General features: G+C 42.6%; 7 protein-coding genes and 1 pseudogene across 8 annotated transcripts in view; 4 read left to right on the top strand and 4 right to left on the bottom strand.

Moving 5' to 3' along the window:
* The first annotated feature begins 1,095 nt into the window (after window positions 1-1,095).
* On the top strand, window positions 1,096-57,367 carry AHCTF1 (AT-hook containing transcription factor 1). Its single transcript, XM_080929629.1, has 36 exons — window positions 1,096-1,397; window positions 5,659-5,786; window positions 10,352-10,605; window positions 12,166-12,346; window positions 13,174-13,381; window positions 14,820-14,936; window positions 15,539-15,623; window positions 15,943-16,093; window positions 17,333-17,465; window positions 17,554-17,735; window positions 18,334-18,395; window positions 19,149-19,277; window positions 20,018-20,108; window positions 21,254-21,343; window positions 22,304-22,444; window positions 23,123-23,227; window positions 24,384-24,477; window positions 25,684-25,807; window positions 25,933-25,989; window positions 27,080-27,226; window positions 27,727-27,914; window positions 32,317-32,461; window positions 32,541-32,672; window positions 33,765-33,915; window positions 34,099-34,249; window positions 34,797-34,904; window positions 36,916-37,108; window positions 38,614-38,817; window positions 39,253-39,670; window positions 42,026-42,125; window positions 43,779-43,873; window positions 46,589-46,794; window positions 48,171-49,926; window positions 53,560-53,693; window positions 55,046-55,122; window positions 55,764-57,367. The coding sequence occupies exons 2-36, from the start codon at window positions 5,666-5,668 to the stop codon at window positions 55,957-55,959; spliced, it is 6,726 nt and encodes a 2,241-aa protein (XP_080785755.1). The 5' UTR covers window positions 1,096-1,397; window positions 5,659-5,665; the 3' UTR covers window positions 55,960-57,367.
* LOC308430511 (large ribosomal subunit protein eL21-like) lies at window positions 41,125-41,626 on the bottom strand (the record flags this gene model as incomplete). The annotated part of the gene is made up of 1 exon (XM_080929654.1): window positions 41,125-41,626. Exon 1 carries the CDS (start codon window positions 41,605-41,607, stop codon window positions 41,125-41,127), a length of 483 nt encoding a protein of 160 aa, XP_080785780.1. The 5' UTR covers window positions 41,608-41,626.
* On the top strand, window positions 57,086-108,378 carry LOC308430504 (kinesin-like protein KIF28; the record flags this gene model as incomplete). Its single annotated transcript, XM_080929642.1, has 23 exons — window positions 57,086-57,186; window positions 64,831-65,022; window positions 69,688-69,891; window positions 72,063-72,098; window positions 75,151-75,375; window positions 77,382-77,536; window positions 80,754-80,865; window positions 89,400-89,467; window positions 91,002-91,108; window positions 91,838-91,941; window positions 92,198-92,288; window positions 93,535-93,589; window positions 94,779-94,902; window positions 95,704-95,848; window positions 97,854-97,972; window positions 98,501-98,608; window positions 101,816-102,090; window positions 104,033-104,167; window positions 104,962-105,128; window positions 105,331-105,437; window positions 105,585-105,732; window positions 106,356-106,531; window positions 108,223-108,378. Exons 1-23 carry the CDS (start codon window positions 57,106-57,108, stop codon window positions 108,376-108,378), a joined length of 3,090 nt encoding a protein of 1,029 aa, XP_080785768.1. The 5' UTR covers window positions 57,086-57,105.
* A 4,292-nt stretch (window positions 108,379-112,670) lies between these two features.
* On the bottom strand, window positions 112,671-134,074 carry SCCPDH (saccharopine dehydrogenase (putative)). Its single transcript, XM_080919337.1, has 12 exons — window positions 133,755-134,074; window positions 131,837-131,946; window positions 126,563-126,643; window positions 124,701-124,830; window positions 124,029-124,078; window positions 123,440-123,570; window positions 122,559-122,676; window positions 121,651-121,770; window positions 121,498-121,554; window positions 115,238-115,349; window positions 113,773-113,854; window positions 112,671-113,279 (listed from the first exon to the last, which is right to left on the bottom strand). Exons 1-12 carry the CDS (start codon window positions 133,942-133,944, stop codon window positions 113,174-113,176), a joined length of 1,287 nt encoding a protein of 428 aa, XP_080775463.1. The 5' UTR covers window positions 133,945-134,074; the 3' UTR covers window positions 112,671-113,173.
* Window positions 134,075-160,687: 26,613 nt separating this feature from the next.
* CNST (consortin, connexin sorting protein) lies at window positions 160,688-237,858 on the bottom strand. Its single transcript, XM_080936267.1, has 11 exons — window positions 237,701-237,858; window positions 205,073-205,502; window positions 191,329-191,495; window positions 181,899-181,929; window positions 180,161-180,247; window positions 179,686-179,800; window positions 177,695-177,716; window positions 177,438-177,534; window positions 174,985-175,862; window positions 164,870-165,005; window positions 160,688-163,180 (listed from the first exon to the last, which is right to left on the bottom strand). Exons 2-11 carry the CDS (start codon window positions 205,449-205,451, stop codon window positions 162,975-162,977), a joined length of 2,118 nt encoding a protein of 705 aa, XP_080792393.1. The 5' UTR covers window positions 205,452-205,502; window positions 237,701-237,858; the 3' UTR covers window positions 160,688-162,974.
* Window positions 237,859-238,064: 206 nt separating this feature from the next.
* TFB2M (transcription factor B2, mitochondrial) lies at window positions 238,065-255,647 on the top strand. Its single transcript, XM_080928782.1, has 8 exons — window positions 238,065-238,497; window positions 239,235-239,323; window positions 241,641-241,791; window positions 246,276-246,424; window positions 250,218-250,307; window positions 252,338-252,403; window positions 252,841-253,001; window positions 254,800-255,647. Exons 1-8 carry the CDS (start codon window positions 238,185-238,187, stop codon window positions 254,978-254,980), a joined length of 1,200 nt encoding a protein of 399 aa, XP_080784908.1. The 5' UTR covers window positions 238,065-238,184; the 3' UTR covers window positions 254,981-255,647.
* Window positions 245,179-245,735, bottom strand: LOC308435136 (small ribosomal subunit protein eS6-like; annotated as a pseudogene). The gene has a single exon. The product of its transcript is annotated as a small ribosomal subunit protein eS6-like (transcript).
* A 13,678-nt stretch (window positions 255,648-269,325) lies between the features above and the next one.
* The window catches only part of SMYD3 (SET and MYND domain containing 3), a 522,821-nt gene continuing 503,788 nt past the window's right edge, over window positions 269,326-288,358 (top strand). Inside the window, exon 1 of the mRNA XM_080922774.1 lies at window positions 269,326-269,558. Coding sequence (XP_080778900.1) covers window positions 269,395-269,558 — 164 coding nt within the window. The 5' untranslated portion in view covers window positions 269,326-269,394. The remainder of the gene's footprint in view (window positions 269,559-288,358) is intronic.

Raw genomic sequence — 288,358 nt, forward strand, 5'->3', positions numbered from 1 at the left:
GTTTTCACTGCTAGTTAAAGAATAAAAGGGTTGTCATGTCTTTAATCCCAGAGCTCAGGTGACAGAGGCAAGAATCTCTGAGAGTTTGAGGCCATCCCCATCTACTAAGAGAGTTCCAAGATAGTCAGGGCTATTACACAGAGAAACCATATCTAGAACAAACTGAAAGGGGGAGAAAATAGAAGAGTTAAAAGGCAAAGCGCAGCAGGCAGTAGCAGCATTAGCAGTTAAGAAAGTCATTAATTTATTGGAGGGTGAGGAAACATGTGCACGCAGTAGATACACAGAGAAAAAGACCTGCAAATCGAAGAGGGGCTTTGGGAAGATGAAAAAAAAAAAAAAACAAAAAAAACAAAAACCCAGTGCCTTGAGACAGAAAGGATGGTTGGTTGATTGGTTCATTACAGTTGTGTAACATGTTCTGATCAGGCTTTGAACTTATCGAACCCGTCCATCAGCACGCAGACTGCTTGTAGAAGATAAATCTGCCAGGTTTTTGCCTCAAGTCAGGAGGTTAAGAAAGAAAGCTGGCCATCTTGGAAATACGCCACAGCCAGTCTCCCTGTCTGCCTACTAGAGAGTCTATCTAACTCATCGTCTCTCAATACTAACAAATCGAAAAGGAAACAGGTTTGGCATAATGGAATCCACAGCTTCGTGCATGCCAAGCACATGCTCTACCAGCAGAATACATACCCAGCCTCAGATATATATGACAAAAGATTAGGCAAGGGTAGCAGTCATAGAGGAAAGATTATCCCTTGACTGTCAGTAGGAACCTTCACCAGATTAGGCCGGGCCTTAGCTCGACCAAGCCGGCCACTCCCTGCGCCACGCCCAGCACGCAAAGCCCTTTGGGATTTGTAGTCTATTGCCTATCTACTCCTAGGAGGCGGAGAGACCCTGCTGTAAGTAAATAATTCTCCCTTCGTGGCGTAGTCTCCCTTTTCTCCCTTTCTGAAAGGCCTACTAGGGAAAGTTTGAAAATTCCCGCGGAGTCGGCGCCCGAGGCCGGAACCCTCGCGAGAAGTCCGAGCCCCGCAGCGCGATCTGCACTCGGCTCCCCGCCCTGGCCGCGATCCTTCCCTCGGCGGAGTGGCTGTGTGTGTGGGGTTTGGGCAGTGCGCCCGGGGTACTGCGCAGAGCGCGGCCCGAGTGGTGCCAGCCCAGTAAGTCGAGTCGCCAGCGGGGAGGACGCGGCGCGGGCGGCGGGACGAGTTCGAAGCCGGGATTGGGAGAAGGCGCTGCCGGGGCCTGAGGGGCCGGCGAGAGGCTGAGAGAGAAGCGGCTTCCGCGGGCGGGGGCGCGCGCCGGGCCGTGTCTCCCGGGAGATGCTGTGACGGACCGCGCGGAAGCAACAACACCGCGGCCCACGGCGGCCTGGCCGGCGGGCTCAGGTAGGGCGGGGAACCGCAGGCCCGCGTGCCGAGGGCGGGGCGGCGAGGCCCGGGCCTAGTCCGGGCTCACAGCCTCGCGGGGAAGCGGCGTCCGCGAGCCGCGACCGGTGCGGCTCGTTCCAGCGCTCGGGCGTTAGTTACATAACCTTGGCGGCGGGTGCGGGCACATGGCCGCAGAGTCGAGTCTCCCGGCTGGTCTCCCGCGCTTGTGGGCGGGATCTCCGCCACCCGGGACGAGCCTGACTCGAGACCTCGAGCGGTCACGGTGTAGCGGGGCGATGAAGACCTTTGTGGGGCGTTCCCCGCGGACAACCACGGGCGCTCTGAGTCTCTCCAGTGTTGGCGTGTGCTCCACATGGTCCTGTGCTTGGGTTGGGTGAGTCCTGGGCGGAGGAAAAAAAGTTTAACTCGGGATGTGGGCCACAGGACTGAATGGATCTGGCACAGGACATCTAAGATAACTGTCAAGAGCTCGTCTGCGATAGAGCCGATTACTTTTGCCTTTGGTTGACTTTTTGGAGAGTCAGTTATATCTTTTTGAATTGATAGGTACACATGGTCCGTTTGAGACAGGTGGCTTTTGTTGACTTTGTGGAACCTTTTTTGGTACCGTGAAGGATGGCATTCAGGTCCTCACACACGCCAAGGCAAGCGCTCCACCTCTGAGTTGTGTCCCCAGCATGGGATCGTTTGATTTTTTTTTTTTTATTTTTTTGGTTCCCAAAGCACACGGCAGACATTCTAGAGGTGTTATAGGAAAATGAGCGTTGTTATTTTTTGTATATTTTTGATATTTTTGCCAGTGATCCAAGCCACCACCTCGCGGATATTAAGCTCGAGCTCAACCACCGAGCTATAACCAAGTCGCTGGGTTTTGTGGGGTTTTTTTTTCTTTTTCAAATAGACAGTTGGAGACATTTTTTAAAGAGCGTGGGTTCTTTAGAAGAGAATATAATTTGGTTCTTGATATACTAAAGAATCCGTAGGCTTTAAGAACTGTCTTTAACTGTCAGCCTCCCGGAAAACAGAAGTTGTTGGGGAGAATACTTATTTCATACGGTGATGTCTAGTACTATGGGAAGACCGTATTCTGAGATTTAGTTTGTAGTTTTAGTGGTTCTGGGGATTGAATCTATGGCCTCACACGTGTTAGGCGGGGGAACTACTTCTGAGCTACTCTGTGTACACTTGAGAGACAGTTATCACTTTGTAGCCAGGAGGTCCTTGGATTTTTCTGTCCTTGTTTCAGCTCAGGGAATAGCTGGAATTACAGGCCTGAACCACATAGTAATTTAGTAGTAAAATGTTACCAGTGTGTAAGGCAACCTAATTTTTTGTAAGCATTTAAAGTTGGAGCACTGATCTCCACTTAACAAATAAAACATAGCCTTTTAGATCCTAAAGTTATAAATCCAAGAATGAAGCATTCCTTCTCTAGGTTAGCTTAAAGGTGTATAGTATGTCTATTCTACCCAACCTTATCTCACAGACTTTCTTTTTCAGCCACACAGAGTAAGACAAGTCCCTTGGCTCTTATTATTGCAAAGGTGTTTAATGTATTTAGGCTCATCTTTTGAAGCATGTTAGTTTAACTTTAAAGTTCTCACATTTACATTTCAAATCCTGCTGTCCAGGAACTCACTCTATAGACCAGGCTTGCCTAGATCTGCCTGCCTCTGTCTACAGGTGGCTGTGCACCACAGCCCTTCTTTCTATAAGGATGCTTCCCCTCCTATCCACCCACTCCCATCTCACCACCCTGGCATTCTCCTACACTGGGGAAACAAGGGCTTCTACTCCTATAGATGCCAGATAATGTCATCCTCTGCTACATATGCAGCTGGAACCATGGGTCCCTCCATATCTAGGGGCTCTGAGGGATCTGGTTGGTTGATGTTGTTGTTCTTATGGGGTTGCAAACCTCTTCAGCTCCTTCAGTCCTTTCTCTTAACACCTCCATTAGGGTCCTCATGCTCAGTCTGATGGTTAGCTGCAAGCATCCTCATCTGTATCAGTAGGGCTTTGGCAGAGCCTCTCAGGAGACATCCATACCAGGCTCCTGTCAGCAAGCACTTCTTGGCATCAGCAGTAGTGACTGGGTTTGGTCGCTCCATATGGGATGGATCCTCATGTGGGACAGTCTCTGGATTGCCTTTCCTTCAGTCCCTGCTGCTTTTTTTTTTTTTTTTTAAATCTGTTTGTTAGGATTTCACAATATACCTATCTCTATTATTGCATTTATTCCTGTGTCTGATGCTGTGATTCTGAACGCCCTCTTCTAGTTGCCCTTGAGGTCTGTCTTTCCCAGAACAGTGTTTTAAAAAGCACCAGGAATGGCGGTGTGTGCCTATAATCACAGTAGGTGGCAAATGGTGGCAGATAGCAGAAGTTTAAGACCAGGAGTTCAGAAATCCTGTCTGAAAACTAAAACTCAACAGAACGTAAAGCGGTGATTGGATTAGAAGTGAAAGGCTCTGTCCATTTGGTTTTAGACCAGATATTTATTTAATAGCTAGGTTTAGAATTTTGTTTTTAGTCAGTAGAATTCAGTTACTTTGAAAATGTGTATATTTCACTTCAAAAACTGGTCTGTGGTATTTTAAGTTTCTTAGCCTTATAAATTTTGCTCTTCATATGAAATAGTAATACTTAAAAAATAAGAGAAGCTGAATATTGAGGGATTTTAAAATTATATCTTAAAATTTGTTGTGGTAGTATGTAATGATACATACCTTTAATCCTAGCACCCAAAAAGCAGAGGCAGGGGGATGTCTCAGAATTTGAGGTCAGTTTGTTCTACATAGAAAAGCTTTGTCTCCCTTTTTTCTAATTGCAAATTCTTGGCTAATTCAGGTTGGATTTCACTCCAGCCTGCTTAGTCTTTTTCTGTATTTCTATTCCCAGTCTTTTCCCATTTTTGTAATTCATGAATCTTGACTGTGAAGTCTTTTACCCCTCCGCAATAACTTGCTGCCTTTCAAGTGGACACCGAGTCTGTAACTGAAGCAACAGAGTTGATGACCTCGTATAGTAATTCCGACAATGTAGGCTTGCATTAATTTCTGCTTTAGGGCTGAGCTTTATTTTTTAGGTAGGGTCTTGCTGTACTTCACTGGCTGGTCTAGAACTTACCATGTAGACCAAACTGGCGTGGAACTTATGACTAACTTCCTCATTTTGTCTCCCAGATACCAAGATTATAGACCTGTCTATAATCATGTCTAGCCTGAGGAGTCTGCCTCTTTAGAACTCAGAGTACATTAAACAAGATGGGATCACAAGGACTAGATTTGATAGTTAATATTTAAGATCAAAGCCAGCTTGTGTCTAAGAATTCTTATTGTCCATCTCCCTTCCCCCCACCCCCACTTTTCATCTCAGTCTTTCAGAAAGGTGCTTTTATATTGAACCAGAATTTTTGGTCTTATTTTATGTGTATGGGTGTTTAGTCTGCATGCATGTATGTGAACCACATGCATGTTGCATGCGTACTGCAGGTGGAGGTCAGAAGGCATTGGATTCCCTGGAACTGGAGTTATATTGGTGGTTGTGAGCCACCATGTAGCTACTTAGAACAAAACCTGTGTCCTCCCCAAAAGCAGCAAATGTTCTTAACCACTGAGCTATCTCTCCAGTCCTCCTCTTTGTTATTTACAACAGAAGTCATAAAGAGACTTTTAGTCTTATAGATATTGGAAATCGAAGATAATTTAAATTTATTCTGTCCAATAAAAGATAGGCATCAGATCCAATTTTTGTGGTTTTTGAGAATCTGGACGTTATGGAGTTTTTTTTCTTTTTTATTGAAAAAAAAACAGCTTTATAGGGTTGAAGATACTAGTTTAGTACTGGGTTCAGTTCTCAGCATACAAAAAGGAAAAGGAATGTAGTATAGAACAGAGGTAACTCTTAATGTGGACATTCCTGTGTTTACCTGTCTGTCTTAACTGCTTTTGCTCTCTCCGAAGGTTGGGCAGTAAGGTAAATAACATGGAAGCAGTGTTCACAGAATGTGGAAATAAAGGATATCCTCAGGAGGCATTGTGAAACTTTATAAGGCTGCTTGAAAGAAATGTTTTTTTAGGAAACCAAAATTTTATAAGTGAGACTACATTGAACCATTATATGTATACTTATTTTACTTTATTTAATTTTGTGTGGCTTGCTTTCTTTCACATTCATCTTGACTTAGAAATAGTGAAGTATACTGTACAATAGAACAAGTAATTGTAATTATTTTATTTTTAAAAAATATTCACAGTGAAAGTATGCAAGACCTGACAGCTCAAGTGACTAGTGATCTCCTGCAGTTCCCGGAAGTGACTATTGAAGCTCTTGGAGAAGATGAGATAACATTAGAGTCTGTGCTTCGTGGAAAGTTTGCTGCAGGTAAGTAAAATTGCTGAAGATTCACTAATTTGGGATTAGAGCTCAGCAGTATGACACGTGCTGTCTGGCCCTATCCACAGTCCTAGGTTTAGCTTAATTGCACTACACATAGAGAAGCATCCACATGCATAGATGCAGGCAGAGCTTAGCAGTTCAGAATACTTGCTGCTTAATCATGAAGACTGGAGCTGGGATTTTCAACCATTCACAGACCTACAGTTTTGACTTCAAGAGCCCCAACATCCTCTTCTCGCCTCCATAGGCAATCTTATATCATAGAGATAAACATGCCTACACTTAAGTAAAATAAATATTTTTTAAAATTACCAATTTGGTTTGATATATATGTATTTTTTTCTTTTTTCTAAAAAAAAAAAAAAAAAAAAAAAAAAAACCTAGGCAGAATATACTTCTATAGTACCTGTAACTATGAATGTAAAACTATGCCCTGGAACACATCAGTAAATTTATGGGACAGTAGATTCTAACTTTTTCTTATTAGAAACTCATAAGGGGTGGGAAGTTAAGATAACTCAGTAAAGTATATACTGTAAGCATGAGAATCTGAGTTCTAAATCTGCAGCAGGTATGTAAAAGCAGGACACAGTGGTTTATATCTAACCCAAGAATTTCTAGGAAGGAGGTAGATTTGAAGGGCCTTACTCCCTTGCCCGTGTAGTCAAAGCTGGGAAGACAGTCACAACAGCAAGGTGGAGGGGAGCCATAAAAGATACCCAAAGCCTGGCCTCACATGAACAATTGCGATACACATCTACCTGCAATCCCAGTACTGTGTGTGGTGGGGACAGAAAGGGTCACTGGGGCTTGATTGTCTGCTGTACTAGTTCCAAGTTCAGTGGAAGACCTTGTTTCAAGGGAATGAAGCAAGACACCCAGCTTGTACACTTTTCAGTACATACATATGCCCATAGCTACTCACAGGAGCCCTCATCTTATCTGGGAAGAAGTTAATAGTTCTAAAAAGCATTTCCCTGTAAGAAGTTAGAATGGTTATTATAAATTTCTTTTATTTCAATATAAAATAAGGTTATGTAAACTAAGCTGGCATGCTAATATTACATAGGGTAGAAAGTGATAAAACAGGATAGTATGCTTCCTTAGGCCAGCTAGTAGAAACCAAAGGAGGCTCTTCTTAATTCAGTATTGTTAGGACATATTCAATACCAGGAGTCTACCCTTCAGCTGGCCTTTGAGGGGCAAGGGCAGGCATGTTGAATTCTTTTTTTTTTTTTTTTTTTTTTTTAATAAGTGCACTGTAGCTGTCTTCAAACACACAAGAAGAGGGCATTAGATCTAATTACATATTATTGTGAACCACCATGTGGTTGCTGGGATTTGAACTCAGGACCTCTGGAAGAGCAGTCAGTGCTCTGAACCGCTGAGCCATCTCCAGCTCCCATGTTGGATTCTTAACATGGGCACATTTTGTTCTCTTGTGAGAGAAGAAAAAATGGCAAAAGGAAACAAAAAAATGGGTTAAACATCCAAAACCAAAAGGGATATATCTGAAAGTTAACAGTGAAGAGACAATATATCAAAGTGTAATAGATAAACATATATTTTAAATGTACAAAGGAATACTATATTCATATTAGAAGACAGTTGGTCATTTACCAGGAGTCTCCAAAACTTCCACTGGGAAGATTATATACATATACTTATTTTTTGTGGGATTTGTGGGGAGAATGGAATCACACATTCTGTGAGGTCAGAGGGCAGCTTGTCACACTCGTCCTGTCCTCTGAAGTAGGGATCCTAGAGATTGAATTCAAATCATTAGCTCTTTGCACACTGAGTTGTCTTACCAGCCTGGAAAAAAAAAATTTTTTTTTTTTAGTTGTTGTGGGAGGATTTTTTGTTTTTGTTTTTTGTTGTTGTTTGTTTCTTTGTTGATGCAGGATTTCTCTGTGTAGTCTTGGCTGTCCTGGAGCTCGCTCTGTAGACCAGGCTATCCTGGAACTCACAGAGACCTACCTGCCTTTGCCTTCCAAGCACTGGGCCATTACTACTTAGCTGAAAATTCTGTTTTTAAAAAGCCATTTTCTGTGATGTCAAAAAATTTGGAGTCATATTTACTGTAGGATGCCTAATTATACACAGTATGTAGTCATAATATAAATATGAAATCTTACCTGGCTTATAAGTCTGTAAGATGTTTTAAATTCTCAATGTATTTGTACAGTTAGTTTTTCTTTTGAATTTTTATAATGATTTATGCTTGTGTCTTTGCCTGCATATTTGCATATGTATTAGGTGGGTACAGTGCTCTCCAAGGTCAGAAGAGGGCATCAGATGTCCTAGAACAAGAGTTATAAATGATAGGTGCTTGGAACTGAACCCAGGTCATCACAAGAAAAGTGAGTGCTCATATCCACTGAGCCATCTCTCCAGTCTTGGCTTTTACTTTTTCAACAAATCCTGGCCTTAAGTGTTTTGTTTGTTTGGATTCAAATCTTCCTCTAGGGCAAGTCCCCTTCCATTTCCCAATCAACTTTGGATGACTGGTTTCTTGTCATCTTGATCACTTTTCCAAATAGATAGGAATACATCGCTGCAGTGGCTCCTCTGTGCTTCTTGTTCCGGTTGTGTGCTGCTGAGAAGAGACTGCATAAGTGATGGCCTTGGGACTGCAAATGTGCTAAGATTGTTCTCATGAGCCCCACAGAACACAGATCCACTATTGATCCTGGTTGTCTGTGATCCTGATGGAATGGCATTGGCTCTTTCTCTCCCTATGGAAGTGAAAAGAAAAAGGAATCTCACTGAATAAGACCTCTTAATATTTAACTTTTGTATGGTGATACAACATCTTTTTCCATTTTCTTTGTTATTTTGTGAAACTAGGTCTCACTATAGTTATGTCTGTCCTGGAACTTACCACATAGACCAAGCTGGCCTTGAACTCTGAGATTTGAATGCTTCTGCCTTCTGAGTACTGGGATTAAAAGTGTATGTTACCATGCTTGGCTACAGAAATGTCTTTCATCTGCCTTTTTATAGTGCTATTGTCTTGGATTAAAAATAGTTGTGGTGCTTACTTTGTTAGGCACCAAGGCAGCCTTTTATTGCGAAGGTAGAAAACGTTTAAGTGGGTATTATTCTGTGTAGCTGAGAATAAAAAAGGTTAATTAATGTGACCCTGGTACAAAGATAAACTGCAGAGCGGAGCTTTAAGGTTTGGCATTCTAGGTGTCCATTTTATTGTGTCTCACTATTTTCATAAACAGTATCCTTTAATGATAAGCTATTGTATTTGTGAGGCTTTTCCTGGGGAAACAGAACTTACTGCTTAACCTAGATACAGAACCCACAGCAGACCAAAGGGACAGTTACATCAGAGTTCAGTTTGACAAACCAGTGAGTTTATTGGAATTATTTAGAGGAGTGAGTGAGGAATACTACAGGAAAAGGGGTGACACAAAAGCAGACACATCATTGAGAAACCATCCCCAACATGGATGATAACTCGTGAAAGTTGTTCCCCTGGAGTTTTTAATACATTTTGCCTGTTAGTTTTGGTAGTCTCCTCCCAGCAGGGGGGAGGGGGAACCCCATGATTCTTACAAGTTTAAACTTTCCCAACTGTGTACACTGTTTACTTTCAGGGCACCATGAATCTTCCCTCTCCTGGGGGTAGGGTTTTCATTAGAAAAAAATTGTTACACAATAATGGTCGTCTCCATGGTAGTAGTAAAGTTACTTCCATTCATCTAGTTGCTCATGAGAAAATGTAGGATCTCTTTGGTTTGAGTTTTGTTCTTTCTTACTATATAATTTCCTTCTTCTGTCTCTTAAATGCTGGGATTACAAGCATACACAATCATGTCCAGTTTAGGATCTGAAAGTAAATCATAATTTTGTCTGTAAGATGAAACTAATCAATCCATTCTTTTCACAGAGACTGACTAGTATATTATTTTACTGTGTCTGCTCTCTTGTCCTTTTTTGTTTGTTTTCTTAATGTTTTGTTTACTTAGTGGCTAGATAGCACTGAACAAATTAGATTGTTACGGACCTGCTATGGACTATCCAGTGATTTTAAAGAAAGAATACAGTTTGAGCAGGATTAGGAGACAAAGAAGATATCCTAATACTTTGTTGTTAAACATCTTGTAAGCTTGTGATCGCTAGCACCTGGACAGTTCATGTTTTGAAGCTCTTGCTGCCTCTGAAGTGTGGTCTATTCAGGGTGTCCCAGAATACCAGGTCTTGGGATCTGTTTGCTTGTGTTCCCTGCAACTTTAGACAAGTTAAACTACATTAAGCTTTGGTTACTTTATGTCCTACTGAGCTGAGATGAGGAGTACATTTATGAATTTGGGGACCATTGTTCCCTCTTTATTGCATGGTCTTACTGCTGTAGTTGCCTTTTATTTAATTGATTTATTTATTTTGAGTTACACTGTGCTCTATAAATGCATTGTTTTCAATTTAGGAAGAATTTACAATAGTTTGTATAATAAAGTAAATGTTCATATATAAAAGAGCTAATTATTAGATTTGTTATTATATTAAACTTTTTCTTTCTTTTTTTTTCTCCATAGGGAAAAATGGACTAGCATGCTTAGCTTGTGGCCCTCAACTTGAAGTTGTAAACTCCCTAACAGGAGAGCGGTTGTCTGCATATAGATTCAGTGGAGTAAATGAACAGCCTCCTGTAGTCCTTGCAGTGAAAGAATTCTCTTGGCATAAGAGAACTGGATTGTTAATAGGATTAGAAGAAGCAGATGGGAGTGTTCTTTGTCTTTATGACCTTGGTATATCAAGAGTGGTCAAAGCAGTTGTTCTTCCTGGAAGGGTATGTACTATTTACGATACCTTGATAGTTTTGCTTTTCAAGCTGAAAGCTCACAAGATTTGCTTAACTTAAATTCATTGAATTGTACATTAAATAATTAATGTATTTTTGTGTATCACGTTCAATATAAAGTTTAAAATGTTTTATTTGTGTGTGCATGGGTGTGTATATGTGCATGTGCTCATGTGGTCAGAGGGCAGCTTGTGGGACTCAAACCTTTCCTTTTACCTTTATTTGGGTTCTAAGCATCAAATTTAGGTTGTAAGGCTTGCATCATTGGGTAGCAAGTAGTTTTACTGTCTGAACCATTTTACTGGTTCTTTCAACTTTAAGATGACCAGGCATGGCAGTACATTTATTTAATCCTATCACTGTTGAAGGCAAACCTCATTTTCTATGTATATATTAAGTTCCAGGTAAGTCAGGGCTATACATTGAGACCCTAACTTTAAAAAAAAAAAAATGGGTTATAACTCATTTAAAGAGTCGGTACCCATCATCTCCTAAAATATATTGAAGTTTAATGTTTGCTTTGCCTGCATATGTTGTCTGTGTGCGGTAAGCAATACCCACAGAGGCTAGAAGAGGGCATTCATTTTATCTGCTGGAACTGGAGTTAAACTGGTTGTTAGCCATCATATGGGTACTGGGAATTGAACCCTACACCTCTGGAAGAGCAGCTGAGCCATTTCTCTAGCCCTGGTGTTACCTGCCTTGATAAAAATACAATAGACATCTTGTCTGGGGTGTGTGCGCTCATTGCCTTTTTTGCTGTTATGTAATTTGGAAAGTGTCTTAGTCACAGTTCCATTGCTATGAAGAGAAGACACCATGACCAAAGCAACTCTGAAAAGACATTTAATTGGGAGCTTGTTTACAGTGTCAGAGGCTTAATCCATTATAATCATGACCAGGAACACGCAGTGGGCAGGCATGGTGGGCAAGTAGTTGAGAGCTTTATGCTGAGAGACAAAGAACAGGGACAGAACCTGAGCCTATTGTGTGCTTGCCACACCTACTTCAACAGGGACACGGCTCCCAATCCATCTGATCCATTCAAACAGTTATACTGCATGGTGACTAAACGTTCACATATATGGGGTCCATTCTTCAAACCACTGGAGAAGTGTAAACTAAAATTTTCTGAAATGATTAGTTTCCTCTTCTTATATTGGATGATTCTGAAGTGGCTACTTATGAGCTCTACACTAAAGCAGTGTTGTTTGAGTTGTATGCTTAAGAGTTTTATGATTTTTGTGTTTCAAGCTTTAGTCAACTTCATCTTTAAACAGATTGCATATAATTCAGTAAATATATAAACATAAAATGAGCCAAGTAGCAAATGACTATCATAGACTAAGCAATCAATAAATATTGGTTAATTTTCATTGTTTATGTTGAATAATAGCATAATTTTGTGGTATCTTTGAGTTTCATAAGTGTCATGCAGATTATGGTTCTGTGTAATATTTAAGACTGTTCAAGTTACTGATCTGCCCTAATAGCAAATCCTATTTGTTGTAGAATGGATTTAGCTTCTAATCATATTCTGGATCCTAGGTAACAGCTATTGAGCCAATAATTAACCATGGAGGAGCCAGTGCAAGTACCCAGCATTTACACCCAAGTCTTCGATGGCTGTTTGGTGTGGCGGCTGTGGTAACTGATGTTGGACAGATCCTTCTTATTGACTTATGTTTGGATGACTTGTCATGCAGTCAAAATGAAGTTGAGGCATCAGGTAATTCATCTATTTGTTACTGGGAAACAAAAATTGAGCATTTCAGTGTTGTGGTGTAATAGAATTTTTGGCTTTTCCAGATAGTGTGTCTCTGTGTGGCCCCAGCTGTCCTGGAACTTGCTCTGTAGACAGTGCTGGCTTTAAATTCAGAGATCTGGATTGTTTTTTAAATGGCTAATTTTTTCACATAGAAATTTTTTTTATTATGTGTACCTGGGCATTCTAGTCACTTTATTGGCGTTGGTATGTTAAAGTAGGCCTTGAGAACTGCAGAGACCTGGGGGCTGAAGCAGCAGGATTGTGAGCTCAGGCTAGCATGCATGGAATCTGTAAAGCTCAGGCTGGCGCTGCCTATTTAATGACTCTTTCTCAAGAAAAATGAAAAGAAAGAAATGGTAAATGTTTAATGATTTGTTTTTATGTATGTACCAATAAGACCTATGAGTTTTTCCTACATATACCTGGTACCTGTGGAGGTTTGAAGATGATGTTGGGTACTCTGGGAACTGGAATTGTATACATGTGTAGAGAAGTCAGGGAACATCTTTAGATTTGATTATCTTCATCTTGTCTTTATTTTAAAATCTTATATTTTATGTGCATGTGTGTATGAAGGGATATGTCTGTCATGGTGTACATGTGAAGGTCAGAGGACACTTGCAGGAGGAGATGATTCTCTCTTTCTACCATGTGGGTCCCAGGAATTGGACTCAGGTCATTAGCCTCAGTGGCAGATGTGTTATCAAGTGAACCATCTTGACATAGGAATGTAGGAATTGGATTCTGCTGGCCCTTACTTAGTTTCTTAATGTTGTCTTTTGTTTTAGACCTTGAAGTTATCACTGGTATCCCAGCTGAAGTACCACACATCAGAGAGAGTGTGATGAGAGAGGGGCGCCACCTATGTTTCCAGTTGTTAAGCCCATCTGGAGTAGCCATTTCTACCCTCAGTTACATTAGCAGGACAAATCAGCTTGCTGTGGGTTTTTCTGATGGTTACTTAGCACTTTGGAACATGAAAAGCATGAAAAGAGAGTAAGTATAATTTTTTCCACTTAGTTGTTGGCTAATCATTTCTTTTAAAGTATAATGTATCAATTATTTGAAAATTAATATGAGGAAAATGATGGTTTGAGTAATTTATTGAATTAAGCCATAGTTTGATTAGCATGTGAATTTAGGTTGATTCTTTCAGAGTTTATAAAGCATCTGAGTCAAGGATCAAGATTGGAGGCTGGCATGGACAGCGAAGCAAGATCCATGCAACTCTGGGCTTCACAAGAAGAAAGAGAAAGGGGAAGGGGCATTACAGTCATTATCATGGTCCATTTGCTGAGCAAGTTTGACCAGATAAACTGTATATGTTTATACTATGAGTTCTTTGAGAACTCTGCTGCCTCTAAATCTATTAAAAGCAACAGTTTAAGTGGTCTTGGTATTTTTTTAACCAATTATTAAATAATTGGTAAATTTTTATGCTGTCAAAACTTTTCCTTAAATATAATTTAATTGAAATGCCAGTGCTCATTTGACTTTTTTTTTTTTTTTTTTTTTTTTTTTTTTTTTTTACATTTTATCCCCCCAGCCCCTGTATATTGACAGGTTTTCTTGGGTATTTTGTCTTTCTTACAGGCTATTCTCTGTTCAACTTCATTGTTTTGAATTTCTGCTAATACAGCATCTGGGAAACTGTTACATGTACAGCATTGTTTTCTCTAACATTTATTGCTGGGCTTATGCTTGTAAGGCTGATTATGAAAACTCTTCAGTTTCTTATTCATTGCCTTTTTTGTCCCTGATTTCTTAGTTGGGTGGGGTGTACATGTGCATGTGGTAGTTAGGATGACTTGGAGGGATCTCTCTCCTTGTATCATGTAGATCCTAAGGATTGAATTCAGGCTACCGGGATTGGTAGCACATGATTTACAAGCTGAGCCATCTCATAGACCCTCATCTACTGTAGAAAATTGACTTTAAACCCGAGGGATAGCTTGCAGAGGTAAGTGCCATCATGCCACCATGGAGAGGTGGAGATGGAGGTAGGAGGAGTAGGAGGCTCAGGCCAGCTTCAGCTTTGTAGCAGATCTGAGAGCAGCCTGGGTGACATGAGACTCTCTGAAAGAGCAAACGGATATCAGTGATGACAAAATTCCCACGTGGTTGAGTTGGAATGGAATGTTACAACGGTTTCTCTGTCTCTTAGGGCACTCTTTGAGGAACACAATACGAGAAACTCTAGTTATCACATAAGTGTATGCATGTGATTTAGTTTAGCCATTGTTCCTGTTCTGCCTAAGAGTGATAGTATGGGATGGTCTTATCCTGCCTTGTGTGTATTTGAAGGTAAAACAGCTTAGCTGTATCGCCCAGAATACTGAATTTAGGAAACTGTATAAATAGTTGCTCCTTAACCCAGATTTTACATGAGGTACTTTTTAAATTTGAAAATAAGCAGTGCATTGTTTTGTTTTAGATACTATACACAGTTGGAAGGTGGAAGAGTTCCTGTCTATGCAGTTGTCTTTCAAGAGCCTGAGAATGATCCTCGTAACTGCTGTTACTTATGGGCTGTTCAGTCCACACAGGATAGGTCAGTATGCCTTTGTTGTAAGGCTGAGGATATAGCGGTAAAGGAGTCAACTGCAATAATTTGTTTCTTTTGAAATATTTGAAGTGTGTGTGTGTGTGTGTGTGTGTGTGTGTGTGTGTGTGTGTGTGTGTACACAAACATACCACTGCCAGGTACTTTGGCACTGTACCTTGTGCTGTGTATGCATTGTATCTGATTCATTTGGTACCTTTACCTCATATCCGTGTTGTAATGGCCTATTCTTGTGGAGGACATATTTCCAGAGGTATGTTCTCCATAGTTGCCATGGGATGGTTCTATTTATATTCCTCTTAGCCAGGACTTAGTGCAAAGGAAGGTAGGAAATGCAGTTGATATTTTTAAGGTAGGCATATATATATATATATATAATTAAAATACACTTATTGAAGGAGGAATATCCGAGAAAGAATTTTGGGTTAAAAATTGTAGACTATACCACATACTGCATTAATTACATTCTATATAAACAAGAAAATACAGCTGCAGTTTGCCATATGCATTCAGTGTGTTATGTAAAACGTTGGGAGGATAAGATATAAGCTGCATGTTTTAGTGTCTCCAGTTAATTTCTCTTTCTTCAGTGAAGGGGATGTTTTGAGTTTGCATCTACTTCAGCTGGCTTTTGGTGATAGAAAATGTTTGGCATCTGGGCAAATCTTATATGAGGTAAGTGGTTATTAGACCATTATCCTTTTTCCTATATGGTGTTCTTTTATCAAGTTACTACTGTATTCAGAAATAGATTTGCTGGCCTCTAGGGCGTTCTAGTTTATACTCCAGCTACAATGTATGAATGCTCCCACATTTTAAAAAACTTTATAATAGTTATTTTTGAGAATGTAAATCTAGCTTGGTGTATACATTTATGGTTGTGAGTGATTAGTTCTCTTAAAGTATTTGTGTGGGAAAACTTTTAGCATGGGACTATTGCATTTTAGGACAATCTTAGAATAGTGTTATAGTTTCTGCATATTTTATATTGCAGGGATTAGAATACTGCGAAGAAAGATACACACTGGATCTAGCAGGTGGCATGTTTCCCTTAAGAGGGCAGACCAGTAATACCAAATTGTTGGGATGCCAGAGTATAGAGAGATTTCCGTCTCATGGTGACAGAGAAGAAAGTATGAGAGAAGGTTGGTTAAAAGTACTCTTAACTATTTTGTGTGATGGCTTCAGATTTATGACAGGTTTCTAGAATTAATATTTCTGACAGTTGAAAATTAAGATCCTGCATGTCATTTATTCAGACTTTTAGGTCTTACTGTTCTCTGGATGACTGCAGAACACATCAGCTAGTGAAAGACCCCCTTGTTTGAACCAAATTCGACAGAAAAATGTTCTCCATTTTAATTAGTGCAATTTGTCTTTGGATGTTTTTCTCTTGTGTTTTTTTTTTTTTTTTTTTTTTTTTTTATTTTTTATTTTTTTTGGTTGTTGTTTTTGGTTTTTTTTTTTTTCTTGAACCGTGCTGTGTTCCCCTAGCCCCCTTGTTTCTTCATTCCTTTCTTCTCTCTCTCTCTCTCTCTCTCTCTCTCTCTCTCTCTCTCTTTTCTTCTGTACTTCTTTCAGAGTAAAGATCCCAGGGGTTAGATAAGTTCAACATTGATTTGTTTTCCATTCCTTTCTTTAGTGGTAACTTTTGACCGTTTTTGCATTTCTGAGTCCTGCTTCTTCTATAAATGAAATGATAATCTATGCCTTTTATAAAGATTAAAGGAGAATGTCAGAGTCTTTTAGTAAGTTCATTTATCCCAGATGCCCTGTGTTGTAGTTCCTACTCTTAAATTTGTGGTTCTGTTTTCACATCTAGAACTTTATGTACCATTTCTCTTCTCACTCCCTGTCCACAGCTTCCTTTTTCAGTTGCCATTAGTGGTATCTGAGGTTTTTACTTTTCTCTCCTTGCCAAGGCCCCTTCTGGTGCCATTCCACTGCTGTGGTCTAGGTATTTGTTTTGCCTTCATCATATGGCTAGATCTGCTTTTCTCAACTCAGTTCCTCTAAAGAATTAAACTACAGTGCTTTAAGACCTATGTCTATTGTAGGTATTAGATTAGCTGCTGGTGCTGCTGTCTACTGTCTTTGGGGGAATATTGAAATCACTTTGTAGTCTATTGTCTCAAAGATATAAACTATAAACTGAGAACAAGTAAAGATAGAACCTTCTGATGAGAACTTCCTGATGTCTAATGTAATGAGGAACATCAGGGTATAAGTGAGACTCAAGAGACAGAAATGTTTTTCATAAATCTACTAAAATATGAATTAAATGTTACTGTTATTTTGTTGTGGTTGTTTCGGTTCTTTATTCTGTTTTGAAAAATAGCTGGGTTTTTTTGTTTTGTTTTGTTTTGTTTTGTTTTTTCTTGCAGCTCTGTCCCCTGATACTAGCGTTTCTGTCTTCACCTGGCAAGTGAATATCTATGGACAGGGAAAGCCTTCTGTATATTTAGGGCTTTTTGACATAAATCGTTGGTATCATGCACAAATGCCCGATTCTTTAAGGTATGATTACTAATGTTTTCTCACCTCTTCTCCCTCAGATATTGTTATGTAAGATGGTGTCTCAATGCGTTAAAACTTTTTCTTTTAGATCAGGAGAATCTCTGCATAATTGCTCTTATTTTGCACTGTGGTCATTGGATTCGGTTGTGAGTAGGACTTCTCCACATCACATCTTGGACATACTAGTACATGAGAGAAGTTTAAGTCGAGGGGTTCCTCCTTCCTATCCACCTCCAGAGCAGTTTTTTAACCCGAGTACTTTTAATTTTGGTATGTATTTTCATAAACTTTTGAGAAAAATGTGTAAATGTAGTATTTCAGTGTATGTATAGTTTATTCATAGTATCTATTCATATCTCACTGTTGTAACTTGCATAACTTCCTTGATACACATTTGTATGTACATAAGAAATTAGTATGTTTGTAAATTATATTTTGAGTGTTTCAGAAAATGTCAGTTAATATGTTAGTAATAAAGTTTATCACTATCTTGGGAGGAATTGATAATTGCTGGCATGGCACACACACCTTTAGTTCTAGCACTTAGAGGCAGAGGTAGGCAGAATTCTAAGTTCGAGGACAGCCTAGTCTACAGACCAGGTTCCAGGACAGCCAGGGATACACAGAGAAACCCTGTCTTGATTGGGGGGAGGGAGGGGAATTCTTGTCCAATGTGCTTGGTGCATGTCTTTAATCCCAGCAGAGGCAGGAAGATCTCTGAGAGTTTAAGGCAGCCAGGAGCACACAGTAAGACCATGTGTTTTTTATTGTTGTTTGTTTTTAAAGAGGGGGCTAATTTATTCAGTATAAAAATGTAATTACCTGTAGTAAACATTTAATTCAAAATCTAAAATATTTTCTTTTTAAGATGCCACTTGTTTGTTAAATTCTGGAGTTATCCATTTAACGTGTACTGGATTTCAGAAGGAGGTATGTATGAATTAACAACATGCTGAGTGTGTTAGAGCTGAAATTACATATTACAATACAGATGATTCATACATTAAAGCTTCCCTGGTATCTGTAAACTAATTCATCTTACATAGTAGTTCCTGCTAGGTTTCTGAGCTTAATAGCTTCAGTTTTAATGACAGCTTGCTCTATAGAAGCGTCATTGAACAGTTTCTAGCAGCTTTATGTGGATGCCATCTACTTGAACTCCAAGGAAAAGTGAATAGGTCAGTGCCTTATTGCATCTTCTAGATGCCTTTTTTGGAGGCGGGGACTCAATAGAGCAATGGCTGTTTGCAGTTCACAGATGTTTGCTCCGGCCCCTAACTGCTAGAGTTAAGGACTGTCCCACTCCTACGGCCTGGCCTTTTGTGTAATGGCCCGGGAGGGTTGCTTCTTGTTTCTTCTGAGAAATAATACAGAGTTGACAGACAAATGATACAAGAATAGTTTGTGATGTGCAGACCTTTTAGTTGGCAGTCAGCCACACACATAGTTGCTGGGGTTGTACTAACTGCAGCTCTCTCAGTAAACTAAGACATGTTTGTCTACAACTCCTGAAAACACTGCAGTTGTCTTACTGATGTCATTGCATTCGGGAATCTCTAAGCCCCTTTACTTGATCATATGGTTTAGTTAGGCTTTCAGTATTCCAGAGATGTTTTTAAGTTTTACTCAAATTTTAAGTGTAAAGTGTAAATTTGAATTGATGTTGGACTTTCTCTATTACAGACTTTGACATTTTTAAAGAAATCAGGACCAAATCTTAATGAAGTCATTCCTGATAGTTATAATCGATGTCTTGTTGCTGGTCTCCTCTCACCAAGACTTATTGATATTCAGCCTTCCAGTTTAAGTCAAGTGAGACATTTAACTTTATTCTTTCTTTTGAATTTTTTTTCCCTTTCCCCATTCTGTAGCCTCATGTTTCAGGGTGAATAGTCCTGGTCTTGGGATTTGACTTGCACATCCTCTAAACTTAGCTAGAGAGATGCTCAGTGGTCAGGAAAACTGGTTCAGTTTCAGGGGATCTAGTACCTTCTTTTAACTGCAGGAGATACCAAGTGTATTTATCTGACATATACTTACATGTCAGTAAAACACCTTTTAAAAAGACATAAATGGAGCTGGGCTTGGCAATGCAAGCATATAATCGTACTTACTGAGATAGCAAGATCAAAGTGGGTCTAAGCCACAAAGTAATTTGTACAAGGCTTGCTCCTATCATTTCATGAGACTCCTGACTGAGAATATGCAGCCAAGTGGGGAGTGCGTGTCCCAGGCCCCAGCACCACGAATGAAAGTACAAACAGCAGGTTTCCTTAGCTGACCAGTTTGGTCATGGCATACAAGTCTTCTGTGAGTGTTTGGGTTTCCCACCTCCTTACAATGCTGTGGATTACTTTGGTTTTCTCATTGCTAAGTTCAGGTTGGCATCAAACTTGTCCTCCTGTTTTATTCTCTCAAGTGCTTTAATTTTACAAATGTGCTTTATTGTCTCTCTGACTATAACTAGCATCATAACTACTTTCCAACCTTTCACTGCCTGTGATTTCATAATGTTGTTTTGTTTTGTCTTTGTTTTTTTTAACATGGTTTAGGAAGAACAATTAGAAGCTATATTGTCAGCAGCAATTCAGACAAGTTCCTTGGGACTTTTGACTGGTTACATTAGAACATGGATAATAGAAGGTAACAGCTTCACTTTGTAAAAATAGAATATTTATATTCTTACAGTTATAGTTTATGGTTTTACTTTTTAGTCAGCCTTTATGTATGAGATCATTTTAAATTCACATAACATTGTAGGGCATAGTAAAGAGTGAATCTGACGCTTTTAGACCAGTTTCAACCCCCAGTGGTGCAGTCTAGAAAATACCTTTTGCAGTATCACAGCCAAGATCCTAAGTATTGCCCCTCATATCTACCTCCTAAGAGGTAGTGTGCCCAGTGCCTGAGCACTAATCTGCTCTACTGCTACAGTTTTGTCATATGGTCATAAACCAGATTCTGCAATGTGTTACTTTATAACCTTTTAAAGTCACTGAAGACTTCACACTAGTATGAATGTTTATTCATTACATAATGTCCATGCACACACACATACTCTGCCCTATAGTGTTGAAAGAACAGTATGATCATTTGAAAGAAAGCTTCCTATTTCTTAATCATTTTGATTTTATTTCAAAAGGTGTTCACTTAAAAAAAAAAAAAAAAAAACAAAACAACTGTGTGATTACAAAGGTTAATACCAACTGAGTACTTAACAGTGTTCCAGAAATGTTTTTGTAGCTTAGTGGGAGTTACAGGAATACAGCATTTTTTGTGTGTTTTGAGTTGTTTGGGGGTTTGTTTTGTTTTGAAGACAGGGTTTCTCTGTAGCCCTGGCTGCCCTAGTACTCACTCTGTGGACAAGTCGGCCTAAAGCTCAGAGATTTGAATGCCTCTGCCTTTCAAGTGCTGGCATTTAAGGCATGTGCCATCATGCCTAGCATGATTTTTGGTCTTTTAAATATTCTTTAATATGGCGAAATTTTTGAAGTCATATTTTTAAAACTATAGGCCTTTTGTTGGTTTGGACTGTTTTGGGTATTTGTTGCTTTTTAAGACTGCTTTCCAGTTTGTATATATTGCTCTTCCTGTTCCCTTCAATCTCCTTGCAGTTTTGCACCTTGGGCAGCACTGCTCCTATGATGAGGTGCACCGAGGTACATATGGTAGATCTTGGTTAAAACTCATGAACTTGGCCCGGCTCCTCCTACAAAGTTACTAATTTTCATTTTGGAGTTGGTAATTGTTTTGTTTTTTATCTTTTTCCTTTTATCAATATAAATAAGAACAACCAAATTCTGCTGCTAATCTACGATTTGTTCTTGAATGGACGTGGAATAAGGTGGTTCTCACAAAAGAAGAATTTGACAGGCTTTGTAAGTATTAAGTCTGGATTCAGGATAAATTTTAATAGTTAATTAATCTTGATGTCATAATCACAGATGAACATTTGTTTGATACAAGGTAGGTGTCAGTGACCTCAGCAGTTGTGAACCTCATTAGTTCAATGGTTCACAGATCATGGGTGGTAACCCCAGGGACAACTGACCTTTTCACAGGAATGACCTATCAGATATTTATATTACTATTCATAGCAGTAGCAAAATTGCAGTTATGAAGTAGGAACAAAAACAGTTTTATGGTTGAGGGTGAGTTACCACAACATAAGGGACAATATTAAAGTGTCTTGGCATTTGGGAGGTTGAGAACCATTGCTGTAATTATTCTTGCCCTGAATTGTAGTGAATTTTCTTTAACCTCCAAGTGCTTGAACTCCAGGCATGGACTACCACAGCAAGTTCAGTAGTAGTAGTTTTACTATTTTGGGAATGTAAAATTTTAAGATTTACAGTCCTAGAAGAAAACATTTATATTAAAAGTATGTATTAGACAATATTTAACAAAGTTTTTTACTGGAAATACATTAATTAACATGTGCCTTCACAACAGGCTGTAGATCAGCTGTTGTTGCAGTTCTTAAGTGTTTGTGCTGGTTAATGGAAACCTTGTGCTGTAAGGTGATTTTGTTTTTTTAAGACCTTAGGATAATTCAAGTGTAGATAAAGTGTTATAAGAAGAAAATTAGAAACTGATTTGAGGGACTCAGAAATTATGATGTTATGCTTATTAAAGTAAATGCACAACTTATGACATGTATAGTAGTTCTGAAGTTAGGGTTCTGACCTATATAGTTACTTACTCTAGCTTCATATTGAAACCGCTAATTTGCTAGCTTATATTTGTAAAGACTAGCATTCTTTAAGTAATGGGACTTCAGAAAAATGCCCATTGATTGTAAATTGCTGTGTTGGGGCTAACGTATTTTATCCTTGAAGGTGTGCCGTTGTTTGATGGTTCCTGTCGTTTCATCGACCCACAGACCATCCAGGCCATCCAGCAGTGCCATTTACTGCTTAGCAACCTTAGCACGGTCTTGAGCTGTTTTGCAATGGAGGCCCAGGGTATCACTGAGAGAGGTATGTACTTTATACAAATGAGCGTTTTATTAAATTTTGCTTAATTTACTTACAGTTCTTGTTTACTTGGTAAGACATTGTATATAGAGGAAATTCTCAAATGGAAAAAAATATTAACTTCTGTGTATATATGTAGGGTTTATGTGAATGTGAGTGTACGTATGCCATATTATATGGATATCACAAGGCAATTTAGTTTTTTGTCTACTTTCTGTGTATCCTAGGAATTGAACTTAGGTCTCCTGGCTTTGTTAAGAGGTACATTTACTCACTGGACCATCTTGGTGGCCTTAGAATTTAATTTATTACCAGTAGAATTTAAAATTTGAAGTTAACATGTATTTATGTATTGAAAGAAGTGACTGGTTTTTTGGGTTTTGTTATGCTTAATTTTGCCATTTCAACAAAGCAAAAGGTACAATTTCATTTAAAGACCTAATTTGAATAGTCTATTTTTAACCTGTTTTAATTGCATTTTGCATGAAACAATTGTGGTTTGCATAAAAATGCCTATTTTAGTCAGTGAGTTACCTTAACATTTTAGAGATTTGTTTAACTTCACTTTGGTTCAGTGTATACTAAATGCAAGTTATATATGGATACTGTATACTATTTTGATTTGTCGTTTGTGGTCGATAAATAGAAAGTTATACAGTCAGTGTTGATTCTTTTTTATAGGACTGGTGGACTTGAGCAATAAGCATATGGTTACCCAACTTATCTGTCAGTATGCACAAATGGTTCTGTGGTTCTGCCACTCTGGGCTTTTACCTGAAGGCTTAGGTAAAGTATTAATACCTGAATATTTATTGAAGCATCCTAACTCTAATGTTACTGTTCTCTTCTGAGCCTTTATACTATGTTGCCTAGTCTGCATTCTCCTTTTTTGTATCTTCATTTCCTTACAGAGGCTATGTATATATTCATTGGATTAACATGTAAAATGAGAGCAAATTTAAGAAAAACATGGCTTCTAAAAACATCACTACCTATAACTTATATTGTGAAACTGTTTTTTTTTTTTTTTTTTTTTTTTTTTTTATATATATATATAACTGATTATTGTTGTTTAGTTCTGGTTTGAGAAAGAGTCTTACTATGTGTCCTTGTCTGGCCTGAAACTCATGTAGATAGACCAGACTAATCTTAAAATTATAGAAATTCACCTGTTTCTATCTCCTGGATACTGGGACTCCCCAATATGCCTGGCTTGTGTAATGTTCTCTTAATATGGCTGTCTGTCTGTCTGTTTTTCAAAACAGGATATCACTATTTAGCTCTGGCTGTTCAGGAATTTACACAGATCTGCCTGCCTCTGCTTTTAGAGTACCAGGATTAAAGGTTATTAATACTTGTCATCAATTAAATGTTTCTTTTAATCTAGTAATGAAAATACTGAGAATTGAGAGACTTGAGAAATTATCAGTATTGGCTTTTATAGAGTTGTATTTCTGGGAAGCACAGTAGATTTTATGTAAGTTGCTCTGCTTACTGCATGTGCAGCTGTTGTCTAACCCTCTTACGCTTCACTTGTATTCTCACGTGAGTAGATGGTAAATATTATTTATTGGAAATTCTTTTTCTGTGCCACAGGAGTAAGATTATTAGGACTACTTTCTAGGCTGTTAAGATCTACCAAGCATCCTTGTTATAAACTTGTGTTGATTAAGTTTTAGCAAGATTAGGCCAGGTAGTGTGGTGCACATCTTTAATCCCAGCACTTGGGAGGCAGAGGCAGGCCTGGTCTACAGAGCAAGTTCAAGGACAGCCAGGACTCTCTAGAGAAACCTTGCTTCAAAAAAAAAATTTTTTTTTTTTTTAGAAAGACTAAAAATGTATTATAGAATTACAGTAAAGTCAGTTGTTATAACCTTAAATTTTGAGATAATTTGGCAATATTGCTAACTTTTTCTTTCTCCCAACTTTAATAAACTCCCAGATGATGCTCTGCAGCTGTCAAGACTGCGCTACAATTACCCTGTAATTCAGAACTACTATACCAGTCGTCGGCAGAAGTGTGAACGCTCAACCAGGTACAGGGCAGCCTGACTGCGATATTCACTCTTTTTACCCTACAGTCTTTGCTTATGTCTTTTTAGGGCATTTTGTACCTGTCAATGTGTGTGTGTTTTGTTTTACTTTTTTTTTCTTTTTTTTTTTTTTTTTGGCTCTTTAAGTTTTTCTGTTTATTTGTTGTGTCCTAAACAGGCTTGTTATTTTGTCTTTTTCATTAAAAAAAAGTATAGACATTAGGGGTTAATTGTTTTGAAATACAGTTATGGTAGAAGGAATATTTAGAATCTGATCCTGTCTGGAATTAACCAGTCTTCCTCAGATTGGAATAAAAGAATTGTAGAAGATCAACTAACATTTAGGGTGTGGTTCACAAACACTGAACCTGGTTGTCTTAAGTCAGATTCTCCTGCGAATGAGCTGTAATGATAATACACTGAATTTTGCAGTTCACAGTGCTTTATTTTAACTGTTATAGGATAATGAACATGAACTTGGGAAGTTGATTGGGTGTTTTTTTGTTGTTGTTGTTTTGTTTTTTTGTTTGTTTGTTTTGTATCTTGAGGCAGTGAGTGTCTCCATGTGTAGAATTAACTGTAGCTGAGCTTGAACTTGATTCTCCTACCTCAGTCTTCTTGGTGCCAAGATTCTACTCTGGTTCTAATGCATATTCTAAATTTTGGTAGCTGTTATTTTAAATGCTTTGGAGGTTATTTTACATTTTCTGTTAGGCTTTATTTGTAAGTTGCAATATGAATATAAAGTCAGATGTGTAGGGCACTTAATATATGTCTGACTCCTAAGACTGTTTCAGTAAATAGAAACTGTTCTTGCTGACGAGATACGCAAGGGTGATTGATACCTGTGTGTCACAATTTAAGTGCTCAGAAGCACATTGCTGAATGAACAAACCAGGATTTAGCTTTGAGCTAGAACAGAAATATTTTTGCTACCTGGGGCTGCTAATAATTTGTTCAGAGTGGTGGAAAATAAAACAGTCAGCCATTTTGCTGGGTTGGTTCTGTTCTTTCCTTCACTGGCTGGTGTGGTAATGATTGAACTTGAGACAACTTAGGGTTTTTTTTCTGACCAATGCTACTTTATTTCTGCAGTCCTGTGATACTAAATGAAGTCTGCCTTTCACCTATCTTGATAATTGTATAGTTTTGAGCATTTGATGCTTACTGTTTTGATATCAGCAGTCTTCACTGTTTCCCATGATGCAGAGGGAAGTGGAACCAGGCCTGCTTGATGATCGATGAATTGGTCTCTCGACTTGGAGATGGAGTTGAGAAGCTGTGGAAACGGGATGAAAGTGGCACAGGAAAATACCCTCCTGCTAGCATACACGTAGGTCACACTGATATGACACTGAGTCATTTACAGAGTGGGTGGATGGGAATATCTGACAGGCTAAGGAACATGGAGAAAGACTAGAAGAATAGCACTGACAGTTTCACCTTTTTCTTTTATAGGCATTACTTGATATATATTTATTAGACAACATCACTGAAGCAAGCAAACACGCTATTGTATCCTTTAAACTTTCAAGTATTTGTACATTACCCGAAATTCCAGTAATAGGACTCTCAAATATCTAACCCCAATCTCCTGAAATGTCCCCCCCCCCACCCCCACTTAAGTGTGGATTCTTAACTCAGAATTAGTGGTCGGGCTTGATGGCTGATATAAATGTAAACATATAAAAATTACTGTTTTAAGCTACTTGTTCTTGGGGTAACCTTGCCTTTTATCAAATTATTAAAGTGTATCTGAGACTAGCAGTTGGTGAGAGGAGTCAGTGCATGAGTGCTGGTGGTCCAGGCTGTGGGTTTGCTCTCCAGCACCAGAAGGAGAAAGAAAAGTTACTCAGAATAGTGCTGGGAGCAAGTTGTTATTCTCGGTGGAGTTTACTCAAGGGACTGGAGTTGGAGCTAAGTAGGTGATGTACTTGTTATTTTAGCTGAGTTGAGATTTCCATCACCCACGAAAAAACTAAGGACAGCGTTGTGTGCTTGAAGTCCCAGCATTAAGGAAGCAGAGACATGGATTCTGTGGCCTTGCAGCCCAGTCAGTTCAGTCCAGAAAGAGAGACTTGCTTAAATTAAAAAAGGGGGAAACAGTGAGCAATATTACGCTTTATTTTAATCCTGTGCCTTTTATCAAATTGAAAAAATAGTCTTCTGCAGGAACAGTTTAGGTTAGGTTGGGCTTCAGAAAAGAGCAAGTTTCATATCTTGATCCCTATTTTATGGCAATGTTTGTAATAAAGTCTTTTTAATCTAATATTGTTTGTCATAGTTTATATAATATACTTGATGTATTAGCATAAGCTGGCAGCTTTGCCTAGTAGAGTTTGATTTATAACGTTTTAAAAATTCACTAAACAGGTTACTTGAATTTACTATTTGAGTCTTTTGTTGTAGCAGTAAAATACAGAGGATAAGTAAGGTTGGCATGGGACTCCTTTCGCTTGTTTAGTAAACTCTATTCATACCTGGCTATCCCTCATGGCCTTGTAAGTGTAAGTTTCTTAAACCTCTTCTTGCTACATTCTGCTCCCTATACTAACTATACACAGGGATTTTTCTCTTGTTTATTGTCCTTAATGCTTTTTTAAAGACCATTTATTTGCTGCTTGATATTATGTATTCCTTTCCAAATAAAACGGACACCCCCATTGAGTCTTTCCCAACTGCCTTTGCTATTTCTTGGGGCCAAGTTAAGCTAGTTCAAGGATTTTGGCTGCTAGACCATAATGACTATGAGGTAAGTAACTCTCTTAGAACATAAGCTTTTTTAGATTATTACACTGAAAAGATGTATAACTAGGTTAATTTTGACATAAGATGTTGTCTTCTCCTAGAAGTAATACAAGGACTCATTTAACTGGTGCTCTCACCTAAGCCACAAGAACACCAGTTCTAAACTCAGGTTACTTGCTCTTTAAAGAAGGGACTATACATGGTAGGTGTTAGGGAATGGTGCAGCACTGTTGTATTAAGAGGTATGTTCAGGTTCTGGTGTGAGCCAAAGAAGAAAAATTAGTTGGTGGGTATGGACTTGATGTACAAAGGATTCTATATAGGTTTCTCAAAGATATTTCTGATAAACCTTGAGTCTTTGACCTCTACTATAGATTAGAACTTTTATATTTACACCTATTAATTTTGATTTCTGTGATTTCTTAATACTACTTGCCTTTTAAGAGCCAACTACCTTGTCTAAATACTAAAGACTGTATTTATATCTAACACTTTATTTTGCAGAATGGTTTAGACCTTCTGTTTCACCCAGTTACTGCGAAACCTGCATCATGGCAGCATTCAAAGATAATTGAAGCCTTTATGAGTCAAGGAGAGTACAAACAGGCTCTCCGCTATCTTCAGATGATGAAGCCAACAGTGTCCAGTAGCAGTGATGTTATCCTTCACCTCACTGTTCTGCTTTTTAATAGGTAAGTACATCTTAAAAATAGGAGCTCTTGGTCACATGTTAAAAAGTGGAACTGATGGAATGGATAGTAAGATAGTATAAAGTATATGTAATCAGGATATGTGACATATACCTATAAACTAAGAAAATGGAGAATTACAGCCAGCCTCGGATACATGAGATCCTGTCTTAAGAAAACAAAAATACATAATTTTACATTGGTTACATTACCTTATAAGACAAATACTTGGTGCCTTTCACCAAGTAAAAGGGTATGCTTGTTTGAGACCACTGACTACTTACTATCTGCTGCTTATTATGACAGGGCTTGTCTCTTGCGTGAACAGTTTATGTTAGGTGTGGACTTAAGAGCAAAGTTCATATCTTAATGCTTAAACCAGATTTGAGCAAATCCATTTTTTTCTTAGAGAGCTTTTGTTTTTATTTGTATATTTGTATGTGTGTATGCTTTATATGTTCTGAGTATGTGTACATACCTCGTATGTGCATGTAGAAACCAGAGGTGAGCATCCAGTGTCTTCCTCTGTTGCTGTATACTGGATATCGTATAGACAGAACATTCTGGGATTCATTTCCCAGCAAGCCACTGTCACCACCACCACCACCACCAATCACAGGCTTCATAAGTGTAGAATGCAGTGGCTCAATGCTGTTAAGAGTTGGAGGACATTGCATCCTTGAAGATGGTTGCTTTTTTTGAGAGTAAAAAATGCTTTTAAAAAAATGGCTTTAGTTTTATTAACTTATTTCATTGTGCAAGAAACCATTCCTAAGCATTATCTGCATTTCTCATTTCTGAGTAAGAAGAGAGTAGCCACTAAACAAAACAAATTGCTTTCCAGTGATTTTATTCAATAAAATAAAGTTTAGGGCATGCCCTGTAGTAAGCACATAAGTACTTATTTTTCCCCACATACCTGCATCTCCAATCCAAGTGTTTATTCTTGTGTTCTTGAACTATAATAGTTATATTTGGGGAATCTGAACTTAAATGCAGTTGTTAGGCCACATAGTAATCTTTCTAGCATTCAAGGATTGGTGGTTGGGTAATAATAGTTAAAAATAGCTGATAGTTGAATATGTTTTAGTATTTCAAACATGCAAACAATAACTCCTTCTCTGAGACTTTGTTATGTAAGTGAGGTGATTCTGTGGCTTTTTAACTACTTATATTAATGATACTGCTTAGTAATTATGCTAAATGCTTAAAAATGCTTCTGGGACTAACCAGGTAGCTCAAGCCAGCACAAAGTGCCTGTCACACAAGCCTGATTAACCTAAAAACACATAGAGGCAGGAGGAAGACCTCCACATCACATCACCCTATGGATACATATCATATATACACATATTCACAGAGCCATAGGGGAGATGTTATTCCGTAGCCATTTACTAGGGCAGAGTTTGTAAGAAGATAATCTTTGGACTAGAATAGATTTTAATTTTATAAACAATACCACTTTCTCTTGCTTATTTGTCATTCCAGCATTTGAGAAGTTAAACTAATCACTTTCTAATATGTAGTTTATCTTGAAGTATTTCATGAGGTTAATGCCCACTTTGCAACATTGTGATTGTTAAATGTATGGATGCTGTTACAGCTGTTTGCATAGTTGTAATGAATTAGCAGATGGTGGTAGTGATTGATAGCCATTGTAATCATTCACTAAACCTTGTAACTTGATTCCTTACTCTGACCCCTTTATTAAAGATGTGTGCTTGTAGTGTCCCAATTTTGTGGTGGGTGCACAATAGTTAGGAAACTGTCAGCATTGCTGCTCCCTCTTCTTTTTTTTCTTACAAGAGAAATGAAAAGAAATGTGCTGCTACTTACTAGCCATTGTTTTCTTCCCTTTCCTCCTCCCCCATTCAGTAGATTGATTCTCCCTTACTCTGCAGCTCATGTTGACTTTTAGCTTCTTCCTTCATGAATATAAAAATGTAAATCGACATGTTCTGCATTACCTAATTTTGCCATTGAGTTTTCCTTTTCCTTGTTCTTTAAAAGTCTTATAGTAGAGAATTTAACTTTTTGATATGTTAGTTTTGTTGCAGGTATGTAAAATAATCCACCTGATAACTGATAACTTACCATTGGTAAATAGTCTAGTGTTTTCTTTATTAATAGGTAAACTGACAGTATTGTCCCACACATCGGACTGTTTTGTTGTGTGGTTTTAATCTGTATGCCCTCAGTGACCCTTTCCTGCTCTATTTGATAAGTTACTGAGAAGAGATGCAGAGGACCTGGGTTCAGTTCTCAATAGCCACAGCAGCTCACAACCACTTTTAACATTATAGAGAATCCAATGCACTCTTCTTGCCTCTGTTGGCTTCTGCACATACATGGTACACAACCCACACATACACACACACGAAAATAAATTTTAAAAATTAAAGAGAATGTAGGCTAAATTGCTGTGTTAGTTAGGGTTTTACTGCTGTGAACAGACACATTTAATTGGGGCTGGCTTACAGGTTCAGAGGTTCAGTCCAGTATCATCAAGGTAGAAGTAGGGAAGCATCCCAGCAGGCATGGTGCAGGAGAAGCTGAGAGTTCTACATCTTCATCTGAAGGCTGCCAGCAGAATACTGACTGACTTTCAGGCAGCTAGGGTGAGGGTCTTATAGTCCACACTCACAGTGACACACCTACTCCAACAAGGCCACACCTTCTAACAGTGCTACTCCCTGGGTCAAGCACATACAATCATAATTGCCTACTCTGGTATAGAATGTATGTTCTTTTTAATACTGTCAACGTATGTTTTAAATATTTGGTAAGCAAGAGTTTGACATTTTAGTGACTTTAGTGTATTATTATGTATTATGATTCTTTCACAGTATTGTGACCAAATCTAGGACCTTACATTTGGTAGGCAAACTTGTTTCCCAATATACTCCCAACAAAGCCTCGTATTCTTACATAGTAACCACTGTCATGTCTAGTCATTGTAATTGTGTCAACCTGTTATCTACACCCTATGTGCCTTTTCAGTCCTCCTCTCTTAGAAGGAAGTTCAGGTAAGGTCTCTTATAGCCAGGCTGTCTTACAATTTACTGTGTAGCCCAAGCTTTTTTCTGTACTCGTTTTGTGATTCTCCCTCCAGGATTCTGAAATTGCTGGTATGTGCCACCATGCCTGACTTACTTACATGGTCAAACCCAAGACTTGCACATACTAGATAGACACTTTACCAACCCCCATCCATAATTGCTTTTCTAGTGTTTATGTAGATTATATTCCTTGCCGTTGAGTTGCGGCTTTCTGGCCTACAGATAATTTTAGTTTTCCTAATTAAGCAAGAGTAAACCTCTAAAACAAGTCTCAGTGGGATGGAGTTGAACACTATTAAGTTCTCTTGCTGTGATAATGACCATGGCAACTTACAGAAGAAAGTTTATTTGGGCTTATGTTTCCAGAGAATAGTCATGGCAGGGGTATAGTGGCTGGAGTGTAGTGCTAAAAATTCACATTCTTTACCATAAGAATGAAGTAGCGTGAGCACTGAGAATGGCAGCTCAGGCTTCTAGTTATCAAACCTACTTCCTCTGGCAAGGCCTCACCTTCACACCTGTCACACCTAACAGTGACCCCAGCTGGTGAACAGGTGTTAATCCTCGGTCTGTGGGAGACATTGTTATTCAAACCAACACGGACAGATGATAACTGCCAAAGTGCACAGGTTCCCAGATTGATGGTAGGAGACTCTTGAGTAAGAAGCACTGCTTCATTTAATGTTGTTGCTTCTCACAGAAAACAGTTCAGAACTTCCACTTGATGTCTTCAACTGTTATCCAAGTTTTCCAATTAGATTTTGGTTTAGAACAGCCAAAGTCACCTACTTCCAAGCTATGCTTCTTACTGCCCCCCTCCAATATATTGTTAGTTTATACACACAGGGATCCACAATTTTGTTCCAATGTTCTGTTTGTTCTAAGTGTCACTACCAAAATATCCTGATTTTTCCATGTCATACCACACAAACATTGAGCTTTTTTTGCATGTTAGTTTCTACTTTGTTTTTCTGCTACCGAACAATTAAATATTAAAACCTTAAAATTGAGGTTCCCAGATACAGCCATACATAATGGTGCACACCTTTAATCCCAGCACTGGGAATGCAGAGGCAGACAGATCTCTGAGTTCAAGACCAGCCTTGTCTACATAGTAAATTCCACTACAGCAGAAGCTTCACCCTGTCTTGGGCAAGGGGGTGAAGTGGGGGGAGGTGCCCAGTTGTCTTTTTGACATTAGCAGGACTCATTGTGTATTAGTATTGACTAAAACTTAGTTTTTATTTTAGTTTTTAGTTGCACGTGTAACTATCTTTTGAGATCCTATAAGTAGGTGACTTTCCCACATGTTACATAGCTTTTTGAAACTTTGGTACTAATTCCAGATGCATGGTTGAGGCTTGGAACTTACTTCGGCAGAACTCAAACAGAGTAAATATAGAGGAATTATTAAAGCACACTTATGAAGTTTGTCAGGAGATGGGCTTGATGGAGGATTTACTGAAGCTACCGTTTACAAACACTGAGCAGGTAATCAATAATCAATATAAACTTAAAAAGAAATTCTGGGTAAACTTGATAGTTTACAAATCTGTTTTGTTCTTCCTAGGAGTGTTTAGTGAGATTTTTACAGTCCAGTACCAGTGTTCAAAATCACGAATTCCTTCTAGTTCACCATTTACAGCGGGCCAATTATATTTCTGCCTTGAAACTAAACCAGACTCTGAAAAATAATCTCAAGGTATGATTAATGTTGTCTCATTGTATGAAACAAAATAATAAGGGAAGCCTTATTTTACTTTTTTACTTATTTTACAAAAGCTTACAGTTTAATAACCATTTGCTTTACATTGTCCTAAACTTGGAGGATCTGCAATGGTGTGGTTATTATTGAGAACTGAGTGTTACTACTTACATTTTCTGCGTGTGCCATTCTATTCTGATGGTCCACTCAGAGAAAATGAAGGGAGACTGACTACTCGAGAGTAGGAGTTGTGTAGTACATTGAGCACTGGCCTTGAGAGATTAGCCTGGTTCTCAGCCTATTCTGTGCACATAGGGCACCTCATGTGTAAAATGATTCTTGAGAGCTTGTCTCTGGTTGCCATACCCAGCATGGCTCCAGGGCTGAACCTGACTGCAGCATTGAGAGAATGGAGAAGCAGAGGTACAGAAGAGAAGCTAGGATCTGCTGGACTGGGCTCTTACAGAGAGACTACAGCACCCTGGAAGCTCAGCGTGTGTGAGCTTGTATACAGTTGAAAAGGGAGGGCAGGGCTACTGCATATAGCTGAACAAGGAAGCTAGATTACTGTAGACAAATAAACAAGGAGGTAGGGTTTATAGTGTACAGCTGGATCAAGGAAGGCAGATTGAATTTTAGTGGGAACAGTCTTCAGTTCAAGTATCCAGAGGAAGAAAGCTACATTTTCTGTACACAGTATTACCATCCACAAATGGATGGGGAAAAAAAAAAAAACCTTTGTCTCCACACCTAATGCAGGGGGGAGGGGGAGATTTTCCCATTTACATGAGGCTTTTTGTCCTTGACATGGACACGTTCACTCAGAACTTACCCAGCTCAGGGCTTCCTCTGCTCCCACACAGGAAGGCAACGTGTGTTACATTGTATGAGTTGTGAAGTATCAGAATTTGGTAGTGGGTATTTGGAATTTATAAATGTGTACAGAATTAAAGAGTTATATGAAATCTGAGCTGGAAAAATGTAAAGAGATACTAGGTGACATTTATAATTAAACTTTCAGTAGTAAATTTATAGCACCACCTAAAATTAGGAAAACTAAAAATTTAAATTATAATGTATTTAATATAGAGTGATCGTGACCCTCGATTGCGTGAGAGATCCGTGACTCGAAATTCTATATTAGACCAGTATGGGAAAATCCTACCTAGAGTCCAGAGAAAGTTAGCTGTTGAGCGAGCTAAGCCTTACCATCTGTCAACATCATCGGTTTTTCAAGAAGGTAAGATTTCACTGTAGAATGCTATCACTCGGGCTAGGGAGAGTACTGAGTGATTCCCTCCTAGAGTCCTCACCAGCATCTCCTTTCCTTGCCTCGTGTAGTTAGTTACCTCTTTTTCTTTCTTTCTTTTAAATAAAAACCTTGTTAGAGATGAAACTAAGTCCTATATTTTTTATTTTTAAGTTTGTAGACCCAAACCATTATCAGCATTTCCAAAGAAAGCCATGACTGGAACAGTGCTAACAAGATCTACGTTCATCAGCAATGTGTTATCTAAGATTGGAGAGGTGTGGGCAAGCCATGACCCTAGAAATAGCATCTCATTTTTCAACAGGTATTTTAATTAACTTTAAAATTTTTATATTTACTTTGTGTGTATAGTGGAGGATATGCATGTCAGAGTGCTTGTGGAAGTCAGAGGACTATTTACATGAGTTGGCTTTCTCCTTCCACACCCCATGGGTCCCAGGGTTCAAACTATCTATTAAAGTCCTGCTACACATACTCCTTCCTGAGCTGCAGCAGTGTTCCTCGGTGAGTTTATTACCTAATGTAAAAAAAAAAAAAGAAAGAAAGCTTCGCTAAGTTAGCTATATAATTGTTTTAACATTAAGTTTACATTTTGCTTTTTTTATTTGAGTATGTGGTATGGTGAAAATCAGATGATTTCCCAGTCAGTTCTCTCCCATGTAAGTCTACCTGCTGAGCCTTCTTTTTGGCCCCACTTCAAATTTTCCAATGCCTGTATTATTTGGCAACAATGTAGAGATATACAAAATGAAGAAAAGGAGAAGTTGTTCTTTCCTCTCCATCTAATCTTATAGAACTTTTCCCAGTAAATCATGTAACATAATTTAAAATTGAATTCTTTTTCTTTGTAGTCCTAAAACAGAACAACCATCTCCCGCAGTACACTCTTTCCCACATCCAGAGCTTCCTGAGGCCTTTGTTGGAACACCAATTTCAAATACATCCCAGAGAATTTCCAGGTGAGATTGTCTTGAACAATTTTGAAAAAACTGTAGTTGTCTTAAACAGGTACTATTTTTAATTCTTAAGCATTCTTTGGAATACTTTTTATTTTAATTTGGGAGTATAGTCTTTTTTTGAAATTATAAATCAAATTATACTTAACATTTCTGTTTACTTATTTCATGTGGCTTAGAGTGAAAATAAGCAAACTATATTAAAACTCTGAGGAAAACAAGCTGTCAAGCTTTGTTTTGTTGAAATCTTGGTTGACTAGGTGAAGATTTCTTCTGGGCATACTAAAGTGTTATGTATTGCTTAGGTGCAGTAATAGTTGATCTTACCCAGAAAACTAAGTCTTAAAGTCTTAAAATATGGAATTGTGAGGCTGGGTGTCATGGCACAGGCCTTTAATCCCAGCACTGTGGAAGCAGAAACAGGCAGATCCCTTGAATTCAAGGCCAAAGTAATCTACAGAGAGGCTTCCTGGACTGGCAAGCCTTGTTAATCAGTGAAGCCTTATCTCAAAAGACAAAACAAAACAAAATTGTGATTAAGTGTATATTTAAGAACATTGGGTAACTGAACTCATACTCATTGCTAATAGAACATTTTTTATTTTAAACAATAATGCATACTTATTATAAATTTTACCTGTTTTGTCAAAATTATACTTATTTTATTAATAAAATTGAGTGTTTACACTAACAATAAGGTGCTTGGCATAAAAGAACAAACAGTTGGAATTAGTGATGTTTTGACATTTCATAATTGAGCATATTCTAAATGTTTGGAAGGATTTAGTTTTTGTGCTGGATTTAGTTAGTTTTCTTCCCTCATGAGATGATAGGAAGTTGATGTGTGTGTTTTGTTTTTTCCATTGCAAGACACTGTTGCAGTCCCTCTAACTTAGCAGCAAAGTGTTGAACAGGAGGGGAGCAGTGAGAAGAGCTCTACGGGTTTCAGGTCTCCAGTGTAATGAGAAAGAGAAGTGAGATCCTATTAACTGGGTATATGCCTTCCCAGAAAAATGAGTGCATTCACCAATGTTTTCCATACTGACTTACACGATCAGACAGAAAGTAAATACACAATGGATTGTCTTTTGAAGAAGTAGGGCAGAATAGGTATTGTCAGTTGACCATGGCATTTTCACAAGCATGGTGGTTTCTGTTTGTTTTGTTTATGTATATTCTAGAAAGTCACTTGTTTGGATCACACCAAAAAGTTGCAGAAATCCCAAGACCTAGTATGATGCTTAGCATTTCCTTTATATAACATTTCTTAATCAGCAATACCTTATTTCTTGATGGTTTTTTAAAAGAATAATTCTAGTTCAGTCATTAACTGTGGAGTTTCTTATTTCTGGCAGCAGCATAGCTAGCTGGTTACTTTTCTAAGCATTTCCCTTGCATTTTGGAGGAACTAAATGATGACTTTTTGTTGTTGTTGTTGTTGATTTGTTTTTGTTTTTGAGATAGGGTTTCTCTATCTAGTCCTGGCTGTTCTAAAACTAGCCCTATAAAAAAGGCTGACCTCAAAGATCTGCCTACATCTACTTCCCTCATGCTGAGATAAAATGTGTGCACCAACCCACCACCACCACTGTCCCAACAAGGATGCTGGTTTACCACTAAAAATTAAAACCATAAATTGCCTATAATCCTACCACTCAAAAGGCAAGGCAAACAGGGTGGAAGTTTAGGGCAATCCTTGGCCAGTCGTTTCCCCCCACCCCCCCACCCTATTGAATAAAACACTGAGAACAGCCTGTACAAGTGGTCTACCAGATACTGTGACTTGAAAATAACCTTGAAGTTTAAATCACATGTAAAGTGAAGGTGGGCAGCTGGAGTTCTTTGTTTTTAAATTATCTACAATTCCTGATTCTCTTGCTTTTGAAAGAATTTCAGATTTTTTAAATTAATGCTGGTAGGTTTATTACATTAATATACTTATCTAAAATTAGGTTTACATGTTATGATGTTTAATAGTAAGCACACATATATCTGTCTTTCTGTTTAATTACAGATTACTGGATTTGGTTGTTCATCCTAACCCCCAGCCTTCCCAGTGTTTGGAATTTATTCAGCAAAGTCCCACGAGATCTCCTTTGTGTCTACTATCCAGTTCATTACCATTAAGTTCACAGTTTAAAAGGCCACATCAAAACACCTCCAGGCCTTCAGAATTACTTTTACTCGAAACTCCTCTTATAGTTAAGGTTAGTATCACCTGTCTAGTATCCTAGGGAATCAGTGTTTTTGTTCAAATAGCACATAGAAATTAAACTATTTATAACCTAACCCTGGGTATTCAAATGTTTTTAAAATGTTTTTAATTCTTATGACTATAATTTTTCTCTTTCTTTGATTTTTTTTTTTTGTTTTGTTTTTGTTTTTGTTTCATTTTTTTCAAGCCGTTTTCTCTTCGTGGCACCGTGTGCTAGAGCACAGAGCACCACCTGCCTCTGCCCCTGTGCTGCCACTGCTACCCAGCTGTGGTTATGTTTTCAAAGTACTATTTGACTTTCTTCTCAAACAGTTGATTGAGTATACTTTTCTGCTTAATACTAAGAATGTTGTAGAGAATAATGCAAGTCTGTATATAATTATATCATCACGTTTGTATTTTTTTCTTCCAAATACTTATTGTGTTGATGTTTTTTTCTTCCAAATACTTTGTTTTTTAGACTTTTCACTTGTTTCACTTTGAGCTTCTGCTTTCAGGTGATCTTTTAAAAAGCTTTTCTTCTACTGTCATTGATAAATTACTAAGAAGAAAACAAACCCAAACATGTAGCGACTGGTAGCAGTTGGCATATATATATTCTTTGTTCTCCAAGTGTTTTGCATGTGGCGTCTCAGGCTCTGTTAGTTTGGTTCTGCATATGGGTTTTCATTGTTTTGTTTTGTTTGGACAGGATCTCACAGTAACCCAGGCTGCACTGGAACTTAGTATGCAGTTTAGGGTAGCCTAGAACCTGTAAATCCTCATCTTAGCCTCCTGGGTGTGAACCACTACCATGCCAGCTTCTCCAAGTTTCTTGTGTAGTAATGTGGACTAAGTCTTGGGGATTTTTGCTTGTTTTTTTTTTTTGTTGTTGTTGTTGTTTGTTTGTTTTGTTTTTTGGTTTTTTTTTTCATTATTGTATTGATTGGTTTGAGGAGAGGTTCCAGGAATTCTTATTTTTCTTAAATAAGGGATATTTCACTAAATGCTGTTAATAAATAGCTTAAAAGAGCTTGATAAATTTGTTAGGTCCTTGAAGTAATCCTATTCCTGATTGTAACATAATTCTATCCCTTTTAATTCTCTTTCTTCAAGTCACATTTTTATCTTTGTGGCTAGAATCAGAGGAAAGGAAACCAGGTTAATTTGTAAAGCAGTAAAATGCATTGTTGTGACCATTGATCAGTTCAAATCATCACAGTCCTCTCACTTGACTTCGTTCACTCTCTTTTACCAAGTATTATATAATTACACTTTTTTTTTAAAGCTAAATTTAAAGAGGAAAAACTCAGGGCCTTTAAAGAGATGGTAGAACCAATTTTGTCTAGTAAACTGCACATACAGTTCTAGTTGAATTTTGTATTTTCCTTCCAATCTGAAATAAAATTTCCGATTTGTGTTTTTTGAAGGTGAAAGTATATGCTCTCTTAAATTACTGTCTGCACCTGTGTAACTTACAAACACTAATGCTGGGATTCTCTTTGCTCTTCATCATAGAAAGCTAAGTCTTTGGCTCTGTCAGCTACTTCTTCTGGATTTGCCGAGTTTACTCCTCCATCCATCCTTAGGTCTGGTCTTCGAACAACACCTTTAGCATCTCCTTCTCTGTCACCTGGAAGATCTCTCACTCCACCTTTCAGACTTAAAGAAACTAGGATTTCATTCATGGAAGAAGGCATGAACACACACTGGACTGATAGAGTAAGTTTGATTGGCATAACTGAGTTTTTTTTTTTAACGAAATTTTGTGGATAGTCTTGAAACTACAAAGTAGATTTGAGAGAGAGAGAGAGAGAGTGGGGGGGTGCTCCTCTTTTACTATGACATCTCCTGATGGTTTGGTTTTTATCCAATATCTTGTTGCTTTTCTTGCCTAATTGGTTAATATATTGAAAGAATGTCTGTGGATTCCCACTTTAGTTAATATTAATAGAAATCTACCCACTTGATCAATTTTTATCATCTAATTGTACTTTGTATTTTGTTTTAATCAGTGACAAATTATTCATTAGGGAAATATTAACAAAATTAAGTTTTAGTTACACAACTAAAGCAAGTTTCAGAAAATAGGAAGTGTGGAAGGCTGGGTGGTGGGTGTGGTGCTCTGAATCTTTCATGTGCTTTTTCTAATTCCAGGCTACAGATGAACGAAATCAAAAAGCGTTTCTTAGTGCATCTTCTCATACATGTGGACTCCCAGCCGAAACTGAATGGATGAAGACCAGTAATAAAAACACATATTTTACTCTGGATGTCCCTGCAGAGGGCCCTCAGAAAGTGGTTGCAGAATCGCTGGATGCCCATCCACGAAGTCTAGAGAAACTGGATGTGAGCAAAGAAGATAGCACTGCTTCCACCAGGTCAGACCAGACCTCCTTAGAGTATCATGATGCACCATCTCCAGAAGACTTTGAAGGTGGTATTTTTGTGTCCCCCAAGCCAGCAAGTTCTTCCACTGAGCTAACAACTAATTCAACTCTACAAATAGAGAAAGATAATGATAAAGATTTGTTTAAGTCAGAAGATACTCCTTCAGCCGGGAAGAAACAAATAGGTAAGAATTCTTTGTGCATATTCAAAATTATTTACAGTAAATTTGTAATAGAATATTTTTTACCATAGGAAAGTGTCAAGACTAATTTTCTCTTAGTTTACTAGGTCCTAGACAAGGTAAGTTTTACTTCAGCTTATGAAAATGGCTTGCATTCCTTTGTACTTTCATAAGCATGTAAGATATTTGATGGCGAGAATTTGTCTGTGCTGCCCTTTATTGAGCCGTGACATTTACAAAACAGTTGTGTTGAAAGAAGGGATGGAACACACTGCAGTCACCTGAACAAGTCCAGTAACTGACAAGTGAAACAGTACCAAGTTAATAAGCTGAGGCACTACTGGAATTTTAAACTTTTCTAACAGCCTGTTTGCTAGAAACCAGAACTTCAGTTTCTACTCTCTGTCCTCACCTAAAATCACATGAAAGTCATAATAAATATCCTCAGGCCCATGAATCTATTTATATTGTCTTTATATTAACTTTAACTACTGAAAATTTTTTGCTGTTTTTCAGTGTTGGGGATTGTTTGTTTCTTTAAATATTTTATGTGCTCTAGTAGAAAATCACCTTTTATACCCCACAGTCTTGGCTGACTATTGACTATCAGTAGTAAGTGAGTACACTGAATATAGTACTTGCTGTGCTTTCTATAGGGTAGAGAACTATATTGACAGACACATAAAATGGAACTAGGTTAATGCTTTTCTGGGATTATTTCCTTAGGTCTGTAAAACTAAATGCATACAATAAAAATCTGTTATCTGGCTGGGGATGAATGTAGCTTAAGTTAAGATTTACCTAACATGATTGATTCCCGGGTTCAATCCCCAGCACCAAATTAAGTACATAGCATGGAACTGTAATCCCAGTGCTCAAGAGGTAGGAGCCGAAGAACCAAGTTCAAAGTCCTCCTCAGCTACATGGCAGAAATTAGCCTGGATATATGAGACTTTGCCACCCCATCAGTCCCTCCTCCCAAAAATGTGTCAGTAGATGTGTCTTTGGTGTTTATGGCCTAGGCTGAATGAAGATTTTGTAACAAGTGTGTGAGTCTATTTAGATTGTGATTTTTTTTTTTTTTTTTTTTTTTTTTTTTTTTTTTTTTTTTTTTTTTTTTTTTAGCAAACATAGATATTAACATTAATTACTCTAAGAACTTTAGGGTTCTGCTCATAAATTTTTTGAAAATTTGTCTAGAATTTTGTGCTGGTTTTTTTTTTTTTTTTGTTTGTTTGTTTGTTTTGTTTTTCGAGACAGGGTTTCTCTTATGTGGTTCTGGCTATCATGGGTTTCTCTGTGCTTGCCCAGTACTGCTTTCTTTTTTAATGGGCTGGATTCCACTAAAATGTTTATATGGTCACTATTAATAAAAAATGTTCATAGCATTATTTTATTTATTTATTTATTTATTTATTTATTTTTTGTAGTCCGGGTCCTTTATTTCTCTTTGTACATTAGGCCATGAATTCATAGGGAATGGGCTCCAGCAGCTCAGGCTCTTTCCCATTAGTCCTCACAAAGTGGGCTTCTCTGGGTGGTGCAGGCTGGCGCTTCAGCTGAACCCAGGTGCCCTTCTCCTTGGCTTCCTTTTTCTTCTGATCGTTCTCCTTCACCCGCTTCAGGAAGCTGTCTCTGCTCTTTGAGTGCTTGATGTGCTCAATCCGCACATTGATCCTCTTAGCCAGAATCTTGCCCTTAACTTGCTTGTTTACAATGATGCCCACAGCATGCTGGGTGACATTGTAGACTCTTCCAGTTTTTCCATGGTAACACTTATGGGACATTCCTTTTTGAACAGTGCCCATTCCCTTGATGTCTACAATATCACCCTTCTTGTAGATTCGCATGTATGTAGCCAAAGGAACAACTCCATGTTTCCTAAAAGGCCTAGAGAACATATAGCGAGTGCCTCTCCTCTTTCCTTTTGTGTTCGTCATGTTGGCGAGTTAACTGGAAGATGGCTCCATAGCAGTATTTTTATTAGCTGTTTCTGCAATATTAACCAGTCTCAAATAGAAATCTTCTTGGTGGGATATCAGCATAAGCCATAGAGTAAAATAGGTTAAGTTTGAAATCTTAACCTCTGAACATGGTTTGTATTAAGCGTGAAGTTAATTCTACAGTCTTTTTCAACTACCTCCTTGGATGTTGAGAATTGAGTTAATTTAGAGAGACCTGTTACACCCACCAAAAAGGAGAATTGGGAAGTTGTTAGGGGCCCTTGAGCTAGACCCAAAGAATTAGAAGGAAGTGCTAACAGCTTGATGCCAAGAAGTTAATACAAGAGAACAAAAGAAGTAGGACCGGGCATTTCTGTAAAGACATTGACCATGACCTTATCTGTGTGGCTTACAGGCACGGTAGTCTCTGCGGTGGAATCATTTTCAGAATTCAGTCGCTTAGACCCTATTCAGAGAGCTGAAGCTTCTCTTGGTGTGGCATCAGTCCGTGATGGGTAAGCTTATGCGAACGAAGGAGGAGGTTAGAGGCACATACAGCTTGTTGGTTAAGAATGCACTGCAGATATGATGGCACACACCTTAATCCTAGCATTCTGGAAGCAGGTATAGGCAGATCTCTACGAATTCTTGGTCAGCCTGGTCTGAAGAGCGAATCCAGGACAGCTAGAGTTCTGTTACATAGAGAAACCCTGTCTCAGAAGAAGAAGGAAAAAGTGAAGTGTGTACCACTCTTCCAGAGGATCCACATTCATTCTATTCTAAGGACCTGCATTGGGCATCTCAAAACTGCCAATAATGCCAGCTTCCATTATGGAGTAAGCCATCCTAATCTATCAGTAGATTACTGGAGCAATCTATTACCTATGTTTTAGTTCAACACTGAGTAACACTGTTGTGCAGGATAAGCAGTGACAGCTTTCATTCTTTTTTTTTTTTTAAGATTTATTTTATGTGAGTTTGCGGTCACTGTTTCCAGACACACCAGAAGAAGGCATCAGATCTCATTACAGATGGCTGTGAGCCACCATGTGGTTGCTGGGAATTGAACTCAGGACCTCTGGAAGAGCAGCCAGTGCTCTTAACCTCTGAGCCATCGCTCCAGCCCAGTCACATATTTTCTGCTGAGGATAAAAATGTAATAGCTGGAGTCCTCCAACACTTCAACAAAAATAGTAGGAAAAAATAAAGCATTTTCCTGATTTTTTTTTTTTTTTTTTGTTGTTGTTGTTGTTCCTCATTTTGTAATTTTTCACTTTAATAAAAATGTTTGTTTCAGTAGGTTTGATGGACAGGTGCAAAAACTCAAGAAGCAAATGACTTCATATTAGAAAAGTTAGTTTCATTGAAAATCTAGATGAAATATCAATATTTGGCAAGCTAGTTTCTTTGTTCTTTTGTTTTTGAAGACATTTTCTTCCATGTAGCTTAGCTGTCCTGGATCTCACTCTGTAGAACAGGCTATCCTCAAACTTGGAGATCTACCTGCCTCTGTTTCCCTCTACCACTGCCTGGACAAGCTGGTTATTGGGTAAGTTGTGAAGATTTAGTTGTTGGGTATTAGTCATCATTACTATAAATATTGTTATCTAGATAATCTACACATACACAAATTTCCTGCGGATGTTTTAGAGACTGCTTTCTTGGGAAGATGGTGCTTGTCCTGTCTTTAAGACTCAGCATGCTTGATTGGGACTTGGAGGAGAGCCCAAGTTACGGGTAACTGCCACTGCCGGGTGTTGTGCAGCATGTCATTGTCTGTTCTGAGTCCTTTATCATCATATCTCCAGGTAGCACTAAAGTGCTCGTGCTGGGCCTACCAAGACTCAGCAAACACTGGACTCTTGACAGACTACCTGAAAAATAGACATTGTAAAATGCCTGAAATGTAACTTACATACTTACAGGAATTTAAAAATCATTTTAACTGTACTTTTACAGCATAACACTTTTTAAACAAAAGAGCAAACTAGAGAAAAGTAGGAGAGAAAATGTAGCAGTGTTCTAATTCTCTTGTAAATTTTATAAAAACTTTGAATTCTCTTTGATAGTGGGTTCTCAATTCTAGCTTTTATAACAAAGTAGCGAGTTAGAAGAAGGTGGGACAGATGGAGTCTCATTCACTAAAGTGTGCATTTCTGTTTCTCAAGGGAGACCTCCACTTCAAAACCCAAGACATCAGTTCTGGATGGAATAATGTCTATTGAGAGCCGAACCTCCGTACTTAAAGGAGACCACAGTGAATGTATGTATCATTTAGGGCTTTGAATCAGCACTTTAAAGAATAGATTTTTCTTTCTTAATTCTTCTCTGGCCAGCTTCCATGGAGTAAAAGCATTTTACTCATGGATATCAACTATCCAAAAAATAAAAATTAAAAATTAAAAAAAAAAAAAAAAAAACTTTAAGAATAGGGACCTTGATGAATTTTGTGAACATACTTTCCTTTGGAACATGAAAAAATAGCAAAATAAACTACCTGTTTATAGCAGTTTATCGGGGAAATTAATAAGTCAAATTTTTAATATAACCATTTGTTTTATACAAATATGAGGATGGTATATTTATTTTGTGCATTCACAGTTGGATAAAGGAAAAGGCATGGAATGTCTACTCCCAAATAAATTTCTTATATATTAGGTCATCTAATCTTAGCATTGTGCTTGGATGGTGTTTTCTAGATCTAGAGCTCATACCCCCTCTCCTGCACTTTTTGCTCTGTCACAGTGTAAGTGATATCTGGGGCAGGCTTGTGCATTTTATCCCAAGACTGAGACTATGATACACAGGAGCTGGAGGGAAGGCTAAGAGGTTAAGAGCAATGACCCCTCTTCCAGAGGTCCTGACTTCAATTCCCAGCAACTACATGGTGGCTTGTGTCCGAAGACAGCTATGGTGTACTTGTATACATAATAAATCTTAAAAAATAAAGAATATGATACGCACTCTGTGTTGTGACTGAAATCTTGAATCCTAGCACTGTAAATTCTGGGCCATCCTAGTCTATGACAACTCTAGCACAGCCAGGACTGCTCCATATAGAGACTGTCTCAAAAACAGATAGAAACAACAAAAAGAGAGATAAATGGAGTATATAATTTTTGTAAAATAGGGAAGATTCTCAACATGTAAAGTAAAAGCCAGGTTACTCATGAGGCTGGGTTACCAATCTACATTGTCTTCTTGAATCTGTTGTGCGTTGGAAAGGAGACAGTGAAGTGATTACATGGTGCACAGATCTTAATGAGATAGCTGAGGTTTCACAAGTTAGGTCTGCACTTATTGTAGGACTGAGCTATTTCTGGGTATGTTTTGTCTGATAAATACTGTTTTTATGTAAAATGTGTATAGTAGTACTTGGCACTCAGCAAAAGCTAAGACATCTATAGTCAATGCTGTCTGCTGTTCAAACTATCATTAATTACATCAGCAGTACATTTAACTTTTAAATTTAAAGTCTGTAATACTTTCCCATAGCAGTAATAGACTTCTAATACTTCATGTCTTTCAGTAAATGTTAATGTGCTTTGTGTATAAAGAGAGGACGGGGGTTTGGTGACAGACACAGGTGAAAATCATCTCTCATTGAATTAATATTTATAGTCTAGGAGTATGAGCCCATTAAAATGTATAGGAGTATTTAATCAGGCGAAATATAGACATCTTTTTTTCCTCTTGAGAGATCATGTTTTATGTCATTCACAAATGCCAAGGTTCATGTTGACATAAAAGTTAGACATGAAGAAATATGAAAGATGTCTGAACCTCCCAGATGTGGATTAAATAAATAAAGGGAAAAAAATCTGGTAAGAAAAAAAAAAGTACACACTGCCTTTTAAAACCAAAAATAATAATAATAATAATCATATTTATGGTGTTAGTGTCAGTATGTAAACATCAGGTGGGCACATAAAAACTAAAAAGTTTCTTAAGGATTGTGATTTTCCTGAGTCAGAAGGATAGACAATGAAAATCTTTCTTGTGTGTATAGAAATTTATTCAGCCATAAATCAGTTAAAATTATGACATTTGCAGGAAAATGAATAGATGAATAGATATGGGGATCACCATAAGCAAAATAAGCCACACTAAGAAAGAAAAATATGCCAGTTTTCCAATATCCACTTATCAATGTGATATAAGTATATATACACACATATATGTATATATATATATCTAATTAAAATATGTGTGTATGGCATGAAAGCAGAAAGTGGACTATTAAGGAGCAGGAACATAACCATCAAAAGAAAAGGAGGACAAAGGTAGTGAGCACTGCCTAGGGGAATGTATATGATTCAAGAGTATAGAAATGTTGCAACAAGACACCATTTTGTTTAATGAATATTCACTGATAATCTAAAAAGAATAGTCTTTAAAAGGTGATGTTTTGGTCTGGAGTTTCCATGTCTTATTTGTAAATAAATTAGTTTAAAAAAAAAAAGAAAGAAAGAAAGATTTCCTTTTTAATTGAGCCATGAGAACACATCTGTACCTATTTGAATGATTGCTACCAAAAGAAAGACACCCATTCATTTTATAGACACTGAAGTATAGACACTGAAGTTTGTGTTGCAAATCTCTTCTAGAATTCTGCTAATGAGGGTGGCTAGTTTTCTAGGAGTCTCGAGTTCCCTTAGAGTAGTTTTGCTTATGATAAACTTTGACAATAATGGCAAGAATTGTATTCCAATTCAGAAAAGCCAATGTGATTCAAGTATGAAGTTTCTCTTCCATGTTTGCCTTTGTGGGAAATATACATATGTTGTTTCAACTGAGATTAAAGAGCACAGAGGAAGAACCACAGAGAGATCATTCTCTTGATACGTTACAAACCTTCTGATTGTTTAACAAGATAAAACTTAATAAAGTGTAGGTAATTCATTGCTTTTTGAGCTGTATGAATCAAGCTTTTTGTTTAGAATATAAGAAATTATTCTGGTTTTGTTTGTTTTTTCAGCTGTGACCAACAAGGTTGAAGATGTTGAAAGCTCTGAGTCCATCACCTCCAAGTGCCCTGTTACCTCTGAGTGCAGCCTTGACCAAAAACTAACATTAAACTTAAAAGAAGATGAAATAGAAGCTGATGTACCAAAAGAGAACGTTGGCTTACCAGAAGAAAGACCTCAAATTTCTGCTGATCCTTCTGATACTCAAGAAATTCATGTAAAAATATTATTTTTTAATGCTTTATAAGTTTTAGTATAGTTGGGCTTCAAAGATGATCATTTAAATTTAATCAGCTCATTGGGCAACATTTTTAAGATCTCAAAAATAAGTATAGATATTTTGTAGAATATAAAATAACACAAATTATTTTATTTTACCTCTATTAAAGTACAAATTATATAGCTTCTTCTTTTTTTGTTTGTTTGTTTGCCTTAAATGGAAGGGATTTTTGTTTTGTTTTTTAAAGCAGTCAGTAAACATATTAACGACCTGACATTTAGCCCTTATGTGTAAGAAGTGAATATAATAAACAGGATCTCTGCATGTCTGTGGGAGACACTAGAAAAAGATGTCTTTTAGTACTTATAGGACTTCCTGCTTTTCTACAGTCTTATAAAATCCCTTTCACTATTAAAGGGAAATTTAAGTAAATGGAGTTAACAATAAAAGCTAATCACTTCTAACTCATAAAAATCAAATTGTATGGAATTTGGGGGGTTATTAATTTATGAATTCATCTACATTCATCTTTATAAGTATTTTTCCCCCGAAATAAATGGCACTAAAATTTTTATTTCTAAAGTTTGGAGGCTAACAAAACCATGGGAGTATTTGGGAGTAGTGTAATGGGACTCCTCATTTCTAGGTTGGATCCAGTCTGCCAACTCACTATTTGGGGAGTGGGAAAATGTCTTTGTCTAGATGGGTGATAATGTCTACCTTCTTGGTCAGGAGATCTCTCTGTTACTCTCTACCTCCTCCTTTTTCTCCCCTTCCCTTACCAAAAGGTAAATGCAAGGACCATTCCTTCTTCCACCAAACCCTTGCAAGAGAGGTACTGAACTTGAAAGCCTTAGGAATTTCATGGTTTATGCAGCCCCAGCAAAGGGAAGAAGATTGAGTCTAGCCCAAGGGAGCTTATGTAGGTGAATTGTTCTTCAACCTTATGGGGATCATGCTGTTTAGAAAGTGTGGATAGTTAGGTAATTTGGGGATTATTGTTTGGGGTTGTTTCCTTTTCTCTGCTTAAGTTTTTTTCTTGGTAAAATAAGTAAGTCTTTAATTTTCTTAGAATTGTTAGCATAATGATTTTCAAGATTTTGTTAATGCTGTCTTTTTAGCTAAGAAAATGTGGGATTTCTAGTTTAATTCCATTCATAATCTCAATATCTTTTTTTTTTCTGTGTAGTCATTTTGAGGTTCCATTTCTTAATGAAGTAAACCCATTAGCATATGCCATGCTATAAGTCAAGTGTAGTTTATATTTTAGAATGGACACACAAAGAGTAAGATGTCGTTAAAATTCTGTATGCGTTAGATCAAAATGTACTTTATAATTTGTTAACTGGTTTCTTACCTTTAATTCATTTTAGCTAATTGGATGTGAAAAACTTGAAGTTGAAAATGTAGAAGAGGAGTCCAAGAATCTTTCATTTAATGAGCTGGACCCCTTAGGAGCGAATAAACTTCAGTGTAATCTCGATGCTATTGAGCAGCAGTTTTGTGACTTGCCTGATGATAAAGACTCTGCTGAATGTGATGCTGCTGAAGTAGATGGGGAACTTTTTGTGGCCCAGAGCAACTTTACCTTAATTTTAGAAGGTGAAGAAGAAGTTGAGGCAAGTGACTCTGCAGTACCTAATGTGTTGCCAAAAGTGACCAACATAGCAACCAAGGAAAACCTTGTGTCCCCAGTGGAACCCAATAATCAAGAAAATGTTACAGTTTTGCCATCTGCTGTGACTAGTGACCAAGAATCCCACAAGGAAGAGACTTTACCATACGTGCCTGACCCAGTTAAAGTGGCAATTGCAGAAAACTTGTTGGATATGATTAAAGACACAAGAAGTAAAGAAGCAACTCTTGTGGTAGCAGATGAGGCTGTTGATGAGGACATAGCAGTCATTACTCCAAAGGCTGCGCATTCGTCCAGGTTGACCAGCTCTGCACTGAAGACTGTTAGGAAAACACGGGCTGAGACTGTAAATACCAGCCAGGGTGATGACATGGTTTCTTCTAGAACTCTCACTAGAAGGCAACTTGCCCTAAGCCTGAATGTCACATCAGAACAAGAGCCCTCAGCAATTGCTACTCCTAAAAAGAAAACTAGAAAAATAAAAGAAACTCCTGCATTTTCTGAAAGTACCTCTTCTGACATAAAAGTAGCACCTAAGAGCCAGCTGACAGCTCAAAGTCCTCCCCCTTCCAGGAGAGGAAGAAAGACAAAGGACCTTGGCCAAGGCACACTGGCAAGCTCTGGTGCTGTGGAGCAGGAGCCTCAGGGTACGCTGGAAAGACTGAGGCTGAGAACGCAGCCACCCGAGCTAGCAGCTGAAGAAACACCTTCTAGAACAAGAGTTAAGCTTTCATCTGTTAGAAAGGGGACACCTAGAACAACTAAGGAATCTATAGAAAATGAGCAAAGTGCAGAAACTGTAAATGATCTCAAAGGTAGTAAAGCAGCAAGTCATGATAGGACTGTCAAAGAGCTGAGGAATGCCAATTTAGAAGATACTCAAAATATGGAGTATAAACTAGATGAGGAACAACACAGTGGCTGCCAACTGCCTCTAAAACGAAAAAGGGTCAGAGAGAGAGAAGTTAGTGTGTCAAGTGTGACAGAAGAGCCTAAGCTTGACTCATTCCTTCAGACAAGACTTAATGTGCCTAAGACCCCTGGGAAACGTGGGAGACCCAGGAAGGTAGTTCCACTAGAAGCTGAAGGTGCCACAGCTGGTAAGAAACAGACAAGCGCCCAGAAGAAAGAAGTTCCAGTTGTCCGGAGATCTACACGGAATACCCCAGCTAGAAATGTGAGTGCTTTAGAAAAATCCATCTTAGTGCCAAATACGGAAGCTGCTACCGTGATGACGTCTAAGAGAAAGCCTACAAAGAAGTCTGCAGAGGAAAGCCCAAAAGGTCCATTACCGGCAGTATCCAACTTGGCGGATGACATAGTCCACCCAGAGTCCACCGAAGAAAGACTGCAGGCCACTGCTGCTTTCACTAAGACTTCCTGGAGCACAAGGACTAGGTCTAGAAGGACCATGTTAACAGACATTTCTGAACCCAAAACTGAGCCTTTATTTTCTCCTCCTTCAGTGAAGGTTCCAAAGAAAAGAGCAAAAGGTATTTAGTTTTATTCATTTTTATCTTTCTTAGAATACACAGCCTAAAAATTTGGTTGTTTTAAAGCACAATTTGAGTTGAAGCACTAAATATTTTTCCTTAAATAAAAATCATGACTAAAAGACAACACACCTATTTCTCCTACCACCCCACCCCAAAAAAAACCATGAGATAAAATTGATGTAAAGGTTTGCTTCCTAGTTGATTTCAAATTAAAGATTATCCAGATTCTCTACGGTTCTTTGCATCCCTCAGTCCATTTCACATAGTTCTATTTTATTCTCTTCTGTCTTTATATCTAAGTGACTTTATTTCATTTCCCTTTAAATATAGCTTTTTTGTTGTGTTTTAATAAAAAGTCTTTTGAGACAAACAGTGCTTGAAGTTTAAGAAACAGCATTTTTCCCCCCCCAAAGATTATGTATGTGAGTACACTGTCACTATCTTCAGACACACCAGAAGAGGGCATAAGATCCCATTACAAATGGTTGTGAGCCGTCATGTGGTTGCTGGAATTTGAACTCAGGACCTCTGGAAGAGCAATCAGTGCTATTAACTGCTGAACCATCTCTCTGGTGGTTCTTATTATGCTAACAAACACCTTAGCTAACGTAATTTTTTATGTAGCCTTTTATATTAAAAGTATATACCTGTTATAGAAAATGAGATAATATATGCTTTAGTATATGGATGGTCTTACTAAAGAATAAATAGAATGAGCCAAGCATGGTGTGCACCTATAGTCCTGGTGTTGAGGAGGCTAAGGCAGCAAGGCTACCTTGGGCCATATGGCAAGACTCTGTATTAAACCACACGCTGCAGTTTATGAATGTACTTATTTTATGATCATTTTCAGAAACTCGTGGTAGATATATATATATAGGTTCACTAGCCTTTGTTAAAGCCAAAGATTGTGACTTCCAGTGAACCTGGAGCTCAGCAGTTGGCTAAACTGACTGGTTAGCAGACCCTCCAGAACTCGCTCTTTTATGCCTCACAGCACTGTGAATTACCACTTGTCCAGCGTTTTTCATGAGTGTGGGGATCTGACAGGTCCTCATGCTTACACAGAGGGCATTTTACCCACAGTCCTCTCTCCACAGTCACCGGTCCCAGATACTCAGTCTTCAGAGCCCTAAGCATATATGACATTATAATTTGGTCATGTGTAGCATTTTTATCACTAATACTCTTCGGGTGCTTGAGCATCCTGTGGATATTTTCATGTTTTAAGGGTTCCTGTGTTAAAATAGGCACCTTTTACTAGGTACTGGAGATATTTGAGAGTCACGGTTTCATTTTGTTTGAAGTTGGCCACAGTGGAATTATTTGACCACAAAAAGTAGCTAGTGCTGCAAACAAGAGCTACCTTTTCCCTTCTTCCCAGAGAGCTTTTCCAGCTCCGGATTTGTCTTGTAATTTTTAACTTTTTAGTCCTAAGTAGTACTGTTTGTTGAAGTGTTTTCAGAAGTTTGCAGAGATAGGTGAGACATTGTCTCACAAAAAGTAAATTTTTGTGTATGCCCTAAAAGAGACATGTAAAAGAAACCATGAATAAGCTGAACATTTTGAAAATGATGCCAAGGTTTGTTTGTTTGTTTGTTTGTTTTTTGAGACAGGGTTTTATTTTGTCACTTTGGCTGCCCTAAAACTAGCTCTGTAGAGCAGGCTGGCCTCAAATTCACAGATTCTCCTGCCTCTGCCTCCCAAGTGCTGGGATTACAGGCATGCAGCACCATCACCAGCTAAATTCTTCTTAGTCCTAGAAGTAGGTGAGGAAGCTTAACTGTAGACTCTGAGAAAGCCAAAGATGTGTTGCTCCCAGGTAGCCTAGAGAGTTGTGACTCTAGATTTGTATTTTAAACAGTAGGAAGGGTGCCTTGCCATCAGTGGCTTGAAGCATAATTTCTGCTTTCAAAGCTAGTGGTGAAAGTTGTCCAGTGCTGCTAATGCTTTTCTGTTGTCAAGATCTATGGTTTTTTTGTGGGCCAGGGAGATGACTCAGTCAACCTTGAAGACCTGAGTTTGGATCCCCACAGTCCATGTAAAAAGCTGGCTTGGTACTCAGCCCAATGATGGGGGAAGGAAGTCAGGATACTTGTGAGCCAAGTAGTCTGGCCTAGTGTAAAGTTACAGTGAAAGACCTGCATCAACCAAAAGGTAGAGACGCCTGGGGACCAGCCCCAGAGGCTGTCCTCTGACCTCCATAGACATAGACACACTCCTGCATCTACACAAGAGTGCACACAAAAAGGGTCAGATGAGCTTCGGTTGGAGTTTGATTTTGTTTTTTTTTTTTTTTTTTTTTTTTTTTGTGAGTAATGGTGGTGTCTTACTGTTTTATTTGAGATAGGATCAGGGCAGCTGGGCCTTAGACTTGTCATTTTGTTACCCCTACCTCCTGCTGGAACTATATGGGTCAGGGCCTTCATGCCCAGCAAAAGCCATACTAGTAAGACTTGACATCTGACGTTGGTCAGCCGTCTGTTTTTGTGTCCATCTCTCTTTTTGTTTCATACAGAACTTGTTTATAAAGCATTGGATCGTTCTGATCTTTACTGACATAATTGTCACTGGTATCCTATTTTTTATTAGCTGAGACACGGGTAGTGAGTTCAGAGTGGCATGTAATCTCTGCTGCTGTGATCACAGTACAGTGGCTCCATTTCTTTATTACTTGTTCACTTTACACCCTCTCATTGCCCCTGTCCCCCCTCCCCTTTTTCTCTGAGCAGGTAGGGCCCTCCCACACTGACGCTTTATTTTTAAAATGTCTTCATTCACATGTAGCAATTAGATATATTTTGTTTCGCATTTTCATATATGTACATAACATTTGGATCATACTCAGCTCCTCTTCCTTACCCTTTCACCCCTTCTTAGTTGGTTCCTTTATTACTTTTACTTATTTTTTACTTTAACTTTGTGTGATTCAATCAGGGGGTGGTTAAACTAGTCGTCTGTGTTATATATAACCTGCTGTTTTTCAGCTTTAACTTTTATGAACACACCCCTCCCCCATTAGAACAAGATCTCTTAATGAGATCGCTAGAAAAGGTTTGGTTTGGTGTTTCAAGACATGGTTTCTCTTTTAATATCCCTGCCTGTCCTGGTCCTCCATGTGTAGACCTTGAACTCACAGAGATCTGCCTGCCTCCACCTCTCAAGTGCTGGGATTAAAGGCTTGGGTCACCACCTCCCAAGTGCTTAGAATGAGGTTTTAAAGTTTGAGTCTTTTCTTTGCAAATGAAATTACTCTTGCAAATAAAATCACTGCGTCACAAAAACCTCGTCTAGAAATGGGGACTCACGTGCCATGTGGGATTCTTCAAACTAATGAACAATAGCTTTGTGCTGCCTGGAGTCCCATCTTTATAATGTGATGGCATTTACTTTGAAGCCTAAAATATTCATGGACAGTGGGCTTACTTAAATGAGAGGATATTTTCTTTTTTGCCATCACTTCTGTCTCCTGACATGTGTAATGAATTTGTATGTTGTCTTTGTTGGGTGTTTTTGTCTTTCTAATACACACTGTTCCAGGATTTTTGCAGTATATTTGGTCACCTTTTTGTTTTGTAAACCAGACATAATTACAGATCAATGTTTTGTTTGTTTCCTACTTGTCTCTAGCTGAGAACATGGAGGCTGCAGCCCAGCTGAAAGAATTGGTGTCAGATTTATCTTCTCAATTTGTGGTTTCCCCTCCTGCCTTGAGAACCAGGCAGAAAAGTACATCCAATACTTCCAAGCTTCTAGGTGAACTGGTAAGGAAGACATGAATATATATACTTATTAAAACATCCTCTATGTTTATTGGGTTATTTGTTTGTGTGTCTGAAATAGACTGTGTACCCCGGGATTGTCTGGAAGTCATGTTCTTACCTCAGACTTCTAAGAGTGGAGATTAAAAGGATTTTTAAGTGATTTTTTTTTCTAAGTAAATTTGTTGAAAAATAAATTTATTTAAAGATGCATGTGGACCAGAGAGGTGGCTCAGCATTTAATTGTACTAGCTCATTTGCAGAAAACTCAGGTTCAGTTCCCAGCTCACAACCTCAAACTCCAAGTTTCTGGGGGATCCAGTGTTCTCTTCTAGTCTCCTGGGGTGCCGGGCATACATGTGGGACACATGTCCCCACAATACACATGAAATAAAAGTAATATTTAAGTAAGGTAGTTTACATTTATATCAAAAGGCCAAAAACGTGTGTTTGCTATTTTCAAGACAGATGAGCAGCAATTTTCTAGTTACCCATTAGTTAAAATTTTAAAACTAAAGTAGTTGCCAGCATGGTGACATTCATGGTGACAGTCACAGAGCCCAAGGCAGAGATCGGAGGCGCTCTTGAGTTCAGTTCCAACCTGCTCCATGTGGTTAGTCCTCAGCCAGTCAGGGAGGCATAATGAAACCATCTCAAAAACAAGCAAGCTGATAATAATAAATGTGGCCCTTAAAATTATCTGGGTGTTTAATTGAAGCACCGGTAAATCTAATTAGTGTGCTGAGTAAAGTTATGTCTGTGCCCAAGTGCCTCTGGAGATACAGGAATGGAGGGAGAGGCCTTTCAACAGCTGTAGAGATTCAGAAAAAAATGCAGGGTGCTGAATGCAAGTAGCCATGTGTAGGTTTTAGGTTGTTTCTGTGGGAAGCATTCTAAGAAGGAAGAAAGCCATCTTTGGTGACCCTGTGCCTACAGATGAAGAGAACCTGGTTAGGAGGGTGGGTGGTAGAAGAATGCAGAGTGAATGCTGACAAGACAGGGTTGGGTGCAGTGTTTGGATGAGGAGAAAGAACCATTCTTGTCTAGATCATCAAGTTTTCTATTAACCAGCCAGAGGGGTCTGTGTAGGGGTTTTTAGCAATGCTTGACTCCTTATCTGAGCAAAATACTTTTTAAGTCAGTACTTTAAATGTTTCAGTAGTGGTGCATGCCTTTAATTCTAGCACTCAGGAAGCAGAAGGAGGCAGATCTCTGAGTTTTGAGGACAACCTGGTCTACAGAATGAGTTCCAGGACAGCCAGGGGTAAACAGAGACAGAAATAGAGCAACCCTGATAGAAAAATCAAAGTCTTAATTGCTTTAACAATTAATATTTTTAAATTTTTAACCCTTAGGAGAGTGACCCTAAACCATTAGAAATCATAGAACAAAAAACAAAAAGAATCAGGACTGCGAAGACAAAAGCGAGCAGGTAAGCAGCATCAGCTCCGTCCTCTCCATTTAGTCCCTAAAGCCTAGCAGTTGCTAGAAAGGATGAGAATGCTCCTCACACATGCCTGGCTCCTTGACATTGATGGAGCTCAGCACTTGAAGGTAGCATTCTACAGAGTGAACACATTTAGTTTATTGTCCACCAGTCATGGTTGGACAAGAAGATGGTTTGCCTCTGCATTAATTAAAGTCCCACAGATATTTCACTTCTGTGGTAATTAAGTCAATTTGAGGTGTCTTTGCATAACAGGATTTTCATGCTGTACTTAAGCATGGCTAAGTTTAATGGAAGTACAAATTAACACTAACATGTACATTTCCTTTGTATATGTTGATGATACACAGACTTGCTACTGTTTCTAAGTGTGTGGTTCTGCTGGCTCTCATCCCATGAGCTGACTATAGGTATTTGGACCGTCCTTGTGATAGTATTTTATATATATCTCCGGCTAAGTATTCATATCAGCACATGAGGACAGTAGGACACTGAAGCCTTAACTCTGCCTGTCCATCGGCCACGGCTGTACTTGGATCCGTGACTCTCCACATCTCTGTGAGAGTGAAGCACGTGACAAGACAGCACATTGTGCTCATTCCTACTTGACTGTATCTTTCTTTCAGAAACACGGGAAAAGGAAGTTCTTGGTCGCCTCCCCCTGTAGAAATTAAGCTGGTTTCTCCCTTGGCGAGTCCGGTGGATGAAATAAAGACCAGAAAGCCAAGAAAAACTGCAGAAGTAGCAGGAAAAACCCTTGGAGGGGGCAGAAAGAAGCCATCTTCTTTTCCAAAGCAAATTTTACGCAGGAAAATGCTGTAATTTTTAGCCCAAGATTTTAACATGCACCTGTTTGTAAAAGTCATCAGTGTTTGTGTGGATTATTAAAAGTCACCCAATTTGGATGGAAATACTTTATATAAATTGTACAATTTTGTAAGCAAGTAAATAAGTAAAGTAACTCCATGTGGAGTGCGGTTCTTCTAGTCCAGGCGTTTTATAATACTTCATACATTTATATAATATGTAAATATGGCTTATCATTGGGATGTTAAATAAACTACTGTAAAGTACACACTGTGTGTCTGTTAGATTTTTGAGAGGGGATTTCTATTTTAGTTGTAATTTTATATGCTACTAGACATTTGTTCATTTTCTTTCTTTACTGTTAAGATACTAGAACTGTCTTAAAAGGAGGGTGATCGACTGTTGATGATTTTTTAACGTTGCTGTTTTATAATGTATGCACTTTGATGCTGTTCCTTGGATCTCTAACCATTACATGTATTCATTGGGCTTTGCCTGATACTGTGTTGAATTTGAATTGTGGGCATGTGATTTTTGCCTTTTTGTAGTTTTACAAATTTTGTGTAATCTACCTCAAATGAGTAATTTTCCAGCATTGCATTGGTTTCCTTTGCTGGCATTTCTTGTTCAGTAACTTAAGGACTATCTTGTCTCTCAATTCAGAGACTAATTATCCAGGTTAGATTGACCGGTTTCACTGCTTCTTAGCAACCTCATGGAAGGATTTGGGAAAGAAATATAGAACAGTGCACCTGGTGTGTGCCTAATGTTGAGAAGAGGATGTCAGACTCCCGTGCTGCAGAAGAGCTTGCTACTGAATCACAGAGGCCTCTTTAGTATTCAGGTTTTAAAACTGGTGGTTGCCACAGGACCTCAGGCACAGGTTACAGAGAATGGGAGAGTGTGAGCAGATGTCAGAAAAGAGGAACAGAACACCCTTTTCTGCTGTGTGAGTGTGCACCATTCATAATGGCGCCTAATGAATGCCCTGATGTTCATCAATAAATAAGTGTTGTCAAATAATTTATGACAGGTAATTGATAGTGTGTAATGAATGGACCCTTAATAATTGATACCTAAAAGCAGACTGCCTTCGTCAGCTAAGCTGTGGATGTCTTCGTGAGCTGTGTTGTGTGCGTTATTTTTCTACTGACTAGCATCATGGATGATGAGGAAATGGAAATGCCTGTGCCGAGAACGGACAGTGTGAGAGTGGCCGTGCGGGTGCGGCCTTTCAGCCAGGTCAGTCCATGGCCATTGCCTTGTTGACAATTACTGCCTGATTTTAGTAATTTTTTTAAATAATAGTTACTGAATTTGTATTTAAGCTGCTTGTCATTTATGAAATATTAAACTTATTTAAATGAATTTGTCAAATGAATAACAGATCTAAGCATAATTTAGCAGACATTTAATTTCATTCCTTGGTACAAGTAGCACAATAAAAAAAAATGACAAGAGAAATACTGTCAAGTTAATTATTTAACAGTACAGTTTGGTAAATGAAGATGTGTGGAATCTTTTCAATACATGGGGGGTGGGAGAGATGTCAGTTGATAAGTGCTTGCTGACCATGCCTGAATCCCTGGAGCAGCTCACCAGCACTGTGTGAGGCACGGTGGCGTGTAGAATTCCAGCTTGCGTATAGAAGCTCAGTCCTTGGCTATGTTGTGCATTCAAGGCCAGCTTGGGCAACATGGAACACCAGAAAAAGAAATGTTTATCTTAAAAGTAGGTCTTGCCACATGTGGAAACATCAGTGACTCCAACATAGATTGCTAAAATAGACCAGACCTAAGTCACATAATGAGAATGTGCCAGGCTGCACTTACAAGTTAATTTTATGGGAACACTGTTTGAGAGATTTCACATGCACAAGGGGACTTCTTCCCCTTGTCTGTGCCTTATTGCACCTTGCATACATAGACATGTTCTGTTTACCAAACAACTGGACCTAAGTCTCTCCACAGGTTCCAGAGGATGCTAGTAGAGGGCTGTGCTGTGCCCAATGCAGCTACTGGAACCTGCTTCCATTATACCCCTGCTCAAGCACACACACGCCACATCAAGAATCAAATGGATTTTACCTGCTACTCACCCCCAAGGAATGTCTCAGATATCCAGGATCCTGAGTCCTGATGCCACCAGCTCATACCCTCATGATAATGGATGAGTACATAGTCCCTACTGTGTCTGAGCGATTATAATCTTCACTGATTCGCACCGTGTCATAGTAGAGACGGGCCATGCCAGCAAGAGAACCAGGTTCCCAGCCACACTGCTTTGTGATAGCTGGCCTGTGCGACAAGACCTAAAATGTTCAGTTCTATTAGGGATTGCCCAGTTCTAAGGAACACCCAAGATGGTATCGCCCAAGGTCAGAGTGGTCCTGTGTACTGTCAGAATGGCAGGTATGAAGCTCCCTAAAAGTCAAGCCTCACCTGGCTCTCTCACTGATGAGACAGTTGGAGGAACACGAGCAAGTCAAAATCCCAACCTCGGTTCCTTCACAGCCTCTCCGGTCTATTGGTTTACCTGGCAGCTTTTATCACCTGTGCTTACTGAACCCCTCCTAGTGCTGCATTAGATGCTAAGACTATGAAATGTCCCTGCAAGCTGGCATGGCAGTGTGCTTGCTTCCTGGAGTGTTTGCACTTTTCGGGGAGGTTCTGGAGCCTTTGGGACATCAGGCCTCACTAGCTATGAAAGCTACTGAGACCGTCAGCTTGACCGTGCTTACGGTTGAATCATTGCTTCCTTCCTGATAAGCTGATTGCAGACTGACACAAGCTCCTGTCGCCAGTTGCCCAGCCAAACAGTCCCAAAAAGTCCTTCCAAAAATTGACTTTGCTCAAGTTCTCTCACAGGTACCAGAAGAGTAGCTGCTGCAGTCAAGGGTCCCAACTGCTCCCTTATCAGTACTGCCTTACAACATATTTTTAATTCCTCCCTTTTGTGTCTTTTCTAATATTATCTACTCTCAGAATGTCCTTGAGGAGCAAAATAGAGGGGAGGCATGGCCCTAATTTCTAATTTCTTACCCCCACTTCCACCAGTTACTTTACATGGCTCTAGAAAGCAGCCTCAGATGCCAGGGACCCACGCACCTTCAGCATATGAATCCAGCAGACGAGCAATGGGCTCGTCTTCGCAGTCTCAGTGAGTTCCTTGGGAGGACTGTGTAACCCAGTCATTCTGGTTTCATCTCTTACAATATTCCTATTTGGGATTCCACCGAGGAACTATTCCTATGTCCCACAGAAACTCCATTCCCTCTGGAGCAGAGGAAGACAAGGGTGAAAATATGCTTTGGGCTTATTTTCCTTCTGCATGGGCTACCAAGATCACGTTAGGTTATCATTTTCCTGTAGTTCAGGAATGGAGCAACCATTCCTGTTTCTACCCCAAGTGCCACCCATCCACTTTCCTCTCATGTTTGCCTGTCCCTTTCTCTTGTCAGGTGTTATGTATGACAATGTGTGCAGTTCCTCCCAGGTCAACAACAGACTTGTCCACATTGTAAACTGGGCTTAGTTCCTCTTCCATTGTCACACCAAAACACCATGACCAAGGCAATTTATAAAAGGAAGCACTTAATTTGGGGACTCACGACTCCAGGGGGTAGTAGAGGCCTTGTGCATCATGGGAGGGAGTATGGCGGTAGGCAGGCGGGCCTGGTACTGTGGGTGGCAGTAGCTAAGCACGTTGAAACAACAACCACAAGGCAGAGAGAGCAAGCCAACTGGGCTGATGGGGCTTTTGAACCCTCAAAGTGACACACCTCCTAAACCCAAACAGTTCAATCAACTATGAGCCTATACTTGCTGGCTTTATATCAACTTGACACAAGCTGGAGTTATCACAGAGAAAGGAACCTCAGTTGAGAAAATGCCTCCATGAGATCCAGCTGTAAGGCATTTTCTCAACTAGTGATCAAGAGGAAAGGGCCCAGCCCATTGTGGGTGGTGCCATTCCTGGGCTGGTAGTCTTGGGGTCTATAAGAAAGCAGGCTGAGCAAGCCAGGGGGAACAAGCCAGTAAGTGACATCCCTCCATGGCCTCTGCATTAGCTCCTGTTTCCTGACCTGCTTGAATTCCAGTCCTGACTTCCTTTGGTGATGAACATCGATATGGAAGTGTAAGCTGAATAAACCCTTAATTCCCCTACTTGCTTCTTGGTCCTGATGTTTGTGCAGGAATAGAAACCCTGACTGTGACAATTGGTACCAGCATAGTGGGGTATTCCTGTGACAACCTGACCATGTTTTGGGGAGGACTGTGGAAGGACTTTGGAACTTTGAACTAGAAGAGCCATTGGGATGTTAAGAGTTCTGTGGGATGTTCTGTAGGAGCTTGGAAGATAATGTTGAGAACAGTGCAGAAGATGGAGGCCTGGCTTGTGAAATTTTAGAGGGAAGATTAAAGACTCTTATCAAGGCTGTTGCTGTTTTGATTGTGAAGATTCTGTGGTTTTGGTTAGCTAGAGCTGAAGAATCAGCTGTGATTAACAAGATACCAGAACTACTAAAGCAATTGATGCTGGTCAGCTGGAGCTAAGAAATTAGTGGTGATTAAGAAGAGACCAGCTTCACTGAGGTGAAATCTTCTGGGATGCATTTTATGAGAGCACAAAGAGGCTGTGTTCCAGAGATAGCCAAGGTTGTTCCTCAAGCTGTGGCTGGACTTGGTAATGTGTAAGAGTCACCCAGGTGATACTGGTTTTGAAGGAATGAAGGGGTCATGAAGAGCAGCTGAGGCTCGGCACTGTGAGAGGTCATGGAAGGCCATTGGTGAGGGTGCATCCTCAGTGGCAATTAATGCCCCCAGGAAAGTTTTGGAGATGCCAGTGCCATGGGGTGACCGCCAAGAGCAGCAGCAGCATTGGAGAACAGGCAGCTGGAGCCTAGAAAACAAGCTGTGTGCTACAAAGGGCAGAGATGGAAAAGTGACCCTTGGAGAAGCCCAGAAGTTTGTGAGTGGATCCCAGACATGTTAGAGATTGGTTTTGCTTTTGATTGTGACTGTTTGCTGGTATTTTTCCCTCTTGAAGAAGTAGAGCCCACAGTTAAGAGGCTTTAAATTGTAAAAAGATTTTGATTTTTAAAAGAGACTGGATATTTTAAAGGGATTGCAATTTTAATATGTAAGAATTTGTAAAGACTGTGGGACTCTTAAGCTTATTTAGATCTTGGGGATGAATTTAAAAAGTAAGGGTTGAGGCTTAATAGTGTTGTGTTTGTGTGTCAAGTTGACAGGGGGTCAATTGTACTGGCTGGTTTTATGTCAACTTAACACAAGCTGGAGTTACCACAGAGAAAAGAGCCTCAGTTGAGGAAATGCCTCCATGAGGTCCAGCTGTAAGGCATTTTCTCAACTAGTGATCAAGTGGGTAGGGCCCAGCCCATTGTGGGTGGTGCCATCCCTGGGCTGGTAGACCTGGGTTCTATAAGAAAGCAGGCTGAGAAAGCCAGTGGAAGCAAGCCAGTAAGTGACATCTCTCCATGGCCTCTGCATCAGCTCCTGCTTCCTGACCTGCTTGAGTTCCAGTCCTGACTTCCTTTGGTGATGAACAGCGATATGGAAGTGTAAGCTAGATAAACCCTTTCCTCCCCAACTTGCTTCTTGGTCCTGATGTTTGTGCGGGAATAGAAATCCTGACTAAGACAGAGCCAAACATTCAAACAGTGGGGAAAAGAGCTTATGCAAAGCCTGGTGACATATTTGATCCCTAGAGCCCAGAGTAGAAGGAGAAAATTGATTCCTAAAAGTTGTCCTATGATCTCCACACACCATGCATACATATACATCGCATACATATACATCATACACACACATATATATACACATACACAGACACATATACATACATACACATATATACATCACACATTATACATCATACACGTATAATAAAATGAAATAGAGTAAAAATGAACTTCCTCGGTCCTTGAAATGCCTGGGCATAAGTGGCTTCTCTACCCATGCGCAGTTCCCACAGAATACTTAGGACTTCCTTGATGCTTGCCGTCTCTCCGTTCCATTTCTTCTCATGGAAATGCTACTCCCATATCCCAGGACGTGCTCACTCAGGAGGTGAGGCTTTCAGGAACACTTAAGAGAGTTTACTATGTGTCTAGGAATGCTGCCATAAAGTCTTGATTTCTGTCTTTAGCATCATATTCTACACCTTGTTAAATCACAGGAAAGTAAGAATCGGGTGTAGGCAGGGGAGGTCTCAGTTCTTTTCCTTCAATTCCAAGCTCCTCCCTATTCCCTTCCAGGGTTCTAATATCCACATTCTGCTGTGTTAATGAGGTGATGGCTCCACTTGATCCCTCTCCCATTCTTTTTTAACTTCAGGAAGCTCAACATGGCTTTTCCTTGGCAGCCCAGGCTTCTATTTCCCTAGCACTGTTTGAGTTGTAAGTCTTCTGATTCTTTAGCTCTTTTCCCCGCGGTCATTGGCCATTGGTTGTCATCCAGCCCACAGCAGCAACCCCACTACAGTGGCAAGACTCTCCTTGCCCTTTTGACAATGGTACAGTGGCATTTGGCAAGCAGGTCAAATGTGTATATGCATACTCATTAGGATGGTCACAGCACCTACTGCCAGGAGCCTCCCGGCCCAGAGTTGATGGCTTTGCAGTCTGAGGGTCTCAGGACTGACTGTCTAGCTCTCTAACTCTACTGAAATGCTGATAGTAACTTCTAAAAAGTCCTAAAAAAATTTCTTACCCTTTCTGAGGGTAAAAGGCTGCTAGCTTAGGCGATTGACACCTATAGCCTAACAGCAGGGAATTGAGTAATGTGGCCTTTGTTCTATCTCAGCAGGAACTGCTGAGCTCTAACTCCTAGTCAGCAAATCTGAAGTTGCAGTAAGGAAAAAGCAATACTTAGAAAAGTGATTACAGCATTTATTACTAAGTTGTAAAAAGTTTCCTATGAAAGCTATCTAATGAAAAAGTGGAAAGATCCTAAGCAGGGAAAGGGAAAAGAGTTCTAGCAAGGGAAAAATCCCTTCGATCTGTCTTCTGTCTTCAGTACTTATACATCTCTCAGAATACATGATCACATGCAACAAAGTTCATCACAAGTTCATACAAAAAATCAAATCATAAGTTGAGATAGAAGTTTACGACAGAGTATGTTTACATGCACATCCCTTAGGAATAATTATCTGGCTAAACATCCATCACCTGTCTCAGCTCCACAGGTTCACTGAAAGTTTAAAACCATAACCAAGTTATTAGTGAAAATTTGTATAGATAAACCCAGTCAATATTTTATCCTCTGTCCTAGCACCTATAGTAAATAGTTTGTTCCTTTTTTATGACCTTTGGTTAATTGTTTTACAACCTCTTGGAATGTGCTCTGAGTAGGAGAAAGTCTGGTTACCATCTGCGAGCAATTAACTGATGACAATTGGGAGACTGGCAGAGTTCTCACTGCAGTTTTGACTATCAGAAATGGACTTCATAGCAGTCCCACTATAAAAGAGCTTAATAATCACTGCTATAATTTTAGAAATTCTTATAGGTTCATTATTAAGACTTAAGAGATCACCAATTTGTCTATATAGCATCACTATAAGACATCTGCAGAGATCTGCTCCAAAGGGGTGTGCTATGATTTAATGATTGTTATAGATGTTTAATAATAACAATAGGAAAATCATTTTAATAGTAGAAATCTTTCCAAATGGATCCCTTATAGCCTTGCTTAATAATGGTGAACCAGTCACAGATTATATAATAATCTGAGGCGGCCATCTCAGAATGATAACCTGATAGTTATTAACATGTCCTGTTGTGGTTCCTGACAGTCTACCATACAGGGCACACTTCCCACACAGAATTCTATATCCGACTTGTGTGGCCTCTCACTCATGCTTCTAGACTCTTGTCCACTTTCTTGGTGTGATGGTTTGTATATGCTTGACCCAGGGAGTGGCACTATTTGAAGGTGTGGCCTTATTGGAGGAAGCATGTCACTCTAGGAGTGGGCTTGAAGACCTTCCTAGCTGCCTGAAGATACTCAGTCTGTTCCTGGTGTCCTTTGGATGAAGGTGCTGAACTCTCAGCTCCTCCTGCACCATGCCTGCCAGGATTCTGTCATGTTCTCGCCTTGATGGTAATGGACTGAACCACTGAACCTGTAAACCAGCCCCAATTAAATATTGTAATTTATAAAACTTGCCTTGGTCATGGTGTCTGTTCACAGCAATAAAACCCTAAGACACTTGTTTTTTTGGTTGGCCTCTCAATTGTTTCAAAAAAAAGGGATCCAGCCCCAATCTGTGAGGTGCCATGAGACAAAAGAAGTGGTAGAGACTGGGGTTGTACAGAGTGAGCCCTGCTAGAAGGTGGACCTAGGAAGATCAACTCTGGTCAAAGAAGAGGGCTTAAAAATCCATCTTTTTCATTGCCCTATACTGTGATGAGACACTGTGACCAAGGTAACTGAAAAGGGAAAGTATTTAACTTATAATTTCAGAGGGTTGAGTCTATGACCATCATGACCAGGAGTTTGGCAGCAGGCAAGCAAGCATGGTGCTGGAGCATTAGCCGTGCACTGGCAAGTTAGAAGCAGAGAAATATAAAGTGAGTCTGGAGTGGGAATGGTCTTGCTGGAGGAGGCATGTAACTGAAGACATTTCAAAATCCCAAGGCATACCCTGTTGTGGGTGTGGGTGTGTTCTTTTGAAACTTCCAATCCCACCCCAATAAGGCCACACCTAATCCTTCCTATACAGTGCCACCAACTGGAAAACAAAAATTCAAATATAAGCTTGTGGGGGCTATTCTTAATCAAACTACCACAAGTGGTGAGGACAAGTAACTTCATCCAGCAGGAATGTACTGATTCTGAATTTATAACCTCACTATAGAGAGAAAAGAATTCTGGAAGCCAGTGTGTGATTTCCATGCATTCCCGAAGTATCACCATCCGGGACCCTAAGAATGAAGACCGTGTGAAGACCTTTACCTTTGACCTGACATATTGGTCCCATGATGGATTCCAAAAGGATGAAGATGGTGTCCTCATTCCATCTGATCCAACTAGTAAATTCGCAGGCCAGGTAAGTCACTTAGAAATATCAATGGCAGATTTTGCATATTGTGTTTTTCTTGTATAACATGCTTTAAATGCTTCAGTATTGTCTGTGCCAGAGCAGGGAGAGATGGCTCAGTTGGTGAAATGGTTGCTGCCTGAGCATGAAGAGCACCTGCAGTTGGGATACTCAGAAGCCATGGGAATGCCGAGCCTCACTCCTTAGCTTAATGTGCTTTTGAGAATCAAGAGCTACTAAGAGAAACTCTGAGCACTAACATGTCCTTGAAGGAACTGGGTGGACCCCTGCCTCTCCTCTCCCACTTTGCTTTCTAGCAGTGAGAAGATGGATAAGTCTCTGTCCTTTGCTTCTACCATGACACATTGTATCATCACAGACTTACATATTGTATCATCACAGACTTACACATTGTATTGTCACAGACTTACACATTGTATCATCACAGACTTACACATTGTATCGTCACAGACTTACACATTGTATCATCACAGACTTACACATTGGATCATCACAGACTTACACATTGTATTGTCACAGACTTACACATTGTATCGTCACAGACTTACACATTGTATCATCACAGACATACACATTGTATCATCACAGACTTACACATTGTATTGTCACAGACATACACATTGTATCGTCACAGACATACACATTGTATCGTCACAGACTTACACATTGTATCGTCACAGACATACACATTGTATCATCACAGACTTACACATTGTATCGTCACAGACATACACATTGTATCATCACAGACATACACATTGTATCGTCACAGACTTACACATTGTATCGTCACAGACATACACATTGTATCATCACAGACATACACATTGTATCGTCACAGACTTACACATTGTATCATCACAGACATACACATTGTATCATCACAGACTTACACATTGTATTGTCACAGACTTACACATTGTATCGTCACAGACTTACACATTGTATCATCACAGACATACACATTGTATCGTCACAGACTTACACATTGTATCGTCACAGACTTACACATTGTATCATCACAGACATACACATTGTATCATCACAGACTTACACATTGTATCGTCACAGACATACACATTGTATCGTCACAGACATACACATTGTATCGTCACAGACTTACACATTGTATCGTCACAGACATACACATTGTATCGTCACAGACATACACATTGTATCGTCACAGACTTACACATTGTATCGTCACAGACTTACACATTGTATCGTCACAGACTTACACATTGTATCGTCACAGACTTACACATTGTATCGTCACAGACTTACACATTGTATCATCACAGACATACACATTGTATCATCACAGACATACACATTGTATCGTCACAGACTTACACATTGTATCGTCACAGACTTACACATTGTATTGTCACAGACTTACACATTGTATCGTCACAGACTTACAGGGATGGGGGCTAATTGAGCCTCAGTTGAAACCATGATCCCAAGCTGGTTTTCCCCTTTATAACCAGATTGTCTGAGGTATTTTAACAATGAAAAGCTGGTGAGTGTAGTGAAGCACAGTGAAGGGAACTCTTTCCTCTGATCATAGTGACGGGTAGCAAGAAACTTGAGATATAGCTAGAAGATGTACCAGAGTTCTTTTAGCTTGCAGAAGATACCCAGAATATGTCCCAGTGGAAGACTCCACCACTAAAATTTTTATTAAATGATTTTATTCCCTACCTAGGACTTAACAACATTTTATATTATTTGAAATTTTCAATTTATAAATATTTAGGATAAGGACTAGTGAGATGGAACCCCCACCGTGCCTGATGAACTGAATTCAATCCCTGGAATAAACATGGTAGAAGGACAAAAACAACCCCCACAAATTGCCTCTGAATTCCTCACATGCACATACAAATTCACACATGAACACAAAATAAATTAATATTTAATTTAAAAATTTTAAACTGAGAACAACGAAAATCTTTAAATTCCTAATAGTGTTAAGTAGAAAGGATAGCACAGTCACTAAACTTGGCATTTGCTCCTGAGGTTGACTGAGCTAGACAGATGGATGCTCGGTGGGTAACAACACTGACTGCTCTGAGGAGCTGAGCTTGGACTCCAGCATCTGTGTTGAATGGCTCACAATCACCTATAACTCCAGGTCCAGGGCATGCAATACCCTCCTCTGGTACCACACGCGCACGCACACACACACACACACATATACTCTAGCCCCTTTTTAAAAGCTGCAGATAACTTCATTCAAATACATACATGAGTAAAAGTATAGAGACAGTGTTCTTGAAAACTATAGGCTAGGGCTGGAGAGATGGCTCAGAAGTTAAAAGCACTGACTGTCCTTCCAAAGGTCCTGAGTTCAATTCCCAGCAACCACTTGGTGGCTCACAACCATCTGTAATGGGATCTGATGCCCTCTTCTGGTGTATCTGAAGACAGCTACAGTGTTCTCATATAAATTGAGTAAATAAATCTAGAGAGAGAGAGAGAGAGAGAGAGAGAGAGAGAGAGAGACAGAGACTGGGGAGAGAGGAATAAGAGGGGGCAACAACTGATGTAAAATAAATAAAATAATTAAAAATAAAAATAAAGAAAACTATAGGCCAAATTCCATTAATCCTAGAAATCACACAGTCCCGACCGTACAATAATTCGTTATTCCTTTTGTTTGCTTGTTTTGTTTACTTATTCATTGATACAGCATCTCTTTATTCAGCCAGGATATCCTAGAACTTACTATACAGACCAGGCTGGCCTCAAGCTCAGAGACCCTCTGCCTCTCAGATGCTGTTATTAAAGGTGTGCAGCTTTTTAGTTCTTCCTATAAAAACATATAGTATTAAAACTGGTTATTGTAAATTTTTTCTTAGTAAATCAAACTGTGTTAGTGTGTGTTTCTTTCTCAGAATTAAGAATGATATAGCTGGAGAGATGGCTCAGCGGTTAAAGAGCACTGGCTGCTCTTCCAAAGGTCCTGAGTTCAATTCCCAGCAACCACATGGTGGCTCACAACCATCTGTAATGGGATCTGATGCCCTTTTCTAGTCTGTCTGGTGAGCACTCATATACATAAAAAATGATGACAGTGTACTCATATATATATATATATATATATATATATATATATAATAAATAATTTTTAAAAAGAAATATAAATTCTATAAATGGTCCTAGGATATTCCCTTTTTTACTCTTTAAGAACTATTTCTGTGTCACTTGTGACTGATAAGGAAAGGAGCCAGGCCATTACCTGTCTTTTCAACAATTGTGGGCACTGGCATTATTTAATTCTCCTTTAAAAAATGTTTCTTTGATGGGCGGTGGTGGCTCACCCCTTTGTTCACAGTACTTGGGAGGTGGAGGCAGGAGGATCTCTGTGTTTGAGGCCAGCCTGGTCTACAAATAGACTCCAGGACAGTCAGGACTCTTACACAGAGAAACCCTGTCTTAAAAAACCAAAAATAACTAAATAACTAACTAAATAAATAAAGTTTCTATTTTTTCTGTTTCTATCTTCCAAAGAACTCTACCACCATGTCTGGTTTTTAAAGTTTGTTGTTATTTTCATATATTTCTAGGAGCTGGAGAGGTGACTCAGTGGTTACGAGCATTGGTTGTTCTTCCTCAGTCTCAGCAGACTCATGATGGCTTACAACTGTCTGTAACTAACATTCTATCTGACGTCCTCTTCCAGTCTCCAAGGACACCAAGCACATAGGTGGTGTCTAAACATACATGTAGGCAAAATAGCCATGCACATGAGATAATAAAATAATACAAATTTAAACACATTTTATAAGATATTTTTATTAGTTTTTTAAGAATTTCTTATATGTATACATTGTGTTTTTTCGATATTCACACCTTATTCTTCTGTCTTAACTTCTAGATCCACCCCCCACTCACTCTCCCACTCCCTCCTTATTTATTTATTTATTTATTTATTCATTGACCCACAAGAGACCAGTTTTAGCTATCCATATACTCAGGAGTATGGGGCCATTGACTGGAGCCTCTTCGTTGCCAGAGATCGAACCCTTAAAGAAAATTGTCTTCCCCTAGAATTTATCAACTGTTAGTATCCTCAGCTGGGCATGGGGCTCTTGGGCCCCTCCCGACTCTGCCCTGGAGTCGGGATGGGCATGTCATTGTACAGGTCTGGTGCCATGAGAAATGAGTGTAGTAGGTCCTGCTTGGATCCTCCCTGACCTCTGTCTGGTTCTTACCATCTTTTTGGTCCCTCTCATCGGTGGTCACTAAGCCTCAAGGAGAGATTTTTTTTTAGGGTGTACGCATTAGGCAGCTTTCTGTTTGTATAAAAAAATACCTGTGATAGCCCACTTTGAATCAAGACTTCAGTGTTGATTACATTTTCAGCCCTTGGTAAAGTAATGTTTTATATTACAGTGGTGGGAGGGGGGACTCTAGATCTCATAACTAAACAAATAAAAGACTCTGGTGTTTCCACAGCCTTCCAACACTACCAACCTGTGAGCTGAACCTTTGATGAATGAACCATTGGGTGGCACGCTAGATACAAACTGTGGTTCTGTGAAGTGGAGTGGTGTTATGTGAGTGTGCACACAAATGCATATGTGTGAAGAAACACTCAAGAGATCCGCCACCACCGCTGGTGACACTTACCGGTTTCCTTTCCAGAGCGATGTCTTCCATGATATCGGAAGGGGAATTCTAGACAGTGCCTGGCGAGGCTACAATGCTACTCTCCTGGCCTATGGCCAGACGGGCTCTGGAAAAAGCTACTCCATGATTGGCTTTGGAACAAACAAGGGTATTGTTCCAAGAGTGTGTGAAGAGCTCTTCCACGCTGTTGAGAAGCAAAAGGAAAATCTAGAACTCCAGGTATGTCTTTGGTTATTCTAGAATCCCTTCTCCTGGGAATTGCATCTTTTCATTTTCCACAAATGGAAGGCACCATTGTTTGTATTTTCAGATTTATGGGTATGCACTAAGATAGGCAGATATGGACAGATGTGTATATATTGTATCATATGTGGTGATGGGACTTGGACCCAGCCTAAGGCAGGCGGAAGCACGTGCTCTACTTCTGAAGGTCACCCAGGTGCCAAGGATGGCCTTATTGTCCCTGGCACAGTCGCCTCCAGAGCAAACTTTAAATCTACTGAATGTTGGTGGCCATCAGTGGTGTAACTAGCTTCAAAACCTGACAGTAAAATGTCAGCAAATACCCACAGGCAGTCCTTGTCTCTGCTTATTCTAGATGGCAGCAGAGATCATCAAAATACAAAGGAGACAAAAGCCTGCACTGTTTGGTGCAGAGGCAGGGGATTTTCTTTGTTATTACTGGTTTTGACCAATTGTTGGTTAAACTCACACAAACAGAACCCATGGCTTGGTAGTGAGATCCCATTCTAGAAACTACTGGAGCTTCTTCTTCGGGAAAACACCAAATGGCGGATGACGCCGGTGCAGCGGGAGGGCCCGGAAGACCCGGGGCCCAGGCTGAGGAGGCCGCAGCGGCTTCCGCGGAGGATTCGGCAGCGGTCTTAGGGCCCGCGGTCCTGGTCCAGGCCGAGGCTGTGGTCGAGGCCGCGGGGCTCGTGGAGGTAAAGCTGAAGACAAGGAGTGGATCCCCATCACCAAGCTGGGCCGCCTGGTTAAGGACATGAAGATCAAGTCTTTGGAGGAGATCTACCTGTTCTCCCTGCCCATTAAGGAGTCTGAGATTATCGACTTCTTCCTGGGTGCATCTCTAAAGGATGAGGTTCTGAAAATCATGCCAGTGCAGAAGCAGACTCGGGCTGGCCAGCAGACCAGGTTCAAGGCTTTTGTCGCTATTGGGGACTACAATGGTCACGTTGGTCTTGGTGTTAAGTGCTCCAAGGAGGTTGCCACTGCCATTCGAGGGGCCATCATCCTGGCCAAGCTTTCCATCGTCCCTGTAAGGAGAGGTTACTGGGGGAACAAGATTGGCAAGCCCCACACTGTCCCATGCAAGGTGACAGACAGCTGTGGCTCTGTGCTGGTGCATCTCATTCCTGTCCCCAGAGACACTAGCACTGTCTCTGCTCCTGTGCCCATGAAGCTTCTGAAGATGGCCGTATAGATGACTGCTACACTTCAGCCAGAGGCTGCACTGCCACCCTGGGCAACTTTGCCAAGGCCACCTTTGATGACATCTCAAAAACGTACAGCTACCTGACCCCTGACCTCTGGAAAGAAACTGTGTTCACCAAGTCTCCTTATCAGGAATTCACTGATCATCATGTAAAAACCCACACCAGAGTCTCTGTTCAGAGGACCCAGGCTCCAGCTGCGGCTACCACATAAGGGTTTTTATAAAAGACAAAATAAATGAACTAAGTCTGTTAAAAAAAATAAAAGAAAGAAAGAAACTACTGGAACCCTGGGTTAGCAGGTGATGTTTGTGCAGTGAGTCATTTCTATAAAGTCCTTCCTAAAACCCTACCACAGCACTGCATGGCAGAAGCCACCTCCCCCTCCCCTCCTCCCCCTCTCCGTCCCAATCTCAGCCTTTGTGCCTTAGCCTCCTAAGTGCTGGAATACAGTCCCTGTGCTGTGCCCATTTTGTTGTTGTTTTATTTTGGATCTCTTATGTGAGTATATACATGCATGTGATACAAAGATATACACACATATCTGTACAGGGAGGTGTACATGTTTCTGTGCACACTTGTGGAGACCTGAGGAGGACCCTGGGTGCCCACCTCCATCAATCACTCTGCACCTGTCCCCTTGGGAACGGGTTCTCACTGGACCTGGAGTTCTCGGGGAGCAAGCCCAGAGCGCCTCCTGTTCACAGCTCCACAGCTGCAGGTGGGCATAAGCACCACTGGCTTTTTCTGTGGGTGCCGGGGAGCCAAACTCAGGTCCTCGTGCTTGAGCTGGACCTCCCGAGCCAGTTTTGTGTCTTTGTACGAAATTCCTTAAGAACCATGCATTGTGACACAGTTTACTAGAGTATGTTAGTGTTTCCCTGTTATGTCACCCCTTACCTTCTGGGCAGTATTGACTCACTGTTCTCTCTGCAGGTCATGTTTAGCATGCTGGAGATTTACAATGAACAGGTAACGTGCCCTCTCTCTGTGTCTGTCTCTCTCTCCTTTTCTGTCTATCTGCCTGTCTCCTTTCCTAGCCCCCCTCTGCAGAGAATCCACACCCAGGTCCTCACACACACTAAACACAGGCTTTACTATTGAGCCATATCCATCCCGAAAGCCCCTGCTCTGACACACATACCTGAGTGACTTCGTGGACACCAAGGGCTCTTGCTGCCTGTCATCCTTCTTGTGGCCCACCTACCTCTCCAGCACCATCTCAGACCCCTTGTTCTTCATGCCTTAGCCTCACAGCAGCTGTTAATGACGATCTACTGCTGTGATAAACACCAGGGCAATACACAGAAGAGTTTCTCTGAGGCTTATAGTCCTAGAGGGTAAGAGTCCTTCACCACTGTGACAGGGAACATGGCAGGAGGCAGACATAGCACTGGAGCAACAGCTGAGAGCTCGAATCTGAACCCACCGACAGGAAGCAGAGCCAGTGGGGACATCAAAGGCCAGCTCAGTGACACACCTCCTCCTACCCTCTACTCCTTCCCAAATGGTTCCACCAACTGGGGACCAGCTACGCTCACTCAAATCATCACCACAGCAAAGTTCCCCTTTCCCAGACGTGTCTCCCAGACCTTTATCCTTTCTTGGCTCAAGGTCACAGGTGAGATGCTGCGGGGACTAAAAGGGATTTTGGAAGCTCTGCAGCCTATGCTGAGGCATGGTACAGCTCTGCAGGTCACAGCAAAGCAATGGTACAGCTCTGCAGGTCACAGCAAAGCACTTGGTGCCTTGGATCTGACTCAGCCAGTGGTTGGCAGACTTATGTCTACAATAGTTTTGAGAAGAGGAAGAACAACACGGTTTGCTTGTTTGTTATTTATTTTATTTGAAACAGGAACAGGGTACTGTTCTGTAGTCTAGGCCAAGCTAGAACTTTGTGTAACTTAGAGGTAGATAAAATCACGGGCTCCATCCCAATGGCAAGATGACGATGATGATGATGATGACGATGACAGTGATAATAACAACAGCACTCAACATCTCAATTTACAGCCCTTCTCCCCAGTTCTTCCCTGCCCCACAGAAGGCCTCCTCTGCCTGTGTACGCTAGAGTTCCTTGAACAATTCCCATGGATGGGGAAGAAGTTCTCACAGCATGCTTAGCAATTCAGATAAGGGGGGGTTCTTGAAAATAGTGAAACTGTATTTCCAAAAATAACTGCTCAACTTAAAAGCTAGGTTTCTGGGAGCTGGCAGGAGGGCTCCGAGATTAAGGTGCTCGCTGCCGCTGAGCCTGGTGACCCGAGTTCAATCTCCTGAACCCACATAAAGATGGAAAGAGAGAACAACAAAATTGTCCTCCATGCCGTGTCGAGACACTGAGCTCAGTTATAAGGTTGTCTGGCCCCTATGGAAACTCCGTAGATTTTATTGGATATTCTCTGTATTTACATTTCAAATGTTATACTTTCCCCTCCACTCCTAACCCCCTCCCTCTCCACTTGCTTCCATGAAGGTGCTCCCTCTCCCAACCACCTTCTCCACCTCAGTGCTTTGGCATTTGGGAGAATGAGCCTTCACTGGACCAAAGGCCTCTCCTCCCATTGATGCCAGACAATGCTGTCCTCTGCTGCATATGCAACTGGAGTCATGGGTCTCTCCATGTGCGCTCATTGATTGGTGTTTTAGTCCATGGGAGTTCTGGAGGGTTTGGTTAGTTGATAATGTTGTTCTTTCCATGGGGTTGTAAATCCTTTCAGCTTCTTCAGTCCTTTCTTTAGCTCCTTCATTGGGGTCCCCATGTTCAGTCCGATGGTTAGCTGGAAGCATCCTCAACTCTATCTGTATGACTCTGGCAGAGCCTCTGAGGAGGCATCCATATCAGGTTCCTGCCAGTAAGTGTTGCAGTAAATATTAAAAAATAAAAATGCTTATCTCTTTTCTGGCCCGGTCTGAGCCGCCAACATGGCCCAACTTGTCCACGCAACTCCCTTCCCTTGGCAGTTTACTACTGCCTGTTCTCCGCCTCCATCCAGGGTGTTTCTGTACCCCAAAATCCCACACAAACACAACTCTACAGCCCAATAGAGTTTCAAACAGGTTTGTATATCCAACTCTCAATCCACAAACTCTCTACACAACAAGATTACATCAAATAGACAAAGATACAAACTGCCTTTTTATATGAGATACTAACTAGACCTATAAAATCCTTAATGTTCATAGCTTTTTAACACCAATCAATATCACCTGGGTCTAGCTTGTCCTAGGATCATGGTCCATGTTGCCAGTATCTTCCCCCTCCACTGTCTGACCTCCTTTGACCTCTCAGCCCTCTCTACCCCCTTGCCCCGCCCAGTCACTGGCATTTCTTTATTTTACTAATTAAGATGGGAAGGTTCAGAGAGAAGAGAGGAATAGAGAAGTAGAGAACTAGAGGCTGGCCTTGGCAAAAGGGGGGGTGGTGGGGAGAGGAGGGGCAAGGGTGGGAGAGCAAGAGGGCAAAAGAGAGCGAGAGAGAGAGAGAGAGAGAGAGAGAGAGAGAGAGAGAGAGAGAGAGAGAGAGGAGGGACAAGCAGCCCCTTTTACAGTGTTAGGTAACTGGTGCAGAGCATACCTAGCTATTTCCAGGTAACTGAGGGGTGGGGTTTACAGAATCCCAACAACTGGTTGGTATGTTGGTATCATCACTCGGGATGATAGTTTCTAGTTCCATCCATTTGCCTAAGAATTTCATAAAAATCATTGTTTCTGATAGCTTAGTAGTACTCCATTATGAATATGTACCACAATTTCTGTATCCATTCCTCTGTTGAAGGCCATCTTGGTTCTTTCCAGCTTCTGGCTATTATAAATAAGGCTGCTATGAACATGGTGGTACATGTGTCCTTGTTATATGTTGAAGTGACTTTTGGGTATCTGTCCAGGAAGAAACTGGGTATTAATTCAGTTATGTCAGGCATATTTACAGAGCACCTAAAGTTTTGCAGGTAGTGATCTAACAAGGAAGGAGATGAAATTCACCGTCTTAAACAGTATCCATTCCTTCTCTTTCCCCCCACAGATCAGAGATTTGCTGTCTAGAACCAAAGCTCCCGGAGGGTTAAGAGTCAGGGAGGATCAGCAGCTGGGTTTTTTTGTGGAAGGTCTGAAGTGGGTGCCTTGTGAGAATTATGTACAAATTGAGAAGCTGGTGGAGCAAGGATCAAAGATCAGGATGACAGCATCCACCAACATGAATGCCAGCAGCAGCCGATCCCACATGCTAATCGCCATCCAGTTCAAGCAGGTGGGGTCCTCCTCAGCCACAGGCTCGGGGGGCAGGGGGTCAGAGTGGGGCTGGTACAGTGAGTCCTTCCAGGGAGGACCAGTGGGCTAAAGTAACCACTTCCCACCATAGAACATGCTCTCCCTGTCTACCCCTCAATGAGGCTGTCCTGTTACTTTTGATGAAGCAATCTTACGATTAACAAGTCCTCTCAGAGTGGCCACAGGACAAGGCTGGCAGTTTTTCCTCAAGTAAATTCTACACTTAGTGGAATGAATTTTGAGTCTGAGTTGGTAGAGGAGTCATGAGCCCCTGTGATCTAAGTGGGAAATTTAGGTTAACAGGTCCACGGTCACCAGTCTGAGGACCAGATATGAGCCAAGGGCATAGCCAGGTACCGAAGCACCTTTCTGAGACTCTGACCAAGATTAATACTTGGAAATCCCTGTAACGTCCACTAACTACAGCCTCTGGTAAACAGGAGAGGATTTATCTTTTCCAGTCTCCTTGATGGGTGTCAGGACATCTATAAGTAACATCCCAAAGTTGTTCTAGAAGCCATTGCTCCTGCATCCCAGGCAAATGCCCAGCCAGCAGTAATTACACATGAGCTTTCTGTGCTGGACTAGCAGTGGAGAAAACCATCATGTTCACACTAGGAACAGAGAGCAGATAATTCTGACTGTTAGTTACCAGTGCTACGGTTTTGAGGAGATTGTCTTTCCAGCCCTCAGTTTCCTCTTCTGTAAAATGGGTTGATAGCTCTGTTCTCAGGAATGTTGGGAGGCTGAAATGAAGTATCATGTTCTAAAGAACAAGATGGCTCATCAGTAAAGCACTTGCTGTACAAGCAGGAAGGGGCTGGGTTCAAGTCCCCAGCTCCCACATGAAGAGCTAGATATGCTCCTATAATCATAAACCTGAGGAAGCAGAGACAGAAAGACCACAGAGGCTTAACTGTGTGTATAAGTATATATGTATGTATGGAACAGTTGAGGAGGACATCTGATAGCCACTTCCATCTTCTGCATGGATACTCATTGTTCATACATGTGCACCTGTGCATGCACACACATAAAAGCAAATATGCAAACATGCTCATATAAATATGCACATATACAGAAACACTGACACAGAGAAACAAGAGAAAGGTAGGGAGAGAGAGGGGGAGGGAGAGAGAAAGGAGAGGAAGACAGGGAGGGGGAGAATTTTGTACATTTTAAGTGCCATTCCCTAGATGAGTTTTACCATGTTAGTAAAATGCACATACTGCATATGTGGTTCTCTCATTTGAAGTTCTTATTCTAGGGGCAAGGGGCATCTCTGAGTTGGAGGCCAGCCTGGTTTACACAGTAAGTTCCAGGATGTTGCAATATCCTTTTCAACCCAATCGCCAATTTGTTGCATTTTCCTCTTCAACCCAAATAAACCCATTCAATGAAAACACAACTCAGTGATTAGGAACACAAGCTGCAAGTCTATTTTGGGTAGATTTACCACTATACTCTCTATTCTCCTCCTAAGAAATCCCTCTCACTTGCCGTGAACAGTCCTCTTATTCCCATTCTGTCCTTTCCTCCCTCCCCTGACTCTTCCTCTTCTGTTTCCTCTCCATTTTCCCACCTCCTCTCCCTGTCTAATCATATATTGCCTTAACATAAATCTACACCAGGACAGCCAGAGCTACACTGAGACACCCTGTCTCAAACCAAACCAAACCAAAACAAAACAAACCAAACCAAACCAAACCAAAACAAAACAAAACAAAAGGCTTGCCCGATGCCTGCTGTCCAATATGTCTCTGCAAAAGAGCTTTGCAGACCTGAAGAGAGGAGGCAGGACACTTGGACCTGGGAGGCAGCACAGTCATCTGTCTGTCCCTGCACAGGGACAGTTCTCAGTGCCGAATGTCATTGATCTAATATATTTGGAGCCTGAGATAACACCTTGAGGAACCATGAAGGCTCATGGGCCAGTCTGTCTCTTTGGGCATCAGCCTAATAGCCTGAGGTGTTGTGTCTCTACAGGTTTTCCTGGACTCAGCTCTCACCAAACAGTCCAGAATCAACATGGTGGACTTGGCAGGAAGTGAAAGGCAGAGATCATCAGGGTCTGAAGGAGACCGTCTGAGGGAAGGATCGAGGGTCAATTTAAGCCTAACCAGTTTAGGGAACGTCATCAGGTACGTGACTGGCGTATGAATGTTCATAGAAGCTGTTGTTCCAAAGAGATGCCATGAGCATCTAAGGCAACTTAGAGAAGAAATAGTTTACTGGACACTTACAGTTTCAGAGGATGAGTCCATGACCATCATGGTGGGGAACCTGGCAGCAGGCAGACAGGCATGGCTCTGGAGCAGTAGCTGAGAGCTCACATCTTGATCTAGGAACAGGATGTAGAAAGGGCTAACAAATGCTGTGGGCTTTTGAAACCTCAACGCTAACCCCCAGTGATTCACTTCCTACAAGACTTTACCGCCTAATCCTTCCCAGACAGTTCCACCAAAGGGGAACTAAGCATTTGAGCACATGAGTCATGGGGATGATTCTCATTCAAATGAACTCAACACTTAACAAGGACAGATAAACGAGCTGAGGGTGGTGCTCCAGTTCCCTAGTGAGCCCAAGACCCGGATCCCATCCCCACTTCCAAAACCTACCAAGGTGAAAGAAATAAGGTTAGATGAACACTAACCCTTATTTCACAATTCATTGGCATCAGTTCATGCCCTGCCTTCCTGTATATTCAAAACTAATTAACAATTAAACAAAATAACACTAATAAGTATTCACCTGACAATGCAAGAACTAATTGGTGCAGATTTTTTTTCTGTCCTCTTCTCTTGGAGGTTCTACCCCTCTGCTCCTCCACCACTACTGTTCCTCCTGTCTCAGTCAGGGTCTCTATTCCTGCACAAACATCATGACCAAGAAGCAGGTTGGGGAGGAAAGGGTTTATTCAGCTTACACTTCCACATTGCTGTTCATCACCAAAGGAAGTCAGGACTGGAACTCAGGCAGGTCAGGAAGCAGGAGCTGATGCAGAGGCCATGGAGGGATGTTACTTACTGGCTTACTTCCCCTGGCTTTCTCAGTCTGCTGCTTTCTTATAGAACCCAGGTCTACCAGCCCAGGGATGGCACCACCCACAATGTGCTGAACACTCCCCCCTTGATCACTAGTTTAGAAAATGCCTCACAGCTGATCTCATGGAGGCATTTCCTCAACTGAGGCTCTTTTCTCTGTGGTAACTCCAGCTTGTGTCAAGTTGACACACAAAACCAGCCAATACAATTTCTTTTTCCCCCGTTTCTTTCTCTTTTACTTTCTTTCTTTTTTTTTTCTTTTTGCCAAGGAGATCTTCTTGTTTGTGGCCACACCTGTGAGTGGATACGTGTGCACATGTGCATACCTATGTGCACACATGTGTACACACCTATGTGCAGAGACCAGAGATGTGGGGTGTCTTCTTCAAGTCTCTCCACTGCATTTACAGAGGCAGGGTTTCTTGAAGAAGGAGCTGGCTGGTTCAGCTAGTCTAGCTAAGCAGATTCCCTGGGGCTCCCCCGGGAGATAAGCTCTGGTGTGCTGCCACACCTGCCTGACTTTTATGTGGGTGCTGCAGTCTGAACCCCACTCTCCACACTGCACCCAGTGAGTCTTCTCCAGTCCTCTCCTATCTTGTCTTATCACATAAGTGTGAATATGGGGCACATTTTTCTAAAACTTTTAAAAATTGATTCTTTGTGAATTTTACATCATCCACACCAATCCCACCCATCTCTTCCTCCCTTCATATCCATCCAATGTCTTTACAATCTCCCCACAAAACCAACCATAAACCTCACTGTGGAAGCTTTGGTGTGTCACAGTGTGTCCCATAGTGTCCACACATCTTTACTTGCGAATGTTCAAAGCAGTGAGTCATTGGTCTGGTTCGAGGCCTCTGGGTTCTGCCACACCATCAATCCTGGATCCTCGTCTGGACTCTTGGTTATCCTTTTGTTGCCCCGTGTCATGGAGGTCCTGCAGCTTTGGATCTGCAGGTCTGGTCCTTCCACACAGTCCAGCAGTTCATAGATGAGGTACATAGATGTTGGGGTGGGCCAACTCAAAGCCCTGGATCTGGGCATGGGTGGAAACTAACCTGCCTGCTCTCTCCCACACCCACACCACCAGGGGGAGCTCTCTGGTACTTCCCTGGCTAGCTCACCCAATGCTGCAGCCAGCCAGGGGCAGGGTCAGCTCTGTTTTCATGCCTTTGGGGCTGGTCCACCCTCCCCTGTGCCACCAGGACCAGCTCTACTACGGTGCCAGGCAAGGTGCAGGGCCCAATCCCAACTTCAGAGTGCTGGTGGCACATTTTCTTATAAAAAGATAAGGTGCTATATTTTCTTCTGAGATGAACTTTAAAAAAAAAACTCATTAATTAAGGCATGAATCACAGTGACATACATAAATCTTTTGGTTTTAGTTTTGAAGTACAAAAATCTTAATTTCTCTGTTGAATGAACTAATATATACATGTTCACACACACACACACACACACACACACACACACACACACACATACACACACACACAAAATTAGCACCCATGTTAAAATATAGAAGACTTTCAGAAATCACCAATCTCCATCACACTCCTCCCCACTGGAACACACCCCTCCCCGTTGGAACACAGACACAAACACACACCCCCTCCCGGTTGTCACACCACCAAAACAAGCTGATGTCTACTATCAGATTAATTTTTGCCTAATAGTCTTGAGTTTTATAATTTACAACATTTTAAAATTGTGTGCATGGCTGTGTTTGTGAGTGTGGGTAGGTGCACATGGGTGCAGGTGGTCGTGGAGGCCAGAAGAGGGCGTCAGATCCCCTGGAGCTGGAGACAGAGGCAGTTGTGAGCTACTTGTACAATTCAAACTGGAGTTCTCTGCATGAACGGTACATGCTCTTGAACTTGGTACCTTCTCTGCAGTCACTGTCTTTTGTGTAAACGAGGCTGTGTACAGAGCAAGGTACACGGCTTATGTCCGTTCTTGCTTGGGTGCTCTTACACAAGTATCTCCTACTCTGTGTTATTATCATTTTACAGGGTGTATTGGCTTCTTCTCCCTGACATGAAGCCTTGTCAGGGAGGAAGGATTTAGCTTGTCTCATGGTTTTCGAGTGAGGAAAAGCACAATGAATCCTTGAAGGGAGAATGAGAAGGGGCAGCTTACCTGTGCAGGGGGCGGGGCTTATCCACAGAGCAGCTTACCCCCCATGGTAGGGGTGCATACCCACAGGGTGGCCTTCAAACCCATCAAGGATGCATGAACCGTCTCTAGCCTACCCCTAGGGAGGTAGATTCTTATCCTGCCCACTGATTGTTCTGTTTTTGCCTTCACCCAGTGCTCTGGCTGACGTAGCTGTGGGGAAGAAAGTACTGCATATTCCCTACAGGGATTCTGTTCTGACCAAACTGCTCCAGTCAGCTCTGGGCGGAAACAGCCGGACGACGCTGGTAAGATCATTCTTAGAACTGACATTGCTCTGGTCTTAGTGGTCTATGGAGGAAATCACTCTCAGCACACCCTGGATTTATGGCTTGGCCCCGCCCTCCATGTAATTACACGGAGGTGTGTGACAAGGCTTCCGCAATATTAAATATTTTACATATTCTATGCTGCAGCTTTTGGGTATGGTACATGGAATATATGTTGCTTTCCATTTTGTCTTTGTTTTGTGATGGGGTAGAAAACAACGCCTACCACATGCCAGACGAGTGCTCTACACTGAGCCATGCCTACAGCTTGGAATATTATATATAATTATTTTTGCTATAAGAACAGAATTAATAGACCACCATTATTCTGTGGTGAGGCAGGTAGTTGCCAGAAAGTTGTGCCGTCACTGAGAGCCACTGTGTGGTGCGACATGATATACCAGGGCCCTGTTCTCGCCAACTGTAGAATGAAACAAAACCGGGTAAAGGTTGTCTCTTCCCAAAACTCACTGTCAAACACACCCGAGCTTTTATCACAAACTATTGCCTAAACTTGATAGGTTTTTCCCTGACAAAGAAATAAGCCAATTCAGCCTACTAAAAAGTAAATAAGGAAGGCTTATTTGGGAATGGGCGCCAGGGAAACTTAACCAGTCTCTGGAGACAAAACCCAAAGATGTCACAGGCAGACTATGTCTTGGCAGCATCTGATAGAGGGTGTGTGTGTGTGAGGTGGGTTGGTGGCTTGTGACTTCAGGTGGAGGGTCGGGTTGGGACGCCTGTCAGGAATATGGGACTGGGCCTTTTGGTGCCTTTTCTGCTCAGTGATTTTCTAAATGTGTGTGGGGGAGGGGGTTGGAGGAAGGGGGAGAAAATGGAATTTGCTGAACATGGCAGGGGGTATAGGGTGTAGGGTGGGGGTGGAAAGGGGTAAGGAAAGGGGGTTGTGGAGTGAGGGGAGACAAGTCCAGGACTTCAAACAAAATATTTTTAAAATAATTTTATTTATGTATGCATGTATGTATGTATGTATGTATGTATGTATTTATTTATTATAAGTACACTGTAGCAGTCTTCAGACACACCAGAATAGGACATCAAATCTCATTACAGATGGTTGTGAGCCACCATGTGGTTTCTGGGATTTGAACTCAGGACCTCTGGAAGAGCAGTCAGTGCTCTTAACGGCTGAGCCATCTTTCCAGCCCCAATATTTCATTTTAAAGTCTTTCAGGGTGTCAGTTATTTGTGGATCTCAGTGGTACATTTATCAAAAACTTGGAATAAAACATCATACCTGCTGGGTGATAGAGGCACATGACTTTAATACCAGTACTCAGGAGGCAGAGGCAAGGGCATCTCTGTGAGTCCCAGGCCAGCTTAATCTACATTTTCAGGACAGCCAGTGCTACACAGAGAAATTCTGTCTCAAAAATAAAAAATCAAAACAAAAAACAAAACAAAGCAAAACAAAAAAATAGAAAAAAAGAAAAGAAAAAGAACAAACAAACAAACAGAAACCAAAGCCACTTTTCCACTTCCCTGTGGGGAAATACACTGGGCACAGCACTAACATGTTTACAGTTCTAGAGTCCGTTTCCAGTACCAGGAAAGCAGAAACAAAGTCAGTGCAACTATGCCACCTTGTGCACGGCAGACTACAGTTTAAAACCCAAGGGTGTGACAGGAGTATAGTCCCCAGAGACAGTGAGGCCAGGACACCTGTGCAGATCAGCAACACTGATGAGGGGAGATCTGAGGGGTTTGCTTGTTTCAAATCAGGGTCTCACTATATAGATTAGGCTGACCTCAGAATCACATTCCTCCTGTGTAGCACACTTATAAATTGTAATAAACTCACACTATGTTTGTTGTATTTGGCTTTGACAATTACTAGGTGTGTGTGGGATCACCCCTGATCTACTTTTAACTGCCAGCCTGGCTACTTCCTAGTGATGTTCCCTGGCCATGTGCTCATGATCCATCTCTTCTCATGGTGCTTTCTTTTCTCTCCTCTGTTTCCTCTCTTCTCTATCCCACACCATCCAACCAAGTAATGCAAAAGCCTGCCTACCTCTAATCCCTCCAGTAATTTGCTGTGGCCTTTTTAATTTAACCAATGGTTTTAAATTTAGGATCAAGATTTTACTCAACAAAAGCCGGTAATCATGTGAATCCATTCATAGGCCTAGACCTCTGGATATAGAATTTAGCATTGCAATACATAGCAACAGAGCAGATCCCAACAATTCTCCTTCTTCTTTTTTTTTTTTTTTTTTTTTGTTTGTCTAAATAAAAAGATCTTGGGGGTTGGAGAGATGGCTCAGTAGTTAAGAGCACTGACTGCTCTTCCACAGGTCCTGAGTTTAATACCCAGCACCCACATGGTGGCTTACAACCATCTATAATAGAATCTGATGCCCTCTTCTGGTGTGTCTGAAGACAACTACAGTGTACTCATATACATAAAATAAATAAATATTTTTTAAAATGGGGGTCTATTTCTTATAACAATAAACAACATATAGTAGGAACAATTATGAAAAAGGTTGTGAAAGTTATTAGGAAAGAATTATATTCAAAAAGTTCATCTATTCAAATTCGGCAACTCGGGAGAAAGTATTCTATTATCTATCCTATTCTGGTGAGTTTAGAGTTCTGTATCTAAGTCAATTTTTAGCCTAGCATGTATTACCATCCTAAAAATATCTTCTTAGACCTAGAACATCTTCTTCAATCCTAAGCAACTTAAGCTTATAATAAGACTATGATCTAGTCTTCAACTCCATCGGAGATCTAAGAAGGAATAAATATTGCCTGAGTGTGCAGGAAGTTCACAGCTTTCAAAAATTACAGAAATGACAGAGACAGCTGACCATCTGGACAGCCTTCAATATTCTCTATAATGTTGGAGCATCTATCTTCAGTTTTCTGATCCAGAATATCTGACAGATTTTATGTGAAGCAGGAATTATTGATTACTTAAGTACCCTGTCTTGGCAGAGCTTGACAGTCAACTACCCTGCTTCCTTTCTGGACATATTTGTCTGTAGTTGAAGGATGGGCATTTTCTTTCCCCAATGGATAGCTTGCCACAATTGAAGCAATTCCACATGAAGGTCTTTCAGTGCTCATCATCTTCAAGTCAAATGGGGGGTACTGCCAGGAGCTGACACGTCTCAATGTCAAAAACAATCTTGAATTAATAAAATTATGTTTAGATGCCATAATCTGAAGAGGAAACCTATGGTTTCTTTGGAGGGTCAGTTGCATTGGATGGTGTTTTGCTGGGGCTGACACTTGAAGAAGTGGTTTCCTGAAGTGGAAACAGATGAGACGGTGTTTTGCTAAAGTAAACATGTGAAAGGATGCATAATGGCCATAAATTCTAACAAATGCATAATTATAGGATCAGCCTTTTAAGAAGTCAAAGCAGTTATCCACTGAAATCCTGAATATGTGCCTACAGTGTGGTACACATATTTCAGTTTACCAAACACTTGCCAAATTTTATTTCTTTGGATACCTTTAGGGTTACTCCCTGTACATAATGGAGTTTGCTTATATATAAAAGGCCATGCCTTTACAGTCACCTTGGCTTGTTCCCAAGTGATAGAAAATTCCCTCTTAAAACCTTTGCCATTAACATGGTGTTTTAAAAATGAAATTCTGAAGCCTCTAGCACACTTCCTATCAATAGCTGATCAAATTTCACCATTACCTTTCGAGAAGATCTGGTAGACTCATATGGGATCTGTGTTAAATACAAGATGATTTCTATTTCTGATCACTTGTTGTAGTTGAATAAACAATGACATCAATTTGGAATCATCCTGAATACGTTCAGCAGTTTCTATATGCAAAACAACTCTTTCTCCATATTTAGAGTCAGTTATGGGATTAAGAGACTCTGGAAAATCTGAGACAATGTCGTAATACCTAGAAGCTGTGTAGTTACCCTTTGAAGCAGCCAAGCTGGATTCTAGGAATCTTGTGATGTTGAGGTTACATCTTCCCATAGCCACTTACCCTTCTATCTCAATTCCATCTAATTGTAATTTTAACTCTGGTCTCTTATCATTGATAGTAGTCTGCCAAGATAAGAGCTTTTCAGTATGTTAGGATGTCTTCTTTTATCTTTAGGAGATGCTCCATTTTCATTAAGTAGCTTAATTGAATTTTGAGCAACTCTGTTTGTCCTGTCAGACCTTGAGTTTTTAAATTGTTTTTCAGAAATACCTTCCCTTAGTGGACAGGAAACAAATGTCTCATGTTTTTTGTCTGGCCTTGGGTAAAGCCCCGTAGTTTCTGAAATTAAGGAATTGCCTCCTATATCTTTGGATGGCCTACATTTAAAAGCCATGTGCCCATTTCTTCTACATCCTCTACATTTCAAAGGAAAATTTCTCCCAGAATTATTACTATATGTGGCAATTTGAATGCTTGGCCCAGGGAGTGGCACTATTTGGAGGTTTGGCCTTGTTGGAGTGGGTGTGTCACTGTGGGCATGGGCTATAAGACCCTATAGCCCCCTCATTCTAGCTGCATGGAAGCCAGTATTCTGCTAGCGGCATTCAGATGAAGATGCAGAACTCTCAGCTTCCCCTGCATCATCCCTGCCTGGGCACTGCCATTATCCCACCTTGACAATAATGGACTGAACCTCTGAACCTGTGAGCCAGCCCCAATTAAATGTTGTCCTTGTAAGAGTTGCCTTGGTCATGACATCTACTCACAGCAGTAAACCCTAACTGAGACGCCATTGTAGAGGGTTTTCCTTAGGAATCGTTTGGGCGCCATCACTTAGGGAATGACTTGATCTCTCACAGCCTTCAGTTCTCTCCCCTCTAATACTTTGGCATTGCTTTTATTCTGTTTTGTAAAAATTTTTAATCCTTTTTCTAAGGCTTGTGAATTGTTTTTAAAACCCTGTTTATTAAAAAAAGGTGTAGCCAAAGGTGGGGGAGGCATAGCAAACTAAAATGCCTATCAGGATAAGAGTGAAGCTTAACAATGCAATTATGATACCTGGCAAAGTGCCAATTTCCTCTAGCCCCTTCCCTTTTGAACTAGCACTACATAAAATCCAAAGGTCTCTATTGTGTTTATTATCTTTATGTGTCTGTTTCTTTCCAAAATACCAACTTCCAACCCTATTACCTGACCTGTACCCTCTGGTGTTCTATTTAGGACACTGCAGAGGTTTCTGATTCTTTTCTTTGTAGGGAGCTGCTGATTGTAGAAAAACAAAAAACAAAACCATAGCTTTTGTTCTCCCAAGCCGGTTTTGTCCTCTGTCTCCTATGCATAACAGTCTCTATTACAAAAAAATGGCGTGTGTCCCGCTCTGAGCCTTGCTGTGGATGGCTCAAGGCTTGGGCCCAAACTGCAACAGGCAGTGTGAGTACCAATTCTAGGCCCCAGCTGACCTCGGGACCAGGGAAGGTGAGCACAGGCAGGTGGGGCTGAGCTCCAGACAGACACTGGTCACTGTACCAATGAAAAACACATGTTTAGGGCTGTGCTCCAGCAAGAATGCAGTGGAGCCTTGTGCTGGGAGGGAGCCTCAGAAGCTCTCTGTGGTTCAGGTTCTGATGCTACGGGACCATGCAGTCCCTGGGAATGCTGCATTTGGCTGGTCCTAAGTAACTGTATGTTGTTCTATGGTAGCTTCATGGCTGCATTTTGGGTGAAGCGTGTGTCTCTCCACCCCATGGCTCTATGCCCAAGATAAGGTCCACCAAAATGTAGTACAACTAACTATTTTGAATTTATCCCCAACTAGCTTACAAATAAATGACTATGGCTATTTTATTTGGCTTTGACAGTTACTGGAGGTGTGGAGGGTAGCACCTAACCTATTTTTTAATAGCACTGGCCTGGCTACCTTCCAGAAGTGAACCCCAGAAACTTGCTGTTTCTCCTGCCAAGTGTTCTTGGTACATCTCCTCTCATGGTGTCTCCTCTCTCCTTGTTCTCAACCTTCTGCCAAACTCAACCTGTACCACTAACCCCTCCAGGAATTAGCTGCAGCCATTTTTATTTAACTGCTAGTTTTAAATTAAGGAACAAGATTTGCACAACAAAAGCCAGATGACAGAATTTAGCATCACAATACAAAGCAAAAAGTTTCTGCCTCAGCCTCTCAGGTGCTGCAAATATAGAAGTGTTTCTCCTACCATGGAGCCAGCCCCCTACCCCCACTGCAGCAACAATGCAATATCAGAGAAAAGGAGGTAGGATCCCGGGCTCAGACACAGAATAGGGACAGCCAACCTCCAAAGCGCCATGACACCAGCCTCAATTTCTGCAAAAGTCTCTTAGAAGCAATTAAGTCACTGGCTCCATCGGATTCCAGCCAGCCCAGACAACTGAGAGAACTCTATCTTTATCAGCCAGTATCCACAAGGCCTTCAAACTTTATTGTAGATTTCAGGAAGCTACTTTCAACTTCTGAATGTGCGGCTTTCAGCAAATGATACTCCTGCATTGGTCCAAGGAGTCTGGACCCAGGAGGAGAACACAATTCAAGATTACAGCTGTGTGTTATCTTAGGCTGTAAATGAAACGGGGAAATCAAGGCAAGAATGGTTATGAAAGACCCCCAAAGGGAGACCCTCACTCAAATCTCAGGAGAGGCGCGCACCCAGCGAGGCACTGAGACCAGACTTGTTGCAATCGCACGAGGAAGTTTATTGAAAGTGAAACAGAGTGAGATCTCAGGCCAGCATGCTGGGGTCGAGACTCTTACACCACGCAGGGGTAGAGGAGTTCGACCCCAGCCTGAACTTGTAACGGGCTTATAAAGGCAAAAAACACAAAAGAGGGGGAGGACAGGGGGAATGAGGAAATTCAAAGGGGACAATGAGGAAATTCAAAGGGGACAATGAGAAAATTCAAAGGGGAAGAATCATACATTTTTTAGCCGTACACCCGGGGCACACCTAGGGCGTTGAAACATTCCACAGAGGTCATCTGACCTTCTGTGGTTATTTTGGGAACTCAAATCTCAAGAAACTTCCGGGAGCAATTACCTGCAGAGGCGAGGGCCCTAGGGCAAGGAATCAGTGTCCTTTGACAACTTTTTACTCTTCAGTTACATTGTTCTCTTGAAGGCGGGGTGAACAAACTGGTAGAGCCTTAAGTCTTAGGTTCAGCAGAAGGGCCCTCTCTTAGAATAAAGAGATCTTTTCACAATACTGTGTTGCCTCACCTAGGAGGTTACCATACCGTACCCTACATCAGTCCTAGTCTGTGAAAATGTTTCCAAAGGGGATTTAGCAAAGAAGAAAAACCTGCCCTGGATGTAGGTAATGACAATCCCAGATCCACCTTGTGTGCCACGGTGCTCTTGCCTAACTACCAGCCTGGAGTTGCTGAATCCTCTAGGCGTCTGAGGCAAGAGAAACCCTTCTTGGCAGTAGATTTTCCCAGGTGCTTGGCTCACCGACCAGAAGATCACATAGGAGCAGTCACCGCATTCTTGACAGGATCTGAAACCAGCAAACCGTTTTCTCTCTTTCCTGCTAACATTCGGCGATCCCTCAATTTCCTGAGGACTTTGCTGAGGACCCAGCACTGAGAACCTGAGACAAAGACAGCAGGGTGGGAACAGGGTTAGCCAGTGGCAGGCTCAAATTCCAGTTCTGGCCAGTTATCATGTGGGTGACTTTAGCTGTTGTAGTTTTCTCTAAGCAGAGTTTTCTGGGTTGTAAAGTTCAAACAGAGCAGTGAGATGGCTCAGCAGAAAAAGGGGCTTGCAGCCAAACCTAGAATCCAGAGTGGAGAGAGAGAACCTACTCTTGCAAGTTATCCTCTCTCTCTCTCTCTCTCTCTCTCTCTCTCTCTCTCTCTCTCTCACATACACACACACACACACACACACACAAATTAATAAATACATGTAAAAATAAATTTATTTTTAATAATCGAAAGTTCAGAAGTGAACAAGTCCTGATTCCCAGCAGCCACACGATGGCTCACAACCATCTGCAACTCCAGTCCCAGGGAATTTGATGCCTTCTTTGGACCTCTACAGGGGCCTGACATACACATGGTACACATACACACACACACACACACACACACACACACACATGCAGGCAAAACATTCATGCACATAAGATAATTCAATTCTTTAAAAAGTAATTAAAATTTCAAACAGTGCTGAAAATTACACACTGTGAACTGTTTTGTGAATGTTAGTTATTTTTATCATCGTGTGTGTGTGTGTGTGTGTGTGTGTGTGTGTGTGTGTGTGTGTACAGACAACCTCAAGAGGGTCGGTCATCCTCAGGAATGCCATCTACTTCCTTTTGGGACCAGGCTTCTCATTGGCCTGTGGCTCACCGATTAGATAACCAGCCAGTGAGCTCTATGGATCCTCCTGCCTCTGCTTCTCGTGGCATATTTCCGTGGGTTCTGGTTTCAAACTTAGCACCTCGTGCTTGCAACGCAGGCACTCTGCGTCCTCCCAGCCCCAGCATTAGCTATTGAATAGCATCAGTGGTAATACACTCCTGATGGCAAAAGTCTGCTCTGGGACTTTCCAGATTGCTGCCCTGAGTCCAGCTGACATCTGCTATGAGGAGACCTTGTCGACGCTGAGATATGCCGAGAGGTAGGCAGTTTGTAGGCAGTGCGTAGTCATCGCGTTCTGTGTCCTATGTGGAAACTCCTTTCCGTTCTCCGCTCCTTGATGGCTTTTGTTTGGAATGGGAGTCCAGGCCTGAGAGGGGAGGAGGGACTGGAGGGCAGGCCTGGCAGTAAGGACAAAGGGGACAAGCATGGCGGCTGTGCTTGCTGCTCTCACAGGGATGCTCACAAACTACACCTCAAGCTTTAACTGTGGTGCCGTGTGGCCCTGAGGCAGGAGGATCTCAGTGAGTTAGAGCTCCAGCCAGCCAGGTGAGGTCCTGTCTCAAAACAAACAAACAAAACAAACAACAAAACTGTACAGTGCAGATTATATTTCTCCTAATCCGACCCTCAGACACTTCTCAGCCTGGGTCCCTTTCTTGTACGTGAAAACCAGGTTTCCTATCTTCACCGCCCAGAGGCAGGCACATTTGCACCACATTTTCTCCCAGCATCTGCAATGCAAGCTCAGATCTGTAGGTGAAAGTTCAGCTTTAGCAACATCTAGAATATTCCTTTTCTCCTGCCTATTACTGCGATCTTTGTTGTATTTTTAAAAGGTGGTGTAAGGTGGCAGCGGAAGGGAGCATTTCAGTTTGAGGGGACATGCCTAGTGTGTGAGACAGGCCTGGTACAAAAGGGAGTTTATTGGGGGAAGGGACAGGGACCTGGGAAAAGGGTAGAGGCAGAGAAAAGAGAGGGACAGAGTGATGGAAGGAGAGAAATGGCGAGGGACGGGGAGTAGGGAGGAGAGGGAGAGGGAGCAAGAAAGCTGGAACAGAGGAGTAGTTCTTATGCATGGGGTTGGCTCACACCCGGGAGGCCACACAAGCTGTCCCTAGGTAGCTGTTGGGCTTGTAGATTTCTGGGAGAGGCGCTGGGCTCTATCCACTCTCTTCTGGACTTTGGACTTGGTGCAAGCCTCATCGGGATCTGTTTAAAATTTCTTTTGTGAAATAAAACAGTAAAGCTTAATCCCCCAACATCAAGATAAAAATAGCATAAGAAACCCAGTTCAATCGAGTTTCAGACAGAGAGTAACCCATGCTAGGCATGTGGTGAGGTGACACAGGAGGTGAGGACAGGAACAAAAACCCTGTGAGTTGACCGAAGCCTGTGGCACATAGTGGAGCCTATGGCTTCAAGGGTTTTAATTGTGGACAAAGCACATTCTTGAATTAGCCAAGCGTGTTCAGAACCCAGGATGGGGAAATGGGCTGAACTTAGTGAGTTTATATGAACCATGTAGATTAGTGAGATCAGTCAGGTCTTTATGATTGCAAATATCAGTAGCCTGTGACCTACAGGCCCACAATGCATCCCAGGCTAGCTGTGAAAGTGGCCTAAGAAATCTGTAGATGACAATGTAGTGTCACAATGTCAAAAGGCTAGACACACTAGGTAGTGAAAGCTGACATGGTTTCTGGGATCTGAGCTTGCCTGCTGTTACCCAGGGCTGGTGCTAGAGCTTTGACTGTAAAGGGGCCTGAGAATGTGTCTGTCATTGGCTATGACAGGGCTAAGAAGGTTCGGAACAGAGCTGTGATCAACACCTGTCCATTGGTGAGGGCGTCCAGGGCGGAGAACGCGCTGCTGCTTGGATTCGGGGACGCTGGGGCAGCAGGTAAATCAAGTCAGAAGGCTATGCTCAGCCACACGTGGAGCTGGATGACACCCAGGGGCTAGGACAGAGGGGTGACTTGCACAGCAGTTGGTCTGGGGAGGGAGGACAGGGAGGGAGGACTGGCCAGGTAGATGGAGTGGGGAGGGGAGGCCTAAGTTTTGTTAAGGGTCTTAAGGAAGTGACTCAAGCTGGAGAAATCCCGGCTTGGAGACCAGTGTGACACCTCCTTTGTCACTTGGACATCAGTGTGATCTCTCCTTTGTAGCAAGAAACAAAGGCCTTGGGCTTTCCCACCATACTCAGATACACCCATGAGGACACATTTCCAGGCCCCCTATGCCAACCAGCTGACCTCAGTCATCCACTGCCAGGGTGGCTCACACCTGGCTACTGGTCACAAGGCTCTGAATGCTGGGCGTTGACCTGTGTGTGGCATCAAATTCCATGAAAAAAAATGGTGTAAGGCAGATCTGTTGTTCTTTCGGAACCTCTGGTTGGATGGGAAGTCCATGAGCCTGTAGGTGTGAAAAAGAGAAAGGGGGATCTCTGAGTTCCGTGCTCCCCATGAACCAACTTCTGTATTCTCATCATGCCCGAGTTACCCCAGGGCTGAGCGGTCGAGTCTTCCTGCAGAATCACACGGAAGCAGCTCAGCTTTCCTTCTCCTCTGGCTCCTCTACATCTCGCCTTTGATGATGTCCGCTGCTTAAAGTCCCTCCTTCTTTCTAGAGCACTCTGCCTGTTTCCGGGCAGAACAGCAACTGGGGACCTGGGCCCAGTTGCTGGAACAGGCACGGAAAGAGTGGGAGCAACAGTACGAGGCACTCACACAGGTGAGACTCACTCGCTGCTGTGGTCTATCTCCCTCCACATAGCTGGGCAGCCTGGGGCTCAGGCGGGAAGAAGGGAGCAGGGAGCCGGAGGAGGAGGCCAGGGGCCTGAAGAAAATGGGTGAGGCAGATAAAGGAGGAAGGCGCGATAGAGGATGGCTGGTGAGGGATTGAAGGAAGTGAGGCCCCTGGGACAGGACCTGCCCAGACAGCTCTCCTTCCTCCAGAAGTCCCTGGGCCAGACTTTCTGTCTTCCTAGGAGCAGCAGATGGTGAAGATTCTCCCGCACCTTCTCAATGTCAATGAAGACCCACAGCTCACAGGGCTCCTCAAGTTCTTCATTCACGATGGTACTTGATTCTGCAGCCCTCTTACTTCCCCCACCCCACCCCATCCCCCACCCTCTATCCACTAGCCAGCTCTGATTCCCTTCCCTTCTTTCCCTCTTTCCCTCCTCCCCCTCTCTTCCTTTGTTCCCCCTTTCCTTTTTTTAAAAATTATTTTTTAAAAAATTTGCACTACAAAACATACAACATAAAGTTTACCTCTTTAATCACCCTTGAGAGTCCAGTGCAGAGAGGCACTAAACCATCACCACATCCATTCCAGAACTTTTCATCATTGCCTCAAACAGAAACTCTGTACCCATTAAAAACCACCTTCCCTCTCTCCTCCCTGAGTCCTGGACGACCACCACCCCTCCCTCTGTGGCTGGATTTCACCATGCAGGTGCCTCACAGCAGTGGGATCACCCCACACTTCTTGGTTGTGTCTCTCTCAGTCCATGGAGTATAATTAAGCTCATTCAAAGCGTAGCACAATATGGAATTTCTTTCCTTAGTGCATGTTGTTGGCTCATCACCCACACGTGGTCCCATTGCATTTTCTTCTAGTAGTTTCCGAGGGGGTAGCAGCCGCTGGAATGGCTCTCCAATATGTATGCTACCGAATGGTTGGGATTCAGAGTTGGGCTGACGTGGGTACTCTCCACCCCGGCCACTATGCATGTCTAAGACAGGTGTCAGGAGGACAACCAGACCCACTCAGGAGCTGCAGGGAACAATGTGCACCTCGAGGGGCTGGCTACCACAGAAACAGAGCTTCTAAGAGGAGTGGCCCAGGGGCTGGTGAGATGGATGGCTCAGTGGTTTAAGAGCACTGACTGCTCTTCCAGAGGTCCTGAGTTCAATTCCTAGCAACTGTGTGGTGGTTCACAACCATCTGTAATGGGATCTGATGCCCTCTTCTGGTGTGTTTGAAGAAAGTGGCAGTGTACTCAAATAAGTAAATAAATTTAAAAATAAAAAGAGAGAGAGAGGAGTGGCCCAGCCTCAGTGGGTCACTGAGGACTAAAGCCCATGAAGAAGGTGGCACTGTTACCAAGCAGATAATCCCAAGTGGGGGAAAACGGCAGAAAGTAAACAATTATACATAAGACAGAGTCGCATCTGAGTGCTGTTATGATTGACAGCTCCAGTGGAAAACAAATTCTTTGTATGCTCTAACTGAAGAAAGGAATGCCACTTTCGAACTCTCGGGCATATTACCTTATCAAGACCGAAGGATGATAATTCTTAAACTGTCCTGACTTTCTAGGCTCCTGTGATGTCGGTCGGGCTGCTTCAAATGCCATCTGCCTTCAAGGCCTGGGGTAAGGACAGCACCTGAGTTCCCAACTAGAGGACCAGGACTTCTGCCTGGACATCTGCCTGGACATCTGTCCTGTTTGGTTTTTGGCTTTTTTGTAGACAGTATCACACTATGTCATTCCGGTTGGCTTCAAATACAAAATCCCCCTGCCTCCTCCCCCGAGTGATTCTGGAAAGATATGGGGTCATCAAGGCAGACTGTAAATCTGGTTGGATAGGCAATGTTTAAAAGTTACCGGGCCTCCCCCAGCATCTTCTCCAGTGTTCATGTGAGAATGCTCTCTGAACTGCAGTGTGGCACATACTTCCTGTTTCCTTATGCTCGTTTTGGGAGAAAAGGACGCCCATGGTTAGAGCCTGAGAGGCAAAACCCCACAGCAGAAGCAAGGCGATTGAGGGAGGAACAAGGGGAGCGAAAGACCAAGCACATGTGGAGGGCTTTTCACAACTGCAGCTCCGGGTGGCTGTATCCTCAGGTGTCCGGGGTTGAAGCCCTCGCTGAAGCAGCTTCAAAATTTAATTTAAAAATCACATGCATGTGTTTTAATTGACACCATAAGTCATGTACATCTGTGTCCATAGTTTCAGAATATGCACAGTGGTTAGCCATCCGTGGTACTAGGGATTTTGAAACCTTTAGCTAATGACCTTGAGCACCATAATCCTAGGCTACAGAACACCAGGAGTTCTCTGCCTTTCACCTCCACCCCTGAGGCCATTAACCATTTCCTCGCATCCTCTCTGGCTATGGTAACAACTCTTCTTTACTTCTTTAAGTGTCTTTCTGAACCTGGTTGATTTCCTAATGGACTCCAGTTGCACCCATATTGTTGACCTCAGGGGAACCTTTCTGACAAAACTGTTTCCCCTGGTGAACGTATACCATATTTATTATCCGTTGATGGACACAGAGGTTTATTCCATATCTTGGCTGTTGAAACATGTTTTCATTTCTCCACTGATAGCTTTACCTTTCGGTCTTTATGACAGCTGGAGGCCCTCAGCTGGGGTTCGTTCCATGACTAGAATAGCATCCTTACTATCTTCCCATTCCCTGCAGCCTCCAATAGCACTGGGTGGTGGGGGACGTGGGGCAGCAGGAGCTTCCCCATTGACCACAGCTGAGGACCTCATTGTGAAACCCAACCAGCTGTAATCTACAGGGTGACTGCAACACAACTCCTGTCTTAGAATTTCAGATAAACATGCCTCCTTCGTGAATTTGGATGGCAAAGTGACGGTCGCTCCACACAATAAGTGCAAGGTCATTGTTAATGGGGTACCTGTCACCAACAGGACAAAACTGCAGCATTTGGTAGGTTCTTTGCCCAGCCACAGCAGTGCCTCAGTGATACCCTCAAGATGATGGCAGTGGTGGGGGGGAGGGGCTGGCCCAGGCTTGGAGCTTCCCACCTCTGCCACACTACAGAGGCTGAGGTGAGAGACCTACCTGTTCCCTACCCACTATCTTGCGAACATTGCTTCAGTTCTCTGAACACCACCCCGAACTGAAGATGCTCTCCAAGATCCTGCTCAGTGCTCACATTTTATGACATCTGAGGCTTAAGAGAACCTGTCCTTGGGAGCACCAGAGCATCTACTTACATCTGTCCCTCCCTGTCCCTCATTAAACCACCCGCCATGAAGTCTCTACCACCACAGTGGCTACCCGATGACCTCTCCCTTCACCGATCACAGGACACACAGAAACCATAAGCCTCTAAAATAGGCAGGCGGCTCAGCCACTCCCCTTTTAGAATCACAAGATGTGCCCTCCCTAGCATCAATGTCTAGCACATGCCCCATCCCAAGGAAATTCCTTTAGTGGACCAATAGCTGTGTGGTCTACCTCACCCCAAAGCCCCCACATAACATCTGTTCTTAAGTCTTCTGCCCTCTCTGAGGACTTCTGAAATCCTAATCTGAATCGGACCTGGGTACACGCCACAGAACCCCTGTGTTTTTCTTCTGAGGTTCTGACCACAGTGGTTCCACTCCTGGAAGAGGGCAGAGCCTGGGTGGTGGAGGGAATAGAGTTTTCAGTTCTCTGTGGCTTGAATAGAAGCCTGGACCTTGGAACAGGCCAGGTCTTTGCTCCCTGAGCACTTCCCCCTAGGACCGCATCATCTTGGGGTCCAACAGCGCCTTCCTCTACATCGGGTTTCCCTCTGAGCGAGGTGCTGAAGATCTGAGCAGATTTGACTACGACTTCTTCCAGCTGGAGAGAGCAGCTGCCGAGGGAGTGAGTGTGGACACGCTTGGTAAGTGCTTCTGGACCTGCCATCTGGCATCTTCCTGTGCAAACATAAAAGCAACTGCTTTCATGGTGTCAGGGCACAGTACACAAAACGTTAAAATGTGGGCTTGTTCTCTCTCTCTCTTTTCCCCTCTCCCCCCTCCCTCCCTCCACCCCCTCAGTGCATGCTGGGAATAAAACCCAAGACTTTGTCTTTTTTGCATGCTAGACAAGACCACTGAGCCACATCCTCAGCCCCCAAATATGGTCTTCATAGAAACAGAACTGAATGCATGTCAAAGGTGTGCTCAACTTACTAAAGCTGCCCTTAGGGATGAGGGCGAATATAGGTCCAAGTTACGAACCCTGGTGTGGGGGTCTGTTCCATACAGCGAGTGGAGGCAGGAATGCTCGAGTGAGATCAGTGGGTTACATAAAGGCCTTCAGCTAACAGGGAGACAGCAAGCATTGAGAGCCTGCTCTGGGCTGGGGAGATGGTGATGGGCACGATCCAGGCCTTGATCTGAAAGAAGTTGCAGCTCTAGGTTTCTGAGTGAGAGAGATATCCTTGCCCCTCGGCCCACCCTCTACCCCTTTACTATCTAGGATTCCTCATAGGTGAGTGTATTCAGAGGCTCCACCCACTGCCCATCCACCTCCCCTCACTCTGCAGGTGGTGGCTCCTTCACACCTCCCCACCCTTCTTCCCCAGCACTGAGTTATGTGCACAGGATTGGCTGGACCCTACTGAGGTCTGTGATAGGCTGGCTTCTCAGGGGGAGCTACACCCTGTTTGCCTTAATAAAGCCTCAGAGAAGGAGCATTGGGGCACCGAGATTACAGGATGAGCCACCATACCTAGCTATGCTTTGGATCTTACTGGGTAGCCAAAACTAGCCCAAAACTCATCATGTAGCCCAAGCTGGTATCAGTCTGTTAACCTGTCTGAGTCTGCAGGATTGGGATTCCAGATGCGTGACACTGGGGTTCTTGATATAAATCCAAGACCAGGGTGAGCAAGACAGTTAAGTGCTTAAGAAAGCTAGCTTCAGAGCCACGGGGATGTGGGTTTATACCATTATCCATCCATGGGACAGAGACAAGGAGGTGGCTGGGGCTTTTCTAGGTTCATGGAGAAGAGATGCTGCCTCAAGGGAATAAGAAAAAATGGTAGGAGGATATTTGACATCTTCCTTTGGGCTCTGCGTGCACATCTGTAACACACACACACACACACACACACACACACACACACACACACACACACACACACTCATAAGCACAATGACCCACCTTCTCATTTTGTGCTTTATAACTGACTGCAGAATGCTTTCCCAGCATACAAATAGTGATGAAGAGAAAGTCATCAAACCCCAGGCTCTGGGCTGATGCACTCATGTCCCAACAATGATGGTGGGTTCTCAAGGTGGCCTGCTGGGAAATTCTGCAACATTGGTACCATGTGACCCACAGGCAGGGGGTCTCTAAAGAGCAGACAGGTCCTGACACAAGGCAGTGCTCATCCAGATCTGAAATTAGGGCCTCCCATCGTTGGCATAACCATTCCCCTAAGGCACCCAGACACAACTGAAGTCAGAACAGGTTGCTTGCTGAGCCTTGGAGGATTCAGCACAAAGCCCTACCCCTCCTCTGGCCCACTGGCTTCTACCTCATCCAGCCTTCTTCCTGGACAGCCCAGAACTACAATAGCTTAAGGGCCTTGAGAACAAGAATGAGAATAGCCAAGATTTCAAGGCCAGGATGAGCAACAGTGGAATCTGGGCAGTGACAACAGAGGCAGGGGGATCTCTGTGAGTTCACAACCAGCTTGGCCTACACAGCAAGTTCCAGGACAGCCAGGGCTACACAGAGAAGCCCTGTCTTGAAAAACCAAAGACCCAAACAACAACAACAACAAAAAACCCCAGCAACAACAAAAATCATACCAAAATGAATGAGTGTGTGAGTTTATTGATGGCTGAAAAGTATAGAACAAGCGACAGACTCACTTCCTCCCCGACTCTCACTAGGTACCGCAAGCCCTGGGGATGACCAAGATGACCCCAGCATCTTAGCTGCATTCCAGGACTACATCAAACTCATGCCGATGGTTGTGGAAGCAAATCAGATGAGCGAAGAGTTGAAGAAGGTAACCTTTCACACCCTGAGGATGAAGACGACACAAAGACAGGTCCTGAAAGGTTCTCAAGGTCTCAGGAAGGATGAGGCTTTCCCATGACTGCAAGGAGAGCTAGAACAGAACTGTCTGGAACTAGAACAGAACTCTGGCCTTTCTAGCCAGCCTGGACACATGCCCTACTTATCAGAGCCACTAGCCTCTGATGACCACTTATGGCTGTAATTTGCCAACTTTGATGTCCCCCTTCAGGTCCTCAATGGCTCATATGTCACAGGGGGGTGGCGGGTTAGCTCCCCAGACACAGGATCCCAGTCAGCAGGAGCTTTGAGAGGGAATTAACTGACTTAGGAAGTACAAATACTATTTTCAGGATAGCATTGAGAAATTCTGGTGCTCTGCCACAGCTTGGCAGGAACTCTGAGGAACAGGCGATCCGGGCTGAGTTCTGTTACAAAGCCCGAGGCTGTGAAGAGTGGAGAAGCAGCTGCAGAAGGTATATGAGGTACAGGGTTGTTCAGTGAAATGTTTCTTTACCAGGGGCTTAAAATGGAATTAAAGGTGAAGAATCTAGCATCGTCAGATTCCAGGGGCTATGACCTCCAGAAAGAGGTCATGGTGAAGGTGACCAAACAAGGGACTCACGAGGTAAGACCCCACCCCCATCAGTGGACAGTCTTCACAGAAGAATTCCAAAATATACAGGGGACATTTGCCAGTTGTGTTCAGGAGACCTAGACTAGAAACCAGATGTCCTCTGAGTAGGGTCAAGTCCAGGGACCCTTGGTAGTGTTTCCTTGACTTTCTCTCATGGTGTCAGTTACTGGGATCGAGTGATGTTGTGTCTTAGTCAGGGTCACCAATGCTCTGGTGAGATACCACAGCCAAAGGCAACCCGGTGAGGAAAGGGTTAATTTCACCTCTAGGACTATGCAATTGTTTATCATTGAAAGCAGTGAGGGCAGGAACAGGGAGCCAGGAACTGCTCACTGGTGCTTCTCCTCAGCCTGCTTTCTTATAGAACCCAGAACTGCCAGTCCACAGTGGTACCGCCAACCATGGCTTGGTCCTTCCCCATCAACACCAATTTTGAAAATGCTGTTCAGACTTGTGTACATCCTGCTCTTATAGAGGTATTTCTTCAACTGAAGTTCTCTGATACCTGTCCAGCAGACACTAAACCAGTTTTAGCTACCAATGTTGCTCTGAAAATGCAGAGGCAACTTGGGGAAAGGTTTGGTTTTGCTCACAGTTTGAGAGGGAAGTCATGTGACAGGGGCCTCGGTCAGCTGGTCACACTGCACCTACATCAGGATGCAGATGAGATGAATACTTCTCTCTGTTCAGCTAGCTTTCCCTTTCCTTCAGTACAATAACTCAGCCCATGGAACGGTGCTGCTGCTGCTGCTATTCAGGGTGTGTCTCCTCACATCAATCAACCTAGATAATCCCTCACAGGCACAGCTAGAGAATTGTCTCCCAGGTGATTCTAGATCTTAGCCAGTTGATAATCAATGTTAAATATCACAGATGCCCAATGAAGACCCTCTGTTCACATTTAACATGACTCACAAGCTTTAGTATAAAGCCAAGGGAGGCTGGGTGCTGGTGACACACACCTTTAGTCCCAGCACTCAGGCAGAGGTAGAGGCAAAGGAAGAGGCAGAGGCAGGCAGATCTCTGAGTTTGGGGCTAGCCTGGTCTACATAGTGAGGTCCAGGACAGCCAGGAATACAGAGAGATCTTATCTGAGAATAAAATAAAATAAAGACTTAGAAGTTTACCCAGATAGTAATGGTGCCCATGTACCCATGTCTCTCTGTGTGTGCATGAGACAAAACCATGTCTCTATATGGTGTTCCTTCACATGCCTAGAGACTAAAAGAGACAGAAAAAATATGTGTTTATCCTGCAACTGTCCCATTGAAGGTAACATTATGGAGACAATACCTCCTCCGTTGGCTTTTGTTTTTATTCTAGTTGCCAGGAAGAGTTGTTGGTTTACTTGATACCACTTCTGATGGCACATTTTCAGTCAAGAAAATGTCCAACTGAATTCCCTTATATTGCAGCTTAAGGTTCTCTCCATAGCCGGTGTTTTCAGAGGCCCTGCCTTTGCCCCATAAGAGGCAGCAATTTCTGTCTTGGACTCATTGCTCACTGGAGGGTGGGTGGATGGGGGTGAACTCCTGAAAAAAAGAGATAGAGTACCTGCGCTTAGCTGCAAGGAAGATGGAAGGCAAGGAATCATGAGGCTCTACACCTGCTATGGAACCACTTCTTGCTCTTTTGTAGACTAATTGTCCTGTAGTTATTGTCTATTTGTCTATAGTAAACTCTGTTGCTCACTAACTGACCCAAGATTATGGCCTTAGCTCTCTGTAGGCTGTTAGTCCAACACAGGTCTTACTGAGCAATTTTTTTCCAAAGAGAAGTAGTGATTACATCTGCTTTTTCCAAATCCTATACCCTACCAACATGCCTAGGCTCATGACTCGCTACCTTTAATCAACCACACATTATTTCTCTCTCTGTACTTCAAGCACACTAAATTTGGTGCTCTTGAAGAGCGTTAAAAGGCTGTTTGGAGGGCTGAAAAGATGGCTCAGTGGTTAAGAGCACTGCCTACTCTTCCAGAGGTCCTGAGTTCAATTCCCAGCAACCACATGGTGGCTCACAACCATCTGTAATGGGATCTGGTGTTCTCTTCTGGTGTGTCTGAAGACAGCAACAGTGTACTTACATACATAAAATATTTTTTTTAAAGCTAAGTTTGATGAGAGTAGTATGTGATTTTGTTAAGTCTGAAAGTGTTGCATGGAGATCACCAGTCACATATGCAATTGGCAAGGATGTTTTCATTTCTTGAAGCAAGAAGCCTTCATACAGGGGTTGACCACTTACAAAAATTGCAACAAATGACAGACAAAGACACACAGGCCTTTTTATAGGGAATTAGGGGGCATGGATTTTAGCTAGGGTTGGGTAATCTAGAACTTCACTGATGGGTGCTGGGGATGTTACATGTTTCTGATTGGCTGTGTCCAGGTGGTCAGTGAACTGCATTGCTGTGTCATGAACATTTAACCACAGGATGAGATACTTAAAACATGTGAGGTTGCCCAGCACAGATGGCCCATCTTGAGATAAGATATTTCTCCCATCCTTGTGGTTAAAAGCTGGTCTTTGGATGGGACATTTTATGGCCTTATTCCTGGAATTTATGGTCTGTTCCTAGAGCTAGTGACTTACGGCCTAGTTCATGGGACTAATGACGTAGGGAGGGTTTATGGTCAGTTTCTGGAAAATGACTTTCCTTTTGATGTCTGCCTGGTCCTAAAATGGAGTTTGTGTCCTCTTCCCAATCTTCCCTAAACCCCACCCATTAGGAGGAACAGACTGGTAAAAACAAGAGGTAGATTGTTTAATCAGCAAATGAAACAACACACAGGTGTGATAGTGTGAGTAGTGGCCCCCATAGGCTCATATATTTGAATGTTTAAATCCCAGTTGGTGGAACTGTTTGGGAAGGATTAGGTGTGTTCTTGTTGGAGGAGGTGTGTTACTGGGAGTGGGGTTTGAGGTTTTAAGAATTCATGCCAGGCCCAGTCTCTCTCTCTCTCTGCCACCACCACCTTGTGGATCAGAATGTAAAGCTCTCAGCTATTACTCCAGGGCCATGCCTGTCTACCTGCAGCCATTCTCCCCTTTCTGATAATCATGGAGTAACCTTCTTAAACTGTATGCGAGCCCCCAATTAAGTATGTCCTTTTATAAGTTGCCTTGGTCATAATGTCTCTTCACAGAAATAAAAAAGTAACTTAGACACTGGGTGACCTCCCTCTGCATCCTCAGGTATGGATTTGGTCAAAAGCCAAGTTTATCAATAGGAAATTCCTGATGGAGGAACTTTACCAGCGTTTTCTAGAGAGCAAAGACAGCCACGTATCTCAGGAAGATGACCCTTTCTGGGACCCTGTGGAGGTTGTTCACTTGGGCTCAGCACATATCTGGCTGCAGTCTCTGGCTCACTGCATAATGCTGGAGGAGCAGGTGGGATTTCTGAACTGTGACGGGCAGGAGGAGGCAGTGTTGCACATTCAAATCACCCCCTGTTCCCCAGAAGGATGGTGAGTCTATGCCCCTTTCCAGGAAGTTCTCATGAAGGGGAGGGATATCAACTTGGTTCCGGAAGTGGTTACTGGTGAAACAAGTGAATGAACTCTGTTGCTTATAGCTTTTGCTACCCTGCCTAAACTCTGGGAATGGGCCTGCTACCAGCCCCTCCCAGCTTCCCTTGAGTCCGTGAATTAAAAAATACAGACATACACATTGCTTAATTTCAACTTGCCTTTTTAGCACAATTTCTGGGTGCTACTTATCTCCCTCCTGGAGAAGCGTGGCCTTATCAATACTCTTAGCTCCACAGCTCAACCACCTGCCCTCAACTTTAGTTGCTCAGTTTTATCTAGTCCCAGCTAAACATCCCCAGCTGGTAACCGTAGAAGTGGCCTGGGTCATTTTGCCAGAGATCTCACAAGGCTGCTTAGCTTTTCTCTCTCTGAAGCAGCAAACTCTCCTCTCCTTTGTGTCTGTCTCTTCCTTTTTAAAAAGATTAATTTATTTATTATATATGAGTACACTGTAGCTGTCTTCAGACACACCAGAAGAGGGCATCAGATCTCATTACAGATGGTTGTGAGCCACCATGTGGTTGCTGGGGTTTGAACTCAGGACCTCTGGAAGAGCAGTTGGTGCTCTTAAACAGTGAACTATCTCTCCAGCCTGTGTCTGTCTCTTCCTCCGGGGACCTAGAAGTCTCACTCATTTCTTCTGCCCATCAATTGGTCCATGGTTTCTTTACTGATAGATTAAGAACCAATTGGGGAACAGGACATTAGCATCAGAACGATCCCTACAGAGCTCTTTCATGATTTGGTCTTGCTGAGTCTAATTTTTGCCAAATGCTCAACATTTGGGGAAGCCCAGCACTGCCCTGGGGAACCAAAAGCATGAGGAAGACATTCCACAAAGCTGAAGATGGAGTGAGGAACTCTGGAAGAGGACCCAAAGCCTTGGGTTGGTACCGTGAGGGGACAGCAGGGAAGGAAGCCTATGTTGTTGTGGTCATGTTTACTCACAGACTGCTCCTGGCACCCTGGAGGTCTGGTACCCAGTCCACAGGATGCTCAAGACATCAGAAGTAGGCATCAGAACTAGAAACACAAAATCAGTTTCTGCTCATCCACTTCCACTCTTGACAGAGGCCTGAACTTTGCTCTTTGGCTTGAGGTTAGGGTTAGGTGTCTGGACTCCTGCCTCTGAACTCCAGTTTTCTTTATTCTTGTTTTAGGCCATATTTGTTTGTATATAAGTAAGTGTTTTAGTAATCTCAAGCACAGAGGTTGGCAGGTCCCAGTACAGATATCCAGTGTACTCTTTCTTGTCTTGGTGAAGAAACCTGTTTGAGAAATAAGGAGAGCCTCTAAGTTCTGGGTCTAAAGGGCTAAGGACCAAAAATTCAGTGTCTATAGGAATTTCAGGCCATTGGCTGGTCACTTGGCTACCTTGGCTGTCTAGGGTACCCAGTAGTCACATTGAAGGTGAACAGCATTCTTGTGTGTAAGTTTCAGACTTTATGGGCATAGCTGACAGGAGAGAGGTCTCTAGTTAGAAAGCTGCTCAAATTGGTTTCTGAGGCCAGAGGGCTGAGTTGACTTAGGACTACGAGTAACTCATTGAGGAAGATGAAAACTTAGGCTGTAGTATCTGAGAAGGCAGTTGGCTTTTCCTCCTCCCCAGTGGGACCAACCCCAGCCTTCACTGCACACATTCACTGCATGAAGGTATCTGTACTCTTCTCTGGGCTATGAACTCTTGGAGATGATATCTTCCCCAGAAGCACAATTCAGAAGCAGCTGTTCAGTAACTGGATTCTGTGAATATTACCGCCCACTCCTCTTCTGGGGCAATCATCTATCTCCTTAGAACGCTTTCGTTCCTGTGACACTTAGTGCTAACTAGCCTGAACCCAGCCTAATCTGGAGACTGATATTCAGCTCTTGTCTGTAGGGCACATGGTGAGGAAGACATGGTTATTGACCCATTGGAGCTATTGGGCAAGAGGATTGACTTCCAGATTCACATCGTCCAGTGCCTTGGTGTCAAATGGCTAAAGGAAGATGCGTCCCGGGGCATTCAGATGGGGTATGGGGTCTGAACTCTGCATAACTTGCACACACCACTAATGTGGCTCCTGGTGGGAGGAGACCTTGTATTTATTTAAAATTAATTTATCATAAAGTTCTAAGTTTTTCTGTTTGCACAACTGCAAAATGACAACTATTTCCATCAAGTAGAAACCATGGGACCCTCCTCGTACAGTGTTAGACATTTTAGTAGTTACAAAAATATTTATCAAGTATATTATTTAGGTAAAATGTATTATGATCATACAGCTAAACTAGATAGGCCTAAGTTCATCAAGTCCAAAGAATATGAAAGATAAAGAAAGGGATGCTTTAAAAAAACCTCAAAGACCTCCCAAGGAAACTTAGCATTATTTATTTATTTATTTATTTATTTATTTATTTATTTATTTATTTATATTTTTGATAGAGTTTCTTTGTGTTGCCCTGGCTGTCCTAGAACTTGCTCTGTGGACCAGGCTAGCCTCAAACTCAGAAGAGATCCACCTGCCTCTGCCTCCGGAGTGCTGGGCTTAAAGACATGTGACAACACCACTTGGTGAAACTTAGCATTTTAGAGCATCCAAACAGAGTCCAAATATTGATTAAAACTTTTCTTTCTTGTTATACCAGCTTTATGGTAGTGCTAGTCATGCTGAATAACAGGTGTTGGATTCAGAAATCACAAGAATCAATTTCAGGGCCACTTCTTACCTAACTGCACTGGGCTGTAGTTCTGTGGCTCGTCTTCATTATTTTCTTCACAGATATGTCCCTTCTGGTTTTCAATTCTGTTTTATATTCTTGCCTCAGGTACAAAGTTTATGATCTTCCAAATACTTTGTATACCAAACCTGTGTGGAAAAGTGTGAATCCCAGAATTGAAGAGACCATCCACTTTGCAGCCTTGGGTGTGTCTCGAGAATTTCTGAACTACTTACTGACGAATGCCCTCATTGTCGATTTGTGGGGCCTCCAAGGTACCAGGCTTACTCATTCTATCCTGCTGTGTACTGTTCAACCAGACCTAATGCTGCAGAGGGAGACGAGGGGGTGGGCGGGTCTGTGGAGCATCGGATAAGAGCCATCTTCTGCCAAGCCTCTGGCTTCAACCTGGTTCATCTCAGTTCACTGGAAGCTGGGCAGCTGTGACTCCTTCCTTGTTGGTCTCCCACATTGCAGAAGGCTGTGCACACTTGGGCGTCTCTCAACTGGATGTCCTGCTCACGGGTAAAGGCCACATCATGGTGGATACCAAGACATTTTCCAGTGTGAAGGATGTTAGCCAGGTGTGTACTGCTCACAGGGGACTGGACTGTCTTGGTGACAGCCCCTTAGAGAACATTTCCTCACTGTTCTGTGTGCCTTTGTGTGTGCCCCGAGGGAAGGCTAGGCAGGCAATTACACAACAGGCTGAGCTACCGCATCCTCTGTAGATCACGTCTGACCAGGTGCCAGAACTTTATCAGAAGCTGCTCAAGTTAGAGCAGGAGACGGAGTTGCTGAGAGACGTTAACAGGGCCCTCAGAAGAGAAAACTTGTTTCTCAAGGCGTCACTGGAAAATGCTAGCTCTGCTCCACAGGGTGAGAGACAGTGACACGTGAGTGTTCCACCTCATTCCCAGTGCCCATGTTTAGGATGTGCTGTTTGTCTAGAATAGGAAGTAATTAAAATATTTATTTACTGTCTATGTATGTACACCTGAGTGCATGTGTGTCCACAGAGGACAGAAGAAGCATCAGATGAATCCCTTGGAACTGGAGCTACACTCGGTTGTGAGCTGTCATGTGGGTGCTTGGAATCGAACCTGGGTCCTCTGGAAGAACAGCAGTGCTCTTAACTGTTCACCATCTCTAGCCAGGGATAGGAAATCTTAATGAGTTAGTTCATTATCTTAGACCCTAAACAACAACAAACCAGAACTTCATTTCTTTTGCTCTGAGCTATCTTTGAGTAGGTCCAAAGAAATAAGCTAGTAAGTAGAGATATAAAATGTCTCCAAAGCCAGGCCCTGGTGGCACACACCTGTAATCTCGGCACTCAGGAGGCAGAGGCAGGTCAATCTCCAAGTTCAAGGCCAGCCTGGTGTATAGTGTGAGTTTCAGGACAGCCAGGGCTATACAGAGAAACCCTGTCTTGAAAAAGCAAATAAATACGCACAGAAGTGCTTGGATGTTGATGAAAAATACCTTTCCTTTCACCCCAGCCCAGAAGCCGGATCATCCAGAAGGAGCTACAGTGAGAGCTGCTGGAGAGGCTGAGCAAATGTGTGCTCAGCGAACCAGCTCTGAAGCACAGCTGGCCAGAGCTCTGAAGGGGTTCTATCGAGGCATGAGTGTGTCGAGAGGACAACTCCTCAGACTGCGGCAATGCAGACCTCCCGTGAGTAACCAGCCGCTCCAAACACCCCAGCCACACCCCGTTTAACCTAGAGATTTGATAGTGACGGAGGTGTGTGAGCAGATGAGCAAATGAATAGTTCTTTAAAAGTGTGGTTCCTTAGCAGGGTGAGATGGCGCACACCTTTAATCCCGGGCACTCAGAAGGCAGAGGCAGGCCGATCCTCCAAACTGGCTGACGGCTTTCGTTTCAAACAAGGAAAAGCCACAGACTCTGGCTAATCCACCCCTGTGATTTTCAGCTTCAGTCAGCACAGTGAGGCAGAAAATACAAAGTCTAAGGGCTGGGAAGAGAGCAAAGGGTTGCAATGGAAGCAGATGCCCGTGCCTGCTCAGCACTTTACAATTATGACCGTCCCTCACAACAGCCACTCTCCCAGGACACCACTGTTTAGGTTTGCATTAAAGGGCAGAGATTCTCAGGAAGGACAAAGAATTGGTCATGAAGACCAGGCTGGCAGCTGCTTCTGGGAGAGCAACAGCATGTGGGGAGGGAGCTGAGGCAGGGGCCTGCTTAAGAAGAAGAAGGTGCCTTCACAGTAACTAGACCTGGGAGTTCCTTTGTCTGAATACCTGGAAAACACAAATACCAGCTGGATGAAAGGTCCCCTAAACAATGCTGAATAAAACCACTGAGTGGCTCAGCTGCCTGCGGCACAAGTGTGAGGACCTCAGTTTGACCCACATTATAAAAAAGGAAGGAAGAAAGGAAAAAGAGAAAGAAAGGAAGAAAGAAAGGGAATGAGGGAAAGAAAGGAAAGAAAGAAAGAAAAAAGGGAAGAAAGGAAAGAAAGAAAGAAAGGAAAGAAAGGAAAGGAAAGGAAAGAAAGAAAGAAAGGAAAGGAAAGAAAGAAAAGAGATAAAAAAAGGAGAGAAAGAAAGAACAAGAAAGAAAGAAAGGAAAGGAAGGAAAGAAAGGAAAGAAAGAAAGAAAAGGAAAGAAAGAAAGGAAAGAAAGAAAACAAAAAAGCCCAAGTGGGCAGTGAGTATGTCAAATCCCAGGCCTGGGGAGAGACAGGGAAGAGCCCCCTGGAGCTCGCTGGCCAGTCAGCGGAGTGACGGTGAAGGTGGCCTGCTCCTTATGAACAACTGAGATCCACCCAAGGCCCCTCAGGGCACGCACACCCTCCTCTGCACTCTACATGCGGAAATAAGCATAGCCTGGCAAACCAATTTGTATCATAGGTTGACTACCCCCTATCTAAAACGTTTTAGGGGTTTTGTCTTTTTTTTGTTTGTTTGTTTTGTTTTAAATTTGGGGATATTCTCTTGGACTTTAACTAGATGAACATCCCTCACTCTAAAAGCCAAAGTTAAAACTTCTCAACTGCTGGCCCATAATTAACATCAAGTATTCATGTCCAGAATATACAGAATATATCTTTTAAATGTGAAAAGGAAACATGGGAACTCATTGGGGTATACAATGGACAAAGATTCCCAACAGGCCGACTTCTAACAACACTGGAAACAAACTAGAGCTCAGTGCTGTCACCTGTCTGCACTCTCCCCCTTCTCTTCGGATGTCCCTTCTCAGGGGTACTTGCTTCCACCATGGAGGAAAATACATCAGCAAACCCGCCCATCTGGGAATCCTCAAATGTTTACTGGACAGCCCATTCACACGTACAAAGTCCTCTAGGCCTAAGAAGTCTGCTGTCTTCCTCTTTTTAGGAAGATGATCAAATGCTTCGGCCTTTTGTGCACCAGCAGTCACAGATGCTAAAGGATTTGGAGGACCTGCTTGAATCCAGTTTGCAGAAGCTAAAAACTGATGTTGCTTTCATAGTGAAAAAGAAGAAAGAACATCTACTGCCCAGCCGACAGTGAAAATGAGCCTGCTGAAAACCGCAAACTTGGGCTGGAGAGACGGTTAAGAGCACTGATTGCTCTTCCAGAGGTCCTGAGTCCGAATCCCAGCAACTACATGGTGGTTCACAACCATCTGTAATGGGATGCCCTCTTCTGGTGTGTCTGAAGATCGTGACAATGTACTCACATACATGAAATAAATAAATCTTAAAAAAAAAAAAAACTGAAAACATGTTCTGACTTAATGAGCTTCACAGACTGTGTAACACGTGTCTCTTTTCCGACAAGGACTTGCTGTGTGGAACAGAATTGCCTTATCTTGCTTTTGTACTTCTAGCCCCAATACAGGGATCACAAAACTGTGCCACCACCACACTAGGCCTTAACTGGATTTAAAAATCCTGTAAAAATTGCCGGGTGGTAGTGGCACAGGCCTTTAATCCTAGCACTTGGGAGGCAGAGGCAGGTGGATCTCTATGAGTTATAAGCCAGCATGGTCTGCAGAATAAGTTCTAGGACAGTCAGGGCTACATAGAGAAACCTTCTCTTGAAAAACAAAAACAAACAAAAAACAAAAAGGGAGGGAGGGGAAGAGATCCCGTAAATAACTAACAGATATGCAGGATGTCTGGTGAACTCTCAGAACCTGGAGTTCTGGATTTGACTGCCCAAGACTCAGTCTTGGTTAAACCTACCATTTATGAATTGTACAGTGTGGGGCAACTCATTCACCCTCCCTAAGCCTCTTTCCTTGTGATACCAACCTCCTGGCAGGCTGTCTGGCCAGAGCATACTCAGTAAGCATTTACTTTCAGTGCATTCATGGGAAAGACTTCACATTCTGTTTTTTTTTCCCTTTATAAAAGATTAATTTTATTATGTGTATGTATGTATGTAGAGTGTGTGTGGGGGTGGGTGGTAGCTTTAGAGGCCAGAAGAGGGAGCTGGATTATCTGGAGCTAGAATTACAGGCAATTTTCAGCTACCCCTTGGGTGCTGGCACTGGTCTTGGGTCCTCTGTGAGATCAGTACATGCTCTTAACCATTGAGCCATCTCTCTAGCCTGTTTTTATTCATTTATTTATTTATTTTGAGACAGGGTCTCACTCTTAACCCAGGTTGTCCTTGAACTCTCAGTCTTCCTCTTGCTTCACAACCCCAGTGCTAGGATCCCGGGTATAAGCCCACACACCCAGCTCTTCCACTCCAAACCTTAAAGACTACCTGAGTAGCTTTGTATGTATTGTTATCAGGAATAGAGACAATAGTTAGTTCACATTTCTTATTCTGCACTCTTGCTCTGAGCATCTGATCCACCCATGCACAAGTCCACAAGTCGGCTCCCATTTGTTTTCTCTGTGTTTGTGTGAAATGCAGCAGCAGTGTGGTGCAGAATCTCCTCGTGCCGGGCCGACTGTTAGCAAACTCCTTTAAGTAGACAGTCCAGCCTGCAGCAGGCTTTGATGGTCAGCGAGTCTTAGAGACTGACAGACACTAAGAGTCTATAAGGAACACATTTACCCGGTGCCAGACGTTAGTCCTAATTCCAAACACTTGTTAGCTTGTTTAATTTCCAATAATTTTATGACTTAATGAAAGCAGTATATAGAGACAATTTTGGAATTTTGGTTTCTTAAAAAAAAACACAGTAATATAAGAATATGGTTTCGTTTTAATCCCAGGTGTGGGGAGATAAGGGGCTGCTTCACAACAGTTGACTACTCTGGTTGATTTACTATGGTTTTGCCAGCTGCAGACAGTTTCTGCATTTAAAATTCTGGGAACTTTTCAGAGGGTATATAAATGCTAAAGCCCCCACTGGGTGGTGTGGGTAGTTGTTGGTCATTGGTGGGAGGTAGCTGGCTGTAAATTGCTGTTGATGGCTCTTTGTTAAACAGTAGTGTGCAAAGAAGAAACAGCAAGAAGAAATTAGATATCCTGATAGTGAAGATCGAACTTGCCCCGAGGACCTCAATGTCCCTCATCAGCAGGAAGTAGTCTAACAGTAACATTGCCCCATTTCCAACCCCTGACTTTATTCACAAATCTTTCCTTTCCTCTATCCTTTTCTCTCTCATACCTAGTGTTAGGGGGTTGAAAGAAGGGCAGAGAGGGGTCTAAGAGAGAAAAACCCACACAGTAGCAAACACCAGGTACAGCAGTACTTCTAAAGTTCCTAAAAAAAATCCTATGATCAAGGAATCCATTACTGTCTGTATGCTCAAAAGAATTGAAATCAGTATGCTGAAGGCTAGCTGCACTCCTGTGTTCTCTTACAGCACTGGTCACAAGCTAAGAGGCTTAAGTGTTTGCCATTGCATGACCTCCATGTTCAGAAAAACAGGACTGTTTAAACTGACGTGGCACCAAATTGCCTTCTAAATATCTACACTGGCTCCCAATCATAACCAGTGACGCTTCTGTTTGCAATGAATGGCTGTGGGCACAGAGAATCCTGGCTGGTCAAGGTGAAGACCAAATGCATGCTCCTCCCTAAACAGAACATCTATGCCAGCTTAAGCTCAGGAAACATGGTGGAAGAGGGAGCTGAAAAGTGGGGGGAGGGTGACAGTGGAATGCTTCTTTCTGGGCATGACGTAGCCATGGCAACCATGATGAAGACAGCTGTGGCTGCCTGCACTGGGCCTGTCAGCTGTCCATCACAGGCTGGGGAGGGGCTCACTGGACCTTGCCTCTCCCTGCTGAACTACTAATGATTGAATTGGGGGACAGATACTCTTCAGTTGTGGGCTCCAGTGGATAGCCCCACACCCACGGGTACCCAGAAGGCCATGGTTTAAACTCAGTAGGTCACAGGACGAAACAAAGTCATGAGCGTGGGACGAGATTGGTAGGACTGATGACAAAAGAGGGAGGAGAGGGAGCAATCAGGGTGCATTACACACACGCAGAAGACTGTCAAAGGACAACCCAATAGAACCGTCTGTAAAATTCTAACGTGTAGTAACTGAGAAACATAGAGCCCATTGTGTTGGATGAATTTAACTACACTATAGAGACAGGTATTATATAAACTTATATCTACAAAAATAACCAGCAGAACCTGCAGGGAGATGGTGTACACCAGGAGCTTGAGGGAGGTGGTGAAATGTGAGGAGTCCTTCATCAGTGGTACAAGTCACAAGGACTATCTGTCTGTGTGTTCTGTCCCAGGCTAACCACGGTTAGCAGTGATGGAAATGGGAAGATTTTAAATGTTTTCACCATAAAGAAACTGTAGTTTCAGGTGGTGGATGTTATCACTTTATTCTACATGTGCATATGTTTAGATGCCTTTTTTGTTATTGATCCCAGACAGGGTTTAACTACATAGCTCTGGCTGTCCTGGAACTATGCAGACCAAGTGTCTCGATTAAGGTGTGGACCACTATGCTTGGGTAAATACCATTTTTAAAAATTAATTTTTATGTGTGTGCATACCTGAATATATGCCTGTGTACCAGCTGTGTACAGGGTATGCTGAGGTTAGAGAGGGCATCAGATTCCTTGGAGTTACCAACTGTGAGCCACCTGTGTGTGCTGGCAACCAAACCCGAGTCCTCTGCAAAAGTAGCAAGTGCTCTTGCCTGCCTAGCCACCTCCACAGTCCCTGTGATACTCATTTTGAGTCTTATAAATATATATTAGCATTTGCCAATTAAAAAATAGGATTAATTAAAAAAATAAAAGATCCTCTCTTCTCAAGTTGAATAGTCTCTTTTCTTTCGAAGAGATCAGAGAAGGGTCACCATGCATGAATACTCCAATATATTATGTCCACAAACCAGTGGCTGTCTCCTTTATATAAGGAACAGCAGGATACTGTATGTGTATGTCTGGGATGTTGTTGTTTTTCTTGAGATAGGATCTGTAGCCCTGGCTGAACTACATAGCTGAGGAAGACTTTGAACTTCTAATCTTCCTGTCTTTGCCTCCTGGGTGCTAAAATTACCACACACCCAGGTTATAAAGTACAAGGGCCCTATCCCAGGACTTCCATATATGCTACACTACCAACTGAGCTACATGCCCAGCCTTTGAGTACATGAATGCTATGTGATTATTACAAGAGGAATTGCTCTTCTCCTTATTTTAGCACTTCCATGACAAACATGTCTGAAATAGAAGGAAACTTGACAAATTCTGTTGAGGATGTCAAAGATCAATACAAAATTAAAAGCCATTTGCTTAAGACTGGTCAGTTATAAAGTAAGGGACAGAAAGCTACACTAGCTCAATTACTGGAACTAAAAATGTCAGGCCAATGTACAAAAGTATGCATGCAAGTCCAAACTGAAAAGGAAGAAAAGTCACTCAATTAACAACCTTTATTAGTCAACTGAGAAAAACAATCCAATATCAGTCCACGTAGTAGAGGATGAGGAAGCAGACTGAAAGAGGAAAAGTACAGTTTCACTTAGCAAAGGCTCACATGCTGTGCAGAGGAACTTATAGGAGGGTGAGAGTCCACAACACCAGGGCAGGGAAGGCAGAAGCTGCTGCCATGGCCTGACAGTCGAGCGCCATCACTAAGGAATGCTGTCAGCAGCACAAGCAGGGCCTCTTCACCATCCCACCTTCCCGTTCACATGTCAATAAAACGTAAGGAGAATGTTAGTTTTTCTCTCACAAGCAATAAAATCATAAAACTGAGATATGAAGTTTAGGATAAGATAGTATAATTCCCTGCTTTTAATGTACAGATATTTTATACTTGACAGTCCACATACAGTCAGACAGGCTTATAGAAGAATTTCACACATCAAATACAGACGCTGTTTGTGCATTTTATGATTCGGTAAGTCTTCAGTGTTTAGACTTCAGAGCTGCTAATGACACTAAATTCAATGCCATGTTTGTTGAGTCTGTCAATCAGCTTTGTTCTGGAGAAAGCTGCTCCTGGTGTAAAGACGCCACCCCTGTAAAACAGTAAAAGGACAATACAGTGCGTGTGGCCTTCCCCAGCCCTCTCCTCTGCGGGACCAGCACAACTCCTGAGCCAGTTCTCTCTGTCACAGCTACTTCTGCCTCTACTTCTAAAACCACTGGACTGCATAAGCCTGAGCACCATGACTGTCCCCACCTGCTAAGCTGGGGCTCTGCTGACTCAGTGTCTGTACACTAGCACTGGTCAGATGACAAGAGGGCCAGGCCCTAGGCTTGAGCCCACACCCCCACCCCACTTTCGCAAGCTTACACAGTTTTCTCATTCACTTTCACAGTGACTCCAAGGGCAGATAGGAATTGTCCTTGACATTGCTTTAACCTACACTTTTGGGTAGCAACCAAAAAAAAAAAAAAAAAACAAAAGAAACAAACAAACAAAAAAAAACTTGTTTATAGACCCAAGACTTAAAATGAACTCAAAATTAGTTAAAAAGACAGCTTTTGTGAGAAGAAAACCAAACCTACCCTTTTGGAAGGTCAGAGGCATCATTCAGAAAAGTCATGGCAGCCTGAACCATGGCTATGGGAGTAGCCACGTAGCCAGCCTCTGCAGAAAGGGTTGCGCAAAGAAAAGGGTTCATGAAGTGGACATCACCCAAAATCAATGGTGCATTTCATGTCTAGCACTGAATATACAGTGAACTTTATCAGTAAATACTCTGGTAACTTAAAAACAAAGGCAATAATTGAGATTTATAATAGTTCAGGTAGAATATCCTTCACCCTAATTGCTTGGAAGATCTGTGCTTTAGGTTTTGCTTTGTTTAAATATTAGAATACATGCACACACATGTATACATACATACTGAAATTATTGTTGGAATACGCACACATGTATACTTACATACTGAAATTATTATTGGAATACACACATGTACACATATATATATACTGAAATTATTACTCTGAAGGTAATTATTTTGTTTGGTTGATTTTGTTTTGTTTTGTTTTGATGAGCCTAGCTAGGGCTAGCCTGGAACTCACAGAGATCCTCCTTCCAAATGCTGAGATTGGAGATAGTCTTATAAAATATTTTGAGCACACCTGCAATTTGACATTACCCAAGACATGAGGTCAGGAACAGAATCTGCCACTTGGATAATTGTTGGTATTCAAATGGTCTGTCTGATTTTGGAGGATCTCATGTTTGGATTTTCAGATTACAGACACTTCACCTGTGTTTGTGGTTAGGACTGTCTGTACTGAATCTCTAGGTACTAAACTCACTCTCTGAGTGACACCATCCCATCTGCACTTAGGGTGAGGCTGCTTCACCTTGTGTGAGCTCATGCAGGGAAGCAGTGGCTGAGCCAGTCACCCCCAGGCAGGTGCTAACACTGCTTTGTAACAACTACTGACATGAGGACTCTCCTCTTGGCTTCTGTTAGTCTAAGCTGATCCGTAACTTAAGTCTACAAAGCAGTGAGGCACTGGCAGGACTGAAGGACAGTTAAAGTCAAACTGTCTTTAAAGCCAGGCTATAATTTGGAAAGGGAGTGTGATACAAAATAGCCTGTCATGTGGCCTGATTAGTCCTGATCAGAGACTGTGGTAACCACCTTTCACCTCTGGCTCATGTGAGGGCTTGTCTCTGCACAGTGCTCTGAAAGTTTCAGTCTTTTGGGCAATGGAGTCTTTACCAACCTATCAAAAGTTATTATGCTCCTTTATAAAATATGTGTATCTATATATTTCACAAAATTGGAAACTTTAAACCACAGTTCTGACTCAGAATTATTTAAGTAAGTAAATATTTAAGTAAGAGACTGAAACAGGTAAAAATATTAGCTAACCTTCTTTCTTAATAATAATTAAAATTTGCCATTCTCAAACTTGAGTTATTAAGTTATCATAAAAAGGAAGGCTAGATTCATTAACAAAATTGGCTAATGTAAAAGCTGGAAGCATCCTTAAGCCATTTACAAAATACCTGGTCCCTTCACTTGAGTACAGATTCTGATATTTGGTTTGTTCTTTTCAGCACTAACACCATGGCTGTATCCTTGACCAAAGAATGTCATTGTAAATGACGTCTCATCCATCTGTGGAAGAAAAAGCAATGGGTGTGCTTAGTAATGTCATTTCCATCTTGAACACAGATGTTGCTGTCCTAGTTCACATGAGACATCTCCACCTTTAAACCTGTTTTGGTGGGTCTCAGAATTCCGTGACAGATTTTCACTCAAGTTATTCTATTAAAAAGCACTGGTTCTGCTTGGCAGTGGTGACGCACTCTTTTGATCCCAGTACACGGGAGGCAGAGGCAGGCAGAGCTCTGAGTTCAAGTCCAGTTTGGTCTCCAGAGTGAGTTTCATGACAGCCAGGGCTACACAAGAAACCTTGTCTTAAAAAACAAAACCAGCAAGCAAAAGTACCAATCTTGAACACTAAAAACTTTAAACTGTCACACACAAAACATCTCCTTTTCTTCTGAAGGATCTAGGCCGCTCTGTATCATAACTAGTCTTTATATCACACTTAAAGGACCGCCTGAGGCACAGTCCTGGCTCTGCTCGTCCGCTGCCGATTGAGTCTGGGGTGGCAGGTGTTAGGGATGATATTCTTTTAGCCTCCTGAGTTTTCTGGGCAGACGGGGTGACTTTGCCAGTTCAGCAGCCACCTTCTCCAACATTGAATGACATCAAGCACAACTGTCTTGTCTCATGTCACAAAAGCAAAATGACCCAATGGAGGAGAGTCAAGAGAAGCTCTCACTCAACACACATGGTTTACCTGGGACACAAGATATTTTTAATTAAAAAAAATCAATATATTATACCTTGTAACACGGGGCAGAAATTATTTCTCTGAACAACAAATTCTAATGACTGGTGTGATGTTAGGAAAGGAAAGGTGATAGGAACAGGGAAAAGATAAAGATGAGGGGCTAGAGAGTCAGCTCAGTAGTTAAGAGTTTCTGCCGCTCTTCCTAACACGTGTGTTGGGGGTTCACAACTACCTGGAATTCCAGCTCCAGGGGACCCAAGGCCCCCTCCTAGTCTCTGCTGGCACTGCACACATGTGCATATACCCTACACATAATTAAAGGAAAACTGTTTTCTTAAAAGCAATCCTACACTGTGACTTTGAGAATGGCAGGAGCACTTACACAGGCAAGAAATGCGGTGCTGGCGGTTGGAAGGAGTGCAGAGCACTGTCACACAGTTTAGAAATCTGCATGACAGGACACGTAGTGAGCACAGCCACACTGGTGAGAAGGTCACATTCTAAAGGCCTTCAGGATGCTGACATAGGGGAACAGACAAGCTATACAGAGACAAAGAACTGAACCAAGATTAGTGATATTTTACTCAGTATAACTAAGGGTCAAGAGAATGTTGGGCCCTGAGATGTGCATATGAGAGGCTCTTGCCTATCTTACAATGTGTTGACAAGGGAAGATATATGAACAGATTTAACAACAAAATAAGACATAGGCTAGCAGATACAGGGAGAGTTCAGAAGGTAGCAAATCAGATCTCTGGGGCAAAGGGCAGGATTCTTAAATGTATACATGTATTTAAAAAAAACAAAACACTTATTTAGCCCTTTAATGGGCCAGGTGGATCTCTGAGTTTGAGGCCAGCTTGGTCTACAGAATGAGTTCTATGACAGCCAGGGCCACACAGAGAAAACCTGGCTGGAAAAAAAAGAGAAAGACATTTTCATTTTATAAGCATTTGCCTATATGTAAATGTATGTGCATATGCATGCACATACACACACACACACTCATATATATATATGTATGTATATATATGTATATTATGTCCACATACATGCCTGATTCCTACAGAGGTCAAAAGGTGGTATCAGTTCCCCTGAACTAGAGTTACAGATCACTGTGAGCTACTATGTGGATGCTGAAGCCTGAACCCAGGTCTCCTGCAAAAGTAGCAGTGTTAACTGCTAAGCCAGTCTATCTTATTTTTATTTGAGACAGGGTCTCTATGTTGCCTGAGGTAGACCTGAAGCCATGCTACCTCAGCCCTCCACTGATTGAAGAGCTTTGTGTAGATGCATTAGGGAAAGTCACTTCTCTAGTCTGAAAGTTCTAATATCTCAAGCTACCCAGAGCAGTTACTCCAGCTGGGCCTGTCAATTGCCTGGCCAAGGGACCACATCTTAGGAAGGTGAGTTCACCTTAAATCATACAGAAGAGATAGGAGAATAATTATCCCTTTAATGATATAGCATACTTCCCTACCAGAATCCTCTGAGTATAGCTGATCACACTGCAACTATGCAGTTTCCATCAAATCTGCCCACGTCTGTGAATTACTCAGAAAAGTTTAGGATACCTCCCTTACCCCTATCCCCACCAACCCCAGCTTCTCTCTCCTCAAAGCAGGCTTCTCCTAGCATTTTGAGCCTTACTCTTTCTCTAAAACTCTTCTCCTCACCATGTGGCTGACCTCCACACCTTAATTTAAACGGCATGGCTTTTTCCCACTCTTAGCTTCCTCTTCAGGACATCTACTGTGATCTACAGCTTGCAACCTGAAGTTTTTCTTTTAAACTCTAAAAAAAAAAAAAAAAAAAAAAAATCACCCTTGAATAAGTCTAGAGAGACTGCAATTCGAGACAAGGAGGACAATCAAAAGATGGGAAAGACCAGTGCCTCCCTCAGCCTCACCACAGAGGGACCAGTGCAGTGCCTCCCTAATGCACACATGAACTCAGAGGCTGACAGAACACACAGGACTTGTACAGGTTTGAACTAGACAAAGAGCCAGCCCTGAGAAGGGAAGTGGACACAGTCCAACCTTAACTAGGAAGTTACTTGATATTGATGCACACTGAGGAAGGGAGATCAGTCTTCTACAATAGAGTGCCATTGTGCATATCAACCACACTCCAAGTCAGTTCCAGGAGTACTGCTTAACACAAAACAGACTCCATTTTGTGTGAGGGAGGTTTATTTTGCTTGATATTTTATTTGTCCTGTTTTTTTTTTTTTTTTTTTTTTTTTTTCCTCTTGGGAGAATGCAAGAGAAAGAATATGAGGTTGAGTGGGAAGAGAGGTAGGGAGGATCTGAGAGGAGTTGGAAGATCGGAAAGAATATGATTAAAGTATATTATATGAATTTTTAAATTATCCTTTAGCTTTCTTCTGAGTCCATTTCTAAATATTTTCATTGGTGAAACTAAGAACCCCAGGAGAGATTTCGTTTTTCCCAGTAACCTACAGCAATTTTCTAGAACTTCCCAAAATTTTTCAGTAACAAATGCATGCTACAATGCCTGACAACGCACACACTTCAACAGGCTGCCAAGCCTGACCACTGGGCTCAATTTCTGGGACTCACATAGTAGAAGGAAAGAACCAACTCTGCCAAGCTGTCCTCTGACCTCCCACACACGCTGTAACATGTACACACACATATGTGCACATGTGCACATTTACACACACACACACACACACAAATACACACAAATAAATGTAATAAAAAGTAGGTGGAATTCCAGAAAAAAAGAACACATTAATTAAAGGCAGGCAGGACACAGTAGAATGGTGTACCTGGAAAATGTAATTCAAGAGGTGTAGACAGTCATACACAGGGCACATTTGCCCTCTCCCCACTGTTGCAGCACATGCACTAAGTGATCAGTCTTTGAGGCTACGCACACATCCAGCTTTGGAACCATTTTCAACAGAGTCCCTGCATTGCTTCTCTAAGTAATCAGAGATGGGTATAAAATGACACCATTCAGAACAAGACCAAGAGGGGGCCAGGGTGGCCTCAAACCTCTGGCAGGACTCATGCCAGCAGTGCTCTATTGATGCACATACAAACCAGCCAGACCTGGGTAGGAGCTTTCTGCCTCCACCCACAGCAGTGACCTTAACTAGGCAGTGCTCTGGCATCACTGGGAAGCCTCAGAAAAGCCCAAAGCTCAGGTTGGACTTAAGTGTTATCAGTTTGGGATTCTCTCTAGAAATTGACAACTGTTCTGTATTTTTGGGTCCCTTTCCAGATCTACTGATCAGAATGTGTCAGGCCAAGCCTACTAGAAAAAAAAAAGGCTCAGATATGATTCTAATCCATAGAATTTCTGCAAATATCATGGCCAAGAGCAGTGAGTCAGAAGTGTTTTAAACAAGGCTATTTCCAAGGCCAAATGTGTGTGTTAGATCTTTTGACAGCAGTCAGAACATGGATTAAAAACGCATGAACGTTATGAAAAGTTCAGTTCAAAGATAAAGGCCTGCACAGAACAGGAGATGTTTTCAAATGGTCATCTGATAAGATATGCCTATCTAGAAAATACAGAGACCTTCTATCCAAATGAACATGAACAAAGAGGTAACAGACATTTCTCCAAAGATGCATAAAATGCTCAATTTCAGGAACCACCAGGGAAATGTAGAGCAAAATTGGCAGTGACGGTACCAATGCTCACCCATTAGACGGCTACTGTAAGAAGGAATAAAAGTGGGGAGAGCTGGTGAGGGGTCTAGAGAGGAGGCTCAGAGGGAAGAACACTGTGCTCACGCCCAGCATTCCTGTCAACCAACAACTGCCTGCAGCTCTAGTTTCAGGGCACACATGTAGCATACATACATTAAATAACATCGGTTTAGGTTGTGGGCTATGGACAAAGTGGAAAACTGAAGTACAGTGGGATTTAAATGTGCAGTTTTATCAAATACTAGTTCTTAAAAAAATTTAAAACAGAAATTAATATGTAACCCAGGCACTTTACTTCTAAGTATATAGCTAAAAATTATCTAAAGCAGATTTTTTTTTTCACAGATATTTGTACATCCATGTTCACAGCAGCAAGTTCATAGCAGATAAGAGCTGGAAGATATTCCATTCTCACTCAAAGATAATAAGGAAGTGGTGTATACATTCAATGAATTAGTCACTGATTCTTAAAGGGAAGAAATTCTAATACATCATACCCTGGATGAACCTTGAGGTCATATAGATAAGAGAAGCAGGCCAGACACGAAGGACAAACACTTTATCATTCCGTTTATATGAAATGTTTAGGGATAGCAAATAAAATGGCAATTCCTGGGGTTGGTGGGGGCGGGGAGGGGTACTGGAGGAACCAGAATAAGAGTGGCTATTTGCCAGAAGCTGGAAGGATCCCAGATGTCCTTCAGAAGACGAATGGATACAAAAATTGTGGTACATATACACAATGGAATACTACTCAGCCACCAGAAACAATGACTTAACCAAATTCTTAAGAAAATGGCTGCATCTAGAGAAGATCATCCTGAGTGAGATAACCCAGTCACAAAAGAACAGACATAATATGCAGTCACTGATAGTGGGATGCTAACCCCAGAGGCTTGCACTCCCCCAGAAACAACTCACAGACTGTATGAAGTCCAAGAAATAAAGAAAACAAAAAATATACATATATTCACAAAACAAGAAGACTTTGACTATTTCCATGTTGCGTTTTGTTTTACATGTACTTTATGCTTATTGTAACTAGTAGGTTTTCAATGCATACTGTCAAGCCCTTGAAAAAAATCAAGTACTGACTAAAAAATATATTCACATGGTTTTATGTAAAATTATTTTAATGTCTGAAAAAACAGTACTGACAAAAATGTAAAATTTTAAGCAAAAAAATAAATAAATAAATAAACGTTACAAACTGTTTCTCAGGTGAAAAAAAAAAGAGTGGCTATTTAATGAGTATGTTGCAGTTTTAAAAGATAAAAAGAGTTCTGGAAATAGTATGGAGGTTGCACAAAAATACAAATGTACTTACTTAATACTATTTGATAATTAGAAATAATAAAAAATGTTATATATATATATAAGAGAGACTGGCTCAGAACCAAGGCATGTATGATACATTTAGAGAAAACCCTGCAAGGCCTGTTTTTGGTTAGAGACGATAGCGCCATCACATGAGATGGAAATGCAGGAAGACAGCTTCAGGAGAAAAGACTCCAGACTCCAGCACACTGAACTCCTAGTGTCCACAGGAAGACAGGTCAGTCTGGAGCTGTGTGCCTGTTAAGAGCTCTGCTGGGATTGAATAACATGGTCCCTGGGGATCAGCAACCTTTACAGACTAAAACAGAGATGAGAATATAGCATAGCAAGTGGACAGACCAGAAAAACCTAGAGGAACAATTAGCTCAGAAGCTTCCTCTACATTCAAAAATCTATTATGTTAGAGGCCCTGGTGTAAACAAACAGAAACAAACATTACCTGTTTTTGTGTTGGACCTTGTTTTGAAAAATAACCAAAGGAAAAGAGCCATGGGAACTAAAGGAAAAACAATAACAAAAAAACAAACGTCAATAATACTATCAAAATTTCACAAGTATTTCTAAAGATTTAATTTAATAAAAAGCTACTTACTTTTACAAGAAGTTGTCTTCCAATGCTAAACTTCACAAAGAATAAAAAGAAAAGTCCTGCAAACATCAGCTTAATCACAGAGGTGATGCCTCCCACAGTTACGTAAGCGGCATACTGAACCTAGGTGCACAAGGCAGAAGCAGTGTTACTCTCCTGCAAAGACAGTGGCCACTGCACTTACTGATCAGTCACGGCAGTTTCCACGGAAAGACTGCATTATGTTCTCAATCTATTCACAACTCAACACTGGGAACCTAGGTTTTAAAGGAAGTGTTATAAATGGCAACTCTCTTGCTCACTTAAACACCAAAGATCATAAAATCTACAATTTTCTGAGTCTAATAATAACACATAATTTCTTCCTCCATTCTAAGAGAAAATATATTTCACCATTTCTTTTTTTCCTTAAGGCAGGGGCAGGGTCTCATTCTATAACCTAGGCTACTGGTCTGAAGCTCACTATGCAGTCCAGACAGGTCCTGGACTTACTATACAGCCCAGGCTGGCCTTGAACTTAATTTGAAGTAATTTTCTTGCCTCAGCCTCCTGAATGCTGAGGTTACAGGCATGAGCCACTACATCTAGTTCACTCTCCACCTTTTAACCTGAGATAATTTCCTCTTGGAGTCTCAGTGAGAGCAACTGTTCACCAAAGGGAGTGTGCTGGTATTCCAGATAGCAAGGGAAGCCAGGGGTAAAGACATCTCCAAAAACCATCACAGAGACAGTTCTAGCCGCTGAAACACTGAGCAGAGACGGCTGGGGGCTGTTTGCTGATCCTGCATCAGGCCAGGTTGGAGCCACACTTACACTCTATTTACAAACATGAACATCACAACTTTAAGATAATGAACATACTGAGGTACTAAAACAAACAGGCTTACATTTTATAAAGAAATGTCACTTACTGGTGAGTCCTCTAAATTTTCATGTAAGTAACGCTGAGTCCTTTTCACAACAGACATATCAGATCCCAAAAAAGGGATGGAATATGAGTTCAGCTCTCTACAATAGCTAACTGGCCACCTGCAAGACAGAGCCATGAAAAATGTTCATTTCCTCTAATAATTACAATTATCACAATGTTGGCTAGTAAACTTCCAAATTAAAAAATCCAGAAGCCTTTCTTGGAGTGATTAGTAATGAGGCAGAGAGTGTTTTTAGTAGTTCCTCCTGTATTTTCCATACCTACACCCAAAGGAAGCTTTGTTATTCTTCACACTGTTGACATATACATGCAGTGTTTGATCCCCAACTTCTCTAGATACTGACTTAATTAATTAAATACCATTTAACAGCCACCTCTTATGTCCTAAGTTCTCACACGTAAGGGCTATTCATGTTGATTATATTAAATGATCATTTTTCTCCCTTTGGTTTAGGTTTTCAGAGCTGGGGTTTCTCTGTGCAGCCCTGCCTGTCCTAGAACTTGCTCTGTAGACCAGACAGGCCTCAAACTCGAGACCCACCTGCCACTGCCTCCAGAGGAATTTAAGGCGTGAGCCACCACTGCCTAGTCTAAGATGTAGTTTTATTACAAAAAAATCAAACTAAAATTTAATTTTAATAGTGACAGTAAGATATCATAAAATTCATTTAGAAATATTATCTATGTGAATATATAAAAATTTTAAACAGTATAATATGCTAATTACATTTTTAACGTTGGGAATAATTCTGAACTTATCAAAAAGTCTCCAAGCTTTTCTTAGTAACACATTAATAGCAACCAATAGCAATGCAACACATAGACTAGAAATAGCAAAGAACGGGTTTAAAATTGATATACCTTCTTTTCAACTTTGAACCAACAATTGGGACAGGTTTCAGAGATGATACACTCCGTAGTTTTCTTAAACTACCCTTATCGCCAAAACCATAAATTGCTGACTTCCAGGTTCCATCATGAATACACAACCCCTAAGAAAACATTTCACAAGTTAAACACATCATATGGGTAATTACTGAAAAATAAGCCTAAGTAACTATTACATTTCATCTCCATTTGTGAAGACACACCCTGTAATTAATAATCTGAGGTGACTTTCACGGCCAGCGAGGCAGCAAGAGCACTCATCACACTCACCATCTACTCCAAAGCAAGCGCTTTCTTCCTCCCTACTCATCCGTGCTGACTGTACCAATGTGACAGTTTCCTGGACTGACCTTTATTACACATAATGTCTTAGAAGTGGGACCACAGTAATTCACTCCAATATAACAAAGAAACTCACTAGCTTAACTTTCTAAACTTAAACACAGTGACTCTCACACTAAAAGCACATAAAATTTAGTCTAAATCTTGCTCAAGAGCCATGGCTTATTTCCAAAATATTTTTAATATTAGCTTGAAAACAACAACTAAATAGAAGACTGACCTCAGGTCCCGAATTTATAGTCAGGAAGCTTTCTACCGCAGTTAAAGTACCTAAAGAAATAAGAGAATGTTAAAGGTAAAAGTCAAATAAAACTAATTAAACTATGTCAATTCAGGTGAGGGCATGTTTATTAAGCTTACAGTTAAAATCTTCACAGACAACAGTTTTATTGTGTTTTATCCACAGAGCAAGACACAGTGAAGGCCAGGTGAACTCTCAAAACAAGAGTTCAGCATAAATAACTGTTGGTGTTGACAAACTCTCCTGTAGAACTTAAACTAACAGTAAGACCACAGCTGGACGTACTCATCCTAGAAGGCTCATCACAGCACTCAGCAGGACTGAGTCTGCCTTAACATAACCATTTCAAGGGCTTTTCACTACACTGAAATTTACTAAACATGTTCATGAAACACACTCATCACTCCTGTGGTGACTTAAACATGGGCTGGGAATGTGGCTCAGTGGTAGAGCTTTGGTCTAGCATGTGGCAGGCCCAAGTTCAATTCCCAGCACCACAAAAAATCAAAATAAACAAAACAACTTCAAGCTGTTTAAACAAACAAACATATTAACAGGGCTAGGGGTACAGCGCAAGACATCAAAAGTGCTGGCTACAAGCACAAAGCTCTTCTGCTGTGACATTTGGGTCCCTCATAGACCAGTCATTACCATTCATCTGGTTTCTGGTGTACAGAACTCCTAGATCTGCTGGGATGGAGTCGAAGCCACTGCTTCCAATGATATAAACCCCCTTCTCTGCAGCTTTCTCATGATACTTCGCATGCATTAGTTCCAGAAACTAAAAATCCAGGACAAAAGTGTAAATCAGTTTATAGAAACAACTAGACCAATATAAAATGATTTATCTTAACAACAAAGCCATTAAACTGGAAATGCCAACCAATGTAGCTCTACAACACAGTATTAAGTGTCAGATAGTTTACAGTTGTTTGACAAATACCAACCCCAAACCACAATGTGACAAAGCACGTTGTGAATGTAAGTCTGTGTGAGGATGGGTTATATACAGTTGTGAGCTGCCTGTGGTTGCTGAGAATTACACCTGGGTCCTTCAGAAGAGCAGCCAGTGCTCTTAACTACAGAGCCATCTCTCCAGCCCCCAGATATGTTTTTAGAGTTACATAAGGTGTTTAACATAGTGTTTGACATTTAAAATATTTACTATGTAATATATGCATTAATGCTGGAGAGTGCTGGGAATTGATCTCAGGGCCTCACACATATTAAGTACATGGTCTACCACCTAACCCATCTCATTTAATGCTTTAAGTTAAGAATATTTTTCCTTTTTTTTTTTTTTTTCTAAAATAAAGCTTCACTGTGTAGCTCTGGATGGCCTCAAACCCAATATGTAGACTAGGCTGGTCTTGAACTCAGAGATCCTGTTTCCTTTGTTTTTTTTGTTGTTTTGAGGCAGGGTCTCTTGAAGCCCATATTAGACTTGAATAGGTATCCTTAAACATCTTACCATCCAGAGTTCTAGGAGCATAGCCATGTACACCCTGTTTAAGCAGTACTGTGAATGGAGGAGCCCAAGGTCTCAGGAATGTGTGCAGGTCTGAATATGCTTTTCCCATGGGAAGTGGTACTGTTACGGGGTGTGGCCTTGTTGGAGGAAGTGTATCACTGTGGGGGTAGGCTTTGCAGTCCTACGTGCAGACTGCCTAGTGCATAAGGGAGCCTCCCGCTGCCTATGGATCAAGTTGTAGAACACTCAGCTCCTCCTAGAGCACCATGTCTATTTGGATGCTGCCATGCTTCCACCTCTGAAACTGTAAGCCAGCCCCAATTCAATTAAATATTGTCCTTTATAAAAGTTACCTTGATCATGATGTCTCTTCACAAGAATGAAAACCGTAAGACAGTATGCTAATCAAACATTCTACCAAGTAATCTATATCCCCAGCCCAAGTTGAGGGGACTTTATATTTATTTTTCTGTAATGTTGTAATAGTATGTAGTTGTTGGTTTTTGTTTCTAAAGATGTATTTATTTTATATATGTCACTATACTGTCACTGTCTTCAACACACCAGAAGAGGGATCCCATTGCAGATGGCTGTGAGCCACTGTGTGGTTGCTGGGAGTGAACTCAGGACCTCTGGAAGAGCAGTCAGTGCTCTTAACCTCTGAGCTATTTCCCAGCCCTGGTACCTAGTTTTTAAAAGGGAACTTAATAATGAAAAAGTTACTAAGATACTTAGTGGGTAAGTCTGAGAATTACCACAACATACTGCTTTAATAATTGAACTTACAGTATTCAGTAACTATAAAAACCATCACATCCACACACAAAGAAAATAACAAAAAACATTTCAAGAAAATTGAAGCTGAGATCTTCTTACCAGTGCTCTCCCTCAAGCTAGGAATAGAATTCCATGAAAACACCATCTCTAAATACTAGAAAGCTGTCAGCATCAAAATGTTTAAAGAATGGTACTAAATATGCTTGCACTTCACAGAAAATTCATTTAATGGGTAATTTTGTTTTCTCCTTATTGATTTACATACCTGAGGTTCCCCACAGATGTCAATGCAACTTGTTCCATTTTCAATACATGCTTTTACTACAGGTTCTCCATAAAATCGATACTATGGAAACAAAGAAAACCAATGTGTTATTTTTACTTCACAAGCTTACCTGAATCAAAGACCATTTTACAGCTGGGAGAATGGCTCAATGGGTAAGTGCCTGCCAAGCATGCATTCAGACTCAAGTTCAGATCCCTAGAACCCATGTAAGAACCTGACATGGTACTGCATGTAATCCATAACATGTGCTCCTATGGTGAAATGAAAGGTCATCGACATGCCAGTGTCTGAGATCATGGGCCAGCTACCATGGTGTATGCAGGGGCAAGAAAAGACCCTGTTTCAAACAAGGTCTAATCCCAAGGTTGTTCTCTGGCCATGTGTGTATCATAGAAAACACACACACACACACACACAGGATTTCACAAGCAAAATGTCACTTTACTCTTAGTAGTATAGTCTTACATTATCAAAAAGCCAAATGCTGGGCTGATAAGATAGTTTAACAAGTAAAAGCACCAACTATCAGTCTTAAGAACCTGAGTTCAATCCTAGATGCCCACATGGTGGGACAGAATTGATTCCTTATTCCTTAAATTGTTCTCTAATCTACACACACAATGAGAAAAAAAGTTAACATAGAACAAAGACAAACTGGAAAAACAAGGAACTGTACTGTGTGGCCTCATTGTACATAAAGGAACCTTGGAACCAGAAGCATGCATGCCAATCTCTAACTAAAGACAAAATGTAAAGTTTTACAGAAGAAATAATTTACTTGAATTAGATCCAAAAGAACAAGGATTTGTAAGAAAAAAGAAAATAAATAAAAGCAAAGTATATAAGAAAAGAGAGCTTTAGCTGTTGCTAAATGCACATGGTGGTGAGTCAGAAGAAAGAAATGAGTCTAGAAAGAAACACAGAGACCAGGAGCGTCAGGTTAGCAGTTCAAAGTGGACGGTTTTAAACAGGACATGCACGCACGCACATGCACGCACGCACACGAGCGCACACACCCACACACAGTCCTTCACCAGGCTGCTCAGATAACGTGTAAGCAGGGCCTGCACAGTCCTCACATTTCTTTTCCTTCTGTGATTAAAATCTCTCTACAAACAGTTTTCGAGTCTGAAAGCTGGAAGTGTTCTTTCAGCCTGCCTCCCTCAGCAAGTTTTGCCAAATCTGTCTTCTAAAATTTGTGAAGTTCATATCATATTGCCCTTCACCTAACTCTCTACACACCTAGTGTTTTAAGGAAGGGTTGAATCAGACAGTCTGGACTCTGAGCTCCAAACTTATCTCACGTCACTCCACAGCCCCTAATTCTCATGTTTCTGCAGTCCTTCAGATGTAATGTCACACCCAGTGGTGTCTGCTTCTACCACCTAGATCAACCTCCTCCTACCCTGCTTCTGATGGGCTGGCTCCCAACACCTACAGCCTGTGTCCAGCTCCCAGGCTTTACCCACAAACCCCCAAATACTAACAAGCCGCATGTAACATATTAAAAACCACTTAACAAGAGAGTAGTTCCTTAAAGAAAGTGCACATTTCCCTTTTTGCCCAAACACCTCCTCTCTCTGTTTTGTCACACACAGCCACTTATCCACTGGGTAGTCTGAGAAATGTCCCACTAACTTATCCCTATTTTATTACACTGTGAAGAATTTCCTCACTGGGGCTGGAGAGATGGTTCACTCAGTCCTCAGCACCCACATCAGGCAGCATTCCATTGCCTGCCACCACAACTCCAGGATCTGATGCCTTCTTCTAGTCTCTACAAGGCACTGCACAGTGATGGTTTAATACACATATACAAAAATAAAAGTAAAATTATAAAGATTTTTATCGTTAGTTCCCTGAGCTTGTACAAGATGATCAGAGACTCGAGAGTAATAATCTGATCTCAAATCAGTTCTCACCACTCAGTGTTATAAGCCAGTGGGCGCCCAGGTAGGTACGCCTCCACCAAGGGAGTACAGATTGCGCCAGTGAGTGACAGTAAAAATGAGAACTTTTATGCACGCTCATTCTAGGTATAAAAGAATTATCAATTGAAATGTAGGTTAACTCTTTGGGGGTCAAGTGGTCAGGTACCAGATACAGTATACAAGTGGTATTCTTAGTGGCATAGGAGAGTCCCAGAACAGAGCAGCAGCAATGAGAGCATCATTCCATGAGATACTGCTCCCCACTACTACCTAATGCTTGTTTACACACGTCTAACAGAGAAGGGAGTCTGAGGAGCTCTGCAGCCCGGGGCATTTACAGATGCAAACTAAGATCTAACACCGGAAACAAAACTGATGCGGGAGAAAAACTAAGGGAGAATCCTAAACTGACAGTGAGTTAGGACAGCCTGGGCTATTACATAAGATTATATCTCAAAAATTAAAGAAAAAGATTTTAAAAAGAAAGAGAATTCCAGCTCTGGAAGAAAAAAAAGCCACCATACAGAGAGGTCGCTTAAGATGAGGAATGAGGTGAGTGCCTCTGGCAGGACGGGACTTGAAGAAGCATTCCCTTGGAACCAGGAGGGAAACCTGGGAGAACTGGCTTATGGTAGTGGTGCCGGAGGTAACAGGAACCTTCTAAGGAGTCTGCTTTAGAACAGCACAGAGATGGCTCACAGGTGTTATGAAATCAAGGCAGTGTTTAAAAGATCAGTGCCATCCGAGCTAAAGTGCTGACAGAAACCCCCGAGTAAACAATAAATGATGCTGTCACTGTGCCCTCTGTATGTGCAGAACTCTCCCACGCTGCCTTGATCTGATGTCCTCCTCTGGCCTGTGTGCTCACATACACATCTTCATCATCACCATCACCATCATCACAATTACCATCATCATATTAAAAAGAATCCAATAAAAGTGAAAAGTTAATGCATGATACAATAAAGATAAGAAAATATATAATTATAGACATAAAGCCTTCAAATGTTGTGCCCAGGAGCTTTTTCCCTGTGACAAAAAATGAGAGCAGAGACCAAGTGCTGCATGGAGGTAAACAAGTAAACAGACAGCTCTGGTAATACAAAGACAAAAGGATTCTGTCCTAACAGTTTCTAGTTCCACAGGAAAAACTGGCTTATCCTATAACCTAGTAGTCAGGAGAGACTGTGGCAGGACAGCTGCTAGCATACTTGCAAAGATGAAAAGGAAGAAATGAAGAAGGGCAGAAAGGGAGGGAGGGAGGGAAGGAGGAGGGAGGGGGGAGGGAGGGAGGAGGGAGGGAAAGTAAAAAGTGAAGGAGTGAGTCAGAGTGCAAAGGGGAAAAAGCTGTAAAACCTTTGCTTCAGAGTAGAAGAGAACAGTCAAGGGGAAATATGTTCCGGGGTGTAGAACCCAGCACAGTGCTTGTAACTGTGTAATCTGATGTAAGACCAGTTGGCTCATGCAGGCTCATGTTCAGTGACAACCTGAAGAGGGTTGGATTTTTCTAGAATACCAAGCGAAGAAGGATGAAGTTGTTCAAAGTCTCACAGTGACTACAGCAAGAAAGAAACTTGATTGAATGTAAACCAGATAGCTATCGAAACTAGTTAACAATGAGAGGAATGTGAACACTAACATTTTAGATGTGTAGTTCTCCAACATACTGCCAATTATGATGGCTTCTTCAGATCAGTAAACATCATCAACAGTCATGTTGCTACAGGTCAAAAGTTTGGTAGAGACCTTTCATACCCAATATCCAATAGAAGGGCAAGAGCTGTTTTCCTTTTAAAACACTAAAATACATTTTGAACTCAACCACTGTTTTTTTGTTGTGTTGTTTTGCTTTCTTTTTTAAGATAGGATCTTGTTAGCTTGAGAAAGAGGCAGCTCTGGCCTCCAAAGTGCTGGGCTGCAAGCATAGGCCACCATATCCAGATCACCCCAGCACTTGAACCACCTCTGCTGTTGCCACCTTAATGTGTGTCTGGCTTGAACAATCCTGGTGTGGGCTCATTAGCTACTTTTCATTCAGAAATCTGAATAACTAAAAAAATGAAATCAGACACTTTCATAAAAAAATGACACTTGTTCACATTTAAAAGAAATCCAAATCCTAACTACAACCTCTAGACTCCATGAAACCTAGCTCCTGAATACTCCAAAATCCCTTCTATCTCTTCCTGGCTACCAGCCTCAGCCACGCTACCTTCTTTCATGTTCTTCAGTCTTGCCAAGCACAGTCTTATCTAGGACCTTTGTACCTACTCTCCAGAGAACAGGGTTCTCCTCAATGATGATACAGTCTACCTTCTCCCTTCATTCTGATCTCTGTTCAATGTCAAGTCCTTAGAAACATGTCTTGAGAAAGAATGAGAACTGGTTGCACACGCCTTCAGTCCCAGCACTCAGGAGGCAGAGGCAGGTGGATCTCTGAGTTCAAGGCCAGCCAGGTCTACACAGTAAGTTCCAGGACAGCCAAGGCTACACGGAGAAGGAGAAGCTCTGTTTGGCAGACAGACAGACAGACACACAGACACAGACACACACACACACCAGTGTGCCAATACCTGTATGTAACTGTTTTTCATTTATTTGACATATTACTCTTTACTACTATAGTATCATATTTCTATGTGCCCCACAAAAATGTAAACTCCACACATAATTTTCTGTTCACAATTGCCCCACCTGCCCAGAATAATACACTGTACAAAAGGGTAGACATTCAATAAATGAATAAATAAATTAATTTGCTTTTAGCTTCTACCTTTGCTATCTTTACCTTTCCTATCTTTTAAAATATCTATGTAATAACATAAGCATAGAGCAAACAAGCTGGGATTATAAATGCAAACGTTTAAAAATTCTAAATGACATTCATTTATTGTGTGTGGGAGTGTGTGCATGCATGTGTGCACACATCCGTGCATGCATGTACCCATGTGCAAGTGTGCAGATCAGAGGACACCTTTAGGGGATCAGTTCTCCCCTTCCACTGTATGGGTCTTAGAGACTGAACAAAACTTGCCAGGTTGCAGGGCAAATGCCTTTACTTATCGAACCATCTTTCTAGCGCATCAAACTTTTATTTTTACTTTAAAGAAGGGGCACACAGGGTAGGGAGGCAGAATACAGAGTCTCAAAGGCTGTCACTTATCTGAGAGACTGTCATATCAATGAAAAGACTTCCCTGTGGAGTTCAGGCCCCAACTTTGGCATCTGTCCTCCACCCTTGTGTTCCTCTGGAATGTAAAATACCAGCTTTGGTGAATGAATGGATTGTTTGTTGTGCTACAGAGAAGGGCTGATCACTTACAGGTCCTACACAGTTGAGGACAAGCGTTGCCTTTTTAGCCATTTCATCAAGTGAGGCTGGATTGTTGATATCACAGACTATTACTCCAACTTCAGATGATAGTGTTCTTCCTAAAGTTAAAAAAATAATTTCATTCAAGTCCAAGTCAACATGAGACCTCCTAGATCACCCTCTTATACTGATCAGTGGTGGCAATTTTACACTGAAACTTCCAAGCATGAGAACTTGATAATCTGTTAACATGCTGAGTAGATGCCTGTTCTGACTTCCATCCATCAAGATATCTCTATTACAAAAATAGCTACTATACAACTATATCTGATTCAATTATGCAAAGTGGACGAGCCTGTCAACACTCAGCACCATGAGAATTAAAGAGGACTCGGAGGCCAATTCACTTTTTAGAATTTTTAAAGATTTATCATTTTTTTAATAAATTATGTGTGTTTGCACTTATGCACTTCAGAGCAGGTACCCAAGAACAGAGGTAACAGATCTTCCCTGCAGCTGGAGTTACATGGGGTGGCCAGTCACCCAGTGTGGGTGCTAGGATCCTCAGCAAGAGCAGTATATGTTCTTAACTGCTGAGACATCTCTCCAGTCCCGTAACTTCATCTTTGCATAGTCTAGCCTATATAAAATCATCCAGACTTATAAGGAAATAACTGGAACAAACTCACCCAATAGAGCCATGCAAGTGTCCACTGGTTAAGGCACACTCTGCAAAGCTGCAATTTGGGCAATGTAGATGGTAAAGCTATAATTATACAGCAGTGGTTTTCTACCTTCCTAATGCTGTGACCCTTTAATCTAGTTTCTCATGTTGCGGTGACCCCCTCAACCATAAAATTATTTTCGTTGCTAATTTATAACTGTAATTTTGCTACTGTTGTCAATCAAAGTATCTGTGTTTTCAGGTGGCCTGCAATCCACAGGCTGAGAACCAACTACTACTATACTCTCACTGAGGAGGGAAAAGAAAAGGAACAATGTGTTTTGATAATGGCATGCTTTCCAGAAAACAGTAAGTTAATGTCCCCAACTTCTTTGTCAAGGTTCTGTGTGTTAGCAGTGGCAGCACTGAGAGTTACAGGAGAATCCAGCTATCTTCTAACCACAAAACAAAAGGCTGTGTTCTTTTATGTGGAACCATAAAACCAAGTAGAAAGAATGCAGAACAAGCATGACTTGTCCCGGATGGAAATTTAGTCACCAAAATACTATTCAATCAATGTGTTGACTAGAAGCCGAAAGAATAAGTAAACATCCAAACTCAAAAAGAAAGAAAAAAAGTCCCACATTGGTGCCATTGTCAGCTTTAGGGAAGAGGCCAAGGGATCGTAGGTCCAGGCCAGCCCACACTGCCTCAAGCAATTAAAGTGAGAACTGCTGGAGGATTTCAACAAGCAAAACCACCAACTAAAAACCAAAAACAACGTAAAAAATGAAAATAAAGCAGCTAGTGGGGTAACTCAGAAGCACAGTGTATGTGTATGCTTATCACGTTCACGAGTGCTGAGCTAAATCCGTATCACCAAAACACATACATAGGTGCACTATAATATTATTAGTACAACTTAGCTTTCTTGTCCCCAAATACAAACTACAACGGACCCCCGAGAAATCCATCGTATTTTCCTTTCCCACCGCAAGTACCAAGAACCCTACAAGCCCAACAGAACGACAGAGATGGACTGGGGAGCTACCAAAGTTCTGGACCATGTCGACAGTGGGGCTCCCCAAACTGGGAGAGGGAGAAAAGCCTTTTCTTTCTTTCTTTAATTTAGGGGCCGAACAAGGCCCGGCCCAGCGAGGCGTCCGGTCCTCAGGCTGGGCTCGATGCAGGAGCTCGCGACGGAGACGCCCCTCGGAGACCTGCGCCCTGCCAGGTCCGGCCCTGCCCACCCCGCCGCGTTACCCAGCTTCTGGGCAGCCTTCTCCAGCACTTGCTGCAGCTTCTCCTTGGAGCGGCCCGCCACGGCCCAGGGCAGGCGGGAGCTCTGCTCCGAGGCTATCTGCTCCCGGGCCACCTCCTCTGTCACGAACTGGCCGGTGAAGCCAGAGGCGCCGAACACCACCAGGTGGAAAGGCCTCTGCTCCGTCGCCATGACGAGTTCACAGCGAGCCGCAGCCCGGGGCGGGCTGAGACCACCGCGCCTGCGCCTCAGGCCGCGACCCCAGTACCGGGCGCTGCAACCGCCGCTGTCCTGGCCGCCGTCGGCGCGGCTAGAGCGCCCGGCTCCCTTCGGCCCGTGCGCGGGCCACGCCCACAGCCACGCCCACGCGTTCTCGTGACCTCGCTGCTGCGCCGCATCCGGGGCCGGTGACCGGTGTTGCGCGGTCTCCTCGGGCTCCGGCCACACGTCCGCCTCGCTGGCTGACAGGAGCGGCCGGCGGCCCATGCTGCCCGCGGCCCGGCGACCCGCGCCAATCTGGCCGCCCGAGGCGTCGTGTCCTCTCGGTTCCCCTGAAGCAGGACCGGGGCAGGCCGGTTATTCCCGCTTCTCCGGGGATTGCGAAAAGAGAGCCCGGGGTTGGGTGAGTCCACCCACGCCGAGAGCTGGAGCTTGGAAGCCGGTGTGCCCGGCATGTTAAGAAGCCCCGGTGGAGGCGGAGGCGACGCTTATTAGCAATAAGGAACGCTGCTGACCGGGCTGAGTGCCCTGGACTATCTGATAGTGAATTTGTCAGAGACCATTGCTTTGGACGTTTTTCCTTTAAAAGAATTTTTTTAAATTTGTTTGTTTGTCTGTGCACACACGCGTGCCACAGGCGCCAGAGGAGAACTAGTCTAGGGATCAAACTCAAGATGTCAGGCTCAGCACTAAGCGTTTGTGCCTACTGAGCTGTTCTGGGAGCTACTACAGACCAAACGTATTCTTCCTAATTGAGACATATTATACAGATAGCAAGATGTCTGTGTGGGTACAGCAGCTGGGCCAGGGTATTTAAATGACATGTACCCCACGAAGCCATTCATTTTGCTTCATTGAATTTTCTTTTTTCTTTTCTTTTTCTTTTCTTTTTTTACTGTAAATATCGCTTGACTTTAATGCCGTTCTGGATTTTTTAGACCCAGTTCTGATTTTGAGGGCTGCCCAAATTGCTGATTATCGTTGAGTGTTTTTTGTTTTTTTGTCGTAAACTTGCTTAAAGTTTTGTTGTTGTTTTTGTTTCCAGACAGATTCTCTATGGCCTCAGACTCTGGGTTCTTCTGCACCAGTCTCCTGAGTCCTGGAATTACAAGTGTGTGACCCCTATGCCTTCCACACACATCCCTCCACCCCTTTTGTTTTGTTTTTCGAGACAGGGTTTCTCTTTTTTTTATAACTCTGGTGGCTGTACTGGAACTCTTTGTAGACTAGGCTTGCCTCCAGCTCACAGATCCACCTGCCTCTGCCTTCTCAGTGCTGGCCCAGCTTCCCCAGCCTTTTTTTTTTTTTTTTTTTTTTTTAAGTGCATTAGTTAGTTTTCTCTCATTACTTGTGGGATAGAGAGAGATGGCTCCACAGTTAAGCACACTGGGTGCTCTTCCAGAGAACCCAGGTTCAATTCCCAGCACCCACAAGGCAACTCAGCCTTCAGTAATTCCAGTCCCAGGAAATCTAATGCACTCTTCTGCTTCCTCTGGTACCACATACATGCATGATGACCAGAAGTACAATACACATAGGCCACACACACACAACCAAATAATAAGAAGAAAATCTCTGATAATCTGATAAATTAATTTACGAAGAAGAAGCTTGCTTTGGTTTGCAGTTTATATATTTCCAGTCTTTGATCAGATACTCCTGTTGCTTTGGGTCTCTGGCCTCTGGTAGTCTTTCTGGATGTTGATGACTCAACTTCAAGACACAGCAAGTTACTCTTAAGATGTTTTATTTTATGTGCATTGATGTGAGGGGGTCAGGACTCCCGGAACTGGAGTTACAGACAGTTGTGATCCAACATGTAGGTGCTGGGAATTGAACCTGGGTTCTTTGGAAGAACAACCAGTGGCTCTTAACCACTGGGCCATCTCTCTAGCCCCAAAAAACTAATCTTTTTTGTGGTCAAGAAACAAAGGTAGAAGGGGATGGTTTCTACATCACCCCTTCTAGTCATCTCCCCAGTAATTCGAGAACCTCACATTAGCCCTCAGCAAAGCCTACACTACCTCCAAACAGTAGTTTCCCAGTAGGCAGGGCCCAGACCTAACACAGAGACACAGAGACCAACCATCAAAAGAGCTATATCACATACCAAGATCAGGAGGAGAAGGCCAGGCCACTGTGACATGGTTTTAATCTCTGCACTCCAGAAGCAGAGGCAAGCAGATCTCTGTGAATTTAAGGCCAGCCTGGTCTACAGAGTGAGTTCCAGGACAGCCAGAGCTACACAAGAAAGAAACCCTGTCTTTGGAAAAAAGAAAATGAGATTCTGAGAGTTCTATATATACCTACTACCTCCAACCAACGTTTAATACATGAACACTGAACATATAAGCTATAACATGCTATGGATATATCTTTGATCGGGAGCCTACCCTTTATTAGCTGAACCATCTTTCTAGCTCATGCTGTAGATATAAAACTCCTCCTAAATTTAATTTTGTAATTGTAGTGTTTGTATCCATCTAAATAGTCATTTCATGCCACCCAGCAACCATTCCCAGGGAGCCTCGTGTGTTAGGCTCTGAAATAGATCTATATGTACATGGCAATGACAGTGTTATTGCTGTCCCTAACTTGGGAGTTATGGCTTAGTCATAATCTATGTGTATGAGGTAAGTGAGGAGAGGAACTAATCTAACTTGAGGCAGAATAAGCAAGAGAAGACACTTGACCCAGGATATAGTGTTAATGGTGCCAAACACTGCCCAGGACCCTTGTGTTATATGGTAATTGTTTTGATTCACTGAAAAAGAAAGTTCCAAGAAGAAGCCATTACTAGCCCAGATTAGCACGGTTTAGATACAGAAGAATTGAGAGTATTTGAGGTAACTATCTTAAGTAAATATTTTTTTAAAAATCACAATAAACAAAAAAAATTATCAAATTTTAAATGAAGTCAGTGGAAGTCAGTGATAGTGCGCAAAGGCTCTCTGCCAAAATGAGCACCGAAATCAATAATACAGTATCAAATGTGCACGAGGAAGTACAAGGTAGGTTGAAGGAAAAGGAGAAAAGCATGTTCATTGGCCTAGGGGAGAAATATGTGCAGCCACAGGTAAAGAAATACCTGGCTGGTTATTGTCTGATTGTAACAGGAAGTAAAGATAAAGGAAGACAAGTCTGATCAGATTGGCCCCAGCCAGCTGATCCAGATGAAAACTGCAGGTACGATGGGTCTGAGGAGACGTCTTCATCAGTAAAAGGCTTGCAGTGCAAGCATGAAGACCTGAGTTAGGTCCCAACATCCATGTAAAAGCCGGGGTCTGTGACCCACTTCTCTGGAGAGGTGGAGGCAGGAGGATGACTAGGGCCAGACACTCTGGCTGAATCTGGGAGCTCCAGTTCAGTGAGAGACCCTGACCAAAAACAAAACCAAGAAACAAAATATGGTTAGAGAGTTGGTTTAGCACATTATTACATCTGCCACTAAGCCTGGACCCTAGTTCACTCCCAGAGACACACATGGTAGACAGAACCAAGTTTTTTAAAGCTGTCCTCTGAGATATACACATACACACCCTAAATAAGTAAAGGTAATAAATAGAAGTGCCAGAGCTGTGGGGTGTCTGCAGACCAGATGTGGAAAGAGCCCAAGAAAGGGAAGTACATTGCAGACATCAAAGCTAAAAGGACAGAGCTGTGTCCAAATCCTTTGACATTGGACACGGAGCTACAGGACTTGGAGTTTTGTCTTACTGGGTTTCATTCTTGCTTTGGTCCAGTATTTTCTCATTATGCCCTGATTCTTCCCTTCTGGAATAGTAATACATATCCTGTGCCATTGAATGTCTGGGGTATGTCATTTGCTTTTTGATTTTACATGGGGTTACAATTAAGAAATTGCTTTGAGCTAGGTGGTAGTGCCACATGCCTTTTTATCCTGATACTCTGAAGGAAGAGGCAGGCAGGTCTCTGAGTTAGATGGCAGCCCTGTCTACAGAGCAAGTTCAGGTAGCCAGAGCTACACAGGAAAAAACCCTGTTTTTTTTTTTTTTTTTTTTTTTTTTTTTTTAAGAGAAAAATTGCTTTGAGTCTTAGAAGAGACTTTATTTTGGGCTTTAGAACAAAGTCTAGACTGAAAGACTGAGGGGACTTTTGAAGTTGGACTAAATGCTTTTGTATTATGATATGGCCGTGAGCCTGTAGGGGCAGGGAGCAGAATGTGGTGATTTTCGTGAGATTGGTTCCATAGACTCATGTTTTCAAATACTTGGTCTGTGGTTTTCTTATCAGCACACTTGGACCCAGCTCCAACACACAAACACTTGGGAAACATGCTCAAAGCACATCCAAGCCATAACACACACTGTCTGGGTCTGCTTCATATTAATTCAGGACATATATTGGTACCAAAAGTTAAAAATGTATTTACTTCTCAGATACAGCAGTTACTTTGGTTATTGATATCTGGATGACATTAAAACAAAAAATATTCTAATAACATACTGTGCTGGCTAGTTTTATGTCAACCTGACCCAAACTAGAGTCATTTTAAAAGAAGGAAACTCAGTTGAGAAAATGTTCCTACCAGATTAGCCTATGGTGCATTTTCTTGACTAATGGCCCAGCTCAGTGTGGGAGGTGCTATCCCTGGGCTGGCAGTCCTGGGTTCTGTTTAGAAGGCTGGCTGAGAAAGTCATGAGGAGCACCCAGTGAAGCATTCCTCCTGGCCTCTGTATCAGCTCCTGCCTCCAGGTTCCTGCTCTGCATCAGTTCCTGCCCTGACTTCCCTACGTGATGATGTAATATGTAGGTACAAGTGAAATAAACTCTTTCCACCCGAGTTGCTTACAGTCATGGTGTTTTATCACAGCAACAGAAACCCTGACTAAGACACGGACTTCTTTTTATCACATGTCGACTTGAGCTAATTGCCCACGCACACCTAGCTGTCAGACATACTCTTTCTGCAGTTGCCATCTGCTGCCTCTACATGTGAGTTGTCACACTCCATATGTGATGTGACTCATGGTCATCAGAGAAGACTGTATTTTGTTTGCCTGTCAATGACACCCATCTCTGTCTTCTAGGAATACATGCAGACAGGCAAAAGCTCCAGCCCTTGTCCCGCACAGGTTCTGCTATCCCCTAGGTCACAACCTTGGCTGCCTAGCATTTATGAGAGTTGAGTAAATTTCAGGTTCCATTGACTTCAACTTTTCCTTTGTCCTCTAGCTCTTGCTCTCTCACACTTAGAAATAAATGCTTCATTCCCAAAGTTTTACATTTTTCCTATGCATTATATGAACTTAATATCACAAACATATGCAAAATTCAAAGTGCTTATAAGAAGGTAAAACATAAATATTGTAAAGAACATCTCAAATGATGCACATTCTATAATTGTAAGGGTAATTGTGTTGGCTAGTAATAATGTCAACCTGACATAAGCTAGAGTTATCTGAAATCCAGCAGTAAGGTAGTTTATTAATTGGTGATTCACGGGGGAGGGGCCAGTCCATTTTTGATGGTGACATCCCTGCACTGGTGGTCCTGGGCTCTATAAGAAAGCAGGCTGAACAAGCCAGCTAAAATAAGCTGTAAGTCTCACTCTTCCATGGCCTCTACATCAGCTCCTGCCTCCAGGTTCCTGCCCTGTTCAAGAGTTCCTGTCCTGGCTTTCTTCAAGGATGGACTACAACGTAGAAGTGTAAGCTCAAGTGTTTCCTCCCCAACTTGCTTTTTGGTCATAGCGTTTTGTTGCAGCTATAGAAACCTTAAGACAAGTTGGCACCAGGATAAAGACGTATTGCTGCGGCAGACCTGACCATATTGTCTTTGTGAGGACTGTGGAAGGGCTTTAGAACTTTGGGCTGGAAGTAAATGAGTCTTAAAAAGCAGCTCAGATGAGGGAGGCCTGGCTAGTGAAATTTCAGAGGGAAGCAATGCCCCTACCAGGCTTTTTGTGTGAAGATTCTGTGGTTCTGGTTAGCTGGGGCTGAAGAGTCAGCTGTGATTAACAAGATACCAGAACCACCGAAGTGAAACCCCTGCTTTGCTGGGACACTCAGTGCTTGTTGCCTAGAGCTGAGAAATTAGTGGTGATTAAGAAGAAGTGAGCAGAAATCTTCTGGGAAGGTTTTCTGAGAGCACACAGAAGCTATGACCCAGAGGTGCTGTACTGGCTGGTTTTTCGTCAACTTGTCATAAGCTGGAGTCATCAAAGAAGGAGCTTCAGTTAAGGTACTGCCTCCTCTAGGAGATCCAGCTGTAAGGCATTTTTTCAATCAGTGGAGGAGGGCCCAGCCCATTGTGGGTGGTGCCATCCCTGCACTGGTGGTCTTGAGTTCTGTAAGAAAGCAAGCTGAGCAAGTCAGGGGAAGCAAGCCAGTAAGCAGCATGGCTTCTGCATCAACTTCTGCCCCCAGGATTCTGCCCTGTTTGTTGAGTTCCTGTCTTGACTCCCTTCAATGATGAATAGCAATATGGTAGTGTAAACTGAGTAAACCCTTTCCTCTCTGACTTGCTTTTTGGTCATGGTGTTTCATCATAGCAGTGGAGACCATAACTAAGGCAGCAGCCAAGGTTATACCTCGAGCTGGCAGCTCAACTTGATAGTGTAAGAATTACTCAGGTGGTATTGGCTTTGAAGGCATGAAGGGGTCATGAAGTTCAGCTGAGGCTTGGCACTGTGAGAGGCCAGGAAAGGCCATTGATGAAGGTGCAGCCTCAGTGGCAGTCGAAGGCCCAGGACTGAAGGGGTCATGCAAAGAAGTTGGATGTCTGGCACCATGAAGAGCACCGAGGAGAAGCTATTGGTGAGAGTGCAGCCCGGTTGCAGCAGAAGAGCCCAGCATTTTCGAGATGCTGGTACCATGGGATGACAACCAAGAACAGCAGCAGCCGTGGAGTGGAGCCAGAGCCTAGAGAACAACCTGTGTGTGCAGAAGGCAGAGCTAGAGAAGTGACCCACTTGGAAGGAGTCTGGAAAGATTGTGAGTAGATCCCAGACATTGGGCATTCTATTATTTATCATGTTGGGAGTTTAGTTTTGTTCAGATTGTGACTGGGCCCGGGGTTCTTCTCCTTTGAAGTAAAAAAACAAAACAAAACAAAAAGGTATTTTTAAAAAATTTTATCAGAGCCCATAGTTGAGAGAGACTTTGGATTGTAAAAGAGATTAGCTATTTTAAAGGGACTGAAATTTTAATGCATTTGAATTTTGAAAGACTGTGGGGCCTTTGAAGTTATTTATCATTTTAATATGAAATCTTGAGGACAAATAAGAACATAAGGGTGTGGCTTAACAGTTATGTGTTTTTATTGTGAGTCGTACTGACAAGGAGTCAGTTGTCCTGGCTGGTCTTATGTCAACTTAAGATAAACTAGTCATCTGAAGGGAGGGACCCTCAATTGAGAAAATGCCTTCATAAGATCCAGCTGTAAGGTATTTTCTTAATTAGTGATTCACAGAGAGAGGCCCTAGCCCATTGTAGGTGGTGCCATCCCTGGGCTGGCAGTCCTGGGCTTTATAAGAAGCTGAGCAAGCTGTGTGGAGCAAGCCAGTAAGTAGCACTCCTCCATGGTCTCTGCATCAGCTCCTGCCTCCAGGTTCCTGCCTTGTTGGGGTTCCCGTCCTGACTTCCTTCAGTGATGGACTATGATGTGGAAGTGTAAATCAATAAACCCTTTCCTCCCCAACTTGCTGTTTGGTCAGGGTGTTTTGTTGCAACAATAGAAACCCTAAGACAATGATACAGCCTACAATAAAGTGATGACATCAACACAGAAGGTGTCCATGTGGTGTTCTTAAGTTCATAAAGAGTATTTACTTGTCAGTATATAGTTTTATAAACATAAAAATTTCCACAAAATATTTTGATATTATGACTTATATGTATTGGGGATCCTGTGTGGAATGGTTTGGTGCCTTGTGTTTTATTTGCAGGGTTTCTATTTTGGTTCTCACCTGTGAAGGGGAGTCTTGCTTTCTTCATACTAATTTTATCATAAGAAGAATTCACTGGAATCACTAGATGGTGCTCTTTGGTTCTTCTTGCTCATAGGCTGTGTGCTTTCCTTGGCAAAAAGCACTTCCCAAATACAAAGGCCCCCAGGCACACTCTGATAACTCTTCCTACGGTTTGGACTAGACTTTGACCCTGTGCCCCATGGCATCCTTAGCCTAAGGCATCTTTGAGGACCCACTGCTTCAGGACACAGATGATATCTTGGAGAGATCAACGTCATAAACCAAGCTTTTCTTTTTCTTCTTCCTCCCCCTCCTCTCCCTTGTCTTTTCCCCTTCACCCCTTTACTGCATGGATTCTCACTTGCAGTCCAGCCTCGCCTCAAATATTCTTCCCATTCTTCTGTCTCTATCTACTGAATGCTGGGATCTCAGACACACACCATCTACCTAAGCTTCTAGCTAAGCACTTTTAGACCAACTGAAGCATTAGCTAAATATAAAAGGCCAGTCTTGCTTTTTTGCTGTTTTCTCTATTTTTGTGTTACTGTATGAGGGACATTAGGGACACAATGTAAACACAGCAGCAGCAGATTGCATTCCTCTTCCTGCTTAGCCACAGAATGGTGCACACCTGTCCCGGGAGATGTGCCAGCAGCCACGGTAGACACTGTAAAGTGCTTACGAATATCTAGCAATCAATATTACTGTGGGGATGTTTTATTGACTCAGTGCTCCTCTCGGAGGCACCTGAGCATCTGTAGTTGTCAGGATTCTCCAGAGAAACAGGGTGACAGAAAAAGGTGCTTCAAGACCAATGGAGATGCTCCTGCTTCCTTCCCACACTGGGTAAGAAGCACACGCCACACGCCACCTCCTGACCCACTAGTCATTCATGTATGTTCCGGTTGGTTTATACATTTCTCTCTGTGCTCTACATACATCAAGTGGTACCAAAGCCAAGAAACAGAAACTGGTAAAATAGCAAACTCTAGTTTCCTGACAGCTTGCTTGGAGCCTCCAGTCTGGATGGAGCTGGAGGCAGGAAGCTCAGGGCTTGAGGAAATGTCAGTTGTAGATTGAGATGGAACCTGGTGCGACTTGTAGGTTGGGAACAGCCGAAGTGAGGCAAAAGGGGAGGGGCAGGCCCAGTTTTAGAGTCTGTATTAGGAGTACAGATCTGTGAGGACCTCAGAAGCAAGAAGCAGCCTCACCCACCTGCTTCACCCCCTTCTTTTGAAAGTGACAGTCAAGATGCCACTTCACGGATGATGTAACTGGTGACAGCCACCATCTGGCACATGGAAAGAAAAGAGCAAGGAACAGGCTGCAAATGAGCTAAGGAAATGCTGAAGAGCAGGAGATGGCAGGTATTTGGTTAGTACCAGCTCAATTGGCTGTTGGTGACCTTGGGCAAGCCACTCACAGACTCTGACCTCCTGTTTTTTTCCAGAAGGTAGAGTTCTTGTTCTGCTTGGGAGGATGTATTTTGCAGGAATTAGAGCTGGGGACAGTCTTAAGTTCATGTTCTGACTCAGCCATTTTCTAAGGCTGTGCCTATGGGTGTCTCTGAATCTCACTGAGTTACTTCCGTTCTTACAGAAGAACGTGCAGCCTCATAGATCTGATGTGAATTTAAGGCAGGTAACAGTTTTCACCAGGTCCTGAAACACAGTGGATCTCAACTAATGTTGGTTTTCCCTCAACCAATACAGTGCTTGCTACCAAGAGAAACAGCCCGAACTTACGTACCCTGCTTGTATTCCTTAGTGAAGATGTGAAACTTTTAAATTTCAGTAGGCCAAAGGTCATATTGCCTAGCACTGAGCTTGGCAAACAGTCAGTACCGAACAAATCTCTGTGCCAGACACTGGGACAGAAAAACCACAGGCCTTGACACATCCTTCCTGAGACACTCCTAGAAATAGTGGCCCCGTGGCTGCTAATGATGGGGAGGGAGTACACAGAGAAGCACGTCTAGACTAACACAACATGTACACAGCAGAGAGCAGAAAACCTTTTTCCTGCCTGCTAGTTACTTGTCTGCGGCTGTGATAAAATGCTGCAACCAAGAGCCAGTTGTAGAAGAAAGAGGGGGTTTGTTGTTGTTTTCTTTGGGGCTGATGGTTTCAGAGGGTTAGTTGTCCATCAAGGCAGAAGGAACAGGAAGCTGAGGGAAGTAGGAAGAGAGCTGAAAGTGGGCTGAGGCTAGGGACTCCAGGCACTTCCTCCAACAAGGCTTTTTATTCAAACACCACCCTGCTCTCAGGAGGTACTCCAGTGCTGCCTTTGGGGGGAGGCTTGTTGTCAGTCTTCCGAGACAGTTTGGCTTTGAACTCACCAAGAATGACTTTGATGTCTGATCCTCCTTCTCTTCCCCTACCTGCTGGGTAGCTGTGTATCAGAGATGTGCATGGCTTCAAACCCAGGGCTTTACAAATGCTAGGCAAGCTCTGTCTGTGAACTCGAGCTACATCCCTAGTTCTGAACCCCCTTTTCGTTGTTGCTTTTCATCTTGTTCTTGTTTTTTGTTTTGTTTTGTTTTTTACTAGACAGGTTTCTCTGTATATGTCCTGGAACTCACTCTGTAGACCAGGCTGGCCTTGAACTCACAGAGATCTGCCAGCTTCTCCCTCAGCTTCCTGAGTGCTGGAATTAAAGGTGTGCTGTCGAAAAGCCTCAGCTGAGCATCCTGAGAACATTGTTTCAGAAAAGGGAGAAGGTAGCCCTGTGGTTCCTTATCAAAGGGTCTTGTACCTTGTGCAAGGGATCATCATAAGGCCAGATGTTTCTGAGAGATGTTTCTTAGGGGATGACATGAAAAGGCAAGTGGCAGACAGACACTTCTGTGTCCCTGTCTCAAACCAGGAGCCTACAGTCTGTGGCACAGATGCTTGAGACCGATCATCATTCAATGCCTGGGCTGTGAACTCCACCTCTTTGTGGGAAACCACATGCGTCTGCCACTGAGCTTTCATAGAAAACAAACGCACAGGGCTATTTTGAGCACCGCCCTCTGGAATCATGACAGCATGAAACAGGAAGTAGGTCACCAACTAATCTCTTCAAAGTGGCAAGAAATGCACCTGCAGATCCCATGGAGAGGGAGCCCCTCTACCCCCCCCCAGCACCCCCCCTCCTGCCCCAGCTTGACCTCTCTTGCTCACCCACACACATTCCCCAAAACCGGAGACACAAAAGAGGTTGGTTGACTGGACTATGCATTTGCCTTCAGAATAAATTAACTGTGATCTGGATGCACATAACACACAAAGTGGCAAATTCACCAAGTCCCCTAGTTCTTTTATTGGCATTATCCTAGCTGTTGATGGTTGTCATAGAAACCAGCAGAGGTGTCAAGTCTTCTCTCTCCCAGCCATAGGAAGACCTGAAGTTATTCAGATTGGGCCTTTTAAAAATAGAAACTGCCTTGAACCTAGATAACCAGCTTCAGAGTTCTCCCTCAAAGTTCTGTGTTTTGAAATGTTTTTACCATGTGATTTTTTTAAATTTGCAATTTGCCTATATTAAAATCTTAATAAAAATGGAAAGACAAAATGTCTGGGAGCTGGGGAAATGGCTCAGCCAGCATAGTCCTTGCCTTGTAAACACCAGGGTCTGAATTTGGTCTCTAGGACCAACATTTAAAATGCTATATTGTGGCATGCTTTTGTAATCTCAGCACTGGGGAGGCAGAGCCAGGCAGAGCCAGGCAGAGCCAGGCAGAGCCAGGCAGAGCCATGGTGCTTATCCAACAGCCAACCAAGCCTAGTAGGTCTTAGGCCAGAGAGAAACCCTGTGTCAAAAAATAAGTGGGCTGCTCCTGAGTAATAACTGAGGTTGTCTTCTGGCTTACACACACACACACACACACACACACACACACACACTCCCTCATATGCACACATGTACAGAAAAATATAAAAAAGAAATAAGTTTTTCACTTACACAAAATATAATAATTCACCAGGAACTGGTTTAAAACCAGGTATGGTCCTGCTTGCTTATAATCACCGTACATGAGAGACAGATGCGGAAAAGAAGTTCAGGGCCTACCTTGGCTACCCAGGGAGTTTGAGACTACCCTGGGTTACATTCGCCTCATCTAAATTTTTTTTTTTTTTAAATCGGCTCTAGTGACACCCATTAAATGGCACATTAGCTCTCTTCGGTTGCTAGAAGCAGCTTAAGCCTACATCAGACCGAGTTAGAGGTGTACTCACTGGCTTTCTCTAGGGAGAAAGGACTTAAATTGACCTGCAATGCTTTGAGGCTTTGCTACAGTTTGGACCTTATTAATTAATATTAATATCTCCAGCATTAAGGTCATGGGTTATGATGGAACCTGTCAGAGGTAGGGCCTAGTGAGAGGTCTGCATAGGGAGTGTGTCCTTGAAAGGGATTGTGGGAAGGCTGGTGAGGAGTGGGGTCAGCAGGTAAAAGTACTTGCCACAAAAACCCAGTGACGAGTATTTAAGCCCTGGAGCCAAGGTGGAAGTAAAGAACAGACTTCTGAAGATTGCCTTCATTTGGCTTCTGCGGGTACGCCACACCCACACGGACACAAACACATACAAATAAAATACATTTTTAGAAAGAAAGAAAAGGCAGTCAGGAGGGAAAGGATGGAGATGGGACCCTGCCCCTTCCCTTTGCTTTCTGTTCATACCTGACCCTGAGGTAAATGGGCCCCTGCTGTGCTCTCACCATGATCCACCTCATGACTGAAGCACAGGCGAGCCGGGTCAGGAACCGAAGCCTCACAATCATGAGACAAATAAGCCTCCTTTCCAAGATGACTTGTCTCGGGTATTTGTTACAACACTGGAGAACTGACAGACTCAGCAATGGCACCTGTGGTCTCCCTGCACCGAGGTCTCGGTGTGGCCCTTAGCACATCTAGGACCTTTTGGCATGAGATGCCACAATGGCTTGTTTTCAAATTTCACACTCAGCTTTAATTATAGGTGGAAGTTGAAGGGAGTCTGGCCAGCTTGATCGTGGCATGCATGGCTCTGGCAGAATCTCCCAGATTCCTTCTGCTTCGCTGAAAATCATTAGATTACATTCCTAAAGCTAGCCACCAAGGTCTATTCCCTTATTGGGCCATCTCCTCCTCCTGAGGCTGACCACCAAGGGCTAGCTACCAAAGTATTGAAGTCCAGCAATCACAAACTCCCTTTGCCTTTATAAACGCCATTTGCCTATGAATCTGTCTCTAGGACAAACACCCCTGTCCCCTCTCCCTTTCTCCTCCTCTTCCTTTTCTTCTAACCCCTGTCTTTGTCTCTTTATGTCCTGTCCCTTTTCACTCTGGAGCAAGTCCCCCTTTATGTTAAGAACTTGGTCTTGAGCTGATACCACTCCTTACTGGAGTGAGACGGGTTCCGAGTGGCTTAGGGGAGACTTTGCCAGCACTGAGTCTGTTACCAGGAGGGAGGTGGGGGGCAGAGCTGTGTGGTGAGAGGAGCAGCCAGCACAGTCACGCAATGGGCTTGGGTCACCTCCACACGTTTGCATCCCCGCCCAGGGCTCGGCCATCCCATTGAGATCATCCTTAGATAGCCAGGTGTTGTAAAGAAGATAAAAAAACAAAAAAAAAAAAAAAAACAAAAAAAAAAACAAAAAAAAAAAACAAAAGAATTCTGTCTCTGGTCTGTTCACACAAGTTAGCCAAATCTGTTCTTTGCAGGGCTCAGATACCTGTTTCTGCCAGGAGAAAGAAACCATGCATTTGTACAAAGTTTAATTTGAAGACTCATTCAGACAGAGATTTCAGTTGTGGGGGAAAATTAGCTTAAAAAAAAAAAAAAAACAGAAAACCCGAATGAACACAAGGAAAGCAGATATAAAAAGCAATCCAAGGCCAAGAGAGGACAGGTTCCTGACCCTCATCACAGGGTGGAGTTTTAGACCTGTGCAGATGCAACTCACTGAATGGTATCATGGAGAAACTTCTGGAACTCTGCTCTGGAAGGTGCTATTCATAGCTGTTTATGGGACCTTGCCCTGACCCCTGAGGGATTTGCTGGTCAGGCTGTGCTGGCCTGTCTAGTCCTCACTGCAAGAGGAAGCTGGTGCCACGGAACTGACCTAAATACCCCTAGTGACACAAGCTCTCCCGGTGAAACACTGCCTCCCCCAGAGCATGCTGCTTTGTGCTAAGTCGAGGCTGTCTCAAGTGTTTTAAGTTAAGTTTGCCCTCTAGTGGTGAGGGGGACTCATCACCTGCATCGGAACCAGTGAGGGCCGAGATTCATAGGCCAGTCAGGGATGGGAGGAGGCAAGACAGGGATCATACCTTAAGAAAATGGAACTGCTGGAGCCTATTCCAGGAAAGACCTCTCAGACACTCAAACCCAGCCAGGACTTGGTGGCTCACAGCCCAATCCCAGCACTTGAGAGGCAGAGGCAGGTAGATCTCTGACTTTGAGGCCAGTGTGGTCTACAGAGCAAGTTCCAGGACAGCCACAGCTACATAGTGAAGTCCTGTCTCAAAACAAAATAAAACATAAAATACAACAAAACAGTGAGTCCCACAACCCCAAGAGGTTGTTAATAAATAACCCTAACCATCATGGTTGTTAATAAACTTCCAGAAATTTTTAATGAGACCGAGAAACCTAAGTTTGGTGTAAGATAGTGTGTTCCAAGTCCATATAATTATCAAGTCACTAATTAAATTAACACATATTTGGGATATAGTGAGGCGGTGCTGGGGGCAAACTGTCAGGCCTGGTGCACCGTAGGTGTGACAACTGTAAAGTGCCAGAATGACAAGGGCTGTCATGGTTTGTGTCAGCTTTTCATTACTGTGACAAGTACCGGAGGCAAAACAACTTTAAAAGAGGTTCACAGTTTTGGGGGTTTCAGCTAGTTACCCATGCTGCTCCGGACCTGTGGTAGCAGGGGTTATCATGGGTGGGAACATGCTGTTCACCTCAAGGCATCTGGGAAGCCACAAGAGGAATGGCAGGAACTCGGGTCTCGAATCTCCTTTCCGGTATACCTCTGCTGACTTAAGACCGTCCATAAATGTCTACCTTTTACTTATTTTCAGACAAGCTTTCTCTGTGTGTCCCTGGCTGTCCTGGAACTCGCTGTGTAGACCAGGCTGTCCTAGAACTCAGAGAATCTCCCGGAACTGGGAATAAATTACAGACGGCTGTGAGTTATCCTGTGGGAGCCTAACTGGGCCCCCTTGGAGAGCTACAAACGTTCTTAACTGCTGAGCCATTTCTCCAGCCCAAGGTTTCATTTTTTTTTTAGAGATTTATTTATTTGTTATACATATATGTAAGTACATTGTAGGTGTCTTCAGAAGAGGGCATCAGATCTCATTATAGATGGTTGTGAGCCACCATGTGGTTGCTGGGATTTGAACTTAGGACCTCTGGAAGAGCAGTCAGTGCTCTTAACTACTGAGTCACCTCTCTAGCCCAAGGTTCCACCTTTTAAAGATTACCTCCTCTCAATAGTTGAGAAGAGAAATCACCATATCTTCATGATGCCGAAGACATTTATTGACTGATGGAACAGGGAGCTGCCTGAGGGGCCCTGGATTAATCTGACTTTATGGGAACAGAAAGTCATATTCTCAAAGAACTAGGACATTTATCTTGGCTGGGGTTAAGCCCAGCACTGCCCAACAGCACTGGTTCACTGGGCTGGAAGAAGAGATTAGGAAAGCACACCTGGAAATGAAGCCTCGGGTTGAATGGTGCCAGCTCGCCTCAGGCAGCAGACAAAGGGAGGCTCTGGAGTTGGTTTGTCAATGGTGTATTAAAGGCTAACTCCAGGACACTCACCTTCTGCTTTGTTTTAGAGCCCAGCCATCAGCTGGGGTCAGTGGTAGCCTGGTGGGACAACTGGAAAGATGACAGGCATTAAAGGGGCTTGTCAGTAACCCTGGTGGCAAGTTATTAGGGACTCTGGAAACTGATGTTCTCTTTCTTAAAACCAACTGTAGAGTTTAGAAGCATTGCTGGGAGAGACGAGGACATTTTCCCAGCATGCCTGGCTTCCATCGGCTTAGTCATTTTGAACATGTAGCAGTTGCCAGAGACAGGCTCTATGTGTCTCCTGGCCTTGAGAGCAGCCTTCCACCCAGTGGTGAGTTTTCCTGGTGTCTGGGTTCCGACTGAAAAGATTTGGACTCGTGAGGCAAGAGCCACCATCTCCAAAAGGCACCACGATGTGGCAGATCTCTCTCTCTGGAGCTCTTAAGGCACAGACTCGGATCTACCTCTTGTCCTTGTTGGAGTATGAAGTGCTCCTTCCCCCTTTAGCCATGGCATTCCACAGAAGAGCTTACATTTTATTGAAAACAAAAATAGTGTTCGAGAAGGACCTCGGATGGAGAAGGAAAGGCGTGTGGTTCCTGGGCAGCTGCATATCTGCAGTGGCTGCTGGCTGCACTGCACACTGCCCTCTCTGGGTGTGAGACAGAAGGTCACACAGCATTGCAGTGGCTTGTTCCTCGGGAGATCTGCCTCTGGGCGGGTGGAGGAGGCAGAGCCTGCCCAATGTTTGTCTAGAAAGGGAGCTCACCTATTATCTGGGAGATTTGTTTTAATCTCAAAACTGTCCATTTCTGTCTCCGTTTAAGTTATTGTTAGCTTACACGTTTATGTCCTACCATACTGTAATCAGCAAACTAAAGAAAACCACTCATACATGCCCATCTACAGGTAATTATTAAAAATGGATGCCACCTGTTCCCGTGCTTCTCACAGTCCGAGGGCCACCTAGCGGGAACCGCTCACCCTGGCTGCTGCTCTACCAGCCGGGAATCATGACTCGATAATCAATAATTTATCAATCAGATTTATATATTAAATTCTCAATCCACAATCCCTCCACACAATAAGCTTACAACCAGTTGACAAAGTTATAAACCACCCACTAAGATAAGATAAATTGGTCTATAGAAATCCATCTCTTAGGAATGGCTCCTCAGAGCTGTGCAGAGATGGAGCATCTTCACCTTCCATGTTGATTCTCCTCTCTCCACCGTTCTCCTGCCTTACAAAAACGTTGTCCCTGCCCCCACTCTCTACTGTCCAATCGTGTATTGTCTTGACATCAACCTACACTCACCCATAGTTTCTAAACTCCTGTTGTCTCCCAGGTTTTTCCTTCCTTTCCTTTCTTTTTCCCTTTCCCTTTCCTTTCCCTTTCCTTTTCCTTTTCCTTTCCTTTTCCTTTCCCTTTCCCCTTTCCTTCCTTTCATATATCTGAGTACACTGTCACTGTCTTCAGACACACCAGAAAAGGGCATCAGATCCCATTACAGATGGTTGTGAGCCACCATGTGGTTGCTGGAAATTGAACTCAGGACCTCAGAAAGAGCAGCCAGTGCTCTTAACCACTAAGCCATCTCTCCAGTCCTTTCTTTTCTTTCTTCCTCTCTCTCTCTCTCTCTCTCCCCTTCCTTCCTTCCTTCCTTCTTGTTGTTTTGAGACAGGGTTTCTCTGTGTAGCCCGAGCTGTCCTGCAACTCACTCTGTAGACCAGAGCTGGCTCAAGCTCAGAGATACATCTGCTTTTGCCTCCCAATGACTAAAGGCATGTGCCACCATGACCTAACTTCAATGTATATATGTGTATATGCATACACACATACATATATTCCCTGGAACTGGAGTTATAGACAGTTGTGAGCTGCCATGTGGGTGCTGGGAATTGAACCTGGGTCCTCTAGAAGAGCAGTCAGTGCTCTTAGCCTCTGAGCCACCTCATCAGCCCTTGAATCATCTTCAGGCTGCTTTGTGGATAAGTAGAAAAACATGACAGGGGCTGTAACCCATGTGACTGGTGGACCAGGAACCATTAGCAGGAGCAGTCAGTGAGAGAGCTCGTTGGGTGGGTCAAAGTGTTTGCCACTAAGCCTGATGACCTGAGTTCAATCTCAGGGACATGCAGGGTGCAGGGAGTGAACAGACTTCTGAAAGACATTCTCTGACCACACACACACACACACACCAGTGAGTAAAGAAATGCAATCAAAATTAACAAAGCAAAGCAAAACAAAGCCTTGCTTTTACTTCCCCTGGAAGGTGACCTCTTAGGTCAAAGTGCCTTCCGTTTTGGGAGCCCAGCATCTCTACACTGGCTGTGGCCATGGTTCTGTAGAGATGTGCTTGCTCTCTGTGCAGAAGAGAAGGGAGCAGCTGGGGCTTTGCTTAGCCAGCACTCATGTCTTTCTTATGAGTACTGATCTTAAGTCCAAGATGGGCTTAGTCTCTGACAAAGAAGTCGGGGAAGAGCAAATCTCTCGAGAGGGACTTTATTTCTCCCAGTGAATACAGGGCCCAGGGTACCTGACTGGGGAAAATTTGTTGGGGTGGGAGCTCAGCCTAGTCATACCCCTGTCTGCCTGCATCTGTTTTAACAGTGAATAATTGAGTGCTGGCTATCCAGGTGCAGTTGAATGCCAATAACAAAACCCAGGAGCTAAGACAAAATGGGTGTCTATGTTGTATCTCACATCTGGGTGCTAAGCTGATGTTGCCTCAAAACAAAGAGAAAAACTACACAATCCCATGTCCAGAGCTACAGGACACGGAGCCCATGGGGCCACAACTGCAAGATTTTTAAAGATTCAGGTACATACTTTGTCTTTGTGTGTGTGTGCATGTGCACACACACATGCATGTTGTATATGTTCATGTGCATGGAAGCCAGAGGACAGTCTCAGGTGTTTCTCTTTAGGTACTGTGTTTTGAGGTATGATCTCTCACTGGTCTAGAACTTACTAATTAGGCTAGATTTGCTGGTCACTGAGCTCCAGGGACGAACCCAGCTCTGTCTCCCTAATACTGGAGTTCCAAGCATATGCTACACACCTGGCTACTTACAAGATGGCTCCTGGGGATTGAACTCAGGTCCTCATGTGTGAGTGGCTGGCACCTTATTGACTGAGTTATTGTCCCAGCCCCTAAATTTAAACTTTTTACATTATATTCCAGGTTGTGGTTAAACCTACACTGTTGTAAAAGACGAAACACACCTTAAGGGCCAGGTGGTAGTGGCATACACCTTTAATCCCAGCACTCGGGGGACAGAGGCAGGTAGATCTCTGAGTTCGAGGTCAGCCTGGCCTACAGAGCTAGTTCCAGGACAGCCAGGGCAACACAGAGAAACCCTGTGTCAAACCAACCAAAATTACAGTAACAACAAAATCAGCTTAAATTCTACATACTCAGAGTTTTGGGTAGTGAACGTGTCTACATACTCTGGCTACTATCCGACCCTCTGCAGACTCTAGACATCTGAACATATACCCACGATAGTAGGAAACTTAGGAAACCCAGGAAAGGAACAGAAAGCTGCGCCCAGCACTCCTAGTGACACTGACCCCTCTCCCTGCTCTTCCCAGATTGGCATTGATGGAACCTCATTGTAGAACTAAAAAGCTGGCCTGATTCAGCAAAAACCAAACCAAACCAAACCCAGGAAGGCCAGTTACATGGGAATTAGATACAAGGAGCAAACAGTTCTCAGTGTATGCATGTCCTGACAACAACTAGCTTACCCAGCACCAAATGTGTGTACAGGTGCTCTTAGAGGGAAGGCCTCTGCCTTCTTACCCAGACTCCTCAGAACAACTCACATGGTACCAAATTGTCCCAGATGACCTGTGGCCCACAGATTCATATCTCTTCTGTTCTTTCTTCATAGGTGAGACAGAGTCACAAAGTTCCAGATAACAGGGCACAGGGCTATTACTATTTTCCACTGACGTATGGGTGTGTGCACAGGCATTACCACAACACACCTCTGGAGGACAAAAGACAAGCTGCTGAAGTCTGTTTGCTTCTGATGTGGGTGTCAGGGACTGGACTCAGGTCAGGCTCAGTGGTGAGTACCTTGGTCCGCTCAGCCATCTCTCTGGTCCGGTTCTATTGCTTCTGTGTCCTTGAGCGAGCCAGGCAGCTAAGCACACCATCTCCCACTGTGCTGTAATCTCAGCCTCCCAGGGGCAGTTTCAATTTCTCAACCAGAAGTGGAAAGTCTTGCCACTTTTCTGTTGCTCCCGCTCGCCAGCAGTCCTTGGACCACAGCTTTGTTCCCATCAGAACAGAGCCAGCTGCCCAGTATAGGTAAAAGTCCATGAGCACAAAGAGCCTGGCAGAGACACGGTTGAGCAGTTTGGCTTTGAATTACAGACAACAGCTGAGTGGCCTTGTGTAAGGAGCTCACACAATGAAGAACACTAACCAAGCCCCCAGCCTTCTGGAACTAGAATGTTGTTTGGTTACTCTTTTTTTTTTTTTTTTTTTTTTTTTTTTTTTTTTTTTTTTTTTGAGACAGGGTTTCTCTGTTTAGCCCTGGCTATCCTGGAACTCTATAGACCAGGATGGCCTGGATTGGAACTCAAAGAGATCTGCCTGCCTTTGCCTCTACCTCCTGAGTGCTGAAATTAAAAGTATATGCCACCAGGTTCCCCACCCCACTCCACCCCCGCTCTCTCTCCCTCCCTGCCCTGTGTGTGTGTGTGTGTGTGTGTGTGTGTGTGTTGGAGATGGAACAATGAATGGTTCAGCGGTTAAAAGGGTCCAGATTCCACCCCTAGCACCCACATGAATCTTACGCCCTCTTGTGGCTATTCTCGGTATTGCATGCATTGATACACGTCCTTTGACCCCAGGCTCTTTACTGCCACTGTAAGGTGCCTGCTCCTTGCTCCTTCCACTGTCAGGGATGGATAGACTGCGCATGTCAGGTTCACCTGATCAAAGAGGACATGCTTATGAGAGTCTCTGCCGAACGCCCTTCTAGACTCATCTCCATCCGGGTCACTAACCTCCCTGACATGTAGGCATCAGGGTCTGCATCACCTAAGGCGCCCTCTAATCTCACCCACTGTAGCTAGGACTGCAGGATTGCGCAGAAAGCACTGGAAAGAGCTGTCTATTGCAGGCTCATGGGAGCGGACAATGGGCATGACAGAGGCTTCATAATCTATGACTCAGTTTCCCACTTCACCTCTCACCTCCATGGGGCTTTAGAGGATTCCCACACAATACTCCAACTCCACTCAACAAACACAGACATCCAAGTTGTTTCTTGTCAGGGAAGGAACACAGATTGTATTAGATGTTCAAAGAATCGGGAGGATTTTAGAAATCCAATAGATGAGGAAGCAGAAGTCTGGAGTAGGCTAAACAGCTCATCAATGGGGTCTCATTTGCTTTCGAGGTTCCAGCCTGAGGTGGCTTCTTTCCTTCACGGCTTATGCTCAACCAAACTAGTTTACATCCTGACAGCCTCCTCTCTGGGGCTGACAAAACTGCTATTTCTAGACCAGTAATTTTGTTTCCCATGTAAGCGATAGATAACACATAGAAAAGGGGGATGGGGTGAGACAAACAAGCAAGCCCAGTAGACCATATAAAGGGTGAGACAGGAGGATTGTGAGTTTGAGGCCAGTATGGGCTACATCCAGCATTCCAAGCCATCCTGAGATATACGGAGAAACTCCTTTACAAAAAAGGGAAAATGATCACGTACATTTCTAGCCACATGTGGCCCTGCTTCTGGCCTTAGAAGCTCAGGGTATTATTGGTTTATAGAGAGTCAGTCCCAGGTCATGTACTTGGAAGGTGAGAGCAGCCACTTAGGGCTCCATCAGTCTGTCGGTGAGGGATGATGTCAGCTACTTCTCCTTAAGTGCACATCTCCTGCATGACCTTTAATCCAAATCAATTAAGCAATGAAATTATGAAAACTCACTCTTGATCAATACATTCCGGCCAGAGGGACACTGTGTTGTCCTTACAGACTATAATTAGATGGGCTTTGGAATTTGAACTGTTGCATCATACAGAGTAATGAAACAAAACAACGACAAAACCCCAGGGTCTCTATTGTAGCCCAGGCTGACCCAGACCTTGGCCATCCTCCTGCCTCAGCCTCTCGAGTGCTGTCTTAGTTCAGCAGCTCAGCATCCAAGAAGGAAATAAAGGGATCTACAAACAGAAGCTGAGTTAGGATGGGGTGGGGGCATTTTGAACCAATGAGTTTATCAAAACATCCTATTAGCTGGTTGGGTAGCTAACCATGCACCTCAACACGGGTATTGACATCTGAGGTACATGGAAGTCAACAGAGCTTGTGTTTTTTGTTTTGTCTAACTAAGCAACCTCCTCAAAAGGGAATAAGACATCAAAAGAGTAGGACTGTTCCTCACCTTGAAGCTACAAACAGATTATATATATATATATATATATATATATATATATATATATATATATATATATATATATATATATTTGTATTTGCTTCCATTGCTCGGCAAGTTTTGAAGATGTACCTACCTATGAAATCGGAAACATTCAGAGCATGTTTCCATGACTACCTAGATTTGCCATGTGCCCACTGCTACGCAGCCTTCACACTTCAGGGCTTGTTTCTGCCACCGTGGGAAACATGCATTTTTCTATAATTTTAAAATAGAAAGATGTAACAGTGCTCTTTTCTTTTTAGCGTCTTTCATCCAGAACAATTCTGAAATTCATTCAGATCACTACTGAAAATTATCTGAGTGTCTTATTGCTGGAGTGCTCAGATAATTACTGAAGTGCTTCCAGGTCTGGGTTTCCACAGAAAAGGCAGCTGTGAACATTGGTGGAAATTGTTTTAAAATCATTTGTACCTGTGTGTATGTGTGTTGGGGTGGGAGTACACACTACAGCGTGTTTTTGTGGCCAGAGGACAACTCAAGGAAGCCAGTGTGGGTCCCAGGGATTGACAGGATAGGCAGCAGGTGTCTTTAGCTGACAAGCTATCTCTCCGGCCCCCATTTTAACCATTTTAAAGTATGCAATTCAGCACATTCATAAGTAGCACGTTACCGGGATTCTGAGAGATAGTACTGACTCGGGAGGTGGCTGTGGACAGTACTGATGCCTGAACAATGTCTTCCTATGCCTGAACCCATGTGGACTCGTCTGCACTGGTTGGTCTCCTCGGGCCATGTTTTGAAGTTTTCAGCACTAAGTCTCTCACCTCCTTGGCTAACTGAACCCTAGGCAATCCAGTCTTTTAAAGGCTCCTGGAAAAACTCCTTATTGAGATGTATAGAAACAACCAGTGTGTGTGTGTGCTTAAATTGACCTTGAACTCAGCAACACTTTTAAATTTGTCAGTCCTCTGGACTTTCTTGTGGCTTCTTTGCTGTCTGTGACATTTTCCTTCCTTTTTTCCAAACTAGATGTCTTTTATGTTTTTCCTGTCCACTTTCTTCAGCCGCATTTTCCTGTGCTACACTGATCAGTAATGGAGAACGGGCACCCTGCCTCCTTCCTGACAGATCAGCGCTCTGTCTTTAGCTCCCTGCACATTCCTCATAACCCTTCAAGGACTCCTTCTAGTCTTCTGATTTCTGTTTAATCACAAAAGAATGATCAATACCTTTTCTACACCCATCATTTTCCATATGGTGACCATAATTTCCCACCCCCATATGCTCTGCCAATGTTACCTCCAATTGCTTACGTTGAGCTAACTGTCCTTGCATTGTCTGTCTGTCCATGCAGTCTGGACATTCTAAGTGTGCAGAGGAAGCTCACGCATTTGCATTTTCTCAGTGACTTTTAACAGTCAGCATCTTTTCATGTACTCATTGGCTAGTCATACATTCTCTCTTGTGAGGCCCTTCAAAGTCATCATAATTCCAAATTTGATTTTTACATATCCTAAATTTACAAGATCTTTAAGAAATTCATTGTGGGGCCCTGGCTGCTAGACCTGAGTTTGATCCCAGGACCTACATAGTGGAAGGAAAGGACTGACTCTTCAAACGTGTCCCCAGCCTCCACACACATGCTGGCACACATGCTGGCACTGACCACCCCCACACAATCTTAAAAGAAAGAAATTGTTGACCACTGTCTTCCATTTGAGTACTTGCCTCTAATTTTCCTAACATTATATAAAAAGCACATTTTAAGAAGTCAAATTATGACTTTCTTTTATAGTTCTTATACTGTGCTCTAAGAAATAGCCTTTATAAAGAATTATTTTATTTTATGTATATGAATACAATATAGCTGTCTTCAGACACACCAGAAGAAGGCCCAGGATCCATTACAGATGGTTGTGAGACACCATGTGGTTGCTGGGAATTGAACTCAGGACCTCTGGAAGAGCAGTCAGTGCTCTTAACCGCTGAGCCATCTCTCCAGCCCAGAAATATCTTTTTATGCCAAAATTACAAAGCTAATTCTGGTTTCTTCTAGCTACTCTTTAGTTTTAGGTATTAGACTTGAAGCCTATTCACTTAAAATTTAATTGTTTTTGCTAATTTGTTTCCCAACTAGGCATGTAATTTTGACAGCATTATTTGTTAAAAGGGCCTGGTTCCTTTGTAGATCACTGGAATGTGCACATGTGCCTTTAGGTCTCCCAGCATCAGTTTGACTACTATAGAACAACACTTTGAAAACAGGCAAAGGGCCTCCAACTCCATTATAACAATTTTACCATACGTCTTCTAAGTCAGCTGCATCTTAAGCATTTCAAACTGTCAGTTTTTAAAAACTGCTGCAATTTAAATGTGAATTGTGTCTGTCATAGCTATAGTAGTCCTGGGGCTTGAACACTTGGCCCTGTGAGTAGCAAATGGTCTATTACTGAGCTATATACTTGGTTTGATTTCTTAAGACAGGGTATCAATATGTAACCCAGTCTAGGTTATCACCTTCAAAAACACAGGTGGAAATAACCAATTAGGCTGGCTGGCCAGGAGGCCTAGGCATCCTGTCTCCACGGCCTGCAGCTGCATGTGCATTTTTCTGTGGGATCTAGAGGTTTTTGTATTTACTTGCTAGGCAGTTGCTTTACTGGTTGAGCTATCCCTACCTCTCTGACTCTGTCCAACACCTTTTTTTTTTTTTTTTTTTTAAAGGAATTTAGCCATGGTGGTGTACGCCTTTAACCAAGCACTGAGGAGATAGAGGCAGGCAGATCTCCGAGTTTGAGGCCAGCCTGGTCTACAGTGTGAGTTCAAGACCTTGAACCAAAAAGAAAGAAAAAAAAATGGTGTCTAAGTTCACTAGCAATACTGTCTTTAGCTTCTCGGTTTTCTCTTTATCTTGTTTCACTACTGGTTTCATGAAATGAGCCAGCAGTACTTTTTTAAAGAGCATTTGCAGCATGAATCCTTCTTAAATGACTGCTATATTGACTGGCAACACTCTGTCACTAGTTTTCCTTGTGTGGTGGTTTTCAATTCAGGGCAACTGAGACTTTATTAACACTGTGTTATGCGCAAGAGGCAACCATTACTGAGCTACGCCAGCCCCATCCCTTGAACAGCAAGCTTTGGCTGAGGTGATTACCACAGCTAGAAACTTGCCTGCTACAAGTTGAGCTGTCACTCACAGTGGGTGTGAGGCAGTACTGGCTACATAGCAGTCACCAGACCTTCCGCCGGTAGGAAAGATGGAGGCTTGACTTTCCTATCTGTTGCTGTGATTTTCTTTATTCCTAACAGTGCAGGACCCATGACAGGAATGAACTTGAATTTCCAATCCCCTAGGTAGCACCTTGTTACCCAGTTTCTTTTTGGTTCCTTCTTTACAAATGCGTTCCCTTATCAGATGCAAGCCCACTGTGCTTACTGGGCAGGCAATCTGATGTGTGTGAGGGTACAGAGGACAGCAAACACAAGACGCAAAGCCATACCCAGCTTACTAAGTTGCTATTAAAGTCCATACACCCCAGAGGCACTCTGAACGGTCTCCGAAGGTGCAGTCACGTGATGGAAACAGAGGTGTGGTGGACAGAGGTGTGGTGGATCTGAGCATCGCCACACCTATGGCTGAGAGATGTATGTGTGCTTTAGGTACAGAATGAACGAATATTAAAATACTACAGACACTCCACAAGATCATCAGTGCCCAGAGGAATGAGAGGCTACACAGGCCTGCCTCCTAGCAGGAGGGTGAGAATCCAGCCTTTTGAAGGGGATCAGCGGGGACAGAGGGGGAGCAAGAGTGTAGTGGGGAATGAAGATGCTCAAAACGTATTCTCTACACACATGCCAATGTCGTAATGAAACCCATTATGTACAATTAATATATGCTAATAATGAAAAATAACCTGCCTATGTACTGTGAGTGTGTGCCACAAAGGCCAGTGTCAGGAAAAGGGGCCATCAGCTTCTTTGCTCCCCATTTTCCCTCTGTCCAACTCGCCCCCGTCCTTCCTCACTGCTCCCTGCTTAGGCCCTGCTGTCCTACCATTCAGAAGATTCAGGAGATCCAGACCACAACTGCCCTTGCAAAATAAGCCTTCAAACTTCAGGCTCTCGACACCTCTCACACCCAGTGCACAGCTTGATAAAATAAGACTTTGGACTTGATATTCAGGTCTACATGGATTTGGAGAGTGGAGCCTGGTTACTAGTCAGAGAGGTATTTTAGAAGCGGAGAACTGCTATTTAGAGACTTTAAGATGTCCTCAAAATAGAGCTGAGAAGATGGTTCAGTGGGAAAAAGCGCTTGCTGTCAAGGGCATGACCTGAGTTTGAACCTCTGGACTCCAGTGATGTGGAAGGAGAGAAGCAACTCCATTAAGTGTCCTTCTGACCTCTACATGTACACTGTGGCACAACTGGTCTCCCCCGAAACATGTGAGTGTAATTAAAAAAAAAGTCTTCCCCCAAATAGTTGGCCTCTCCCTCAGGGGCTGGACCACCTCTGATATGCTTTGCTTTCATGCATCTCCCTCAACACCCAAGCGTTCAAATAAATTCTCTGAGACATTTTGTTGGTGTAGATTTTTAAATTACAAGCTTGATTTGACACCCTCAGATACAGTTCTTCAGAACTCTAGTTATAAATAGTTGTCAGTACTTTCAAATGAGAGGAGGAGTGACATTTCCGTACAATTGTTGGATGCTTATGCGTGGAAAAGCATCCTCTCACCTGCAGGGGGGATGCTCCAATTCATGCAATAAATGACGATTACAGTTTGCAAAGGTACCCTAGTTTTGCTTGGTGAGAGTTCACGCCCACTTTAGGTCAGGAGGTCAGTCTGATCACTCCTGATCACTCTGGTTCCTCTGGCGGTGAGCACCGGCTCCTCGGATACACAACTGGGTCACCGATTAGCAAGGTATCATTCCAGCCCTTTCGTTTACTGGACTCTCCCAGGAGATCCAGGATTCTAGAAATGTGGCCAAGGTGGCCGAGAGGCAAATACAACATCAGAGATCACATGGGACTCTGAGTGACCGAGAGGTAAACAGGAGGGAGATTTGAACTTTTCTTGACAGAAAATTGGCAGAAACAAAGATCACCAAATCCCTGGAACTAGACATCACAAGGGCGAAATATGTTTGTGTATCGAGAGGAGCCTTCACAGATGGCCTCACTAGTGGCTTCTATAGAACCATAGTACCAGGACAATGGGCCCTATTTTACATATGATATGAATACAAAGTTTTAAAATTTATAATAGGACATTAAAATAATCTTCTAATAAAATCGGCCTTAGGTATAAGGAATCTAAATTTCAGTATTCTGTATACTTCTAAATAAATAACTCTGATCTATAACCATCGAAAATATTACAGTTTATGGTGACATGATAAGAGATAAGCCACACAGTATTGTAAGTGAAAATAAAAAGTCAATTTCAAAGTAAGCCTAAAAACACATGGAGCTGAAATGGTATAAAATCAAAACACTAAGTATCTAGTTAAATAGACGGTGGGAAGAAGGAATGCATGCTCAGCAGCACACGATCAACTCATAAAAAAAGCCCCTTAAATTCACGCTCTAAATAAATAAGCAGAAATGCAAAGGAAGGTACTGTGCCAGCCAGTAACATCTACAAGCAGTTTCTCTCTTTTCTTCCTTCCAAATGATCCTAACAAGAAAACAGAACATAATGATCACTTGCTAAAAAACTATAATTCATGATTTTTAAAAAAGATGTCACCTAGAATATAAAAAGTCAATGCAAGGCTTCCTAAACGTTACATCACTGTACCGCAGATAAGGAAAGGCCATCTAATGACAGAATTAACAAAACTAGACATTTGTCTCTTTAAGGTATGATTGGATCTCTACTTTATGACCCCATGATGCGGTCTAAAATGAGCCCATGAAGGAAACACACATTTCTCACACCTAAGTGCATGGCCTGAGATTACTCATACATGTGGTAGATGGTTCATTCGTCAAAGTATGGGTTTGCCTTCTATAAACACATGCACAGCAGGAATTAAGCCTTACTTGGGTTCCTATCCTGAGGTTCTCAGAACATAAGAGATGTTCAGTAAGTTTCTCTTGAGCTGTGGAACCCAGAACTCACCACTTGAGGCCGCACAGAAGCCAGGGTGAAATCTCACCTGGGACCTGGGAGTTCGGTCACTGTGCTTTGAGGCTTGTCAAGGTCATAGCCACAGGTCTGTCAGTTCCTCAGTTCGGGGCCAGCATGGCTACAGCTTATCTAGTTCACAGGTAAGCCTTCTCCAAGGACTTGTGCCTGCACACTGGAGTCAAGTTAAAAGAGTAAAGGTGATCTTTGTATTCTATGCTGGTTATCCACTTGTGACCACTGCCTTAGACCTCCACACACCCACACAGCCATTTCACAAATGGGGGACCAGAGTTGAGAGTAGTGCCCAAGGCTTAAATTACACAGCTCCCAGGATTAACTCAAAGATGGCATTGGAGCCATAAAATAACTCTCTCTCCGATGACAAAAGCACTGCATGACGGCAGAAGCCATACTGTGGGGCAAGACTGTAAACCAGGAGTGCCCTTTAGCCCAGTGTGAGCCCCACAGGACGAGAGGAAGCAGCAAGGAGAGGGGCATGCTTGCCCAGCCCCCTCCCTTTGTCCTCAGTGCCTCCATCGGCAATGCCTTCTGCTGGGATGATTCTAACAGTGTTCTCTGGGCGCTGTTCAGTGTTGCTGTTTCTACCGTCCATCCTTGGGTCCTTGATGCCAGGGAGGGAGAATGTTTCGTGACTTCTGAAATAAAACTGTTGGGGAAGTCTGCATCTTCTTTGTCAGCACTCCCGTCACGCCCTGTCATGCCTGTCACACTTGCTGCTAGGAGAGGTAGACCCAGTGTTTCAGCCCTGCCATTCCCTGCAGCAGCTTAGTGTAATAGAAGTCCACGTTGTCAGCAAAGTCTGTACAAACAGGTGACTCCATGTTACCCAAAGTGCAGTAGAGCGCAGTTCCTCCAACACTGAGGAAAACAGTGGCTATGCACAGCAAGATGAGCAGGATGCAGGAACCGCCGCCGACCTCATCTGCAGACAGGGGAACGGAGTTAAACCATCAGCAGGCTCAGTTCAATCTCTTCACCTTCTAATCACAGTTCTCTGCCTGCTCATCTTGGCTAGCAACCTCCCCACTTCATCACCGCGGCAACTCCTCATCTAGGTTCTGATCTGAGAACGTATGGACCAAATGTACTCTTTTCAAATCACATTCCCTTAAACAATACCACACAGCAATTATGTACAGATCATTTAAACTCATGAGATACTATATGTGATCCAGAGATGTGACTTGAAGTTGACCGGAGACCTTTTTTTAAAGAAGAGTAAGACCTGGTGAGATGGTGTAGTTGGTAAAGGTTTGGCATGCAGGCCTGATGACCGAGTTCGATCCCTGGGATTAACTAAAGGTGGCAGAAGAGAGCCAACTCCCGGAAGTTGTCCTTTGACCGCCATACATACACTGTGGTACAGGTGTGAGACACACAACAGCAGCAGCAACAACAACAACCACAACTCATCATCCAAGAAAGTACACAGGAGGTGTGAGCAGAGTCCGTGAGAACGCACTCCTTCTTATGTAAGCGTCCTGAACATCTGCAGGTTTTACTGTTCAGGAGTCTTGGCTCCTGCGGTACATGGAGGGATGACATTTTAATACTATTCAGGTATTTGAAAAAATCAATTTTATTTAAACAGTATGCACCATGGGCTGTGGTGGGGACAAGCTTGAGCTGCTGCTGCTGCTGCTTACCCGACATGTGTCTGACACAGAGGTGCACAGAGTGAACAGATCTGAGCTTTGGAGGACAGAGTTGTGGAAAAGAGGATGTGAAGTTTCTCACCAGCAACTCTCCCGGGCACGTTATAATATTTTTGATAAACTCAGTTAAATGAAATATACTATTAATGCAAGTTTCATATACTGTTACTTTTGTTATGTGGCTGTCATAAATTTAGGATCATCTATGAGGGGCTGGAGAGACGGCTCAGCAGTTAAGGGCACCGGTTGCTCTTCCAAAGGACCCAGCTTCGAGTGCCAGGCACCACGCACTGTCTCTCAACCCTCTGTAACTCTAGTTCCAGCAGATCTGATGCCCTCGTCTGGCCTCCGCAGGCACTGCATGTATGCATTTGACTGTTGAAATCAATTTGTACACGTTATCTACATGGTTTTTGTATTCTGTATTTTAAGAAGGATAAAGCTGTGTAGCTTGGTGAGGGAGGAGGTGGCCTGCGGGTTCCAGACCTAGGTGCACATGTGTGTGGTCAGGATGGAGAAGTCCCCTGCGGTCATGGGAGCTAGCTGTGCTGATTACACAGGAGATGCCAGGATAGAATAAAAACATTTCTGAGGCCTGTGACAGCATCGCCTGAGTGCCGGCCAGGGACAGAGATGCTCAAGGGCAACTGTGCTGAGCTCTTGGGGGACACTTGGCTTCTGTACAGAGAGTGCCTCACAGGAAGGGAGCGACAGTAATTTGTCACTAAAAACAAATTAACAAGCTCATGGAAGACAGAGAAAGGGGAGGGAGGAAGGGGGGGGAAGGGGAGGGAGGAAGGGAGAGGGAAGGGGAACAGGAGAGGAGGAGGAGAGTTTTCAACTTTGACCATTTCTGGGCTGGTGACTCACTCAGAGAAACGTTGTTTCTCTGCTAGAAGATAGAGCAGCTGAGTCCACACAGCCCTTACATCAGGTCACCTGACTGTCCAGCGCACCTTGATCCAGGTTGTCGTCTATTTCCTGGAACCGCACTCTGCGCTTAGATGGCTTCTGCTGCATTTGGGCAGGATGGCCGCCTACTGCATCATTCCTCTTCTTCAGTATGGACACCAGCCCTTCTGCAGGAATGGCCTGTCAGAGAACGGAAGAACCGGTTGTTACGAGAGGTCCTGTGGGACTTACCGGTGATATGTTACACATGCAAACACAGAACACATGTCAGTGACTTATACTCCCTCCCTCCCTCCTTCCTTCCTTCTTTCCTTCTGAACTTAGGGTCTTGCCCATGCTGTTCTTGAATTCATGGCAATCTTCCTGTCTTAGCCGGAGTCTGGAATTACATGCATGAGCTATGATGTCTAGCTGAGTGACAGCGTTTAAGACATGCCAGGAGACTTCACATTGAGTGAGTTACCTTAGCACCTCAGAGAAAGTACACATTACTACATTATATTCAGAATCTTTTGGGGGTAGATTTGTTCTAGAATTTCTGTCAGCTTTTTATGGCTCATTTTTATGCAGAGGATAGTAACTATATAGCCTGCAGCCCCCCTGGTTCTTCTCCCCCCTCCAACCCTACATAGGTTGTCATCATAGCTCAAGAAAGCTAGAAACTTGCTATGGACCAGGTTGGCCTTGAACTTGAGATCTTCCTTAAGCTTCCTGCTTGCTACCATTCCTAGCTTTACTTCACTGTTTTTGTAAATTGAACTGGAAACCACCCAGGTTTTGCATAGCTTTGGCGGCTTTAAGGAAGAACTGAGTAGCTGTCACAGACCATTAAAGCCTCAAAGTATTTACCGTTTGGCGCTTTATGGAAAGAGACCAGGTACCTCTTCAGCCTCCACCACCCATGTTACTGCAACCTTCTGATCTGCACACAGGATACCTACCTCTCTCCTTCCTGTGCCCCATCTCTCTTACCTAAAACCAAATCACTTGCTTGTCAATTAGGATCAGAAGCTTCTAAAGTGTGTGTGTGGGGGGGTGTCAGTTTGAAGAGGCAGGAGGGAAGTAGCTGCTCACTTCCGCACATCCCAGCCCACTCTGGGCTCAGCTCTGTGGATGTCAGTCCCAGCTGTAAGCTAGAACTCCCTGTAACGTCATTTATCTGATCAACGGCATAAAGTACTTAACATGATATTCCAGTTCCTGCAGCAATCTCGGATAATTATGGATTCCATTAGTGCTTTTTATGATACAGAGCTTTTAGGGGCAAATGGCTCTAGACAAATATTCTTCAACTGGGCTTCTCTGAACATGGGTCTATAGAAACCATTATCTTAAAAAAAATCAATAAGTTAGCAATTTATTCTTTTTATAGTAAATACGTATTTCAGATAACCTTATTCTGAGAAAGTACTTTAGTGACATTAAAATGCTAAGTACAGGGCTGGCAAGATATTTCAGTGGGTAAGGATGCTTGCTACCAACCCTGACAACCACCTGAGTTTGTCCTTGGAACTGACACAATGGAAAGAGGGAAGGACTCCCTCCGGTTGTCCTCTGACTTCCACGCACATGCTGTGGCACAAGCAAGCCCTCTCAATAAAGAAAGAAGTGTAAATTGTTTTTCAGGTACAAATATATGAAGAACTAGGTTTTTTAAAAACATTAGAAAAGACACTGAACAATTCCTTCATAAAACAACAGGAAGTGATTTTTACAAGCACCTTGCTTAAACTGAGAGATGAAAAACACTATTAAGTTTTAAAGAGCAGGAATGAGGCACGTGAGATGGCTTCCTGTGCCCTGACTTTCATATACTGTCTGGCATGTGTATGCCTGCACTTACACACACATGCGTCACACACATGATCACACACATGTAGAATAAAAAAATAAATTTACAAAAATCTCAAAAGGCCAGGGACAGAAAGAAGATATTAGTTTTAGTGAAAGATATTTAATGGACAATCTTTTTACTTCTAGAAAATGTAAAATAAGAGGGAGGGACCTTATAGATCCTTCCTTATTTTTTTTTCCCCATTAGTCACTTCTCTGTTATACATTAGCTAGTAGTGAATATACCTACCACAGGAAGGCTTTATTCTTGTTTTTATGGAGAGTTTTGCTATTTTCTCAGACTGGTCTTCAACTCCTGGACATAAATGATCTGCTTTGGCCTCTGAGCACAGGAGAGGCAACTGTATGCCTGGCAATTCTACTAATGAAATGCAACTCTAGCTTAGGAGTTAAGATGCAGTTTTAAATGCATTTATTTAGTGTGTGTGTTGTGTGTGTGCGTTCATACACGTTAGATCAAGATAGCCCGTGGGAGTATTTTCTCCCTCCACTGTGGGGGTTCCAGAGATAGAACTTACCTGCCCAGCCATTTAGCATGAAGACCTGAGGATCCCTAACACCCAGGTAAACAACTGGTATGTGTGTGGGGGGCAGTTCATGTACCTGTGACCTCAACACTGGGGATGGGGTGAAGAGTGAAGCTGACATCTGATAGAGGTATAGAAGACAGCTGACACCCTCTCTGGCATGCTCACACAGAAAGACAGTGAGAAGGGTGAACCCTGGAACAGCATTAATGTTATCTTTGGGATATTAATTTTGCATCTGTAATTCAATAAACAAACTCTTATCAGATGATGTTGCAAGTATGACAGACTGAGAGATGTCCTCTGGAATGGCATAGCTAGTCTCAGTGTGGCAGCAATCAGCACATAGCTTGCTTCTTGGGGAGCTTGGTCCTGGATGCTTTAAGGGACACAAGCCTTACAGAGGGCCACCTTGTTTCCTTTGTAAGGAGGCTGGAGGCCGAGGGTGAGCCGCACAGTGGTGTGGGATGTCAGAGTCTGCTGTGACTGCCTTTCCCGTGCTTCAGCTCCGTGGCAGGAATCCCACCCTCCACCCCTCTCCCCACCCTTCTCCAGCGTTCACTGAGAAGGAGGCGGTGCTCTTCCAGTGGTACCTCCTCTCAGCTTCTCTTTGGGTATCTTCTCTGGGTTTTTCTTTTCTTGGTAAGTATTTTCTGGTTTCTGTGGCACATACATAAGGAACAAAGTACAATGGGACCAAGCCTAGGAGAAGCCAGTCAAGGAGGGAAACTCTTGGATGCAAGATACTTAGGATGTATTCTTTGGTTTGTTTGTTTGCCTCTACCCCCAATAGTTTGGAGTAAAGGGTTTGCAGTCACCTGAAACAGAATTCCTACTTCTCACAACATGGTATTTAGAAATCCAACCCACTTCACTCCAGAAATCCTGCCCTATAGGAACCTCATTCAGAATCTCTCTACACCACAGTATGGCAATCAAAGAGTTTAAGAAAAGGAGTCCAGCCTAACACTGTCTGGAGGGCCAGGACCCAGAGGCTGGGTAGCTTAGAAACCGGGGATAGAACCCAGAAGATCATGGCAAACCCAAACATGACTGGCAAAAAACCCAAAACAAAACAAAATAAAACAAAAAAACCAACCAACCAACCAACCATTAACGAAATGATTCCTAACAATACTCTGCTATACTCACAGACTGGTGCCTGGCCCAACTGCTATCAGAGAGGCTTCACCCAGCAGCTGAAGGAAACAGATGCAGGACCCACAGCCAATCATTAGGCAGAGCTCAGTAGATCCATAGGAGGAGGGGGAGAAATGACTGGAAGAGCCAGAAGGCTCAAGGACACTACAAGAAAACCCCACAGACTCAACCAACCTGGGCTCACAAGAGCTCACAAAGACTGGCCTAGGAGAGGCGGTGCCCAGGCTCACTGGCTGGTTGATACCCACGGGAGGCCTGCTCTTTTCTGAAGAGGAGGAGATGGGGGTAGGGTGGGAAAAGGTGGGGGGAGGACCTGGAAGGGAAACCTCTGTCAGGATTTAATTAATTAATTGATTAATGATAAAGAAAGGGCTTAGGTGAGTGGAATTTGCCATAATTCTGAGGGTGAAGGGGAAGTACTTGGAGTAAGAGCCTGTTCACAGTGTCATGCTAAAGATGCCCAGTCTTTCTAAACAGTTTCCAGATACAGCCCACCGCAATGTCTCCTGAAAACAACCCCAAGAAAGTCATTCTAGGATTCTTTTTGGGGGGAGGGCTAGGATAAAATAAGAGGCTGAGTGTGGTGGCTCCCAGCTTTAACGTCAGAGATAGAGGCAGGAGACCTCTGTGAGTTCAAAGCTAGCTGGACTAGATAGTGAACTCCAGGACAGCCAGGGCTACATAGTGACAGTGTCTCAAAAAAAAATTTATTAAGATATAAAGCTTTTCCATCTGCCTGTCTGTCCGTCCATCCTCCCTCCTTCCCTTCCTTCCTTCATGGTGCTGGGATCAGGACCAGGGCCTTCCCAATGCTAGAAAAAAAAAAAAAAAAAAAGAAAGAAAGAAAATTTAAATCTTCCACAAAGCCTTATCTGTCAAAGTAAATTTAATTTCCTGTTTCAATTAGCAGATTGCTTTCTTACCCAAACAATGTATACCCAGCTCATCCACTGAGAACATCTGAGTCGTAATTACTGAAATTGGTGGCACTCTCTGATGCAGGGCTGGGGGAAAAAAAAGCCATCTGGCCTAGCACCATGTATCTGCAAATAAACAGCTCATCTTGCTCAGTGAACATCAGTGGCCGCCTTACATCTAGATCAGAGTACACAAAACCAAGTGGTTCTGAGACCCTGGAACCGTGAATCCTAACACAAAGAGCAGAACACAAATCCTTCCTCACCAGATTAAAGGGAAATGAACCCAAATTAGACTTCATCCAGAACTTCAAGGTCCGTCAATTTTATACAAGAACACATGCTTGACAAATAACACACACAAGCCAGCAACTTCACTGCAGGTGAGCCATGTCTAACAGACATTCCCACACCATGCCATGCTCAGTCCCCACAAGGCTTTTAGCCATTGTCAGATGAGGAAAAGCCAAACTTAAAGGGCCTGAGAGTGTGCTTGAGCTCACACTACCACCAAATGACTCAGGATTAAATGCAAAGACTTCTCTGTACCATCAGGATTTTGCTTTGTACTCTATGCATTGTTACCATTAGACTGAAATAGGATTTTTCAAATGAGTTGTAAGGCTTTTGGCTTCCCAGATGTTGCTTGTATTTCATGAAGACGAGGACTTGATCTATGCTTACAGCAGTCCCCTGGTCTCTATCAATTATTAGGTGCTTAATAAGCATGCCGGGGAGAAAAATGAATACACAAATGGGGAAATTACATACAGATACTCCCAGTATACACTCAGAGGCTAGAGAGAGATACAGAGGCATAGCTAACAGGGTTCCTTATCTTTCAGGACCTGGCAGTTTGGTGTAGAAGAAAATATGCCTGCGTCTTAAGGGAAGATCACTGCTGGACAGACAACCTGTGGGTTGAAGTCCCTCTGGAGGATTGAATGACCCTTTAAACAGGGGTTGCATACCAGATATCCTGCATATCAGGTGTTTTACATAATGATTCATAAATATTCAAATTACTATCAAAAGTAGTAACAAAATAATTGTATGGTTGCCGGTCACCACAACATGAGGAGTTGCATTAAAGGGTTGCAGAATTAGGAAGGTTGAGAATGCCGAAAGAGGAATGTTGCCTCACTTCCTCCATCATCCAGAGGTTTGGAGTCGAACACTGTGCTGGGCACTTTCTATGCTGGAACAGTTTCTATGTGAATATTGAGGCTTGGGAAGGTACAGACAGAAGACTGCACATCACTAAAACTGACAGAACCCAGGTGGATGTGGAGAGGGGACCAGTCTGAAACGGGACAGTAGGAGATGATGCTCAAAGTGGATGGGCCAGATTATCAAGAATTCTGGATTTCATGGTACATAGCAGAGCCTTTCCCATGACGCTACAGGGAGCTCTTGGAGGAGGCTGGTGGCACAGAGGGTATTTTAGGACAGATATTTAAGACCATAGGCCATGGGAGGGAGCTGGACTCTGTCTCTGACTTAAAAGTATAGTGTCTTATTTATTTACTTACAAAACAGGATCTCACTATATAGTTCCAACTGGTTTTCAACTCACAGATCTTGGCCTGCCTCTACCTTCCAAGTGTTGGGATTAATGTATGTGCCAGTATGCCCAGGCCTACTAGAGGTTTTGTTTCTTTCAATTTTATTTTTATCAGTGTTTTCTCTGCATGCATGTGTATGCACCATGTATGTACCTGGTACCTGAGGAGTTCAGGGAAGGAGTTGGACACCCTTTAAAACAGAATTATAGATGTTTTCAAGCCTCTATGTGGGTGCTAGAAACCAAACCTGGGTCCTTGGAAGAACACAGGCTCTTAACCACTAAGATGTCTCTCCAGCTGCAAGTAGAGATTTTTAAAAAAGATGAGAACCTCTAGACAGACATAGGGGCGTCTCTACTGCCCTACAGTCAAGTTACTTCATGCATTTGTATAACCTGGTTGGCCCTCTGGGTATCAGTTTGAGATCCCAGATCTATACAGTGCTAATGTAAGAGCACTGGGAATGGGGACAAGATAAAACAAAGGAGGGGAAATGCAGGAAGTAGCTAATGCAAATATCTAGGAAGAACAGAAAATATGGAAATTTGAAATGTAATTAAAGCAGAAAAGGAACTTGGTAAAAGAAACATGTCAATCAAGATGCATTAACTAACTAGAAATGTAAAAAGCAGTCTAAAAACAAGAGATAAAAATGATGCCATCTGGCACAAATTAAAAATGGGCAATCCCAGGGTTTTCCCTGGGGACTAGTTAGAGTGCTATATAAATCAGGGGTCAACCACTCCCACCATGGTGTTCCTGAAAGACAAAATGTCTTCACTGAGCAAGCTATCCCTCTGCTTCCTTAGAAAGAGCCCTTCTGAGCAGACCTGCCATGGGTGGTGTTCTTTTCCCAAGACCCACATGCTTGGCACAATGGTCAAAGGTCTCACGCACTCAGACATCTCCCCAGCCCCAATAGTTAATTTAAAATTTTAGTTTAGTTTTGAAGCAGGGTTTCACTATGTTGTCCTGGCTGGCCTGGAACTCACTATGTAGACTGGGCTGGTTTCAAACTCCTGCTTCTGCGTGCTGGGGTTAAAGGCATGTGGCTTCAAGCCAGTGTCACCTGTATTTTTAACCATTACATCCGCATCATGGTGGAACTCAATGGAAGTCAGCTGTGAAAATTATTAAATGTGGGGATGAATGAGTAGCCCTAACTTCTTGTCTGACACTGCATCGAACTAGCTTTTTTTTTCTTATAAAAAAATCTGTGAAATAAGTGGTGTCACACACTTATCATGTCAGTACTGGGGAGACTGAGGCAGGAGGATTGCAAGTTAAGGCATAGCAGCCTAAGTTACACAGAGAGACTTTCTCAAACCACTAAAAATGTGTGCCCAAGTTGGCTCAGTGGGTAAAGGTACTCACTAACCCTGACAACCCCAGGTTCCCGTAAGTGTCCTCAGACCTGTGACCCGTGTTCCCAAAGCCACACAGAATAAATGAAAGTAACAATTTTTTTAAATGCCCAAATCTATGAAATAAAGATAATTTGTCTGATATCTTCCTTAAACAGTGGGACAGTGCTGGACAACAATGGGTTATGTCCTTTTTAATAAGAAAAAGCAGCAATGTTCCAGCTATTGGGCTGCTGCTTGGGAGCGTTGTTCTTGGGTTATCAAGTCTAGAAAGTTTCGATTCCACATGGCTCTGTGCTCACGACCTCAAATGCTGCCATTTCCCTTCTCTCCGAGGGGAACTTTATTTCATTTCATAAGATAGATCTGTGTCTAAATCAACAAGAGGCTGTCCACATAGAAACCAGCTCCCCTGGAGCCCAACTGAGCCATGCAAAGTGAGAAAGTTGGCAGAGATGGAACGCCAGCTCCTACCACTAGGTGGTTAAGAGCTTCAAGCAGGAGGGGCCCCAGAGAGGTCAGAGTCCTAGGCAGATGCCAGCAGAGGGACTAACAGTGACAGGCAGCAGCATGTGGTGAAGCTGCCACTCTGTTGAGCTGTTGGGAACTGCAGAGGCAGGGAAGCCTGACACAATCAGGCTGTTAGTGGGGAGCCCCTAGGTACCCAAGATTCTCAGCAGACTCTACATTTACTGCAAGCATAAGGCAAAAAAACTGGTTTAAAGCACATTTGTACTTCAGCCAAAACTACGTTTTCAGGATCTAATTATTAAAAAAAAAAAATTAAAACTAGGGGCTGGGGTGTGTGTGGCTCAGCAGTAGAATGCTGCCTAGCACATGCAAGACTCTTGTGAGCTATCCTTAATTCAAAAACACAAAAGCATGCTGTACTCCAGTATCCCAGCACTTGAGGGGGGAGGGAGGAGGCAGAGGACCAAAACTTCTAGGCTACCTCGAATGTTGGAAGCCATCCTGGGCCACATGAGACCCCGTCTCAAAATAGACAGTGACAAATAATGCACATGTGTCTAAGTGTAAATAGTTGGAAGGAAACCTATGGCTTAACCTAAAGCTTCACTCTTACAGTACTAAGGAAATACTTAAAGTATTATTCTTTTGCCTTAAGACGTTTGCAGACAGGCAGCCTTTATTAAAATATATGGTTAGAATAGATTCTGGAGTTCAATATGTATGTTTTACTATCTATTTCGTACCAGAGCATGCTGTATTTAACCGAGTGTAGTAGCTTCAGTTCTTATGCCGAAAACCTTAACAGACCAATACATTTGTAAAAGGAGACCATTATGCACCATTTTCTCAGCAGAGACAACTTTCAACTCCACGTACAATTTCCTAGGCACGGAGTCATGAAGAGAGACTGTGCTGTGGTCTGGGAAGGAACACCCCATTTGGCTGTAACGCCCACTCTCACTAGTTTGACTGCCCTGTACAGATCGGTGTTCAGAACACTCTCAGCTCCGCTCACTGTCGGTCCTGTTACTTCTCAGACATTCTGAAAGTTGTGCTGAGACCCAAACCGCAGACGTGCCATCTTAACTCTTACAAATACATCCAGCACGTTATATTCAAAGTGCTGTATGACCATTCCTACCACCTAGAATCTAACCACACCGCCACTGAGCGGACACTCGGTATGCGCTGAGAAATGATTCTGATAAGAGGAAATTAAGACACAGAAAGCATAGTTTTGTGGAAGCTATCTGACAATCAAGTGCTCAGCTAAGAGCAAACATGAGAATAAGTACTGAGCTTAAGGTTTTACTTTAAAAAATCCAACTTTGTCAAAAAGAAAAACCATAGTTTATGGGGAATTGAACAGTAATAGAACAATGGTCCCAGGAAGCTTGTCGGAGTTCCATTATCACATATAATTTGTTACCTGCTTCTGCACTGTCTTCCTGAAATTATCTTTTTCAAAGATGATGCTGTTAGAACCCAGGGTTGAAACAATGTCTCACTGTGTTAGAGGCTGGCCTCAAACTCATGCCGCTCCTGCCACAGAACTCCCAGGGCAGGATTTACAGGTATGAATGAGGACTGGGATCTACTTAAGGGGGCTGGGACAGAAATGCTGGCCTCAGTTTCCCAGCACAAGCAGGTTCAGAGAGATACACTGCGGGCCCAGGGCCCCGCTGCCGCCCTCAGGGAGTCTGCTATGGATCTTACCTGCTTTCCTAGACTTACGTATTTTATGCTCCCCTCACCCCCGCCTGTAGCTTTTTATCTTTTTCATCCCAAGACTTTTAAAATTCTCTTATGAAACAAAGGACAACAGTCATCTTTCTTTGCTGTTCTTGTTTTTTTTCTTTCTTTCTATTTAATAGCTTTAAAAGTTCATGAAGTACCATCCAGTCAGACTGTTTCTGGTAATCTAAGGACACATGTTACTACTCTGAGGAAACAGTGAACACATACACCATCTCATTTCCTGTGGATGTGAGAAGAAAGATTTTCTTATTTGAGTGTGACCAATCTTATCTTCATCTGAGCCCCTGAGAATGTTAAACCAAACTCACGAGGTGGAAAAAGAGATATGGCGTTGGTAACCATGCCTCTGTGTCTAGAGGCAGACAATGTAGCTCCTGAACTGTAAACACTGCAATGACTGAAGGCCATCTGACTTAACCCATACAAGTAATTCAATAATTACTGTTTATGTTAATGGAACAGTCCCCTGAAGCTTACAACCAAAGCGACATTTGCCCATGAGATTTCATCTTAACTCTGGCTTTACTTCATCCCCACTTTACCTCTGCAATCTCTATCTTCTTGGCCAGATCATCAAGGGAGAGCGAGCTCTCCTCAGGAGGCAGATTTTCCTGGAGACTGTAGGATGCTTCTTCAGGAGAGAGGTCTTGGAGGAGGTCAGAGTCGTCGTCCTGGATATCCTCATAGGACAGGGAATCTTCGGCATCCTTTAAGCATCCTTCCAGAAGGCTGTTCAGATAGTCTTCCGTTTCCTTGCTCACTTGCTCTTCCCTATCCTGCCTTTCTTCTGGGGCCATACATACTTCTGGACATGGCGTGCTTACGTCAGAAGCTTTCCTGTTACCACAGAGTGCACTCTGAGGACCAGTCTCTGAGCCAGCCTGACTCTGTGCTGATTTCCCATCACTGGCAGTGACATCAGGCTGCTGTGGCTCATCTATCACACTGCTGTGAAGCTGGTCCCTGGGCGGGGCTTCAAATGTGTCCTGGAGAGGAAGGCAGAGCTCTTTCCGGTGTGTCTGGGAATATTTACCCTCTGAAATGAACCCAGGCGGTGCGATGTTGCAGAGCTGCGGCTCTGCCACTGTCTCACTAGGAGGAGCCACCTTAGGGTCTCTGGCCACATTGGGATCATTGGGATGGTCGTCTGTGGGAGGTGCCTGCACACAGCTGTCCTCACAGGCATTCTCTGCAGCAGATGGCCCTGACCTGCTCCCGGCCGTCTCTGGGGACTGGCTGTGGAGCTCCAGTTTGTCATTGGTGTGGCAAGGCGGCTCCTCCGTGTGCTCCTTCCCTGCAGTTCCTGGAAGGTCCGGGGAAGCTGCCTGCCAGTCCATCTGATGACAGCCGGGGCTGCTCTCCTGGGGCTCCTCCTCATGCCGGCCTTCGCTTGGATCCATGCCTGGACAGGTTTCAGTCTCTGAAGATGGAAAAAAACAAGCCGCTTTTTTGAATTCCAAACAATGCTTTGCATACAAAGGTGTGTGTGTGTATGTGTGTGTGTGTGTGTGTGTGTGTGTGTGTGTGTGTGTAGGGGACACATGAGCACACGTGTAACAAAAAATTATTCTAACCCTTTCCGACAGAAATGCTGTCTGAATTGCAATGTCCTTACATAGAACACACATGCTAATTAGTTAATAAATAGTATTTATGTAGTAAAAATAATGATTATTCAAAAGCAGGTTAAAATAAATGAATGATTCAGATCTCATTATAAATAAAGTTTAAATTCTGAATATTTTTGGTCTTTTATATTTAAATGAACACACTTTTTTTTTTAAATCTACTAAACTAGAAAATTTTTTTAGCTTCGACTTAAGGTATGATATATTGGGTAAGTATTTGGATAACCTTACTGATAATATAAAATGTAAATAGAACGACGTTTATTCAGAATGAGAGAACAAGAGCTTGTTAGATTAGATTTGTAGTTTGAACAAAGCACCTTTAAAAATGGGCTTTCCGAGCACAAGCACCTTCTCAGTACATGGCAGCAAAAGGGGACATAAAAAAATACATCTGACAAGCAGAAACAGGTTTAAATTTCAGCCTTCCAATACTTTTTAAAGAAAACCTCATATGTAAATAAGTAGAAACTGCCTACTGGTCAACAGAGAAGCCTCCTCATCCTGTTAAACATTCCATGAGGGCATATAATTTCCACACACACACATACAAAAAAAAAGTGCAAGAAAAAAATATCATTTTATTCCTTTTAAATTCTATTTTATTGGAACTTCAATTACCGACTGACAACCCAAGCAGGGTCCATTCCAAAGACCAGTCATTTCCCAAGTACTGTCTCAGATGCTGGAGAAGCCGCAACCCGCTGGTAGACTTGGCTCTTATGCAGACGCAGCACCAGAAAAGTTCTGCACGCCTCCTTCCCCGCCACCCCTAACCTCAAGTATCAGAGAGGACTGAGAAGTGGCCATCTCTGGAGAGTCCTCATCCTTTCTCTCTCCCACTCTCAAGGTTTGGCTGCAAGAAAAGAGGTGGGTCTCTGGTCCCCATGGGTTGTGAGTCTTGCCCAAGCTTACTGGCATCTACTGGGCAGGGTAGGAGGCAAGGAACAGAGCAAGAAAGGCCACAGCCAGGTGGAAAATGGGTGAAGTTCAGTCATAAAATCCCAGTCTAAAGGTTCAGGGATGGCCCTCAGAATCCATCTGTAGGATTCAGAGACTAATGAGATGGGGAAGCACATTCTCCATCCTGTTAAACCACAGGCTTGGGGTCGCCACATCAGGGAGACCAGTATGTTTTCCACACTGACATTACAGAAAATATTTAGGTTTTTAAAGAATTTATATTCTATTACTTTTGGTTATCTAAAAGTGGAAATACATGTAAAAATGTGAATTTTCTATTTTTTAAAAGTATATGTACAAAAACCTAAATACAAAACCACTCCAGCCCAGCACTTGAGATCTACCAGTTTCAGTGCCACAGGTAACGGGGCTCTTCTACCCTCTCAGCATACTCTGCAACGAACCTGGCTCTGTGGCTGCTGCTCCTCTCTCCATTGGCTCTTCAGACATTGTTGCCCTCGGAAAGCCTTTCCTCCCTGGTGACCGTTCCACGGGTGCTATCTAAAAAGTTGTTAAAAAGGAAAAGATTGTCATGACTCTTTTGAGAAGTTGTATTAAGTTAGAGAGCTGCAAGTGTGCTGAGAAAGGTTTGCTAGTGCACACACCACAGCGTAAGGTGCTGACATTCCCTGCGAATGCTCCCAGAAGCAAAACCTCTTACCTTAAGCTTGGACAGGAGAGGGCTGTAGAAAAGAAGAGGAACATAGTTTTAAAAGTACAGCATACTTCCAAACAAATGTCACTAAAACGACTATTAAAAAAAAAAAAAAAAAAAAAACAGAGCTCTCTGCATTCTAATATTAGCACAGAACATTCCCAGGGCTGAAATGCTGCCGCCGGCTCCCGTGGTTCAAAGAAGAGCTACAGCATGTGTTGTTCCCTCCAACAGCCTGTTGCTATTGAAAGGCCCCAAACAAGCTACAGGTGCCTTTTACACCCCATTAATGATGTTACAGTTCAGCTTGAAACAGATTATGGCAGAAGAGAGTTACTTTGTGATTACCCAGGGACAGACAAGTAACTCTCAAATGTTCCATTTTAAGGAATGCCACTCTAACAGGCCTGGGTGAAAGGAATCCTAGCTTTATCACTATACTTGGGATCAAGAAGCAGGTCAAACGTCTACACATTGATGAGATGAGCATGAATACTGCCACACAGTCATGAGATAAATGGGCACAACAGCACAGCAGACTGAACCTGCGTGTGATAAAATGGAACCCAGAAACAAGGGTGTACTGAGGAATCTAGAAACAGTAACATTATTTTATGAGCTCCATTTATGTGAAATCACAGGCCATGTAAACTGAGTTACAGACCTGCATAACATTCCTGGGAGAAGGGGGCGTGGACTTGGTACTCAGTGAAGGTGCCTTCTGAGAGGCTAGGATGTTCTGTGTGTTAGATCTTCTTAGGAGTGCTAGTTATGTAGGCTATGACGGGAAAATTTACCAGGCTCACACCCTGAACTGTAAATAATGAGACATAATTTGGGGTACAATGGTCTAAGGATACCGTGCTCATATCATGTTCAAGTACGTATCTCAAACGTGTGCCACACTAAGCAGCTGTGATTTCCTTCAGGAGGGCAGTGGAGGTGTCTGCATCAAGCATATGGAAAGTAAATAAATTACCTTTACTTTAAAGGTGTCTACTGTTCTAAGTACGAAATAAAAATGAAAATATAAAGTAGAAAGCTAACACAGGAACTTGCTAAGAAATAATTCAGAATCCTCAAGACTGCTACAGAGGCTCAAGCTGTGGAGCACAGGACAACCCTCTCCAGAGAGCGGAAAGAGCATCTCCAGCTGAACCTGTAACTGCTCTTCCCAGCCCGGTCTCCAGGACAGGTAGCTCCCCAAGCACATGCTCTCTTTTCTGCAGGAACTAAGCAGCCATTGCTTGGGAGTGTTTCATTATCGATCTGCAGAGCTTTACTTTACTGCCCATTTCTCTGAAGAGAAGGTGACAAAGTTGCCAGTAGAACAGAAAGTCCTTTATCTTTTGTTCTGTGGACTGGGGCTAAGCTCCGAAATGGGCACTGTGTAAACACTATCACACTCCTTCCCCTTCAGAGCCCTGAGCCTTCCTAGGAGGAAGTCGGACAAAGATACGCAGAACAAAAAATAACAAAGCTTAACTATTAGGATAACTTAGTCTTAAAAATCTAGCTCCTTGACACAGATCAAGCAACTAAAAAGTACCTGGTGAATGAACTTTTCCTTCATTTAGGTTAAATACTACATACTGTGCCGTTTAGACCGTTCTTTAAAAGGTTACAACTTTTCTTATGACATACAAACACTGGAAAACAGCCAAAATATCAAAATAAATATATAGATATCTCTACATTTAATAAAACTAAAATAATAATGATAAAAAAACAAGAAAATGTCATAACGTGCAATTTAAATCATTTGACTTCTTGGATCCTTTAATCAGAAAGTATCAAAATTATCAATGTTTCTAGTTAGAAGGATACTCTAAGCCTATGGAAACCAGATGAGGTTAAAACATTGTTTTTTAATTATGCTCAGTTTAATTTCTTAAGTTGCAAATGTCAAGAAAACAAAGAAATTGACCATACAATTCAATGTACTATATATCTTCGATCCACTCCAACTTACTTTAAATAAATTATAACATACTTACTCTTGATGAGTTGTGCAAATTTTAGCAAGCTGTTCAAAATCTTCCCCATTAAATCCCTTCTCTGAATTCCTCAGAGGCGTCACTGTAGGAGGCTGGACAGCTTTCCATTTTGTTTCTAAATTTAAAATATTTGTTAGTCACTGGCTTTTACGAAAGGTATTTAGGCTCCACTGTAATAATTAATATGCAGCTAGCTTCCTGAGCAACCCAAAAGGTAACACAATTAGTGCACAGAGCTATGAAGAGCAGGATACAGACCATTCGCCTTCCCCGTCCTTCCTTCTCTCTCCAGGTGTTGGGGGAACTCAGGGCCTTGCCCTTAGGAGGCAGGCTGACACTAGGCTACACCCCCAGTCTGTGCTTTGCAACAGTAACTTGTATTCTAACAAGCAAAATCAGGTCAATCCCCTAACTTTCTCAGTAGCAATTTGTTACATTACCACTAATTCCAAGTTCCAGGTCAGTCTGTACTTACCCCACTGTTCCTGAATGGCAGAAAGGTTTGCAAGCAATTGCTCATGATACAGTCGTTCAAGCTGAATGAATTTCATTGCTTTCTCATCTGAATAGAAAATCTGAGGAAAATAGAAATGAAGACTCTCTCCACTAAACCCCAGATTTGCCAAGGAATGTCCTGCACAAGACAAGAAATGTGGACCTGACCAAAATGATGGAACGACTCTAAATACTTTTACATTTAAGCACATCTGACTTGAGGTTTCCTTGTTTAAAAGTAAGCATATTGGGCTGGAGAGATAGCTCAGCGGTTAAGAGCACCGACTGCTCTTCCAGAGGTCTTGAGTTCAATTCCCAGCAACCACATGGTGGCTCACAACCATCTGTAATGAGCTTGATGCCCTCTTCTGGTGTGTCTGACAGCTACAGTTCACTCATATATAATAAATAAACAAATCTTTAAGCACATCTTATCATATGTATACATGTAACAACGACGCAGAGGGGCTTGGGTTTCACACTGTCTGCATACAGAAATGAAAGGTTTTACTTAAGGACTGCACTTCTAGCAAACATTAAGCCATCTGATTGGAAAGAGGGCCTACAGGAAATCTTGGAGTCTGTGTGTTTTTTTTAATTTCTCTCCTTAGATGATTTTCTGGCAAGTGTTTCTCTCTGGTTCTGTGTCCTTTTACTTACTTTTAATTGGATACTTTTCTCCTGTGAGTCAAAGTTATCACATGCTAAATAATGGAAACATGACATGACATGGGTCTTTGATATAAAAAATTAATTCACCACAGTGACTTTCCTAATTATCACCTAGTTCCAGCTTGTCGTTGTTGATCTTTCTAGGACCTTTTGACTTTCCATCTGTACCACACAAACATCTTAGGAGGTCATGAAATATTGTCCAACTGCCCAGCTTCCTTTGGGCAATGTTCTAAATGCTGACCCAGAAAAAAGAGAGGACGGGAAAGTTTAGCTTGTGTTCTTCCCACAAGCACTAAGAGGCTCAGTCCTCTCTTTCCTTTATCACCTAAACAATCCTTGGGACTATAAGGTGGGCCCAGAAGAGGCAGCACAAGTCCTCTGCTCTCTCTGCCCAGGACTGAATGCTTCCTACTAGAAAACATTATTTTGTTGGTTACTAGTGAAGACCTAATCTTTCCTTTGCAGCAACATACACCTGTGCGTCATAAAACATTTCTATAAGTGAGGAACCATTAAGACATAAATTTAAATTACCTAATGATGCAGTTGGATTTTAACATGATATTCTCCAAACAACAAAACCACCTAATGACGTCTCTCTCTGCACATGGCCCTGCCATGCGCGGCTCAGGAGCATGCTCACAGTGTGCAGCCAGAGGGGTTCTGTCTGCTGCCGGCTAGCATACTCCACTCTGTGAGTGATTGTGATGGCTTAAGAGCAAGAGAACCTAACAGATTTTTCAAGTTTTCCTTCCCAGCAGCATGTGTTTTCCCCATCCTCTTGAACATAAATATTTAATGTTGGTGAACTTAGGGCTTCTTTATGAAAAGCCATATTTAGATGGCTCCAGGGGGTTTTCTGGAGTGACCTGTTTCTTACACTTAACTCTTTGTGGTGGTTACAAGGGGCACATTCAACTGCCAAAACCTGCTGAAACCATTTGGTCTGCATATCTTGATGCACGGACCTCAATTTAAAAAAAAAAAAAAGATGGTTCTTCTAAGCAGTCCATGAATTTCTGTCTGTGATTAAGAAAGGATACAGTCTTCTTCTTGGAAATAGGTCTCAGCTACCTGTCAAGGCAGAAGAAGAAAGGAGTGTTTGAGCAAAAGGACAAACTTGGGGACAGCAAGATCTTGCAAGGCTTTGACAGGCGACTAACAACGATTCCCCACATCCATGAGGTCAGGAGAGCTCTGCAGGAGGGGACACAGCCTCAGGTCTCAGTCAAGTGAAGCTAGCACCATGTTCTTTTAAGTCCCAACAAGTTTCACTTAGTCCCTTAAGTTTAAAAAGAACGAACGCTTAGGGACGGGGTGATGGCTATAGGCTTACCTTTGTATAGTAGGGGTCAACAGGCTAAAAGATTATTATTATTAATTAAAAGTTGGGGTCAGGGAGATGGCTCAGTAGGGAAAGATTCGAGATGTGCTGCCTCAGCTGACAACTTGAGTTCAATCATGTGATCCACATGGTGGAAGGAAGAACTCCTTTCGCTAAGTTATTCTCTTACTTCCACATGAGCACCATGGAAAACACACACACACACACACACACACACACACACACACACACACACACACAACAGAATGTCATATCACATGAGACCTTAACACTATTCCATTTCTAGTTTAAAAACTACCAGCTCTAAACCTCATGGGACACTGGTTTTGGTGTGTATTTATGTTTGAGACTATGTCTCTTGTAGCCCAGGGTGGCCTTCAATGCCATATGCAGCTGAGAATGACGTAACTTTTACTCCTACCTTTCAAATGGTGGGGTTGTAAGCAGAAGCATAAGGTATGACTATTCTCTGATATTTTTGTTTATTGATTTATTTTTAGTGTGTTTGTGTGTACATGCATGTGCATACACTAGAGTTTGAAATGAGGTGTTGTCTATAATTTTTTACCTTTATTATCGGTATTATTTTTGAGACTGGGTCTTACTATGTAGCCCAGGCTGGCCTCAACCTAACAGAGGTCCACCTGCCTCTGCTTCCTAAGTGCTGGGATTAAAAGGTGTGACCATGCCTGGCCGTGCACCTTCTTTTTTGACTCAAGGTGTTCCATAGAACCTGGAGCTCACCGGTTGGCTACACTGAGTGGCCATTTAGCTCTGGGGATGTGTGTGGGATCCTGGTCACCAGCACTGCTGCCTTATTTGTTTGTTTGCTTGCTTGCACAGATGCTGGAAATCTGCCTGGTCACTACCACACCTGCTTTGTTGCTTGCTCACATGGAGGCTGGGGATCCAGATTCAAGTTCTCACGCTTGCAGAACAGACACTGTCCCATCTGAGCCATCACTTCAGTCCTGGTCCTAAAATATCAATTTGGTTTTTAATCATGGGCATGATTGTGTATGTGTGTTCATGTGAGTGCAGGTGCCTGCAGAAGCCAGGGGCGTCAGATTCCTTGGAACTGCAGTTACAGACAGCCATGATCCACCTGGTGTAGGTGCTGGGAACTGAACTCAGGTTCTCTGGAAGAGCATTACAGCTCTTAACTGCTCAGCCATTTTTCCAGCCCCGTGCCTGTTTATTTTTGGCGCAAGATCTCTTGTAGCGCAGGCTTGCCTGGAATTCACTATGTAGCCAAGGATGACTCAACTGATGATCTATTTGCTTCTGCTTTCTGAGTTGCTAAGTATAGGCCTGGTGTTGTACTGCTATTTTTAAAAAGACTAGGCTAGCTGATACAGGGCTTGCCCAGCGTACTCCAGGTTCTGAATCCAATCCCTAGAACCACAAACACAGCTTGGGCATGTACATAACTCAGTAGCAGTGGGCTGGTTGTGTGTGTGTGTGTGTGTGTGTGTATGTTTGTATGTGTGTCTGAGTAACAATGCAGTGGGCTTGTCTAGTGTGTGTGTAACAACAACAACACGGGAGACAGACCCAGGGTAAGTGAACCCTTAATAGTTGAACATGCGAAGTGCCACAAATCCACAGAACTAGAGAGAGTCCAGTCTCAGGAGCTGATTCCAGAAAAGGCTTCTTACTCATCAGTTTCAGAAAAATGCAGGCAAGCACTTTAATCCCAGCTACTGAGGACAAGGCAAAACAGTAGCTTGAGCTCAGGAGTTCAGGGCCAGCCAGGACAGAACAAGCCTGGTCACAGACAGATACAATAAATTAATTAGTTAATTAATTAAGAATTTCTTTGATTTAAAAAGCCTCTGAACTTCTGAAAAGTGCATTTCTGACCCTCAGTCTCACACTTGCTTGCTTCCCTACGCTCACTCGCCTGGCCTTGCAATCGGCTATGCACTGTGGTACTTAACCAGAAGTTCATTAATCCAGCAGTATGCCATCCAAACGCAAGGATGTTCAAAAGTGAGTACAATATCATTTTATACTTTAATGATTATTTAATTCCATATATACAACTTTGTCAGTCTTTCCTGGGTTACTAGTGACCTTGAAACACTAGGGACAGGTCACCTCTGTTCTCTGCAGGGAAGCTGTGCATATTGAAGCCCTCCCTCTGCCTCGGAGTGCTGTGTGGAGTTAAGGCCAGTCCTCATGCCCTGTATGTCCTGTGGCTAACATACTAGCAGATGAAAAGTGAAATGCAGTAATTCTTCGTTGCCCCACTGAATAACCTCTTTACATAATTTCATTTGGTGCTGTCGTTAAGTACTTGTGTTCCTGTAAGAGTTCGAAATGGTCTTTCCCCTAATAAGCAGCAACCTTTGCCGTGTTTCTGTGGGGGAGTAACCCGGATTTGAGAAATGGGATGGCCCTGATGCTGACACTGGAGAAATGCCACAAATGCTTAAATATCCATTCATGCTGTGTTCAACAACTGTATGGCCGGGAGGGAGCTGGTGCTAGAGCCCCGGCCTGACAGTTCAAGGCCCCAGGAAACAGAATGCTGCATGCTGAGGTGACTCTCTCAGTGCTATGTGCCCTGTGATGCCACAGGACAACCAACCGGTTTGTAGGCGTTCTCACCACGGTTTATACTGAACTTTTAGTTGAGAAGCAGAATTTTTAAGAAAGCAGATGATTCTCATATTCTGGATGTCTACATATATATTTTATTTTTATATTTGGGAAAATAAACTTAGATTTTTTTAGGGCCTTTATAAGATAGTGTTTATGACTAGACCAGTAAGCTAAATTATTGATAAAGTTTAGCATAACTGGTAATACTTAAAATATTCCACATAACTATTTTTTTATATTACACTATACTGCTTTTCTATTCATTATTTTATGTTTGTATGGGTATGTGTGTGTGAGGGGAGATGAGTGTGATGTGATGTGTGTGTGTGTGTGTGTGTGTGTGTGTCTGTGTGTCTGTGACATGTGGCAGTGAGAGGACAACTTGTCAGTTTCCTCTTCCACGGAGAGTTCCAGGGACAGGCTCAGGACAGCAGGCTTGATGACAAGCACCTTTGCCAACTGAGCCATCCCAGCAGAGCTTACACTCTCAGGACAGTTTCTCCTGATTCCTCTAGGTGTCTAGTTTAGGTACTTCATTTGTAGATCACTATCTGCTTCCCAGGGACCTGCCTTTACAAAGAACAAAAAAGTAGTTGTTAAACTTATACCCAGCAGTTAAAAAAGGAACTACGTTGGCCAGATCTCCCAGAAGAAGCAGTATAGAGACAAATTTGAACTTATATACTGATACCTTATGTATCAATTTAAGTTAAAAACAAAAAACAATTTTATACAAGTTATGAAAATGATTAAATACCTTGCTGTAAATTTTTAGTATAGAGCTGGATTCTATATTTAGTTTACTTTGCAATTTTTGAAAGAAATAAGTTGCTTTAAAGAGTCTGTCTTTTATCAAATCATTCTACCATATTACAGATATAATAACATGAATTATAGGAAACTGCCAATCCTCGACCATATTTAATGCCCACCAATTTAGAAAGTCACATAATGGTGCTACCAGAGGCATGTTGGGAAACCTTTCAGAGCTGGTTCTTGGGCGTTGGGGACCCTTGCTGTCATGTCTGGGGTGGAACTACCAACATCTGGGGTGTCCCTCAGCATAATCATACTGAGCTAGAAGAGGCTGGTTCCAGTGTACCATGGCTTATGCCTAATAAACTGCTAGAAGCCTCTGTCTACAGACATGGAGAGGAAACTAAACTGTGCTGCGCTGAATTCTTCTCTTGGACATGAAAATAAAATGCCTGCCCCTTTAAAACCGCCTTGCCTTTTATATATATGTCCCACTGTGCACAGTTCTGTGCCCGGTTAGTTGCTAACTGTTCCCACTTAAGTGTTCATGGGTTTCATTCCTATTATCTAATCCGATGGGTGGGGCTGCAGAAATGTCAATTTTAGTCAGTCTTTATGTTTCTGTGGCAGTTGTTATTTGAATCAGGGCTTTTACCCTATACCCCAACCCGACCTTTAACTCACTATGTAGACCAGGCTGGCTTCAACCTTGCAGCAATCCTCCTGGATCAGCCTCTCCAGTGTTGGGATTACAGCCATGCATTGCCTCATCTGTGAGTTCTGGACCCATGAGGGTAACAAAGCCCACACATGAAAAGTAAATGCACTTCTAGGTAAAAGGGAAACATCAAGAACAGAAATGCAGAATGTTTACCCTGTAAGAAACTCCTCCACATCCAGGACAATGAGGAGAGCCTCACTGCCCCATCTAAACCTGAAAAGCAGCCCAGCAGAACAGATGGCTCGTGGGCTTTATAGGTTAATGACTTGACTGCATTATTTTCATCTTAAAAATGGTCAGAGCCACCTACATCTACAAGGAACAAAGATATGCCTTCTACTGCAACTTCCTTATGGTGTATCACTATGCACTGGGCTGGAGCTAAACTTTGAGACATTGTCTCATGCTGTATGTAGCTCAGGTTGGCCTAGAACTCACTATGCAGCCCAGGCTGACCTTGAACTGCCAGAGATGCTCCTGTCTCCGCATATGACAACTCCCTCCCCCATCAGTTAATCATTTTGTAACTCTGCTTTGGGGGGGGGGTACTTAGTATCCATCAGATGAATGAATGAATCCCTTGGAAGATGGGGATGGGCTGAAACGGAGCCATCCAATGCTTCCCTCCCCTCTCTGCAGTCCTTAGGGTTCCTATAGTCAAACTTAGGGAGTGAAATCAACCAAATGAAAATCACTGGCTTCCTCCACAGTCTGAGGGGTTGGCAGGAAAGACTCTGAGTTTCTCTTGGTCACCTCATGGCAGCCCCTCTTTGATAAGATGCCTGGATTTCTCCAGAAGGCCCAGATCCCCTGTAGGGATAGAGATTTCTTTTACTTAACAGGACCTCTCTCAACATCTCCACTCTGAAAGTCCCTAGAGCAATTCTATTTCCTTCTGATCATTATCACTAGGAGATGATTATCACTAGTATAACCTAGGGATGTGGGAGGCCAGTGCTTTTCCTCCTTGGGAGGGGTGAGGTGTGAGGGAGGAGCGTTTTCCTCATGTTCAGACCTTGGGAACACTCAGAACTAAGTTTGTCCTGTACTGATTAAGGGTAGTCTTCCCAGAGCTTTCTAGAGCAGCAGGGAGCTTTCAGGGCATGCCTATAAGAAAAACCATAGCCTCTCTATTTTTCAGTAGAAGCAAGCAACTAAAAAAAAATTAACCTTTATTTTATTTTTGAAGTTCTGTCTGTCAATATTGTAGACATGTTTGCTGTTTAACTTTTTTTTTTTTTTTTTTTTTGAGACGGCTGTCCTTGCCACCTTCCAAGTATTGGTGGTGCACACCCAGCTTGTATGTGCTATTCCTCAATAAAGGATGAATTGCTAATTTCTTTGCTGGTGGCTGTCCCAACCTTACAAACATATATCCAATTCTCTCACACTGTCACCTATCCCATGTTACTATACGAAGATGGTGGGTTAATATCTTGTTCACCTTGTTATAAGCCAATCCACACAGTACACTATTTTCTTTGTCTGAAAAGAATTTTGTTTTCCTTGGAGTTGCTAGGGCCCACCTCAACCCAATTCCCCCACGCTGGGGACTGGACCTGTTCAGCTTACGCTCTTCCCAGAAACTATATTCTCAATATAGTTATGTTCACTAATAAAAACAAAACTAGATGTCCTTGTACCTCCCTTTAATCTCAGTACACATGAACAAGCAAATCTCTGTGAGTTTGAGGCCAGCCCAGCCTACATAGCAAAGGAATAGTCTTAGCTTATCTGGAGGGACAGAGCTCCTGGAAAACACTGAGAAAGACTGGTGGGAATCCAGGATTGACAGACAACAGACACAGATTACACAGAGCATTGCAGACCATGGTAAAGGTTTTGGCTTTTCCTAGGAATGAGAAGAGATGCCACTAGAAGGCCTTGAGCAGTCAAGGGATGTGATCTACCATTTTTAGCCAAGCCACAGTGACTGCCAGGTAGAAGGGGAGAAGTTGAAATCATACAAGAGTAAATGCGGGGGGGGGGGGGGGGGGGATGGTCTGTGCAGTGAGGAGGTTCGGATGGGATTTCAGTAAGCGGCACATACTTGTTTCCCCCAGAGGAAGGGCCAGTGGGATGGTTCTGCAGGTCCAAGTGTTTGCTGAGCAAGGCTGACAGCCTGAGTTTGCTCCTTGGAACCCTAGTAGGGGTGAGGTTGTTCCCAGGGTTGTCCTCTGACCTCCATATGTATGTGGTGGCATGCACTTTACATCCCACCATACACATACATACCATAATAAAAGAAATTTAGAATTTTAAGTGGAAAAAGTGTGTGTACATGTACAGATCACTGAGAATAAGCATTAACAATTTGTGGATTTACGTGAAAGGCAAAAGCTCAGCATCCTCTGCAGCTACTCACTGTGGACTTCCCAAGCAGCCTCAAAACCAGGGACAGCGAGGACAGCGCTCACTGACAGTGTGTAGTATTCATAAGGCTTTTGCTGTGTATCACTCACTGCAGTACATGTTTATGTTCATTAAATGACCTCTACCAACTTTACAATGATAAAGAAGCCAAGAGCCACAAGCTCTGCAAAGTGCCTGGGCAGGTCAGAGGGCTAGGACTGGTGTTTCTGGGAAATGGGGCGAAGTGTTACTGCGAAGTCCACACATGATCATTAGGCCCAGTCAAGACTCTTACTGTCTTCCTGACGAAAATGGACCTTTTCCCCCTCCTGATTTGCTTCTGCCCTGGGATCAACTGGTATAGAAAAAAAAAAAAAAGGCCTTTGTAATTCTAAGGCAACCATGGCTTAAGGATAGATTTGCATGTCTTGTTAATTTCTATCTTTAGCTTAAATATCCCTTTCCCAAAATCTCATTGAACTTCCCAGAAGTTCAAGTCATACGAAAATCAATGGCCAAACACTTTTACCCTTGCTTTGCCAACAACTGTCACTTTGTCAAATTGGCTTTCTCTTTGTGCTGCCTCCCCAGCATCCTTTCTCCCTCAGTGATATACTTCGAGAGCTTCAGGCCTCACTTCAAGTGTCTCTAGTCCTTGTACTTCTATCACTGGGGAACAAGGCTGTGCTCCTCTATATGACTCCACCCCGCATCAACAACGGTGCTTGGGTTCAAGTCCCAGCATACACAGAATGCTCACAAAGGACTTTAACCCCAGCTTTGGGGGCTCCAACACCATTTTTTGTTCTCTAAGGGTGTACACTCTCTCTCTCTCTCTCTCTCTCTCTTAAAAACAAAACCTTTTTAAAATTATGCTTTAGTTCAATGCTATTTAAATGCAATATCCATCAACAGGAAATTCTGGTACTGATGTTGAGGAACTCGATGGGAGAGAGGGGCAACCTCCCCTGTGGACAGATGGTAATGAGGAGGATGTAAACTCATCCCACTGTGTGAATGCAGCAAAGGGTGAAAGCCTTGGTGTGGGGGTAAGGACAGCAAGTCAGTAATGTTTTAGAGGACAAGCAGCAAGCCACAAGTCTTCAAGAGTCACACAGTAGGTGACATAAATTTGCAAATTTATACACCTTAGTGCCTTAGTACAAAAGGTATTATACTTAAAAAAAAATTACTACTGTTTAACTCCAAAGGTTGAAATAAAAAAATGAGATTTAAAAAAATTAAGGGGGCTGGAGAAATGGTTCAGTTAAGAGCACTGACTGCTCTTCCAGAGGTCCTGAGTTCAATTCCCAGCAACCACATGGTGGCTCACAACCATCTGTAATGAGATCTGATGTATTTTTCTCAGGTGTCTAAGGACAGCTACAGTGTATTCACACACATGAAATAAATAAATCTAAAAAAAAAATAAGGACTAGAGGCGTAGCTCGTTTAGCAGAGTACAGGCTCAGTCTTGGACCTGATCCCTAGACTCACATAAACTGGGTATGCTGGCTCATGCCTATAATCACATCATTGGGGGAGGAGGCAGGAGGATCAGAAACTGAAGGCATCCTGAGCTACAGAGACAGGATACATGAAACCCCCATCTCAAAAAACAAAACAGAAAAGCTCTCTCTAGGACCAATTATTTTCATTTTAACTGCAAATATAGTGCAAATCACAAATATTTAAAATTTGCACAGGGGATCCCACACGTTAGAAGCCTTCCCACTGCTGTCCTGAAGGGCTCCCCTTCACATTCTCCACCTTCCAATACACCGACCTCTTACTCATCAGAAGAATTCAATTTCTAAAATCCAAGTTGTATTCTGGGTATCTGTGGTATCACTCACCATAGTAGTGGGAGCTTGCTAAACACATGTGAGACCCAATGGATAGCCCCAGCATCGCCTGTGAGACCCAACAGTTATCCCCAGCACCACAAAACATCGATAACAGCAGCAACATCCCACCCAAGCATGCAAGGCCTCCCTGCTGTGAGTTTCTTGCCCTCATTTCACCTCTGTCCCTTCTCAGCCACACCTTTCACAGCCTAGTCACTCTGCTGTGATAGGGCACTTTTAAGGATTTAGAAATTGTATATGTATGGGCATTTACATGTATACAACTCTTGCATGTCTGAGGCCTTCAGGGGCCAGAGGAAGGAGCTCGGATTCCCTGGAACTGGAGTTTCAGACTGTCGTGAGCTGCCCTGTGGATGTTGGGGACTGAACAAAGGTCTTATGGGAGGGCAGCCAGTGCTCTAAGGGCTCCAGCATCTACTCATCCTGACTAGCCCAGCTCAGGAGCTGCCTCCTCTTCTCTGTTGCTGACTGGGCAAAGCTAACTCTTAGACATGTCTGCTCTGACGGTACAAAACCCCATGCTTGTATCTGAATACTCACTTCTGTCCTTTCACCATGGCTCTCTTTAGGACAGGCATTAGGGAGTCTTTGTTCCTTCAGCGGCTAGTAGGCCTCTTGGCATCCAGTTAGAGCTTCCTAAGCTCTTGCCATATTGACTTCTCTTTGTACTCAGCTGAATCACTGAGTAAAAGGTGTTAGCTACCTGACCAAATTACAAATCATCTAAGGCCACACAGTGTGTCCACCACCATTATCCATCAAATTTCCTACCAGCCATGCACTTAGGGTCAACAGTTGGTGGGATGAGGGGTGTGATGTCATACCTGGTGGAGGAAGAGGGGAAGTGCCCTAGAATCCATCTGCTCCACCTCTCCGCGGATCAGTGAGAAGAGTGGCTGCAGCGCTGGTGCTTTGGGTGGGTCATTCGCATTCACTCCGGCAGCCTCCCCGTCCCCAGCAGCCTGTGACTGCATTACAGGTACAGCGTCACCTATAGAAAGTGAGAGGAACGACCACATTAGGCTAGACCTCGTCATGGAGGAATGCTTTTAAACTAGCACTCAAGTAAAAGTAACCCAGAGCCCGAAAGTTGCTGTCCTTCGGTGGTTGATGCTTTGCTGTTGCTAGGAGCACTGAGGTAACCATTTCTACAGAACTCTCACTGAGGACCAGTAAGAAGGGGCTGAGGAATCAAGGGTTCACTTCCCAATCATGAAAGCCCAAGACAATACCCAGAAGTCCTGTTTTTTTTTTTTTTTTTTTTTTTTTTTTTAAAGCTGGGCATGGTAGCACACTCTGTTAATCCCACTGCAAGAGGGACAGGAACGGGTGGACTCCTGAGGCTTGCTGGCCAGCCAGCCTAGCCCTCGGTGAGGTACAGCCTGGGAAGAGACTATGTCTGAGGAAAAACAAAAGTGGCTGCTGCTTGAGGACTGACATCTACTGTTGTCAGGCACACAGACACACACAGAGACACACAGGAACACACAAGGCATATCATAAAAAGATAAAGAAATACATGTAACTTACTGCCTGATCAAAAACTTGATTCTCCTAGTAGTAGAAAGGTACACTATACCCTGAGGTTCTGGTTTACCTCAAATGAGAAAGCCCTGAACAGAAAGGTAAACCTGTCACCCTGTGAGACAGCTAAACAAACGGAACCTCCTCAACATTAGAGCTACTTGTAGGTCCCAGGAGACCATGGGGACTCAGTTAGCAACACTAACCCCAGTGAGGTGATTTCTCTGGAGAGAAAGCCCTGCAAACTTCTGAGCCGTCACCGCTAATTGCTGAGTCTAGCCAGGGCCTGTGAGAAGCACCCACGATTCCCACTTTAACTGTTATCAATGCTAGCTAACCTCATCCTTCACCAGAACCTCAGTATTGATTCTGATGTTCATGTTCAGATCAAGTGAGCTACTGATCGCTGGGGCTACCATCATTCAGCTGGTCTGTCTCAGAAAGGATCTTTCCTAGTAGTAGAAGACAAGTAGCCCTTTCCTTCCTTTGACAATGTACCCCAAACCCTGCCTTTCTCTGTCTATCAAATAAACCCAATGCTCTGGTGGACTAGCACACTCTGTACATCTCTAGGGAAAGACTCCATACCTTTCTGAGCTGTTGCACATTTTAAAAACCGGAAGAGTTCTCATCCACTCCTACCTGTTTATGCTCCACTCTAACACACACACATATCATGAGCTGCAGGGATGTGTCACCCACACCTATATCTTACATCTTGTAACAAATGTTCTCTAGTGAGGCAGAGTCCATAAGTCAAAGAGCTCTGAACAGGAGGAGCCAGGGTCCAGTTACATCATTATCTTTCAGAGTGACTTAGAGTAGAATGTTGCTCACCATAAATGGAAATGAGTTCTCTAATCTTTCCCAGATCTGATCAGCTAAAACAGTCAAGATCCTCACAGAGATTTTGATGATTCAGTAATACACAAAGTACTGGCCTGGTGGTGTACATTTGTGACCTCAGCAGTTGGCAAGCAGAAGCAGGAAGATGAGGTTCTATGCCATCTTGAGCTACACATGGACTTTGAAGCCAGAGTGGGCTACAAGATAATCTGTCACAAATAACAACAGCACCGGAGAGCTAGATATGGGAAAACCCTGAGGCTTGCTGGCTAACTACTGTAGGCAACCGCTGAGCTCTGGGTTCAGTGAGAGACTGTCCTCCTTAGGGTTGCAATTGCTATGATAAAACACCACAATCTAAAGCAACTTGGGGAGGTAAGGGTTTATTTGACTTATGCTTCCACATCACTGTTCATCATGGAAGGACATCAGGACTAGAACTAACAGGCAGGAATCTAGAGGCAGGAGTTGATGTAGAAGTCATGGAGGGATGCTGCTTACTAGCTTGCTCTTCATGTTTTGCTTAGCTTGCTTTCCTATAGAACTCAGGACCACAAACCCAGGAATGGCACCACCCACAATAGGCTGGCCCTTCCCCATCAATCAATCACTAATTTAGAGAATGCTCCACAATCTTGCCTACACATCCATCTTATGAAGGCATTTTGTCAATTGGGGTTTCCACTTCTGATGACTCTAGCTTGGGTCAAGTTTGTTAGCATCTGTCTAAGCTCCACCTCACAGTTACCTACATAGCAACAGCCAGGTATCCCTGACACTATAAAAGGGGTTGCTTGCCCACTCCATACTCTCTTGCTCTCTTACCCTCTTCCCATTTTGTCTCTTCTCTTCCCATCCAACCATGTGCTTTCTCTCTCTCTCTCTCTCTCTCTCTCTCTCTCTCTCTCTCTCTCTCTGTCTCTCTCTGTCTCTCTCTCTCTCTCTCTGCCTCTACTACCCTCTTAACTCCCCTCCCCATGCCCTGAATAAACTCTATTCTATTCTATACCATCATGTGGCTGGTCCCTCAAGGGAAAGGGATTCCCAACATGAGCCCCACAGAGGCACCCCCTTTCCCCACACTTCACCACACCTCCATAGAACATATCCCCCTCTCTTTATCTTTCTATAAACACATAAAAGTTGGCATAAAACAAGCCAGGACAGAAACTCAGTCAATGAAATATAAAACAATAAGGTGGACAAGTAATCAATGACACCTGACAGATGTTGGACCTCCACAAATATACAAAATTAACAGCATTTTTTTAAAAAAAAGAAATGTGAGGTAGTGGGAGTTGCTCAATGGTATGAGGCCTGGTACCACATTCCTTGCACAGCTAAAATTTTAAAAAATGAGAAAGAAGAGAAGAAGGAAGAAGAGGAGGAAGAAGAGGAAGAGGAAGAAGAAAGGAGAAAGAATTTTTTTTTTTTTTTTTTTTTTTTTTTTTTTTGCCCAAGAACCAGAGAAAGGACAATCCGGATACCAGGCAGCCTAATTCCAGCACTTACCTCCTGCCAAGTTAAACTCTGATTCTCTAGCTTTGTTTTGGCTTCTCTGCAGCATGGGGAGCATAGCGTCTACTTTCTAAGGTCACTACCCCTAAATAAGCCAGGGGAGACAGATGGAGAAAACAAGGTATGCCCCCAACCCTCATGGTCACGCAAAAGATCATTAAGACTTTAAGACGGAGGCAGGAGATTTAGATCCAGGTGATCCTTTGTTGCATAGGAAAGTTAAAACTAGCTTGGACTAAGTAAAAGACCCTTCCCCCCAAAAGCAGAATATAAGAATTAAAAGTAGCTTGGCATGGTGGTGCACGCCTTTGATCCCAGAATTAAGGAGGCAGAGGAAGGTGAATCTGTGAATTCCAGGCCAGCATACTCTACAGATTAAGTTCCAGAACAGCCAGGGCTACACAGAAAAAACCCTGTCTCCAAAAAAACAAAACAAAAAACAAAACAAAACAAAACCGAGCAAAACACAAAACAAAACAAAAGCCTAACAAGTAAAAACACTTAAAAAGAAGCAGGTAGGACAGTTACAGACTTAGTTCAATGTTCACCAACACTGTTAGTGTGAACACGAACACGAGTGGGTTCATGTCCCCTGTATAGTAACACGCGATTGCTTTCCATGTTGGAAAGCAGATGTCTCAGTCAGACACTCGTTTCCTTCACATTTTCCCATGGCTTCACTTCTCCTTTCTTCTCCGCACTGAATGGGCTTGTTTTAGTGGGGCAACAATTAAGAAGAGAAACACATAGACTTACAGACTAACGTGATGTGAACAAGCAAGCACCTTTCTTTGTACTAAATGACTTTATCACAACTACTTGAACATTCTCAGTGTAATTTAGAAGCTCTGTGGTTGTCCTTGTGTATTTCATGGTCATTTTGATATTGTTACATCTGGCAACAATGTTTCACTTTAAGAAGGCTAATTATGTGTCATGAGTTATCACTAAAATTCTTTATGGTACATAAAAAGTTCTCTGGTAAAAACACATTTATAGTTAAGCAAGAAAATCAAAACATGAACTACCACATGCAATTTTCCATTCACTATAAAGTCTCATTCAATATAAAGAAGGCTCTGTGTTACTGTTCATGAATCCAGATGGTTAAAGAGAAAGAAGAAACTCTATTTACCTTCCTTTGCAAAACCATGTGATTTACAGTTAAAGTACCCACCAAACAAGGTGGGGATGCTATTTATACATTTTGCAGATGACAGGCAAATTCATAAGCCCTAATTTAACTTAACACCTGTCAACTTTATTAAGCTCTAAAAAAGAGAACACATTTGTCTGTTAAGGTTTTATTTGTCTTTTATCATTGAATTTAGCAAAAGACTGAAAACAATTTTATTTGATTTAAAAATTTGTAACAGCTTTGGGGCAAATATGAGGCAGTTTATCTTGACCGAGATAGATTGGTCCTGTTCTGTGTCCTTGGCACACAACCGATCCATTTAGCTTAGAGCCCGGCGGTTGTCAAGAAGCACTTTGCAGACAGAGCCAAGGGATATCTCCTAACAGCTTTTGTCTCAAAATGCCAGGACTGCACCCCAGTGTGCATGCCCCTCTAGTAACTGCCATCTGTGAGCTCAGATGAGATGTGACTGTTGGGTTCCAAGCGGAGGAATGGTGTGCCTGGATCGTTTAAAGGTAGAAACCAGAAATGTGAGACATTGTCTCAGACATTATCCCAGACAAATAAGACCGGAAGGATCTGGAAGCCAGCAATGACCAGGAGGGCGTAGTAGTGATGGAGCCCTGGAGTTAGGTTTTCAAAGCAAAATGGCAGAAGAGGCTGCCTCACTCTCCCATGTCCCTTTATCTGATTTGTCTCTGTTACCTGAAGGACCAACACAGGTGTTTGTCTCTGTGTCATCTAAGTAGGAACTCCCCCTACCCCCCACCCCAGAGCAGGAAAGTGGCAGACTCTTAATGTAAATTATTGTCAGGTGATCAGAAAGTCAACTCATTAGGTCACAAAATGACATTTGAAGCTGGAGAGGAAAAGCCAGGAGCAATGTTACCTTCAAGAAAGCAGGGCATTTGAGGGTGCCCATGTGATCAGCAAATTACAAAGCCAGTCACAGTTGTTGATAAGGACAAATTCTTACTTAGAGAAAGCCCTGGGCTTTCACTTCTATGATCTGCAGTGAGCAGGAAGAAAAAACTGAGGCAGAACCACAAACAGCCTGTTAGAAGAGAGCCCAGAGCCAAGCTGGAAAGCCCAGAAAAGGAACCCAAGCTAATCCAGTGAAGAAGTGCCACCCACCCCTCTGCTTCCCAGAGTCACTGCCAGCACAGGGTTCACCATGTCCAGTATCTAATAACAGAAGTCTTGAAGTGTACAGAGAAACCGTGGAATGGCCTGCATAAGGAAAGAAATCAAAGGATGGAGAATGGTCCTAAGGAAGACTAAACACCAGGCCTACCAAAAAAAAAAAAGTAGGTTACCAGTTTCAAAAACGCTGAGACGGAAGGAAGCAAAGAGTTAAAAAAAAAAAAATCCTACAGGAAACAGGAAAGCAAAGCAGAGGAAGGCTAGGAAAGAGACAGGCTGACGAGGGGAATTACCGGTTAATACACATGCATGCTCTGGCATGGCTTGAGTTTTGGAAATAGACACCAGCGAAGACTATGCATGCTATGAATCTAATTAGTCACTGAATGAACAGAACCATTTTGGGAAGTGAGTGGTTAAAGGCAAATTTATGTTTTACAGTAATAAAAATAGTAAATGAAAAAAATATGTTCAGCTCTGATTTTGCTACGATTCTCTGAGCTGCTGCATAACTTACTTTTCTTCAAACTGCTGCAGCCTAGAATGCTGTATCCATCTCGGCCACAGTCCTGCAGACAACCTGGTGCAACACAACCATGGGGTCTATACAGTCCCTATCCTAGACCTTCTCCCACGCTTCTCACTGACGCCAGAGTGCTCTCCATTTAAATATCATCACTGCCTAAACACACCACAGAAGTCACAGCACCAGGACCAGTATATAAGTAAGATAAACCTGAAACAAAAACAAAGTCCTTCAGCCCTAACCTGGGGTCAAAGGGATGCATTATGTAATTATGGTGTAATTATCACTTGCTCCTTGTGGCTGGGTCTCCTCCCATGTCCTTAGGCTACGGACAGCCTCTGCCTTCTGAGGGGGCAGGACACAGCAGGGCTATGGTGAGGAGGTTAGGCTGGGGTCATGCCATGCTATTAACACATGGTAATAAAGTAATTAATGGTAAAGAACAACAGAGGTGATTCACACAGGCAAGGAACAGTCACCAGGTTCTATCTTAGGTAGCATCTCTTGTTATTGTTTTTGAGACTGGATCTTCTCAACACACAGACACAGCTGGCCTGGGGCTCACTGTGCAACCCAGGCTGGCCTTGAACTCATGAGTGATCTCCTGCCTCCTCCTAAGTGCTGGGATTACAGGCATGAGCCTCCGGTCAGCTTTAGGTGGCAGTTTAAAATGACTGTTAACACTTGGACTGTGAAGACCACGCCTCTCATCTGCTAAATTCTCTGCTTATTAACTGCGGTCAAGGCAGACTCCGGACAAGAATGCCACACCGCTAAGAGAACCCTCTCATTCTCTGGTAAATGTCACAGAGGGCGTTCCCTCTTGCAAAAGTTGCAAACCTTTTTATAGCTTGTTTGCTTAGCTGAGCACTTAAAGAGGATGGCTAGAAGTAAAAGCTCCCATAAATCACAGTGAGCCACGACCTGTATCTACCTTAGTACCAAGTACCATTTCCTCCAGCTAGACTTGTCTTGAACTTAAAGATCTTATTGATTTTTTTTTTCCCTTTCAAATACAGGGCTCATTAAATCAGTCAGTGTTTCAGCTACACTGTAGATTTGAAAAGCACTTCACAAAATGAAAACTCAAAGGGGATTTGCTTGTCACTGAGAGCACTGGTGGGCCAGTCTCTCCGTCTGGAGCCCTGACGTCGTCTTAGCAGGTGACCCCGGCAGCCACACCTGCAGGTGACCCCCCACCTCTCCCCCGGCAGCAGCACCCATGCCACCAGTGAGCTCCCTGCTATCTCTCCAGTTCTGTCCCTTTCTAGAGCTTGCTGCAGGCTATTATCATTTCGTATTCATGGCACTCTTGGTACACATAAATATTTCCGGGAATTAGACTCTAAATTATGTAGAACATGCCAACTAGCACCAGTGATGGGAATCTCTAATTTCCCTCTTAGATGTTTGATTAGTTGTTCTATATTCTAAGAGGTCTTATTAAAAACTAAAAATATGCAAGGGGTTTGCCCAAGCATGCAATTAGTTATTCAAATTCCTAAACCTTAAATTAATAAAAACTCTTAAACTTTTTGTCAACAAACAACTCAACTGCCAAAGTTTGTATGAAATTAATAGAGCTTTCAATTCTGACCCAGACCTGGCTCATATCAAAATGGCCAAGTCCCACTGGGTTATCAAGGTCACCTGCTCCAGGAACACTACATTCATCAGCTATCAAATACAAAACGGTTTGTGGTTCTCTGAACAAGACTCAAAATTAAGTTACCGATCAAAGAAGTATATAGACAGGAAATGACATAAGTAAAGGCTCTTTCTGTGCCAGTCCGCAGACCTGAGTTCAATCCCCAGACTTCATGTAAAAGTGGAGAGAGAAGCAAGCCACAAAGTCCTGTGACCTCCGCAAGGTAGTATCTGCACTCGATTAGGGAACTGAACAGGGTATGTCATGAGTAATTCTCTCTCTCAACAAAGACACGGGCGCATGTTCAAGGAAACTTACAAATACTGTTTGCAGAAAAAGGGAGAGACTTACAATTTCCTTAAAAGGATTTCCCCTTTTATTGTTCTCTATTATTATTTCTATAATTCTCTAAAATCTCCTGACAATGGTTATTTTTGGAAGAACAGAATCAGATGAAAAAGAAAGATGTAGAAAGCCAGGAGTTACGTCTAAAGAAAGGCAGAAAAACACATGTAAACAGCACTTTATATGGTTCCTATAAAACGTGGTACAAATTGTCTTTTATCAGGAGCTAGAGTTTATATAACTACCACCATATTCTTCTCAAAAAGTTTTGCTGAGATGCAATTTACATGGCTTACAATGTACCTCTTGAAGTACAAAATTCAATTGCTTTACTATCAAGAGTGTTGTTTACTGTGGACAGTCCGTATTTGTGGCTTCTTTCATTAAGCATAATTAATGCTTTCAAGATTCATCCTGTGACTTGTATCAGTATTATTATTATTATTATTATTATTATTATTATTATTATTATTGAGACAGGGTTTCTCTGTGCAGCACTGGCTGTCCTGGAACTCACTTTGTGGACCAGGCTGGCCTTGAAATCTACCTGCCTCTGCCTCCCCAGTTGCTGGCATTAAAGGTGTGTGCCACTACGGCTCAGTTTAGTACTTTATTTTTTTACTGCCAAATATTATTCTGTTGTATACCATACACTTTGCTTTGTGTGTCTCTTTCTGATGTTCATTTGTGAGGTTTTTGTTGTTGTTGTTTGTTTTGTTTGTTTTTAACAATAGAGTCAGGTATACAAAGCAACCAAATGCAGTTTTGTCCTATGGGTGATGCTGGGAAGCAATTTTCTTAAACAAAGATAAGACATTAACTCTTTGTGGGGTTCATGATCCAGTAATAGTTTGGAGTAGAAAAAAAGAAAACAAAAGAGGACCCTTTAGAGAACACCTCGACAGTGACCAGTGACGGTTAGTGGTAGTACTGACAGTACTGGCTAATGGAGAAGAGGGGGGTCCACACCTACAATCCACACCAGCAGCTGGGAGGCCGAGCCAGCAGGACTACCACAAATCTGGGTTACATGCTGAGTGGCAGGATAGTCTGGGATTCTCAAGGCTGGTGAGAGCTCAGTGGGTAGAGGCACTTGCAGTCAAACCTGACAGCCTCCCTCAGAGTGGGGGGAGAGAACCAATTCACCCCGATCCTTGCCATCACACATGCACATGGGCAAACACACATTACATAGTACACACAAGCAAAAACGAAAGGCAGGCAAACATCTGAGAATCCAAATGGACATACCCATCCATTAGGCTGGTATTAACTGAATCTTCTAAAACCAATAACAAAATATTCTTAAGTATAGCCCCTAAAATATCTGCTTACCTTGATATGTTTATGTACATCTATTTTTACATATAACTGCATAAATATGTAAGTTCGGAGGTATAAATTTCTTCATTCTCACTATGTATGAGATCCCATTCCTTAGATAACCATCTGTTTTCCGGAACTGAAAGTAGTTTGGGGCAGAATCTGAAAAGCTGCACTGACAACTCCCTTAGATGCTGGTTTTTGAGCGAAGGTTTCTCTGTGTAGTCCTGGCTGTCCTGGAACTCATTCTGTAGACCAGGCTGGCCTCAAATTCTTAGAGATCTACCTGCCTCTGCCTCCCATGTGCTGTCACCACCACCGGCTTCAGACGCTGTATTTTGGAAGCACGCCTGAAATCATGACCCAGTAACTAGAAAGGGGCACATCTCAGGTCTCTGTCAGTGGACCCTGCTGACGCCCCTTTCCCCTTTCCCTGTGTCTATTCTTTACCGCCCTGGCTTGTTTGTTACTCACTGTGCCTCCCATAGTTACTGTCATGTTCAAGCCTGTTGGGAAGGTCCAAACCGGTTATTGTAACAACATATTTGTGATCTGGGCCTTGTCAGTCTCCCAAATCTCTGGCACACTATCTGCTATTTGCCCTTCACTCATCCCTTTCACTGTCCTCAGCCAAAGAAAATACGGAGACTAACACCAGGCCTTCTCTCCTTGTGCTGTGGGCTGCTCTGACATATTTCATCTGTATCCTCATCTCCTTTCTTGGCCTGCAGGTGTCCTATCTCAGCTTACACATCAATTCCTCAGGGGGGCTTTCACACCTCTCCCTGGACACTGCATGTTTGAACCCTGTCAGGGCTTCCTTCCTTTGCTAGACTGCCCCTTAGCTACTTAGCTGTCTCACCTAAGCGTGAGAAACAGAAAAGCAGGTTCACCAGCAGTTGAAGAGTAGATACCCGCTGACTAAGTGGCCCTCTGTGGTTCTACAAATTAATGTAACAGCAGTATTTATAAAGTGCAGACGTTTCCTGTTATGAAAAGCCATTGTGTCTTGGTTAAAATATTTCCAGAGTGGGCAGAATAAAGGCTCCAAAAAATGATTATGTCCCAACTCCATGAATCTATACATTACCTTGTATCAAAGAGAAACTGAGGCAGCAGATGGCTCTAAGGTTGCTCATCAGTTATCTTTGAACAGGGAGGTTATGCTGGATTGCCTAATGGGGCCATGAGGGCCCTTACATACAGAAGAGAAAGGCAGCAGCGTCAAAGTAGCATCTGTGAGGACGCTACAAGTCTTTGCTGGCTGCAACGTTGAAGGACGGAAGCCACACACTGGGCTAGAAGCTAGAAAGACAGAGCAACTGTCTAGAGTCTAGAAACCCCTTTAAGAGTCTACAAAGAACATCGTTGACTGACAGCCTCACTTTAGCCCAGAGAGCAAGGGCAGACTCCTGACCTATAGAACTATATGTTAGATACTATGTGCTTTTTTGAACTTCTAAAGATGGGGAAATTTACTAGGGGATCATGAGAATTTTTTTTTAATGAATATAGCTTGGGCTGGAGCCAAGGCTGATGGATAAAGTGGTTTTCACACAAACATAAAGACCAGAGTTTGGATCCCCAGAATTTATGTGTGACTCCACATGAATTTGGAGGACAGTTAGAAAAGTCTGTCTTAAGGTCAAAGTCAGACGTGTAAGATGCAATTGGGAGCTCATATTTTACAGCATTCCCAGTGTTATTTTAGATACCAGTCACAAGCTAGTGGGGCACTTCTGCATGACAGTAAACACTTGAGGAGATACTAGCTCAATTCTCTGTACACCAAACAGTGTGTTATATATAATATATAATAAAAATATGTATCACATATATGTACACACATACAGGCATGCACACACACACACACACACACACACACACACACACACACGACTTAAGAGAAGTACGGACAAGAGAGCTAAGGCAGCTAAAACACACTCAGATTAATTTGTTAGTTTTGACCTTCCTAAGACCTGTCACTCAGAAGAACACAAGAACTCAAACACTTGTTTTTTGGCTACTTGATGCACAGGACTCTTGTCCTCACAACAATGCTGCAGGATATGCAGTATCAGCTTCCTTGTGATAAGCAAAGGCACGGAAGGAACTGAGCTCCTGATCTCAGATCACAAAGGTAGCAGCAGCAGCAGCCACAGCTCTTCTTACTAACCGCCCAGCTCCAGGCTGCATATCCACTTCCAGGTTTTATCTTCCTCCAGCTCCCAGCCCTCTGGCCTTAGACCAGCTGGGTACAGGGAAAGGGTGGGGAGTAAAAGCAGATAGGGTGCTGAACGTGGGATGCAGGGTCAGTTTAGAAGAGTGCTCTCTACCTCTGACTCAGGAGATCTCCTGCACTGTTTTGTCTAATGCTTAGATGCCATGGTGACTGGTGCTGAGAAAACACCAAATGTTGTTATGGCAATCTTTAGACACTTCATCTGAACTTGTCTGCTAAGTCATACAAGATTTATGAGCCATTGATTGCCGGGGGCTGAGGACAGAAGGAATGGGGAATGACTGCTTATGGGCTCATAGTTTTGTTTTGTTTTACAGGGGATCCAATGCTGCACAGCTCTGTGGCTATAATAAAACCACCGCGCCGTAGGCTTTAAAAGGCAAACTTGGTGGTTTGTTAATTATATCTCCATTATAAACAACTTGCTATTATAAAGAAACCAGGCGTTAACGGATGCTGGTAAAGGGACAGAGAAAGTGTATCTTGCCCATATTTTAGTAGGGATATAAACTGGTTGAGCTGCACTGGAAAACAGTTTACCAGTTAAACATAATGTTACTTATCATGAAAAACCATCTCCCATTTATAAATGAGAGAAATGAAAGCATGTTTGTAGAGGCATTGCTCACAGTAGCCAAAAAATAAAATAACCAACATGCTTAACAGTGAGCACAGAAGTGCCTGATAAATGTGCTACCTCCGTACAACGGAGCATTTCTTGGCCATAAAAAGAAAAGGATGTAAATAAATTACAGCCAAAGTGAACCAGGAAAATGTGTTACATGAAAGAGCCCAGCCAAAAAGCCCATCTGTAGGACTCCACTGACAACAGTGTATCCAGAGAAGACAAATCTATAGAGAAAAAATAAATTAGTAACTGCCCGCAGGAGGGATGGGGCAGTCTGAGAAATCAACTGCTAATGGGTAGGGAGCTCATTGGGGGATCTCATGTTTTGAGATGGCCAGCTCTGTAGTCAGCTGACCTGGAGTTCACTATGTAGCCACATTTGGCAATTCTGTAATTCCAGTTCTCAAATGCTGGGATTATAGGTGTGAGCCACCACTCCCAGATAGGTTTCAGTTCTTACAGACAGCACTATCACACTGGGGAGGCAGACAGCATGTCTTGAAGGACAATAAATCTAGTACACACGGCACTGTGTATATCATGCTTACCATCAGCTTTTATGAAAAATGTATTCGCACCCCTTACCAGAGATTATAGATTTTAAGCAAACACAGAAAGAACAAAGGAATATGAACAGCCAAGCTATGGTTTATCTTTACTAGAGCCAAATTACCTCATTAAATGAGGAATAATTAACAGGCTACACGAGTGCTTGCATGTTTGTAGACACGTGTGTACAGGTATATGTGTGCAGGTATGTGCACAGATTGGTAGGCCAGCAGTTAAGGCTGGGTGTTTTCCTTAATTACTCTTCATTCTATTTACCGAGGCAAAGTCTCCTACTGAACCCAGAGCTTGCTAATGCAGCTGATCCACGTAGCCAGCTAGTCTTTTCTTTTACTAATAATATGGAGGTCCATGTGGGCCACCAGACCAATCTGATATTGTGTGGTCGCAAGGGTCTGAACTCTGGTTCTTTTGTTTGTGCAGCAAGAACTTACTATATCTACTGATCCAGGTCCCAGCCCTGAAGTTTTATAGTTGACTCTAAATTTTAAGGCTACACATGGAAACCAGGATATAGAGTAACATTTCTTATCAGCCAAAGTCCAAGTGAGCTGAAGGGAGGAGGATACATTCACTTAATTCACTAGGCCTCCTGAAAGCACTGCTGGACTGGGTCAGGTGTGTTCTAGAATTGTCCAGGCCAGCCTGCCTCTGACAAACCAACAATCACAAAATCAAACAAACAAGCAAAACCCACCACTGATGGCCTTTTCCCACAAGGGCCTGGTGATTCAGACACAGAACTCAAGAGCTGTGTTTTTGACAAACTGTATTCTGAAGAAAAATCTGAATTGCTTTGTAACCAAAGATAAACAGATATTAAAACCAGATGCCTTACTCAACACTGGTACATGTATGCTACTAGTTCACTTTGCAGAGTGAGGCAGAGAAATCCTATTGGAAGCTGTACTAGCACAGACAGCAACCAAAGCCATGGTGATGCAGAAGGAAAATATAAGGTCAGCAGACTAAATAGTTCATATTCCTCTATAGACTCTGACTCTGCAGGGACAAATGCTATGCAAGAAGCACACAGTAGGACCTACAGGTGCTGCTGCACACCAACACTAGGAGTACAGCAAATAGAAATGTTTATTTTTGTTAGAGGAGAAGGCCTCACCTGGAGGTACGCTCTTAGGAGCACCTTTTTTGGCCCTTGGACTTCTTTTTTCAGGTAGCTTTTTGTCCTGTCCTAAGGAAGGCGGGTCATCTTTGGGACCTTCGTTTGGAGTATTTTCTGAGTTCTCCCTGGGGGCTGCCTCGCAGCTGGACATGCAGCTTTCGTTATTGTTGAGACTGTCCTGTTCAGACACTGTGGCTCTTCCCATGGTGCCGTCACTGGTGGTCAGATGCGCAGGCCCGTCTCTGGCAAGCTGATTTTCATTTTCATCTGAGACAGAAGGCAAGCGTGTCACTCTCCTTTCCACGCTGTCCCCCGGATGACATCCATCTTGTGGCTCTATCTGCAGACTGTATGTAGCAGAGTCGCTGTCATCCATTAGCGCATCTTTTGTGGAACTGTTTAGCGTCTCATCAAAGTCCTTCCATGCCTGCAAAGACAAAAAGGAGTTATTTGAGGCTACTTCACTCCCTAACCTCTGGGGACATGTGGCTTACAGTGTCCCACTTTTCACTGCATTGGAGTTAGGAAAGGAAGGAACTTCATTCTTCCCACTTCACCGGCCATCTCACGACGGCTTCACAGTTGTGGTCCTGGGCAGCATACTCCATTAGGCCAGAGTGTACACTGCCTGCACACTACCCTTCCTAGGTGCTCCGGCGGTTCTGAGTGGGCATCAGACTGGGGCTGCTGACTTAAGGAAAGAAATTCTTGGCTATGCGGGCTATCTGCCAAAAATCAATCACGATACCCCTGCACACTTGCCAGAAAAGTAAGGGCTAGCAGTGGAAGTCTTCCTTTGACTAAACAGCAGCAACATTTACAAGTGCTGTTTGTGTATTTATTTTCTGGAAGGAAATGAACCTCACAACTGCCAGCAAAATCATTTTAAAGAGAAAGGGTGGCTGGAGAGACAGCTGGATGGTTAAGAGCCCTAGCAGCTCTTACAGAGGACCCAGGTTCAGTTCCCACCAGCAGCTCACAACTGTCTTTTAACTCCAGGTCCCCCCAAATCAACATATATGCAGGCAAAACACCAATGTACATAAAAAATAAAATCCTAATTTATGATGAAGAGATGGCTCAGTGGTTAAGAGCACTGACTGCTCTTCCTGAGTTCAATTCCCAGCAACCACATGGTGGCTCACAACCATCTGTAATGAGATCTGATGCCCTCTTCTGGGGTGTCTGAAGACAGCAACAGTGCACTCATATAAATAAATAAATACATCTTTAAAAAGGGAAGGTGGTAATAATTAACTCTAGGCTGCTTAAATAGCTACAAAAGTGTCTGTAGGTCTCATGTTCTTGAGTGGTTGAGGCAGGAGAATGGTTTGAACCTAGAGTCTGAGGTCAACCTGGACAACAAGACAGTAGCACTTGAAATACACAAGCTGAACAGATCTATAAAAGATCAAAAGCCCTTTATCAGCCATTTCTAAAAAATCTTATCATTCAAAGGTTCATTTTAAGGAAAAGTTTGCCAGCCAGATTACTTATGCTTGCCTGGCATTATTTCTGGGTCTGAGTCAACTATTCCAGTAATTCTGGAAAAAAAAAACAAATTCCTGTAACCATCTAAAAATATCACAAAAATAAATAAAATTTTTAAATCACCTAATTGATAGCACTTTTAAAAACATCTACAAATGGGTAAGTTGAAATTCTTTTAAAAAAAAAAAATCTAAGTAGGGGCTGGAGAGATAGCTCTGGGGTTAAGAGCATGCTCCGCTCTTGCAGAGAACCCAGGTTCAATTCCTGATGCCCACATAGTGCCTCACAAATATCTAGGAGATCCTATGCTCTCTCCTGACCTCTGCAGGCACCAGGCACACATACGGTTTACATCCACACAGGCAATCCACACATAAATAAAAAGAATAAAAATAAAATCTCGGAAGAATAACTAAGAGCATGCAAATAATGTACACTCCTCTTTAAAGCACACAAGCAAGGGCTGGTGGTGCAGCTGACAGCGCTTGCCTAGATAGCAAGGAGTTGTGGGTTCGACCCTAGTGCCATAAAGCCTGGACACAGTAGCAGTGCCTGACATCCCAGTACGAGGGAGGCAGAGGAGGTGAATCAGGAATGTAATGTCCTTCTCACCCATTTAGCAATTCAGGAACCAGACCGCAGTACATGAAAACCTATCTCAGAAGATGGATGTACACAAATATACCATATACACACATATATAGCACTTACATGTTAAAAAGTCTACAATATTAATCCTATAAAATGCACTATATACTTGTGACCTATTTTGTAACTGACATATTATTTCATACATTAGATCATTCTTAGAAAAACATAAAAATGTCTGAATCTGGCTGGTATCATTCTCCTTAAAACATGCACAGTATCTCTACTGACTTTATTTCTGGTTTTTGTTTTGTTTTATTGTTGTTGAGATAGGGTCTCTCTAGATAGCCATGGCTGTTCTATAATTCACTATGTAGATCAGGCTAGGCCTCCAATTTACAAAGATCTGCCTGTCTCTGTCTCTGAGTGCTCGGATTAAAGGAGTGTGCCACCGCTGCCGTCAACACCACTACCACCACACCACCGAACTTGTATTTCTACTTTAAATCACCTCAGTTGCTTTCTAGTTGAGACCATGAGAAAGTACTGTAGCCTGTGTACACCTTAAGTACAGTATTTATCTTCTGACTGTAAGAGAAGGCCACACACTAAGGGAATCTAGGACAGAAGAGACAGAAGCAGATGAGGGAGGCCGGCAGCCACCACTTGGTGAATCTTCACACACATACTATGGCAGCCACTTCATGGATCTGACCTTGGGACTCAAAACAAGGCCACACTGAAGGTGCTCACATTGTTTGAAATGGAGAAATAAAACAACTAAGGTTGTAATCCTGGAACCGGAGCAGAGCTGGACCCAGAACTACGTATTCCTGGTTCAGGTCCTAAGCAGTTCAGACTGCTGAGGGGGCACACCTTCCTTGCCGTTTTCCGAGCAGCGTGGGAAACATTAGGTGAATTATGTAGCAACTGCACTGCTCATTTTCCACATCTGGATGACCGCAGGACTGTTGAGTACCTGTCTGGAAGGGTCGAGTTTTTGTTCTGTTTTGGTGATGCCAGGGATTAACCCAGGACTTCTACAGGTGAATGCTCGTTCCAGGGCTGAGCCGCAGCTCCTAACCATTTTTCATTTCACACTCTAGTGTGTGTCTTTGTTGTGTGTCTGTGTGTGCAGGTGCATCCATGCCGGCCTGCCTATTCCTCTGTATGGGCTTGTGTGTGCCCAAACACATCTACAACAGCTACAGAACAACCCACAGGAGACTTCTACCACATTGGTTCTAGTTGTGCTCAGGTCACTAGGATGGCACAAGGGCTTTTATTCATCACTGAGCTCCTAACTTTGCTGATTTTTTTTTTTTTTTCTGAGACAGGATATTGCCAAGTTGCCTGGCAAAGACTTCAAATCTGCTACATAGCCCTGGCTGGTCTTGAACTCATGATTCTAATGCCCAGCCTTCTGGTATGCTACCCAAAAGGTCATTGGTAATGCTTAGGTAACAGGACAGGTAAGGCACTTAGGAGAGTACTTGGTCCACACAGCAAATGCTTAATAAATGTTGTTAGCATTCTATCTAAGCTTCACAGTTACCTGGCAACATCCAGGTAAGCCTTACTCACTATAAAAGGGGCTGTTAGGCCCCTCCTCTTTCTCTTGCTCTCTTACCCTTTCCCCCCTTTATCCCTGTCTCTCTGTCTCTGTATCTCCTCCTTTCTCTGCCCCTATCACCCTCTTAACTCCTTTCCCCATGCCCTGAATAAACTCTATTCTATACTATATCATCATGGGGCTGTCCCTCAGGGGGAAGGGATGCCTCAGCATGGATCTTTGTATTTATCTTTTTATAAACATATCAGATGTTACTTCCCAAGCAGACTTGCAATGCAGAATGCACTGGTGAGTAACTCAAGGGACACGAAACCTTACTGTATAGTCAAAAACAGCTTTTCCAGATATTCTAGAACTGACCAGGCTCTGGATGATAAACAGTGCTAACCAGCTTCATTACAGAATATTAATTTATAATGGCAGATTCTCAGTCAGCCCCTGTAGTACTTACATGTATCCTCTGAGTATCCTTTTTCAGGTGACTAAGATATCTAAAGATTATCGGTTAGAACTACTTGGTGAAATCTGGGAAGATAGCTCAGTGGATAAAACGTTAGTCTTTCAAAAGTGGGGACATGGTCTGACTCCCAGAACCTACATTTTCAAAGCCATCACACCTTTAACCCCAGCATTTGGGAGGCAATTGCAGACAGATCTCTTGAGTGTAAGGGCTACACAGCAAGACACTGCCTCAAAACAATAACCAACCAACAAAGCCACATGTGGGTGTATGTGCTTGTGACTCCCACTGTTAGGAGGCAGAAACAGGCAGATCAACTGGGCTCACTGACCAGCTAGCCTATTCTATTCAGCTAGTACTGGTATGTATGTATGTATGTATACAGCTCTAAGAAACACATCTGAGATCTGGCTTCTGCATGTACATGTGAGCACATAAACACATATACATAAGCACAAGACTCTGGGCATGGTGTACACACCTGTAATCCCAACATGAGAAAAACAGAGGCAGGAGGACCAGCACTTGAGGAATAGCCCAGCTACATGAGACCCTGTTTCAAAACCAAACAACTCCTTGGTCAGTATAATTTTACAGATCGCTGAACCTTTGTCATATACCAGGCCCTGAGTTAAAAGGATTCATACAACAGACTCAATTCTCATAACCACCCAGCAGATAGTTACTTCCAGTCCTGTCACACTGTTGAAGAAGCAGGGATTATCAGCCAGCTTAGAAATGACAGACTCAACCATTGTGTTCTGTGGACAAAGGAACTAAAAATATATTTCACTTAGTGTCTCTGCCCTCCACCCATTCTTAAACAGAGACATACCTCCCATGGCCAAGTTTAAGTCCTTTTCTCCTCCCTGAATGCTGTATCGCTGAATAAATGGGTTCCCAGAAGCCCTCTGCCTTCTGCTGAGAGACTTTCTGGGTGGTCTTGGGGTAGGCCCACACATCTAAATGAAATAGCCACTCCCAGGAACAAGTGTTTCTCTTTTGGACCTCAGGACAACTTGCCTCCTACTCTTTTGTGATGATACAGTTAGTTTAACTACAGATCAAGAGGAATTGAGAATGATACAATTAATTTAACTGTCAGTCAAAAGAAAATCCTCGCAGTTTCCAAGATTTTATTCTGTATTTTATTTTTGCTGGATACCTAGCAATACATCAGGGCATGGCTCAGAAGTCACCCAGTTTGCCTTGCTGATTTCTGTTCTCAGACTTCTCTGCATCACTGCACCAGTCTGATCTTCCCTGAGGACTCTGTGCTCTTTCAGCATGCACTTTTACACATAAGCTTTGTGAAAGCCGACAATCTACCCCTAAGTCTTGCTTGTCAGTGTCTGGCTGGCTTCCGTGGCTGTTAGACACATGGCTTATGTTTTTACTGCTTTCTTATGAAAGGGGGAGGCAAACGTGATTCCCAACTGCGGTCTGACACCGTTCTGAAAGGTAAAGAGCCAGATGCACGTGCTTGGCTCTCATCTGCACTCTTAATGCCTTGCAATTAGAAGACTTTAACTTGAACTGTAGGATAAACTTCCAGTGGACATCTAATCGCTACCAAACTCCGTCAGCTTTGGAGTTAAAAGATGTCACATTCCTCTCCTTTTCTGCCAACAATGAGAGAAAGGACTGAGTTAGAGGTTCAAACCTGTGCTAACACTGTAGTTGATTTGCGGGTCATCAGTACTTGTGAGTTTGTGTTCACACTTATTTTATCTGCACAATACGGCTGTTCTGTTAAAAGTCCTTATGTCTAGACCAAGTCTCTCCAAAACAGGAGGAACCCTGAATGACTACAACACAGACACTAACATATTTTGCCTTTTAAAAGCAAGACAGTGACTGTCCAGACTCTTGTGGCAAAATAGCATTCCAAATATGTACATGGTGTGAGTCATCTGACATGTTGACTCTTCAGCTGAAGAATTTCAAACAAATATATTCAAGGAAGGCCTATATAAAACATGGAAGCCCAGAAAACCTCAAGGAAGAAATACCAAACAAGCATTCTAAGAGTTTTAAAAAGAAGTCTTTATTTTGTTAAAAACATGAACTTAATCAAAATATAAAATTTTAATTCATTTTTCTTACATTTAAATGTAGTGCTATTAAGCAGAAGCCAGTATTAAAGTGAAAGATGCTACACAGAAATAGTTAGGTCTATGTGAGTGACCAGAAATACTTTAGGAGACTATAAATGTCATATTTCTTTAATTCATTCAGATAAGACTGAAATACTTTAACTTTCACATACCAAGTTTCCTCATAAGAACAAAGACTGACTCCTAAGTTTGAATTTGCCAATTTATAGTCAGGTCAAAAGTCAGAGATGGTGAGCCAAGACTTGGTGAGCCTCAAGTCCAGAGATGCCTGTTCCTCACCAGCTCAAAACCGATGAAGGAATTCTCCATGCCGACGACATTCCTACACTCACACTCTAGCACCTTCTCATTAGACACGCTCCAACACACATACACACACATACACACACACACACACACACACAGAGAGAGAGAGAGAGAGAGAGAGAGAGAGAGAGAGAGCCCTAACCATATCAGTACTCTGACACAACCTTCATTGTGTTCAATACTGTTTCATATAGTTTTTGCTCATGCTTGTTTTGTTTCTTGGGGTTTTGTTTTTGGAGATGGGATCTCAGTATAGTAGCCTAGGATGGCCTGGAACATGCTGTATGGCTCAGGCTAGTCTTAAATTCAAGCTCTTTCGTCTGAATGCTGGAATTGCAGCATGCTTTACCACACTCAATAGAGTTCAAATCATTTTCAAGTGTCAGTCAAAAACATTCAATTTCACATGTTAGTAATGAGGGTTGACTGCAGTACCACACTAGCAGGAAGCTTCTAGAAGTTAGCAGTATATCATATCATCCTGGGGGAGCCGACAGAGAACTTCCAGGAAAGACTGCCATTTCCTCCTGTTTTCTAAAATGAATGTAGAACATACAAGACTCAGATAATGCTTCTTAAGGTGAGATTCTATAACCCTCATTCCTTGCTGGAGAGTAGAGATGGGTGGGTGCCAGTTCAGAAATCAGGGCGGGGCTTCTCAAAACGAAGAACACAAACTTGGGTGGTACATGCTTAGGATGCCAGCACTTGGTAGGGAAAAAGATAGGACCAGATAGATGTTCAGGCTACATAGCAAGTCCAAGGCAGCCTAGGCCACATGACACCCAGCCACAATCAACAACATAATCCAAGTTAATAATAGGAGGACCAAATGACCTAACTATAAGTCCCCTTCGTGCATGCTTCAAGGACTCTAAATCCTACCACAATGATATTTGCATAGCGTGTTTACTGCTACACTTCTCTCAGCAGCTAACAAATGGAAGCAGCCCCACATTCCATCGATGCATGGACAAGAAAAAGGTGGTGCACAGACACTACAAAATGAAAAAAGAAATCCTGACATTTGCAGAAAATGGATGGACCTAGAAATTATGCTAAGTGAGATGACCAGGCTCAGAGAAGCAAGCACTACCTGTCCTCTCACACTCGGAGCCTAGACTTTAACCTGTGTGTAGGTGCACACAAGCATGTGGAAGCCAGAGGTTGACGTTGGGAGTTTTCAGTTGCTTTCCACTTCCTTTTTAGTGAGCCTAAAGCTCACTGATTTAGCTAGGCTGGCTGTCCAGCAAACCCCAGGAATCCACCTGTTCCCATCTCCCTAGTGCCAGGATTACAGGTGAGTAGTATCACACTCAGCTTCTTACAGATGTACTGGGAACTCAAACCCAGGTTGTGTGTATGTGATTAGAAAGGACTAATGTTTCTCAGTCCTTTCTACCTAAAATGTAGCTAAAATGCTTTCCTTGGGGCTCCCTCATGGACAATTTCAACATGTTGAAAGCAAATGTGAAGTCACAAGGTTTGGTTGCTGGCCTACTGGATGTTGCCTGTACACAATGACAGCGTCCAGTTCAAGAATATGCCCAGCAAGAGAAAGCAGTGCTGCATCCTATCTAATGTGTAAGGTGGTAAAATGCCAAGTGCTTTGAGTCACAGGAATCTACATGAACTGAAATGCTCATTTTACATAACTAAATCAGAATGTAAATCAATTCAGTAACTGAAGGCCTTAGGCACATATGCAACACTATATTTGAGCCTTTTATATCAGTAAATTTTATGAAATCAAAATATAGATTAAGCACTGGGCGTGGGGACACACATTTATAATCTCAGCACCCTGGAAGCAGGGGCGGCAAGAGGGTCACAGTTTGAGGGCAGCCTGGGTATAAAGAGCTGGAGACCAGCTTCAGTAACACAGTGAGACCCTGTCTCAGAACAAGGCCAATGGGTCAAGCTTGCTGCCAAGCTCACAAGCATCCACCCACAGACTAGGTAAGTGTATTTTAAAGAAAGGTTATTAGCAGCTTGCACACCTGTGAGCCCAGCACCGAGGAGGCTGCAGTACAAGGATTGCTTTGAGTTTGAGACTAGCCTGGGCTACATATAGAGAGATAAGCTAGCCTGCCCTACAGAAGAGCCCGTGTTTCACTCCAACATGCACCGAAAAAGGAGAGAGGCTTTTCCTAGTGTAGTTTCTAGAAACAATATAACATATACAGCTTGTATTGCATTTCTATTGGTCCACACCGCTCTGACACTGCCTTGACAAGGGTCAGAGTCACAGTGACTCATTCTGTGCTAATTCACTCTAGCTAATACAAGTTATGCTACAGGCATTTCCTGGCACAGACATTATAATTAGTGTAACATGACAATGTAAATACTCACAGACAGAAAGGGATGCCTTTAAAACTAATTTCTACTGCTTGTTTATTTTCAAAATGTCACCCTCAGAATTATGCATCCCCCTTTTGGGTACTTCCTCATACCCAAATATCAAAACATTTTGGGCACATTGTAAAAGTTGTATATCAAAAACAAAAACAGACTCACAGTAGGTACACATGCTGAAGAGATGGGGCGGTGTGTTGGGAGAGGGCCCTGGGAAATACCTGGAAAAAATCAAGCAGCCAAGGTGGGAAAGGAAACAGCAGGAGTGACTGGCGTGGTCGCATGTGAGTGTTACCATAAGTCCATAGCTTGCATTCTACTCCATAAATCCATACTGTTTAGAGATGAATTCTACCACAATCCCAAATTCTACTCTGTGGCATAGACACAGTCTTCAAGTCACTCTCACAGTGCAGTTACATTACAAGTAGTAGCTAGACAGAGATCTGCTTCCTAACCAAAACAATCAACAGGAATGCCAGACTCTTCCAGGCTAACAGAAAGTGATGTCCTTAAGCCTGTCTTAATTGTCAATTATACCATATTCTACAAAACTTAAGTGATTCTTTTTTCTGCTTCTTTATGTGGACAACTGAATGTCATTTCTAAAACCTTGACTCTGGTTCATTTCATGTTTCAAAGAGAAAGGATGGGTATTTGTGTGTGTGTGTGGGGGTGCATGCATGTGTGTTTTTGTGTGTGCCCATGCTGTAGGAATCTCACTAATGTTACTGTCAATCTTTTATAGCTTTGCACTGTTCAGAGACACTTGCATTCTAAAATACCACATTTTGTTTGTCCTAAAGAAAGTGCAGACAAGTCTCACTCAATACCGGGCTCCTACCCGGCTCCTCCCAGTGTTCTCAAGCCACCTCCTACCCTAAACCTTGATTCCCTTCCCTCCTCTCCCCTTCCCCCAGGCTTCTCACTCTGCCATAACTCCGTCATTTTGACTACTTGCTCTCTTGGTTCTCCTGGCTCCTGGCTGGCCATGGAGCCCATGCTCTCTTGGTCTTCTTAGCCTCCTCTGCCTTCTCTTCTTTCTCTCTTGCTCTTCGCTGTACCCACATCCTCTCATAGCCTTGGTCATGTCATGCTGGCTATGGTCAGTCTGCCCTCGGGCTCAATTCTTCTTATCTAAAGTGAATCCTTTTGAACCATACCTGGAAACACACGTGCCCTCATCTTCCTTTCTTACTGAGAGCAGTTCCGAATTTCATCTTATTTCTTAGGAATCCACACAGGCAACACAAAATCTACAGAAGAGCAACTGACTTAGACTTCAGCCACAGGGCTCTAAAGAGCTATGATGTTATCTCCTTCCTTCAGGTCTAAGATTCCTCCTAACTTCAGCACTTAGTTCTAACTTAGTTTGCAAGGTCACTGTCCTCTGCCTTCTATTCCTAGCAGTCTAAGTATCACTTTCCAGTAGAAGGGTCTGCTACAGGCAAACGTGCACATTTTCTTCTGGCATCCTATAGTCTGCCTTCCCTTATCTTGAAAAACAAAGACACAATGTTGACCTTGGAAAGGGAACAAGTTTGCCCTGCCCCACATCTGGAGAAAGACTGCTTTGAAGTGTGAACACAATCTAGGTGTCACACCTAGTGCTCTTTGTAAACCAAAGTCCCTATCTGGCCATGGTTAAAGATGTACTTCTTGCTCACAAACAAAGCAAAGTAAGTTTCCACATGGCAGCTGAACCCTGACCCCCAGAAGTGAAGTGCTTTGACTGAGCTCCCAGATGCTAATATACTCAACTCTGTCTCTGGTGAACAAGATGTATTTACTTAATGAGGGAAGAGACATTTGGACCCTGAACACTTCACACTGTACTCTAAAAGTGAATGAGGTTTAAGTTTCAATAGGAAATAAAGTATAAGCTGTATCTACAGGCTCTGCCCCAACCTTGCTTCTTTGCTACAAAGGACATTGTGATTAAGAGCAGGCAAACTCTCTGGGAATCAGTAGAAGCTGCTTATGTGAGACAGCAGTAATGTGAATATTATAAGACTAATTTTAAAATCTTTTTTTAGTTTTATTATATTTAGTGTTGGGGGGGTCATAGGACAACTTGGGAGCATCAATTCAGTTCTCCCCTTTCCCCACGTGAAGCCCCAGGAGGACCTTAGATAGCCAGATTTGGTTGTGCATGCCTTTACCTGCTGGTCCAAGAATATCTGATTTTGTTGCACACACAGAAAAAAAGAAAGAAGGGGGGGGGGCAGGTATGACCCACTCAGGAAGAATTTGAAACCAGTCTGGGCTTTAGCAGAGGAAAAATAAGTATAGAAACCAACAGCAGGAAAGATTTCTTGCAGAAGTCACAAAAAGAGCAGAATGCCAAAGAATGAATGTATAAGAATGAATGTAAGATCCAGGAGCTACCACATACTCATGACAGCATAGGGGATCATCGATTATTCATGTAGGGATTGAAATTCATGAGGAGTCAGCCTCCCAGTGGTGACATCCATTTCTGGACCTCTGTGCCCTTTGCCGCAGAAACAGATGAAACCCCATCTGTTCACCATGCCATCTGGCAGGAAACAGCAGCAGCAAGATGTACCTGTCTCTGCCTTCTCTGAAATGGCCCACGAATATGAGTTGGAACCTTCCTTCTTGTCCATCCCCAGCTCCGGCCAGAACCAGAGAGTGCTAACACAGCAGACAGGAGAGCATACCTGAACACTACTTTGCTTGCGTTCCTCCTTCAGCACTTGGACCAATACCCTAAGGAAGAGTGCCAAGAAACAAACCAGCAAACTAAGCAGGGAGCAAACAGGAGTGCAAGCCCTTAGCCACTGGACTGTGGGGGAGAAAGCAGAAGGGGATGTCATGCTGTGAGCAAGCCGAGATCACAAGAATAAATTAACTGACACTATTTTTATCTGTATGTACATATGTGTGATGTGTGCATGTGAACATGTGCCACATGTGTGCAGGGACCAGAGGAGACCAGGAGAGGGTGTCTTATTCCTTGCAGCTGGAACTTTAGATGCTGGGAACCAAGCTTGCCCTCTGTTTTTATTTTTGCATAGCTGGGAGTGGAACCTGGGACCTCACCCACACTGGGTCAGCAGCTGCAATGGTTATTTTTAGTTGTGACCTTGATACAACGATGACAGTCTCAGTGAAGGACTGTCTGATGAGGTGACCTGTAGGCATGTCTGTGGAAGACTGTCATGACTACCTTAATTGATGTGGAAAGACCTGATCTGAATGTGGGTGGTGTGGTTTCCTGGGTGGGGCCCTGGATCATATAGAGTAGGACTGAACGTGCGTGCACTTATTTTCTCTGCTCTTGACTGGATGTGCCTAGCTGCTTCAGTTCCTGTCTTGACTTCCCGGAATTGTAAGCACTCTGTCCTCTTAGTTACTAGTTGTCAGTGGATGTTATCACAGCAATAAGAAGGGACGGACCCACTTTCACATGTGTGCACCATGTACGCACAAACAAAATGAAGTTACTTCATTCAGGTATGTTATCATGGCAGCAAGAAAACTCACCAACACTTATGTCAAGAATGAATCTACCTCAGAGGACCTGGGCTGGTCTATCCTGAAAGCCTCCTCCCTAAGGACTAATTTTCATAGAACTAGAAGGCCCCATGCAAGCTTCTAAGGAGGGAAGCAACCCACAGTCCCACCCAGCTCTGATACTCATGAACCACAACACGGCAGCATGGCATGATTAACCCTAAGGATCAGTTGTGGCGTGCACACCTTGCTGGTTACTAACAGCTCTTTAATCAGTCTTAAGGTCTGCATAACAAGAAGGAAACCATGCTTGGTACAGGAAGCCTAGCCAACTACCCGGGGCCAGTGAGGTCATGGATCTTGGAGTACCTACAACCACCACTTTACCAAACCAACATAATCCTTGACTACATTCAAAATGTTTATCCTTATACCCATAGATAAATGTAGCTTTCACCCCTCATTGAAGAAACCTCTCTTTGCAACAGACAGACTATTTCAGAAAGACAAAACAAATCAAATGCAGAGAAAAAAAGATTATGTAGTGGCCAGTCCGATGGACACATTTACTAAACAGCTCTGCATCTAAGGCTTGGGAACATTACAGAATGGGGTGGGGTGGGGAATAGTAAGGTCCAGAGGACTGAAAATTTGCTATAAGATTATGTTTTCTAGAAACATGAAAGAGGCTACATCCATGAAGACTCATCAACATGGCTGCCTAAACAAGACCTGAGTCACACCAATGGACGCTAACATGGAGGGGGAAGCTCACAGGACTTCAACACTGGACAAAGAGCTATACAGGCAGCCTGGCAATGCTGAGGGCGAGAGACATGGCCTTCCCGAGGCGTGCACACACATGCACACACACACACACACACACACACACACACACACACACACACACACACACGCACAGTACACCAACAACTAAAGAAAAAGAGGCCATGAATTTGAGAAAAAAAAATGAGGGTCCATAAGAGAGGTTGGAGGAAACAAAGTGAAGCAGGGCATGGTAAAGTATAATTCCAAAAATCAAAGAGTTATGAAATAAAAACAAATCATTCTGAAGTAGAAATTTTGTTTTAGCAGCAGTGAGTAAATTTATTTGGTTTAATTGGCTGTACCGATGGTAAATCCATGTAAAGAATAATTTACACTTGAAAATAGATGTTCATGATTTATTGTCAGGGTTTCTTATTTTCTAGACAAATATTCTTGTTATGTATTGTACCAAAGTGTAAGTTTGGGGAAGTTATACTGTGGCAGTTGTCTTTGATAAACATCATAGTACATGATAATCATTAAAAAGTCATATATCTGGGCCTGGAGAGATGGCTCAGTGGTTAAGAGCACTCACTGACTGCTCTTCCAGAGGTCCTAAGTTCAATTCCCAGCAACCACATGGTGGCTCTTAACCATCTGTAATGGGATTTTATGATCTCTTCTGGTGTGTCTGAGGACAGTCACAGTGTACTCATATAAATAAAAGAAAATAAATCCTTTAGAAAGTCATATATCAGAAACATGTGATTCATTATGATTATATATATGTATATATATGCAAATACATATAAAAAGAATAAATCTACATATATGTTTCAAAAATGGCAAAAGGTTATTTTCAAAAAATAAAAAAAAAAAAGTATCAATAAAAAACTAGTGGGGACTGGAGAGATGGCTCAGTGGTTAAGAGTGCTGACTGCTTTTCCAAAGGTCCTGAGTTCAATTCCCAGCAACCACGTGGTGGATTAAAACAATCTGGGATCAGATGCCCTCTTCTGGTCTGTCTGAAGACAGCTACAGTGTACCTACAATAAACAAACAAACAAACAAACAAACAAATCTTTAAAAAATAAGAACTAGTAATATTCTCATCTAAACTTAAAAGTTTGGTACAGTTAATAAATATTCTCAAGAATGTTAAGTTCTAGCTGGGTGTGGTGAGCACATCTGTACTCAGCATTTAGGAAGCAGAGGTGGGGAGATCTCTGAGTTCGAGGTCAGCCTCGTCTACAGAGTGAGTTCCAGACTACATAGAGAAACCATTCCTCAAACTAATTTAAAAAAAATTTCTTTTTCAAAAAATCCAAAATCCTGCACAGGCACCTACTCTTGCGATCTCCATGGACTCTTACTTATCACCCATAATTCCCTCTTCTTTCTTTCGCCTCCAGCCGAGCAAAACACCCAAAGGAAAGAAGGCCAAGGGGAAGAAGGTGGCCCTGCACTCGTCAAGAAGCAGGAGGCTAAAAAGGTGGTCAATCCTTTGTTTGAGAAAAGGCCCAATAACTTCGGCATTGGGTAGGATATCCAGCCCAAGAGACATCTAAAGTGCTTCGTCAAATGGCCACGCTACATCAGGCTGCAGAGGCAAAGAGCCACACTATATAAGCGGCTCAAAGTACCTCCTGCCATTAATTAGTTCACCAAGGCCCTTGACAGGCAAACAGCTACTCAGCTACTTAAGCTTGCCCACAAGTACAGGCCAGAGACAAAGCAAGAGAAGCAAAGGCTACTGGCCCGTGCTGAGAAGAAAGCTGCTGGCAAAGGGGATGTCCCAATTAAGAGACAACCTGTCCTCCGAGCAGGAGTCAATACAGTCACCACCTTGGTGGAGAACAAGAAGGCTCAGCTGGTGGTGATTGCCCATGATGTAGACCCCATTGAGTTGGTAGTTTTCCTGCCTGCCCTGTGTCAAAAGATGGGGTGCTCTACTGCATCATCAAGGGAAAGAACAGGCTGGGGCGCCTGGTCCTCAGGAAGACATGCACCACTGTTGCCTTCACACAGACTAACTCAGAAGACAAGGGTGCTCTGGCTAAACTGGTAGAAGCTATTAGGACCAATTATGACAGATAAGACGAGATCTGCTGCCACTGGGGAGGCAACGTTCTGGGTCCTAAGTCTGTGGCTTGCATTGCCAAGCTGGAAAAGGCAAAGGCTAAAGAATTCACCACTAAACTGGGTTAAATGCACACTAAGTTTTCTGCACATAAATACAATTACAAAATTAAAAAAGAATCAAAAAAACAAAAAAGAATCTAAGTATGAAGTCAGACATGGTGGTGCATACCTTTAATCTCAGCACTTGGGAGGCAGAGGCAGGTGACTAGCCACCTAGTCTACATAGCAAGTTGTAGGCCAGTAGAGGCTAGCTACATAGTGAGACTTTCTCAAAAACAAGGGGAGAGAAGACAGATTCATTCCATCATTCACAGATACCAGGGAGAAGATGGGTCAGTGTGAGGCAAAGCTCTGTTCTTGGAGGCACTGCCTTGGGTCACGGACGGCACCTTGCTTACCAGCCGTGAAATCTCAGTCCCAATAGCTCAGATCTCTGAGTCTCTGTTGCTCTGTTGTAAGCATGGAATCAGGTAATGCTTGGGAAAAGGTAGTCTCTAAAGACAAAACATCAAACCCATAAGCAGTCATGCTGTCAGGGTAATTCATAAAATCCTGCTTTTCCGGAAAGGTCCAATGCCTGACCAAAGACATTTCTTGCTGCGCACTGTAAGTAGAAATTTAGTTGTATTTACTCGGTTTAGGGCTCCATATGCTTTCAGGTCTTAGTGTTTCCATTTTATTAATCCTGAATCAAAGCAATGCCTGGGACTCTCTCCTTGACTCACTGCTCTCCTCGTCTCCTGGTAGATTCTCTGTCCTAAGATCTCCCTTGCTTATCGTGTCTTTTTATAATTTCTCTTTAGAGTTTGTGCTAAAATCTTTTTTTATGATATGTGTATATTTTGCTTTCATGTGTTTCTGTATATCAGGTACATTCCTCATACCAAAGGAAGCCATAAGAGGACATTAAATCCCCTGGAACTGGAGTTGCAGGCAGTTGTGAGCTGCCATGTGGGAGCTGGGACTTGAACCTGAGTCCTCTAGAAAAGCATGAAGGAGGGCTCTTATCTCTCCACTGTCCTGAATATGCTGCCTGCCCCGCCCCCACAGCATATGCTCACTTGTAAATTGCTTCTGTCAGTTCTTGCTCAAAGTGAATGCTCTGTGAGCGCCTATGTTGTGTAACTATCTGTGGGCATCTTGCACAGGCTGATTAAGGATTACTCCTTCACTAGTGCTTTGCTCTTACAAGGCATCCCACCTAACTTACTAGTCAGGGCTACTTCTGCTGCTTAGCAAGGAGCCATGTTTACAAATGCTCTAGGAAGTCTTCAAGAGAATGAACAGCAAGAGAAGAAAAGCTCTCTGCCCTTTCTACTGGCTACGGCCCTACACTGCAACTCATCCCACCTACTTCTTTCTCTCTTTCTTTTTTGTTAAAAAAAAAATATTTATTTTATGTGAGTACATCAGACAGACCAGAAGAGGTATCTGATCCCATTACAGATGGTTGTGAGCCACAATGTGGTTGCTGGGAACTGAACTCAGGGCCTTTGGAAGAGCAGTCTGTGCTCTTAACCACTGAGCCATCTCTCCAGCCTCTCATTCTACTACTTTCAAGACCAATATGAGCCTAGTGCTGTGTGATATATTTTGTTCCAATGTTCTATTTGGGTTCCTTGTTCAGATACAAGGGTGGTTCCTAGTTCCCACAGGGCAAGCCCACTGGATGAATACCCCCATTCTGTTCTCTAAAATAGTTGTTGAAACATGTAACATTTGTTGAACATTTAATGAGGGTTGGGTATAGGCTAGCATTCTGTGTTTTCTTCCATTTGCACAGAAACTCTATTATCTTTCCCATCTTGTAGATAGGGAAACAGACATAAAGATAAGTAACCTGCTCAAGTGTATGTCGTGAGCCTCAGAATTGGGATTGGACCCAGAAGTGAGTGTTAATCTGTGTAAACTGCCATTCCCTCAAAGCTCCTGTGATCTACCATCACAGAATCAAGGAATGGCTGCAGAACCAACACAATTTCTCAGTGAGACCTGAGACCAGTTACTTTACATTTAGGGGTGTGGGGAAAGAGAGGGTGAGTGCATATGTAAGCACACAGACGCATGTATATATGTATATCATGGTGTGTGGACGGGTGGTCAGAAGGCAGCCCTGGGTGTTGGCTGTTACCTTCTACCTTAAGAAAGGATCTCTTGTTCTCCACTGCATCAGCCAGGGTAGCAGCTGCCATGGAAGCTTCGATCTTTCAGGTTTTCTCCTGTTTCACTATAGAAGTTCTGAGATTACAGATGTGCACTCCATGTCTGGGTTCTGGGGATCCCAACCGAGATCCATGCACTTGTATGAAAAGTTCCTTACCACTGAGCCATCCTTCCAGACTTTTCAGTAGATTTTTTTTTTTTTTTAATACACAGAAACATTAGATGGCAGTCTCAGTTATTATAGTATCAAAATATCTGATTGGTCATTTGTGAAATCGTTGACTTTCTACTGATAGCAAAATGCTAGGCATTTTAAAGATACATTACACATGCTGCTATTATCATTTAAAAACAGGATTCCTCTTGGAGAAGAGCTGACTTACAAGCTAGTGGAGAACACAGACAACTGAGAACTGATCAAGGAGAGTAAAGAAATATCTGCAAGGAGGGAAAGAAGAAAGTAGGAGCTGAATAGGGATTTCAAAGCCACAGGTTAAATGCGCACTTTCTGATGACATCAGTAACCTCACGCTGTTACAGAGAACACCAAACAACACCCAGTGACTTAGGTTTGAATGAACAACTCTGTGGAAGCAAGAGATTGTGAAGCTCTACGTGAAGTGTGACCACAGTATCAGAGTGTGAGGATAGTTCCAACAACGCTGCTGCTTCTTCTCTACTGTGCTGTGGTAATCCATGTCTTTTCCACAGCAATCCCACAATGCAACTGTTATTAACAAGGCCATATCCTCAATAAGGAAACTCAAGGAATAGCAGGTCGAGTTACTCACTCATGGCCATATTGTTCTCAGAATCAGGACCTGAGCACAGCAGAGAGCTCCAAGAATGCCTCTGAATGCAGACTCCATGACAGGTAGCCGGTGAGCCACATACTGGAGAGTTTTGGACAGGTTAGGGAAAGCAGGGGAAACTGTTGCTGTTAACCTTAGGAAGGCCTGGTCACAATGGAGACAGAGCTAATGCAGCGGACATGGAGACATCTGCAGAGAGCTGGTTTAAATGGCATTAGCACTGTGTGCAGGATGCAGGACTCGCTAGCCCGGCCTCGCTTCTCTCTCGCTGTGGATTTCCGTCAAGCTTTCACGCACGCGCTGCTATTATTGCCCAACTAGAACTGATGCTTTTATGGCAACAGAAAATGTCTTTTGCAATCCTCACTACAGCACAGGCCAGAGCACATAAAAGGTCTAAATATCTGCTCGTCCAATTGAACTCTAACACTAAAATTTCACTTTCACCTCTTACCTAAGGGCACAGATGTAAAAAACAAAAACATTACATAAGATGGTATTTTAAACTTACTTAACAAACCCACAAATATTAGCTGGTGGAAAACAGAAAGACAAGGAAAACAAAAAAAGTGAGAAGAGGGTACTTCTGTCCCTGAGAGAGTAAATATGATGGAACATGGCAGCACATTCATTCCCAACAGCACGTATGCATCTGCTGTTTTCAGAGTGAATTAAATTATCGGACTCATTCTGCTCTCTGACATCATAATGTGAGAAAAATCTGAGATTGTAATTACAAACATCTGTGCTGTGCATATTAAAAGGATGTGCTTAAAATGCAAAGGAAACACAGAGTGTGCACTTTAAGTTATATCTTATACAAATGGAATCGAGCCACAGTCAACTTTAACCTGCGCTCTCCATTTTGTTTCTTCTCTTCCAGCTATACTTAAGACATTCACCTTGTACTATTTCTGACTCTTTTTCCTACACAGAAAGTGCATCACCCCAGGAAATTCCACACCTGTGACAAAAGTGAGTAGAGAGCCTGTGAAACGAGGGTGTAACATGGGTGCCTCACAAGTATGGCCACACTTAGTGAATTAAATAAAATCAGTAAAATAAATCTAATAGGATGTTCCTGACATCTTACAGCTAAAGTGATACCTTGTGACACCGAGTAAAAATGGTGTCACAATTTTAGACATGCTTAGAAAATTTGAACGAAAGGAGTAGAACAGTGAACCAGGAAAACAACAGCATCATTATTGCTGACTTCTGGAGGATTTTTAATCTAAAATTAGCTCAAAGCCAGATCCAAGCTGCGTGTGACAGTACAACCTGTAATCACTTGGGAGGCAGAGGCAGGAAGAAGATCCTGAGTTCAAGGTCAGTCTGGGCAACAAGAGTAATCCTGGTCTCAAAACAAACGAACTACCAAAAAAAAAAAAAAAAAAAAAAAAAAAAGAAGTTGAGGGAGAAAGAGACAGGAGAAGGAGGGAGGGAGGCAGAGAGGAAGAAGAAAGGGAAATATAAAGGAAAACATGATCAATTCTAAAGAGTTGGGTGTGGTGGCACATGCCTGTAGACCCAGCACACAGGATCAGGAGTTCAAAGTGTGGGCGGGTTATGCACATAGCAAGGCCCTGTTTAAGAAGAAGAAAATCCAGGAACAAAGAGCTCAATGTTAAGATACCTTGACTTAGCTTGTGCAAAGCCCTAGGTTCTATCCTCAGAAACACACACACACACCCCCCATACACACAAACCACACACACACACACACACACACACACACACACACACACACATGCACGAGGAAAACAGAAAGAATACATTCTACATTCTGAGGATCTCTAGCCACAAAGGCATTTCTTCCTGAATGATTTCCTCCAGGCATGTTCTTTTCTTTTCCTTATCATGATTGAAAACATCTACCTTAAAAACCTTCCTAAAAGCTACATAACTTGGCAGCATTCCATCAAAAAAAAGAAAAAAAAAAAAAAAAAAAGCCTTGGGGCGGGGAGTGTAATGAATCCTAAAAACATAAAAACCCAATTCAATCATTGAAACTTTAAAAATAAAGCGTGTTGAAACAAAACTACCAAATGTTTTCATGTTGGCACCCCCATGAATTTTAAAGGCCAAGTTTCCATGAATTGCTGCTAAAGGAAAATGGATGTCCTTTATCAAGCATTCCTTGAGTGCCTACTATGCGCACTCTACCAGGTTTACTGTATTGAAAAGTGGGGGAAGGAAGATTAGTAGGGTAAAGGATGAAAGAATTGAGACATGGAGTCGGTGTCCTGGGACATCGTATTTCAATACACAACACACAAGTACAAACCAGCGGCAAAAGACAAGCTAAGTAAGGTCTGCGAACAAGCAGAGGGCATGGGAAAGTATGAGAAAAAGTTCACCAAGTGTTGCCCAGGCTGGCTTTGAACTCTTGATTCTCCCATACATTCAATGTACAGGATTACAGGCTTAAACACTAAGCCACGTAAGAAAAGAATGCTAGGCTCCAAATACTGAGAACTGCATTCTAATTCATGTTCGATTAATGCCTGGCTTGAAATGCTTAGCTAAGATATGTATTCCCTGTGAACTTTAACTTCGTCAGCAACAAAATCTCAGGATGGATGGAGGGTGAAGATTCTTCTCTCTTGTATAGCTCTACTAAAAATGTTTGCTGTGCTCCTTTAAGCACTGACATTACTCATGATTTCACTTAAAAAGGTGTAAAAAATGAGTGTGTGTGCATATGACTCTTAATACAACTATTAAGCCAAATTGACAAATAAGGCAATGAGAACCATACGGTGAAACTAAGTCACCTCGGGGCAGTCTGAGGAAAGTCAGGACGTATCCCGAGTCTGGATCAGGGTGCAGCCAGCTCCCTTTCAGCCCCCGTGAACTGGACGGCGCTCAACTCTTCTTAAAAGAAGACTTCCTAAAGGAAGCTGTGGTGTTGTGCCAAAGGCATGACTTGTTAATTTTGCTCCATGTTTGTAAACAGATGTGTGGACTTCAGTGCTGAAAGGCCACATCAGAATGCGGTTTTGTGAATCTTGAATAAACTTGGGTTATTTTCTTTCAGCTTTCACTGAAACGAAATTAGAGGATTTTTCTTTAAGTTCTCGTTTTTCTTTTTGTATTCTTCTAGGTTTTTACTGTTCTCTATATTAGTTTTTTTCCATTTAAATGTCTCAGTTACTTACATACAATCCTAATACAACTCATCCCACCTTAAATGATAGACCTCCAGCAATCCATTCTAGATCGTTTTCATCTCCCGTACACTCCACATTCAGCTAGTAATGCCTCCCTGTTCCCAGTGTGCCCACAGGCTTCCTCAACCACTCAGACCACTAACCTCCACTGTGAAGCAGAAGGACTGGCACAGGCTCAATGGCAGCCTGAGCTGCAGTAAGTTCCAGGCCAACCTAGGGCTACAGTGTGAGATCCTGCCCAAACCAAACCAAACCTCCACTAATCTTCCTGTCCTCATAGATTTACTTATTCTAGACATTCTATATAAATGGAATCACAGCAGGTGTGTTGACACACACTTTAATCCCAGCACTTGGGAGGCAGAGGCCAAGACCAGCCTGGTTTACACAGGGAGCTCCAGGAGTCCATAGAGAGACCCTGATTCAAAAAATAAAAATGATGGATGGATGGATGGATGGATGGATGGATGGATGGATGGATGGATGGAAGGATGGATGGATGGATGGAAGGATGGAAGGATGGATGGATGGATGAAAGGATGGATGGTGGATGGATGGAAGGATGGGTGGGTGGATGAATGGATGGATGGATGGATGGATGGATGGATGGAAGAATGGAAGGATGGATGGATGGATGGATGGATGGATGGATGAATGGACGAAAAGATGGATGAATGGGGTTGTGCAATTCCTAGTCTTTTGTGACTATTTCCACCTATCATGGTGCTGCCACAGAATATCTATGTTGTATCATGCTTTATTTGTGCAGATGACTTAAGGCACAACTCTTACACCATAACAAACTGACACATAAAGCAATAAAATATAAACATATCATTGCCTTTGATTCCCAAAATTTCACTGTAAGGACAGAACCACGTTTTATGTGTCCACCCATCAACTGATAAACATCCTGGTAGTTCTTCAGGTTTTTGTTTGTTTGGTTTAAGGCAGGGTCTCATATTTCCCACTCTGGCCTTGAAACTTCTTTGTAACTAGGAATGGCCTCAGACTTCTGCTCCTCTTGCCTGTATCCTGTAACCGCCAGCATCCCAGGTGGGTATGCACGGAGCTGATTTCCTTCCCAGGTCAAGAGAAGAGCACAAGGTTGAATGATACTTTTGTTCAACTGATTAAGGAACAGTCACACAGTTTCCTGCAGGGGTCAGTGAACATGTTACATTTCCCACCAGCAATTCAGAAGATTTAGATTTCTGTATCCCTAAGGAAATCTGTGGCTTCGACTTTTTATTTATTTATTTATTTTTCTAGGACTGCTGTCAGTTTGAGCCAACTTGGGCTACATAGAAGTTCTGGGCCAGTCTGAGCTACAGAGTGAAACATTGTCTCAAAAACACAGTAGATAACCAGGTGTGGGGGTAGCACGTGCCTATAATCCCAGTACTTGGAAGGCCAAGCCAGGAGGATTTTCCTGAGTTCAAGTATATAATGAGCCCAGCACCAGCCAGGGCTATAGGCATAGTTCCTCAGTAGCACTTGTCTAGTGTATGAGACCCCTGAACCCCGTGCAGCCCCTTCCCAAAAGCACCAGATGAGGACATATGCTAATAATGTCTTAACATGGTGTGTCTTAACTGTCCTTGTTCCTGACAGTTCTTTACTTAGCACACTCTGGGGAGGTAGAATAACATCTGACTGGTAAATGTGGCAATAACTTGGCTGGAAAGAGAAGTTCAGGGACAGAACACTCACCTAGCATATGCAAGGCTGGAGGATCAGTCCTCAGTTCTGCAAACCAATAAGGATAAAAAAGAGATTACACCCACCTTTCTCCTGCCTTGTGCCTGTCAACAGAGAGCATACTGCACTACTCTGATACTGCACTACTCTGTTGCTCCAGGACTGGCTCCTGTCTCCTTAAGGAAGACACTGGATCACATCAGAAATGAAGGAACAAACAGCCAGAGAAGGAAGGTTGGAATGCTACAGGACCACAGCACAGAAAGATGATAAACTGTCAGAGGAACTAGGCACACATCAGCTTGGCTAGATAGGAAGATAAGGGAAGCCCAGTCTTACCTCTCAATGCATGCTCCCCCTACTCCAGTTCAGGCCCTCGGGCAGAAATGAAGAGAACATCGATCACTGATATCCCAAGCTCACACCTGTTCATAACCTCTCTGAACTCATCTTCTTAACTATTTCCTACTAATCCTGTAAACCTACCAAATAGTCAGCTCACCTGCCTCTCAAACCCATGAGATGATGATGATGATGACGGGCTTAAGTGTATGAGTGCAGGTGCCCACAGAGTCCAGAGACATGGGATCCTTTGAACTGGAGTTACAGACAAGTGTGAGCTATCTGATGTAGGTGTTAGGAACAAACTTGGGTCCTCTGCAAGAGCAGTACACACTTTTAACTCCTGATGCAACACCAGAGGAAATTTTTTGCCAGCCCAGTCTACATTACTGAGTTCCAGGCCAGCCAGAAACTAGTCTATAATAATGATGATGATGATGATGATGATGATGATGATAATAATAATAAATAGCAATTTAATTTCATATACTAATTATATTATTAAATTATAATCACCAAAAAGTTTCATATATTTTTCTTTCTTTTTTGTTTTTTTGAGACAGAGTTTTTCTATATACCCCTGGTTTCCCTAGAATTCACTCTGTAGACAAGGCTGCCCTTGAACTCACAGAGATCTGCTTGCCTCTGCCTCCCAAGTGCTGGACTTAAAATCCTGCATTACCACCACCTTTTCTGTTCATGTCCTTTCTTAAAGAACAACTTAAACTCACGTAAAAACCATTTGTTCTTTAAAAATAATCTTTAAAAGATGATTTTTTAAAAAATTAAAACAAGTTTTAAAATTACTTATGTATTTGTGGGTATGTGTGCATGTGCATTTGTGTGTGCATGAGTATGTGTGTGTATGCACAAGTACCACACATGGTGGTCAGAGAACAACTTTGGGAGTTGGTTCTCTTCTTCCAGGCTGGTCCCCATGATTGAACTCAGATTTTCATGCTTATTGGCAAGCTCCTTTACTGGCTAAGCCTCGTCACTGGCCCATCCTTATATCTGAGAGAGACGACTTTTCATCAAATATCTCGGAAGACACTTGCACAGTGCTCTGTGCACATTGGCCCCATAGTCCCACCATACTTAGAACATTCAGATTACCTAGGCTCCATTATCAACCGTCCAATTTACAGGCAGTAACAGGAGTTCAGAATCACTCATGAGCCTATGCATCTCAAAGCTGTTCACCACAGTAGCAGATTATCTCATGTGTACATCACAATATGTTCCCTTTCATGGGTTAGGGTTAATTAAAATTCATTTCTTTAATCCAACTAGGGTAAAGTATAATATTTCATATGGCAAAACCAATTTAACTGTATTCTAAAACCTAAGTGGAGATCATGTCAGCTTATCTCCTATTCTTCCAAATAAGGAGCAAAGGCAGTGTCTTTTAATTAAAGGCTCTCAGTGCCTCACATATCCTTCTCAATCTCTCCTGCATTCCAGAGGCAGATTAATCCTCAGAAAACACTGCCTTTCTGTCTCACATAATAAAAACAGTGACTGCACGTGTTTGTGGAACAAATAATTCTCCGTGTCTCAAAAATCCACAATGACATGTTACTGTCTACTGCTCGATTTCGTTCATGTCATCTCGTCTTAGGTTTTTTTACCGAGCATCAAAACATTTTCCTCGACACTCTCAAATAAATCTCAACATCTGCAACATCCCACTACCAGTATCTCTGTGTCTCTTACAGCCAGTGCACACACTGCTACAGAAAATGACAACTGTTTGAATCAGCACAGCATCCACTCAGCTCAACTGAGGGTGACCCACAACCACATTCCTCTCTACTCTGAATCTTCACCTCCAGACCCACCCACCCCTGCTCACAGCCTCAACTGCACCACAACAGAGATTGCCAAATGTCCCCATGGAAGCAGGAATTCTCAAATGTCCCCATGGAAGCCAGTATTTTGCTCTCATCTTAGAGGAATGGCTCTGCATCTGCTCCTCTAAGATAATCTTCCTGCCTATATCCAATGTGCACCTCCTTTATTTCGTAGGGAATGCCTACAAGCAAGCCTGTTTCTGTCTCGTCCTGCACCCGGAGGCACTCGCTCTTTGGTATCAGCACAAGCTTCTTTACCTGAGGCTGAATCAAGACTGTGAACTCTGAAAACTCATTCACAGGAATGGCTCTTCATTCTACAGCACACAGAGGACAAAAACTCATGTTTAAAACAAACGAAATATCCTGAAGGTTCTAGAGAGAGGTACAAAGAACAATTTCTGAAGGTACCAAAATATAAGGCAGCCAGCCCACTCTTTAATGCAGTAACCAGGAGGCAAGAGACATGCCATCTACAGACAGGTTCTGGGCCAGGGCTACACAGTGAACCTTGTCCTAATAAGCAAATAAAACACTACCACAACAAAAACACACCTAATGTGCTTTTTTTGAAATGAGTTTTCCCAAATACCGTATTTGGATAGAGCTTTGGGAAAAGAGACAAAGTTCTAGAGTAAAAACAGGTTATCCTAAGCTAGACACTCTAAAGAAAGGGAAGCCAGTAACAACGTTACCAGAGAACACTTTCCAGTGCTTTTTTGCAGGATTGCTGGTAGATTATGCCTTTTCATTTTTCCCCTCAAAGTGATGTGTAGTTGGCATAGGTAGGCTAGAAATTTCCTCATGTCCCCTGGAGTGTGTCCCTCTTCCCGGCCAATCCATCACACTTGTCAGTACAGACAGAAGACATCATGGATCCTGACTGCCAAATAAGCTTTTATTTAAGTTTCTTAGACAGGAGAAAAAATGTTTTTTTTTCAATAATTGGGTTTTTTAAATTATCTTGTTTTTCTCTTTGCAGAACCGCTTTTTATAATTGAAGAGAACACTCTAAATAAGATCTTTAAGGCTTACAACAAGCCAGAGTGTTCCAACCTTTCACCTTTCCTTGGCAGGCCGAAGAGGCACAAGTCAGAAGAGGGAACATGCTATGGTGGGCCTGAGGCTCTGTTTTCAAACTCTCTTTCAGACACTCCTAGGCAAGGGCTCAGTGTGAGCTCCCCAGCAAAGCTTTAAGCGAGCGTCACAGATGCACACTGTCCTCAGTTCATCTGCAGACATTCCTAGCATAGCTGTTGCTTCAGTCTGGATAAGGGCTCCGGAAGCAGGACGTGGCTCTATTCCTTTTTGGGTTGTCAAGGTAGGTGAAGCTTTCGAAAAAGCAAAGCCCTCCACAGCATGGCTGGGGTTGTAAGACTCAAATATTCAAACTACTGGCCAACCATCGTCCTGACAACCTGAGTTCAAGTCCCTGCACTATGTGGTGGTGGAAGCAAAGAACCAACTCTCACAGGTTCTCCTTCAACCTCCATGTGTACCTGTATTGCAAACACACACACACACACACACACACACACACACACACACACACACACTCTTGAGTATCATTTTAAAAGTTTTGTTTGTTTGTGTTTTGTTTTGCTTGTTTGTTTTTTAATTCCTGGGTTCAGTTCCCAGAACTCAAAACAAAACAGAACAAAACAATAAAACGCACTATGTATCCGTGGAAGAACATAAACTCTCCAGTCCTGGGACCACAAGCCTGGTCACTTCCTCCTGTGTTCTATGTGGAGTATGAGGGCAGAAATAATGCAGGCTACTTTCCTGAACCCTTAGAACTTACATATATTATACTGGGATTAAATAAGCCTTTTCCATATTCTATGAGTGGGGAAAAAAAAAAAAAAAAAAACCTCTAAAATCTTTTTACAGACTAAATTCTCCTTGAGAAATCTTTAGCAATGAATTCAGTTCACCCAGTCATCATATCAAGTCTCTGGTGGTGAGACTGTCCCTGCAAAAAACAAAAACTGTGAACAAGGAACAAGAGCGAGCATAGAACACAAAGAAGAGCAGGTGCGAAAGTGCCTCAAAGCAACACTCCCGATACCCAGGAAACGGCATCGGGTTCATCAAAAAGTGCACACATTTTAATGGAATCAGTAACTTCAAAATCTACAAGTACCTTAAGAGGTTACTGTGCTTTGGTTCAAATTAGACCGTCGCCACCTAGTAACACTGAGCTCTCAAAACACAGCTAATACAGAAAAAGGATACATTGACCTACTAGGTGGTAGTTTTCCTGGGGAAAAGATATACTTAAAAGATAAGGTATATTATGAGATAAAATTAATTATTTTTCTATTTAGTGTTTTTGAAACAAGGTCTTACTTCCTGTGTAGTGCAAGGAGAGCCATGGTCTCACCTCTGCCTCCGCCTCTCTCAAATGCTGGGAGTAAAGGTGTCACCTTACCCACTATGGTGTTAATTCTTACAACCATAGATACCGTCAAAATATCAATGCCCAAGTGTTAATAAATGTTGCTAATTCACTACTGTTTCAGAATTCTCACAGCGTGACGGGGGCATGTCAGAATTTGATAGGTACACACTATCTTTCCATTCCAAATTGCCACAATGACAGAAAACAGGAAATCCTGAGATGGCATAAAGCAGTAGTACAGTGGTAACGTGACCCAAGGTTTCTATCTCCAAATATGGTAATTTCAGAATCATGCCTAAAACCCCTCAAGACATTTCCAACTATCATCAAACATCAGACTTTTAAAACATACCATGTTTTTAAAATATTCCATATAAATTACTCCAGTTGCTTAGAAAATAAATATATTTCAAACCGTTGTTGAAAGTAAATATATTTTTCCATGGCAATGACCACAGGAAAAAGTCTATATTAATGAATTAATGTAAACCAATAAGGTTCAAAACTGAAGGGAAAGCAGCCTAACAGTTTAAAGACACTAGACCACACGGTGTCACGACCCTTTAATTCCAGACAGAGCTTGGGAGGCAGAGGCAGGAGCTTCACTGAGTTCAAACTAGCCTGGTCTACAAAGTGCTTTCCAGGATAGCCAAGGCTACCCAGTGATACCCAGTTTTGAAAATCAAACCAACCAACTAACTAACAAACAAGACATCAGACCTTCTCAGTCAGAAATCTCTTTCTGGAAGCTCTTCAAATATTAAAGGAGCTTTGGAAAGAATCAGAAAAAATGCAGGGGTATCAATTTTCTTTCTCAAATAACTAAAAATAAATGTACTAGGCCAATCTGCAGGAAACAGTGGGTTTTAATTTTTGTCTAGCTGTGCTGTCCAGGCTGAACCCAGGCTCCAGGCTGAAGTGAGCTCCCTTTCTCAACCTCTGGTATAGCTGGGACCACAGGGACATCTACTTCACCTAGCACATTTTTCTTTAAGAACAAAAATTTTTTTAAATTTATTTTCTTCTTTTTGTTTTTTGGTTAGGTTTTAGAAACAGGATTACCTTACATTACCTAAGGTGCTCAGCAGGTCTCCAACTCACTATCCTTCTGCCTCTACATCTAGAGTGTTGCTTTCTAAAAATACAAGTTTTACTACATTGTCTAAGCTCTATAGCAGGACTGTGTAAGATACATGTGTATTATATAAAATACTCCAGGTATTTAAGTGGTTGAGATGAAACAAATGGACACAATCACAGTGTCAAGTTACCAGGGAGCCACCCAGGCATGGTTACAATGTACCATGCAGCCCAATGCTTGCACTGTTCCTAACTGCTGCTCTTACAGCTGTGCCTAGCTCAGTCCAGCTGCCCCGTGTGCTGGTCTTCCAGCAAATTCCATACTTTCTATCTTTCTGCCTATATCTTCAAATTTCTCTCTGGGGTCCTGAACTGAGTTATTTTTTATCAATCTAAAAGCTACCAACAGACAACTGTCTAGTTTTAAAAGCAAATGGAAACACTACCAGAATGTACATGCCTCTTTCACAAGTTAGTCCATCCACTTTCTCCAACTCTGCATTTGCTCCTGTAAACACTCCACAGGTAGCCTGACAATGTGCCCTTCTATTCAGGATAGAAAGACTGTTTGCTGATCAAGGAAGCAAATTTTTTTGTATTAAATTATAAGAAGTATTAATTGGGAAATTTATTCGAACACGGCAGTCAAGGCAGGACCAATGCTGGGTCAGGCTGATCCTTACATGGCTCAGTTGGATTCCGTGTTACTTTAGCTCCACACCATGACGGTTTCATTTGACTTACCGCACCTGAGGTGAAGCAGATCTTGGCAGGTTGATGTGCCAGCAGCTTTATATGAAGCTGCCGTACTTCCTTTTAACAAACGGAAACCCGGGTTCCCAAGATTTCAAAGCCAAAATAGCATAACCTCTCTCATTATGTATTTTGCCTAAAATTTTACCTTGCCCTTGGTAAGAGACACCGTGCTACAGAAGACCACACCTCCAAAACCATTAGCTCTAAGTGAACTGGTTCAGAAACTAGCTGGTTTCAACACAACAGCAGCAGATACTCTACCTCTTTCATAACAAAGTTCAAGCATTTCACAGGTCCTTCCCAAGGACTCAATGCCAACAGTCTTAGACAAAGAGTACTCCAGCCCTGATACAATGTTGATGCACAAGTGTCACAATGACACCCCAGGAAATGACTGAGCCCTCTGTTCATCTTATGATACTCACTAAACAAGCACCGGGCATCAATAAAGGAGCAGAGTTTGATGTGAATGCTGAACTAACAGGAAGAGACTTCTTAGAACCTTCTTCCTGCACAGAATCTTCTCAGTTTGAGAAGCACTTAGAAAAGGGGAAGGGAGGGAGGGGGGGGGAGGGAGACTGTATCATGTATTCCAAGAGAATCAGACTCTCAGGGTAGAAAGACATTTTAAGCTCAAACAGCAATGTTTTAGCTACGTGCCAGCCAATGAGGGAGACACTGGCTACAGGTGACTCTTGGACATTTGCAACAGGGTCAGTCCTAATTGAGATGTGCTGAATGTTAACCACATCAGAGCTGCAGATTTAGCAGGAACTCTTGAAAAATACTGCAGTAACTACGATACCCAGAGGAGTAAAGCCACTAAGAGCATGTCCACCCAATAGGCAGGATTGCTAGTAACATTTTAGAATTATCTTCCATTTCTTTAGATGGTGCTTCCTGAGCCTTGATTCTGATGCAAACCAGAATTGCCATTTAGTATTTCCCAATTTCAGTTCTCATTTAAAAGCTACAAGGGGGGGGGGGGGCAGAGAGAAGAAACCAGTAGTTTCTTTTCTCAAGAAACTTGATTATGATAACTTAAATAAGAAAATAAGAAAAATTTAAATAAGAAAAATAACTTAAAGCCAGCCACAAAGAAACTAGCAGGCACTATTGGAAAGAAAAAAATACTTCAAAGGCACAGAAACTGCACAAGATAACAAAAGCCTCAACTGCTGAGCAATTGTGTTAAAGAATACTTTAATTAAGCCTTTCTAAAAATGTAGGTCTAAATGCTGATTATAAGATTCATTTTAAAAGTGAAATGGACATTTATTTCAAGTCTTAGCATCTGGGCCCTAGAGGTGGGGTGCTTTCTGTATTACTCAAGTACCTGCAAATGCAGACAAGAGCACTTGCCCAACACATGCAAAGCCCAGGGTTTGACCCCTAACAAAGAAGGAGGGCAATAAATATGACTTTTCTACCATCAACCACTCAAAAGGAAAATAAACTCTGCCCTAAGTTCCTGGGGACTGATTAGGCTGTGGTCCACAGGCATTATGAAAATTCTAAAAATGGGGCTAGGTATGGGATTCATGGCCTGATGAATGCTAAGTGGTCTACCACGGAGCCACATCCCCTTGCCTTAAGAGGCTTATTTTAAAAGTGAAGAACTTAAGGATATACTTGGTAGGTGAATTTTGTTATTGCTCTGATATTTAAAAAAAATTATTCTGAGGAAGGGGCTGGGAGGAGAGGAGGGAGGGGAGACAAGGATCATGATGTAAAGTAATCAATTAATAAAGAACTCTAAAAATTATTCTGCCATATTCAATTGTTAAAATATAGCTCTGGGGAGGGGTGTAAATCTAGAATACTTCTGAGTTTATCAAAATGCCCATTTTGGGGGTGGGAGAGCAGTCACCTTTCCTTTTTTTCTTTTTCTGAGACATGGTTTTACTATATCCTAAACTTTAGTAGTCTCAAACTCATCCCAGACTAGCCTGAGACTGGTGGGTCCTCGGACTTCTGAATGTTAGGATTACAGACTTTCAACACCACGCCTGGCTAGAATATTTCACTAAGAATGTTAAAAAGCAAAACAAAAAGTTAACTAAATTAAGATCAGTGAATAACAGTTAATTGCTTCAACAGTGTACTAACTTATGTTTTTTTTTTAAAAAAAAAAAAAAGCCATTTTCAGGTGTCAACTCTTTATGGCCCAGAGTTTCATCAGCTAAGAATAATTTTCAGGCTACTTGGCAGGTGACACATTCCTAAGAAACTCTTTCCTTGTGCATTTAAATGCCAAGTTCAATTATGTGCCAGAGGAGTAAGCAGAAAGGATTGTACATTTTTAAACTAAGAAGTTGATTGGCCGCAGCTTCCTGCTTTGATGGTAAGGATAATAGATAGGTAAAGCATTGAGTACGATCCCCAAACACCGAAATCACTCTCAAAGAAAGAGATCTTCTAATACTGCCCCGAAGACTGCCAAAATTCCCATTAGAGCATCCTATTTTTAGTCTTTGCAATCGGCCTTTTAAATTGCATTCTACAGTACAATGTGCTTAACTAAGTTTACACAGAGAATAAAGAAGCTTCCGAAGGCTGTAATCCTTTTAAACATAAGAAGGAATTTTAAGCTTTCAGATATTAATTTTTTCAGCCTTAAATTTCAGTCTTGCAAACATACATACTAAAAAGAAAAGGTAAATCTTGGCCAAGAGGGAGGAAAGAAGGGAGGCACTAGGCGGTTCCTGACAAGCAAAGAGGTAGCTGTGGAGGGAAAAGAAGGTATGAGGGCAAATAAAAGCCACCCGCAGAGGAAGCCGGCACAGGCGACGGGCCACCGAAGAGACAGACACCGACGCGGAGTAGAAGCCGCAGGGTCCCCCGGGGAGGGGAGCGCGCGCGGAGAAATTGGCGCGATGCGCGACAACCGCGTACCCGCAGAAGAGCGGGGAAAACAGGAGAGCCGAGAGGGGGCGGATGCGAGGGGACCCGCTGCAACTCCCGGGAGGACAGCGCCCGGGGAGGAGCCAGCGACTCTCCCCAGCTCGGCGGCCGTCGCCAGCCGACAGATCCCCTGCAGCCCGGCTGCTCATCTCACCTGGGCATCCGAGGCAACGCAAGGGCTACCGCCGGGCGCCGAGTCTGTTTCCAGCCCCGCTCGCTGACATGGCGGCCGACGAGCTGTCACACAGCCCGCACGGCTCTCCCGCGGCACAGGAGGATCGGACACCTCTAGCGTTCCCGCCCCGCCTCCCTCTGCGAACCCTCCCGGCTGGCCGCGGGACCGAGGAGCATAGAGTTTGAGATCGCGGCTAGAGAGGAAGTGCGGAGGGCGGGCGACCATAGAGTTCTAGCCCGGACACACCCGGAGAGTCCACTCACAGGAGCCAGGGGGCGGAGCCTGAGCGGAAGCGGAAGCGAGTGAGGAAAGGACTGAGGCTAGGTCGTTCGCATGCGCCGTTCGTAATGTTTACTTCCGCCCGGCCTAGTGAGGCGGTGAAGTGTGTGCACGTGTGGTGTGGTGCTCCGTGTTCTTTGCAGAGGCTGCCGTAACTGGTGGTTGGGGGGTACATTAGAGGAGGATGAGGGGACAAGCGATGGGGTTGTCCCCGCGGCTAGCGCTGTCAGTGTTGGCTGGCCGCTGCCCGTCTTGCATTCTGGGGTCCGGAGCGGCGACGCGGAAGGACTGGCAAGTGAGGAACCGCCGTGGCTTCTCTGATTTCTACATGCAGCCGTTGCCTGATTCTGATTTCGAGGAGTCGTCCCCGTTGACATCCAAGAGTCGATCGGAGCCTATGCGTTACATAGCATGTAAGAAATCGGCCAGGAACCTGGTACGAGACCTGCTGGAGCACCAAAACCCATCCCATCAACTTATACTGGAGTGCAATCCAGGTGAGTTGAACAGAGGGTTTGCTCTTAGCTTTTACATCCCTAATATTCTAAATTAGGGTTTATTTATCGAGTATGCGTGCGTGCTTAGGTCAGAAGACAACGTCAGTTTTCTCTACACTAAGTGATCTCATTGATTGAAACGAGGCGTTAAGCCTTAACGCCAAGCGCCGTTACCCTCTGAGCGTTCTTGTTGGCCCTGAATTGTACCATTTTTTTCTTAAGCATCACTTCTTATAAAGAGTCGATTCCGTTTAGATTTGACATTAATTCTTATGGCTAAACATTCAAGTAGTCCGTGAGTATGAGGTAAGCGCAAACTTACTATCTTATATATTTGTTTTTCTCTTAAGAAATAGTGACATTTGTTTAGGAGTGTTGCTGTCACTGACAGAAGGAAGGTTGTACCGCTTACCTGTTGAGATGTTGTGGGTTCAAGTTAACTCCTAATCATCTTTTACATACGTAAAAAGAATCTTATCTAGGAACGATGTGTTTTTGATACTTGTGTAAAGTCGACTTTGAAGTGACTATGGTCGGATGACAGTGGCACACACCTTTAATCCCAGCAGAGGCAGGCTGATGTGTGAGTTTGTGGCCAGCATGGTCTACAGAGTGAATTCCAGGACAGTCAGAGCTACATAGTGAGATTATGTCTTAGAGACAGAGAGACAGAGATAGACAGACAGAGAAACTATGTTGTTTATTTTGCAAATAAAAATTTTCTGTTAATATACCAGGTCCTGGAATCCTGACTGGGGCATTACTTAAAGCTGGTGCCAGAGTGGTTGCCTTTGAAAATGAAAAGACCTTTATTCCACACTTGGAGGTATATTTTTATGTTTCTAAAGTGATTTTTTGTCCATCCACTAAGTTTGAGTGAGTTAAAGAAGTAAAATTAAGCACATAATTTCTTCTTATGGCCTTTGTAGGGAACATGCCTAATATCTCTATAAAAACTAGGACCTATTGAGTATTCCATGCTTGCCGAGTAACTAAAAGCTTGGGAGTTCTGAGATCTGTTTTCTAGTTCTTACTGGGGTCCAGAAAATGATAACCTCAAAGTGTGACTCATTGACATTCAGAATATTTTGGAATAAAGGACAGTTGGAAGCCCTCAGGTGTAGTCTCAGAAATAAGGTGTTTCAGCCCTCAGGATAGACGTAGAAGCTAGGACCACCTCACTACAAAAGAAACGATAAGCCTGTGAGTGTAAGCTTTCTATGTGAGAAATGTCTGTAAAGACAGTCTTTGACCTACCTTGATTCATAGTAATGACAAGTTCTTTTGTCAGAAGCATTCCAGGTACTTTCTCTAGACCTACTTGTTACACTTGTTACATAAGGCTTGCATTAATGAACTTGCTACACTTTTCGATTGTTAACCTACCTTTGTTAAATGAGTGTAGTTGTTCCCTTAAGATCAGGAGGAAATATGTCCCTTCTTCCCTTCCTATACAGTCTAGCTGAGTGATATATAATTTGGTCACTAAGCTCATGTCCCCAACTTCAGTAAGCTGTGCTGTGGCACTGCCCTGTGTGAACTTAGCATTTAAGAGTGAGTGCTAAGGTTAGGCTAAAGGGTGAACTCTGTTCTCTCTGAGTTTACTTAGGACTTCAACTGAAGCAAAAAAAGGTTTGAGATGGATAAATACAGTTGCAGAATGCTGTCTTTTTGTCTCCCCAAATGATTGTCTCAGTGCTTCTGAATCTTTAACTGTCCACCTGAGAGAAAATTAATTCAGGAAACAAACCAGCTTCCTGAAAGCTCAAAGAAGGAACGGCCTGAATTTAAAGGTGCTGTGAGACAACAGAAGAATTGTGGAAATAGCCACAATAGCTAAAGATTAAATTGCTTAAAAGTGAAACCTGGGCGTGTTGAGCTGTTGGCTGCTGGTCAGGTTTTGTGGGTTTCTGCTAGGTGGGAGAACAGCTAGTTGGTCTAGCACAAACAAGGTCCATGGGTAAACCTGGTGATGAGTGAGCCTGGCAGGTGGAGTACCACACACCTTTAATTCCTCAAGTCTGGTGCAGAGGTAGGAGAGCAAGTCACTGATTCCAAGGCTAACCTGGTCTATATTTGGAATTTTAGACCAGACAGGACTACATGGTGAAAACGTAGAACATACTGTTTTTGTAATTGGCGGCACTGAAGAAAAAGCAGAAGGAAAAAACTAGTAGATCTGATTGGCAGAGCTGCTTCTGCTTCTGCCTCCCAAGTACCTGCAACCCTAATGTGTGGGAGACAGAAGCAGAATAGTCACCCAGGAGTTGGAGATAAGCCTCATCTACATAGTGAGTTCCAGGCCAGCCTGTGCTACATAGTGAGACACTGCCTTGACATTCCTCACAACCTCCACAAGAGAGCCAGCTTTACAAACAGACAAAGCATTAACAACAACAACGATAATTTTTTGTAAAATAAAAGAAAAAAGAAGGATTTGTTGGTGATTTTCCCCCCTGGTTTTTTGAAACAAGGTTTCTCTGTGTGTCCTGGCTGTCCTGGAACTTGCTCTGTTAGACCAGGCCAGCCTCATGTACCTGCTTCTGTCTTCCGAGTGCCGGGATTAAAGATGTGTACCACCATGCTTGGCTTGGTCTTGTTTTCTAATGGTTGAATCCAGAGCCTTGTACATGCTACACAAGTACTGAACTACTGAGCTCCACGGGCCACTGTGGAAGGTTACCTATGTTTCAGACCTCTTTTCTTAAGAAAACTGTTGATTTGATCGTTTCTCGTGCAGTAATTGATTTTTATTTCCTTTGTTAAATTTGAGGTTTACTCAGACTATTTATGTCTTCATGCAAGATCCTTGAGTTATTTTATTTTGTTTGAGATGCTGGAGAGCCTCCATGGATGTCTCACAAATGTTCTACCATTAAGCTCTATACATTCCAGCCCTTGGGTTCTTAAGACCAGATCTCACTGTATCATTGAGATAGGTAGGCTGGTCTTAGTTTTTATGTAACTCGGGCCTTTCTCGAATTTATAATTCTACTTACTGCCTCAGTTTCTTGAGTGGTGAGATTTCAGGCACACCCCACCAGCTGTTTTTATTTATGTTTTCTTATCTTTTGAGGTAGATCTTAAATTGTAGCAAGGTGTACAAGACGATAAAATTTCTAACCTCACCTCTGTCTCTTCAGTCCTTAAGGAGGAATAGGGATGGAGAGCTACACGTGGTTCACTGTGACTTCTTTAAAATGGATCCTAGATATCAGGAATCAGTAAGACCAGATATGAACTCACGAATAATTTTCCAGAACCTGGGAATAAAAGCAGTTCCTTGGTCAGCAGGTAACTTTTGTCACTTACCAAAGCTGATGCTTTGTTTATTTTGGTTTAATCAATATATTTCGTCTGTTTACTGGCTGTATATGTAATATATAGAGATTCAGGTCAGTTCATAAGCAACTACTCTTTCATTAAACATACCTTTCCCTTTTCCTGCATATAAATAACCATTTTAGTTCTATAAAGAACTAGTTATGTACTAAGTGGGGGAGGAAGGTTAGTTATTAAATTTTAATTATATATATTCATTATACATGGGACTGTCTTAAATAAAAACATTTTATATAAATTTTTATATAAATTATATGACCATATAAATTCCCTTCCATATTACCTTTTTATTTAAAATTCTTTTTAAGGATTTGTTTATTTCATGCGTGTGTGTGTGTGTGTGTTCTATGTTTTTGTCTAAATATGTTACCCATGTAAGTCAGAAAAGGGCATTGGATTCCCCTGAAACTGCAAATTTACATAGTTGTGAGCCACCATGTGGGTGTTAGGGATTGACCAAGGTTCTAGAAGAGCAGCCAGTGCTCTTAACCACAGAACTGTCTCTTCACCGCTAGCTTCCTTTACCTCTTAAATAGTGTTCCTTCTGCCTTCACATCATAATGTAGTGCGTGAGTTTATGTATCAATGTAAATCTAATAACTACACATGAGAAAAGGCAGCATCGTTGACTTTCTGAGGCTGGTTCAGTTTGCTTCATATGACAATCTTTGCAGTGACATAACATTGTTTTTATGGCTGAAAAAAGAAACAGCATGTACATCATATAACAATACACAATTAGATCCTGTTTTTAATTTCAGTTTGCTGATCTTGCCTTCTGCTTAGAGAATTTATTAGACTATTATCAGTAAGCATTATTATTGGAATGTATCTATTTTATCGATCCTGTAGTTTGGGTGTTTTCTTATTCATCCTTCACTCAACTACTGTTTGGTGTAATTTCATCTAGCCTCCTGGACATTTTCTCTCTTCAGTCTGAAGAATTCATTCAAGTATCTTCAGTAGGGCTAGTTTAATGGTTAAATGTCTTTATATGGATGTCACTTATGGAGTGTTTTTCTTTTTTGATTGTTACATAGCTTTATTGGGTGCACTGTGCTGGTTCACAGTCGTCCTCTATCAGAGTTTGAAGTGCGTTCTCCCAAGCCCTTCTGTCTTAGTGTCTGTTGAGACATCTGCAGTTACTCTGCTAGGCCTGCATTTACATGCAGCTTGCCATCACTCGTGCATATTTCAGAATGTTTTCTTCTGTTTACTGAGTGTTCTCACTATCGTGATGTGAGAAGGCTCCTCTCCCGTCTTGTCTGGTTCCCTAGACTCAGGAACTTTCTGCTATGATCTTCATTAAACTATTTTTTATGCCTTAGCATGAATCATTTTTAATGCTCATGACTTGTAGATTTGGTCTACAGTGTACCACAGATCTCAAATGTTCTGTTAATACCGTCCAGTTACTTTATTTTGTCGTTTCTGAGTGCTCCATGTCCTATTCTTTGTCTTAAGCCCATACACTGCATTTTCTCTTGAGCCTTAGATTTTTTATTTGACATCCTGAGTTTACTATTTCAAGTGGCTTTTTAAAAACATAGTATTTCTGTCTCCTTATTGAATTTCAATTCCTATCCATACTTAACTTCCTTACTTCATTAGTCTGTTAGTGTTTTCTTGTCATTTTTCCAGGAATTTATCGGTGTCCTCTTTTGATGTCTTTGGCTGTACTTGACAATCCCTAGTATACCCCTAAAAGTAGAACAGTGTCTGAAGAAACAATTCACTATGAAAGGGTAGGCCCACTGTGAACATATAACAACAGTCAAATTCCCCTTAAATGCCAATTATAAAGAAAGTGCAGGAACACTGAGGGTGTGTTGTGTTTTAAGATACTAGTCACTGTGAGTATGCATGAAAAGGGAAACGGTAGAAGATTAATGATTAATATCAAATTGGTTGGGAAAGTGAAGAGGGAAAGTAGGTGTCAGTGAAGCAGCTTTAGCTAAGGGTAGACTACGTAAGTAAAGAAATGGAGTAATGGGTGGTTTGACCTGGCTCCATGGTTAAGAGCACTTGCTGCTCCTCCTGAGGTCTGGATTAGTTCCCAGCATCCATGTGCGCAGTTCTCAGTTGTCTGCACCAACAGCTCTGAGAGAACCAATGCCCCTGGCATCCTTTGGCACCTGCACTCAGCCATGTGTGCCCATGTGCAGAAACACATGTTTATACATAATTAAAAATAATAAAGATAAATCTTAAAAAGAGATGCATAGGGGGCTGGAGAGATGGCTCAGTGGTTAAGAGCACTGACTGCTCTTCCAGAGGTCCTGAGTTCAATTCCCAGCAACCACATGGTGGCTCACACCCATCTGTAATGGGATCTGATGCCTTCTTCTGTGTGTCTGAAGAGTGACAGTGTACTCATACATAAAATAAATAAATCTTTAAAAAAAAAAAAAGAGAGATGCATAATCAGACAACTTAAAAGATAAGAAGAGCCCTAGCTGTCAGGAAGCTGAGACACAGACCCCGAAAACCAGTCTGCTAGCCCATCTACTTTGGACAAGCCTATCAAAGTGAAAATGAAAAGGCAAGCCAGACAGAAGGACTGCACTGGTCTGCTAAATTAGTGCTTGGTCTGAAACAGATGGAGCAGGATGGGGTGTAGAACCGGAGTGCCTTCTCACCTGATTGCTGGTCGCAGCCTTGCGCCTGGATGTCTATCACTCTCCGGGGTGTCCTTCCCGTGTGAGGTCACAGATCGTCATTCTGTCAGTGGGCATCCTTCACATGTCTGCTCATTCATAATCGTCACACCTGAAAGTAGGCCTTCAGGAGTCCAGTTTTGAATGCCTGTCTTGCTTTTAGGCTGACCTTCCAGATGTTCAGGGTATGTCACCTGACACAAGTATGTGTTTTCTAAACACTGGGTTGATACATCGACCAGGTTTTCATCTCATTGAATATTTCGTGAAACTGATTCCAGTTTCTTCTTTGCTGTCTAGAGGAAGTCTGGCCAGGTGTCAACATTTAGTTCTTTGACATTTTCAATGAGGGGATAAAATTAAGCTGCTGACTCAGCAGAAAGGGTGTTTGATATTCTTGTATGTAAGTATGTGCATGTATATATGGGTGCCCTCAGAAGCCAGAAGAAGATATCAGATCTCCTGGAGCTGGAGTTACAGGTCCCTTTGAACCACTCAAGGTGGGTGCCAGGAACCAAATTTGAGTCCTCTGGAAAAGCACCAGGTGCTCTTAAGTGCTGAGCCTTCTCTCCATCCCCAAGAATCTTTTTTAGATAGTGTTGTGTGACTACTCCCATGAGTGCCAAGAGGAAAGGGTTTTTCCTAATATCTCCTCCTTTTGTCATTGCTTTGGGCAACTGTCTTAGTTCTTCAGAGCAGTGTGATGGAATTCATCTTTCAAGACACGTGGAGTAATCTCGGGTGCTTTGGACCTGGGCTTCTTACCTTCTTTGTTTAAGGGCTTTCTGACGACATATTGGTGGGCATCACTTTCTTTAGAGAGATTTAAAAGCTTTTGGATTCTACTAGATCTTTTAGGACCTAACCGATGAGGCACAGTTGTATCTGTCAGTCCAGGAATAGCCTTCTCTCCTTTTAAAACAGTAGCCAAGTTGAGAACACTCAGATTAGCATCCACAGACAGACTTGGTTTTCCTTTCTCCAGTTCTCTTTGGTCTATAACAAGAACACCCTTTCTCAACAGCAAGCACACTCTGCCGTGGGTCAAAACTCCTTAGGTCTTGGGAAAACCTTGTTTGTCATTCCTTTGAATAATCCAGACCACACAACCCTTCCTCTCTTCACCCAGAGCATCAGCAGCTACATCTGTGACTGTGCGTGTCCTTCTCATGCATGAAGCTTGTGCTCATGGTCCACATCAATGAGTTTCTGGCAGCCAGTGGCAGAATATTCAGGAGATATTCAGCTTCGTCTTGACACAGTTGACTGCTTAAGAGGCATCACAAAAAGAGAGGCCCTTTATGTGTGTGTGCATATTCTTGTATGTGCACATGTATGTGTGTATTCGTGTGGAGTCAGAGTTTGATGTTGAGTGTCCCCCTCAGTCACTCTGTGCCTGTCACTGAACCTGTAACCTGTCAGGGTAGACTAAAAAGCATACCTGGGTGTCCTTTACAATGGTGGGTTCTTTGCATAGGGCCACCTGGAAGCAGGTCCTTCTCACACTTGCACAGTTAACCCTTCGCTGACCCCAGCTCCCTGCCCTGCTCTTCCCAGTTTCTCATGTTGGGGTATTCCCACACCTCTTCTGGCACTGTTACAGCTGTTTTCAGTTATTTCCCTGGTGATTCTAGCATACCACACCTGCATGTCAGCCACCATCCTGGATCCTTAATTAAAATACAGTTACCATCATTAACTTACTTTGCATCAGCAAAATGTGATTATAAGAGAAAGTTTTAAGGACCTTATACAAATTTGTGTTTGTATTCCTAACAGGTGTTCCCATAAAAGTATTTGGAATCCTACCAGCTAAACATGAAAGACGAGTACTTTGGAAAATTCTGTTCGATCTATACTCCTGCGAATCTATATTCAGATATGGACGAGTAGAACTGAATATATTTATTAGTGAAAAAGAATTCCGGGTGCGTTGTTAAAAGACAATTGGTATCACTGCTTTGAAAAGAGAGCTGTAATATTCTCAGGAGCTTCAGCTGCATTTTAATTTAGGGGCCCCTGCTTTTTGATTCTGTAGCACAATCTTTAGAATCAAGCTAGGGCTTTAAATATTTTTATTAAACATGTAAGATGGGCTGTTTTAATTATTTGACAATATACCTTCAGTGGCATTAAATATACTTATAATATACACCCAGTACTTGCTGTTTAGCTCCAAAAATTTTAGACATTCCACTGAATGCTTGACTCCCCACCCTCTCATTTCCTCGGGCTCTGGTGACCTTTGTCCTGGACCAGCTGTGAGCGTGGCTTGGAGCCATACTACGTTTGTCCATTGTGGCCAGCTGACTTCACTTAGCTTAGTATCATCAAGGTTCATCTGTGTTCCAGTGTGTTCTTTTTACTGTGTTCTGCTGTATTCACTGAAATTTATCTCTTCATTCATGGTGAAAGAGCACTTAGCTGCTTCTGCCTCTCAAATATGAATAAAACAGCCACATACATGAGTTCATATGTGTTTTTACAACTTCTTGTTTTGAGGTTGTGGTAGGGGTAGTGTGCAGGTGGATGGGTAGTGGTTGAGGTCAGCCTCTGATGCTGTCTACCTTTTGGATTCTTCTCTGTTTACCTCTGTTTTACTTATTCTTTGATTTGCCTGTTTGAGACGGGGTTCTCACTCAGACTTGTCGTTTGCCAGTTTGGCTAGACTAGTTGACTAGACAACCCCAGGAATCCTTGTGCCTCCACCTCCCCAGGGATGAGTTGTGGGCCTGGCTATTGTTCCTGGCTTTCCCATGGGATCATACTCAGGCCTCCTGCTTGCATGGCAAGCACTTTGCCACCTGAGCCATCCCTCCAGACCCTGCTTTCAGTGTTCTGGGCTCGTGTATAAAGAACGAGGCTGGCTAGATCATGTGATAATTCTCTTGCAATTTTCTTGCTAGACACACAGTTTTACTCCCCACCAGCAGTGGGCACCCATTCAAAGATTTTCCTCCATCATATTTGTATTTCCTTTATTTAATTCTGTGTTTCTTATTAGTGTTTGTGTTGGTACACACATGCCACAGACTGTGTAGGGGTCAAAGGCGGGTTCCAGGGATCAAACTCAGGTCAGCAAGCTTGCCCAGCTGCACCATCTCACTGGCCCTTCCCTTTTGTATCTTTGATAGCATCTCATAGTGGCATATTGGGATGAAGCATTGAGTTAGTAGTTTCCTAATTGGTGTTGAACAGCTCTTAATTTGTCTACTATTGGTATATATCTCCTGAAGCAATTTCTATTAAATGTATGTGTGTGTGCATGTTAGTGTTAGTTTTTGGTTTTTTGAGAGGGGGTTTCTCTGTGTACCCTTCGCTGTCCTAGAACTCACTTTGTAGACTAGGCTGGCCTTGACTCGAGGCCTCCAAGTGTTAAGGTTAAGATGTGCATCACCACTGCCTGGCTTCTGCTAAAATCGTTTGTCCTTTGGTTTTTCATTGCCCTAATTAACTTTGTCTTTGATAGGAGGATATATCAACACTTCTTCCTATAAAAATAGGATACGGGTCCCAATAAAAACTGCATAGGAGGTTAATTTTATAGGCAGTGAAGGACTGAAGGAAGCTAAACCAAAACCCAAATAGCTGCTTGGTCATTTCACAGTTACATTCTTAAAGCAGAAACAGGGATACTGATCAATAAAAGAGTAACAAACTGGTTACCAGCCCAACCTTTGCTGTATAGGGTTAATGTAGATGGACTTTCGTTTTCTTAGCAAGTTGTATTTTCTTGTGTGGGAACTTTGGCTGTTCCCCCGACTTCTGGGAAAACAACATGGGTTCACTTTGGTGGCATGGAACGTATCTGAGTGGTTTGGGTTTGATTTTTAGTCTGCTGTCTTGGGAGCCCGGTGCAGGAACAGCCAGCAGCCTCTTTACTTTTCTTCTGTTTAGTGAGAAAGCCTCCTAAATCATTACACATTGCTGTTAGAGTCACAGCAGTTGCTCCAGTGTAATCGACAGTGTTCATTGTGCATGAAAGAATTGTAGATAGGAATAATGGAGCAATGACGCAATAAGTGTGTCCTCACCCAGATAGTAAATATTGGCTAGCCACGTGGAGGGAGAGAATAGACAATCCTCATCCTTGAGGCCATTCATATGTACAATATATAAGAAAAAAATGAGAGCAGTGTACGTAAGAATGTTCATCAGGTTGTAGTTGGCCACAGTGGCCAAGCCTGTGTGTAGTTCAACTATGGACACTTGGCAGGTAGAAAAATAATTCAAAAGAGGAGGGATCAGAAATCAAGGTTACCCTCCAATACTCAGTTGCAGACCAGCCTAGACTACCTGAGACCCAAATATCATCCTGAATGTCTAGCAAGCGTCAGCCTTGCTGGGCAGTGGTGGTGCATACCTTCAATCCTATCCCTAGAGAGACAGAAACAGGCAGGTCCCCAAAAGAGCCTTAACAATTATTTTTTTATTTAAAAAAAGAAAAAAAAACATTGTGTTTGTGTAGATGTGCACACTCATGCACATAGGTCTTAGCATGTGGGAGTCAGAAGAGAAAGAAACCCAGAAACCTTGCAGGTGTCAGTTTCTCCTTCCACCAAGTAGATCCCAGGTTGTCAGGTTTTATGCAGTGAGCCCTCCTACCATCCCAGCCATGGCATTTTTTTATTTTATTTTATTTTTTTCCCGTCTCCCAGCTCCACCACAGCAATCCTTTAATAGCTCACCACATACATAATTCTGACATACCTCTCTTTCTCCATAGTACATGTTGTGTTGTGTTGGTGGATCCGCAGTGCAGAAACTGTTTCTGTCTTAACTGTGTCTATAGCTCAATGATTAGTTTTTCTGGTTTGTGTTTGTTTTTATTTTTCAAACACAGTCTTACTGTGTAACCTGAACAGATTTACTATGTAGCTGAGTCTAGCCTTAAACTCAGTGGAATCCTGTCTTGATCTCCCTGTTGCTGAGGTTGTAGTTGTTTGCTACAATTCTTGGTCTTTATAATTTTTTTAATTTTAGCTTTTCTTATTTATTTCACGTGTAGGATTGTTTGCCTGAATGTATGTTTGTATTCATATATTCATGCAATGCTTGATGGGGCCAGATAAGGGCATCAGATCCTCTGAGTCTGGAATGACAGATGGCTGTGACCTGTCATGTTGGTCCTCTTGAATCTGGGTTCTCTGGAAGAGCATCCATCTTTCTGGCCTGTGGGATTTTTATTTTGTTTTTATTTAGAAGTGTGTTTATGTCGTGTGGCAAGTTATTTGGCAGAGCTAAAAGGCATTGCATTCCCTGGAACTAGAGTTACAGGCTTAACAATTCTTGATGCACAATGTAATAGCTCACTCTCAAAGGTGTGAATGGCCTTTGTGATGGGAAACAAATTCTAGTCCCCAGGAAGAGCAGCAAGTGCTCTTAGCCACTGCAGCCCATATAAAGTCAATTGTATATGTTGCCATTGGTTTTCAAATAGGAAAACTCTATTTGAAAGTACTTAGGGTTAATAGTTTATACTTAGTTCTCCTTTGTGTGTATTGTTGACACAGACTCTTTATGTAGTTCTGTCTGTCTTGGAACTCAGAGATCCTCCTGCGTCCTCTGCCTCCTGAGAACTAGGTTTAAAGGCTATGCCTGCCTAGTTCTCATCTTTTAACTTAAATTTTAAGATGCTATTAAGATGTTTCAGTTAAAATCCAACATTTGATATTTATTAAGATTCTATATAACATGATTTTGTTTGTTTGTTTTTACCAGAAACTAATAGCAAGCCCTAAGAGGCCAGATTTATATCAAGTATTGGGTGTACTTTGGCAAGTGGCTTGTGAAATTAAGTTTCTGCACATGGTAAGTTGTTGCAGTAAAAATTAAACGAATCTGGTACTACGGGTCCACACGGTCTTACTCTACCAGAGCTGCTCCAATGGGACTGTTTGCCTGGTCTCTTTCTCTACCACATAGTCCACAAACTGCCCACAAAAGCTGTCTTTCTATCATCTGGGAATTTGGCTCACGTTCTCCTCAGCCCAGTAAGATCATGACTCAACAATCAATAATTTATCAAATAGATTTATATGTTAAGGTCTTAATCCATAATCCACACAATAAGCTTACAACCAGTTGCTTATTATTAAGATATAAACCACCCACCTAGATAAGATAAATTGACATATAGAAATCCATCCCTAGAAGGTATACATATGGCTACATAGAACCACGTGCTTGGAGATGGTTATCTTCATCTTCCGTGTTGATTCTCCTTCTTTCTCTTCTCCCCTTTACCAAAACGTTGTCCCCGCCCCACTCCCTGCCATTCAGTCATGTATCTATCGCCTTGACCTAACTAGTGCCAGCCCTCACCTACATATAGACATCAACCTTCAGTGGGTGAAGTTTTAATGCCAGATGAACTGTGTTACTCAGGTTGGTAAGTGCAGACCCTGCAGTAAAAGTTTAAAATATTAATTTCATTATTTTCTTACTTGTTTAGTTTTGTTTTATTTTGAAGTAGAGTGTGACTATGTAGCTCTGCCTAGGGAGAAACTCCTTATTCCTTATGTAGATCAGAATGGCCTTGAATTCAGAGATCCTCCTGCCTCTGCCTCCTGAGTGCTGGGATTAAATACATATGCTGTTACCAACTCTTGAAAGGAGATTAACACTGACAGTTGTTTGGAAACTTCTCTCTCTTCTAAAAGTAATATGAATGGCTCATGATAAAACTAAGAAATTGGGTATGCTTTATAGAAAGGAAAGAAATTTTATGAGTCACTATTAGTTCTAGAACCCAGAAATCCACTACTAGTGACACTTGAAATATTTTTTTCTTTTTTTTTTTTTAAATATGGTGAATATTTTATTGCTTTGGAGCTTTGTTTTTTTGTGTTTGCGGGGGGGGGGTTGTTTGTTTGTTTTTCAAGACAGAGTTTTTCTGTGTGTGGCTATCCTGGAAGTCCCTCTGTAGATCAGGCTGGCCTCAAATTCACAGTTACACCTTCTTCTGCCTTCCATGTGCTGGGATCAAAGGAATGCACCCCCACCGATGATTTGTTTTTTGAGATTTTTATTGTGTAACCTCAGACTTTCCATTCTCTTGTCTCAGCTTTCTCAGTGCTAGGTATATAAACACATATCACTATATTTAGCTTGATACATTTCCTTTACCTTTTATAAAAAATGTGCTATTCAATATCCAAATTCAGTAGTTAGTCATTGTTAAACTTACTGAGCATTGCCAGATATGATTTGAAGTGGTTTTTACCCTTTTATTTGTGTAGGATTTTTGATTTGAGACAAGTGCTTAAATACAACGCTACAAACCTTAGTCACTAGGCTTGGGGCTTTTTTTGGTTTTGTTTTTGTTTTGTAGTGTAGAATGGACTGTGTATCATGTAGCCTTTACCTCTTAAGCACAGAGATTATAATTATATACCACCACACCCAGATTTATATAGGTAGGTTTTTTTAAAAGGCAATAATAACTTGAGACAAAAGAGAATTAACTATAAGAATTGAGGAGCTTTGGTCTTCAGTTGTGATATATAAACTAAACAATGTCTTTGGGTTGAGGAGATGTCTCAATTGCAAAAGTACTTGCAGTACAAACATGGGGACCTGAATTCAATTCCTAGCACCCATGTAAAAAGTCCAGTGTAATGGGCAATGCCTCCTCTAATCCCAGGACCAGGGAGGCAGAGACAAGAGGATCCTTAGTTCTACAGAACCTACAAGCCTGAGAAACCCTGACTCAAAAAATAATGTGGAGAGACTGGTAGAGGGAAAACAGCTGAGAACAGCCTCCACACATAGGTCCACATGTGCACACATGTCACAAAGACCTATAGGAAGAAATAGTTTGTCTGTTTTTCTTCCTCCAGGAGCCTTGGTCATCATTTAGTGTGCATGCTGAAAATGGACACTTAGAATCTAAATCAAAGAACGGGGTAAGAGCAAATGGTGCCGTTTCCTTTTATCATGTAATCAAGTGTTTTCTCTAAGATTGTCTTTAGAGGCTGGAGAGATGTCCAAAAAAGTGATTATCTTTATTCTGAATTAATAAATTTTCAGTAATAAGACTGTGCATACATGTGTGTGTGTGCATACATAATATATAAATGTACAATTAGGAAAAAGCTAGTCAGTAATACTTCTGTATCCTTGGTTCTGGTGATGGTGTCCCTTGAACACAGCAGGAACTCTGTTCATGCTGGGGCTGTGTTTGAGCTCTGGTTTTCACTAAAGTCACAAGTCAGTAAACTTTAGCTGTCTTGGTTAGATAAGACCCAGAGACATGTAGGACATGCAAGGACTGAAATAAGTAGTCAGTGTTCTATTCTGGTAATAGTTTATGACTAACAAAACTTATTTTCTTTCTCTCTAGGTACCATTAAATTTACTGAAACAAAACCTATTTCTTGTTCGAATGACTCCTCGTAGGACTTTATTTACAGAAAACCTAAGTCCTTTGAACTATGATATATTTTTCCACTTGGTAAAGCACTGCTTTGGGAAACGCAATGCCCCAATAATACACCATTTACGGTAAGTAGAAGTGCAGTAAAGATGAATATGAAAGTAGTGATTTATTGAGACTGTCCTTTGTTGGAAGATGGTTTTTCACATCTTGACTTAGAGTAAGGTGTGCCCATGTTTCATTTACCTGTTAAAAATACATCCTTCTGGACTGGAGAGATGGTTGAGAAGCAGTTCACAAGCATCTAATTCCAGTTCCAGGGGCTCTAGCACTCCCTGCTTACCTCTAGGTACCACACACATGGCATACACACACCTACCCATAAGATAAAAGTAAATAAAATAAAAGAACAAATAAAAAAACCTTTTCTCCCTGTTGTGCGTTATGTTTTCTACAAACTTAGTTTCATTTATTTTCATCTTTAAGCAGCAAAACCTAGGCTACTCAAAGATTGCTTCAGCTTCAGTTGATATTTTATCTTATGTGTGTGCACATGTGTGTGCTGTGCCCACAGAGGCCAGAACAGCATGTTGTATCCCCTGGAGGAGGAGTCACAGATGATGAAGAACTGCTTGACATAGGTGCTGAGAACTGAGCTCAAGTTCCCAAGAAGAGCAGGAAGTACTCCTAACTGCAGATCTATCTGTCCCTCCTATGTCATAGTCTCCATTTTCTTTGTAACTAGCAGTCTCTAAAGTATTGTCAGAAAATGGAAAAGTTAGTTATTTTAATTAATCATCATATACTATATAACCTTAATAGGACTGTTGACTAGAAACATTTATTTTGAGATTGGGTTTCATTTAGCCCAAGCTAGAGAGGTACAGCCAGAGATGACTTTGAATTCGTGAACCTCTTGTCTTTACTTCCAAAGTGTTGGGATTGTGGGTGTGAAGATGTGAACCAGCACAGTCAGTATTTACAAATAAAGGCTTACCCTTTACTCAGCACCTAGGAGCCTGGTCACGTGAGTTCCAGACCTGCGGGGACATAGAATGGAACTATTTTTAAGAAACCTCACCCATGTTGGCGGTGCACTCCTTTAATCCCAGCACTCAGGAGGCAGAGGCAGGTAGATGTCTGAGGTTGAGGCCAGCCTGGTCTATAGAGGAAGTTCCGGGCCTACATAGAAACCCTGACTCAAGAAAACCAAACCAAAACAACAACAAAAAAACCCTCAAAACCCAGAAACTTCATATATACACAAAAGTTTAAAATGTCAATAAACAAAAAAAAGTCAATAAACCACTAAAGTCTAATTTTCATCTCACTGTCTTGGGGAGGTGTTCATTTAAATGCAGATATCAGAAAGAAAGAGAAAACCACCAGGTGTATGTAGTGGCGCACAACCTTTTTTAATCAAAGTACTCAGGATACAGAGGCAAGTGGATCTCTGTAAATTTGAGGCTAGCCTGGTCTACATAGTAAGTTCCAGGCCAGCCAAGGTTATGCAGTGAGGCTGTATCTCAAAATAAAAATGATGATATGTAAACTAGATTTTTTGTGAGAATTATACCATGTTAAAACTTCAACTGATGGTTTTCATTGCAGGTTAGCTCTGAATATTTAAGAATGACTGTCAGTCTCTGGAGTACTGAGATTACAGCCATAACACGTTTTATGTGCAGATTTCTTATTCAAACTTAGTGTAGCATACATACCTGTAGTCCCTGAACTTGGGAGGTAAAGGTAGGAGGGTCAGTTCATAGTCATCTCTGTATGAGTTGAAAATACATGAATTATTTATAAACTGTTAACTAAATTCAGTTATGTGTGTTAGCCATTTTAATTGGACATAGGAGGCAGCTCTCAGCTGTAGCTGACAGTTGTGAAAGGCAGTTAACTGTGTTTGGTTTTCCTCGGCAGTTCATTGAGTACGGTTGATCCCATTAATATACTGAGGCAGATAAGGAAAAACCCTGGAGACTCAGCTGCTAAAATGTATCCTAACGACTTCAAAAGACTTTTCGAAACTATAGAGCGTTCAGAAGACTCTGTCTTTAAGTGGATCTATGACTACTGCCCGGAGGACGACATTGAGCTCTAGGAAGAAAGTCTACAAGCCATGAACGAGCTGTTTATTAATTTTGAAATTATGTGATAAATGAAAACTGAATTTCAAGAAATTCATGTCCTTTTGACTGAAGAGAAACTAGCCTTGTTTAGCACAGATGAGGCAAATAATTTCTTCTCAAGTTGATATCTTTGATATACAGAAAAAGCAGTGACTGCCGTTTTATTCTAAGTTAAGTAAAACGAAACCTTGTCAGTTTGATCAGATCAGATTTGCTTTGTTTTAGATTACTCTCTACTCTGGTGTTGCCCCCAGCATAGGAAATTTTTAAAACAATTTCTCTTTACTGTAAGGCCCATAGGTGTGGAGTATTTCTGATTGTAATTTAGTTTCCTTTTAAAAACGAAAACCCTTTGGGCCAAACATCTTTAAATACTGCACTTTTCGCCATTGCCAATTGCTTACATCTTCTTCCAGTTTCTGCACTGTTACACTTAGAAAATAAATGGATTTGGGCAGACATAGTGGTGCAAGTCCCAGGACTTGTGAGGTAGAGGGCCCGTCAGTTTCAGCTGTAGAGTTGAGTTTGAGGCCAGTTTGGGCTAAGAAAAGACCCTGTCAAACAAAACAATAAAAACGTATTTCAGAAAGTGGTTAGTTTATCTTTTATTATGTTGAAGTGGATTATCAGGCACTATGCAATCCATTGTTTATAATTTAAATTGTAGTATGTTTTAAAACTTTTTGAGAAATAAAGAATTTCTATATAGTTGGTGTGTGTGTGTGTGTGTTTTCTTTTTTGGTCTCCATATGCATGAGTGAAATTTTAAATTGACCCCAAGTTGTCCCGCGCAACCGTCTCGCCTGCAAGAATGACGCGGCACACGAAATAGAATCCTTCTGCGGTAAACTTTATTATCCTCGAGAACCAGCACTTGTTATACGTGACGAAAAAGACGAAGAAGACCAAGAAGTCCAAGAAGATGAACAGGACGAACAAGACGAACGAGATCCACGAGACGAACGAGATCAATGAGATGAACGAGACCAAGGAGCGAGAGGAACTATTTAGCCCGTCCCCTTATAAAGGGATCAGTCCTTGCCTTGGATGCGGAGCCCCCTGATTGGTTGAAACTCATCAGGCCCTATGACGCCACGGGAGAGGCAGAGCTCAAGGAGTGGAAAGTTACCCAGCACGTGCGCACATGGCTTGTTTACTGCTAACTCCAGCCGGATGTCAGCGCCATCTTGTAATGGAGAATGTGCAGTCGGCGCCCCACACCAAGTATTTTTCCTTACTTGAGTCATGAGCAGTTCTGCCTGTGTAACTGCAGTGTCTTGAGAAGCTAAGTATAGTGACATGCACCTGCAGTTGCCATGGTGGCCGAGGTGGGAAGGGTGAGTCGTCCAGAGTTGGAGACCAGCCTGGCTGGTGATGGGGTTGGGCACAAGAGAGCAAGATCTCATCTCAACCACACATCCTCTTGCAAGCTAGGGAGGTGGCTCAGTAGAGCTTGCTGTGCAGTCAAGAGGACGTGAGCTGAGTTCCCAGCACAAATGTAAAGCCAGGCAATCGTGGTAGGAGGTCCACGTATGGAGAGGAGCTCACAAGTCAGTCTATCAAGTTGAAAAGGCTCTAAAGACCATGTATCAAAAAATAAGCAATAAAGATCTGTCAACCCACATGAACCACACACAAAAGAATTTTTGGGATTGAATATATGTCAGTGGTAGGGTGCCCTGGGATCAAGCCACTATACTCAGGAAAAAAAAATGAGGAATGCCTTATATTTTTAGATTGTGAAAAAACATTTTTTATCCAAGCCTAGGTTGGAGTTGTGGCTCAGGTGGAGCACTTTATCTGGTTTGGTGTTCAGCACAATAAAAGTTGAGGCTGCACAGTAGTGGTGCACACCTTTAGCCCCAGTGCCTTTGAGAGCAGAAGCAGTTTGATCTCTTGTGAGTTCAAATCCCAGGATGGCCAAGGCTACATGTGCACAGAGAAACCCAAGTCTCAAACAAAAAATGAAAGTTTTATGTTGGTGATGTGGTTCAGTTTTGAAACAATTGCACCAAATATGTAAGGCCTTAGAGGAAGAACCAAAACTAAAACTAGATTGTCTGTGACCTAAAAGTATGGAACTTAAAGGTACTTTCTTAGACACTGAGCAGCTCAGGTGCTGTGGTGCCTTTCGTGTCCTCATTCTTTCCACACATTGAGCTTCAATTTCTGCATTTACTTTTGGCTCTGGGCCAATGGTTTAGCTATGGTTAGTTTTAATTGTCAATGTGATCCAATATAGAATCACCTGGGAAAAGAGTCTCCATGAAGGATTGTATTTGGTTGGCCTGTGGATGAGGATGCCTACTGGGTATTATTGTTTTATGTGGGCAGGCCCATTCCCAAGGCAAGAGGTCACAGTGTAGAAATCAAATGGAACATGAGTGAGCATCCATGCATTCATTTCTCTGCTCTTGACTGTGGGTATGATGTGAGGAGATATTTGAAGTTCCTGACTTGACTTCACAATGATGGATTACAACCTGGTAATTTAAACTGAAATAAACCCTTCTCCTTTAAGTTGTTTTGTGCCAGTGTATTTTATCACAGCAACAGAAACATCAGGGTTGTTACCTGTCTGACTTAGAACTATGACATACCAAACAAAGAAATTTGAAGACATTAAAAATGACTTAGAAACCAAAAATCCCCCTAGTTCCCAAAGCCTACCTCAGGACCTCAAAGCTTTTATTTTCTTCTCCAGCCTCAGCAGTTTTGTTTAGGAGAGCCTGCATGCAGCCTCAGCACCATAATATGTTAGGAATTACTTTCTGTTTCCAACAGCTCCCCCTTTACCATGCCTTGCAACTTTGGGGGGATCCCAAGACTAGAACTAGAACACTTTTGGGGTGTTAGAATTGGAGATGCCACCTTCAATGATAAGTTTCTCTCCTGTGGTGTTCTGCTACCTTATGTTAGAAGGAAAAAAAATGAGTTGTATTTAGAGTCAAGTGATGCTGATTCACAGAATAACAGTTATAATGGGTGTTTGTTAGACATTTATCACAATGCGTTCCAAGTAATTAAAATATAGAAGTAGTAAGAAAGATGTTAGGTTATTGTATTAGTCAGGGTTATGTAGAGTAACTGAACTTACAAAATGATTCTCTCTGTATATACAGAGAGGGAAATTATTAGAAAGACTTACAAGCTCCAGTCTAGATGATCCAACAATAGGTGGCAGTCCATGAGGCTAGATGTCTCTGCTAGTCTTCGGAATATTCTAGAATCCTGACGAAGTAGGCTCTAGTACAGTGGTTCTCAACTTCCCTAATGCTATGAATCTTTAATAATAGTTCCTTGTGTTGTGGCAATCCCCAATCATAAAATTATTTTCATTGCTACTTCATAACTATAATTTTGCTATGGTTATGAATTGTAAATATTTCTGGAGATAGAGGTTTGTCAAAGGAGTCCCAACACACAAGTTGAGAACCTCCGCCTAGCATGTGAAGAAGACATGCTAGTGAGGGGAGAGCAAGCAGACAGAGAGCCAAAGTTCTTCCACATTCTTATCTAGAGGGAGGGCTGGCTTGTATGAGACTTGGTTTGTCCCAGCTCAAAAGATCTAGATTAAAGATGTGTCTTCCTACCTCAAAGATGCAGATTAATAGTAGATCTTCCTACTTCAAATCAAGCAAAAAATCCCTCACCTTTTGGGTGCCCTCCATTTTTGGGTTTTAGTTAATTCCAGTTGTAGTCAAGTTGACAACCAAGAATAGCCATCACAGTCACTAAAGAATCTAGATTTTAGTTGAAACACGTTTGTGCTGGCTAGTTTCCTGTCAACTTGATATAGACTAGAGTCATCAGAGAGCAAACAAGCCAGTAAGCGGCATCCCTCCATGGCCTCTGCATCAGCTTCTGCCTCTGCACTAGGTTCCTGCCCTGTTTAAATTACTGTCTTGATTTTTTCCGTGATGAACAGTGGTATGAAAGTATAAGCTAAATAAACCCTTTCTTCCCCAAGTTGCTTCATGGTGTTTCATCATAGTAACCCTGATTAGGGCAACGCTTAATCCCAGATTTTTTTGCTCCTGTAACAACAGAACTTTTGGTTGGCTTTGCTTTGGTTTGGCTGTATAACCAGAACCTTAGTCATGCTTGGCAAATTTTCTGTCAGGAGACATATCACCAGCCTAAAGCACCAAACCTAGTGCCTTTGACATTGGCATGTAATCAAAGCTTCAGAAATTTGTTTCAGAAATTTAAGCTGTTTCTAAAATCTGTAATTCTTTATGATGCCTACATGCCTAAAAGTAAGTCTGACATCTTAGCGGCTGTGGTGGTTTGAATATGTTTGGCCCAGGGTGTGGCACTATTTGGAGGTGTGGCCTTGTTGTAGTAGGTATGGTCTTGTTGAAGGAAGTGTCATGTCACTGTGGGTGTGGGCTTTAAGACCTTCATTTTAGCTGCCTGGTAGCCATTCTTCTCCTAGCAGCCTTCAGATGAAAATGTAGAACTCTCAGCCTCTCTAGCACCTGGAAGAGTTCTTCTGCCTGGAAGCTGCCATGCTCTCTCCTTGAAAATAATGGACTGAGCCTCTGAACCTGTAAGCCAGCCCTAATTAAATGTTTTCCTTATAAAATTTGCCTTGGTCATGGTGTCTGTTCACAGCAGTAAGACCCTAATTAAGGCAGCAGCATTTGGTTTTCCTTCTTCCATTAATTTACTATTGAATATGGTTGGAAATGTTGAGTGCTCTAAATTCTTATACAATTCACCTCTGCACATGGTCTGTCCAGTCTTCAAATGCCACAGACTTCTTTCTACTCCCTAGCCATGTACTTTAAGCCTTGATTTCCCCCCATATGTCTAACTCTGTCTTCATCCATCTGTTCTGTACACAGACCAATCTACCACAGCTGTACATTTATTTGACTTTGAGTGGATGAATAGATTGAGCATGTAGTAAGTACAAGAGCAAAAAGCAAGTATTAGAGAGTAAATCATCTTCAAACTGAGCATCCTGATGGGGAGAGCAATAAAAGGTAGCAGAATTAGACCAGGCACTTACAACACCATCATCAATGACTAGAGAAGTCCTGCTAGAGAAGTCAGTCCTGGAGTTTTTGTAGTTAGATTCCTAGGCAGAGTCTGTACATGGATGTAGAGAGCCATTTGTGCCGCACCCAAACATGGCGCCGGCTTCCCGCCCATGACTCAGCAAACAGAGCCCAAGAGACATAGTGCGCATGTGCCACAGATTTCACAGCCCGCTCTTGGGGCATGCTAATGAGTTACTGGAGGGCGCACCAATCAGATAGCGACACGAGTCTCCTGGGCATATTTAAGCAGTGCATTTTCCTTCCTCGTGGGTCCCCTGCTCAGAGTATTGTACAATAAAGGTTGTTCGCAGAAGAATCCTGTTGTTGCACGCCTATTCCTGCCAGCGGGAAGTGGGGCGCGCGACACATGGACAAGCTTTCTGGCCTCCGGTTCCCACTGCTGCCATTTTTATATCATAGAGAAGTTACCTCTTTTGGAAATGCTCTGCATTCTAGCTGTTCTCTAGAGTGCAGTGTTTTTAATATCCTTGGATGTTTGTTCTCTTTTATATTTGTCACAGAGCCAGGGACGCAGCCTGATCCAGGACAGGCGTCTTGAGGACACTTTAACATGCAGGAAGGGATGTGGAGACTTTTTTCTTGACTACTCTGACTTTTGTCTTTTGTTTGGTTGGTTTTGAGTCAGATCTCACTATAGTAGTCCTGGCTAGCCTAGAACCGAGGTGACCTCAAACTCATGGAGACCCACCTGCCTCATGCATTCAAATTCTGGGATTAAAGGGGTATACCACCAACCCAGAGTCAGTGACAATTTACCTATATAACTTACATCGTTTTTATTTTTGTCATATTAATCTCTCTAGTGTCCTTATAATCTTTTTTTTCTATAGATTCTTTTCTTGATCAATTTTTGATCCACACCAGATTTGCCTGAGCTTTCTTAACTCAGTTATATCTTTTGATATAATCTATGAATGACATCACTGGAATACTACGGTTTCCTGAATCTTAGCATAGGTGTCAATCAAGAATTATATGGTCCTTGAAAGGCATGCTCCTTAAATCCAGAACTTGCAGGGCAGAGGCTGGAGGATCTCTGTGAGTTCCTGGCAGGCATGGTCTACACAAGAAGTCTACACAGCAACCAGCAATCTTGGACAAACAATAATTCTAAACTTCGGGAAATCTGATTCCACCATATCTTAGTGTTCTATTGCTGTGTGGAGATACCATGACCATAGCAACTCTGTAAGAAAAAGCATTTAATTGAGTCTGGCTTACAGTTTTGGAAGTTTATTTCATTCTCCTCATGATTGGAAGCATGGTGGCATGCAGACAGACATGGTGCTTGAGAGGTAGCTGAGACTTCAACATCTAGAATCACAGGCAGGAGAGAGTGAAAGCTACTGGGCCTGGCTTAGGCTTTTGAAACCTTAAAGCCCAATCCTACTTCTTCCAACATGGCTATGCCTCCAAATCCTTCTCAAGTAACACCATTTCCTGATGACAAAGCATTCAGTCATGAGCCTATGGGGGCCATCTTATTCAAAACATCACATACCATCACCCTTTTAAGATTCTGTTTTTATCTATGTGTATATGTCTGTTAAGTATATGCTATGTGTATGCAGGTTCCCTAGGAGGCCAGCAGTTGCCTAGCATGGGTTTTGGGAACTAAACTCAGGTCCTCTGTAAGAGCAACTATCTTTCCATTTGTCTTAGTTAGGGTTTTATTGCTGTGAAGAGGCACCATGACCAATGCAACTCTTTTTTTAAGATATTTATTTATTTTATTTATATAAGTACACTGTAACTGTCTTCAGACACACCAGAAGAGGTCATTTGATCCCATTACAGATGGTTGTGAGCCACCATATGGTTGCTGGGATTTGAACTCAGGACCTCTGGAAGAGCAGTCAGTGCTCTTATCCACTTAGCCATCTCTCCAACCCCAAGGTAACTCTTATAAAGAAAAATATTTAATTGGGCTGACTTACAGGCAGACATGGTACTGGCAGAGCTAAAAATGCTACATCTTGATTTGCAGGCAGCAGAAGAAGAGTATCACTTCATGTAACTTGACATAGATTTTTTAGTGCTTATTTCCATTGCTGTGAAGGGACACCATGACCAAGGTAACTCTTATAGAGGGAAACATTTAATTGGGGATGGCTCAGAGTTTCAGAGGTTCAGTTTGTTATCATCATGGTGGGAAACATGTCAGTGTCCAGCAGACATAGTACTGAAAAATATAAGATTTATACATCTTGATCCAAAGACAGCCAAGAGAAGACTGACTTTGACAGGCAGCCAGCAGGAGTGCCTCTTCTGCTCCAGGTGGAACTTGAGCATAGGAGGTGAAAGACCCCCGAATTGGGGAAGCCCCTCACTCACTCTAGTACAGAGAGCCAATCTTGCTGCAATCAGGCAAGAGGTTTATGGGGTGGGGAAGGCCAGAGCTCTGGGGACGACACATATTTCACGCAGGAGATAGAGGAGTCGACCCCGAACTCAATTAGAAGGACATATTTATAGGGAAAATTACATAGGTAGTTAGCAACAGGCACATAGCAATTTCATTGGTTCATTCAGATTGGCACACTCTGCCTATTTTAGACATGGTTCAACTCTAAGCCACTCTGTTTTGGGGCACACTGACCTTCATACTTTTTTTCCCTCAGGACTACAGAGTCAGAAACTTATCGAGACCAGGTGGTCTGCGGTTTTTGTTCTCAGCCTTGAGACATTCTTGTCCTCAAGGCAGGGTTAGTGGGGCTAATTTAAAATTTTAACTCTTTCAGAGGAAACCTCAAGGCCTATTCCCATAGTGGTACACTTCTTCTAACAAGGTCACACCTCCTAATAGTGCCACTTCAATGGGCCAAGCATAGTCAAACCATTATAATATATAACCTCAAAGCCTGCTCCTACAGTAATAATATTTCCTCTAACACCTCTCTATAGGCCAAGCATTCAAACACATGAGTGTATGTGGGCCAAGCTATTCAAACCAACCCACGATATCTTCATCAGTTCCCTTTGCTTTGTTTTTGTGGTTTGTTTGGTTTTGGTTTGTTTATTCAAGACACCAATTTTTATGTGTAACCATGGCTATCCTGGAACTCATTCTGTAGACCAGGCTGGCTAACCTCTGCATCCCAGGTGCTGGAGTGTGCTACCATGGTCCTGAAGTGGAAATTTCTGGTTTCTTTGGACACTCAGTTGTGTTATATGATGTTTTTCCTGGAAGCTGTCTTATGAAAGGATCTTTTGCTGGGGCAGACACTTGAGAGGATACATGATGTTTGGAAAGAGTATAAGTAGAACCCAACAGACAGTGAATGATGCTCTTGGGTTGCTTTCCCTTGCAACACTTGGTTGGGCTTTGCTGATCTTCCCTTGTTCCAGCTTCATAGCGAGAAACACCTTGTTTCAACTTCATAGAGAGAAACACCAACTTCTCATGGTGTTCTGGCTACTTCTGGCCACTTCTACCAACTCCTGCAGATCTGGCAGAGCCTTGCAGTTTCTTCTGGATTGAGCTGCTGCTACTGATTCATGTTTGGTGTTTGACAACTAGATTTGACCACTACTGTTGATTCATGTTTGATGTTTTAAGTGGATTGCTGATATCCTGACAACAAAGATTGTACTTGCCTTAAAGAACTACCTCTACACAGGTCCACAAACTCTGTTTCTATTAACCCTTTGTACTGGCTGGTTTTGTGTCAACTTGACACAAGCTGGAGTTATTACAGAGAAAGGAGCCTCAGTTGAGGAAATGCCTCCATGAGATCCAGCTGTAAGGCATTTTCTAAATTAGTGATCAAGGGTGGAAAGGCCCATTGTGGGTGGTGCCATCCCTGGGCTGGTAGACCTGGGTTCTATAAAAACGCAGGCTGAGCAAGCCAGGGGAAGCAAGACAGTAAGTAACATCCCTCCTTGGCCTCTGCATCAGCTCCTGCTTCCTGAACCGCTTGAGTTCCAGTCCTGACTTCCTTTGGTGATGAACAGCAATGTGGAAGTGTAAGCTGAATAAACCCTTTTCTTCCCAGCTTGCTTCTTGGTCATGATGTTTTGTGCAGGAATAGAAACCCTGATTAGGACACCCTTCTTTCCCCCTACCTCTGGTAGGTGGGCTAGAAGGGAAGTTGAAATGTTAAAGAACTGTATGTAAATAAAATTTTGAAAAAAAAAAATCTAAGGCTACATTGTCCAGCTTGAAAAAAAAATGTTTTACCTAGGAAAATGAAATCGCCGCCCACACTGTTCTCTTCTAGATGGGATCGAGGTTCTGAAAGGTTAAGAGAACTAAAGGCCTTCACATTCCAGGATGAGTCTATTTCAGGCACATTCAATAGCATTTTTGTTTGGGGAATACCAATAATTTTGCACCAAGAGACTAAATGATGCAGCCAGGAGCATCCATTCATGCCTGTAATATCAAGAGGTAGGTGTCTTAGTCAGATGGCTCTGCACACACAGCGCATGGATATATAGGAGGGAAAACATTCCCCACGCAATTAATGAAGACAAATTTAAAAATTAAAAAGTATAGGGGGAAAAAGGGAGAGAGAACAGTTACTGAAATCCACATGCTCCTGAGGTGAAGTCTATGACTGCTGACCTTCAAGCCATGAAAACTGAATGTTACATTTATTAGAAAATGAAGAATATTGAGTTCCATGTGCAGTCAATGTATACTACATATTGTAGGAAAAAGCTCTAGGTTCCTGGTAAGGCATATCGAAAGAGTGTTGAAATAGTTCAGTAATTCTTGGTTAACTGTTCACTCAGTTTATTACTCAGTTTGCTGGCTGATGTTATATTAAACATTTATAGCTACTGTTTAATTTACCTCTTGCTAATAAAATAGTGCATTAAACTTACAATTAGGGTTTATGGGAATTGAGGCTTATCATCCCAGGCTCTGGTGTTCCCCATCAGGTCGGTAAGAGCAAGTGAGTAAGAATAACAGAAAGGGGCAAGGAAGCATTAATTCTTGTGTATTTTTATTTACATATTCTTCTGTGTGGTGTATGTATGTGTTCATGTGCACATGGATATGTGTACTTGAGTGTGGGTCTGTGTGCAGGCTAGAGGTCAATGTGGATATTTGTCTCAATATCTTCCCACCTTATTTTGGGGAGATGGAGATCTGCCAGCTTCTTCCTCCCCAACATTGGGATCACAGGCCTGTGTAACTGTGCCTGGCTCTTTTTACTTGGCTACTGGGGATCTGAACTTAAGTCTTCATGCTTACTTGAAAGGACTTTATCGAGTCATCTTCCCAGCTCTCAAATATTTAATATTTTTGGGCCAGCAGCATGGCTCATCTGGTAAAGGGGCTTGCCTTACAAATCAAACAATCTGAATTTGATCTCAGGATTCTAGAGGGGAAGGAAACAACTGACACCCAAAAGTTGCCCTCTGACTAGAACATGTATCCTATATATGAATACAGAATAATAAAGAAAATTAAAGTATAATTCAAGAAAATAAAAACTTTAGAAACTACATTTATGTGTCTATTTAATTTGTGTGTACGTATGTGTGCATGCATGCACACATGTACTTGGTGTCAGAAGACAAATTCCAAGAGCAGGCTGGATTCTTTCTTTCTGCTGTCTCTGGGATTGAACCCTCAGCTCATCATTCTTGGTGGCCAGTGCCTTTACCCTCTGAGCCATCTTGCCAGGCAAATATTTAGTGTTTTAATCATCACCATACTTCCAGCATCACCATGTATTTCCCTGACTTTTTCATTTTTTCAAATGGAAACTCTCTTCCCATTTACTAATTTCCCTCCCTTCATATTTGTCCTTTTGCATCTGATGTATCTTGCCTTACATGTTTTCAAGGTTTATCTTTAATGCTCAATGTGTTAGAATGTCATCAGTTACCCCAATTAAGAAGATAGAGAAAGGACTGAAGGAGATGAAAGGGTCTGCAACCCCATGGGAAGAATAAAATGATCAGCTAACCAAACCCACCACAGCTCCCAGGGACTAAAACACCAACAACCAATGAGTACAAATGGAGAGACCCATGGCCCCAGGTGCATATGCAGCAGAGGATAGAATTTTCTGGCATCAATGGGAGTAGAGGCCTTTGGTCCAGCGAAGGCACATTTTCTCAGTGTAGGGGAACGACAAGGTGCTGAGGTGGGAGAGTGGTTGGGAGAGGGAGCACCTTCATGGAGGCAATGGGAGGGGGAGGAGGGATGGGACTGGGGGAGGGGATAACACCTGAAATGTAAATGCAGAGAATATCCAATAAAAAGGAAACAAACAAACAAACAAAAGAATCACTTACACTTTATATTATATTTATTTATTCATTTGTGTGTGTGTGTATGAGAGAGACTGTGTGGAGACCATAAGACTAACTGTGCATGTTGGTTCTCTCCCTCTCCCTTAAAATTACATGTATCAACCAAGGTGCAACCAAGAATTGGCTGCAGGCACTTTACCTGCTGGGTTATCTTACTGGCTCAGAATTTCATCCCTGTTAATGGCAGAATAGTATTCTTGCCCGTTCATGCCCCACATGTACCCAGGTACCATGAACGTGGTTGCTTTTACTTTTTACACTTGTGACTAATACCACTGTGCTGTGAACATTTGAGTCCCCCCTTTTACTTATCTGGTGTAATGGGACTGTTGTGAGTAAAAGACTATACATGGGCTGGACATGTCAACTGGTGTAGAGCAAATTGTGCCCAGCATGTACGAGGCTCTGAGCTCAGTCTGCAGCATAAAAAGGTTCCAAAACAGTGAATACAGGTTCAGTGTAAAAGTGAATGTTGGGATTCGAAGAGAAGTCACATCAAACATGAAAAAGTGGATATGGGATAAACCATGTGATCATGTCGGTTGGACTTGGTCAGGTCTTGTTTACATAGCCATGTTGTTGAGGTACCATGGGGGAAGCTTCCTTCTCAGATGTAGAAGGCAGACATGCAGACAAGGTGAGATAACAAGGTTTCCCTTTCAACATCCTGTTTAAAGAAGTTGCCTAGGTGATGGTGGCTCACACTTTTAATCAGCACCCAGAAGGCAAAGGCAAGCGGATCTCTAAGTCTGAGAGTTCCAGGTCTAGATCTCTGGTCTATAGAGTTCCAGGATAGCCAGGATATACAGAGAACCATCTCTCTCTCTCTCTCTCTCTCTCTCTCTCTCTCTCTCTCTCTCTCTCTCTCTCATACACACACACACACACTCACACTCACCTCACACAGTAACTTTAAAGAATTTGTAGTGAATTCCTTATCATAAATGGAGCTCAGGACACACAGAACCCTGGTTGTATTTCCAGCACCAAGCACAACACAGTGAAGCAATCCAAGTCATGACACAACAGTGGGCATGTCATTTAAGTGAAAAGGGAAAGGGGCAGTAAGATGGTTCATGGAGTGAAAGACTTTCTCTGCAAGCCACATAAATGTGAGGAGAGAACCTCTCCACAGCACCGACTGCTAACTTCTAACGCCCACACTCACTCTCTTGGACACACTTATCACAGACACACACTAACTCAATAATAAAGTTAACATTTACAAGAGTATTTCTGGGTGTGATGGCACAAATCTCTGATGGAGGCAGAGGCCAAGAGGCAGGAGCAGGTGAAGTGGAAACTTAAGGGAACTTTGGAAAGTCAGTTGTGTCGGATGATGTTTTGCCGGCAGACTTGTGAAGGAGCACTACCCCGATGTCCCTCTGGGTCCTTCCTACTGACTAGTGTGGAGGCTGAGGCCTGTCTCTACTAGGTAGTGCCACTGTTGCTGATTCATATTTACTATCCTGATTCTACCTATCTAGACTACTAATGTATCCATAAAGTGCTTATGAGTAGATCGAACTGTCGCTACTAACAACATAAATAAGATTTGCTCCAAAGAACCTTTCTAAACAGGTCCATTTCCCCTGTGTCCCTTCTTTTCCACTACCTCTGGTAGGTGGTGGGCTAAAAGAGAGGTTAAAATTTAAATCATTTAAAATCACTAAAATCATTAAAACATTTAAAATCATTAAAAATAGACTTAAAAAATATAAAGTTACAGGAAGGGGCAGGGGCAGAAGCAGAGTCAGAGAGGTGGGGGGTGGAGGCAGGGATGAGAAGCAGAGAGGTAGAGGCAGGCAGATCTCTGTGAATGCTAAGCCAGACTGCTTTATATAGAGATTTTTCAGGTCAGCTAGGGTGACATTGTGAGGCATGGTCACAAACCAACAAAGTATTCAGATTGAAGTAAGAAATCGCTAATAGAAGAAAAAATGTTTTGAGCAGGATTTCTCTGTTCCTGAGACTAGTCTACAGCTTGTGGGTTTGCTGGGGGTTCCCAGGAAGCACTCAGAAGTATGCACAAGAAAGATCGTTTGGTAGGTAGGTGTGATAGTGTGTACACCTTTATCCTCAGCCTTCAGGCAGAGGCAGGTGGATTTCTGTGAGTTCAAGGCCAGCCTGATCTATCAGGACATCCAGAGATATATAATAGATCCTGTCTTTAAAAAACATTCTGTGGTGTGATATACGTAGCAGCTAAGTTTGAGCATCAGTACTGGTTGAACATGCTGACACTCTAGAGAGGTCTTGTGCTTGTACATTTAACACCCATAATCCAAGTACTCAGGAGGTAAAGAATAAAGGGTTTCTGTGTTTAAGACAAATGCAACTCTGAAATGGTTTATCAAAAATATGGACATACACACACACAGAAGGTGTGATTCAGAAATGCAAGTGCTAATAATTTTTCAATCTGGGTGGTGAATACGTAGATTACCACTGGCCTATAAACTTTTTTTTTTTTTTTTTTGAAACAGGGTTTCTCTGCTGTAGCCTTGACTGTCCTGAAACTCACTCTGTAGATGAGGCTGGCCTTAAACTCAGAGATCTGCCTCTGTCTCCCCAGTGCTGAGGTCAAAGGTGTGTGTCACCACTGCTGGGCTCATAATTTCTTCGCTATGCATTAAAATTTGCATAATAAGCTGGGCGTGGTGGAGCAAACCTTGAGAAGGCTGAGGCAGGCAGATCCCTGTGAGTTCGAGGTCTAAACAGAGGTTTCTTGGTCTATAAAGAGAGTTACTGACAAGTCTTTGCTACACACAGCGAGACTCTGCCTAAAAATAAAATAAATAAAAAAAAACAAAAAACAAAAAACAAAACAAAACAAAACAAAAAAAAAACGATCGCAGAACAGGAGAGGAAATACACCACAACACTCCAGCTGTAGTAGGTCCTCTTGCGCATGCTCACAGGACCTGCGCGCTCGTCTCCGCCCCCTTGGTGTACGCAAGCGCAGGACGTCGGCGCGCAGTCAGAAAACACGCGACTCTAGCTGAGGGACGCTGTTCGTGTCTGAGGTGTGGACCTGAGGAAGGATGGAGGCGCTGAAGGTGGAAAAGTTCACGACTGCCGACCGAGGAAACGGGCTGCGTGCTGTGGCCCCTCTGCGCCCCGGGGAGCTGCTCTTCCGCTCCGACCCCTTGGCTTACACTGTGTGCAAGGGAAGTCGTGGCGTCGTCTGCGATCGCTGCCTCCTGGGGTACGTACGGAGTCGGAGCCCCGGGCGCGTGGCTCTGCGGGTGGCGATGGGACCCGTGGGCACAGTTCTGTGGGGTGTCTGCTGCACCCTAGGCTGCAGTAGGAATTGGGGGAGCCAGTGGTGCGGATGAAGGGGAAGCGTTGGGCAGTAGATAATTTTGCTGGGGAACAAAACATTCATACCCAGTGCAACGAGCTTCTTCAGTTGTGGATATCGGAAGGGGTTGGGGTGTGTAGGTGTGGGAAGAAGCAGGGTATGTAAGTGTGTACGTCAGGATCAGCACTGAGGCCCCACTTGATTTGCCTTGCGGGAGGAAGGAGAAGCCTGGTGTTTATGTTGCACTTTGCTGGTTTGGATTTTGCGCGGCTTGGGTTTAGGAAGATGAATGAGACATCCCTAAGGAGCAGAGCAAATGAGAAATACAGTGTAATAAAAGAGCAGAATACAGATGTAAACAATATACTCTAGCAGCGTAGCTTACAGAGGGTTCACGGTGTGCTTCACCCCGTAGAGATTGCGCGAACAAATGTAACTCACCACCTCTGTGAGATGCAGCAGTTGATGTGACAGTGTTTCGAAGTCTGGACGCACAGCGTCAACTTAAGGGGTTTACTGTTTCGAGTTGTGTAACATACATGTGCATTCGTAGGATTTGTATTTCGATAACAAACGTCGGTTTCCCACCATGCACTGGGAGGACTGTGAGATAGTTAGATTGAGTTTTGGATTTGACTATTCCTCCAGACCCATCACACTGGGATTGGGAGGGGGTAGAGGTGGGGAGTAATCTAGCTTTACTATTCATTCCAGTACACTCCTCTCGCTCCGCTCCCCCTCTTCCTCCTCTCCTGACCCCGACCCCTCAGACAGGGTTACTCTGTAGCTCTGTCAGCCTTGGAACTTGGAGTTCTGTAGACCAGGCTGGCCTCCTCTGCTTCCCAAGTGCTGGGATTAAAGACTTGGCGTACCAACGCCCCGCTTCCACGATATTCTTGCAACTGCAGACTTCGGTTTGCATTTTAAAGTTAGCACCTAATATTGTTATCTGTTATCTTCTGAAGTGACGATCAAATTGACTTGCACATACATGCGTGTGATGTGTTGAGGAAAGAGCAGCGTGACGTTTGTGGAGTTAGAGCAGTTCACTCCTTTCGAAACTCGAATGCCATGTACTACTCTTGTCACAGACTAATTAGAGTAAGGACTCTTCCTTCATCCTGTTACATACTGTGCAGGGTATTTAGAGGTGTACTTCACCCCATGACTGAGAGCTTACTGCTTAAGCCCTGTAGCATTAAGTGGTAAAGATGACTTAAGCCTCCTCGCAGACATAGTTTGATGGCTGTGTTGCTCAGTGGGTAGAACAGAAACATTTGATCATAAACAATGGCAAATTAGTAATGGGATGATCGGAGATTGTCTTTGAACCCGGCTCCTCTGGAAGGGCAGCTAGTGCTCTTAACCACTGAGCCATATTTCCAACTTGAGATGCTCTTTTTAAAATTTTTGTTAATTTATATATTATTTTAGTGCATGAAGTACTGGATTTGTACACACATTTCATTGTTCCCAGAGTCATACCTTACAAGGAACTGCATGTTTTCCAGAATAAAGTGCACAACTCGCCTGTTTTTTTTTTTTTTTTTTTTTTTTTTTTTTTTTTTTTTTGTGGTAGCTGTAACTCTTAAATCATGAACTTTTCATCATTTTTCTTTTGAGAACGATAGTGATTCAAGAACAAAAAAGAATTCTTGAAAGGCTGTTGGGGAGTTCTCAGCTCTGCTCTGAGGGTGGGAGAAACCTGAAGATGGACAGGAACCGAGTCAGAGTGGCTCTGTGGTGGTTGGGCTGCGGTCTGGGCAGTGCCCTTCTGTTGGCTACAGGGTGGATTTGGAAGAGGGATTCATTAGCACCCGGGACAAGAGACTCTGCACTGCTCTGTTTACCTTAACTGACAGGTGAGAAAGTAATGTTCTTTTTGGCTAAAAGGCAGGAGGCAGCCAGCACCTCTCAGGGTTATAAATGCCACAAATCCAAACAGATGCATTCTTCATGTTGGATAATAGATACTCGCTTATTCATTCTTTACATGAAACAGTTGATTCGTGCCTACTTTGGGTTGATACGCTGCATGTATGCTGGAATTCACTTGTGTTGTAGCAAGCCCTTCACGGAACACACACGGAACACGTTTCTGTGGTTGCAGGGTTCTGAGCTGCCCCGAAAATCTAGTTAGGGAAATGCTGGTGCATTGTCAATGGGGTTTCCTCTCAGTGCTGATGTGCATCAGTGCAGGGTACATCTTCCTGTTCTCTCCTCGTACGTGGAGTTTGTTATTCACCATCACTTATAAAGTGAGAAGACTTTGAGTGGTTGAGTTTTTGCGTTCTGTTAAAGAGCACACACGGCAGCTCTCATTTTGTAGTGTGGGTGTCTTATTAGTCTGCAAACTTTCCTCTTTTTCTTTCTGAGACAGTGTCTCTCTCTCTCTAGCACTGTTGTAGAAATAAATCACTACGAGGGCCAGGCTGATGTTGAACTCCCAGAGGTGGGCTGTCTCTACTTGGGTTAAAGGTGTGTGCCACCACTCCCAGCTTGCAAACTGTTCTTACCTTTGTCTGTCTCTGTCTGTCTGTCTGTCTGTCTTTTTATTATTTATTTGTTTGTTTATTTTGAGACAGGGTCCCAATATTTGCTTTGACTGTCATGGAACTCACTATGTCCACCAGGCTTGGCTTCAAATACAGAGATCCACCTGTCTCTGCCTCCTGAGTGCTGGGATTAAAGGTACGTGATACTGCGTTTTGTTAACCTTTCTGTCTTTTGTTTGAATTATTACCTAATAAAACACGGACTTTGTCACATTTGGGGGGGGGGGGAATAAAAATAGAACAAAGGAAATGATTGTTACAAGGTTCCATTTGCTTTTTTTGCATTTGATTAGTGCTTTGATTAGTACATGTTTAAGTATTTATTAGTCCACCTGTTTGTTTATTTTTAGACAAAGTTTTCTTATAGCCCACTATGGGTTAGCTATGTAGCTTCAGATAGGTGACTTCAACTCCTGATCTTGCTTTTGACTTCCACGTGCTGGGATTATAGGCATGTACTAGTGTGTTAGTGTGTCTGACGCTGTTTTTTTGGTTTTATTTTTCCCCAAAACATGGTTTCTGTGTATAGCCCTGGCTGTCCTGGAACTCACTATGTAGACCAGGCTGGCCTCAAACTCAGTGATATGCCTGCCTCTATCTCCTGAGTGCTGGGATTAAAGGTGTACTCCACTACTGCCTGGTGCACTCCCCATCCCCCTTTAAATGAAGAAACTTGAATGTTTCCTAGCACCTCTTGTTCCTCTCCATTAAGGAATGAATGGCTTCTGGCTTTTCATGTAATGAGTGGAAAAGACAACGAAGAGGCTGAGGATGCAGCCCGGAGGTGGCGATTGCCTAGCAACTTGAAAGAAAAAGATGAAATTGTGACTTGCAGTCATTTATATTGTTTTCCCCTGCTGTTGAACACATTTTTGGTTTGCTGCTCATACAAAAAAGAGTGATTGTGAAATGAGTTTTGTTTATTTTCAGCTTATCTTGGTTAAGTGCAATATGTGAAATTTCACTGTGGGGTCTGGAGAAATGACTGGGGGGGGGGGGGTCAAGAGCACTTCCTGCTCTTCCAGAGGAGCCAGGCTCCATCCCCAGCATCTCTGTCATTTGGTTCACAGTCGCCTGTAATTCTAGCTCCAGAGGTCCAAGTCTGCCTTCTGCTCTGCAGGTATCTGTTCACACAAGGCACACGTGCACATAGATACACATAAGTGAAGATGTACTCACACACGGCATAGATACACATAGATCACACAAGGCACATGTACACACAGATACACACCCTTCAGATAGCTTCATCGTGTCATCTTGCTTTTGTCGGTCTTCTTACCCTGGCACTGACTCAAGTCTAACCTTTCTATTCTAGCTTACAAGGCACACAGCAGAGGGGCCTTGCCTATGCTGTAAAAGGACAGTATTTTGGGGAGACTTTAGAAAGGGCCATGTTGCCTGCTCCTTCCCGGTCAATACTGCCTGCGGCACACTCTGACAGTTACTTCTCTAAGTCAAAGGGCATTTCATGTGTCGTTAAGGGTCCAGCTTTGTGCCTTTCAGGAGGGAAGTGGGACTTGGAAGGGAAGGTCTTTCTGCCTTTGTGGATTGTGGAGAGAGGTGGGCAAATGTATGGAGAGTGAACATGTTATGGGAGCTATATGCTCCAAGTGGTCCCGTCTGGCTTGTGTTCTGTGATTAAGGGGGCGGGTGTTAAGTGGACTGACGGACAGGTAATAATGATACCTGTTTGGTATCTACATCTCTACACCTTTTTCCTCTTTATTTGGGATCTGTTTATTTTTGTAGTGCTGGAGATAGAACCCCAGGGCTTTACACATGCTAGCACCCACCCCAACTCTGTAATTTAGTGTCATAAGAAGAGAAAACTCTGCTGTCTGAAGCCCAGCAGTGGTAGAAGGAAGTGGCCGCACAGGGGAGCCTGTGGGGCAGGGGATTCTGAAACGCTGTCAGTGAGGTGAATGGGGGAGGTTAGTGCCCGAGGGAAAGGTGGGCTTTAGCGCAAGGGACTGTGTGATGGTGGACCCTTAAGTCAGGAGTGTGGACTCCAGAGATGGGAACAGAACAACATGCCAGGAGATGAGATGGTTCAGTCCAGTAAAGGGACTCAGTTACTCTGGTACAGAGAACAGTGAGGGTAGAGAAAGACAGCATCTGAAGCCTTGGTGCACTGTGTCCAGGGCGTCTCAGAAGACCTTGGGGAAAAACCTTCAAAGCAGCCAGTCTGGGAAGGAGCTGTGCTAAAAATCTGAATGTTAACTGAAAAAAAACTGATTTTGTTATTTGGAACATTTTCAGTTTCCTGGCTCAGTATTAGGATGGATGTTTAAGAAAAAGATGTGTTCTAGAACAAACCACATCATATTCAGGAGATAGATTACGGCGCTTGGAGAGAACAAGGTAGCCATGTTGGAGCTGAAATGTGTATATCGGGACTGGAGACATGACTCAGTGGTTAAGAACATAGACTGCCCTTCTAGAGGTCCTGAGTTCAAATCTCAGCCAGCACATGGTGGCTCACAACCATCTGCAATGAGATCTGATGCCTCTTCTGGTGTGTCAGACCATAGCTACAGTGTGCTTTTATATATAAATAAATCTTTAAAAAAAGAAAAAAAAAAAAAAAAAAAAAGAACTGTGTCTGTCTAGGCCATAATGGCAGTGTGAGATCATGGTTTAGTGAGACAGTGAAGTCTTTCTTGGCAAGGGCTGGACCTAGACTGGAGTTAAAGGGAAACAGCTCCACGTTGTATGGAGGGGTGTGGTGTGGGAGCAGGCAGCTGCAGTGATTAAAGTCCACTGGCACACACCTTTAATCCCAGCATCCAGGAGACATAGATTTCCGAGTATGAGGCTAGCCTGGTCTACGCAGCACGTTCCAAACCAGCCACAGTGAGGCCCCATGAGGTCTAGAACAACCACATCATATTCAGGAGATAGATTACAGAAAACCAAACGCACGGAACAGAGCATTGAGACAAGCATGACTTTCATTGCTAGAGAAATGGCTCAGCAGTTAAAGGTTCAGGCTACTCTTCCAGAGAATTCAGGTTTGATTCTCAGCACCCACCTGACAGCTCACAACTGTCTGTAACTCCACACCCAGGGAATCTAACACCATCTTGGCTTCTGCAGGCGCTCGGCATGTGCGTGTGATGTGCAAACATATGTGCAGGCAGCCCTCCCAGCCATACACATAAATACACTTAAAATTTTTTCTAAAAAGGTGTGAGACAGCCAAGGAAGTGGTTGCTAAGTGACTCAGACTTGGTAGGTTCAAAATAGTTTTCTAGGAAAGAAGAGGGAATTGCCTGCTGAAATGTAGGCTGGGTGTGAAGTGTGGCGGGACCAGTTAAAACCTGTTTTTGTTTAACCTCTGAACACTAGGTAGTGTAGAGCTTGTCCAGCTGCTGGCTGTGAACGTTGGATTGACCCAGATGTTGGGCGGATTTGAGTGGAAGGAACTGGAGGCCATAGGTAAGAGCACACACAATGGTAGATTACAGCCACTGAGCTGGGGATGTGGTGGAACCACACAGCTTAGTTTTTTTTCAGTGTTTAGCACAGGGTCTTGTATCACCCAGACTGGCTTGAACTATGTAGCCAAGGATGGCATTTGACCTCTGGTCTTCCTCTCTCTACCTTCTACCTGCTGAGTACTGGGATTATAGGTATGTGCCACTGTGTCTGTGTCTGGCTAAACGCCTTTTAATTAAATTTATTTATTTGCATGTGTGTGTGTGTGTGTGTGTGTGTGTGTGTGTGTGTGTGTGGTGTATGTTTATGGGTGTATGTGACCTCTGTGTGTGTGTGTTTGTGGGTATATGTGACCTGTGTGTGTGTGTGAGTGTGTGTGTGTGTGTGTGTGTGAATATGCATGCTTGTGCTTGCCAAAAGACAACCTTGAGTGGTACTGTCTCAGGCACTGCCTGATATTTATTTATTTAATTTAGAGACAGGGTCTCTCTCAGGCCTGGGACTTACGAAGTAGACTAGGCTCCCTAGTTTCTTCTCTAGCTCTGGAATAACAAGAATGTGCATCATGCCTGGCTTCTTTTTAGGTAGGTCCTGAGGGATTGAACTCAGATCTTTCTATTCTGGTTTAACTGGCCAGCAGTTATATTTGTTTTAAATCTCAGGTGTGGGATATCGGGCTGCTTCAGATTGTCCATAGCGGTGACTGTAATTTTTGCCTCATCCTCTAGCAGGGGTCTGATTTTGCCAGCTGAGGATAGTTTATGTTTGGAATTCTGGAGATTCTTGAGAGGGTACACCAGAGCCCCGAGTGAAACAGCAGCTGCTGAAAACACTTTAAAAAAATAAAATAAATATGTCTAAAATTTATTTTAAAAGAAACATCATTTGAGTTTACATAATAGCTAATTTTGTGAAGTTTGTTAGTGATGGGCACAAGCCAGTTACTGAAGTCGTATACTTTGCATAAGGAGGCCCCGAAGGCAGAGGGGCGATACCTGTATTGCTGTTTTGCAATCATGGCTTGGGTATTCCTTGTAATGACTGATGGTTTATCTGAGGGTCAGAGACCAGTAAAGGAATGAGGTTGAGTGGCTGATAATTAGGTGGGTGGGAAAGGACACAGTGGACGTGAATGACTTCCAGCCTTCCTCACAGACAGCAGTTTTAACTCCTGTTGTTTGCTTATTTTCTTTAGCAAGGAGGTTTGGGAAAAGGGCGAGAGGCTGAGCTCTGAGCCGGAACACATTTGATCCTTGTGAATGCTCCAGCAGAGGACGTTCGTAATCAGACAGGATGGAAACGTTTGGCCCGTGTGGATGCCACAGCAGAGGACATTATTAAGCAGACAGGATGACCTGCTCTGCGCACGGGCAGTAAGCTGTTCTCCATTTCCAGATGGCTTGATGCTTGCTCGGAGTGCTCAAGAAGAGGGAGATATGGGTGGGGGGGATGGTGCCTGGAAACCAGTAGACTACAGACTTCTCCAGTAGTAATGAATTAATCCTGGGTTTCCGAAGGGTGAGACCCCCAGGACCAGCCAGCTGCCTGCTGTCAGTTTCTGACTTGTATCTGTCACCCTGTTATGGAGACATCAGATTTCCTCCCGTCGGGCTGCTGCCCACTGATGTGCTGCGTTGACTATTACTGATACTGGAAATCTCTGTGAGGAGTGGAATTGTTGTTCTCTGACTTTCATGGGATGAACTGCCAGCAGATGCCTGTGGTGACGACTCCTCTTCTTCATGTGTGCTGTCCCTTGGCATAGTCCCTTCAAATGCCGGAAAATTAATTAAGACAGATTCAGTAAGAAGACTTTTTTTTTTTTTTTTTTTTTTTAAAAGCTGCTGAGGACTCTGGGAAGTCTGAGTCTGTTTGCTTCTGAGATAAGGTCTATGGTCCAAGCTGGCTTGGAAATCACCATGAGGTCAAGGGTGACCTTGAATTGCTGATCCTGCTTCCACCTCCCAAGTGTTGGCAATGTAGGACTGTACTACCATATCTGATGCAAGAGGTTTGTTTATGTCGATCATATCTATTAATATTTACAGCAAAAAGAGATGAAAACTGAAATACTGCAAAACTAATTTTAAGTCAAGTTTTCATTTATTTATTTTTGGTTTCTCGAAGGAGGGTTTTATGTGGTCTAGACTGTCTTCTAAGTCCTAGGTAGCTGAGGATAGCCTTGAACTTGGATCCTCCTACCCCTACCTTCCAAGTTCTGGGATAACAGGTGTATGCTACCGTGCTTGGATTAAAAACCGTGTTTTCTTGTGTCTAGAGAGATGCCTCTGTACTGAAAAGTCTCTGTTCCCTATACCGAAACCGAATAACACACAACTGCCTGTAATGCTCTCTCCCGGTGATCCAAAGCTGCTTTCTGGCTTCTGTGTGTCTGTGCACACATGCACACACACACCCATGCCGTCACAAATGCATCAATAAAAAAAAAAAGATGTTTTCATAAAGAAATAAACACAAACTACCTTTTTCTTTCTTTTTGTCTGAGATAGGATTTCTTTATGACGCCTTAGATGTCTTGGATCTTGCTCTGTAGACCAGGCTAGCTTCAGACTCACAGAGTGCTAGGATTAAAGTTGTGGACTACCACACTTGTCACATAAGTTATATTTTCTGAGCCATAAGGACTTTAGTGAGGACGAGGGATACGAAGGCAGAAGGTTGGCTGCAAGTCCTCCCTGATGAGACCCTGTTTGGAAAGGAAGTTAACCAAAGCAGAGTGGCTAGCATTAATACATTTCACAGGAGTTGGCAGTGGTGCATGCTGGGAGTAGGAGGAGGGTTTTGAGTATGGTGAATCCTGCAGGTTTGAGTTAAGTGCAAGCCTCTCCCTGTGTGGGAACCTGGGGGAAGGGTGGTAAGGGAAGCAGATGAGGAAGAAAATAAGACCGAACAACTAAGTAGATAACAACAAAGTAGTTTAATTCAGGGGAAAGAAAAAGGTGGCCTCAGTGGCATGTGACTTTTTACTCTATCCCTTGGGAAGCAGAGCTAGATAGCAGGACTCTCCCCTGTCAAAACTCAACCAACCAACCTACCTACCCATCTTAAGAATTAAAAATGTGGGCTGGTGAGATGGCTCAGTGGTTTAGAGTGCTGGTGCTCTTCCAGAGGATCTGAGTTCAATTCCTAGCATTGATATTGTGGCTCACGACCATTTGTAAAGGGATCTGATGCCCTCTTCTGGCATGCAGGTATACATGCAGAGCATTCACTAAAACAAAACAAAATAAAAAGCAAAACTAAAATACTCCTGGCTAGGCATGATGGTCCATGCCTTTAATCCCAGCACTTGGGATGCGGATAAAGGTGGGTATGTGATTTGGAGTCAGATGGCTAGGGCTGAGACCATATCTCTAAAATAAGTAAATGCATACATACATACATAAAAAACACAAAAAATGTACAGAAAGATTTGAAAAGGAAAAGCCTAAACTTGAGTGATTAAAGTTGTATTTCTTGACAAAAGGGTCTGATCCATACTGTGTGTGTATGTGTGTGTGTAATAAAAATGTATGGGGCTCAGAGTGTAGCCCAAGGTTAGAGCTCAGCACACACAGGCTCAGTGCACAGCTTGTTCCTGGTGGCAAGGACTGAACCCATGGCCTCACGCATGCAGGGCAAGCTCTCTGCCACTGAGCCACGGCCCAGCCCTGTGACTCTTTTTCTTTTCTGAGACGGGGAAGCAGTCTGTAGCCTTGATGGGCCTGGCTCTCACTGTGGAGTCAGATGCACCACTATCTAACAAGGTCCTTTGATACTATCCATTCTAAGCTAGCCTTGAACTTGAAACAGTCCTTCTGCCATCAGCCTCTTGAGCTTCAGGATGTGAGTCCAGCCCTAGCTCAGCTCGGGCTGGAGCTAGTAGTTGTGTTTTACATTTTTAATTTGTTTTATTTTAGTTGTTGAGACCAGATTTCATGTAGTTCAAGGTTAGTCTCAAACTCTGTAGCTGAGGATGTTTTTGACCTGACCCTCCTGCTTTTGACTCTGCAGCATTGCTGGGCTCACCGGCCTGTGCCACCATAGGCTTGGAATACCAGTTCTTCTGGATTAAACCTTTGGAGTTCGGGCTTTACGGGCAGTATGCTGGTTAGGCAGCTGGATCTCTGATGTTCAAGGACAGCTTGGTCTGCATAGTGATTTTTTGGACAGCCAGGGCAACACAATCCTGTCTCTGGATGGATTGGTGGGGGTAGGGAAGAGACCAGCATCATTGAGGTGAAATCTTCTGAGAAGTGTTTAACCTTAGAGTCAGCACACAGAAGCTAGGTTTCAGGTTGCCGAGGTTGGACCTCATGCTCACAACTGAAGTTGGTGGTGTAAGAGTCACCCAGGTAGAACTGTTTTTTAAGGTCTGAAGGGGTTGTGGAAAGCAGCCAAGGTTTGGCACTGTGAAGCAGGGATGAAGTCCCTGAAGCTAGCCCAGTTGCATCAGAAGATCCAGGATTTTGGAGATGCCAGTTCTGTGGAATAGCTACCAAGGGCAGCAGCAGCCAGAGTAGAACTTGCCTGAGCTTCAGAGACAGCTGTGTGCTGCAGAGGGCAGACCTGGAGAAGTGACCCAGGTCCTTTGGAGGAGCCCAGACACTGAGTTGTTTATGTAATTGGGGTTTGTGTTTGCTTTGTTCAGATTATGATTGTGCCCTGGTTCTTTCCTCCTGAAATAAACGTTTTTAAAAAACATTTTTTAAAAAAGATTTATTTGTTTATTTTATGTGAGTACACTGTAGCTGTTTTCAGACAGACCAGAAGAGGGCATCTGATCCCAGATTGTTTTAATCCACCACGTGGTTGCTGGGAATTGAACTCAGGACCTCTGGAAGAACATTCAGTGCTCTTAATCACTGAGCCAATTCTCCAGCTTGTAAGAAACTGTTTAATTTAATTTTGATTTTACAGGAGTCCATAGTTGAGAGACTTTACACTTAAGAGGGATTTTGTAGTTTTTCAAAGATTTTGATTTTACAAGAGACTGATTTTTTTTTTTTTTTAAGAGACTGAACTTTTATAGTGTTTGAGTCAGGGAAGACTGGGACATTTAGGTTTTTAATACATCTTTATAATTTTTATTTGTAATATTTATTAATCTGAGATCTTGGGAATGAACAGAAAAGGGACCATTTCTGTCCTAAGCGGTTTGTTCATATGTGAAGTTGACAAGGGGTCAGTTGTGCTGGGTAAATTTATGTTGCAGGCTAGTGTCATCTCAGAGGAGGGAACTCCATTTGAGAAAATGCTTCTGTAAGATTGGGTTGCAGGCAAGCCTGTAGAGCATTTTTAAAATTATTGATTTATGGGGTTCACCGTTATGGGTGGTGCTATTCCTGGGCTGGTGGCCCTGGGTTCTATAAGAAAGCAGGAGGAGCAAGCCAAAAAGCAGCACCACTCCATGGTCTCTGCATCAGTTCCTGCCTCCAGGTTCCTGCCTGAGCTGTGATGAGGAAATAAAATCCAAATAAACCTTCTCCTCTCCAGCTAGTTTTTGTTCTGTGTTTGTCACACCAACACAAACCCCGACTTAGACAGGCATCATGGTTGGTTGTGGTGTAAAGTCAGATCATGTCCTTTTGGTTTCTTCCCTGTTCTCAACTTCATGTTGCAGCTAAGATTTGGTGGGGAAAGGTTTTAAGACTGTTCAACTAGCCTGCTCATTAAAACTCCCCTAGAAAATTAGCCACGGGTAGTTTGTGGCTTACTGAATCTTATATGTGGGTTGTAAAAATGGTTTTCAACTGCGTTGCTGCCTTGCACTTGACTGCTCAGCCTAGCACTCCACCACAAGTGAAAGTATTCTCAGTTTTAGAGTTACTTCTCCTTTTTAGAGTTACTTATATGCTCTCATATATGCACTTACAAATCTATAGTATTTTGTTGCTATTATTTACATGGTTCACATTCACTTAAAGTTATTTGCATCTTTGTCTTTTCTTCCTTTCTTTTCTTTTTTTGAGTCATGTGTCACTGTGTAACCCTGGCTGTCTTGGAACTCTATGTAGACCAGCCTGGCCTCAAACTCAGAGATCTACCTGCCTCTGCCTCTGGAGTGCTGGGACTAAAGGTGTGTCCCTTTTCCTCCAAGCTCTTCAATATATAGACAGTGCTGGTCTTGAATTTACAGAGATCTACCTGCCTCCCAAATTTTGGGATTAAAGGTATGTGGCACCATGGCCAACATTTCTCATTTATTTTATTTTATTTTTTTAATTTATTAATTCACATATGTATGAGTGCTTTGTTTGAATATACACCTGCATGCCAAACGAGGGCATCAGATCCCTTTTATGAATAACCACGAGTCACCAGGTGGTTGCTGGGAATTGAACTCAGGAAAAGCAGTCAGTGTTCTTAACTGCCGAGTCATCTCTCCAGCCCCAGCTTTTAACTGCTGAGTCATCTCTCCAGCCCCAGCTTTTAACTGCTGAGTCATCTCTCCAGCCCCAGCTTTTAACTGCTGAGTCATCTCTCCAGCCCCAGCTTTTAACTGCCGAGTCATCTCTCCAGCCCCAGCTTTTAACTGCCGAGTCATCTCTCCAGCCCCAGCTTTTAACTGCCGAGTCATCTCTCCAGCCCCAGCTTTTAACTGCCGAGTCATCTCTCCAGCCCCAGCTTTTAACTGCCGAGTCATCTCTCCAGCCCCAGCTTTTAACTGCTGAGTCATCTCTCCAGCCCCAGCTTTTAACTGCTGAGTCATCTCTCCAGCCCCAGCTTTTGTCTTTTTGATTATATTCTTCCATTTCTATTCTGAGGACGAGAGAGACTTCAATTAGGCTCTATGGTGAAGACTTCTTTCTCATATTCTCATAAGTTTGCATGTGTTTCTGTTGTGCTTCCACCTCCACACACACACACACACACACACACACACACACACACACAGAGTCTATACCTGCTTGATACTTGACAGAAAGAGAACATAGGAAGGTCAAAAGGTGGAGATCTGAAACAGGATCCCGAACCACATAAATGCTTCTGTAGAATGGTGTTCCTTGCCATCTTATGGAGACGGTAAAAACCAAACCAAACCTAACAGACTTGTTACCATATACTAGAAACAAGGTGTAACATGAAAGGGTGAATCCAAGAAGGGAGCTGGCTGTGGGCTCAGTAAAAGGAAAGTAATGTGAGGCTCTGGTATTGAGAATGCATCACACTGAGTATGCTGAATAAAATGATGGGCTTTGGGTAAGGGCCTCGCTGCTGAGTCTCCTGGTGACCTTAGGTAAATCCCTGTAACTCTCTAAACAAGTGCAGAACTCCTGCAAGTTTTCTTCTGACCCCCACACATGTACATGTATGTGCATACACACATGTATACACACACACACACACACTCACATGCATAGATGAAATAAAGTAAACCATAAAGTAACTTTGTAGCCACTGATATATCTAGAAACGGACCTTTATACATAAGAGGTTAAACTGGGGATTTGATGGCTCAGTGGTTCCGAGCACCTGCTGCTCTGGCAGGGGACCTGGGTTCATTTCCCAGCACACACACTGTGGCTCACAGCCACCTGTATCTCCAGCTCCAGGAGATCAGGTGCTCACTTCTGACCTTTGTGGGTACCAGGTACACACATGGTATATGGACATGCATGCAGGCAAACACCCACCCACATAGAATCCAAATAAATGAATCTTTAATGAATCTTGAAAGAGAAAGGGGAGGGTGAGGAGCAGGCAGGCAGGAATTCTTGATAGCTGTGGAAAGAATTTTCAAGATGAGTGGTATGAAGAAAAGTTGTTTACCAAGAAGCAGTTTAAAAAATGATATATTTTGTTTGTATGCACACATGGGCCATGGTGGTCAGAGGTCAACTCGTGGGAGTCGGTTTTCTTGTTCTGCCATATGGGTTTTGGAGATCAAATTCAGATCACTGGCTTGGTGGCAAGTGCCTTTAGTCAGCCATTTCATTGACAGTTTTGTTGATGTAAGTTGAGTAAATCTTAAGCACCCTTCCCCCCCTTTTTTTCTTTTAAGTGTGGTGGGGATGGGATTAGAATTGGTGCACACAGGAAAGTGCACTACCCCAAGCCCCGCCCACAGCCTCTCAGGAGTCTCAGGTTTGGCCTTCAGTGCCTTCTGAGAATGGGCATATGTGTAGAAGTCCTGGAGGTTGGGGTGGGGTGGGGGAGGGCAGTGCCTCAGGAGGGCTACCCAGCACCTGCCCACAAGAGGCTCTTACAGGTTTTACCAGAAAAGGAAAAGCGACTTCTTCAGGGAACACTCGCTGAGGAATTTAAGGGGTGCAGAATGCAGTGCTGTGTGGACTTCTCCCCAAACTTTCACACACCCTCGATTACACAGTCAGATCCCTGTGATTATATATGAGTTACCTGGGAAATTCATTGTGTTTTTAATTCAGTTCTTGATGCTCCAGGTGATGGACGGTGGGACAGCAGCATCACAGTATCAGCAGGGAGCTTGTCAGCCGTGTGCCATTTCAGGTTCTAACATGCACTGATGAGAACACCCATGGTCTCTGTGGTTTCTAAATGGCCGTGTAACCTGTTTGCACATTAGACTAAAGTGAGCTGATTTCTGTACTTTTAAAGTTCTTAGCAACCTGGTTATTTGATATTTACTTTCTCTGGGAATATAATATTTGAAGACTCTATGATTTGATTTTTATACATAACTTACATATCCCACATTTAAAGATTGTGCAAGTCAAATTTTAGATGATTGCACATTGCCATTTTAATTTTAATGGAGGCAGAGCTCCATCTGGTGGAAAATGGGAGGAAAAGCACACAAACATTTTCCAAAAAAGCAATTTCAGTTTTCAGCTATTAAAATGCATTAACTGAGGCTGGTATGGCGGCTCACAGCTGTATTCCCAGCTCGATGCTGTGGTAGAAAGATCGCTGCAAGTATGTGGGCACTCCCCACCCCCACCAAACAAAAGAAAAACAATAGCTGCTCTCCTAACTTATTAAGTGGGTTTAACTTAAGTAAGACAGTTGGTTAGCATGCAGGATCCTTAGATTCAGTCCCCAGTACCATACACACACAAGAAAATTCCACAATCTAAAACAAAAGAACCTCCAAACATCCCTCACTATAAGGAAAGAACATAGTGGGTTTCTTTGGTAAAGGAGGATTATTAACAGTGGCCATGTTTTCAGAATTAAAGTCACAACAAATGTTTGATAGTCCATCATGTTTGAAGCTGGCATGATCTGGGGAAGTGGTTTTTCTTGCCTATTTCTTTACAGTGAGATTTATCACTGTGAATTTTTTTTTTCTTTTTTTCCCCTCTCTGTCTCTTCCCTCCACTATGGGAATTTTAGGGATTGAATTTAGGTAGTGATGTAGTTAGCAAGGCCATTCTTTACCCATTGGGCCATTCTGCCACTTCCTGGTTTTGTGGGTCTTTTATTTCTTTAATTGTATGAATCAGTTTTCTCTTGCTGTGACAAAACACCATGACCAAGGGAACTTACAGAAGGTTTACGTGGGGCTCATGGTTCCAGAGGGACAGGGTTCTGTCACCATCATACAGGGATGGCTGCAGGCAAATAGTTTTGGTGCTAGAGCAGCAGCTGAGAGCTCTCACCCTGATCCAAAACCAGGATCAAAGCTCACCCCCTTGACATATTTTCCAAAAAGGCCAGTTATTTTTTTTTTAAGCGATTTATTTATTTCATGAGTATGAGTCCACTGTGGCTGTCTTCAGACACACCAGAAGAGGGCGTCCGATCCCATTACAGATGGTTGTGAGCCACCATGTGGTTGCTGGAATTTGAACTCAGGACCTCTGGAAGAGGAGTCAGTGCTCTTAACCACTGAGCTGTCTTTCCAGCCTGAGGCCACACTTCTTAATCTTTCCCAAACAGTTCTACCAACTGGGGATAGAATATTCAAGCACATATAGAGGCAATTCTTATTCAAACGGTCACATATTGTGTGTATGTGTGTGTGTGTGTGTGTGTGTGTGTGGTGTGTATGGTGTGTAGGTGTGTATGTGTGGTGTGTGTGTGGGTATGTGTGGTGTGTATGTGGGTGGGGTGTGGGTGTGTGTGGTTTGTGGGGTGTGGGTGTGTGTGTGTGTGTGAGAGAGAGAGAGAGAGAGAGAGAGAGAGAGAGAGAGAGAGAGAGAGAGAGAGAGAGAGAGAGAGAGAGAGAGAGAGAGAGAGAACTTATGGAGGTCAGAAGACCACTTACAGAAGTTGCTTCTCTTCCATATATGCGTCTGGTCTCAAACTCGGGACCTCAGGCTTGGTGGCAGGATCTTTTTCCCTTTGGGTCATCTTGCCAGACCAACTTTTAATTTTTCTAAACAGGGTCTGTTGGCCCAGGCTGGCCTCAGCTCACTCTGAAGATGAGGATGAGAGGTCCTCATCTTCCCGCCTCCGAGTCCTGAGTGCTGCTGTAACTGCAGACTCCCAGCACCACGTGGCTTTCATAAAGATTCCCGAGTGTGTGAGATGCGCAAATTAGTGCAGATTTGTATGAATGTTGTGATCAGGAAGATGTGTAAAGACTGCGATGAGTCCATCCTGGTTGAGGTATGCTGGCTTTGAAGTACAGGAGGTGGGGCTGGGAGAGGGGCGGAGCTGGGAGAGAGGCGGGGCTAGGAGAAAGGCGGGGCTAGGAGACTGGCAAACTGCAAGAGCCTGGTGGAAGGAGTTCTCTGGGTGTGGGGCTTAGATGGTGAAGAGGACACGGGCTGCCACCTGGTGTGGAGGTGTAGGTGAGATCCCCAGGTAGTAGTTTAGGTAGCAAAAAGATCCTTGCTGAGGACCACAGCTTTGGAGAAGAAGGCATTAGAAGCCTTTGCAAAAAACTTGTAGTTTCCTCCTGCTTGGTTTGTTTTCCTAATTTTTACTGTAGCTGAATCAGGTATATAATTTAATCGTTAATCTGAGTCGTCATTTATTTTTTTTTTTATTTAAAATGAGGAAATAAGAACATTTGAAATGGAGGATTCAGTGATTTCTGATGCACACACAAACCAAACAAAACTGTTCTACAGCCCACTGCCCCAGTAAAGGTAGGCACGTGCTCTTTCTGCTGAACTAGGTCCCAGCTATACTGTTTGCAGTTCTTTAGACCATTTCCGAGTTTGCTGCCACTATGGCCACCTTGTTCCCGTCTTACCAAAACAACAGCTTTGTTCAGGCATAATCCAAATGCACTACCATCCGCTCACTTAAAGTGATATAAAATAACGTGTTACCGTTTCCATTTACCTATTTTGTATGTATAAGTGTTTTGTCTGCATGTATGTGCATCACATACGTACAGGAAAGTTAGAGGTGGGGTCAGATCACCTGGGAATGCAGTTGTAGATATTTGTGAGCCACACTGTGGGTGCTGAGAACCAGACTCGAGCAAAAGTGCCATCTTCCCAGCCTCAGGTTCCACTGATCTTCATGTTTGTGGTTCAGCGTGGTTAAACTACATTTAAACTATGAACAGCCTGGCTGCAGATCTGCGTAGTTGGTAGAGTGCTTGCCTAGCACCCACGGATCCCTGGGTTCCGCAGTCAGCACTGCAGCTAAGTGCACTTGGAGACATACACCTGTAATTCAGCCCCCAGGGGGTGGAGGCAGGAGGATCAGAAGTTCAGGTTATCTTCTGTTACACAGTGAGACATACCTCGGACGCATGAGATGCTGCCTTAAAATGTTAGGCAACCACCAATGAAATCAACTAGAAAACTCTCAGCATCTTCAGAACAGCCACGAGTGTTTAAATTTCCTTCTAAGTCCACTAAAGAAAAGGCTAGGACTGAACTGAGGCTTTTCACTGCCTCAGTGGTCATCTTCCGGGGACCATAGATCCAAAGTCTACATGGGGATTTTGCTAATACAGAATAACCCTTACCACTTGCTTGTGTTTTCCACTTATATAAACTAAGCTGGAAATTCCTGCCTGTGACAGGCATAGTGCATGCACATCTGTAATCCCAGCGTTTGTGAGGCAGAGGCAGGAGGATCATCAGTTTTAGTCAGCTTAGGGTACATTGTGAGATACAACTATGTCTCAGTAGAGTTTTGTTGTCCTGTTTACTAGTCTGTCATTGCTTCCAAAGTATGGACAACTGTTCTGAGTTCCCCACCATCATGACCTGAGTCCCTCCTGCCACCCTGCTGTCCCATCTGTCAGGTATTTTACACAGTGATGGAAGAGATTAATGACAGATGTTGTTAGGCCATGCTCCTTGTTTGCTCTCTGCATTTGGCCTTTTGAGACAAGATTCAGCTTCAGTGGCTGAAGTTTGCAGTTTTCTAGAGAACTCTTTGCAGCTAAATACTTAAGACACTTTCCTACCTTCATTTTTTCTGACTTCTCTCAATTTATTGCTGGGTTGATGAGATGGCTGAGTGGTTAAAGGAGCTTGCTGCCAAGCCTTTTGACCGGAGTTCAATCCCACAGGTGGAAGGAGAGGACAGATACCCACAAGCGCTGACTTCCACATAAGCTCTGAAATAAATAAATGTGAAGACTAACCACAGCATCCTGTCTATGGGATCTGCTGCTTTTCCTAAACTGACCCGGAGCTCCACAACAAATCTCATTTTTTCTGTGTCGGTTTTGCTTTTCAGCTGAAGTTTTTGACCTTGACCATTGTCACACTGGTTGATGGTAAAGTCTCTCTTTTGCTTCAGTAGGGATATTCAGGTCATGTCAACAAATAGTTTAATAAGCCTGTTTCAAAACTCCCAGGCCTATTT

The sequence above is a fragment of the Micromys minutus genome (assembly GCF_963924665.1).
Source record: "Micromys minutus genome assembly, chromosome: 1".
Classification (NCBI taxonomy): Eukaryota; Metazoa; Chordata; class Mammalia; order Rodentia; family Muridae; genus Micromys; species Micromys minutus.

Excerpts from the sequence above, each read along its gene's own strand:
- TFB2M (XM_080928782.1), top strand. The coding sequence starts at position 238,185 with ATGAGGGGACAAGCGATGGGGTTGTCCCCGCGGCTAGCGCTGTCAGTG. Across the intron at positions 239,324-241,640 it reads CCTTTATTCCACACTTGGAG|TCCTTAAGGAGGAATAGGGA; the intron begins GTATATTTTTAT and ends CTGTCTCTTCAG. Across the intron at positions 253,002-254,799 it reads CCAATAATACACCATTTACG|TTCATTGAGTACGGTTGATC; the intron begins GTAAGTAGAAGT and ends TTTCCTCGGCAG.
- AHCTF1 (XM_080929629.1), top strand. The coding sequence starts at position 5,666 with ATGCAAGACCTGACAGCTCAAGTGACTAGTGATCTCCTGCAGTTCCCG. Across the intron at positions 20,109-21,253 it reads TAGAACATGGATAATAGAAG|AACAACCAAATTCTGCTGCT; the intron begins GTAACAGCTTCA and ends AATATAAATAAG. Across the intron at positions 23,228-24,383 it reads GCTTTTACCTGAAGGCTTAG|ATGATGCTCTGCAGCTGTCA; the intron begins GTAAAGTATTAA and ends ATAAACTCCCAG.
- CNST (XM_080936267.1), bottom strand. The coding sequence starts at position 205,451 with ATGGATGACAGCGACTCTGCTACATACAGTCTGCAGATAGAGCCACAA. Across the intron at positions 180,248-181,898 it reads CTATTTCCAAGAAGAAGACT|ATGAGAAAGCAATGAAATTC; the intron begins GTATCCTTTCTT and ends TTTTCTATTCAG. Across the intron at positions 179,801-180,160 it reads TGCCATTCAGGAACAGTGGG|AAACAAAATGGAAAGCTGTC; the intron begins GTAAGTACAGAC and ends TTTTAAATTTAG.
- SCCPDH (XM_080919337.1), bottom strand. The coding sequence starts at position 133,944 with ATGGCGACGGAGCAGAGGCCTTTCCACCTGGTGGTGTTCGGCGCCTCT. Across the intron at positions 124,079-124,700 it reads CACCAGAAACCAGATGAATG|GTACTTTAACTGCGGTAGAA; the intron begins GTAATGACTGGT and ends TTATTTCTTTAG. Across the intron at positions 123,571-124,028 it reads CTATAAATTCGGGACCTGAG|GGGTTGTGTATTCATGATGG; the intron begins GTCAGTCTTCTA and ends ATGTTTTCTTAG.